Source organism: Motacilla alba, chromosome 1A (assembly GCF_015832195.1).
Source record: "Motacilla alba alba isolate MOTALB_02 chromosome 1A, Motacilla_alba_V1.0_pri, whole genome shotgun sequence".
Lineage (NCBI taxonomy): Eukaryota > Metazoa > Chordata > Aves > Passeriformes > Motacillidae > Motacilla > Motacilla alba.
The window spans coordinates 58,434,370-58,705,582 of record NC_052031.1 but is presented as its reverse complement, the minus strand read 5'-3'; the positions used below and the strand labels follow the sequence as shown (position 1 = coordinate 58,705,582).

The window sequence follows — 271,213 nt, the reverse complement described above, 5'->3', positions numbered from 1 at the left end:
GACCCAGTTGCTGTATATATCCTATAGGGAGTGCAGCTATTGCCAGAACCTCTTACTATTGCAAGCCCTGCAGACAGGCAGAAGCTTACTTGCATGTGACTGTTCGTTGTAATGGTGGAAAGAAAAAAAACCCCTCAGTCTTGCTTCCTGGCAGAGCTACTAGTGTGTCAAAATATCTGTGCTCTGCTCAGAAAAGTAATAACCTGAACAAAGTTTCTCCTAATGTGGAAAGAGTCTGTTCTACTTATTAAAACAGCATGCTGAGTTTACACAGCTCAGAGTGAAATGCACCTGAATTTCTCTAAGGTTTTACATAAGTGCTTTGTATTGCTTGCCTTTGCTTCCCCACGAGTAAAATTAGAATAATGATCACTTAGTGAACAGCGTCATGAGGTTAAGCTGCTTCAAGGCTGGGAGTTCACCCCAGGAGAACCCTGTCATGGGCAGCTTAGTCTGGCTCCTGTGGTAGGACTTGGAGCTCTGTTGTTCCAGAGAGATGGCTATATGCAACAACTGAGGACATTTTTAACCCATAAGATAAAGTGTAGTATGTTACTTTGTTTGCTTTTCTACTTTGGATGTTTAAAATGTCAAATACTGAAAAAATCTTGATTTGGTCAGAAAGTAAAAAATCACAGTAATTTCTTAAACTATAAATATTTTTGAAAACTTGAAGTGTCTGTGTACATCTTCCTCTACCACTTTGAAGGCTATTTTAGGATACTTTAAAAAAACAATCAACAAAGACTGAAAAGATTCACAAATTTAATGTTTTATGATTTTATATTTTTGAAAAGATTCACAAATTTGAAAGGCTGCTTTGATGAGGGAATGACTGTGGTTTGTGTTCTTTATTTCAAAGCAGAAAGGGTAATATGCAAGGAAAACAAATGTTATGGCAATCTCAGATCAATTTCCTTAAACTCAGTTCTCCTCTGTAACTGGTTGAGGAACTTCTTGTACAGTCCCTTGGCAGTAGATTCTGAAAAGAAAATCCTTCAAGGGGACATTTTCTGTTCATCATCTTGATACTGAGTTCTGTAAGAGCAGAAACTCTTCCTGGTTAACCTCCTGTAGGTGCAGCATCATTTCTCTAAACTGTCCAAACAACAATGAACAAAAGTTCTAATAAAGATTTAAGAGGAAAAAAGATTGTATGAGGCAAGTAAGAGAAAGCAGAAATGAGAACAATACCCTTATCATACATCCTAGAGGTAAAACTTGAATTATGTGTGAAGACCAGCTGTTTCAAACTGATCTTTCTGTGCCTGCACAGCTGGGGTAGCATGAAGAAAGGTGGTTTTGTCTTTTCACTTCTTCTTTCTTTTCCTTGTCCTTTTCCTCAAGTATAATATTAACAGTAATAATAATAATAATAATAATAATAATAATAATAATAATAATAATAATAGTGTTGTCTTGAATACAAAGAAGAAGAAACAGACAGGAAAACATCTGAAAGAATTTCTTGTGAAGGCTCAGTCACAGTAGAGCACAGCAATAATGTGTTCAAATGGGGAGGAGAATAAATCTAGACAGATGTTAGAGGGACATCAGCACCACACTGGCTGGGAAGTTATTAAGGGTTGTCTAAGGGGATAAATATGAATTCAACAGCATGATGATCATGACATCAAAGTGTCTTTATACATACTGTGCTGAATTGTTCTGGGTGGAATACTGGGGAAAATTCCACAAAGTGAAATATTTAGAAAAACTGAGAAGATTCCCAAGAAGAGGGTTTGGTTTATGTTGTCTGAGTCAGGCAGAGCTGGGCTGAGCCAAGTGTTATAAAATATAGCACTGAGACCACTTCTCTCCTGGAGCAGGAGGAAGCACACTGGATAACCTAATACATTTTCTCATATCATAGCTAGGTCTTTGAAAACAAATCTCACCAAGAGCTAAAAAATGATTTTTATATCCATTAGGTTTTCTGTCTCTGCTTGAAAGTACTTCACTTCATCCCAGGGATGAAAAGCTGTTTGTAAATATTTCATAGAGTTCAGAGGGTCTCTCTCACTTCAGTTGTTGTTTCTGTGTGTCTGATGTTTGCCTCATGGGCTGCTTCAGTAAATAGGCTTTTAATGGTTTTAGGAGCAAAAAGCGCCTGAGGTCCAGAAATTCTAAAAGCCATCCTACTGCCACACACAGTGGTGTGTTGCTGCAAATACGTAATTGTGAATGCATCACATTCCTCTGTTTCCACTACATTCTTGCCTGGATAAAAGGGAGTGGGGTCACTTGCCTCCCAGAGGAGGCTTTTTACAAAACCAGATCTCTAAAATGTGATTCCACGTTAAAACATCTCCAGAAGTGGCCTTGCTTTAGAAGCTGCATAAATACTGAGTATCTCCAACTGCTGTCAATGGGATTTACCTCTGTGTAACAGGTAAATCCAATGCCAGCCTTTGGCTGATAGTGGTCTCTTCAAGACAGAAGCCTCATCTCTCCAGAGACTGTCATGTCTGTGCATGCCAAAGGCGCTTCCCCCGTGATATTCCCCAGCTGGACCCGATGATCCTTGCAGCTTCCTTCCAGCTCAGCATCTGTGATTCAGTGTGGATCAGAGTTGTGTAAGGCTCTCTGGGTGCCATGCATTGGTTTCTGCAGAGAAGAGAGCTTCAGTGGCTCTAGGAGAGCCTCATTCATGAGAGACAGTGCTGGCACCTGGGTGATGGTGACTTATTAGCCACCACTATGGACAAGGCGAGACATTTCTAATTTCTATACTTGCATGCAAAGGAGCCTGTGCAACAGGCAGCATCAAGCTACTGCTCAGAGTGTTTCTGGAGGAGCAACAAGCAATGAGGGTGTTACATTCAGTATTGAACTGGCTGGTTAACAGGAAGTTCATTGCATTTTTTTAAGTTATGTGCAGGTAAGTGTTGTTCATGAGCTCTAAACCTCACAAATGCTTTCTGAGTCAACAGCATAAAGTGAAAAGTGAAAATTAGGCTACAGAATGTCATGGTTGTTACTGGCAACTAGAAAATAACCCTGTAGGCTCCTTATTTTTCTTCTTGTGCACTTAGTTCTGCTTATATGCTGAGATGTTTGCCAAAATACTGCTCTGTTGCCTGACACCAATAAAGCCAATGGCGTGATCTGTCTCTGTATTTTCAAACTCAAGTTGTTTGATAGCATCTTCAAGTTAATTAATAAATATCATTGCCCTCAGAAGACAGATAGTAAGGTATTGACTAGGCATGCAAACCACTTAAAAATCGGATGAAATGAAGATCTAAGCTGGAGTAATTTTCATGGTTTCACCCGAGCTGGCAGCTGAGCCCCACACAGCCGCTCACTCACACCCACCCCAGTGGGATCAGGGAGAGAGCGGAAGGTAGAAAGAAGGTGGAAAACTCATGGACTGGGATAAAGACAGTTTAATAGAGAAAGCAAAAAGCTGCACACACAAGAAAAGAAAAACAAGGAATTAATTCACTGCTTCCCATGGGCAGGCAGGAGTTCAGCCATCTCCAGGAGAGCAGGGCTCCATCACATGTAACAGTGACTTGAGAAGAGAAATGCCATCACTCCAAACGTGATCCTTTCTTTTTCTTCTTCTCCTTCCTTCTTCCCCCCTCTTCCTTCTTTCCCACACCTTTATATACTGAGCATGATGTCATATGGTCTGGAATATTCCTTTGTTCAGTTGGCGTCACCTGTCCTGGCTATGTCTCCTCCCAGCCTCCCAGTTACCCTCAGCTTCCTCACCAGCCTCACAAAAAGCAGAAAAGGCCTTGGCTCTGTGTAAGCCCTGCTCAGCAATAACAAAACCATCTCTATATTTTCAACTCTGTGTACAGCACGAATCCAAAACTAAGCCCCATACCAGCCACTGTGAAGAAAATTAATCCTCCCCTAGCCAAATCCAGCAGAGCCATGTAGAACATCCCAGAGGGGGGTAACAGAATTTGTATTCATTTACCGAAACAAATGTGTCTTCCAGAAAATGAGATCTCCTTATATCCAAAAGGAATAACCACATCCAAGAGCCTTCAGCACTGGAAGCACTGGAAGCTTCAAGTGATCCACAGCATCAAAAGCATTGAGAGGCCATTGGCCACTGCACCAGAAGTTTTGCCATTGGCCAAGGGCATACTCACAGGAATGAGGATAGAGGAACATGGTTAGGAGACTGTCCTAATTCCCACTTGCTTGTTGAGCAGCGTTCTTTTACAGGAGAGGCTACATGTCTGTGAGGCTTGTGTTGTCTTGGTGGCAGTGAGGATTAAAAGACAAGGACAGATTATGAACGGCAATGCTGACCCTGTCAGCAAAAGACACTGATGTTTTAACATGTAAGACATGCATGTGTGTATTACAATAAAAACATTCTTTTACAGAGGTTATCCATCCTATCTGACCTATCCCTGAAAAACAATAACTCTTAAAACTCCAGCAATGTGGAATATTGCCCTGAGAAACATGATATGCCACCCTGTTCTCGCTCTCCCACATCAAAGCTGCAGTTTCTGTATTCCTGTTATTGATTTCGATTTTTTTAACTCTTAAAATGTCCTTTCTTCAGGCAAATACCGACCCTAACGGACTTTTTCTGCTCTGAGAAGAGGCTAGAAACTGAAAGCTGCAAGTTAGTATCTAAACTTTTTATTAGATCAGAGATGTAGATAGTCACCAACATGTCTGTGAAGCGCTAGAGAATCAAATAACAGCAGGTAGTCAGGCCCAGAGAAGCTCAGCTACTCTGGGTATTATGAAGGAAAATCCTAAGACTGGAACATAATTGGAACAGTCATTTTCTGAACAGCAAAACGATTTGACTGAGGTGGTATCTTTTCCTGCTCCTTCTTGGAGCACACTCAATCACATTAGTGGGGGTTTTTGTGCCTAAATGGGACGGTTTTCAGTTGTAAAATGTGATTATTCACACTTGAATAATAATGTGAGGCATATAACACTGTTTAGTCCTTAAAGCTGATCAGTTTATCACTGTCCAACACAAAGGACTCAGAAATCAGATATCTGAACAAGCTGAATGTGTTAAAGCAGTGAGCAGGGATGCTGTGGGGACAGGAGGGTCTGGACTAATCTTTGCAAACATGAGATGTGGTCCTGGTTTTAGTAAAGTACATCAGGCAGGAAAACCAGTGTTCCTTGCTCCTTTGTTTCCCTGTTTTCATCTGCTTCTCGTTTCCTAGGAGAGCTGCATCTTCTTCTCCAGTCTCTACTTGGACTGCATTCTCCCTCCATCTAATCTTTTACCCCATCCCTCCCCTTCCTTTTCAGCTGGCTGCCACTTCTGTTCCCTTAATAATGGTTTCAGGGCTCGTGTTGTCACTTGAGGGTCCCTCAAATGCCACCTAGGTGGGTATTTACACTGCTTTTGAATGGTTTTTCCAGCTTCCCCCACAGGGACATGAGTGAAGGCAGGAAGCAGCAGGGAGAGCAGCAGAGCACTGCGAGGCAGCACCACATGGTGGACCCCAAAGTCAGCACTCACGTGTGAAAGGGAACAGGCCAGCACTGGGTTCTGGTGACATCACACAGTGTGCAGGGTATGGAAGGGGCCTGTAGGCAAAGTCACTCTCATGTCCCAGTTCCCATCACCTTTCCTGCCTCCCATATGTCTCCAAAGAAAACGTTTTGCTTTTTACTTTCTGAAGGTTTGGGCTGGAGTTTAGGGAGAGAAGAGCAGCAGTTTTATAAATAATGACTGAAATAAATTATGCTTGAATCAAATGAAAGCTATGTAAATATTCCAAACATTATTACAAGAAAATCTAGAATAGGCTATTATTTTTATGTAAAACAAAGCTTGTTAGGTCAACATTGCTTTTAATGGTAGAATGAAAACTGAGTTAAGAATCTGGTGGATTCAAATTTTTTTCCTGGTTTTCACTACTCCTGTTTTACTGGCAGTTTCCACCCATCCTCATCGCTTCTACTCATGTATTTAACTCAGAGGCAAAAAGCTATGAAATCTCCATCAGTTGAAAAAATCACAGATAAGAGTGTTCAGCAACAAAGTTCAAATCACCATCTGTTTATTATCTAATTTCACACTGAAGGTATAAATGTTTCAGGTTTAGCAGTGTCACAGAATGATAAATGTCCTGAACTAGTTCTCAGGAAGTTCCAAAGGAAACAATACATATGCTCTGTACTGGAACAGTTTAAAGTAAAGGACAAGGGAGATAAAAAACCCAAAAGGAAAAAGCAGCCTTGTTTTTTCTATTGTCTCAAAGTGGATCAGTCAGACAGCAATTCCTAGAAAAATGAAAATATGTATAGTACATCTTAGAGTGGGAGAGATAATAAACTGCTATAGGTGCTAAAGAGCTGCAAAAGGAAAAAAAATATCTGGGTTATATCCTTAAAAATATCTCCTACATCTTTTCCTGGAGAGCAAAGTAATTTTCTTAGGTGTGTATTATTCTGACTACTAAGCAGAAAATGACTGAACTCTGGACAACAGCCTAATTTTTGTTCTGCTTCACCTTTTCTGTCCAAGGCAACAGGGAACACAACTGGTGTCATTAGAATCTGTGTTTTTACAAATTATCCAGACCTGTATTTATGCTGTTATGACTGAGAATTTAAACCAAGACTTTCAAATATGCATGGGCCAAGCACAAATGCTACAATTTACAGGACAAACACTGTCTTTTCAGTGCATGAAAAGGCTAAGCAGGTTTTGAAATTTGGATAACTGTAAGGGCACTTCAGAACTCCTGAGTTGAAGGTGTATCAAATTTTCACACTTTAAAAAATCATATCAATTATCACACCAATATGCAAATACTGTAATTGTTTTGATTAAGAAAGTGGAAGGCTGAAGCTTTTTTGAGATACTGTCTTCTCTTGAGAGTGTATAATAAAGGAGACCAAGATTTAGTTTCATCTAATATTTTTTTGGATAGTCACATTTTGGAGCATCTCATAAGGATCTCATAAAATTTTGGTGATCTGTTGTGGGGGTTTTGGGTTGTTTGTTTGGGATTTTGGGGGTTTTTGTTGTTCTTTGGTGTTTTTTCGATCGGTTGGTTTGGTTTGGTTTTTGGATGTTTGGTTTGTTTGGTTTTTGGTTTTTTTTTTTTGAGAAGAGATGAAGTGTCCAAATGCTCACAATGAGACAGCTGCTCTCAGGTAATCATATACATTTTCTTACTGACTGCTGAAGAGATTGTTCTCTGAAAGTGCAGATTGATTAGATCAAACAAATGTTCTGGTGGTGGGCAACCTAGGTAGAGAGTCTTGGTCTTTTAGCAGCTGGATTTGTTTTCTCACCCAAATTCAAATTAATTTTGAAAATTCTGAGGAGGATCAAACCCCAGTGCATAACCAGGAGCTTGGTGGGATGTGGCAGGTTTATATTTACAAGTTTGCATTACCTGCTCCAATACCAGATAAACTGGCTGTGCTGCATTGCAGGAGTTAACCAGCCAGTGGCCCACAGATTTGATAGCAGAAACCTGCCTTTCACATCTAGGTTGTAATTTGATTTTGACCTATTTTGAGCTAGTCTCTGAAAAAGGTGTCGATGATATCAATTATCAGTAGATAGGATTTCATATCACCAAGAAAGAGCTACAGTTATTAACTATTTATCTTTCATCATACTGGAGCTCAAGCAGAGAGCTCAAGTAGCCACCATGTGAAGGAATAGAAAATTCCATTTGTGACTAGGTGTGGATTCCCCCTATCAAAAGGAAAGCTCAATATTCATACTCAATAGTATGAGTAGTAGATTTTTGTCTCCTTCCTACACAATAATCTTTTAAATTAGTTCTTAGGTGGTTTGTTGCAGGTTTTTTTGGTTTTTTGGTTGTTTTTTTTTTTAATCTCATGTATTTCTGGAGGCAATTCTGCCGTGTTTCCAGCACTGGACAGGACTTCTCAGTATTAGAACTGCAGCTCTTCGGTGGAACATCAAATGTGATAAGAAAGTCTAGGAGAATTTGAAGTGAATGCAAATCTACTGGAAATAATCAGAACCTCAGAAGAAAGAGATCCAACACCACTAAAAGCAATAGGAAAGGTATTACAAGTTACAGATTGATAGTAGTCTACTAATTCCACTGCTAGGGTTATGCCCTGGACATAAATTGCTTGGGGAATAAAAAACAGCTTTGACTACATTCTGTACATTGAGATTAATTATCCTTTGGTAAAAACTGCATGGAAATGAATGGACTTACTCTGTTAGTTAACCTCTATTACTCTGTGGGCTTTTCCACAACAGGCTATGTGCTGGGAGAGCCATCTCCTATTACCTCTGCTGCCTTTTCCTTCAGAGATCAGAGAGATTTGTCCCAGTGTTTGGTCCTCAGCATGGGTGTTATTTTCCACAGCTTGTAAGCATTTTTTCAATACCATTACACACTCCTGCCGTGCAGCAAGAATTGCTGATAATTATCCTCTTCATTAATGCGGCTGTTAGAGAGAAACTGCTAAACTTGGCCAACTCCTTAGTCTGTACATTTGATTCTTACATACTTAGGTAGCCTTTTTGTTGACTGCACTGCAGGGCTCCGGTCTCAGGAAACCTCGGGCTCCTCTCTTAGCAAGCGTAGCCTGTAAAAAAAAACAATTAAAACCCATTGAAATATTAAACTGAAGTTGCATTTGCAACACTGCCAGTATTGAACTGCATTTGAAATGGTTTTCCACAGCGATGGCCCGCAGTGTGAAAGGTGAAATACAAACCTCAGCTCTCTCACCAGCACCAGTACGTTCAGAGGTTGTGCGGTTGCATGTTCACAACTGAAGTGAAACAAAGATAAGGATCTTGCACTTGCAGGTTTCAACCCAGCGTATTTTAGCTGGCTAGCATTAAATAGATCAGGCTGTGTTAGAACAGCCTTTCTCTGAAGTCCTGCTGCTGTTCTGGTCCATCAGCTTTTCTTTGCAATACACTCAAATACAGTTGCCATTTGTTAATTTATAATTAAGACCTTTTCAGCAGGAAAGCAGTTTAAACCACCCGATTTAGCAGGTGTTTCATGCGTGTAAGCAGCATTTCACTGGGTGTGGCAGGCAGGGATTAGACACAGCTCAAGGTTGTACTTCGGATGAGAACACCCGGCCACTCTGGGGAGAGATGGCCCTGGGCGGAAGGCGGGGAGCAGCTTTGGGGGACAGCAGTGGTGCTCCCGAGGATTAGAAGGGGTCCCGATGTCTACTGAGCCAGACCCGACCCTTCCCGAGCTTGGAGCGCCCTGTGTGAACACAGCACCAGCTGGGGCAGCCAAGGCCTGAAGGGCTGTCAGTGGGAAAAACATGGATGTGGTATCGATCCTGGGGATCGATTATTTCCGTTATCACCGGAGTTACAGCCAGCAGGTGAACACGGCAGTGTTGGAAGCGTGCCTGTCGCTGCCGCACGGCTCGTGTTGGTGAGGATTGCCCCAAAGCCGCAGCGCTGCTGTGCGCCGAGGGATGCCCGGCATCCCCTTCGTTCCTCCTTTGAATTCCGCCGGCACCCCGTGTTTCCCCGCTGCCGGGAATGACCCGCAGACCCCCGGTGTTCAACCCGATCCCGCAGCGGGCTGTGCGCGGGGCTCCTCCTGACTCGGCACTCCTGGCTCCTGGCTCCCGGTTCCCGCTCCCGGTTCCCGGGGCCGGCCCGGCGGGGGCGGCGCCGCCATGGCTCTCCCTCGCCGCCAGGGGGCGCTGCGGGGGCGGGCGGGGCGCGGGGAGGGGGCGGGGCCCGAGCCCACGTCCGAGTTCCCAGGGCGACGGGGGTGGTCGCGCCGTGACGTCACGGTGCTTCCCGGTGACGTCAGGCGGGCCCATGCGCCGTGGCCGCGGCGATTCTGTGTGACGTCACGAGGCCGGCCGTGACGCGCCGGCGGCGCTGGGAGCGGGCCGGGACCGCGCTCGCCGCCCGCCCCTCGCACTACGGGTCGCGGCTGGGGCCGCCCCGGTGGCGGGGACGCGGCCGCCCCCGGCCCCGCCCTCGCCCCGCCGCTCCGGCCCAAGATGGCGGCGCTGAGCAGCGGCGGCAGCGCCGAGGGGGCCTCGCTCTTCAACGGGGACATGGAGCCCGAGCCGCCCGCGCTCGGCACCGGCTACGCGGGGGGCGGCAGCGGGGACCCGGCTATCCCGGAGGAGGTGAGGCCAGGCGGCGGCCGCCCGCCCCCGGGGCTCGGGCCCGGCCGTGCCGGGGGCGGCCCGTGGCGGCGGGGGCAGGGAGCGGGGGCCGCGGCGCGGAGGGCGCGGGTCCCGGCCGGGTTGCGGAGAAGCCCGGCTCGGAGCCGCCGCGGCCGCGGGTGCCGCGTCCCGCGAAGGTGTTTTGTGGGGGTTTGCCATCGCTTCCCCCCGATGGTTCTGAAACACTCGAAATGCGTTTTAAACCCGAGGCTGGGTTCGGTTCGCTTTGCGGACGTGCCTTTTGTGGACGTTTTTTGCACAAAGCGTCTTAGGAAATGTTAACGGACAGGGCACCGTGGAGGCAGTGAGGATGTCAGGCCTCTGGTCGGTGCCTTTCTTACATACTTCCTGTGTTTTTGGGGCTTATTACTTAACTTCCCAATCCCACGGGGAACGAGCGGTACTACCTGTTTTGCTGGGGCTGAAGTGTGAGTTGCGAACGCTTCTGAAATGTTTTCGGAAGGGAGAATAAACTGTGCGGTAACAACACAAGGTGCTTCGCAGATTCAAGCACTGTAGGCATCCAAGGCAGACCAACCTGCCAGATGCCATGCCTCGAGTCTGTTCTGGAGGTAAATACAGATGCCAGAAGCTCTGCTGTTTTGTTCTCAGCGTTACCGGCTGGAGAGTGTTTCAGCTCAGCTTTCCCTGGAGTGTCTGTGCGGTTGGTACGAAACCTCTCGTCTCTGAGCAGCCTTGTGGCCCTGCGTGGAGCCCAGCCCAGCTGGGAGCCTCTCCTTTCCAGCCTCCAGCAGGGAAAATGAGCTGTCTTGGACCAGCTGCTCTCAGAGGGGTCCAATTTGATTCCCAACTCCCCAAAGACTGGGGGGGGGGGGGGGGGGATTTATTTATCCATTTTATTTATTAATAGCATACTGGATTATAGTGGAGTTAATGGGTTGAGAAGTTTGAGAAGTGCTAGAGCTCATGCTGGGTAGGTGGCCAGAAAGGAGAAATAGGGAAAGAGTCCATCCCTATGGGTCTTTGCAAGATGTGAGGTTGATTCCCTCATCTTAAGGAGTTCCTGACTGACTTGCTTGCTGAAGGTAGGCAAAATTCAGCAGTACACATCTATTTTACACCTACCCAGCGTGGTGATTAAACACCTTGAGTAATGCCAGTCCAGTCTGAACTTTCCTGAGTAAGGAGAAACTCTCAGCTGGTTGAGAAACCCAAACACCTGAAGAGTGGGCTTTAACAAATGCATGCTTTTAGCAGCAAAGTGAGGCTAAAAAGCTTCTGAATTTCTCAGTTATTTCTGTCATTAAAAAAAAAATTGAATTAGTCCAATAAATGGTTTATATTGTGGCCCTTGAAACAGTGACATCAATTTAGCTCAGCTGCTTAAACTGAAGTATAGCAGAGAAGAGAGGGAAAAGCAGTGGCAGGAGGCAAGAATTTTTTTTAAAAAACAATTTTCATACTGAAGGGGGTGTTTGTGAAACTGTTTTAAGTCACTTAAACTTCAAAAATGTTTGAGACTGTGTCGGTCATTAGATTTGATTCCAAATGGTAAATTACATAGTGTGGCTGCTTCTGCTTCCATCCTGGATGAGGCAGAGATAAGTGGTCCAGCATGTGGAACACCTGCTGTGCAGAAGGGTTGGTGGGTTGTCAGTACTGGTGTAAGTATTTAGGAAGTGTGTGGGGGATAGTCTTGTGTTATTCAAAAGCAAATTGCTTCTGCATTGGAAATACTGAAACACATGGGTCTCAAAGCAGGGCTTGTTGTAGAGTTTTTATTTTCTGATGTGGATTTGTTCTGTAGTTAACTAGTTCTTCCTCAAGGTAATGACGTTTTGTTTACTGTATAAGTACACCTATTACTTCACCTAAACTTGTACCTTAATGTAGTTCAAGCCCAAAAAATTGCTGACACAGTTAAAATGGAAACTATCCTTAATACTAAAACATGCCAACCTAAAGTGTAAGGCAAGTTCAAAGTGACGTAAGTCAGAGAAATACTGAAGTGCTTGTAACTGACTCATGGCTGTAATGTAAGTACATGTTCTAGTGTTTTGTTTCGTTGTTTCAAGACAAGATAAACCTGGGCTTTAAAAGTAACCTTGCTGTGGAAGCCGGTCAGGGAGCATGACCTTACGTATTTAAGGCGATACCTGAAAAGGTGTCAGCTCCTGTAGTCTTTAGGGAAATGCAATCCTGATTTCCAGAAGGCAGACCTTCAGTCCTGCACTCAGTTAAAAGGGGAGCAGACAAGAATTTCTGACAGATGTTGAAGGCATCTTACACACCTTACTTGTATGTTAAAGCCCCCTGGTAAATGAGAGGTTCTGAATTGAGATTGTAATCGAGTGCCCTGTGTTGGTTACAGCAATATCACTGTCCCTTCTGAATTCTCAAGGGCTGGGACTTTGAAAAACAAATTCAAGCCATATTGTTCAACTCATGACCAGTTCTTAATCAAATAGTGAATTTTTACCTTTAAAAGTTGCTTTAGTAGTCTAAGTGCTGTTACTAAAAATCTTCTAATAATGAGTATTATGACTCTTCTAATAAACAGTATAATAATTACTACATCTTTTTTCCCCTGTATTAAAATTCAGAGTTGGTTAGGGTAGTTGTCCATGCAGTCATAAAAAAGATACAGGAAATGGCTACTTCTTGGAGACAGAAGGATTTGGGAAGAGTAGGGGCAATTGCATTTAGAAGAGATTTGTTCCTCTTCCACTCCCTGTTTGGTTGCTGCTGCTGGGAGGCCTCGGATGCGAGCTGGCGTCCACAGGCACAGAGGTTGGCTTCTTCCCCAGCATGAATTCTCGGGACAAGAGATTGTTTGGATGGAAGGTTTTCCGAGCGTTACAGGGTTGTTGATATAGTAAGGAGTGTGTGACAGCTGGGAGAAAAGGTTCTGCTCTTGTTGCTAGAGATTATTTACACCAATATTAAATAATTCAAATGGGATTTTCTGTACTCGGAGCTTTGTACCCTAAACTGCTCTTTGTAAGACAAAAATTACTTTGAAGGCTGTGAAGTGAGGGCCTGAGCTGCTGGATGGTTGTTTTCTAGGCAGCAATGCTGGAGTTTATCCTGCATGAATATTAGTTATAAATTTAGAAACCTTAATCCTATGAAACAGATTTAAGAATAAAATGGAGAAGGGATGAAAAGATATATAAAATGAAGATAGAATGGAAAGGTACCTCTGACCTCACAATATGAAGTAAGTGATGGGTTCTCCTAATGTAATGTAGGTACATGAAGTAAAAGTGGGGTTGATTTTGTTGCAGTAACATTTAAGGAACAGAGGGTGCTGGGTATTAGAGTGTCTGTTTCTCTAAAGAGTTTAATAGTAAACATGCTACTTATTTGGAAACTTGAAACCATATGAGTGGTTTTTTACTTCATTGCTTTTGTAGTTTTGGGAATACATTTTATGTTCAATCTCAATTACGTTTCCGTGCATTAGTATTCAGTGACTAAACTAACTTCATAGTCTGTGAATGACATCCTATGTCATTGTGAGGACAAGTTAAAGTGGAGCTGGATGTGAAGCATCTTGTAGCTAATATTTTGCAGTAGTATATCTCAAAAGATAGGTTAAATAGTTGTTTATTTTCCATAGCATGGGAAAGGCCATGATTAATACGGTCTGACTTTGGGTCACAGCTTTAAGAAATGCATGGTCTGGCTGAGAGGAGTCTAGAGCAGAATACTAGCAGTGATATAAAGTCTGGAAGGTCAGAACTTTGAAGAAAGACTCAGTGGAATTTGAAGTTGTTGAAAAAAGAAATGGAAATTGTCAAATCTGATGCAGAGAAGAATGCAAATAACTCATTTGCCAGGCTTGTGGTGGTTATTGCCAGAAGTAGTGAGTTTATGTGGTAGCAGAGGAGATGGTTCCATGTTACTATGAGATGTTGTTCTTTATGGCAAGGAATAGTGAGGCATGAAAATAGACTTTCTGATCTTATTTGTAAGCTGTTCATTAATAGACTGTCGCCTCAACAGGCAAACCTACATCAGGAGTGATGGGGGAAAGTTGATCCGGGTGTTGGTAACCTCTCATCTTTTTTTTTTTCCCTTAAGGTTTTTATGATTTCTGGCAAGGTGGATCAAACATTAGAACACAACCTTGAAATACTTAGGTTTTACTGGGGATAATAGAGATTTCTGCTTAAGGTGTTTTTCCCAAAAGGGAGTAGGATTAACAGCTCTGTCCTGTGGTAGCTTGTTTGATTACACAAAACTTGCTTAATAGTGTGGTGGCTCCTTCTGGAAAGTTGTGATGTCTTGGGGAGCTTGTTTCTTATCTCTGTGGATATCCACAGACTGGTTGGGAACAAAATGTTTGGTACTGATTTTTTTTTTTTTTTTTCCTGACTTACAGTCTTGCTTCTTAATTCTCTTTTATATTTTGTTGTCGTTATTCAACTCAAAGACCTCTTATTTTTAAAGCTGTTCTCATACTACCCTTCTTAACACTTGTTTAGCCAGGAATGGCACTTTTTTTGTTGCATAAAGTTAAAAATACTAGACCAAATACATTTTGGGTTTTGGTTCTGGTTTTTGTTTGGTTGGGATTTTTTTATGCAGGTATCTTTTGGTGGCAGCTATCTTTTAACATAAACTGATAACCCCCAAGTTTTCTTAAGGCTGCAATATTCCACTTTGTAACAAATCTGCAGTTCACTTTAATTAATTGTTATATCTGTCAAAAAATTTAAATGCATGAAATATTTTGGACGGAATTTGATTTAGGAAGAAATCCAATTTTATTTTTACTTACAAGGGAAACAGAAGAAGGTTTTGATTGATCATGGAATTACTAATACTGTTCCAGTCTAGCCTTCCAAGGAAGGTGTTTCAGGTTTAATGGAGGGGGTTTTCTGAAACACAGTTTTGGCCAAGTGCAAGTTTTGTTTTCAGTTTGAACTACTGGCTTCTGAAGGGTGGTGAAATGTAAAATGTATCAGAAATGCCCTGTCATAATTGTGGTCCCTGTGGTGTCTGCTGCTCCCTGTCCCTGCAGTTTTAGCTAAGTCAATCAAATGGTGCTCTGACACCAAGAGCTGCAGGTTTTGCCCTTTGCTGTGTCCACGTCACACCTCAGGCAGATCTACTCCCTTGTGCCCACTTGGTGCCACGCAGGTCCTGTCCTGAATTGACTCCACTCACTGGTACTGAAGAAAATCACCGCTTCTTTTGCTGCAGTAGTTTTCTGCAAACTTAGTGAGTGGAATCTCCTCAATGTGAGGAGCACCCAATGAGTTCTAAAACACTTGTCAAGTGAGACACTAAAGGAATGTGGTTAGGGGGAGTGGTGGTAGTATGGTGGGTGTGTGTATCCCCTTTTCTGTTTGGTTGTTATAAATAATCTTTGCCCCATAAAACTCCATTGGAGCCTGAATTTTTCATATTTGAATGAGAAGTTGTGCTCAGATGAGACTTCCTTAGCTGGACTTGTCAGGTTTAAGTCCTGACACCTCAGACTTTATGGTCTTGAGCTCCCCCTCCTAGGTTGTAACAATCTTCCTTGGTCTCTCTGGAACCCTTCTGAGCATGCCTTTTACAGAAATAGGATTGCATGCCATAGCTCTGCCAGTATGCATGCCATTGCTCTGCCAGGGATGTGAAGGTGTCTGTGAGTTTCTTGTGTAGCAAGTGTACGTTTCCAAAAGCCTTGACCACGTGAGAGTTCTGGGTAGAGTATTTCGTTTTGTGAGGTGTGAGATGGTTTTCATCATTTTCAACTGTTCACACATCTGTGTGTGAACACAGCTACTTTCTCGCAGCTAGTGCAGGATACAGAAGTCAGCATGCGGTTCTCTTGCTTCAGCTGTTTTATTCCAGTTGCTCTTGAGCTTTTGGGTCTTACAGTGGAATCCTCCCAATCCTCCCTCCTGTGTACAGCTTCTTTCCAAGATGTTGAAATATGTATTCATTCAACTGATTCTCCCTTCTGGCCAGTGCTAAAGAGGGCGGGTTGATGCAGAATAACATGCCTTTTCTTCTTTTTTTCTCCTGCTTAAGCCCCTTGCTGCAAGTGTTTGGTTTATTGCATCTTTTTAGCATTTGTGAGTTTTGGAGGAGCAGCAACAGTGTCTGTCTTTATTCTGTTTCTAATTACATTTTATGAATGTGGACCCTGGCAAAAAAAGAGTAAAAGAGGCAAAAGTGTTGTTTGTAACCCTTCTCTTTGACTGCAGGTGCTGCCAGTTCAAACAGGAGTTTTGAGGGAGCAGTGCTGCCAGTTATCATCCCACCATGACACTCCCCAACCAACATGAGCATTTAAAATCAGAAAACAGAACTTCTCTTCAAAATGGAGCTTGTTGTGCAGTGCCAGATATAGTGCTCAGTATCAAATGAATTTTCCACACTATCAGTATTAAATTTAGGAGATCATATGAGTGTGGAGCACTGAAGGGCACTTTTATTTTTCTAAGGTTCTGATCAAGTGAAATATTTTTTGTGTGTTCTGCTGGTATATCTGCACAAAGCTTAGCATGAAGGGGCAATTCAATTTCTACATAAAACCAACTTTGTTTAAAATCTTTCTTCTGGGAGACAAGCAGAAAAGACTTTTATTGAAGGACTGAACTTAGTTTAAAAATGTGTTGCGTAACTAAGTGGCTAGGAATTTTTATTTTTGACCCTAGAAAGGTGGATACCAGCTCTAATGTCTTGCTTTGTTATACAGTGAGGCCTCTTGAACAGTATCATTATTAATGAAGCTGTTGTTAGATGCAGTGGTAAGTAATAAAATTCTCCAAATGCAGTTACATTGTGTTCAGGCAACATTTTCTGACACTTGGAGCACAGATATGGTAACTTAATTTTTTTTTCTCCTCTTTATCTCAGATAAATAGTTTGTTTTGAAGGTAGACATATCCGGAGTCAGAATAGTGTGTCTAGTTTTCTAGAGTTTTTCTCTCTCTAGTACAAGGTATTCACTAATGATGTTTGAAAAGCTCTACAAAATCAACCTGAAATAAAATACATCATTATAACTAAGAGGTTGGTGGTGTCTCGATGTTTGTAAGTGGATGGTTGTATATTGGTGCCTCAGTCTTTGATCTGGTTTTGAGAATTTATTATTAAACTTAGTAGGTCAAACATTCTCTATAATAGGTTTAGTAATGTGGATTTAAATGTGAGTCTTTAGTATCATCTGAGGTAGCTTTCAGAAAAGATGTCTTTAAGCGTTCTATAATTCTTCTAGAATACAGTTTGTACTGTCTCTTGTGACATTTTTAAGCCTATGTAAATCATTGAAAATTGATGCAACTTTTTCCAGATTCTAGGTTAAGTAGTTAGTGTAATTTTTTTTTTTACTTTCCTAATGCTACAATGTATGGCAAGGAGTCAATTCTGCCTTTTAAATGATTTCATTTTCCAAGGTGCTACTGGGGTTGCTAAGGCAGGGTGGTCTGCTGAGTAGAACATAGAATGCTGTTTAGGAGAATGTGGTTTCTGTTGAAGTTCCTATTTGACTATTTCCTTTGACTAGGAGCACATTACTTGTGTTTTAAAAATAAAAAGAAACAAACAAGTACATTTGCTCTATTTCAGCTTTTGAGATGTCTTTGTGATAAAAATAGGATACCTTAGCTTCTTTATTGGATCACAAATATTTCTAAAAAAGCAGAGTATATTTGTACTTGTCCAACAATTCCAGCTGTCTTTTACATTTTCTAATCAGTTGGTAGGAAACTGTGCACAGTAGTTACTATGTAGAAACAGTTTAGTGGTGGAATATTGCAAAGTTTATAATAAAATATTTTATGGATTGACGATATGAACTTTTAAATAGGTGCTGATTATCTTTTCTGCCTAGTGTAATTATTTGTGTACTCTGGCAAGGAGAGAGAATTAAGTTCTGTAGTTCAGCTGAAACTGAGTTTATTTGTTTTATCATTTTAATTAATGTGACCAAATCTGTGTAAGAGCTCTGCTGGACGAGCATTTGCTTCTTATAGGCAATTGTAATTAGCTGGCTAGCTGCTTGCTTTCCATCACAAGTGTGACTTTTCAGCTTTAGGTGTGCAGAGAAATAGTCTGGTGTCTACATGATAATCTTTCTTAAATGTCACTGATGCATGGATTTAGTGTTATTGAGATTCTGTGGTAGTTACCTGGCTAAAGCAAAATTGCATTCTTAAATGGGTTAGAAAATCTAGATAGTTTATTTCCTCTTTTATTTTTTTTACACCTGTTACTGTCTAGGGAGAAGTTGTTGAATTAATGAATGTAAATACAGTGAATTGTTCCTGAACTCGGTCTGTGCGTGATCCTCGTGACTACTGAATTAGTATCAAAGTGAATAAGAGGGACTAGTAGTACTGAAACACAAAAGGCATGAAAAATATGGAATTAAAGATTTAGCTGTGCAACTGGTGGTTAATGATTTAAATGAGGGATACAGGCAGCTCTTATTTTTCCACACACTGCTGTTCTACTGTGGTAGAGAACATTTGTTAACTTTCCTTTTTATAGTGCTTGGAGGCAAATTCTACTTAGCAGCAAGCAGTAAAGATGGCAGGTGATGGAAAAAGTGGGAGAATGGAAGAGAATTGAAACCTAAACAGGAAGGTTGCTGCTTCATGGTAGCCTGAATACATCTAAGTGTGAGCCATAGAGAGGAAAGGTGACTTTTTCACCAGCTGAGATGATCACTGGGTCCTTTTCCAAGCTGTTCTAAGCACAGTAAACTGGCAGAAAGCTAACCTTGACAAAGAGAACAATTTTTCATTTGTTTAGCGTACTGAAACGGTTCAGCCAAAGATTTAGGTTATGGAGAAAGAGTAAGGACGAGAGCAGGGGTAAATAGCCAAGAACATGTGATAATTACACCCACCATCCTTGCTGGTGTGAGCTGCAAAGCAATCAGTGCCTAAGGCTGTTGGGAGGCTTCATTCTTACAGAGAAACTGCTTGGTTGTGTTACAAGAATAGACTTCACTGAGCTTTATCCTTTACGGTTTTTGAATTTATTTTAAAAATATTTTTAAACACTTGAAAGATGTAAGGAGCATTTAAGGTCTGAATTCCTTTGTTAAAGAGGAGGCAACTTGAGGGGCAAAGGCCTGTCAGACTGAAAGACTGTTTATTTGGCTTTAAGAGTAGAGCTGAATGATGACCAATAGAGTTTGTGTTTAGAGCTAATGAAAGCAAAAGACATAGATTACTCTCAGTTCCAACTGATGGTTTGCAAAGAAATGAGAGATAGTTTCTGCTGTAAACTCTTCAAAGCTGGTACTGTGATACTTGAGTGTTAACTTAGTCGGATGCTGCCTAGTTTTTTGGAGAAGGGTGGAAGTTGTTGGGTGTTTGGTTTTGGTTGAGATGGTTTTGTTCAACAGGAGCCGTGTCAGATGCAGCTGGAACTGATGCTGCTTGTTACAAGTCAGTCTTTCCTTCATAAAAATTGCTACCTGTTAAATGGAAAATAGATTTTCATCTTGAAGCCTTTTTAATATTTAATTAACTGCTGTACTTACAGCAGATGCTCACTGATCACATTACTCTATCAATTGACCTAGTTATGATCCTAGTTGTCACACAGGGTGGTACTGAAAATGTTGTACCTCTTCTTGAGGATTGTCCTTCTTAAATGTAGTCTTGTACATCTTCCCTAGGGCCCTTTGTCATGAGTCTAGAAAGATACATTCATAGGCTTTTGTGGAAAAAGAGATAATGGGTCCTTTTTCTCTTGGCTACAGGTACTTCTGTAGATACTGTTGTCTGTAACTTATTTATTAGTCTGTGGTTGTAAATTTTACTGACTCATTTTGAACTGCCTACACCTTGAGAGTGTTCCGCTGTTGGCTATTTCAGACATTTTAAAGGACCTATAAATAAAAATTATAAAGATGATTCACTGAGATTAAAAAAAAAAATTGGGCAATATGAACTAGGAAAGGCAAGCTTGGTGTTGGCCTTCATTTCACTTGCGTAAACTCTCATGTGAAAGCCATTGTAGGCTTGTTTTCAATTCAGTGAAGTTTTTCAGCTGTTGGTACTTGTCACACTTGTTTAATACGAACTTTAACTGCATTGTTGAAAATGTGGTAAGCATGAAGAGCCAGGAGAGTAGGAAAAGTGGAAAAATTAACACAGTGAATGCACAACTTGTGAGAAGCTTCCACAGAGAAATGGAGAGGAGCTATAGCTTGGAGTATTGGAAGAAGGCAAGGACTCTCCATCCCACTGTCTGTACTTGTTCCAGCACATGCCTGCAGGAAATGAGAAGCAAGCTTAGTAAGAGTTAAGAAGAGGACTAGGACTGAGATGAGTGAGGGGGAAAGTACCTGAAGGAGGTACCAAAGTGCAAGAAAGAGGCAACAGTCATTGTCAGCACAGAAATTCAAACCCACATATTCTGCATCATGCTATGCAAATGGTTTTGTGGGTTGCCCTGGTATAAACCCCTTTCCTATGTCCTCTTGCCTATCTTTCACTGAAGCATCTCACTTTCAAGTTTGTCTTTAGCTGGACTAACATATCAACTATCTCATGCATTACAGCTTTCTGTAGTGTTTTCTAACAAAGTGGATCAGGGGACTGAACTATTGAATTGATGGTGTAAGAAAGAAGCCTGAAAGGACTGATTGGAGTAGTATTAGATGGGTATTGATGATTTTGTCCTCTTTATAAAGCAGTTTCCAAATGAAATGCCTAATTTCTTGATTGGTTTATTCTTTAATTACATTGTTAGTTCTATCAGAGTATTCTCTGTCATCACCAAGTGTTATAATCCAAATGCAGGATATACTGTTCCTGGGCAAATAATGCAGTTTTTTCTTACAGAATAGATTTGAACTTTTAGTGTCTTCTACCAAGTATGAATCATACAGCTTAGAGTTGGGATGCTGTGCAAGATTTGAGTAGTGATGCCAGGTGCAGAAAGTACGAAGATAGGTTTGCTTTGCGGTGTCTAAGGCACTGCACATTTTGACAAGCAGCAAAGGATGCAAAAATAACTTTGTGGCTTAACCTTGTGCGTACCTGAAATTATTGTCCAAAGGCTTCTTGAGTTCTCTCAAGCTCTCTTGAACTTGGTGCTGTAATTACTTCCCTGAGGGCCACTGGAACAGGCTCCTGGTGTTGACTCTAGGGATGATCCTATGCAGGGCTGGGAGTTGGACTTGATGATCATTGTGGGTGCCTTCCAACTCAACATATTCTGGGGTCTATGCAGCTATAGTCTTCCCTGAATAGAATGGATTTAGGCTTCTGCTGTATCTGACTTGCCTCTGGCTTGAAATAGGTGATCATCTTTATTGCATTGTAAGGGAGTGCTTATTTGCAAAATTAATGCACAATTATCCACAATAGGCAGATTCAAGTTGATATATTCCAGTATATCTGGAATATTTCCAGTTGTCTGGCTGCCTGTGTCTATGTTAGCCTGCGTCAGCTTCCTTGTGTCAGCAGCACTAAAAGGAGAATCAAATCTAATCTCTTGTGATAGAGAATAACCTTAACCTAATGCTACAGGATAGGCCAGAAACATTTATTTGATGCTTTTTTTGGAAAAGTGATATGGTTACCCAAGCTGTAAAGGATTCATTACTTTTTCATGGAACTACAGTTTAAACAGTGTCTCAAATCCCCATTCTATTTCCTCTGGAAAGGGACCAGACTTGCATGTGGGCAGTACTGGATGCACTGCAGGTTTACTTCAAAATGCATTTAGATTTCCAGCAGCTGTCTCTGACGCTGGCATCAGTTTTTGTATTTCTGTAAAATACTTGACAATTGTGGTTTTATGTTTTCCTACAGGTGTGGGTTCCATAAATAAGTGGAGTGGTCATAAGAATAAGAAAAAAATACATCTTTCTTAATAACTTTCAGGCAGTTTTCTTTTACTTCTAAAAAGGTGTGAATAAAGAGGGGATAGAGGGATTACTTTAATCTTCAAAAACTTGGTTTACTTTGTGGTGCAGGAGCAAGCTCTTTGGTCTGGAACTGCTTGATGAAAGGATTCCGTATGCCATGTTTTTGGTGTCTCTATTGTTAGGCAGTTCTTTGCTGTTGTCTTGGAATGTATGTGCCTATGGGCAGTGAGACCCTTGCTAGGCCGTTTTTGCTCATTTGGGTTTTATTTGGACAGTTTAAAGAAATCTGTGTATCTGTGAGTGCTGCTGAATTCTTAAGAACTTAGTGTTTCAGAGTGTTCTGCACAGTCAAGATGGGACTCTGTCTTGGCTCAAGGTCTGCAAGGCTGGGCTGTGCTTATGACACAAACTAAGCTGAGTTATCTGAACGAGCAAGTCTGTAAGGAGGAAAGATGGGCTGAGGTTGCTGGTTCTGCTGGCTGTGAAAAGGCAACAGGGGTGGTGGAGTTTTTGTGAGGCAAAAGCTGTGGGTGCTGTGCTGGGCAGCAGCAGGCTTTTCTGAGTCACGTGAGGTCACTTGTTCTGGCTTACAGTGAGGAAAAGACTTGAGTTTCTTCAATTGGCAACTGATCCTGCATAGTAGGATGCAGTGTGCCTGCGCAGGGGTTCATTCTCAGGCCAGATACTTTAGGATTGTTCTGGACCACAAAAAACTCTGTCTTAGTGTATTCACAGATGTGGGAAGCCAGAAGGTAAATTTGCTCTAAGTAAATAGCAGTACAAATTGCCACTCAAAAGGAAATTGTGAAGCTTGGAAATTTATTATGGCATATGTGTTCTTGTGCTAGAATATGTGTTCTTGGGCTAGAGTATGCTAGTCAATACTAGATTTGTGAACGTTCTCATCTTGTCAGAAGACTTGATGAATATGGCACACAAAATAGCTTTTCCATGTCTATGAGCAACGAGTAATTATTTGTTGCTATGGCTGACTTTGATAAATTTCCTTCTCCCTTCAGTGTACTTTTAAATGTATGAGGAGCCTTTCTAAGATTATAGAATCCATGTTAAGTTTGCCTGTAGGGTTCACTTGTGGAAATGCTCTTGGTTTCCTGCACAGATAGATACTAGGTAATTCAGGGCAATGTTTTCGGTTCCTCTGAGAAATTTTGTCTTCCATATAATTTCAGCTATAATTCAGACTATAATTTCAGCTTCTTCAGGTGAAGATATTTTTATTGTAGGCTGGTAGCTGGCAGCAAGTTTAAAATTCTTTCATCAATCTTAGAATCACAGAATGGTTTGGATTGGAAGGGATGTTAAAGATCATCTTGCTTCAACTGCGCTGTCATGGACAGGGCATCTTCCACTAGACCAAGTTGCTCAAAGCTCTTTCCGACCGGGCCTCGAACATTGTCAGGTATGGGGCACCCACAATTTTTCTAGGCAGCCTAAATTAGTTGGGTTCCACTTGTCATGATACTAACTTTGGAGGAAGATCTCTGCCCTTGTTGGAGGCTACTTGAGTCTCTTGCCAACATTTCCAAAATGACATGCTTCCATTGTGCATATTGGTGGTAGTGTTATATTTGTTATTTGGTATCTTTACTGTAAGAGAAGAGAGAAGCAAGGTTCTGGTTATGGACACAAAATAGAAAATAATATGATCAGGGAAGTTACTCATTATTGATATTGGAAAAAAATGTATTTGGAAACTCATGTGGCAGGGTCTCCTTCTTGGCAGTGGTGAGGCTTCACCTGAAGTGCTGTGTCCCGTTCAGGGCTCCCCAGTACAAGATAAACGTGGCTGTACTGGAGGGAAGAGCTGTGCTGGCTAGACTGTCCAGTGAAGGGCCACAAAGATAATGGGCAAATGGAAAATGGAGCCAGGCTGTCTTCAGCAGTGCTTGGTGACAGGAGTAGAGGCCGTGGACACGAAATGCAGGGGATTCCTTCTGAAATCAGGAAACGTTTTTACTGCGAAGGCGACTGAGTTGCTGGCGCAGCCTTAGGGAGGCTGTGGACTCTCCATCCTTGAAGATGCTCAAAAACCATCTGGACATGGTCTTGGGCATCCTGCATGAAGAGGAGCTTGGATCAGATGACCTAAAGAGTTGCCTTCCAACCTCAAATCCTCCTGCAATTATGTCTTGCTTTGTCGGCCAAGAATCTTTCCTCTTCGCCTTCCTCATTGCCAGGCAGTTAAGTGTCCTAAATTGTTCATTTACATGAGGAAAACCTTTGCTGGGTAAAATTGCCAGAATAACCAAATAATAGTCATTTCCTTAAGTACTAATAAATCTATTTCTGGTAGTCTTGAGATAATTGCTAAGATTGCCAGGAATTCTCAGTACATGCAGCCCAGGTTAACAGCATGTTACAAATTACATGTTAAGCAAATGTTCTAAGCCTTATATTAAACAGGTTAATTGATATGGTGTTGTTTCATGCTTGTTCTTTTCACCAGGCATACAACTAATTCTTGCCATCTTGGGAAAAACTAACCAAATACAGAAAACCCTTTCTTTGCTGCTGGTTGGCAGTCCTAGGTTCACTGATAAAAATGATTGCAAGTTGAGAAGCAAGTTGACTCCCACCACTGCCTCAAGGGAATTTGCATACAGAATACTTGAGTAGCATATTCTTTGGTATCCCCCCACTCTCACTCTTTGTAGTTTGGTTTGCTTGTTCCTGAGAAAACTAATTTTGCTCAACTGCAGCTTCTTGATGAAGTCTTTGTTCTGGTATCTGTTAAAAAAATTGGGCTAGAAGTGAATCAATCATTAGTTTATGTCAGGAAATTGCTGGCAGATAACTGATATCTAGAAGTAGAATGGGTAAATAAGGTGATGTGCAAAGTGCAAGTTCAGTATTTTAGAGTGAGTTTGTTTGTGAGCTTCTCAATTTACATATTAAAACTTGTTTTGATCCATCTTGGATTACATCCTATTATTGGTGCCTACTTTAGAATATGAAATTATTTGCATGGTTTTTTTGCAGAGGTAGGTTCTCACAATTTGTACATTGAGACCTGATCTTGAGACTATGTATTATATATTACAATCTATGAAGCAGAAAAGAGAGAGACTGTAAAATGTAACAGGAATCTTTTAACTGTCTTTGGAAGAAGCACCCAGGGGATGCTTTTTCGAGCATCCTGGCTCTAAAAACTTGATTGAATAATTTTTTTTCTGATAAGTAGTCAGAATAACAATATGTATGAAGGAGCAATACTCCTCTCTTCCTCCCTCATCCTCTGCTATAAATGTCTGATTTTGCTTGGACTTGCTTCTTACATCACTGTAGCATTTGTGCTTTAAATGTTGGTTTTTGTGCTTTGCTGCCTATTTAGGTATAAATAGATTATAGATAAATAGATAAATAGATCAGATTGATGATACTGTTCACCTACAGTAGTCTCCAATAGGTCCTAAAGAACTCTTTCCAATTGTGAAGAATGAGTAGCAACATGAGTGGTTTCACAGTACAATGTAGGTCATCTCTGTCCACAGGAGGTAAATGTCTTTTTCAGGTCATGTCTGAGGTCTGTGGCTTGCAGGGTAGACTGAATATGGAAGTTGAGATGTAGAAGATGCTCTTTAAATCAAGAGATCCCATTGCCATGTAAACAGAACTCTGGGCGTGGGTTTGTGAGTATTGTTAACACACATTGCTAAGGTTTAATAGAAAAACTTCTTCACTAAATTTTGTAATACTCTAGAAATTGGCTTACGAAGTCTTGCAAGGAAAATAGTTACTATAATTGATTAACAAGAAAAGCAAACCATTCTTAGAAGTTGTTTATTCGATTTTAAGACCAAATGTAAGTTCTTTCTGTTTATTTCAGAAGCAAACTATTACTGACACTGGATGAACAGGATAGCCTTTTGTACTCGTTTATTGATCATTAAAATTTTTATTACGGACTTCTCATACTAAATATTGAGAGATTCTTGTTTTGTTCTAGGACAGATTCTGTAGGCTTCCTTAGATGATTTCAAAATTTAACTTTTCTGTTCTAGGTGTGGAACATCAAACAGATGATTAAATTGACACAAGAACATATAGAAGCACTGCTAGACAAATTTGGAGGAGAGCATAACCCACCTTCAATATATTTAGAGGTAAGTTTATGTTCAAACAAATGTGGTTAGATTAGTGTTGTGTTATCTTATGTGAAGCATCTGAGGTTAAAACTGAGAATACCTGTATTAAAAGGGTATATTCTCCTTGTGCATTACAAACTGAGCTGTCTTTTAAGAGATGGAAAGGAACTGCATGGGATTCCTGGGATTCAGTAGGGGAGGATCAGTGGCATGGTGTAATAATAATGTTGGTGCAATAGAAATGTCAAGCCTCTTCGTAGGGGGCAGGGTAGAGAAGATTATGTTTATAATGGAGAAAGTCATGCTGTGTTAAAGCCAATATATACACATGAAAGCATTTTGTAAGACTTACTTTGCCTTTAAAGCAGTTGACTTCCCTTTTTTTTGTCTTTGAAAAAATGGTCATGTATAGTCCAAAAAATTGCATTAGTAGAAGGGGACTTCTTACAGAAATAGATAAAATTGTGGGGTGAAGTAAAATTTTTAAGCCATTTTGAATTTGTAAGCTAACTACAAATTCATTGTCTGTATTTTTTCATCACTCCAGATTCATAGAGTTGCATTGACATAGGACTATTAAGAGCTTAAAGAGCTACATGTGAAAGTTACCTCTATTAGGAATTGAAAGGGCATCATGTGCTTCAAATTTGCCCTTTTTGTGATTCCCTCAAGTATTGAAATAACTGGAGGTCAACCAGATTTCTTTTCTAGTCCTTTTATTTGCAATTGCTGCCTAAAGGTACTGGATAATTAAAAATAAAGATCTCATTATTTGAGGTACTTCTAGCTTTTATCTTAATATGTCAGAGCAGGGCACTAGGTTGATTATACAAATGTTGACATTACGTCCTGAACAGTTAAGGTCAAATGAGGTAGTTTCTTTACTTATTGCTAATGTGAAATGGGAGTATTGAATCAGTGCTATCACTGTTTTATCCGCTCTGCTACATTTAAGCACACCTCTGTTTTCACAAGGACCGGGTCATTCCATATGTTTGGATTTATTATTGTCACATGCAAGTGGGTTTAGTTAGATTGTGTATCAAACTGCAACGATAATGAACTTAGTCTATACATACACATCTATAAGTCTGGATTTAAGGTAGGGAAGTTGTTAGTTCAGCTATTTGTCACTTGTTTTTATTGAAACTAAAACTAAGATACATTACTGGAAGCTCTGTGTTTGTTTTGTACATTATTTAAAGGGAAAAGAGCATTTGCAGTCATAAATAGGTACTAGGAAATTATTATGACAGCATGAAGAGTAAGTCTGAAATAGCTGGTGACCACAAATCATGAATCTGAGAGCAGATTTGCAAGTTGAATGGATCCATGTGCCACTGAGATGAAGCTCCAGCTCTGGCTCATCAGTGTGGTAGGGCAGCCCCATGAGGCAGAGCAGGGTGTTCCTCTGCTGCAGTGAGTTCCACTGGATCATGGGCATGTCTTGGGACAAGTAGTGCTGGTACTGACTAGGGAGCCACAAGCCATTGGGTGGAAGGTGAAAGGGGCTAACATTGTCCTATGGGATAACAACTGCAAAAGCACAGTCCTGTGGAGCCCACCATAGTTGAAATGAAAAGCTTGTTCTTCCCAGCTCTTTGCTTATGCAGTTCCTCAGCTTCCTTTGTTCGGGTACTTGCAGTAGTGGCAGTGACTAAGCCACGACCAGTCACTAACCTGCAAGGAAAATACCCTGATTTTGTTGGATTACTTTACCATCCAGGTAGTAGTTTAAACCTGATCATGATGAAGTCAGTGAGCTGCAAAGCTGTGGTTAAGATTAGGGAAGGGAAAGAGTTTGCAGCCGTCAGCCGTGAGCGAAGAACTTGAAGATGGGATGAGAGAGGAAAGGAACTTGTTATTTGAATGGTCACTAGCATAGATTAGATCATCCTCAGATGCATTTATCAAGGTGAACAGGATTAAATGCTGCAAGCCTGTAATTTGTTTAGTGTGTAGACTTCCTGTGGTAGAACTAAAGTGTGAAAGGAAAAAAAAAATCTATTGCTGAATGCCAGATACAGTTAGAAGCAAGATTGTTCTCTACCTTTGACTGTTAATTTCAGTCCGGCAGCAGTTGTCTAGTGTCTCCTTTCTGTGCCTTTCCCACCTTTTGGCTTGGTCAAGACAGGGCTTGCTTTCTGTTCTCAGCATTTACTTGGCAGCAATTTATCTGAATCTAACCTGTTGCTGCTAGAGCTCATCACTTGTCCTGTATTCCATCACTTGTCAGAGAAAAGGCCATAAAAACTCTGGTTGCAGTACAGAAGAACAAAGCTATATGTAAAAAGTTTTGAATGTACTGTGATAAAGTGTGAAAGAACAGGTTTGCCTCTAGGAAATGCAGAACTAAAAAAAACATAGCGGTTTTGATACAAATAAAAAGATGTCTGTCTGATGTGTTTCAAATAGCAAACTTCCCGTGTACAGAGTTAGTTTGTGATACTGGGTCTGGGGCTCAAGTTCTGTACCTCGATGTCATCACTGACTTCTGTGGAGGGCTCCTCTTTCCCCTAAAGCTCTTACCTCTAGTCTGTGAGTAGGTCTGCATGTGGTCTGTGTAGTCTCACCGAAATGCTTGGGTGGGAAGGTAATGGAACTTAAGATTCCATGCATCATCTTCTGATCTTTCCATTCTTATTGCTTTGCCAAAGACTCATTTCTGGCTATAATATAGTCCTGCTCTTCCCCAGAATCTGTATGAATAATTTTGCTAGTGTGTTACTTGAACTGCATCACCCTTCCCTTTGTTGCCCTAGATTCATAGAATGGGTTGAGTTGGAAAGGATCTTTAAAGGTCGTCCAGTTTAATTCCACCTGCAATGAGCGGGGGCATGTTCAACTCAATCAGGTTGCTCAGAACCCCATCCAACCTGGCCTTGAATGTTTCCAGGGATGGGGCATCCACCACCTCTCTGGGCAGCCTGTGCCAGTGTTTCACCACTCTCATCATAAAACTTTTCTTTCCTGTGTCTAGTCGGGATCTACCCTCTTTTAGTTTAAAACCATCAGCCCTTTTCCAGTAGCAGCAGGCCCTACTAAAAAGTCCCCACCTTTCTGGCAGATCATTTTACAAAAGGCCCTTTAACTATTACAGGCTGAATAACCCCAGCTCTCTCCCAGCCCTCTCATCATCTTTGTCACCTTCCTTTGTACCCTCTCCAGCAGGTGAATCTCCTCTTACATAGGGAGCCCAGAGCTGGATGCAGCACTCCAGTGGGGTGTCACTAAAGGGGCAGAATCACCTCCCTTGACCTGCTGGCCCCACTGCTTTTGATGCAGCCCAAGATATGGCTGGCTTTCTGGGCAGTGAGTGCCAGCTCATGTCCAACTTTCCATCCACCAGTACCTGTTCTGCAGGGTTGCTCTCAATCCCTTCATCCCTCAGCCTGTGTTGATTAAAATCCTTCTCCTGCTCCGACCTCTGCATCTTCCATAAAATGTGAGGGACTCTTTAAGGACTCCTTAAGAGAGTAGATTGTGTCTCTTGATTGTCTCTTGAGGTTACTATCAGCGAGCATGTTGTTTTCTTTTAGCAAAAGTCTAAATTAGCCAAAACTAAATGCTACATAAGCATCTTCAAATGAACACTTTTGCTTACACCCATATTGCCTTTCACTAGATGTAAACATCTAGTTTTATTGTAATGCTTCCTGCAAAACCATGGCTATTTTTATTCTTCTGACAAGTTTGACAGCTATCCATCCATCTTCCAGTGGGTAGATTTTGAGTATCCTAGATTGTTTGGTTCTTTTATACTCCTGCCTGGCTTTACATCTTCAATTTACTACACTTCTCACTACCTGCTCGTGTTCACAGAACTTGCAGCACCCTGTACACTGGCTCCTGGCTTGTGTTGGAGCTGCCTCTGAATACCTGTCAAGTGAAGTTGTGGTTGAACCTGGTGACAACATTGCCTTTTCAGTTAAAAATGAAAGGAGGGGTCGGGGGGAGCAGAAGCTCATGAGAAAAGTAAAGAATTCAACAAGAAAATAAATCTGAAAATTGAGTATTCAAAGGTTATAATAAAATTATTTGTGCATTTAATATAAAACATACATCTCATTTAAAAATAAAAAGGAATTTATGTCTTAGTTGCTGTTGCTCAAGAAATAGAAGCTTTTGTTTCTGTGTTCATCTGAGAGTGAAGACAGTTTTCACCCTCCTCAGATTTATTTTTTTCCCAAATTCAGGAGAAGGTGTCAATGCATTTTACGTCAAAAGAACTTTAAAACTGACAGCTGTTGTTGCAGCCATCATTTGAGGTTTCATCAACTGACTACGAAAGAAGAATGCTTTTCTTGAAATATTGAAAGTGATTGACTTGGGCTGTGTTGAATTCAGCATATATTTAATTATTCTTGCAAGAAGGGATACTCAAATTTAGGGCTATCTCCCTGCCTTGATCCATCACTCCTCAGTGATGGTCTTATGAAGGTCAGTGTGCAGCAGGGGGAGTAGAGCAGAGCGTGGAAGCCTGTGTGGAAAATGTAGTGTGAAGGTGGAGGGCAGCAAGTTGCTTGCCCTGGTCCTTCCTGGGCAGGAAAATTAGGGCTCAGGAGGGAGACCAAAGCTGTAGAGAGTTCTGAGTATGTGTGTGAGGTACAGGGGGAGGAAACAAAATGTACAGAAGAAAGAAAAGAACATTTGTCATTAACCATGCCATTATCTTCTAATCATTATAATTAGTAATAGCTTTGGGAATCTTGTCAATGTTCTCTAATGTGATGGTAAGAAAAGCTTTTCTGTTTGTTCTGTCTGGAAGAAAGAATAAACCTAGTAAGCAATGACTGTATTAAAATCCAAAAATGGCTTGTAGCCAAATTTCCTTCTTATATAATCTTGGCTTTTAACTTTTCCCATTCGCTGTGCGTGTGACCTCAGCTCAAACAGACCCCTGGAAATCACTGTCAAACCACAGAATGGTTTGGGTTGGAAGCGGCCCTAAAGATCATCAAGTTCCAACCCCCCCTGCCATGGGCTGGGAACCTTTCAGGAGACCAGCCTGCTCAAAGCCCCATCTAGCCTGACCTAGAACAGGGATGGGGTGTCCTCAGTTTCTCTGGGCAGCCTGTTCCATGCAAGAGACAATTTCTCACAATTTCTTCCTAATATCTAATCCAAACACACCCTCTTTCAATTTAAAGCCATTCCTTTTTGTTCTCTCACTACATGCCCATGTAAAAAACTCCCTGGAGCCTTCTCCAAGCTGAAGAACCCCAACTCTCTCACCCTGTCTTCATAGGAGAGGTGCTCCAAATATTTGAAATAGCTGTTTGCCTCAGTAGATATAGAAATACTAATTGTATTTTTATTTTCTCCTGGAAAAGAGGCTGCAGGAGCTTCTCAGTAGGTTTTACCACACTTTTTGGAAGCAGTCTGTATCTCAGTAGCTGAAAACATCAATGATTTTTGTCTTCCCACATAATTTCTTACTGCGTTATATCAGTCCTTGAAGTGCTGTTTCCCAAAATACTTAGTTTGTGACTCACCATGGAAAAACCCTTTTCCTAAGGGTTTGTCTAAGCATTGTAAATATTGGAAATATTTACTGCAAAGAAAGCTCCTATTATGATACTGGGAAAACCTGGGATTCACTTATCAAAAATGGTTAAAATATGCAGTGGTGTATTTTTTAGGACATGCATAAAAATTTATATTTCTTTTGTCTCTACCAACAAAGTACTGCTGAAAAGGATAAGCTGAATTAGGGAGAGTAAAGGTCTGTATTTTGGTAACAAATGCTGTATACAAAATGGAATGGGTTGCACAGACCCAGGCTGGCCAAAAGCACTCAGCTCGAACTTAGAAGGGAGGGATGGTGCTTAAATGACTTAATCAGATTTGTTAGCCTTTGTAGACTCTTAATGACTTTTCAGGGAGGCATTACCTATTTAAACTTCCCAACTCTAGTGTGTCCTTTTTGCCCCATAGTCATGTGTACAGTATTACCTGTTAGCACTTACCTGTAAGGACTGAAACAGTGTTGGCCCACTTGTGTGTAAATTGTTGTCTGGGATGGGATTGCATTCTGGGCCTATTGGTTAATTCAGTTAACAGTCCAAGACTGAGCTGCCAGGTCTGTTGGGGTTTGTTTAATTTGGTTTTTTGAATTTGGACTCCACACAAAATGAAGCAGTATGCAACTGTATAGAATTACAGTGGTATCAAAATAAGTTTTAGAACTCGGTCAGCTTTCTAATACTGTCTTGAAGGAATCATTCTCTTTCTTACTCCTACTCTTGGAAGCAATTTAAAATGAGAATTGTGGGGGTAGAAGTATGTTTGCCCCCAGCTACTGTGATTTTTTTTTTTTCCTTGGCTTTCTCTTTGCCTGAATGTGTTTTATTCGGAGGCTTTGCTGTTCTCCGTTTTGAGAGTTTGGCTATTGAACATCAGGAGAGTATTTAATTTCTTATTCCTGTATATCTGAAGAACCCATGCAGGAGGTCAAATTAGTTAATTAAAGAAGATTACCTCTTTGCTGATCTGAAGTATGCTTATTGCAACAGCATGCAGATACAGTCTAAAATAGATCTTGGTGATGAATCTCAGATTGTTCCAGACTGTGGGATTCCAGGAAAACGCTAACGCTGCATATAGACACTGGGAAACCTGGTGGCCCTCTGGGGAATTTCAGATTGGTTTTTACCAGCCTCCTAACAGATGCTGTTCAAATATGTTGGACCAAATCTGGAGTGTCTAAAGTTAGACTAAGTACAGATTTAGGAGTCTTACTAAATGAAGAAATCGTGACGTATGTTACTGTCTATCTTCAGCTCCCATTTAACTTAGTGGGATTTGCTTTTGATCAACAGCCTAAAAGGTCAGACATCTTTTAAATAGAAACACAATTTCAGTTTCAAAGACCAGGAACTTGTAGTCTAGGCTTTTGAGTCTTGCCATATGTGGATATTACCTAAAGTTGATTGAGGAAGAGAGAGGGTATGGCAAAAACAGTTATCTGCTTGAGTTTGGACTGGTGTTCTAACCAGATGTAGTAGGGGACAGAGAGAAGGAGAAATCATATCTTGCTACTTAGGTTTCTCACAGATTAATTTAAAAGAAAAATTAACTCGTTGCTTTTTATTTCCTTAGATGATTTCACTAGAATGTATAGCCTAGTCATAGCCCAAGAAAACAAATTTCAAATATAATATAAATGATATGTAAGAAAAGAAATTAATATTTTTGAGAAAATCCTTTGTCCTCATCAACAGAACTCTTTCTGCACATTTACATAACATCTCTCAAATTCTGTTGAATTCTGAGGTCAGTTTTTATTTTGTCAGTAGGTTCAACATTGAACAAGTAACTTTAAGGCTGCTGCTCCTGAGTATATACAACAGTTAAAACTGCAGAATATATACAGCAGAATAAGAGAGCAGTTGTATTTTGGCATGTGCGCACGTTGAATATAAACATGCCATCTTGTTATGCTTTAGTTGGACTTTGCAGCTTATCAGGCTTTGATGCATTTTACGTAGTTGAAATCTCAGGGGCATATGAGACTATTATATGATGCACAAATACACTGATTTGCAATATAATTTAAATTTTCTTTTTGTTCTCTTTTTGGTAGCCACAGGATTATGTGTAGATAGACAAATTGTGCAGATTTTAATCTAATGTTCAACTTTTCAAATATCTGCTTTGGGAAACACAACTTTGTGAATTCACACCAAGCTGGGAGCAATCTGAGCTGTCAGTGACCCACGCTCACAATCCCAGCAGCAAACTGCACACTGGGCTGCAGCAGCAAATGAAGAGGCACCCATCTGCTCGTTAATTGTGTGGCTGCTTTGGGGTGGTCTGCACAGGAAGAGAAGTTTCAGGAGGAATCTTTCAACATAAAGAGAGACTCAGACTCTTCCCAGACCAAGGGGCAATGTCACAGATAGTGAGCATCCAGTTGATTTCATAAGGGACAATTCTTCATCGTGAGCGTGGGGTTTGAGTTCTGGAACTGGCTGCCCAGAGGTTGTGGGCTCTCCATCTTTCAAGACTAGCAAAGCTTGCTTTGGCAAGGCCCTGAGCAACCTCACTGAGCTTGAAAATTATTTCTGTGCTAAATGTGTTTTAGGACTAGCTTACTTCTGCAGATGTCTTCTGACCCTTTTTTTCTCTCGTCTCATTCTGTATCAAGCAAGATTTAAGTTTTATGCAGAACATTACTCACTTGTTAATGGGAATATGTGAACTGATTGGATTGGAGTCTAGGTTTCCTAAACTCTCCCTTCTGAAAAGCCTTTAGAATCCTTGATTTAAGGATTTGTTTGAATATTCGTCCTAATGTTTTTCATGGTACTCATTCTGTACAGACTTAACTTGAATCTTTTTAGTTTGTTTTTGAAAAACACGGTCAGAAATCAACCTCATAGTTCACCTAGTGAGCCTTGATGGACTTGAAACTTTGTGTAGCTGTTGATGCTTGTCTGCTAAAGTGGCTGTGCTGCTGCAGGTCAGTTTAGAGGTAAATAGGCCAAACCTGCAACATTATCTTTCCTTTAGCTAGAAATACTTGCCATAGGTCAGCTTTGCTGATGTAACTATCTTTGAATTTAACTCTATAGAATAATTCCATCTTGACTTGGTGCTGTTGTGTTTGTAAGGTCTATTGCTGCTAATCATCAGATGAAACTTTGTTTCCCCAAAGTACTTAACCTTTGTGAAATGAAACTTTATTGGAGATACTCTGTTTCTGCTGCATGTACTGTGGGTCCTTTTGTATAAGAAGAACTTTTTTTTTAAAGAGAAAATCGTTTTTAAAGTCTAGCAATGCTTTTCTAGTTCCTTTATGTTTTACTGTGGGATCTTCTGCTATGACACCAAATAACTGTATGGTACTTGAGAGCTTTTGTTCTCAGAAAAAATACAGAGCTTTTTGCAGAAATCAGTGGTATAGAACCCAAAGCCAGCTGCAGCTTCCAGCGTTCCATACTCATTGTTTATTCTCTTAAGATAAATCATTTGACTTTGGCTTGCATTAGTGACAGATTAAGCTGCCAGTGTAAACATTGTAGGATTGAGTATTTTGAAAGTTGTGTGTAATTTTGTGAAGGAACTAAACCCACGAGCATCCAGAAGCAATGTAATGTTGCGTGTGTTTGAATAATATTTTGCAATGTTCATGAGAAAGGGAAGTAAGTATTTAGAACAGTATTGGTGAAATGGTAACAGTTTATGTTTCCTAATTTTTGTTTACTGAAAATAATTCTTGACACATGGAGCTTTTACTCAAGTTTCCATGCAAAGTTGATCCTGGAAGTAGGAGAGACACATGTTACTGAAGAGCCAAAAAATGCCATTATTTATAGTTGGGTAATCTTTCAATTTACTTTTGGCAATACAATTGGGTTAGAGTGAAAATGTTTTCAATTTAAGTCTCCGAGTTTGGGGTCTATTTGTGAAATGCTAGACATCTTCAGTTTTTAAAAGAAATATTAAATAATTCTAAATTTCTTGCAACTAACATGTTTATCAGAAGTGGAACCCATAAATTTAGAATTTGCAACTGTGATGTTCCCCTCCATCCTGGAAGGATGCTAAGCTTTCTTAAAAAGGGGAGGGATGAACCACTGTTTACACGGCAAGAGCAGCTTGGATTAGATGAGCCTGCACATTTAACCTGGAGAAATAAATTCCTAATAAAATGTAGTACTTGTGGCTGCACTACTAAAAGTTGGTTGTTTTTCTCTTCATTCCTCTTTTTCCACGTGTAGCTGCTGCAGACCATTTGGTCAGTTCATTTGTCCTGTAACTTTAATTAGCAACAGTTATAAACAAAAAAGTAGGAAAGCAAGTAAAATAAGTAACTTAAAAAAAAAAAAAAACAGAACCAGAAAGTATTTTTCTTTTGTATAAATATTCTTCAAAATATCACTGAAGAATTTATGCATATTGGTATGGATCTTGGTCTTGCTATAGAGAAAAGTAGAAAATTCCATTCCCTACTGCTTACATGTTAGGTTTGGAAGATCTTTGTTTCTTCTTTTCTGTAAAGGTCTAAACAAGGTCTAAATATGTCACTTAACACTGACATGCTTCTATAGTGTGAAACACACATTGCTAACTGATTCAGGTTTTTGAAGATATTCTGCTAATTTATATGCTGAAGAAATAGTTCTAGTATTTGATAGCAATCAAAATTTTCTGGTTACAAAGTTGTGCATAACAAACTTTAATGCTGATTATATATTTGTTTTATAGATCTTGGCAATAATGTTTAACTTGACTACATTTAATAAAGACTTAATGGGCAAATTTAGTATTAATGTTTTTGTTTGCTTAAGAAACTTGATCTGTGTAAGTGGGTTTTGTGTAAACATGCTGAAAAGATGTTAAAAACTTTCAAAGGATCACTTTTACACCTTTATGGATGGCTTTGAAATGGACAAACTGTGTGTTCTAACAGAAAAACATTTTTTGTATTATTTGATGTGAAAGGATAGTGCTAGAGGTGAAGGATAGTGAACAGTGAGGAGTCAGATACGGATGATAAAAAGCAGGTTTGAGCTTTCTCTTAATTATTGCATTAGAAGTATTTTACTGTCATTCCCACAGAATGATAAATTTATCTGGAGCACAGTAATTCAGCATTGCAGCTGAATTGGTTAAAGACTTCTGTCTTTTTTTAAGTGGTTGTGAATTAGAATCTTCAGTGCAAGTGCTTTGAAACGGTAACTTAGGATGTCTTCGATCCTTTTCTTCATTTAATTTATTAAAACACTACTTAGTGGTTCAGAAGGTTTAACATGATGTTCTTTGTTGTATCCTGAAAAATTTAACCAGACCATTTTGTTCATATTCTTGGGAAATTTGGATTAGCTTAGGAAGTGTTTTGTTTCTCGTTTGTTTCGAGTTTAGATTTCTGGTTTTGTCTGAAGCTACTACTTTCTTAAAACAGCTGCTGTTCCTTCACAGGCCTATGAAGAGTACACCAGCAAGCTTGATGCTCTACAGCAGAGAGAACAGCAGTTACTGGAATCCATGGGAAATGGAACTGATTTCTCTGTCTCCAGTTCAGCTTCGACAGACACAGTTGCATCATCTTCCTCCTCTAGCCTCTCTGTAGCACCTTCATCCCTTTCAGTTTATCAAAACCCTGCTGATATGTCACGGAATAACCCTAAGTCTCCACAGAAGCCCATTGTTAGAGTCTTCCTGCCCAACAAGCAAAGGACTGTGGTGAGTCAGTTTCTATTCACATACTTGTAACCTCAGTATTTCCTGTATCTCTCTCCCTCTGTATGCAAAAGTTAATTTAAGCGCTGAACTATACCTGGGTGGAGGTCAGAAGTGTCATGATCACAGTGCTCTGCTGCACTGAGTTGTTTTGATCTGTTTAATGTTTTTGGCAGGATTAACTCAAAAAAGTCCATTATTGCAATATAGAATACAGAACTTCCAGTTTTGTAACTATGAAGATACATCAAGAAATATGCTCTCAAATCAGTTTTATTGGATAAATAGTATTTTACCATTTTACAATAGTTAGAGAGGGACAATAAGCTCTGTTTCTTGTCTTACACAAAACTCTTGATTAGTTTAACAGGGCAAGATGGAGGAAGTATTTTCTATGTTGTCAGAGTTACTAGAAGCAGTTACTTGAATGCTTTAGAGTTACTAGAAGAGTTACTTGAATGCTTTAGAGCAGGAACCAGCCTCTTGCAGCTTAGAAGGGCTATGCAGAATTGCTTGGGGTTTTTTTTTTTCTTTTGTTTTTTCCTCCCCACTCACTGTGGTGAGTGTTTGTGTGGAGACCATGATGATACTTTCAGGTCTTGTGTAGAGAAATGATTAGAGGAAGGACATAGTTGCATTTACAAGGCTCAAGAAGTGTTGCCCACAAACTGCTTGAAACCTGGTGTTTATCAGTTTTGACAATGTTACAGTGACTCCTGATGTCATGGAAGAGTAGTTCAGTTTTTGCTGCTAGAGAAGGGATATTTTTTATCCGTGAGGAGCTGCCAACTGAAGAGCCTTGATATGTCCTTTAGAACAATACACTGCAAACTGTGATACATGAAATTATTGACAAGCTGTAGTCGAGGCTCTGTTTTGCATGGTGGTACATAATCCAAATTTAGCAGGGGAGCAGCGTTTCCAGAGAAGGTGGGAAATGAATGGACAAGGATTGTCCGTGTCAAACCAGGACATTTTGCAGCAGTCAGTCAGGTGTCAGCTATCTCTGGATTGTTACTGTCTGTTGAATTTGAGTTGCTGGTAAAAAGGAGAAAACGTCAACTGAGTAGTTCTGGGTGTTGGACTGTGTCCTTACCCTTTCCCTACTACTTTCCTTTCATCCTTCCCCCACCTCACTGAGCAAAAGACTTGTAGTGGGAACAAAATTGGAGAACAGTTGTTTTCACCTGACCTTTTTTTTTTTTAAATATTGCTTAGATGTTCAAGGCATTGCTGAAGATGGAAAGTAATATTTGGGTTTTGACTTAGAGAGTGGGAGTTTAATGTAGCCTGTGACCACTGTGCAGAATGTACAGTGTAAAGCCAGGTGATTCTGTTGTTTGCCTGTTGAGGAAAGTCTAAGCACACAGTACTACCCACAGAGTGAAATCTGGAGAGAAGGTCCTGGATTTTGGAGGGACTCTGGTTTCTTCATGTGTTCTGTCCCACCCTGTCTGGCAATTTGCAGCCCCTGTCATGGGGCTCATAAGTTGGTTTTGTTTCTTTCCTGTAAAGGATCACAGCATATCATTTCTTGCACTGTTCTGTGCATTACTTGTTTTGTCTCTACTATCTGTTGTCCTGTCCTCTAACCCGCATAGTCTAATTCTACTCTTAGTCTTTCCCCCTCATCTGCCATACTCTTGTTCTGCTTCTTTGTCTCTCCCTTTTTACCTCCTCCTCAATCCTCTTTTATTTTTCACAGCACTAGATGCTCTTTCTGGGCTACGGGAGGCAAACGTGGTTTAACTTGGGTGTAGTCAGGGAGAGCCTCTTGCTTCTGTCCCCAGCTTTCTAGTGGAGGATTAACACTGTTTGCCTTACAGGTCCAGCTCTGCTGCTAGTTTCCAGCTTGCTTTGGCTCTTTTTTATTTCAGTTTTACACAGCTTGGATCAAGTTGTGTTACTAAGTTGAACTTGGTTTTTTATATTCTTTTTGTATACTCGTAAAGTGTCTCTGGTTTAGAGCTCAGAAATGGTGCTTGTAGGAGCTCTTGAGTGTGGCGGTTATTGGCGTTGGAGCTGAAGTTCATTTCTCTGAAACCTGAACCAGTGATCATTTTATTGAGAAAGTCAGGAATTTCTTGTATGGCGACTTAATGTAATTCCTTTGTTTTCTGTATTTATTGATCCTACATGTAGTCTGTTGGAAACTAAGGAAATGCCAGGAGCAATCACAATCCAGAAGGAGCTGCAGCAGCTTACTGAATCCTAGGGTGCATCAAGCACAGCATCACTAATTAGTTGGGAGAGGTGATGCTCCTCCTCTACTCAAGTGTGGCCTCACCTTGAGAACTGTGTGCAGTTTTGGGTCCCACAATATAAGATTCTGTGATCCACAGTGCAGTTTTAATAGCCAGCAGTCAGATGATGGGTAACTAACCTAAAAAAGCATCCAGCACTTTTTAGTGAATATTGAGACTGCTTCCTTCATTCTCTCAGTGGATTGAGACATTTGTCTTCCTTCATAACCTTTGGCTTTTAAAGCAGACTGGTTGTATCTCACTTGTGCCCATTAACTGAGCCATTTGCTTGTGTCACTGGGATGTTAGTTCAGGATGTTCGAGTATACAGGGTGGCTTGTGATGGGTTGAAGCAGGAAGGAGCTTCCTTGTGAAAATATATGTTACCTGCCATTAGAGCCTTCCCCTTGCCCTAGTTCCCATTTCATATGGCTGTTAAAGCAAGGCTGATGTGATCTACAGGTGGCTGGGAGAGATACTGTTAAAGTTGCAGTGTTGCAGCAATCTCCTCCCCACCTCAACCTAAATTGCTTTCAATTAATATCTACTTCTGAAAGAAAGTCTTGTTAATATCACAATAATAATTTCAGTCTGTATTTCCAATTCGCTTCAGGAGGGGAGAAATGTTGTCAGATTCTAAGGAGTCTATTTTTGTCTGGGAATGCCATGACATTTCTCAAACTGACTTAAAGTGACTGGAATTGAGTTGGTAATGGAGACCCAACCTCGTTATTTTTTCTTTGATCACTATGAAGCAGCCCCAAGTACTACAACAGCCTTCTGCTATTTGTTTAGAGCTGCTAAAAATGCAGGAAATGGGAGGGAGTTGCTTGCATATCTTACATTTTTGACTAGCAACTGCCTTGTTAGTTGGGAGTTCTCTGTGTGTTATTGTTTGTGTAGGATCACGCAAATACATCTGTTGGAGCTGACTCCAGTTCAAAATATCATTTAACTAAACGGGTGGAGTACAAAGAAATGAGACCATGGTGTTCAGTGTAAGTGATTGTGGTGCTGAGGGGAAGTTTCTTTGTATGTGTCATGATAAGGCAGAGGTTGGACAAACTTTTTCCTAAGGTGCGAAGGTGCATGTCTGAAAGCCTGATGGGTCTGTGTCAAAACCTACTGCTGCTGATCATTTGAAGTCAGCATTTTGATTCAGCTGGCTACAGGATAGGGTTCAAAAGTAACTTTTTTTTTGAAAGCAAAACCAAATAGTTGGCTTGGTTAGCTGGAGGGGAATCAATGAATAAGTAGTGTCAGAAATAAAAGATTATTTTCCTTGTCCTGGGCCTGGAAAGGGATGAAGAGAAGTTTCTTTCTGTGAACAACCTCCTAGAAGAAACAACAGATTGTTTTTTCTTCTCTGTGCTGGGGTAATTTTATCACCTATAATGCAGAGAGAGAAACATGTGTACTTCTTTCCTTATTGGCTTTGTTCAACTGGCAAGTCACACATCCTTTGGAGAAGCATTCCACACAAATGTCACTCAGATAAGTCTGTGCGGGTGGGTTTGTTCATTTTGTTCTAGGCCAGAGAGAAGGATGCTGAAGTCATAAAAATAGAAGATGTGGTGCAAGTCTACCTGAGATGAAAAATTGTTTTGCAGAACAAGTTGATGAGGCTTATCCAAGCAGTCACAGAATTTTGTGAAAAACTAGTTTCAAGCTTGTTTGGGTTAGGAATCTAAATGTCTGTGGTGTGCATAGTAATAAATCTGCTAACTAAGAGAGAGCTTTTGGAGGTGGAAGGAAAGTATAAAAACTCTAATCTCCTGCTGGTTGCCAGAAGTCTGAGAGATTATATTACATGCTAAGGCTTGGTTTTAGTGGAAGGGAGGTAGTCTTGAATGGAAGTAGATGATATTTACTGGTGAGATTTCTGAGGGAATGCATGGAGCCAACAGGGAACACAGCCTTGGGCATTCTTAGTTGTGGTGTGGATTAGGATTTTTTTTCCAAATTGTATGATTGAATGTGCATGAAGAGAAAGAAAAGAGACATAAGACAGTGCTCGTGCAAATGAACAGAAGTAGACACATACCTGGTTGTTGAGATGGGACAGTAATTCAAGCAGAATGGTGATTATCAACTGATGCAGAGGTACGGGATAAATAGGATAACTTCAGGTTTATGTAAGAGGAAGAAGACATTGAAAAAGTTTAAAATGAACTGAAGGAGTTTGGGCAATTAGCATAAAAAGCTTTCTAAGAGTATAAAGAATATAGGAATATGGTATTTGCATGTAGGGCAAGATTTAAGCATTTTGTGGGATTGCTTTGAGTTGTGTTATTTTTATTTTTTTCCCAATTTTTTTCTTTGAGGGGTGGGGGAATGATTTTTGACATGGGTAAAGTATCTTTTGCGCCTCAATTTTAACTGGTAGGTTTGGGATAAGGAAAAAACCTCCATTTCCAATTGCACGAACAGTTTCAATTTTTGCTCTGTGAAAGCTGACAAAATAGTTAAAATTATTTAGAGATTTCTCCAATTAGATTGCTTGTTCACTGTAGACCTTAAGGCACTAGCAAGAATTTTTAGACAGTTCTCCCATGGCCTGTCAGGTGAGGCTGCTTTCCTCTCTTGGAGGAAGGCCTTCTGAAACGTGCAATGGAGTAAACATTTTGTGGACATATCTGGAGTATCTCTCTGTCACAGTGAAAGAACACAAGAATAGGTCAGGCATGTATGATATTTTCCATGGGTTGTCTTCCAAATTTGAGCTGTTTGTCACTCAGGAATTTTATGAGTTTAAGTGTTTTCTGTTTGGAAGCCCTCTGTTCAGCCTCCATTAAATGTATGCTATGAATACTAGAAATTTGTGTCTTGTGGTTAGAATTCCTTGGGCGTGGTTATGTGGAGCGTGAGTAATCATGTTCTGTGTGTTGGTCCTTAAATCTGCCACATGCTACTTTATTCTAAGTGAAATAAGGGCTTCTGAGAAAAGCCATTTAACACGAGGCCTGGTATAAAAACAAGTAGCTAAAACTGGTTATGACTCTGCAGAGGAGCAATATTAGGATATTTTTGATGTTGCAGTGGAGTTCTAGTAAAAGGAAAGAATGAGAGAATTCTAGGAAAGAAGAGACTTCAGTAAGAGGGCTCCTAACTCAAGTACTTTATGTACAAGATCATACAATAAAGAATAGCAGCCTTGAATGATTTTGATTACCCAGGAAATCCCTTCTGGACAAGTCCTTAAAGTGGGAGAAAAAACAGCCTGAAAGCAAATGAGCTTTCCTGAATGATAATATGGAGCATGGAAAGTTACAGGAAAATAGTGTTTAAGTGTAAGAAGTGATGGGTATTTGAAAGGCATCAGGTGGTGATAGGTCTTGTGCTTCATCTCCGTGGTCTGTTGCTGCCTTCTGCACATTAGCAGCTTCCAAAGGAAATGTTCCCTTCATGTCTTCGGGCCTTCTTGGTGGAGTGAGGGTGGTAAGGAGTCTCCACTGCTCTCCCCAGTTGCTTTTATAAAGGATGCTCTCCCAGCTCCAGTGCCGTCTCTCTGTCAGCATGAGCAAGGAGTGGATTTGGTCAGCTTGAATTCTCTATCTATCTATCTGTGGTGGTCTGAGTGAGGACAATGGAGCAAGGGGGAACAAAAAAACCCAGATGATGTACATGTTTTGGGAAAGCTTGGTGGCCTCCAAATGTTTCAGTTGTCTGCAGATTCTTGATAGGATCAAATCATTGGGTGTTATCACCCGCCACAAGGTCACAAAAATTCCCTGGTAGCTTCTAAATCAAAAGTAATACTTCAGGTCACAAAAAAAGTTATCCTTTTCTCTATGTTAAATTATAGAATATTGTGTGGGTTTTACTTGTTCTTAGTTTTGCTTTATTTTGAAGTTTAAGAGTAATTAGAGGTGCTTTGTGTAAAAACTCAGCATAAATCTGGGCCAGTAGAGCTTTTTCACTTGGTTTTGTGTTGGTATGCTCCATATGCTTCTCATAGTTAAACATCTATTGGAAAGTTCATGGAAGTTCTCAAAATGTGAATGTGAGACTGAGTTTTTAAAAGTGACAGTTTGTATTTTTAAGAGTTAAAGGAGCTAAACAGGACTGAGAATGCTGTGCATGGGGACAGTTCTTGAGTGTTTCACTCTTGTCACACCTTGGTTTATTAGTACATCTGCCTTTTAATTAGGCAAGCAATCATGTGATCTTCTCTGCAGTCATGAAGACTAGAAGAATAAGCTATTTTTATTCTATGTAAATTCTTAGCATAAATTAATTTATCATGCATGCACAACTGAGATCCTTCAAATATTCTGTTTTTAAATCTGGTACTTGATTCATTTCTTTTGAATTCAGATTTGCATCTTGCTTTCTGTAGTTTATGCTGTGAGTTTGTGCCTCAAGCTTTCTGAGTAGTAAGCACTGGGTTTCTATAGGCACTTGAGCTGCCCTACCAGTTTCACCTGTCAAGTATAAGGAAAATTCAGAGAAGGGATGTTCAGGCAGCTGAATAAACCAGTTTCTTGCTTTTAATTGCACACCTGGTCTGACATGATTAGGTTTTACTCATCAAAAATACAATTAAAACTTCCCATGTTGTATCAAACACGCAGCAGAAATTGAGTTTATTTTTAGCCTATGCCAATGGTTGGTTGCTTAATGTATACTTTGGAATTTCATGCATCTTATTAACAGTCTGGTGATATGAAGTAAATGGTAGTTTACTTTCAAGTAAACTTCACTTCATACTTCTCAATCACTAGGAAAATTTATTCCGTCGCTTATTAAATTGTCTTTTTCCCGGAGTGTTTCTTTCTTTTGTCCTTCCAATTCTCTTCTCCCCTCCCACTGAGGAGGGTGTGAGCTACCAGCTGGGTGGTGCTTAGCTGCCTGCCAGGGATAATCAACACAAACTACCCTCAAATGCTGAATAAATTCAAAGGCATATGTGTTGATAAGAGCATAATTGAATCTACTACAGTTTTATTGACACACTGTCTTAGATTTTAGAGTGAAACAATATTGAAAACTTGCCATTAGCAAACTGATGACTTGTCCTCTGGAATGCCATGTGCAGCATTGATTGTCGGTTTTTACTCAAGTAAGGAGTGTTTAGTGATTCCTTATGAGATGGAAAGTCTGGCTATCGAAAGTAATGAATGCTAGAAAAAAATACTGTTTGGAGCATGCTTCCTTTACCTCATAATGTGCTAGGCAGGCACTCAGTGAAATGGAATGCAAGTCACAAATCTGAAAATTATCATAATAAATGTTTTAATTCCATGTCCAGTAAGTCATACTTAAATTCATGCTTTTTGTGTTGTTTAAGCAAACTAGCCAATGAGAGTTTTCATATTTGTAGAGAATGTGTATACTACCTGAAGATGGAAGTATCCATTTGGTTTTAGGATCGTTTGCTTAGAGAAGAACATGAATTTTAGCCCTTCTGCTATAGTTCCTTGCCCCCATGCTGCTTTTAAAGCACTTGGAGTGTGATCAGCTGAGACAGGACTCTACAAAAGTGAACTCTATTACAAAGATTTATTTAAACTGTTTTGTACCTTAAATTTCTAATGCATGTGTGTATTGGTTTGGAGAACAGCCAGCTGACATTTTTGTCTCTTGAACAAAACCACAAGGTCCTGATGTTGTATTCTTGAGAAAATATTTCTGCACTGACATAAATCAGTCTGTTGTGTTCTACATTAATTGCATTGGAGATGCCAATGGGTGCTGGTAACCCATGTCTTTGCAAGTTAAATGGAAGGCATTTGATTGAATGGTAACAGCTTTGTAAAACGAGTAAATTCTGTTCAATTTCCCTTGGAAACAAGATTTAAAGCTATGAAACTGCCTCTCATTTGTCTCACTAATATGCTTCATTAAGAATGTATTTTCTTGCTGCTTTCTCCTGGAAGCTGGACAGAGCTTCGTGTCCTGATATCCAGAACAGCTGTTTCTGAAAGCTGTGTTTTTTTCTAGAGAATGTGATGTTCAGTGCCATCATACGGCCTTTTTGCCACAAACTAGGGTAATTTTATCTGTTAGTGCTCTAAGAAGTAGCTGACTGATTTGGTGAAATATTTGTCCTCCATAAGTAAGATGAGAAATTAAATGTGGATCTCATGTTTGAATTTTACCAGAAAACCTTCCATGTTAGAAGGCCAAACTAATTATTTCTCAAAAGTATAGTTCAGCCTAATCTCCCAACATTTTGAATTCTGTGAACAGGTGGCTGAAATTTTTTAATCCTGGGTATCAGGTATGGGGAGGAAAAAAGTGTGATCTTTCAGGGTGTATGTGTTGCGGTAAGCAAATAAATGCTTCAAAGTGATATTTCAAATCCATTCTATTTGGCATATTTCCACTGTTGTACCCAGTAGTCTGCTTGATTGTTTGGAATGGCTCTGAAGCTCTAAGCTATGTTACACATACCTTACATACTGTACATGTGTTACACTTGGCCAAAGTGAGCTGAATGACAGTGTTAGGCTGAGAGAAAAATGAAGACAGCTAACTACTTTTGAGAAGTATAATACTGGATATTCAGGGCTGACCAGCCTTCCCACTTTGAGAGAATACCTTTGCATTACTTTTTTGGAGTGATTCTGTCTCTTTATTGCTCTAAAACATTGGAAACTACAGTGGTGTAAGGAAGCATTTTTAGCTTACTGAGACTATGCCAGTTTCTAGTCTGATGCTAGAAAAGTGATGTAAGAGTTATTTAGGGACATAGCCCTGAATTTCTTACTGAGTTGGGAGTGACCTGATTTACAGAAATAAATGATTTATTATGCATTGCTTAAATACTTGTGGCTGCAATACTAAATATATATCAATAATGTTGTTACAAATACTGTCCCTAGAAATAGTTCAGGTGAGTAGAAGAAATAAGGACATTAAGGACTATAGTTCTGTTTCATCTGTTTAGGTAGTATGACTGCTTTGAGAATTTCTGCAATCTGGAATAGTTTTCCTTTTTTTTTCTTTGGGGCTTAACATTTGCAAACTTAAGCATATGTTTTGGTGTTGCCCTGAATTGCTACTTACACAATTTAGGATGCTCAAGTAAATTATCTTCTCTGATATATTATTAATCTACACACTGAACACACCTTGCAGTCTGTGTCGGCGGCTTCTGTACTGTTTCTTAGTGTTACATAGCCCACACTTTGATACTCTTCACTTTTGAAATTTGCTTGCTGAATCAACTTACTAATTGCTATAAAAACCTAAGTGTTTTCTGATCTACAAATCTTATGTATATAAGTAACCTGAAAAGAAAGCCCTTAACAATCACAGTTTAGGAGTACATCCCCTAGCTGAGTAACATGAGTTTCTAGGTGGTAACCATTGTGAAATACTTGGACTCTCTTAGTTATAAAACAGAGGGATCGAGAGATAATGGGCCAGTGCAAACAAAATGGATTTTAAATAATATTAAACATTCTATGTTTCAATAAAATGCCAGCTTTGTTTAGTGTATTGGGTTGCAGGCATAAGAGTGCTGTGTATTTTGGAGTAGATGAGAAATTTTCTCCTGGGGAACTGATTTTGTTAAAAAATGCTGATGTGATTCAGTTAAAATGCTCTGTGGGAATCCTGGCAGAACTCTTGATGGAATTGATAAACCCTCCTTGGTGCCTTCCTGCCGTGCTGGAGCTGCGGGCTCCTGGCAGGCACTCAGGGGCTGCACCACGCAGGGCTCCTGTGCCCTGCTCCCCTCCGAGCCTGAGGGGCCGCACACCCTCCCTCTGCCTGGGGGTGAGAAAGAAGCTGTTCCAAAACTCCTGCTTTGGACTCAGCAGGAGTCTGTTAGTCAGGAAAAAAGAACTGGTTCTGGGTTTTGTTTTTCTAAAGACTGAGTTGGTCTCCAAATCACTTTGTTGGAACCAGCTTTCTCTTTAACTTTGCCATAACTTGGGGGTGAAAAGAAGCTGGGGACAAAAAGAGGTTTCAGAGGGAATGCGTTGCAGGGTGAGATTGCTGCTTTACAGCAGGTGCTAGTAAGGACTGATGGAGGGGGCTGAAGAGCTACATGCACAGATGGTGATAGACCATGCTGTACCAGTCTGGGAAAATGATTAATCAATACTACAGGGACTTATTCTAGCACTAAGTTCTTTTAATTTGGCCTTATGTTTCTCTGCTCGGGAGTTCTGTAAGAGAATGTTCTAAATGTGATGCTGATTCAGGATCATGATGGTTTTTGAAAGTAATAAAAGCAGTTCTTTGGGTTGTAGCTGGATCATGATGCAAATTGCAGTGAAGAGAACAAATGTTCTACCCATGTTTCTAATTGCAAGTTGCATAAATATGGCTTGGATTTTAATGAAGGGGACTTGGGATAATAATACTGAGGAATAGCAAATGATTAGTAAACAGGATGTTTAATGCACATTTTTCATAGTCCTATTGCACTTTTGTTGCTCTAGGTAACCTTCACTCTGATACTTCCCAAATTTTGAGAGTTTGTATTTCCAACTTTATTGATCTCTTAAAAGAAACTCTATAACTTCATAAGTCTTGTTGTTGACAAAATTAAAAGGAAGAAAAATTACACCAGTGTAATTAATTAATAGCATTAGAACTTTGAGGTTCCTGATGCATTTCTTTGCTTCATGAGTTACTGGAGGGTGACGTCATCATTTATGGAGGATCAGTGCTGGAGGAGGAAAATGTTTTCCAGTGACCGCGAGACTGCTTATCTCTTCTTTAATGTTAGTAATCTTCCTACTGCTTGACTTTTCCTCCTTGTCCTGTTCCACTCCCTCACACAGGTCAAGATTTTACTAATCTGGTTTCTTTTAATACTTAACTCCGTTGGAGTTTTCTGCCTAAGCTAGAACCTCCTCCTACTCTGTGCTGGGTTCTATTGCTGCTCTTAGGCACCTCCTTCCCCCTGATGGACCTTGTCCAAAACAAGCCACCTTTTCTCCCAATCACAGCTTGAAAGCTTCCTGTTCAGGACATACTTCCAGTACTTCCCCAGGTGTTGGCAAGCAGTTCTCCCTGCAAGGTGGTTCATCACGTCATTTTTCCTGCCCTCAGCCTCAGCTCTTCAGTCTGTCCTCCCTCTGTATTGCTTGTTTGATTCCCACCAACCCGCTGATCACAATTCCCTCTCCCAGTATACATATGCTTTCCCTGCATGTTCAGTTCTTGAAGTTTGTCCTGACCCTCTCCTCCCATTTCTCCTTCATGCCCTACCTCTTTCCTGGCTCTTTTCATTCCCCTTTTTCTCTCCATCATCTGCCTGCCACCTTTGCAGTATTTCAGTTTCTTGTGCCACTGTGGATGTCAGTGGTGAAATGACTGAGGTTGCTGGAAAGGTAGACCTGAATTGTCTGTAGGGACCCAACTTCAATCCAGCAGGAGCTATACTTAGAGGAAAAATAGGCTTGAGCCAAAGAGTACTTGCTTCCTCCATCAAAATGGCTCATGATTGGATCTGATGTGTGGGGGAGGTTGGAGCACATCTGAAATCCTCAGAGACTTCAGTCAGATTCTTGAAAATATTTACTCTCTATTTGTAAATATGTATGTTGGAGGCATGGAGAAGGACACTGAGGGGACAGACAGGTTCTTTTAGGGGTCTTTGGCAGAATGAAGATGGCACTAAATCACAGGGACAATTAGAGTTATTTTCTTAACAAGATATTATGATTAGCATAGCACAGAAACTATTATTAGAATGGCACATGAGTTCTACAAGCAGTATCAATATTGTGCAATTTCTAAGTAACATAATACAGAATTTATAATAAAACTTCACTTATAATTTCTAATCACCTTTGCAGGTCAAGACAAATCTTTAATGGATGTTTTGCTGTATCAGTACAACAATCATAATTTAGACTCAACATTTGTATAAAAGAATATGAGTCACACTCTCCATCCTTGGAGAAAGGAGAGAAGTTCCTTTCTAAGGAGTTACTTAGAGTAATAAAAAACATGTATTAAAAAAGAATACAATGTGTAAACCAAAGTCACCTAAGGCTGAATATCAAGGTTGTAAAGTAGTGTGCTATAGGATGTTTTTTTCAAGGAATTCAGAAACAAGTCTTTTTTAAATGTTTGTGTTGACCAAATGAAATGCATAAATATCCTGTAAAGAGACCCTCTCATGTTAATGGGGAGAAGATGGTGAAGCAAAATATTCCTTTCATTTGTGTCTTCTGAAAGCACATATGTTTGAGTTCTAGAAATGCAGTATATAGTGTAACCTCAAGTGGTGTTCACACTGCTACTTGAAACAGGCTGCTACTTTGCACTGTCATGCTAAAGTAGGACATAGAGCCCCTAAATATCCATGGAAATTTAAACGCGGGGAACAAAAACTAGGCTCTGATCCAAAGCCATTTGAAGCTGATTAAAAGACTGCTTTTGGCTACTGAGTGCTCTGGCTTAAGCCACTTGCAAGCTAGATTTGAGTTTCGGGTGTTCAGAGACACTTGTCAGGTTTGTTAAGTTTGTAGGATTTTCTTCTCATGTGTTTGTTCAAGGTAGTGTCTGTGATTATAGGAGATATCCCAGTGTGTACAGTGCATGAAGCCTTACATATTTTCACTACTGAGTTCTAAAAATAGTTAGTACATAATATTCACTACCTTAACTACACTTAATCACCAGATCATGTGTTCTTCTTTTTTATGCCTTGACACTGTACACTGTTAAATCACAGGTATACCTAGAGATGATCTACTTACTTGTATAAGATATGCCTACAATTAGAATAGAAGTGAGGAACGTACCTTTACATCGTATGGAGTTCTTGATTTGGCTAGTTTTAATGTGCTCCTCCATTCTTCCCATCCTGTTAGTTATCTAAACTTTCCAAGCCAGGAAACAGAAGGGAGCAATATATTTTCATATAAGATGTATATGTAGAGTTACAAATATAGGTTAAAGTGAGAGGTGATGGTCTGCCTGACTCAGATGACTGTTTTGTTTCACTTGTTTGCATGCTTATCTTCTGTTTTAGAAGGAGAAAATAAAATATTTACATTTTATCGTAATGTATTTTTGAGTGCAGTCCAAGTTAGTTCCTTCACTTAATTTCACTTGGCATGTTTCCCCACTTATGTTCAGGCCAGCCTCTAAAATTAAAGCTATATGTAGTTATTAGCTATCTGTGTGCTGCGTTTCCAATTTCTTCCAGTTGAGAAAGTTGGAAATTCATTTTTGGAGTTGAGTGAAGATTCTGTTCCAAATGTTAATAGAAGTGTAGAGCTTGTTGACTCTTCTAGCTGAGCCTTTTTCCTCATATACTAGTCAGCAATAAAATTTTTCTTGGTACAAAGTAGGTTTTGGAAAACTCTGACCTACAATTCTGTAAACCATCCTGAAGAGTGAGTTTTAGCACTTGGGGGTCCAAATGTTTGCATCAGTTTTGGAGAATAAATTTGAACTTGTTTTAACTAATTTTTTTTGTATTTGACCTCTAGGTTCCAGCAAGATGTGGAGTGACAGTCCGGGACAGCCTAAAAAAAGCGCTGATGATGAGAGGTCTTATTCCAGAATGCTGTGCTGTTTACAGAATACAAGATGGGTATGGTTTGTGTGGGGTGCTTTTTTACTCTTAGAATCAATTATTGGAGCTACCCAGGATGGCCAGTTATATCCAGAGGTTGTTTGCAAAGTTCAGAATTTTGTGATACTTTGCATTAAACAATTTGCACATTGCAGACATGTTGAAAAGAATGTCTGACTCCTAGGAAAAGGCTTGGGCATAATATTCAGTGATATGAAATTATGGCAAAACACTCATTTAATCAAACTCATGCAAACCAAACCAGTATTAAATAGGCTGTGTTAACTTCTTGGTTTTATTTCATTTGGCTCTAATGCATTCTTAACTAAAGATAGAGTTTCCTTGGGAGAAAAAAAAAGAGTTTGCAGCCCTAAAAATTTGTATATATGTGTAATAGCACAATTAGCTATCTCTGTGGAACTCTTACACAACAGGTACCTTCACAAACAATATTTGATCAAAAAGCCATCTGCCACGTAGGAAACAAGGAATTGGCCACTACTGGAGCTGGTTGAAAAACTGCATTTCCTTCCTGCAGTTTGTCCAGGGAAGGTGTGCTTTGTTTGTTATGTACTGAGCCTAAGGTCTTGTTCTAAAGTTTCCTGCAATTAGGCAGCAACCTCCCACAGTGTAACTTTTTAGCTGATCTCACAACTTTGGCAAGAGACATGCAAAGGCTTGTGTGCTGATGCTAATGAGAGGCTTATTTTCACTTTAGAGAGAAGAAGCCAATTGGCTGGGACACAGACATTTCCTGGCTCACAGGAGAGGAGTTGCATGTGGAAGTTTTGGAGAATGTGCCACTCACGACACACAATTTCGTATGTACTGGGTTTTGTGAGATGCTGAGTGCGGTTACATCAACTTCATACTTTCAAATTCAAATTACCAACTTGGAATATTTTGCATCTGTGGGATGTGGTGGGAGTTGCAAAAGAAGTTTTTAATCACAGTATCTTAAGTGAATTAGATAGAATTGTATTTGAAATAAGTGATGCTAGAGTACTTGATCACCCTTAAAACTTTCATGTTTTGTTGGAATACACCCTCTAAAATCTATAAATGTAAGGGGTTTATATCAGTGCTGCATTGCAGAGCTGTAATAATCTACTATTTTTGTATTGCTGTATCTATAAAATGTATTCTGGGCCTCCCTGCTGGCTCTGCAGCAGCAATTAACTAATGAACTAACTATTCCCAGAGCAGTGCTGACATCATCAATGATGCAGTGCACAAATGTGTTTTGACCTGATAAGACACCAAGTAAATGGAAGCTGCTAAACAGAATCTGTCTAAATGTTTCCAGCTACATACAAAATCCTGGAAATAGTGTCTGTCACATTGGGAAAGAAAGATCTTCTATTTCAGCTTAAAACATAGCAAAATTCTATCTGCAAGCTGTTTCAACCTGTTTAGCTCAAACAGGCTGTTTGGGTTATGGCTAGTTAGGTAAAGTGTAGTAGGCTTACATATTTTATACCTCACTGAAATTCTGATTATTACATGTAATAATAGAACTAAGGATCTGTTTTTACACTAGGTATTGCTGAATTTGAAAATTAACTAAATAATTTTCCCTCTGTAATCTGGGGAGAATTCTGTGATTGTGTGTTCTGTCTGTTCTTCTGTGATTCTGAATGTTTCTGAGTTTCAGTAGTCAAAATTACAACTATATCTGTAACCATACATTGAAGCCATATATATATATATATATATATGCCTGTGTTTTTCCAGTCCTGTTAAGTATTAGATAGTAATGTTAGAATATGAAAAGTTAAAATATGAATTCATATTTCAGCAGCTTTTGGTTTTATAGGTTGTATCCAAATAAATTCTCAATGTTTATGTCTGGCATGATAATAGTGAAGTTTTGCTTCAGGTTTTTTGCTCTTGTTCTTACTGCTAGTGAAGTGAAGCATTAATTCCAGCTAACTGTTGAAAGACTGTTGTAGTGCATGAAAACTGTTACAAAAAGGAGACGATCTTTTGTGTAAATCTGTTTGATACATAAAACTGTAGCTCCAGCATCCCAAAAGAGACTTTTAAGTACACTTGAGGGAGGTAAAAGCAAATAGCCTATCTTGGGCTTAGAGAAGGGCTCTAGGTAATTGTGACTATTTTTGCCAATGTAGGTGCGAAAAACTTTCTTCACGTTAGCGTTCTGCGATTTCTGTCGAAAGCTGCTTTTCCAGGGGTTCCGCTGCCAGACTTGTGGCTACAAATTTCACCAGCGCTGTAGTACAGAAGTGCCACTGATGTGTGTTAATTATGACCAACTTGAGTAAGTAATCACAATTGATTTTCAAGTTGAGCCTTTTAACAAGCGTACAGCTGTCAGTGATTTCTTGTGTTAAATCTGTAATTCAGGAAGTCAGAGGAGGTGCCTGAAAAAAAAAAATAGGAGTTCAACTGTTCTTGTGAGACTGCTTAATTCATACTCTTTCTGTGCTAGCTCAGACAACCAGTTCATATTTCTTTGCTGGTCTATGAAGTGCTTTTTATGAAGCATGAATAGGGTGCTGAGCACTTGACTGTGTCAGACAGACTACTCATTGTTCACAGTTGTTATTATTAATCAAAACTGGTTCTTTATTGTGTGATGGCTAGGGCCATGTTTAAAATTTAGCTGTGGCTTTATTCGCTTCAACCTGAAAAAGTGTTAAGAGACAGTAGTTGATTATAGTGAAATTGCAGTTGGTTTTACAATAACTGAAAATAAATCTGCTAGCAAGATTAATGCCTAGGTAAAAAACATAAAAGAGAATGACCCAAAGAGTCCAGTGCTCTTGGATTGAGTTACTGAACTATTTGTTCAAATAAGTCTTTGATGTAGATTTAGGATCTGGTATGAACTGGGTCTGTTCTATTTGATTAGTTTCAGCAGAGGCTATTAAGTCTTTTAAATAGATTTTCGTATAAGGAATAATTTAAAATGCTATTTTTCTCACCAAGAATGAATTTAATTTTAGTTTATTTTGGTATTTGTAACTGTTTCCTTTGGCATCTCTGGAGTTTGTGCTCAGGGTGTAAGTTTATGTACTGATAGATATAAGTTGTGCATTCTTGAAGAACCAGATGTTTACAATTCCATCTAAAAGATTAAAAAATTAATTTCCACAAAGTTTATATTTAAGGCATGATCTTTTGATCCTTTGTGAAGTAAATAATACTTTTAACATACCTTGCAGATTTAATTTGTGTAATCTTTATTTCTAAATTTAGAATTTAATCAATGAGGTTTTGAGGTTTGAGATCTTTTTTTGTAGTTTTTGAGTATTATATTGTGAAACTTCTGGGTTTTGCACAAGTTAGGTTGTTTTTGTTTTGTTCTTGCCTCACAGTTTGCTGTTTGTCTCCAAGTTCTTTGAACATCACCCTATACCACCGGAGGAGCCCTCCTTAGGAGAGACCACCCCAGCATCTGGATCATACCCCTCAGTGCCCCCCTCAGATTCTGTTGGGTATGAACTTATTCCTGCTGTTTAATAACATAACTTTTCAGTACTGTGCTAAGAAACACTCCAAGTACTGCTTTGCAGCTCTGCATTGTTGTAATCTGGCTTCTCATGCAAATATATCCACCTATGCTTAACTTAAAAGAAGTGAATGTTTTCATTCACACAAATTCTATAAATTAGTAATGAGCCTAGGTTAAATGTGTGTGTAACTGTCTGTAGAATTGGGGTATTACCTGTTAGACTGATTTCTTCTACATAATAGCTTAGACCTGGTCTAAACTGGAAAGATTTTATACTTAAAGTTAATATGAACCAAAATTATATCCTCACAAATTCTTTTAGTTGGTTATTAAATTATAATTTATATGTTTTGAAGTGACATATGTCAGTTTGAGAATAAATCACATTACTATAAGGCTGATATGAACAGGTGCCAGTTCCAGGTTCATAATACTGTTTTAGTAGCTTTTCCACATACACTGCTTCAGTATCCTCCAGACCAGCTGTCTTCTTCCTGTTCATGTTGGAGTATGCCAATAGCATCTGTTGCTGCAGCTCCAGGTTTTGTAAAAGTAGACCTCTAAAACTCACCATTTCCAACAAAGATTCTGGACCCTTTCTCCCTGAAGAGATAAGAGACCATATTTAAATTATGTTCCCAGTAGCAAAGAGATCAATGACACCATCCACCATTAGGTAGTTGAACAACTGTCCAAGGAAGAGTAACTCTGGGATATATATCACACTCAAGAAATCTGGTGCATATATTAAGAACACCAAATACAGATGCCTTCAGAAAACCATTCCCAGGACATGTGTGCTGTGTGGAGTTGAGCTGACTGTGGCAGAGAGGCTCTCTTGGATTAGTGAAAATTGTGCCTAAACTAAAGCAGAAACACACTGGAAGCTACACAGGCACCTCTGGACTCTTTAACTTGAAGATAAATTTTCTGGACAGTCAAGACTATTTTATGGAAGACCAAATAAAATAATAAAATGCCTCCCGGGAAAATAGATTGACAGTCCTGCAGAGGGAACCTTACTTGGTAAGTACAGAGATTATGTTCTTATTTGTTCTGTTTTGTGCAGATTCGAGTGAATTCAAAAGTACTTCTTCAAGGTAGTGAACTTCTAAAGGTAGTTGCCTTTAGATCCTGTGGATATTAGTACAGCAGATTGTGGGCAAGGCTGCTTGTCAAGTATTTGTTGTGCTACAGCCAAATTGTAACCGGGCTACAACTATTAATTCATGAAGAAACTTGTTCATACCAATTGTGTTAAACACTAGTGGATGTCAAAGACACTATATAGCCCTAATCTTAATATTCTAAATTGTCCTACTTTTCAATTGCCTTTGTGTCACATTGGTCCATTCTTACCAGCTTGTGAGGTTACAGCAATATGGATTATCTTGATACATGCACTACTTCAGGCAGTCTTAGTTTTGCCAAGTGAAAACAGAAGGAAAAAATTTAGACCAAAGCTGGTTACTGCCTTGAGATCTTTAACTTCACCTACATAAAAATGTTAACATTTAAATACACTTGCTAGTTGCTGTTTAGGAGCTTTTCTCAAGTGTTGCATCTATAAATGTGTGTAATTGCAGAAGATGTAAAGCAGATCCTTTCTGCTTTTTTGCTTTGTTGTCCACTTTATTGATAAAAAAAACAAACACATACATCATGCCTGCAAAATTCTGTTCATTTTGGAAATGGTTTATGATTATCAGCTGGTGTTCATATGTAATATGCATGTTAGTCATACAGTGTTCCCCTAGCATCTGTGTATGTACTATTTCCTTTCCAGAAGTAGCTCAGATGTTACTGGATGAGCATATAGCACTGTCCCTATCTTTTTCCAGTTATCTTTCATGCCTTTCTTTAATCATACTTTTCTGCTTTTTAAGAACATAATTGTGGAAATGTTAATCTAGCTGAATTTAAAAGGCTAACCTTTTCTATAAAAACATGTACTCACCTGTGGTTTGATTAAAGAGGACTGTTACAATATGGGACAGCAGCTCAACTGGAATAAAAAATAAGGCTGACATTTGAGCTTATCTTGTCTGGGAGGAGAATATGGGTTTGAAATTTGAGAGCTAAACAATGGGATGGAAAATATGAGGAACTAGTGCTTTATTAACACTTCCTAGATTAATAATTGTTCTTTTGATTTCTCTGTTATAGCATCTTGCATGGAACAGCTCACAGAGGAAGGGACATTAATAATTGTTTGGTAAACTTGAGGAAAGAGAAGGCAAACATACTTTTTCATCTCTAGCCTTGTGAAGGGATCCCAGCAGCAGGCAAAGTGCCCAAAAGAAGGAAGTTTGTGTTGCAAGACAAGTTCGAAAGTGTGCAATGGGTGCAAATGGAAAAGTTTGGAAGAGAAAGGGACATAAAGGAAGACCCTTGGACATGATGCAAAAGCTGCTAAACATGTTGGAGAACTGTTTCACTTTGCTCGTGTGCAACATCCTAAAGCAATCCAGGCCTGTAGCCTTTTAGTCTTCCAACTGTGCGCCATAGGCAGTCCCTCCAGGTTTTCCACCCCAAGGTGTGGGAGCACATATGGTCCTATTTCACATTTCTGAACCCCTTATGAAATTGTGTCCAGCCTCAACATTAGATTTTGTGTCCCATTTTATTTCTTTCCATTTGCACTATCCTGTTGTGCCAGAACAACCATTTTAGTTGCAATCTGCAGTTAAATGGAAAGACAAGTGTAGGTTTCCCTGCTAAGAGCCATTTGTAATAAAATTGAAGTAAGGAAACTGTATATCAGACATTGTATTTGTTTCGTTCATTGCACTGTCATGAAGTTTCTTCTCCATCTTGGCTTGTAAGATACGAGCTCAGAATTTCTGTGAACCCAGTTTCCTGAGTCTCAGATACATGAAAAAGAGAAGTAAGCAAGTTGGCAACATCTTGGCTCTTTGAAAAACAGCATTTCCCAATATGCTTCGTCTTCTAAGTTGGAGGAAGAAAAGGGGAATGTCTGGTGCACTGTTCTTGGAAGCTTGCCAGTCCTTGCCTTTGAGCAGGCTCCAGCTTGTGATTAAACACCTCTGCTTTCCTTTCTGTCTTCCAACTGTTCACTGATCATTCTGCTTCAGCCAAAGATACTTGAATGTCTAGAAAAGCTTCTGAAAAGCCAAGGAAGCACAGATACGGTCTTAAAATGTTACATGTTATGCCACAATGCAATTTAGATCCTGTGGTGTGTAAGTGAGCAAAAGCTTTGTGTTTTAATTCATAAAACAGTGAACTTTTCCCCTAAAAGTTCTGGCACCAGGCCTTTTCCAGGTATCTTCATGAAAATGTTCCCAGTGTTCCTACAATATACAAGTTGAGTTGATATACATTCTTGCTTTGCAGAAAAGATTTGGTATCAGAATCAGAAAACTCTCAGTCCATACAACAGGTGAGGGAAACCTCTTGCTCTCCAAAACTTTATTTGCAAAAACCTGCTAGTGAACTGGACCTGCTTTGGAGGACTAACAGTGACAGTGTGGTTCTCTTGATAACCCCTGGTATATTAAGCTATGGGAAATTTTAGTCTCATCAGCTTTGATCTGGGCCCAAAGGCCATTACAAATGAGTGCACACCATTGTGATACTCCTGGCAGTTGTTTTTCACCTACAAGCCAACATGGATGAAAACAAGCTGTCATGGTATAAAGAACTGCACTAATTTGTGTAGGGTAATGACTTACAGATTTGTCCCATGATGCTTCTAGACTGACTTCAAAAGGTGCTGCAAGAAAGATATTTAGCTTGTAGTTACAAACTGGTACTGCTGTCCTTTTCTTCAAATCGGCGTTTGATTTAGGATTATTGAGTACTTCCAGGCTGCAGGGATAGGGAAAGAAATAAAAAAGTTATGTTTTCTGGCAGTGTCTATGGAGTACCACAGTAATTAAATCAAAACCTGTTGGGCCTCCACAATTTAAATTTACCTGCTTGCTACTACAGCTGAAATACCACTATGTCCCAGATCCGTAGCAGTCCTAAGAAACTGCTTGCAACTGGAAGTGCACTGTGTTCTTCATCAAGTGCAGTCACAACAACCAAATCCAGTCTGGTGTTAACACTGGTGTAAACAAAAACAATCCAAAAAAAGCCTTGATACACATTTTAGCTTGCAGTAGGTTTAGTTTGGATGTGTGTGTGCAGCCTTACAGATAAATAATGTGTGCAGCACTGAGCCCAGTGGCTAAACTGAGATGGACTTGTTCAGGGTGTGAGGAGGAGAAAGAAAATCTCAGTCCAGGAGAGATGCTGTCATTTTAAAAAGGAATGGGTGAACCTATTATTGAATCTAGGTGAATGTGAATTTTCAGTTCAAGCTTTGCTCAAGTGCAGCAAAATAAAAATACAGTCAACAAAAACTTGAAGCCCAAATGCACCTATCATAAGAAAAATTTCAAGAAAAATCTTTCCTGCATAGACCAGCTCTTAAACACTTATGAAACATCACATTGGTGAGTAAAGGATATTAAGGAAAATGTGTATTAAAATTTTCTTTTGCATTTGTAAAATGAACTTATTTATATCATTGCAAGTTCTAAAATCCAACAGACATACTGTGTATGATTTTATAAAATTGTTTGTTTATATATAGCATAATATGTGCAGACACTTTGCTGAGTTACCTTACTCTTTCTTGTGGACCCAGTTTTGTGAAATAGTAAATCTGTGGACACATGGGCACTTGCTATGCTTGGTAAAGGGTATAAGTTATTCTTGTTTCCCGATAAAAAGGGAGGGAACAATGTGCTAATCCCAAACATATCGTCCAAGGTAGAAGCATATTCTGTCATACTGCCTGGAAAGATTATAACGTATTAGACTGAGATTTGACAACATCAGCTTGTTGCCTCAGAACCTGAGAATCATTTGTTAAAAGAATGCCCACATCTTGGAGGCTGGGAGAAAGTGATTTATCTGCTTACTTGTAGAAAGTGTCCTTTAGCAAGGTGGCTGTAAACTGTTCATAAAGGCCACAGGAGCGACAGAACCTGATATTCAAACTACATGTTCCTTTAAGCCTCAGCCTGTTATTTTTTGGGGAGTGGGGGTTGATATTTTGTTTGTTTAAGTTTGGGGTTTTTGTGTGTGTTTGGTTGGTTTGGGTTTTTTTTTCCTTTTTTTTTTTGCCTTTTTCTTTTTCAGTGTGTTTTGTCAGCACTATGCTTCCATAGTCTAAGAACTAGTTTTGGAACTGGCCTGGAATAATAGACCACATCACCCTCTTCCAAATGATGATATCTGGCCCTTTTAGCTTCAGTATAGGAATATTGTAGGAACAGCCTTTTGGTAGCTCAGAGGATCACTGTGTTCTTTGTGGTGACATGATTTTGATAGAACAACATCTTGATGCAGACCAAGATCCAGCTTTTGCCACACACAGCAGAAGCTGGTGGTAATATTTTTCTGAGCTTGTGATCTCAGTAGGCTGTCTTGGCTAGCAAACCCTTTGTCTCTTTTACTTGACTAGTTATCTTTTTCAAGAAAAAATTCCATTTAGCAGAAATAACCTACATTTTTCAAACTGTCTCAAGGACACCCATTAATAAAATCATGATGGAGCACATGGCTAACTGCCTATGAGGTTTCCATCTCTGGATTCTTTGTTGTCTAAAGCACAGAGATCCTCCAAGTAATAGCTTAGAGACTAAAAAAAAAAAGAAAAAAAGATAATTCTTTATCAGCCTATTTTCTGAAGATCTGGACTTCCCCCAATAAGAATTTAATGAGTAGAGAAAGCTGTTCAAGTTGCTTTCAAACATGGCACGCTGTCTGTGTTAGCAACACGATGGACTTGATGACCTGTGACCAGAAATACAGAAGTAGCAGATGACCATTTATGACTCAAAGGAGGATGTAACTGAACCAATATTGCCTCAATCTGGTGTTCTCTCCCTTGGCTTACTCATGATCACAGAATATCTGATTGCTTCTGGTTTTGTGATGTGGCAGAGCTCAAATGGTTTGTCACAGTCAGTCCTGGTGCAATGTTCTGATGGATGTTGTGATATATTTCTTAATTTCCTTATTACCTGAGAACTCTCAGGAAGTTTAAGCAGGAGTTAGCTATCCCAGCAATGACAGTACTGGCCTGGTTTATACACTTTTTAGAATTTTTTTCTGATACTTTTTTTGTGCAGCATTTGACACACTTGCCTTAAGATGAAAATGGAGTGCCTTTAAATGTCAGTCAAATCCTGCATTAGGATCTGTGCAGTGTCACATCCCCTCATTGGTGTTCTAGTCACATGATTTACTTACAAACACATTCAGGAGTTCAGAACTTCCCTATCTGCAATATTTTACCTGAAGTTACTTGCATAGCAGTGAATGAAAATTTCAGCTTATGAGTATGTACAACAACTGCCTTTAAAAAAATAGTTCTGAAATTGTAAACAATTACTGAAATGCTAGGTTTTTCAAGGCCCTTTCTCAGAGATTCGACTATTGGTAGTTTTAGTTCATTGCTTCCCAGTATCTTCCCAATATCTATATTCTGTCATGTGACAGTAGGTAACTGGGTTTTTTTTTCAACTTAAGCAGGGTAAAGCCCCCTGCCTCTTCTCTCCTGCCCCACTTCCCATGCATATGGGAATGCATGTACCTATGCAGGTATTTCATTGGAAGACTTACTAGACTGTTACCTGAATTAGTTCACCAGCACTTTGTTTTGCTGTTTTCAATTGTGGGATTGTTGGCCAGGAAGGAAAAGATGACAGGTACTTAGGAGACAGATAGCACTGATTTCTGGGATCAATGGCAAACTGGATAAACTTTTCAATGAAAGGTAGGATAGTAGGCTATAAAACAGACCTGTTTCTGAAAAAATGCCAAGATGTCCTGTTGAAAATCTTAGTTTCCCCAAAGGTTTTTGAAGGGGCCAAGGAGTGTTGCTTACGGGAGATGGCATTAGGACCTATTGCTGCTATATGCTGCTCTGGATTTTGTTTCTGAAGTTTCTCCCTGTGGACATTGCCTTTGTCGGCTTGATAGTTAATCCATGAGTCATTGGATGGCTGGAGGACTCTACTCCTCTTTTAGACTTAGAAAAAGAAACCAACTTTTAAAATCCTTGTTGGCAGATACCATATATGTTTTACCATAAACTTTTCTTTGACAAAAGTGGCAAATGTTTTCGTTAGCCTTTTGCCTTACATCCACTAGATTGAATCATTAGGCTTATCAGTGACTGACCTTGACTAGGGTAAGAGATAATTACCAGTTTATTGCACTTTAACAAAACTAATGGATAACTGAAGAGGTGATTTTCTGCCTTTTCACAAACAAAAAGCCCAGGTTGTTTTGTCTTTTGAATATTCAATTCATTATACCATAATTAAAGACTTCATCTACATTTATGACTGGCAGTGTTTGCATTTCTTCAGGAAGCTTGTTTGTGTATTCTGAAGACTTGCCTTTTCAGTCAAACGTATTGCATTGTAGCACTGTAAATAACATTTGAAATATTGTGCTATTCAAAGTTGTTTCTTAAAGGTTGACATTAAAGAGTGATATGTTTATTTTTAGTATCAATGATACATTGGCCATGTTGTTTTTTGTATCAATAATACATAACTATTAATCAGTTAGGTTGAATGACCAGATGTAATTTTCACTCTTTCTTTGCTGAAAAAGAATCCTATCCATACATTTTATGACATTTTCTGACTGTAACATTAATATGAGATGTTAAGCATTTTTAGTTCTCAATTGGTTACCATTAAAATGAGTGTATTGCATTGACTCAGAGGTGAGGAAACTGCAGAGTATCTTGCTATCTGCATTGCATGTTGGGCAGCATGAGTTTTTCAGATCAGGATTTATTATTACTAGTTTGGCATTGTATGGTAGAGTTTTCTTTGTTTTAACTCAGAACACTTCACAGTCGTGTTCAGGTAGTTGATGCAACTGATCATAGGGGAGTAGAGACCATTCGTTATGAATTGTTTTTATTCAGGGCTTTAGATCAGTTTTTTTGTTATGTGTTATTATAGTTGAAAAGGACTTACCACACCCACTATGCAGTGTTTGAAGCCATTTGTAGACCTAAATCCTCTTTTTCCTTGACTTTGTTTCTCAGACCACCAATTCTCCCTAGTCCTTCTCCTTCAAAATCCATTCCAATCCCACAGCCCCTCCGACCAGCAGATGAAGACCATCGGAATCAATTTGGGCAACGCGACCGATCCTCTTCAGCTCCCAACGTCCACATCAATACAATCGAGCCAGTCAATATTGATGTAAGTGTTGCTGACCATTAGATCAGGAACAGTAGATGTGAGGTGTTCCTTGTGAATATCATTGTGTGCACAATGTACACTATGTTTCTAAGATAATCCTCAATTATTTGCCAGAATCTTCAAAGATCACTCATTTTTCATTTTTTTAATAGATTCTTTTTTGCTGTTGAGAGCTGTAAGAACACAATCCATTCTCTGAAAGCAAAACTGCCTTTTGACAGTTCTGTCCAGTTCATTTTCAAAGAAACGTTCTGCCCCAAACAACTGCCTTTTTTTTTTCTGCCATTAGTCCCAAGGCTTATGCTGTTAGCTGTAGCCAGTAACCACTCTTGCAAACCATTCTGTGTTAAACACATTGTTATGCAAGATAGAGACTTTTTAGTATTTGTATTCCAGGTAGTAATTTTGGCATTGGAGGAAACTCAATAATTAAGCTGAGTTCACATATTCTGATAGTTCTTTAAGAGTTTAATAGCCCAGTTTATGTTGTCCTGAGCTTTCCTTTGGAGTGTTCAGAAACTGCTACATAAAGTTTTTTCCACAATTTTGAGATCTCTGGATGGTGAAATGTAACTAATAATAATGGTTGGTATTAGCATAAGGGACAGTTAGGACCTTTCAAGATGTTGCCTTTTGCTGACTTTACTAACATACACAGTTGGTATTTTATCCTTAAATCTACTTTCTAGAAATTAGTAATTTGTTGGGTGAGCAGTCTCGAAATCTGCCTGGACACTGAGGCACACAGTCGGTTTTGCATGTGAGCTGAAGGAAAGGTGAAATGTTAATTTTAAGAGTGTGGCTGTGTAGACATTTGCATACGGTGTATGGCAGTGGTGCAGCTGAGGCATAGCCAGTGCTTTTGGCAAAGCACAGGTGGGTAAGGGAACAAATGTAATTATGGAACAAGAAGGGAATAAATATAATAGTGTAATTTTAAAAAGCGTTATTATTAAAATGGACATACAGAAGCAAACTGCTAGAGTTTTCTCCTTCTGTTTATAGAACACTTAGTGTAGTTTGCTTTTAGTCTGGATATGTTGCAATAGATAGTTTCAGCTCACAGATGATTGCAAGTGAAGAAAGCCTTCTGCAGTTAGTCATTTCTGAGAAGAACAGCGTGCCTGGCTGTGCAAATCAGGTGTGTTGTTACAAGAAGAAACAAAGCAGGATTCATTTGACTGATGTACCTCAGTACAGAAAATTATGTCCCAGGTTCTGATATGATAATTCAAACCATTTCTGCTTCTGACCAGCTGTGTTTTTAAATCAATATTTTCTTGTCAGCAACTCTTTTGGGTGGTGTATGTTTGACTTTACTGCAGAGATGCTGTTTTAAAGCAACCTAATTTTGAGAAGTGTAGTAGTTCTTTGAGTCATTGCTATTAGTAAGTCAGAGTAGGAAACCACTTTTATTTCATGGGCAACATATGATGCTATGAATCACAAACTTATCAGTCTCAATTGATTTCAGAATGTAAATGTTAATACCTAAATTCAACACAGCTTTTTAATTTTTATAGGACTTGATTAGAGACCAGAGTTTACGAGGAGAGGGAGGTAAGTAGCATTTAAACAAACTACTGTGTTACTTTTAATTCCACAACTGTTTTGTCCCTTCCAATTATCCTACTTCCTTCTACAAAACACAGCCACAATGCAAAATATGACTAGAACAAAAAAGTGAATTTACATTTGCTTGTCCATAAACTTAGTATTTGTTTCACTAAGATTTGAGTCATTTGCTGGCCATTCTGGGAGTGGGGGAGACAGAAGGAGAAAAAGTTTTGAAGTAGTATCTAGTTTTTTTAGTTTTAAAATTACGTTTTTACTCTTTCTCTCACCCACCCACCCACCTACACACACACACTTATTCACTCACACGTCTGCACACAGATACACTACAACTGCCCGAAGATTTTTATGCCTGTTGTTACCTTTTCACACATGGAAACAACGGGGGTTTTCAATGAAAACCATCGCGGTAGATGGGCCTTCCATAGGAACTGCTGCATCCTAAAGCAGCTTGAAATACTCCAGTTCTTCTCCCCCTCTACCCCTGCTGAAGTTGCTGCTTTGCTGTACTGCATGCCTGTGCTACTCTTGGAAGCAGATTATTAGGATCTTACACTAAGGCCAGGTCATTTTATGTTTCCTTCAGTAACTCACTGCCCTAATTCACAGTTAAGTCAGAACTAGTGCCAGGGAGTTTATTTTTCTTCACATGTTGTGCACGGGCCTCTTAAGTCACTTCTCCCACTGGTTGTCAAGGTCCTGAAGAGGGCTTCTTGTATGCTGTATTTGTTCCTATGAATGTAAGAATAAAGCAAAAATATTGAAAATAGAGAAATACTAAGTGGGGCAGGCATAATGACAGTTTTTCCAACTCCAAATCAGTAAGACAATTGTCTCCTACTCATTATAACTTGCTTCAGCCATAAGTATGGGTCTGAATTACCATAGTGCACCCTTTCCTGGTCTCAAAGGTTTTGTACTCTGGACTTTCACTCACTTTGTTTCTCCCATGCAAATCTGGTATTTGGTAGGATGTGTTGTGTTTGATGGAGCTGTCTTTAATAATGCCAGCAATAGGCACTTTAAAGAAAGAAATTTCCTTTAACCCTGCAAGCTACTAATTGCAAATTGCCAGTTTAAGCTATTTTTGTATGTGTTGATAGGTGTGGCTCTCCAGAGTTTTGCCCATTTTGTCCAACATTTAAATGTTGTGCTATCATGTCGGTTTTAACTTTTGATCATAAACCGTCTGCTTGGCATCTGAAAACAATTGGCTATTTCCAGTCCTGAAACAGTGTTCTTGGGAAATGACCTTTTTTTCCTTCAAAGTACAGAAGAAATCTATGATTAGGAGTCAAAGCATCCTAGTTATTTCCCATGACTTCTTTCATTTCTTCTATGTGTCTGTCTTTCTGTCTCTGCCTGCCCGTCTCTTTCTCTCTAACAGCCCCTTTGAACCAGCTGATGCGCTGTCTTCGGAAATACCAATCCCGGACTCCCAGTCCCCTCCTTCATTCTGTCCCCAGTGAAATAGTGTTTGATTTTGAGCCTGGCCCAGTGTTCAGAGGTAGTTGGGCTCTTCTTTCTTGTTTTCACCCAAACAAAATAAGTAAAACCACAGATGCTGTTTGTGCCTCACCCTCACACCATGTGTATGTAAGTGTGTGAGTTTATCAAAACGCCTCTGTTTTTTGCTTGGCCTGGCTGGAATGCTTTGAATGTGCTTTTCACACATACTCACTTTCACCTTTACACGCTTGAAAATTATTACAAATGAAGTCTGACTTAAAAGCAAGGAATTTCATAGTTGAGGTTTTTCTGTGGACCTTAACATAATTTTTCTAAACAAAGGGCATTGGATTGCATTGCAGTGGTTTTAAATATAAAATGATGTCCTTAACTTAGAATTTCCTTGACTGTTCAGTTTAAGTCAGTTCAGTGCTATGTCAGTCTTCTATATTTAATATTCTCTGTTTGAAAAGGGATGTAGGAAATCAAATGTGAATTACAAACATTTCCATTGATATCTTGTTAGGTCTTAAGCTTTTCAAGTGATGTGTCATGTCAGCTTTCAACAAATATTTCATTTCAACAGTGTGCTAGTGACACCACATTGGGGCTCTGGATGGTTTTAGTAGTTTTTGTTTAGTTAGTAAATTTGACTGAAACAGTATTTCTGTCCCATACTATGTAAAATAAGACACTTAGATTTTCTTGTCATTGGCCATGGGGGTAATTCAGGCCTTGAGCTGTCAATGGATCTGTTGTATTGCACAAAATCCCAGAAAAACTCTGTGGGATTTCATATGCTGGTGAAACCAACTATTGAGTAATAGCATGAAATGTTCATACTTGTGTCTCTACATAATACATGTAGAAATTGTTAGTTCAGTGCATGTAGTGTGGTTTTCAAATGCTACCATCTTGGCTGTTTCAAAGACTCTTGTTTCAGAATATATCAAAAGCAGTTCACCTTTTGAACTTGTAAAGATGTTCCAGAAATCTTTGTAAGAAGACAGGCGTTCCCAACAAGCGAACTGCAGAATGAAATATGTTATGTACTGCTTCAGAGTCCAAGCTATTGACTTAAATCCAGCATTATCTGAAGTATTCTACTCTAATAACTTGAAAATAGGCCATCTGGTATTATTATGAACAGATTAACTACAGTGTTCTGCCATGTGCTGGAAACATTTTTGGTGAAGGGTGAATATTGTGCTAGTGTTCCCATATTGCAATATTAAAATTTAAATAGGAGATTTTAGTTACCTCAAAGAAAATGCATCCCAGATCTTTGCTATTGCAGAGGAAATCTTTAGCCCAGTAAACTTCTGGAAAATTGCTCATGTTCTGGGAACATACATTTGATTCCATGTATGTTTGATTTCAGATCAATCATGTAATAAATAAATGACAGCCTAGTGGCCGTAACATGAACACAAGTCCATCCTTCAGGTCACTGGCTTCCAGCTGCTCATAAATGTAGTTAGGATGCACAATATACATCATTATTGTTGCTTTAGTATGTGGGACAGTTTACAGATGCTGTGTCCCATTTTGTATCTGTTGGCATGTAATTTTGTGCATCCACTTCTAAGTGTATAGATTTTAGCTTAGTGAGTCCAGTGATGGATACATGTAGTCTGATAAATTGGCATGCACTGACTGAACTTAAGCAGCAGTTTAAAAAGTCACAACATCCTGTTGCCATTAGGAGACACTTTTTGCTTAAGAGGAGAGCTTCTAAGAGAATATAAGGAGTACTGACTTCCACCACTTCCCAGAGCACTGATGTGAGAGAAGGCAGTGGAATGTTAGAGGTCTTGTTCAATGACATACATTGTTTAGCAAAGCAGCATGAATTTAATTAACAGTTGACCCTATTTTATGTCCTTTGCATTGGAAGGGTCAGCATAACCTTGTTAGGAATAATTGTGATGTATTTTAAAAAGCAGTGTCTAGGTGAAGTGCTCTATTTGCAAAGGGCCACTGGGGCTCTGAAAGAGCTCTCTTAGTAACCTTTTCTTGCATAAATTTGTTTAGATAACCTACAGGCTACAGACATACTGTTCTTTTTGTGTTTCCTAGAATATGCTACAAATAGCTAACTAAAGTACTTGTCCTTTTTTAATCCTTTCTTAAGTCTAATATTTATTTTTAAATAATAGTTCTCTGCTAACAGATAACTTTAAAACAGCCAAATGATTTTCAGGTGGCACTTGGAGACTCAACCAGAAAACATTTCAATTATTTGCATCTAGTCTATTTTGATTCCAAAGTACAATAGTTCAGCTATTTGTTGGGTTCCTAAAAGCTTAGCTACAAGAAATATCAGAGGTAGATTCTGCTAACTAAAATGCTACTGTTCTTCTCTAAGAAACTGACGGAATTGAAAAAATACATCTTAAAGTATTTTTTTCTTACTTAAAAAGACATTGTCCTTTTGTTAATTCATGAACAAGAGAATGGAGACTGTCTATACAGGGATGTTTGCTATAGATTTGTCTCTTCCTGAAATCTGAGACATGAGCACTAATGTAATATTAGGACAATATTCCAGTATATGTTTGTTCTCTCTTAACATTCACATTGATGTTTAGATATACTGCATCTTAAACACAATTCTTGCACCTAATATCAATACATTCTTGTAAGGTGGATTCTTACAGATAAAACTATCCTATTTCTGAAATTTAGGCTCAGCTGCAGGCTTGTCTGCAACACCTCCCGCTTCTTTGCCCGGGTCACTAACCAATGTGAAAGCGTTACAGAAATCACCAGGACCCCAGCGGGAAAGAAAATCATCCTCATCCTCAGAAGACAGAAATCGAATGGTAAGGGAAAGATCAGTTGTTTTCTTTTGTAGAAATATTACACAACCATATTCCTCTCACTTTTCTTTCATCCAAGTTCTATAAATTATTTTGAAGATGAATATGGCAATGATCAAGGACTTGAAACCAATAAATAATAGAGTGGGATAACCCACTTTAAATCCATAAATAATTGCGGGACTGATATATATAAATAATTTCAATAATTGACTAAACTCACTTTTACTGGTGTGACTCATATTGTAATGCCACTTTCCCTTCATGTAACAGCTTAACTTTTCCCACCATGATTCATAAACTTTGAAAGTAACAAATCTATGTAAAAAATTTTTATGTAACAATACATGAAAACATCCACTTTTTAAAAAATTTGCAGTTTAGTATTACGATTAACATTTTAAAATCAAATACTACTTTATTTTTGGTAAGCATTTCTTAATATATTCTGGTTTTAACACTGCCAGAAAGCTGTTGCAAATGTTTCCTGCCAGGTGATATTTTGGCATACCTGTGTCCTGAGGTTTTGTGTAGGCTAAGTTTAGAAGTCAAAAGACAACATCTGAAAAAGAACATTTTTTTTAGGACATATTAATGGTGAGAAATTTTTAACAAAGGACCTGTTTTCAGAGACATTAATGCACTTGTTTTGTTCCTTTTTATTGTTTTTGCACATATATAAAGAAAACTCTTGGCCGACGGGATTCAAGTGATGATTGGGAGATACCAGATGGGCAGATCACAGTTGGACAAAGGATAGGATCTGGATCATTTGGAACAGTCTACAAAGGAAAGTGGCATGGTATGTGGCCATGATGGCAAATAACTGTTCTTGAGGAGGTCACAGTGCCTGCCAAGGCACACCCAGCTGGACAGCAGCTTCTCAGAAACACACCTGGGATTCTGGTGGGCACCAGGCTGAGCCAGCAGTGTGCTCATGCCACAGAGAGGGAGGATGGGCTCCCGGGCTGCACTAGGCATTGCCAGAAGGTTAAGGGAGGCAACCTTAACCTTCTCTTCAGCACTGGTGATGCCACACCTGGAATGCTGGGCCCAGTTCTGGGCTCTTCAGAGCAAGAGAGATGTGAACATAATTGGGAGACCTCAGTGAAGGGCAGTAAATATGAGTTTTAAATTAATAAGTAGGGTGCTAAATAACTAGTGTAAGAACTTCATATTGCTTAGAAACTCAACTCTTGCATGTTCTTCTGTATTGAGAAATTATTAGGGTAAAGACGAAACATTAGAAAGGCAGAAGTATGCCTCTTGATTAATGAGGATTTCAAATGTGTATTTTTAATAGCTTTGGCCTGGCTATGATTTCTCAGACTAAAGTAAGACTAGTATTTCTACATTTTGCTGAATATTGACTTAATTTTAAAATTGTAGTGATTTATTTCACGTAAGCTAAAAAAACAGTGTATCCCAAAATTTCTGATGCTCTGTACAGCATTCTCTCAAGAGAGGAATATGTATCAATGGCACTTACTAAAAATTGCTCTTTTAAAGGTGATGTGGCAGTGAAAATGTTGAATGTTACGGCACCCACACCTCAACAGTTACAGGCTTTCAAAAATGAAGTAGGAGTGCTCAGGTAAGAATATCTGTAATGGCATGAAATAATGTGTGTAGATTTGTGCTTCAGTAGTCACTGAAGTTTTAGATCTCCATTGGAACACATTGGTCTCACTTGTATGTGATGATGCTTCAGGCAGAAAAAATAACCATTTAAAAATATTTCTTTGTACCTACTGTATGTGTTTGTCTGCACACCTGTGTTGTCAATACATATATGTCCAAACACTCAGAACTAGTTTTTGCCAATGTACTATATTCCCAGGGCACAGTCAGGCCTAAGTGTGAGCTGTAGGCCTTTCTTTCCTCTCATTCACATTTTGCAACTGAAGGAGATGATGATTAATGGTTGGTTTTTCAGCTACAGTCCTGCCCATTGTATCTATTGTTTAATAGTTTCTGTTCAGTAACATTAATTTCTCCTGAGTTTTTTGTTGTTTTTTTTGGTTTTTTTTAATGTAATTCTTATAAAGTCATTTCATGATTTCCTTTTCTCATATTTACTGCTTCTGCTATCTCAGAGGAGGTATTTGTTTTGGATTCAGCTCTTAAACAAAGATCCATCAGCATGGCATGATAGAATATATATTTTGAAGAAACATTAGATCAAAGTACAATCTGGAGCAGTGTCGAGCGTAATTGTGTTTTAAGAAACAAAATAGCAAGAAGGTTTTTGTCCCTGAAAACCTGATGGGTTGAGCTGGGCACCTTTGCTGTGGAAACATCCCAAATAAGCTACAAGGAGAAAGGGAATGGTCAGCCTTTTACCCTAGGAAAAAGTTAGTTCCAAAAACTCTAAGCTCATAGTTGTGGAAGTAGAGGCTTTCTGGGGTGTGCTACTTTGGATATCTCTTCATTTTATGGACAGAATTTTGACAGAACTGAATGAAATCAAACATCTTAGTCCAGCTTTCTGCTGGTAATCCCTTAGATGGAGCTCAGCCTGTTCGGTTGTTTGTTTGTTTCAGAACATACATAGGCACTCGTTCTATCCTTTGACCGACAAGGCAGATGTACCTATAGTTGTGCTTTCTCCATTAGGATTCATCATTACTTAGCTTTGTGGTAGGATTTTCAAGAAACTGCTTATTTTTTGTTTCTTCAGCAGTTACTCTCAGCATCACTTGACAAATTCTTGAACCTGAAAAAGGCACAGTCTCATAGCAAAGAACAGTCCTAGTCCACATTGCTAAAAAGACCAAGGCTCACGCACTGGCATCCCCTGTTAATTTTCTTAATAAGAGAAAACATAAAAGAGCTCTGACATTTCTCAGTTACCCCAGAGTAGTTATTCCATGTTAGTATGATAAGAAAGGCTAAATTCAGGAATAATTCATTAAATTAATATAGCAAGAGGTTATCATAGTAAAAGTTGAGATTGACCCAACACCTTCTGTTTGGAGATATATATGTAGACTGTGATAGATCTGCCTGGATTTTCCTGATTTCTTGATCTGATTTCCTCCTGATTCTTATGTTTTTGTAAACAGGAAAACACGACATGTGAATATCCTGCTTTTCATGGGCTATTCAACAAAACCCCAGTTGGCTATTGTTACACAATGGTGTGAAGGGTCCAGTTTGTATCACCATCTACACATCATTGAGACCAAATTTGAAATGATCAAGCTAATTGATATTGCACGACAGACTGCACAAGGCATGGAGTAAGTATTGAATTACTTGTCTGCAAATGAGCACTGGGGCAATGTTTACTTATCCCCTTCACACTCTGGCTGACATTGGCTAATAAGGCCAGCTCTCTGCTCACTTTACTGAGCCCAGGGTCCTGTCTCAATCATCAAAGCATTTGATGAAAGTATCACAGCTCTCTGAATAACAGGTTTCAACATCTGAAGAGAACATCCCTATTTTGTTCTAAGGATTGTGAATAACCTTACTCCCATAGAGGGACGTTGAGTTAGAATTTACCAAACTAGCCAAATATTGTGTGTCAAAATCAGAACACTGCTTTAAGGCCAGAGAAATTGCACTTCAGCTGAAAAACCACTATGATGATTGCAGTTCATTGTGCCATTTTTCTACTTAGTATTCCATAACATTTTCAGTCAAGAGGCATGGAGGTGTTTGCAGCAACCAGCCTTAGCCTTCTGTTAGCCAGTGCATCTCCCCAGGCTCCATCTGTAGGTAGGGGAGATGCAGAAGCTGTTTTGTGAACACGATTCAAAGCAGAGACACAAACTGGGGCTTTTCCAGCAGTTTTGTGCCAATCTCATTGACTAAACAAAGAGCCGTGGGAGACTAATTCAGGCTGTATCTGCTGTGGGGCAAGTGCTTTCCTCTGTGTTCCCTGCCATCTGTTTATCCAGGCTGCAATCAGGAGATCTTTTTTCCACTCCTCTACTAAAAAGCAGTCAGTGTACCCGAGTACACATTGAGACTGGAAAGCACATTTAGCTCCTGCAATTTAGGAACACCTTATCTAAAGCTGTGACTAGCTCACAAAGTCTTGACAGTCCCCATTAAGGCTGGGAGGCAGAAATTTCAGCACAGATCTGCATGAAAAAAATTACTGAAGTTCTTTTACTGTGAATATTGAGTTAGAATTGAAAAGCAGAATTTGGAACATAATTGTTATTCAGCAGTAGCATCAGATTTGAGCTGGAAGTCTAAGCTTTATTTTATTTTTCCTGTGAATGTTGCAGAAACTGTCATGGGTAACTGAAGTTTTACTGCATAAATGTTTTACATGCATAAATGTGCAGTTTGAATGTCAACAGAATTTGTTTCAGTAGTACAGTGAATTTTGAGTTGTTGATTGGTGAAGTATTATCTAACCCACCTAATCTGTGATATTCCTTTTCAGTTATTTGCATGCCAAGTCAATCATCCACAGAGACCTCAAGAGTAATAGTATCCTTTCCCAGAGATGTAATTTTGGAAACTGAAAGCATTCCTGGTTTTTGGTTTTTTCTGACAGAAATGAACTTACTGATGTGAAGAGCTGTTCATGTGTGAATATTTGCCAAATAGAAGTTTTACTGAGAAGTGGTAATATCACTAATAACAAAATAGGAGATGCTTATTGTGTCTTATGATTCAATTGCAATAGCATAGGGAATTTTAGTTGGTATCACAAAGATTTTTTTGCATCCTTTGGTTTCTTCATGTGATGAAAGGTTATGTGAGTTGGCTCATGGAACATTTTCAGCTTTTCTCATACTTGGCACTTCATGAAAGCCACCTGGCCATGGTCTGTTCAGCACTGGCCCAGTCATTACTTACATAACCCTTACATACCAAAATTCACCATGCTGGCTGCTTAAAACCTGTGTGATATGGAAGCCTTCTTCAGTGATGCTGAATGGTTAAAACTGTCATGTTCATGTTGCATATTTGTAGCTGTTCATTGTTCTTTTAGGATAGGGCCAGTACTGTTTGTCTGTTTTCCCTTAACGTTCCCCCCTTAGATATTTTTCTTCATGAAGACCTCACAGTAAAAATAGGTGATTTTGGTCTAGCTACAGTGAAATCACGATGGAGTGGATCCCAACAGTTTGAACAGTTGTCTGGTTCCATTCTATGGATGGTAAGCAAGGGGGAAGTGGTGAACTTGTTTCAACAAATTTTTTTACCTTTGGCCAAACTTTCTGCTCCTGTCCCTCTGGCACACTGACACATAAAAGTTGGCTTAAGCTGGAAAAGACAAGCAGTAATACAAAGTAGTCAATGATGTTTTTCAATTCTTCTTTAAGCGTGTGTTTTCCAGTAGTTAGCAGAAAAACTTTAGTGTCTCCATCTTTTATTCTGAGGTTTATATTGAAATGAAAATAGTGGCTAAGGAAAATGAATCATTAATTAATTATTATAATTAATTAATTATGTATCAGTAATCTAGGGTTGAGGAGAAGGTGAGAAAAGCCTTGCAAAACATCCTGCAAAAGAGTAGAGGAACCAGCTCAGGAAAAAATAAGATGCTCTTAAGTTTTAAGGATTGAAGAAGAGTTGCTTCATACTGCAATCTCCTGTGCCACTCCACTTCTTCTTTTTCTCCCTGGAAAAACTTAAAAGCTCTGTTAGCTGGCATTATTTTCAGTGTCATTAGAATTCTAGTTTCAAAATACGTTCTCAACTTGGCCATGGTAATTTTGCTCTCTCATAGAGGAATAAAAGGGATCACCAAGCTGAAATGAAGCAATGAATTTTGAGATTCATGTCAGCATCCACTCTGTAGGGCTCAGTAACACCTGAAGGCAAGAGTGGGCCTTGCACCTGTAACCTGGTTAAGTCCATGTTTTGTTCCTGGTAGGTGAGGTGCAGCACAATGCACAGAAATAAAAACTAATTCTTGCCTTTTCTGATGCAGGCGCCAGAAGTTATTAGGATGCAAGATAAAAACCCATATAGTTTTCAGTCGGATGTGTATGCATTTGGGATTGTTCTCTATGAATTGATGACTGGACAGTTGCCATACTCCAACATCAACAACAGGGACCAGGTAAGGGGAGGCACTGACTTCAGCCAAGTGTGGTCTGAAACAGAGATTGATTCAGACTTGGGTGGTCAACTTTCTGATGTTCTGTGTGTTCAATGTTTCTGATTCTCATGCTGCGAGGTGACATTTCTGCATTTTCTAGATCTGCCTCAGCCACATAGCAACAATTTACTTAATTCTCTTGAGGTATTTTTTGTGTTCTTTTTATTTTAAATATAGATTTTCAGTTTCCGACTGGTTGCCAGGATACTTATTAGGGAGAGAGCAGATTACTTAATAGTAATCTAGTTTAGAATCGTTCTGCAAAGGCAAAATGATCCCCCATTTGTGTGTTCAGTTATTCTTCATTTCCTCCACCCCTCCGCTTGCAGTGAATAATAAATAGTGCAGCTACAGGACTGACAAAACAGGGGAGCAGTCATCTCACCGAGTGTTTTATATTCATTTCAACTTTGAGAGAGCATGCACCATCTAACAGAATTGCAGGATATCAGCATTTCTCAAATCCTGCTTGTTGGACAGTATAACTTCCCAGAGTCTGGGGATCCTATAAGAAGATGACTTAATTGTGAACAAATATTCCATAACTCTTAATGATCCCACATGCTGTAATACATCTCCACGGGACAGGCACGTTTGGGAAGGCATACCTGATTCATCATTTCTGTCTAACCTGAAAATAGCATCTGTGCATCAAGATCTTTGGTGTAAACTGTTCTGTGTCTGAGCAGTGATGTATTTGTTGCTTCTGTGTCCTCATCCCTTGTTTTTTCACTGTCAGTACTTGAGAATTGAAACCATAGCAACCTTCATCTGTGAATGCCATTTTATAAGGCTGTTTCCCTGTCTGCCAGAACACTTCATCCCAATTCATCAAATTTGGAGTGACTCCTTTTTAGTTTTCTTTTTCTTTTTTATAATTTTGGTTTTGCCTTTAATGTCTAGATTTCTGGCCAGATGGATCCAGCCTTCTAAAAACAGAAGGCCTTGTTTAGCCTTTACCTTTTGAGATTTGAAGGATGAACCCAGTGATGCGGGTGCTTACAATGAAGTGCTGAAACAAATTTTAAAATGCAAGTGAAGCCAACATATGTGATCTGATGTGTTGAGTTTTGTTGCTTCTTGTCTATTATATGAAAAGTTGCAAATATTCCTCACTCTCTGGTGCATTTACATCAGCTACTATGACACAACCAAGATTCTTAGTGAACAAAGTGTCATTCTTGTTATACCTCAGAGTGTTTCTCTCACTTGAAGAGACGTTTCTAGACCGTTCTTGTAGTGATTCTCTCTTTTCTCAAGTGTAAAATAAAAGATTAGCCCCTATGTTATTTGTAAAGAAACTATTTGAAATATAAAGAGTAATGAATTTTGAATAATTTCAACTTCTGCCATTATTTAGAAAATACCAACTGCTAGATAATGGGAAGTCTGATTACAGCAGAGATGAGGGACGCAGTACACAAGTCTCTACTACAAAATCCTGCTCAGCACATAGGGATTTCTAAAGGAACCATATGGGGGTGTTCTGTTCTTCCGTGATGCCAACACAAATGTGACTGAAGCAGAGTTTAAAAAGGACTAGGATTGTGTTAGTATAAATAACATGTATAGCATGCTTGAGATGTGAGGGTTTTCTGTTGTGATTTTTTTTTTTTTCGCAGTGTCAAGATATGAAATAGTTACACTTCATTAGAGAGAAGGTGTGATAAACCTGCTGGGTTGTCTGAGTTGTCAGAAAAGGCAGTGATCACTGCTGCAGCATGAATGGATCTTTGATTAGCTGGTTTGGAAGTGCTTTTTAGTGTTAGTGCTACTGCAGTACTCAAACCACATTGCAAATGACCTTGGCTTGACATGATGATGTTTGATGGTTTTTTATATATACAAGAGATAATTAACCATATTTATGTTTTGTTTTCCTGCTTCCTATCAGTTTACTTGGTTTTTTGCTGAAGTTTTATCCTTAGGGGAAATATAAGCCTCCCATGTTGAAAGAATTACTGTAGAAATACCAAGCCTGTCTGTCTCCTCTTCTACAGAGAAGAGGGAGTTTCTCTTTTTCTTTTGAGGTGTTTTTTTCTTTTTTTATTTTGTGAGAGTGGGGGAGGTGGTCAGATGTCAAGAATAAGCTTATGTATTGGAAAATTATGTGACTGAATCAATTCTTAGAAGGTGAAGGGTTTTGATATGTTTCTTAAAATACCATTCAATGTGAAGTTGTTCTTGATTTGTAATATAAAACAGAATATTTCTTTTTACATATTTATTTTTAGACATTCTGTTCCTGCCACAGATTTGCTTGTTCTTGTTTTTGTCAGTTTTTGACACCAAACAACCGTTCCTTAGATGGTTATTGCTATAAATGGTAACCATTTACTAGTGTTCAAGTTCCACAGAAATCTCTCTGAGGTGGGGGAAAGATCTAATTTTTTTCTCTGTACTGACTAGGTCAGCAAGCATTACTCTTAAGAAATTTGTCAATTTCAATACCAGATAATGCTTCCTGGGAGCGGAAAGCTTGTTGCTGCAACCAAAATAGTCTAGCAAAATGTTCACCTTTTATGACTGTTTATTTTATCAATTCAGCTTTTTCCTCTTTCATCTTTTTTCCCCTTAAATAAAGATAATTTTCATGGTGGGACGAGGATACCTGTCTCCAGACCTCAGCAAAGTACGGAGCAACTGTCCCAAAGCTATGAAGAGACTAATGGCAGAATGCTTAAAAAAGAAAAGAGATGAGAGACCCCTTTTTCCACAGGTGAGAAAAGCTCCTCTTTACTCTCAACAGACTTTACAATTCAGAGTTGTGAACTCACTGGACACTTCTGAATTTTTTTGCATTTGATAAGAGACCTGGTTCACTACCTGGTTAGTTCTGTTTAAATAGAAATGCTCATTTTAATTTCAAAACACAGGTATTAAAATGACCTGTGTATTTGGAAAAGTATTTACATGTTGGAGAAAGTTTCAGCTGGGAGATAATGAAAGTAATAGTTGCAGTTAGACACACAAATTAGTACTTGGTATATGTACTCAGAAATGGTTACCCTGCCCTCCTTGCTCTCCCCCAAGCTTCATGAAGGGAAACAGTTTTGCCACAGAGCTTGATTTTTATCGTGCCTGGTGAGGAGGGTTTGGGTTCAGAAAGCTTGAGGGGGAGGAGGGCAAAAATCTGATTTTTTTTTTCTTGTTTTGAATGTAACCAAATCGTTTTCAAAAGATAAGGAGCTCCCCCTGCTGACTTCTTGGTAAATATTTTTAAGGAAAAGACTGGCAGAGCTGGGTTTGTTTGCAGCAATGGCAGGTGCAGGTACTAGGGTATAGACAAGGAGTCCAATAAAAAGCAAGTGTTTTCACTGTGCTTAGAGAGAAACATTGATCTTTTTAAAAGGGGGAAATTCCCTAACTCTCATTTTCAGCTTCCTTAGGGTATAAACTTTAAGAGTGCAGTGCAGTAAGCTATATTTTAAAAATCCTTTTTAATATGTGTTTAAATATTTTCTGTAGTTAATTGATATTGTGCCTTTGGTTTTAAGAGAGAGTCACAGCCTTGGAACAGCAGATTTGATCATGTATTTTCTATGTTTTAGATTCTTGCCTCCATTGAGCTTCTGGCCCGGTCATTGCCAAAAATTCACCGCAGTGCATCTGAGCCCTCGTTGAACCGGGCTGGCTTCCAGACAGAGGATTTTAGTCTATATGCTTGTGCTTCTCCAAAAACACCCATCCAAGCAGGGGGATACGGTGGGTTTCCAGTGCACTGAACCAAAATGTGAAAGCGTGCGCCTGTGTGTCTGTGTGCTGGTGTGTCCTGTGAGTGCCAGATGTTTGTTCTCAGTTCTGCCAGCTCCGATCGTAAGGTTTACTGAAGGAACAAAGACTCACTTCCTAACACTGGGCACTGAGTGTTCCCAGCACTGGGTCTCTGTTGGTAACTAGTGCCCTGGGAACAGCTGGCACAAGAAGAACTGTAATGCAATATAAGAGACATGGGAAAAGTGACTTCAAAACTCAAATCTTCTTAAGGTCATCGGGCGTCATTTTTGCCTAGTTTATTGATTGGAATTAGTTACTCAGGAGTGTATTTGATTTGAATCTACTCAAGCTGTGGTTGTCTGTTGTTTTGGGGTTTTTTTGGGTTTTTTTACTTCATTTAAGGTCATTATATTTGAGGAGAAAGCTTTAGATTCTTCATTTAGTTGGGCTATTCTTGTGGGAAACACTTGGAAAGATAAACTTAGCTTCAAGGCTGAACACAGTCAAAACTTTATTGTGGTCAGCAGAAGAGAGCAGATACAGCACAGAATCCAAAGAAAGCCCTGAATAACATGTGACTCTGATCTTGAAAGTGGAAATTTAAAGTAGTACTGTTTGGAGAACATTTTTTCTACAGAAAAGTGGTGAATGGGTTTTTATATTCCATTTTTCTCTAAATATTCTGACCTGATATAGTTTACACCATCTCCAAATGTTCTGTTACAATGCAACGCAGAAGAAATTCTGAATGTGCTTTTGCCAAGCTGCAAGGCTATTACTAGTAATGGTGCCTGTATCCTTCAATTAGTACGGATTTCAAAATTTATAAAAACATTTTAAATCTCAAGCATGACCAAGTGCTTTAAGAGGAAAAATGCTGCTAACACCCGTAATAGGAAAAGAAGATTTGAAAAAGCAGTTTTGTTAATGGAAATCAGTGTTATACTACAAATTTTGTTAAGATGAAAAGTGTTAATTACTTTATTATTGTTAAGAATACACTGAACAATCTTCTCTTCAGTGACAAATGGATTTTTTCACTTCGATGGAAAAAGCTGCTAGTTTGACTAGGCAGAGGTGAATCAGTTGGAATAGATACTTTACTGAGAAAGTTAGACACCTTACCAAAATCCTCTTCACTTTGGAGACTGTATTTTTCTCTAGATCGTTGCTCTAGAACAAGTGCACCAGAGTTAGTGATTTAGGTTATATCAATCTTTAATGTCAGATGTAAAAAAAAGATGTGAGACCAGACAGTGTTCTTGTATGTTTTGAGATGAGTTATGCGGTTTTACTTGGTTTAAACTGCTGAGCTGTTCATTTTTACAGATTACTCTGCATTGGAAACAAGCTGTTGCTGCTCTTGTTAGGACCTCAAGGGCCAGGGGTGTTCCTAGTGGCTTCTGATTTACATACTTTACATACTTATGGAGAAGTTTGCCTATTGCTAGCCATACGTTTTTGAAATAGATCAGGAATTCCAAAATGTTTTGGTTTACTGCTGTCTGGCAACTGAGCCTTTTAAAATGGGAAGCAGATTTAGAGAGCTTGAGGAGATATAGGCAATTTTTACATTTTCTGGATGGATTATAATGGTCTTTTTGGCTTCTGCTGTTGAAACTTTTCTCCTTTTCTTAGTCAAGAAAATTTAGCTGTTTAAATCTCTCTCTGTAGAAATACTTACAGAGGACAAAAGTTGTTACTGTTTTAGAAAATCTGTTTTCCATCTTCCTCATAGCTTCACCTCATTTTGGCAGGCTTATCTTAAAATGAAAACACCACTGAAGTGTTGTTTTCCTCTTTCATTCTTTATTTTATGTATCTGTTCTAGCAGTCATGAGAAATGTTTCCAAAGCTGTGGGGTGTGGTATTCAGGACAGAGCAAGAGGATGCTACTGGGTCTCCTGCAGAATCTGGAAATGGAGCATCCCACACAGAAAGGTCCTACCCACACAGGGAGTTGCAGAGAGTGCAGAACCATCCCCATTGCCCTGCCCAGGTTTATTCTTGTTCAGGTCTGCCAGATCAGTTCAAAACAATTATTCCTTGGAGTAGTGTTATCCTTCTTGTTGTTAGGATTGTTCATCTGTGCTATCCGAGCTACAATTACAGGGGGAAACTGCTGCCATCCTTAGACACATCTGGCCCCATTTCCTGCTGTATGGTCAGTGCATTCTTCCTGTGTCACCTGTTCTTACTGAGCATTTTGGGTTCCATGGCCATAATGTGGTTTTAGCTTCTCACTAAACATTTTATGAAGCCTAAAAGGAGGCTGTTTTGTGGGTCATTAACTTTATATGATAGAGACATTTAGAGGTCTCATTTCTGTAAGTTCTAATTGCTGCTTCAATGAGATTTGGGAATATCTGTGGGTTGAAGGTGCCCAACTACACTTGGAGATTTGGGTCAGAGTTCTCGGACATGTAACTCAGCTATATTGTTTAGAAACAGAAAACTGTTGGTTCAGAAAACATGCCTGTAGGATCCTAGGTTTTTCTGGAGGAGTAATTTATACTAGGTGAGATTCCTTTTTATTTTATTTCGCTTCTGTACATATCAGTACAGAAACGGTCTGTTTTGGTACCTTCAACATGTTCCAAATTTTTACTTACTCAGCTGATAGTATCCATACAGAAGATCAGCACAAGATCCAAAAAACTACCTCCTTTTTTTTCTGTGTCTGTGAATGTAAACCAGGCATGGTGTTGGAATCTGGTGTTTCCCAAGGATAAATCAGTCAATCTCTAGTTCAGTAGCTAAGGCTGGCACAGCCTGGAAGGGAACCATTCTTCTCCTTATGATTCTTGCGAGAAACTTGGCATCTACCCCAGGATAAGGAGTACAGTTAAGAGGATGTGTGTATACCATAGTAACCCCATGAATTCAGGTAGCTTACAAATTTGTGAGAGTACAGAATGGTAGCTGCATCTTAAATCCTTCCAGGAGTTGGGGGTAGCAGGTTCACTCAGAAGATGCCCTTGTCATACATTGTTTGGAGGCAACAGGAAAGATCTTGATAATCTTTCTAGTAGAGATTTTTTTTGAAAGTGTGCATTTAAAACAGTTTCCACTTGCTCTGCATGAGACAAGCATGAAAAGACTGTAGTAGCTGACTTGAAAGGGTTTTGTAAGAAGTGTATATTTCAGATGCTTTCCATCCTTTGGAAAGAAATTGCTTTGCTACCAGTCAAAGCAAATATCTGCAGTTCTGCTTGATAAAAAGCACCTCTGATGTCTGGCTCACAATGAATATAAATATCTGGGTTTTTTTTTTCTGGGAGCAAGTTGCTAAGCATGTGGTTTCATAGCTTGGTGTGGATAGGTATAGCCATGTACATACCTCACCTAGGAAAAGCTGTTACTGGCAACTTCATTTTACACATGTTCAGCCAACATAATCCCCTTGTTAGATGACCATGTTAACTATTTTGGTCTACTATTGATTTGAGATCAGATTGACACTGGAATTTTGAAAGGGGAGATTTAGCATTAGCTTGTCAAAGGAAATATGATTGCTAAGGTTTTGTTTAAATGGCAGGAAAGTCTGAAAATTACCCTTTTAAAGCTACCATTCTATCTCAAAGAAGTCTTCTGGTCCTGTTTTTCCATTGTTCTTTCCCAACTAAAAGTTTTTGGTTGTTGTTTTTTTTTTTTTTCCAAAAGTCCCTATATGACTATTAAAATCTGAATTATCACCAGAAGTAGACAGAAGGACTAGATGAGTAATGAGAGAGCAATCTCTTTTTTATAAATTTATCTTTAATCACCAGTTTAGAAAGGCAGACTGAAAAATAAATTAAATAGAGCATGTTTTGTAAGTGTAGCTAAGCATAAATGTCACTTAAAAGTTGACCTCACAGGCAATATTTGGTCACTTTTTTGTCCTTCCCTTACAAGAAAACATGTACAAAACTTGAGGTGTTTCTAGAAGATACTGTGAAGAGAGTTGGGAAGTGAGTGAAATGTAGCAAAAAAAGGGAAGAAAACATTATCCAATATTAAGAGTATTTAGGGCAAGTGTTTCATCTGGTGGTAGAACTAGTAAATTAGCCAATTAGATCCATCATGAAGCTTTTATTCTATTTCATTGTAACTTAAGCCTGCCACCACAGTCTGTAAAGACACATAAAGCTTGAGGCCTGTCACAACTCCCTGTGCCACCCTTACTTTGCACTTCAGGTGTACTCCCTTGTCATTTCCTATGAGGCACAGAGCCCTTTCCCTGCTTTTCTTCAAGTTCCCTTAGAGCTGGGTCAGCTGTTCCTCACAGGCTTCTTTTCTTCCCCCTCCTAGTGCAGACAGCTGACCTCTTCTTGGTTCTACTCTTTGTAAAGCAAGACATTCCACAGAATTAGCACTCTAAGCCTAGAATTTTGTTTGCAGGGATGTTTCTGTTTCGTTTCCAGTATTTAGAATAAGAATCTTGAGGAAAAAAACAAAGCCAACAATACAATCACTCTTGAAAAGATGGAAGGACACCAGATAGGGAGCAGTTGTTTGAATGTAATGGCATTCAAGACCCTTCTATTGAACAGAACAAAGGCTCTCTTGTGCCTGCTTATCACTCCTTCAGTATTAGGGAAGCTCTGAGAAGTGCTGTCAAGAAAGTTGCAAACTAACCCAAAATGCATATGAAACTCAACAGGGGGAAGTTATATATATGTTTCTTTTCTCTTTCTCCTTAGTCCTTTTGATTATGCTTAGTTAGACACCCCTCACTAAAAAACCTGTAGAATACAATTTCTTTGTGGGTAGCAGGGAATTTTTTTTTTGCTAAAGTGTAGGATTAAGAGGGTTAATATCTTAGACTCAGCTTCTATTCAGTCTTCTGTCAAACTCCTGAAAGACTTCAGGCAGCAGTTTTACTCTGTGCCATAGTTGCATCCCCTCAGAAGTGGGACTACGAGTCTGTCTCATGGCATGGTGACACTAAATAAATTATGTAGGATTTCAGGACATCATCACATGTGAAAGCATTGCATGTAATTATTCTTTATTCAGTAATTCTGAAGGAAGCATGGAGTTGCTTTAATTGTTATGCTCCCTGTTATTGAGGCCTAATTTCTGGTCTGGGATTGAGTAGACAATCTCTCCATTCTTATATTTCTATCAGTGGGTTGCTGTGTTGGTCTCTAAACCAAATCCTAGCACTCTGTAACACTGGTTTTTTATTCAGGCACTTTACTGTATATAGTCTTGAAAGGGTAATGGATGTCTCATAAAGTTCTTTGTTATTAAATTAGTTTTACAACAGAACAGAACTGGTTTGCAGTTGGATGCATTTATTGAAACTGATGCTTCTCAGGAGGACATATGTGCAATAAGGAATTTAAAGTAAAATTAAGCTGACACATTTAATTTTCAAATGCATGATGAATTAGACTTTGCTTGAACTTTCACCTTCTTGGGAAGAATGGGTATGGCTTGCTTTCAAGAAATCCTTTGTTGGTTAAATATGCTGGGTCTGTATTCAATGTTCTCTCACTGTGTATTCTCTTGTGCTTTAATTTTAACAGTTTGCATTTTTAACATCTTTTATATTCAGCCTGATGTTCAACTAGTCTCATAACTGAAATCACCTTTTTAAACCAAGCTCTTGTCCTCCCTCTACAGGAGAATTTGCAGCGTTCAAGTAGCCACAGCACCATGGCAGCACCCACTCTGTTATTTAAAGTCTTGTGTTCCTACAGTTTCTTAACATCAAAACTCCATTCTGCTCCGCAAAACCTAAAGTAATTTAGAAAAGATATCCATAAGCTTAAAAGTGGAGCAGAATGGAACCACCAGTCCAACACAATGGGGAAAAGTACCTTTTTGGGAACCAGAGTCCTCTGCTGCCAGTGTTTCTCCTTCAACACAAACCACCACGTGCATTCGGAGACCTGCAGTGGCTGCCTGTGCCGTTGGCATCATTCCCAGGAGAGAGGAGAGGAGAGGGCGCTCATGGTGTGACTGTGGTGCTCGGGCGCGAGGGGACGGAGCTGCTGCTGCTGAACTTAGGAGACTTGCTTTGGATGGTCTGCCGGCCGCCTTTCTCCCTCTAACAGCGTAACCATCAGAGCCTGAACGTCTGATGAGTGCTCATTTCAAAGAATCATTTTCCATTCTGATCCTTTTTTTTTCCTGGTGTACTTACTGATTTATGGACAACGCAGTATCCCCTTTTCGCTGTATTACAGTGTCAAACGCCTCAATCTGTCTGTATTGGTGGGGTTTATTCCTTTAAAATTGAAAGTGTGGGGCAGTGGGAGCTGGAGATGTTATTCTGAAGGCAGAGAGGTTCATCTGAAGGAAAAGGGGATGCTGTCATACCTTTTTTTCAGATTTACTTTACCACTTCTTAAAAAGAACAAACAACAACCACCATCCTTAACCTTTTTCCTTTTCCAGTATTTTCTTGGTGTGTGCATATACAACATCTTTTTGAAGGATTAGGTGGATCCTTCTTTTGCTGGTCCAGCAACAAACTGAAGCTTGAAAAAATGTAGCGAGATTGTCCTTTTATTTTTTTTTTTTTGTATCATATGATACGATGTATTTATCAAAGATGCTACTGCAGCATCTAAAGTCTGTAGAAATCCTGATACAGACTGTGAATGGTGTGTGTACCTACTTTAAAAGTTTTATTTTAAACGAGGGTGCAGGTTAATGCCAGGTACCTTACCAATATGTAATGTTTTCATAAATGAGGAAAAAAGTTCTCAGGTTGAATTGAATTCAAATACAATCCCCCCCTAGAATTAGACATTCCAAAAATTATGTTTTGGTACTTTCAAGAGCTTTTTTTAAAGGATTTTTATCCTGTTAACTAAACGTCCTCTGATAAGTGTGTGTGTAAATGTGGAGCATCTTGTCCTTATGGCAAGTTGTTAGATCAAAACAAAACGGTACTTGCTGGATCCACGCTGACTACTCCTCCTCTCATTGCTTTCTTCCCTGTCATCTCTTCCCTTCTGCTTGTCTTTCCCCTCTGTACACTTTGCAAACTAGGACGAAGGTGGCGGTGTCTCCATTAGAGTGCTTTGTTTTCCTGTCCTCCAGTCCTGGTTTTCAAATGGTTAGTAGCTTTTTGAAAAGTTACCCAGTCAGGGAAAACAACAACTCATAGAGTTCTGCACATCATTTACCTCTAGTAGAATATCTCGTGATGTGATCTGCTTGCAGAGGTCTCTGGTATGTGGTATTACCTGTAAATTATTTGTACAGAGGCAAGGCAGACCACATTAGAAAGAAACTCAAGCTCAGACAGAAGTTTCCAGAATTTGATTCATATCAGCCCTGTACCACTCCAGGTGAAGCAGGAGAAATGACCCCCCTCTAGCAGAGAGGTTCTTGCTGGGAGGAGGTGGGGAGTGTTTAACAAAATCATGACAAATAAATGAAGGAGTTAAATGTGTGTGAATGTGGTGTCCATGCTAAATGTGGATGTACCGAGTGAGGGTGCTGTCCTTCCCTCCCTAGGAAGAGGGCACTGTTCCTGTCTGCAGAAGGTTGCTCCCAGATGAAGGGAGAAAAGCACATCAGAAGTAGAAGGTGTTTTTAATACCCTGGAATTTTGCGGTGTTGCTGGTAGTCTGTTACGTTTGTCAGTAAATATTTACTGGGGCTGTAGGGACCGGACTGATCTGAAGTGGGAATTAAAACTGAAATACTGTGTATTCATATTAATTCCACAAACATTAGCAAGATAGCAATAGTGAATGACTTAATAGTCACTACAAGAATGAAGTGATTCATGTTGGTACATGAACAGAATTGATTTTGTGTACAGGACGCATTTTAAAAACAAAGGAAAAAAAAAGCACAAATTTTTTTCTTGTCAGCTGTGGGTCTTCAGATGTTGTAAGGTTTTTACCTTAATGAGGTTGGCAGGAATTTAAAAAGTAGCAATAGCCACTTTCCAGTGTGGAGAAGCTGATGCATAGCAGTGATAGCAGATGGTGCAGTTGGAGTGCTCCCTGGTGATCATCTGAGGCCAGTACCTGAGGGGTGGAGGGAGCCTGGAGCCACTGGTGGCAGCAGGCAGGTGAGAGCATTTACCAGATCCAGGCTCCTGGGGGAAAGGAGTCCCTGCTTCTCCTTTCACCTCGTGCTTGGCTCCAGCCCCTTTGTGGGCTGTGGCCCCATTTGTACTTGTCAGGGATACTGAGGTCAAGGTTCTCTCAAAAGCTGTTAACAGAGAAGTATGGACAGGTGGTTCAACACTCATTTGTTTCACAGAGCTTGTTAAAAGCTCTTGTTTCCTTCCACAAAGTCATGCTGGCAGAAAATTCTCTGTTAGGAACTTCATTCTATCTTTGCTTAAAATGAACTTACTTTGGTGAAGATTCATTACCCATTAGTCTACAATATGCTTCTTGAGCCTGTAGGAAAAGCACAAGGAAAATTGCTATCCTTGTCCATGCAAAGCACTTTATAAGTAACACATGATCTCTGGGGTTTTTTTATTGGGGTTTGTTTATTTGTAGTTTTGTTTTTCTTTTTTTGTTTTTGGTTTTATTTTTATTTCCCTGAGGAATGTGCAAGTTGTTCGGCTGCTGTTTAGAGAAGTCCTTTCAGGATGCATTTCTACTGGTTTTCTTGTTTGTTTGTTTCCCTCCAGATAGCTGTAGTAATGTGTGTTTGTCTGTAAGAGTTCCCAGGTAATGCTCATGCAAAACTTCGAAAGAAATGTAGTTTGTAAATAATTGGGATTATTTTTGGTTTTATCTTTTCCTTCAGGAATTTTTCTGGATGTCTTGCATGCCATCAGAACCAGTCTTAAAGATATTTAGTGAATGGGGAATCAAGAATAGATGAGAAATGAGTGCTCTCTGTAGCAGTGGGATGAAGGAAGTAAACTGAAATGACCAACACTTTCCTACCTGTTACCCTAAATTCCTTAAGTTCCTTCGTGGTGTCCCAACCACAGGCGCATGCGGTAGTATGGAAATGTGAGTACATCCTTCATGTGCACGTGTTGGGACAAACACCTAGAGAGTCATTCTGCTTCTTTCAGCTCTATAGTATTTTGTATTTCATAATCATTTGCAGAAGTACCAGTATCCAGTCCCAGCTATTCATGTCTTTATCAACCAGGCACAGACCTTCCCCTCTGCCTTTCCTTTTCCATACAAGTGACAGAGGCCTGTTAGCTGTTACACCTTCCTGCTCAGAATGTGATTGTTTCCCTTAGCATATTTGCCAGAACTGCAGCCTTGTGGTGGAGTTCAAACGAAATGGCAGGGATGCAGAGGCCAGGTTACTTTGAAAGTAATTGCTGTGTCAGTTGAGCCCTACATAGCCCCAGATACAATTAGCCCAGTCTTTTTTTTTTTTCCCTAAACTTACACAGGTCATTAGATGAATCTACTTCTCCTTTTTATGCTTACCCAATATCATCTTTTATTGTACTTGACTGCTCTAGCAGCTGCTGATGATGCAGAATGTTTGAGAACAAATACTGTCATTTTACCATGGTGTCTTAGCATCACTTGGATTAGTATGTGCTCCTTAGAGGCAGAATTTGGCCTTTGTGACATAAAATGAGTGAAATTTTGATTGTTGATAAATACCATGTCTTGCCATAAATACCCAAACTGGGGGAAAAGTACCCTGAAGATCACACATAAATAGTTTTTCTTCTGTGTTTGCCTGGTGGTGTAAATGCATCCAGCATTTTACAGAAGGCTGAGGGAAGCCAGATCCCCAGACACCTCACAAACAAGTATGGATTGAAGCTTTGATATCTGCAGGGACTAAATTTAGGGAAGAAGCATGTAGACATTTCACACTTCCGCAGCCCCTAGAATTCATTCCATTCTTGACTGTGAGTGCAGATTTGTAGCGCAAACTCTTCATAGTACTGTAGACGTCCTCTGTTGGTAAAATGTATCACCAGTAGCACAGTGGGACAGGCAAAGCTTCTAGGTACAGTCAAGTTAAAAAGCAGCTGCATGAGTGGACTCTTAGGGCATCACTCTGAAGGTGCTGAGTGTTCTGTTTTTTTGTGATGCATTTTATGTAGAAGTTTATGAAACAAACTTTGTTTGCTGCAGCCTTGTTACTGTGCATTTGCACTTGGTGTTTGTTTTGGCAGGCATTTAAAAGACCTGTCTTCACTGCTTCATTGCTTCATACCAACTTCATACCCACCATATGAAGTTTAGCCAGGGCCTGGGGTGGATAACCGTGGCTGTGTGTATAGATTGGGGCATGAGAGGCTGGAGAGCACAAAGGGACCCCGGGGGGTCCTGGTCGATGGCGAGTTGAACCTGAGCCAGCAGTGCCCCGGCAGCCGGGAGGGCCAGCCCTGGCCTGGGGCACAGGCCCAGCATGGCCAGCCAGGCACGGCAGGGGATTGTCCTGCTCTGCTCTGGGCTGGGGCGGCCTCACCTCGAGTGCTGGGGGCAGTTTTGGGTGCCACAGTGTAAGACTATTACTATTAGACTATTACTAATGAACTATTAGAGAGTGTCCAGAGGAGGGCCATGAGGATGGTGGAGGGGAAGCTGTATGAGGAGCAACTTAGGTCTCTTGGTGTGCTCAGCCTGGAGGAGACTGAGGGGAAATTCATTACAGTTACAACTTCCTGATGAGGGGAAGAGGAGGGGCAGGCACTGATCTCTTTTCTGTGGTGACCAATGGCAGGGCCCAAGGGAATGGCCTGAAGTTGCATCAGGGGATGTTTAGGTTGGATATCAGGAAAAGGTTCTTCATCCAGGGGCTGGTCAAACACTGGAACAGGCTGCCCAGGGCAGTGGTCAGCACCAAGCCTGACAGAATTCAAGAAGCATTTGGACAATGTTCTCAGGCACATGGGGTAATTCTTGGGGTGTCCTGTGCAGGGCCAGGAGTTGAACTTTGATGACCCTTGTGGGTCCCTTCCAACTCAGCATATTCTATGATGCTGTGATTCTTACCTAATAAATTACCAGAAGAGCAGAGCCAGATTGTTAAAATGAAAAAGTTTGCATTTAATTTTCAAGGATGCTAACACAGAAGCTGCTAAGTCAGCACCATGACAGCAGTAACTATGAACCTGTGGAAGGAGGAAGCTTTAAAAGCTGCAGAATAGAGACTACCCCAAGCGTGAATTCAGATGCAAACTAACTTCTCTCTTTTGTTTAGAAAAGAGAGCTACCCAAGACCCTCTGTGAAGTGGTTTACATAGGGATCCCCCAAAACAGTTTTTGTAGTTTGCCAAATGATCATGTGCCTTTGCAACCTTAAAAAGTACAACAGAATGTAAACCAGGTGCTTTGTAACTAGAGCAGTGTCTTCGGTTTACATCTGCTGCAGTAGTTTTGTATATAGCTATCCCTGTAGGTAGGTAGTGTGGAGTTGGTCAACTCCTGTAAAGGAGCAAGGAGGGCAGAGAGTATTCCCCAAAATGCCTGTTAGCATTTCAAAGCTAAGAATTGAAGGATACCGAATTTAGTTATAGTAAACCTGCTGCTTGAAGTCTGTTCTATCAACAGGTAATGAGGTTCATTTAACTTAAAAACAAGTAAGCCCTCCTTCCCTTCCAAAGACACAGAGATCTTGTTAAAGAAGGCTCCAAAGAGGCCCGAAGCTACACTCTTATAGCATCTTGGAATGAGATGGTAGATGGAGAATGAGAGCTAGATGAGGAGAAACTGCTAGCATTCATGTAATCGAGGTTCACATGTATCAGACCATACAATTAGTTCCTTGTCCCAGGAAATGCAGTAAGTTTTGTTTCTGGAATGTCAGCAGGTTTCCTCACTGCTTCCCTGGGCCTCTTGCAGTTGCTGTTCAGTGATCACATCCTGTTATTGCACATGATCTGTGGGAGATGGTAGGTGTCTTGTCAGCTGAGAGACAACCAGTAGGTGTGAATTTGATTTGTTCAAATTTCAAACTGGTTACGTAGACTTCTGGCAGTACCTACATATCAGTGTCATACTTAATCTACTTGTCCATGAAGGACAAAATAATGGGTTTAGATGTTAATGCTTTTTCAGATCTTTTCCTTTTCTTCCTTGGGGCAGGACTTTTGGCATAATTGTAACTTATGCAGTTATGTCTAAATGCTCAGTTCATATGGGACATCAGACCAATTTTAATTTGGGTTTGTTCCTTTTAGAAAACAAAGTGTAAAAATGTTTTACTTATGTTCCAGGAGCTATCTGGTATCCTTCTACCTACCCCAAATTCTGCACTAAAAGTACATGTGATGGTTATTTTGTCTCCTTTTTTTTTTTTCTTTTTTTTTTTCTTTTTTTTTTCTTTTTTTTTTGTGGGGGGAGGTGTTTTTTGGGTTTGGGTGTTTTGTGGTTTTTTTGGGGTTTTGTTTTGGTTTTTTGTTTAGGAACTTCTAAACTACCTAGTATTTGCTTCATAGCATCCAGCAGCAGTGTGTTTAGCTCACCCAGCCTCCTCAAGAGCCAACAGTGGCCTGTCCAGTCATTTTGTCTAGTTCTTCATGTTTGCAGCAGCTGTACTTTAGAGTAAGCCTGGTGTGATACTTACTTTTGAGCAAGTAAACCACAAAAATAACTTTGTTTTCTTTTTTGTTGTTTATTTGAGTTTGGAAGATGGTCAGGTTTTGTTTTGATAAGTGTCATTCTGTGTTGCATTTGTGTATTCACCCTTGTTGAAGAGAAAATCCATCTGTGTGTTTGGGAGAAGAAATGAAGCCCATCACCTGGGCATGGATGTTGGATCTAGGGGGAAAAATGGACCAAACTTGGGTGTTGGGTTATTTGGGGATGGTGGGGGGTTGTGAGGGCATAATTTAAATTAACTCTGTCTAAAATAAAGTGCAATAAATGTGCTTTTTTATTCAAAGCTGTGAACCTTTAGAAAAAGAAAAACCACAAAAAAAGTCAACCAAAAAAAAAAGCACATCATTCTTTCATGAGCCTTGTGTCCTACCTGCCTCCCCTTCCTCCCCCTCTCCACACTTCTCAACTGACAGAAACCTGACAGTGGCCAACTTGCATGTGTTGGCAACCCAAATTAATACTGCTGTTTTGATCTCCTTGATGGGATTGGGGAAAGTCCTGCCCCCTACTTCTCTTCCACTCTTGAAATCCTCTTGGGCTCCAGTACTGCCCTGTGCCTCTAGAGCAGGGTCTGCAACTACCTGGGATGCACGAGCCAGCCCATCCGCTCTGTGGTCATCCTGACTCCAAGTGCAGAGCTCCTCCCGGCCCTCCATTCTCCAGGTGGAACCCTCCTCTCCCCCTCCCTGTGGGTGTAGTGACGGCTCTCCTGGGCTGGGCAGTGACTTGGTTCTTGAGCAATTCTCAGCCATCAGCTGCCTGATGGGATCCCCTTTCCCTGCCCCAACACACACATGCAGGCTGGCCACTGTTGCCTTCTGTGACTCTGCCTTGTTTTGCAGGAGCAGGTGTAGTGTGTGTAGGTGTGTGTAACCTGTTGTGCATTACTTGCACTGTCCCTTTCTTACTTGAGCACAGACTGCTTTTCCTAGATGAGGAAAGGGGCACAGGTCTCCCGGGCTTCCCAGGAGAGCACCATGCATTGAGCAGTGATGGAAGGGGTAGCACTCACTGGTTGGACCCTCTGGGGGAGTAAGAGAGGACTGGCTTGTTTAAAGTTTATAGATACCCAGATCTATATCCTTTAAACTTTATTATTTTTATATATAGTCAAGACAATGGCATTACCTCATAATACAGAGGCTTGTTTATGAGAGGCAAAGTACATAGTAAGGAGAGGAAAGGGAAATTTATATACAGATTTGATTTCTTTTGTTTGTTTGTTCCTTAGTGCAATGAAATGTATGTCCCACCACTTTAAACTCTGTGCTAACACATTCCTTTCAGCTGTATTCTTTTTTTTTTTCTTGACCACCAGAGGTTTGCAAGGGGCTTATGACTGCAAAGTAGAAGGTCCAGTCTGGTTACTTAAAAAAAAAAACAAAAACAACCCATTGTGTTAGTAGATTTCCATAGCTGCTTTTTAAAATCTACAATGGAGTAATTGTTTCAAAACTTGTATTTATTTTTTAATTCATAACAAAATGTTTATTTTTGGTTTCTGTTAGGTAGGTCATAGCAACTCCCCTTTGTTCCTTCTCAAGTTTCCCCTGTAATTGCCAATACAACTTATTTTTCTTGTTTGTTCCTTCTCCCTTTACTTTTGTTGTCCCTTCATTTGTACTTTGGAGTTTTTCTCATGTAAATTTGTACAATGGGAAATATTGTCCAGTTTGGTTAGAGAGCATGGAGACTTAAAACATATTAAAATTTGATAGCTGAATTCAGATTGAAGAAAACTATTTCAGTGTAAAGTTATTTAAAGAACTCTGTATTATATGAAAGGCAAAAAGTTCTATGTACTTGATGTGAATATGAGAATACTGCTATAATAAAGATTGACTGCATGGAAAAGTCTGAAGGAGATTGTTTATTGTGTCATGCACTACTCTCCTCCACAAAGTTGGAGGGGTGCAACTCGGGTGGTTAAGGGCAGTGCTGAAGTTACTTTAGGATATAACTCTGGAAGGGAAGAAAAAAAATAAAATCAAAAGACTCCTGCAGTGTAACCCCCCCCTCCCTTCATCTTCCTTAAGCTGGATCACTGCTGTGCTCAGCCCTAAAGCATTTTTACCTTTACTGTTCTGAACTTTTATATACCCAAGGGGAGCTTTCCTTCATCATAAAAAAGCCTGGCACCAACTGGTCTGGGTTCTCTTCTGGGTAAATTCTCCTGCTTCTATGGCGGCTTCCCCTCACCTCTTCACTGGTTATTTGGCAGAGCCTTTATTGATAAGACTGTTACCTGCCATGCACTCATGGACCTTATTTCTTGGGGCAAGCACACCCTCTATCAAGCAGGCATTACAGAAGCTCATGTGTACTAAAGTACTACAACTTCAAAGCTGTCATGGTCATTTTCCAAGAATTCTACTTAAAATAGAAAAAAAATACAGTTCAGCTTAGACTTTGTTTAGTTTTATTCACATAAGGACCCAGGAGCCAAAGATTTGGTTCCAGGGGCCTCAATTAGTTCCAGGAACCTGAAAATAACAGAAGAAAAACCTGAGAACCTTTTCGCTCATCGTTTTCCCACCATGCAGAGCAGAAGAAGGACCTCATCAGTGCTGCCTTCAGCAGTAGTTGAAGCTTTTGGTTTAGAGCTGTAATGTGTGACACAACAGCTTAAAAAAGACTCGGTATATAAAGAACTGAAAACAAGCAAAAGCCTCAAACGTTTAAGGGGACATCTGGAGAGATGTCTTTAGAAACAGAGCATGTCTTCAAAGTTAGATAATGCTGGGTCTATACAACAGTATGAGTAAAATAATTTAGAACCGGTACCAGGTAAGCTACCGCTCCAACAAAGTCGGTTGTTAAAGTGCAGACTTATATTGCCAAAACTGGGCTACCTGGTCTCAGGCAGCCGAGACAGGTGTGTGAAGGCAATGAGCAGTGCGGGCATGCCTCCTGTACCGCAGGGGCTGGCCCAGTTTCCCCTGGGCAGTGCTGGGAGCAGGGTCCCAGCGGCGGCACCAGCCGGGCACGGGGCCCGGGGCTGCACCGCGGGCCGCGCTCAGGGCCGAGCGAGGAGAGGCGGCGGGAGCCGTACCGGTGTGCTGCTATTCCTCATCGTCCGGGGGGATGCCGAGCTCCTCGTCCGTCCAGGCCGAAGCGTCGGGATACGGGAAGTGTCCCTGGGAGAGAGGCCCGTCAGAGCGCGGCCGGGGCCCGGCCCGCGCCCCCCGCCCCCGGCCGCCGCGCCGGCCTCACCAGCACCATGTCCGAGTTGTGCCAGAACTGCCAGAGGATCCAGAACCACATGAAGCCGCTGAGCACCTCGCCTCGGATCACCTGCGCCCGCGTCAGCTCCGGGAACTGCCGGTACCGCGGCGGGATATGCACCCCGCCGCCCGCGCTGCAACACAGCACGGCCCCGCCTCACTCCGGGCCCCGCCGGCCCCGGCCCGCCCGCCACCCCGCTGCCCGGCCCGCCCCGCTCACCGCCGCCGCCCGGGCACGGCGGCCCCGGCCCGCAGCAGCCGCCCCGCCGCTCGGCCCAGCGCCGCCACCACCATGGCCGTGCCCAATGTCACCCGCACCGCCCAGCAACAGCCCCGGCGATTGGCGCGGCCGCCGCCTTCCGGGGCGGAGACGGCCCGCGGCACCGAGGTATCCCGGGAAACGGAGGGAGCCCGGGGCTCGGAGGTAGCCCGAGGAAGGGAGACGGCTCGGGGACAGCTCTGGGCACGGAAGGGTCCTGGCGCACGGGGACAGCACGCACCGCCCCCGCACATCTGCCCCTCACTCCCCGCAGCACTTGGGAGCGCCGGGGCGGCACCAGGGGCGGGTTGTCCGTGAGTTCTCCCAAAAGTTGGCGTCACCCACGGGGGGCGCAGAGCGGGGCGAGCTACCCAGCCAAGCCGCTGCTTTTTGGAGAAGACGGCTCTAGCTGGTGGTGTTTAAGGAAGGGGCGAAAGGAGCAGCGCTTCCCTCTGTCCAAGCCTGAGCAGCCCTGCAGTCCAGCCCAGGCAGTCCGGGTGCGGAGCAGCGGGGCACGGGCGGTGTCCCGGCGGCGCCTCCCGCCATGGCGGGGCCGGGATGCGGGGCTCGCCCTCGGGGCCGGGATGCGAGGCTCGCCCTCGGGGCCGGGATGCGGGGCTCGCCCTCGGGGCCGGGATGCGGGGCTCGCCCTCGGGGTCGGGATGCGGGGCTCGCCCTCGGGGCCGGGATGCGGGGCTCGCCCTCGGGGTCGGGATGCGGGGCTCGCCCTCGGGGCCGGGATGCGAGGCTCGCCCTCGGGGCCGGGCTGTCGCGGAGGAAGCAGCCGCTGCGGAGCCTCTTCCCCGCTCTCTGGGCCGGCAGCCGGAGCGGGAACGCAGAGGAGACGCCTCGGCATAGAAATATCCAGTACAGAATTCCCACCTGAGCATCTAAGAGAATTGTGTTCTTCTCTCCCGTTTTCCCTCTCCCACAGGTGTTACAGCGGTGCGCCTGCCTGTTTGTTGCTCACTCAGCAGTGTTCCTGGAGCTGCAGCCTGGTTTCAGTCCCGACACTTTGAGGAGGATGGAAAACCCAGCCTGCCGGTGGGTGGATCTGTTCACCGGTATATGCCAGAGCAAGGGATGGAGGAAGTCTGCCAACTTCTTGTGGAGAACCAGTTGCATCCAGTAATGCATATTGGTATGCCTTCTGGGACACTGAGATGATCACAAAAGAAGCAAGGAAAAAATAATGGAGAAAGTACCCAGACTATCAGGAGGGTCCTTTCAAGGAATCCAACACTCCCCTACTCCTCCTGACAAGGTATGATGCCAATGTAAGATTAATCCACTTGTAGTTCCTCCTGAATCTTTATTGGATAACACTCCAAAAAGAACTGGAGAATAGTTTATGCGACCCTCCTGAAAGTATTTTAAATAAGCAATAATACATTCTCCATTTGTTAACATCCCAAACATCTAATATCCTCAGCTGAAGCCGCAGTGGATAGCCTTGTAGTTAAGGAATTTTAATTTCCCTGCTCATCTGAGCCATTTTCAGCAGCAGTTTACAGGGAATAGTAGCAAACTTTTCAACCAGTTTTTACTTACCATGTGCAACATGTTGCAACCCTGCAGTATGCTTCATAGTGAGTTTATGTTTTTCCATAAAAGCTGAATGCTTTGATACAAAATTCATCATTTCATTGCCAGCTCTGCCTTCCAACTGCCTTGTATTTTGTCTTTCTGCCTTCTTGAGGTCCCTGGCATTCTGTTCCCTGTGTCCTTGTTCTCAAGCATCCCACGTTTCCCGTCTTGCTCAGGCTGGATGTTTCCACTGCTGGCTTTGATCTGCAGAGGCAAATTTGTCCCCTAGACTGATCCCCCATTTTCTTCACTCTTCCTTGATTTCAGGTCCTTTCATTGACCTTTCAGCTGTGCTTGCCAGGGGAGCTTGCAAGCTGTGTAAGCAGCAGCAGCAGCAGCAGCAGCAGTGCACACATGGTCACTGGCTGCCCACCCCTGCTATACACCTCATAGCTGAATAGAAGCCAGGTGCAAGAGGGGGTTTATCATATAGTTCTTAAGGGGTTTTTTTTTAATGTTCCTTCTTTCCAAACTTTATTTCTCAAAATCAAAACAATTTGTGATGAATTTACAGATAAGCAGCATAGTACCACAAGACATGGTGGAAGAATTATGAAGAGAAGTAATAAACTGAAAGTAAATTTCAACTTTGTAGACAATATTCCTGTTTAAGGATTTAAATGTTCAGAAATCATGCTCATTTTCTGCTTCCATCTCCTCCTTCCCCCTTCCAGGTAAGCTCCACATCCATCTCACGTGTCCAGTGCTGCCACACAGCTAATAAAGATTCCTGCAGCTCTCTGCTGCCAAGATGTCCAGTAACACAGTAAGCTCATAATATATAGGTGGGTCACTGGAAAAGCAGAGACAAAAAAAGCTGGGAGCACAGACAGTTATTGCAGGGTGGGGGTTTTGTTCCATGTTGATTTAGTTTGTTTGCACTGCAGTAAGTTGCAGAGTATCTGTTGCCGGGCTTTCCATTACTTTTTGTATTTTTGTTTTCCACAGCTGTGGTGTTTGTGTCTGGAGCCCAGGTCCCTTTTGCATGCCCTTGATACCCTCAACTGAAAGGAATTTCATTGGTTCATCCCTGGAGGCTTCCCGTGTCCTGAGGGGGGCTCGTGTGTTGGCAAGGAGAGAAACTGATGGCTATTACTACCTGGGCCATATTGTCCAGGGGGTGAAGGTAACTCTTTATTGGGAACGTGGCTGTAAGAGCATTTATGTTTTCTTCTCTGTTCTTCCCATACTCACCAGTGCCAAGCCCCTGCTGTGGGGTGGCCCTCCAGTGTTACAGTGTACTTCCTAGCCACTGTTGCCTCCCCACACCCTGTTTTCATCTGTTACCTGATGCTGTCTGGCTGTTTGTTGTGAGGAGTCCTGCAAGTAAGAACAGCCTGGAGACCAATCTGGTTCTGTAGTTATAATGAGTTTTTATTCAGAGACAGACAAAACAGGTCCCTTATCCCTCTTGTCTACTTTTGCCCAGCCTAGCAGCAGAGTTAGTTAGCTAAACAGCAGCTAGTAATCCAAAATGTTTGTCTCCAGGGTCCACTTCCTCTTTACCAAACTGAGAGCTTTCCTCATTCTTTTCCATCTGTGTTTCTGGGAATTGCAAGATGATTTTGGATGCCAGACAGAACCCCCCCCCGCCCCTGCAGGTTTTCTTTTAAAATCCAGTTAATTTTGCAGGTTAGTTAAATAAATTTTGGTGCTAGTATAGGTGAGGATGTCTGTAAGCTTCAGTGTGGGGTAGAACAGATTGGGACAGCTATAGGCACAAGTGACATCAGCTAGAGTAGGAGCTGACAGTATTGTTTGTGTAAGTGCACTCAGAGATCTGTAGAGAAGGCTGAGATTCTGGCAGTAGACCTTGCCCTCACTTGCTGCTGAAGGTTTCAGTAAAACTATTAAAATTTATGACAGTTGTGACTTTTTACTGCTTTGTTACCCTTCTGATTGCTGAAGGATTATTTTTTGTCCTGGTTGTGGTGAACTGCATCATACACAGTTTCTTTTGGCTGCTATTTTTCTTGTGGGAAGTTTTCCTAGTAGAGTTCTGCCTTAGTCTGCTGATTGTGTTCTTACTAAAATCTAACTCCAAAGTGAAAGGAAGAAAAACCCTGTCAGCCCCTTAAGCCCCAGCTTTTTATTTACTTTTAAAATGGTATGAACACAGTACAGTGAAACCCTGGTAGAAGAGGAAAGCTGCATTCCCAGATCACATTCTGCTTCCTGGGATTTCTGCCACTTCCCTCCTAGCACTTAAGCTTTGCTGTTAACTGGACCTTGCAAATTGCCTTGCAAAGCACATGTTTTACTCTTGCAGGGCTCCAGGGAAGGCTTTTTAGTTGAGTTTGACCAGAGTTGTGCTCTGAAGGGCAAGGTCCCGCGTGGCCGGCAGGAGACGCCCCTCTATGACATTCTGCACTACGAAGACACTCGGCGACAGCCTCTCGCTCCTGGGGACAGGGTCTTGGCACCATGGGAGGCCCCAGCCAAACGTTTTGGCCCTGGCACTGTGCTAAGGGTTGTGGAGAACACAGAGGCACCTTTAGGTACCTGCTTTGGGTGTTTGGGTTTTCTTAGCAGCACTGGACTCTCCATGGGAGTCACTGCAGGGAAGAGAACAGACTCCAGCATGGAGAATTCACCTCCTGCTGCTTGGGTTCTCTTCACTCTGTTTTTATTGTTGGCACTAAGCCACTTTTTCAGGGTCGGAATTAATGTAGCTCACAGAATTTGCCTTTGTTCTGTGGGTGAAAACTTCCGAAAAACTTAGGGGTTGGGGATAGCATTCTCCCAGCACAAGCCGAAAAACGTTCCTGATCCTCCTGAGGGTCACCTGATTATCTGTTAGTCTGCTTTCCAGCTATTTCAGGGTAAAATCCCACCTGCTGTGGCAAGTGAGATTTTTTTTTATATCTGCTGTCTCCTTGCAGGAAATTCAGGAGAAAGTCAAATTTTAAACCTGTAAAGAATAAAATCATGGAAGTTGTTACAGAAATGTCTGAAACACAAGTCATTACTTTTACCTGCTACTCTCTGTGAGATAAATCACGCAGGTTGACATGCTGCTAACACATTACTTACTTTTTTTTTTTCCCCCAATATGCACAGCACACAATGAAAGGGGAGTGCTTGTGAATTTCTGGAATGGGCAGACGAAGGAGGTGTCTTCTGCCCAAGCTCTGCGGATTCCCATGCCCCTAAGCGAACGCATCATCCTGGAGCTGCAGATGCCTTTAGCAGCCAGGCAGATGGTGGTAGATTCAAGCTTGGATTACCCATACCTTGTGGCACCAGGTTATAGAGCCTCAGGGAACTACAGACAGGGTCACCTGGGCCTGGATTGCTGCCCAGAGGCTCTGTATTCCACTCATCCCTGTGCAAAGTGCAGCTGGGGATGCACCTTGCTTCCCCAGTGCTGCCTTGGAGCCTGGGAACGCACACGGCCTGCAGAGTGCAAAGTGCAGCAGGAGAATGCCTTCATCCCGGGAGCAAGCCTGACAAGCCTGACTGAAGAAAAGTTCAGCAAGAAAATAGAACAGGAACTGTCTGAATTGAAGATTGCTTCTTTAGAAGGTGTTTCCAGAGAGGAAGAGAAAAAGGAAGAGAAGAGATTAGAGACAGAAAACGTTCCAGTAGATGTTAGGTCTTGTTTGGAAGAGGCCCATGAGGTTATAGAAACTGAGAAGGTAAAAAGTGGTTCACCCTGGCTCTTCTGCTACTAAATGGTCTGCTATTTGTGTAAATATCTGCTTTGTTACTGCAAGTTTACTACTCTTGGCACCAAGCTAGAGGTTTAAGGCTGGCTTCTTATGCCTTCCTGCTAAAGAATGGGGAGATTTTGCACTGCCTTCCTTTGACTGGGGTAAGGTCATTGTAAATAATCTGTCATTGTCCCTGGCTGGAGCAGGCTTCTAGAACCTCTTCCATGGATGCAGAATGCGAGCAGTGTTGCATAGCCCAGTCCCTCTACATTCTGCTTCTGTATGAAGGAGGTAAAGGCAAAAGAAAAAGGAAAAAGTGTCAGAAGACTTGACACTGGATAAGGATTATGGTAGGGACTGTTCCATATCAGGGCAGTCTCTTGCATGATTCTTTTAACATACTTCTCCACCCTGTTAGAGGTGTCCCCTCTCCCAGTCAAGGATCACAAGAGACTTATGTAGTCCTCAGCAGCTGATTTGGTGCTTGTGAGCCGGACACTGGGTGAGGATCAGTAAGGAGGAGGTTCATGTGCCCCAGCTACTGCCACGCTTATCTCCATTGCTCTGCAAGGGTTAGAATCCAAATTCTGGCACCTGCCAGAAGCAGGGCTGTCTTTCAGCCAGAGCTCCTCTGGCCTGATCTCTTTTGTACCAGTTTGAACCCTTTCAGGCAAAAGTACTTTGGGTCAGTTGGAGACATAGGGAAACTCAGGAAGTTACCTATGGGTTATTTCTGTAGTAAAGAACTCTCCCAGAATTTGTTGTTTTTTTTTCATTCTGTCTTAAACTTCAGTTACAACTTAAGATCTTATGCTGTAAACTCATTAAATAAACCTATTCTTTTCCTTATCAGGTCTGGATTATGTTTGCATTTCTTGTTATTTCCAGGGTCCTCAGAGGGAGGTGGCTCATGCTGTGGTTGATGCTGCTGTCAACACAGACAGCTGGTTAATGGAGACAGATCACAAGGAAGAAGCAGAGAGCAGACAGCAGGATGCTGAAACTGAAGCTAATTTTGAACATGAGCATGGTATTGGAACTGTAACTCTATTACCCAAACATAAGATTTAGCACATAATACCAGTGCAGGATGGCATAATGTATAAGATCTGCCACCGTAATTCTTGGTGTTTTACAAGAAAATACCATAATGCCATCTTTATATATAGGTATTAATGGTGCTATGGCTTGAGAAGTTATTCATCTTCTCTCAAAGTGAAAGAATTTTCTAATGGAACTTTGAGATTTTTTGGCTTTTACAGCTCATCTACTGCAGTAGCAGCTTTGGGGGGTTTTTAACCTATATCGTAGAGCTCAGTATAAATAAAAATTTCCTTACTTTAAAAATTAATATTTAACATTAACAGTGACTGTGTATAGCAACAAGATTTCACCTGAACTTTTCTGCAAAACAGTCCTCTTTTCTGTGCTGAAAATTATTGCTTTATGATGTCACTGAGTGGAATTTTGTTTCCTGAACAGTCAAAAAGGGCTGGGTCATGATTTTGATCAAGTTGTTGCTGTTCTCAGCTTTGTGACAGTTGCAGACATCTAAGAGAGGACTCTGAAAGCCTAAAGCTTCCTCCGTTGTTGCTTTGTGACACTGCTGGAAGAGGGAAAATGAAAAGTCAAACAGGAGTGCACATTTCCTCCCAGCTGGTGTTCTTCCAGCACTATTTCATGCAGCAGCTGCCACTCAGGTCTGCCCTGTCCTTAGCAGAAAGGTGTGAGCAAACTCTGCTCCTGTTCTCAGTTACCCAAAAAGCTGTGTTAGCAGGGTTGTGCCCATGCTAATGTCTCCTGTCTCTCAGCAGGATGTGGAGCTCAGGCATTGCCCTATCAAAAGATTTGTCATTTTCACTCATCTCAGAGCAGTTCATGCCAGTCTGTGAGATACCATGTAAACAATCCTTTAGCCTGATTAGCTGTAAGAAGCGCCAGGCAAAACTCAGTTTCCCAGGCCAAACTCTTCCTAAATGCAATAGCAAGCTTGTTCTGAAAAGCTGGAACCTCTTGTGGAGACTAAAAACTGTCCCACTTCCTCATAGGAACATGCTATAAAATCCTTGCTTGAATATATTTCAAATGAGCAGATCTTTTGTTCTTTTAATTTGCTTTCTTTTTATAAGCTTCCTATATTCTCATATGTCCTTGCCCTAATTTATTTGAAAGGCCTTTTTGAGTCCAGAGTGGCAGGAGCTCCAGTCCAGCATTCCCAGAGGAGCCCTTCCATGGGAAGCAGTGCTTTGGTTCCTTTCAGGTGCCAGAGCTTCTTTGCCCAAGTGAATCAATCACTGGAGAAAGACAGCCTGACCATCAGATCAGCCCTTCGTGGGCAGAGACCCCACAGTACCACCCACCTGCTGGCTGGGAGATCCACACTTCTCCCAAAGCTTCTAAAAGACAGCAGCATCACAGTGAGTATTTAGGTTTAGCTCTTAGGATGAGGAGATTTGTTTTTGTCATGTGAGAATGTTCTCTCCTTTGATCTTTCACAAAGGTTTTTGCTGCAACAGAAATTATGCCTGTGTAGAATAATGGTTATGCATAAACAGAAACTTAAGGACTCCACTTGGGAGCCCATGTTGTGCAGGACAGGGCACTTGTGGTATTTTTGCTCAGCACTTTTGACAGAATGTTTTTGTATGTTAGATCTAATCTCTTCTAAATAAGCTTCTCAGCCAGCTCTACTAGATAGCAAAAAAATAAAAAAAAAATAGCAAAAAAAATCCTCTTTTACAGATACTGAAAGCAAAAAAAAGTTTAGGCAGTCATCTGAGGCCCACAGCAAAGAGTGCATGTTAGGGCAGGGGTGGAACTAGAAGTCTCCTGATCCTTAGGCTGGTACTTTACCTGCTGGAAAACACCATTTGTTCACCTCCCACCTACAAAACACCTTTGGTTCTTTCTTTGATCTCCCCTTGTGTGTGTCATTAAACACACCCAGAAGGTACATTTTTTTGCTGAGAATAGCAGTACACTGGAGAACAAAGCTGTTTGCAGCCCCTGGGAAGCCATACAGATCAATGTGTTAAGAGAAACCAGTCAAAATGCTGTGTAAGACTGGCAGGAACATTATTTGAAAGTCCTGTGGTGTTTTCCAGCTTGTGGTATTCGAGTTGTCCCCAGGAAAGCACTGGAAGGAGACATTCTGTTTGCACAGGAGCAGCTGATAGCAGGAACATGCTGACTGCACTTGGGAATAGGAGGAAGGAGGATGCATTTGACAGGGAAAAATATTTTGGGGGAACTCTGTTCCAGCTCCACACAGCTCTAGCAATGTAAACTGGAATACTTGTCTAAAGGTTTGGTGGTGTTTACTTGCACTTCCCTCATAAAGGGCACTGTAAGGAGTACAAAAACAAATAAATATTTCACTATGGCTGTGAAAAGAGGCCTTGTAGGTGCTCCTTCATCTCTATACATGTCACAGTGCATTTAAAAACACAAATCAGCAGCACTACAGCATTAAAATGAAGCTACTGCTGAAGAAAACACAAAGACTGCTTGAGCATGGGTAGAAATCTCAGACAACAAAAGGTGAAGAGTTGGAATACCTGCAGAGAACTTGGGAATGTTCTGGGTTTGGCCAGATGGGGGCAGGTATTTCTCTTGTTAATAAAATCTAGTAAGGAATTTATAATGTTTTATGGTCAGAACCTGGATTTTCCATCCAATCCAGCAGTTGACCCAAACACTGGGGAGTTTTTAGCATTGGCTCAACACCAGAACAGCACAGCCTACTGACCTATGGAGAACTCTTAAGACTGGATTTTCAGGCACCTCTTTGTTCATTAAGCCTAATGTTTTCTACAGGTTTTAGCATCATCCTCAGTGTTTTCATGGATGGCAATCAACACTACAGTATTTGTGAGCCTTTGTAGCTTCTAGCCTCAGGAGTGACATTAAAACTGGGCTGTTCTGGTTTTGTGTGCTTACAGTGTGCATTAGAAAAATATACTGTTGGGACTAAGGAGTCAGTTTGCTTTTTATCTCATAGAAGTCAATCCTTAGTGGTGCATCTCAGAAGGGGTGGAAGGAGCTGGACTTCAGCAGAGCCAAGATTGAGCACAAAAGGTGGCAAAAAGAACAGAGGCAGCTGAAGAGGGAGCAGCAGCAAGAGGCAGACGGCACCCGCCGCCAGCTGCGCAGGGACAGCCAGAGGTGATGCTGGGAACTGACTGCTTTTTGTGCTAAATGTTGGAAGGTTGGTAATAGCTGCTCCCTGCTGCTCTCCTTCAGTCCCTGCACATCCCACCTTGTGCTTTTTGCTGGGCTCTGCAAAGGGGTCACGGTGGTTCCCTACTGGGAATAAAATTGGTGCTAGAGGTGTGAGGGAGTGGGTACACAGCATTATCTCCAAGGGCAAATTCCCTTCAGCCCTGTTCTCAGACCAAAAGTGCTGACATCAGGCACCAGCCCATTTGGGGCTTTTGCTACCTCTGTTCTGGACACAGGTTTAATCCTCATAACCTAACAAAGAGTTCTGGAATGTTAACTGAACACAGATTGCCAAAATATCTGCTTTGTGTCTTGCACTCTCTTTTTATTGCTCTTTCTTTATGAGAAATTTAAGAAATTTTGTTTTGGAAACAGGCAGCGATTGCATCAGAGAACATTGCAAGGGCTGGAGAAACAGCTGGAGCACAAAGAGAGAGGTTTGCAGCACATGGCACTGCTCCAGGCTGCTGGGGCTGAGAGGAGCAGGAAGGAATCCTTCTTTCAAGAGGAGGAGGAGAGGAAGGCAAGGCAGAGGCTTCAGTTCTTAAAGACACGGCGTTTGCAGAGAGAGGAGTTGCAGGCAGAAAGCAACAAAAGGAGCTCTGAACAAGAGAAAGAAAGACTGGTAAGGGCAGTTCCAGAATTTATTTTCTTCTTCTGCCATGTTTCCAGCAGTGGAAGTATATATACAAATATCTGGAGTATTTGTATATTTCACCTGTTTTACATCCAGTATAACTGTATCATTTAGAGATAAAAAAGGGTAACCTTTTTTTGGCATGTGTATGAAGTTGAAAAGTGGAAAGTAAAATTCATTATCTCTGCCACAAAAGAAGTCTTTCTGCATGCAAGAAATGAATTTCCATAGATTATATCCATTTCTGACTAGTGAGAATCATAGTACTGTAGGATGATTTGGATTGTGTTCATCTAGTCCTGAACCCCCTGCCATGGGCAGGGACACCTTCCACTAGACCAGACTGCTCAGAACCCCCTGTCCAACCTGCCAGGGATGGGGCATCCACAGCTTTTCTGTGCAACCTGTGCCAGTCCCTCTCCACCCCCACAGGAAAGAATTTATTCCTAATATCTAATTTAAACCTACTCTGTTTCAGTTTACAGCCATTGCCCCTTGTACCATCACTCCACACCCTTGTAAAAAGTCCCTCTCCAGCTCTTGTAGCCCCTTTAGGCAATAGAAGGTGCTCTAAAATCTCCACAGAGCCTTCTCTTCTCCAGGCTGAACAATCCCAGCTCTCAGCCTGGCTCCATAGCAGAGGTGCTCCAGCCCTCTGAATATCTTTGTGATCCTCCTCTGGACTCACTCCAGCAGATCCATGTCCATGCTGGGGGCCCCAGAGCTGGACAGAGATGAAAAGTGAGGATGAAATCTGGCATGAAGGCTGACTGTACAGTTTTGAATGTCTTCATGTAGGAGTTGCTGAGGAGCAGAATGCAGTCACGGCAGGAAGTGCTGGAACAAGAATCCCAGGAGCAGGACAAACAGCAAAACCAGCACCAGGCTGCCAAGGTGAGAGTGTTCCAGAGGAGAGAGAGTTCTCATCTGAAGATGGAAAAAGAAGGCCAGAAACTCCGTGCCCTCCAGCAGTACCTCAGGGAACAGAAGCTCCTGCTGCTCCGGGCATCCCTGCTCGAGTAAGGAAGCTGCACAGTGGGTGAGCAGGGCCTGAGCAGTTCACAGACCTGCTGTGTCCTGTCAGCTGTGAGTCAGTGTGACAGAGCACAGTTGTGGCAGGTGGCATTTTGATTCCTGAGAGGTCTCTAATCTCCCTTTCTCTCCAGCCAGAGTTCACTTCCACTGCTGTGTCCTTCACCTGCCTTGCTTCCTGGGGTCACTGGCTTCCCCCTCCCCTGAGAGGGAGCAGCAGGGCACATCTAGAGACACTTTTCTGCATCAGAAAGGAGGGTATTTTAGTGCATTGCACTGTGGTGAGTGGAGGTGCCAAAGGAGAGGAGGAGGTTAAGCTTGTCACATCCTGAAGTGCTCCCTCTTCCTCACATCATCTGAGGTACACAATTCCCTATGGCTGTGCCACAGGAAAGGCACTGATCAGCTCTGGGTAACCAGAAATTTCAGCCAGGTCTTTAGAAAAGGAGAATGGACATAGCACAATTTATTTGCTGAAACAGTCAGAGCTATATTGGAAAATATCTTTATTTTACACCGAATTATGCTAAAATGAATACAATATATGTGATACCTTGTTTCAAGTAATGCCTAGAACCAAACTAGATACAAAATTTAAATTCAGCCTGACATTCTATGTACACTCAAAAACATGATACACATTTTCTGGCACATTATAAAAATTTATGCCTCCTTCTAGAATATAGCAACAGTGATAATGGCAGTTTCTTAAAAAAAAAAACCAAAGAAAAAAGTGAAATTAAGAAAACTTGTAAAAGGGAGCTCCTTTGAAATCCTGCCAAATCTGAATGGCCAGCAGTTTCTAAACAGTAAGTGTCAGACTGCATTCCTCCAGGGATAATAGAGAGGCTATGCCTTCAGCTTTTCCCTAAAAAGACAAAGTTAGGTCTCTTATCCAGATGTTTACAAACTACTCTGAGACCTGAATAGCTAAAATGGGTCTTTTTAGACTTTAGGATCCATAATGTACGTGCATGAAGCCATCCTGAGATTTTCACTTAAAGAAAAAGGGAAAAGGGAAGATGAACTTAAACAGAAGATGAAGGCTTTAACTAACAAAATATCAGAGTTAAGGTCCAAAAAAAGTGTAACTTGCTTCAGATTGTGAAAACTACATGTGAGGCACAGTAGTTTTTGCATTTTAGACATGAAATCCCATCATTTGGATTAGTTTCCACTCTCTGGAGTGTCTGGAAAAGTTGGCTGGAATTTGCTCAGCAAGAACATGGATGGTTGTGCCCCAGACCTGGCACACACCCTGCTGAGGGAACGTGGGTGCTGGTGGCACATGGAGATTTTCTTTAGGGTAATGTTTGGGGGGGTTGCTTGCTTCTCTTCTTGTTTGAGTTCTCTTTTACATAAAATCTTGCGCTGGTTAGGACAATGCTCTGCCTGCTTATGTCTCTAACTAGACTTAAAGAAACAAGCCTAAAACTTAAAAGGTGTTAAACCCTACTCCTGCTTTTATCCTTATGCACTTGGAAATGGAATATGCAGTGATTAAAGGAAAGTACGTGAAATATACTGAGCTGAATCTAAACTTATTTTTCAGACTTCATTTATATGCTATTAATCATTGCTTTATAATCACCATAAAACAGCAGATTGCCTGCTTATGCACTTTCTCTTCATTGCTTAACCAGCTGAGAACAGACCACTGCAGAGACCCTGCTCTACTGCTATTTCACACAGGGTAGGTCTGGGAATATATTCAGTTCTACACTATTTCCAGTCATTCATAGACTGTATTTCTCGCTATTAAAATGCAGCCATAAAATCATTTTAATACTGCTATTAAAATAATTGACTGTAAATGCCACGTGTAATCCAGCTCTTCTGCTAGCTTTATTTGATTTTAAACATTCACAGTGTGGTTTTGATCCATCAGGAAAATGCTTGGACTCTGGTTTGAAACCTGCTGGAAAAAAAACCCTAAGAATCTGCATATCAGTTTTCAGGTTTTGAGTAGAGTGGAACCAGGGTAGAACCAGGGAGGGTAGTAGAGAAAATCACACAGAGCAGAAAAAAAGAAACCTCTTAAGTCTCAGAAACAGAAAAATTAAGACCAGAACAAATATTCCCAGAAGTTGTTTTTTATTATGGAATTAGGTTTTTCTGGCTAGGTAAATATTTTTTATGCTGTTTATAATCCAAACTCCTATCATAATGTACTAGAGTACAGAAGTTTGAAAAAAATTTAAATGGTCTGGTTTTGTCATCCAAAATGACTAAGAGCAGACCACTACATGCATGATGTTAGGACACTTCTACAATAAAAGCAGAAGTTAAAAGTACAAAAGACAAATAGGATTATTGGGTTTTTTCAGCCAGAATGTGTTACTTAGGTGATGCTAGAACATAATTTCTCATACCACAGTGCAGGTAAGTCAGTAAATTGAATGTTTAACCTGATATATTTTAAAACAGACTTGATCAATTAACATCTTTCTGAAGATGTTTTTAAAAACTACCAGAGCACATTAGCTCTTAGACCTGTGCAATGAGTGGGAAATGTCCAATTGTGCAAATTCTTCCTCCTGCTTTCTGGAATAGACCTTCTGATCATCCCATGCCTGGTGCTCGGCTGAAATGACTGAAGGCAGCATTAGTGGAGAGCAGCCACTGTGCACCACACCCCTGGGGTACCTGTGACTTCTCACCTTCAGCTTCCTCTGTGTCAGCTCACAGGCAGCACAGGTAACCCCCCACAGGGAGAGGGCAGCAGCCACAGGAGTCTATTTGAGGGCAGAAGCTGCAGTTTTGATGAGCAGTGGCTTAGCTGCCTCCAGGATGTCCAGTTCAGGGTCCAGTGAACGTCCCAGTCCTTCCAGAACCATGATGGCAAAGATGATGGAAGCAAAATTGCTCTCGAGCTTCACCTAGAACCACAACAGACTGAATGGACTCAGTGGATATTATTTTCTTCTGCACCCCTTCAACCAAGGTACCAGCTCTGCCTAAGCTGGGAGGGAAGGGAAGGGAAGAGGCTGGGGAGAGCATATGCACACCTGAAACTATAATGCAACTCCACCAGCTGGACTGTGCAGCCCTGTGGCTGACAACCCCAGTTCAAGCCACCAGAGGTCTTTTGATTTCCAAAGCTGTTTGCAGCTGTGGAAATTTGTCACCCAAATAATCAGTTATTAGGAGGTATCTATAGTCTAAAGGACTATAAAAAAGGTAGGAAAAACTATGTGTTACAAAAATGAAGTATTGAGACCAAAAAAAAAAAAAAAAAAAAAAAAACCAAACAAACAAACCCAAAACAGAAATTGGGCTTGGCAGAGTGTGTATAAGACCTGAGAAACAGCATGCCTACAATACTTGGATGCATTCCTGCAGTTCCTCTCCTAGCAGTTTGTTTCAGAAGTCAGTCCCCCTCCTTGTTAGCCCCTCATGTTGCCAGTAGTTCCCCCTTCCCAGATGAACTTCCAGCAATTAAAGGCAGACAGGGACAGGACCTCACCTTATGGGTCATCAATAGTTTGAAGACACTCGAGAGGAGATTCCCCACCTGAAGCTGGAATACACGAGGAGAATTTTAACAGCTGATCAAAAAACCTTTTTGTTTCAGTTTTCAGTGCAAAGTTGCACTGAATTGCAGGTAAGTGGGACTGTGACATGGCGCACTTGCCTTGCCCAGGGCAATGGTGTTCCCCCGGACCTTGGTCACAAGCTCTGCCATGTCAGCCTTGAAGCGCTCGATGTCCTGGCATTGGTTGGCACGGGCGTGGTGGAGGATCAGCTCTGCCACCCTCTCCCCCTGAAAAACAAGTTAAACAGCACAACCAGAACTTGACCACTGGTGACTTGCAATCAGATGCTTGCAGTTCTTGCTTTTAGGAGCTGAGAAGCGCCCCTGGCAGCACAGGATGGGCCTGGATACAGGGTTTAGCATGGATTCTTTGGCATGCTTCAGCAGACCAAGACAAAATGTGTCCCTCTTGAGCTGTGTTAGTGAGCCCTTCACCCTGCAGCTGAGACAGCAACAGGCAAGTAGGAGCACAATGCTTGTTCCCAGAATGAACAGGAGACACCAGCACTGGGTTCTCTAGTCCATCTGACAGTGAGTTTCAAGGGAGGAGGAGGATAATGTAGTTCCCCTCACATGGAGGAGCCTAGCGGAGGTCAGACCCCTCCACACACACCTGTTTTCCTTCCTCTCCTCTATAGATGCTGACACAACAGCAAAATGGAGGAAGGCGTATGGGCCTTCCAGCAGCAAGGCTGCAGAGAGGAACATGTGGGGCAGATCAAGATGTTAACCCATTCCCTCCTATTCTGCAGCAAAACCTGACAGATTCTGCAACAGTGGCTCCCAGGCAGTTCTAACTTGCAGCAGAAGTACTCCTAACCAGGAAGGGGCAGCCAATACTTCCCATTTAACACCTAGTTCCTGGGGCCCTGAAATTGCTCCACTCTAGCAGCCTCCTTCCTGCAGCTAACAACTTATCCCTGTGTCTGGGGATGAGATGCTAGCACGGCTCCATACCCCTCTTAGCATTTCAAGGGGAAATAGGAAACTCTCACTTTGGCCATCGGATTCCGCAGCCGTCACCCTTCCCCAGCCAGCCCCGTGCCGGAGAGGGGCCTCACCTGTCCCTGGACCACAGCCGTGAACACGGCGCGGAAGTTCTGCATGTCGGCGCTCTGCAGCTCCGCCACGATCCCTGCATCCAGCAGCACCAGGCGCAGCTGCCGCAGGGGTGGCTGCACCTCCAGCACCTGGGCGTCACACAGCTCTGGCACCTGGGTGTCACACAGCTCTGGCACCTGGGCGTCACACAGGTCCCGGCGGGCACTGCCCAGCCGTGCCGTGCCTTGAACCAGGATGTTCCCGGGGTGCAGGTCGGCGTGGACGAAGTTGTCAACGAAGATCTGGAGGACAGGTAAGCGTGAGAGCAGCTTGTTCCAAGCAAACCTGGTGATGCCAAAAGCCCCCAGGCAAACGGCAGAGGGTTGTTTGTGGTCTGTTCTCGGTCATTACCAGTGATGGGGCATCACCCTGGGCAGCACCACAGCAGGTGGCTTCTGCTGGAGACCAGCTCGGGTACTCAGGAAATCAGCAGAGCTGTGTGAGGTGATCCAGTGTTTGCTAGAGGTCAGGTAGGACAGCCAGGAGTCCCAGCAGGGAATGGCAGTGCCATTTGGCAATTAGCCCTAAACTGGGGCACACTGGTGGGCCTTAGCAAAGGATAATGCAGTAAGAGCAGGCTGTTTGCCATTCAGTGACAAATGTTACAGGGAATGGTTACATTTGTCTAGTGCAGGACACCAGCCCACATTACAACTTTATTGAAAAGTAAGGAAAACAAGAGAAGAGGAAATAAATCTGTGTAGCTCTTCTCTGCTAGCAGTTAGCACCAAAAAGGACTGGCAAGAGGACAAGAACCAAACAGTTTTTCCCCCCCCTCCAACCCTCCTGGTGGTCTGGGACTGCAGGACTTCCTGCCACAAGGAGATTATATTTCATGGATTTCTCCTATGAATTTGTTCAACTGCCATGTAAATTATTAGAGCTGTGTGAAAAAATATGGTTTTGGTGTTGCCTGAAAAAATCACGTCTGCTAATTTTATGTCCTCCTTATTGAGAAACCCTACACAATAGATCCATATTCATTCTTGTGCACTCATGACTGCATAATCTCTGTCATAAGCTACTCATCTTTCTGCTTTCCAGAGTTAAGAGTCCAAATTATTTCACCATTCTGGTATGGAAGCCATTCCACATGAGTAATTATCTATCTGCCTTCCTCTGCACCTCTTCTAGTTCTACTAGCCCTTGAGATGGAGGGTCCTGGGCACCAAGGGACTAGAACTGCAGAGGACTCAAGAAAGAGGTATCTGTTTCACTTACAGACATAAAGTTGTTTCTTTGCCCTTTAATTCTTTCCTACTCCTAAAATTTGAAACCAATCTTAGCATAAAACTATTCTGGTTCCAGCATTGCTTTTCTGAGTGGTAAAAGCTATTTCAGAGCCTGTCATACTAGCTGGAGCCAGAACTGGAGGTTCACTATTGCCCTAGCACAATGCTGCAGTTAGCAGCAGCATTTCATCTGACATGCACTGCCCACACACTCAGTACTGTCAGGAGCTTTTGCAACTCTTCCCTGCTGGTTCTCACAGCCCCTCACAAGACACTTGCACCACCCTCCCAACACTCCTTTCCAGACTATTTGGGATCATTTCAGCCACAGAAGAACTAGATAGCCAGAAGCTGAACCTGGCCAGGTTTGTTGTCTTTACTCCAGATTTAGTTCTCCCTAACAAAAAGGCAGTTTTAGCGGAGTTGATAAATTAAGAAAACAGCTCATTGTTTTCCCTCTGAGTCACATTCACAATCTCTGCAGAGCACATGACATTTGCTAATAATGTTGCATTTTAAGGTACTGGGTAATAGGTGAATATTCATTGAATGGATTAGTGGGTGTCCTAAGCAGAGGCTGACCAAGGTGCACAGGCCAGTCCTACTGTGTGCAGGCAGATGGCCCCTCTGCAGTGGCAGAGCTCCGTGTCAGAGCCTAAGCAGGGCTGAATCCAGCCCAGGCTTTACCCAGACCAGGTACAGGTAGGAAGCAAATGGGTTCTCTCTTTAGCCACATAATGTCTTATTATCCAAACCGAATAGCTTCTGCAGGAAAACAACCTTCTCTTGCAGCCCCAGCCAAGTGCCTACCATCTTTAGCAGCATGTCCATGCCCATCCTGGCCAGTCTCTGCCGCAGCTCCGTGCCAATCTCCACGTGCAGGTAGCGTGAAATGGGCTCACTCTCCTGAAACAGAGACAGAGCTGGAGTCAAACACTCCCTGCATCCCACCTTCAAGCACACCTTTTCCTGGGTGCCACGAGTAGGCGGAAGGTGATGATAATATCCTAGAAAGGACTTGGCAGACAGAGCCTGTACCTAGTGATGGAGAACATGACAGAACCAAGGGTTTGTTCCTTGGAAAGACAGATGGTATTCCAGGGACAGAAACACCCTTGCCAGGGTCACATGCAGGAAAACTAAGCCTGAGAGTAGCTTTGGTCTGTGACTCCAACATCCACAAGGGAAATGAGGCAAGGATTGGAAAGTGTCAGATTGCTGAGCTCCTTGCTTTGATCCAGCACAGAGGAGAGGTGAAGCATGGTGTTGGTTTGCAAAACAGAGGCAAGCACAGGGTGGCTGCACCCACTGCTGGTGTGCTTGCTTTCAGACCAAGTGTTCACTTCTATACACAGTTGTCTGCTACCTGTCTTCAGGGATGCACTGCTTGCAAACAAAAAGAGTGGAAGAGACACTAAGGAAGAACATCTATCTCCTTAAGCAAATAAGGAAAAAAACATTCTTATGCCTCTGATTCCTCCTCCTCAAAAAGAAACACCTTCTTGCCATGGTCTTCTTGGGGTTTTCTCACTGCTACCATCGCACCCACACCCTGCAATTCTTACCTCTGCTTGCAAACAAAAAGAGTGGAAGAGACACTAAGGAAGAACATCTATCTCCTTAAGCAAATAAGGAAAAAAACATTCTTATGCCTCTGATTCCTCCTCCTCAAAAAGAAACACCTTCTTGCCATGGTCTTCTTGGGGTTTTCTCACTGCTACCATCGCACCCACACCCTGCAATTCTTACCTCAAATGTTTCCACTAGAACATCTGCCGTTACCAAAGGCCAAAGGGGAGTTGGAAACTTCACAAAATCGACATCTAGGAAATTCTGTCGGAAGCGCTCCAGATTTCTGGCTTCGTAACGTAAGTCAATCTCAAGGGACAAACAGAAAAGCAGGTTGGAAATTAGAATCAACTAGGATTAGATCTTCAGGATCCCGTGTGAGTTGCAATACTCAATACCAACAAAACCAGTCAGAAAGCCAGAATGGAAACAAAGTAAGAGTGATGCTTTTTACACGCTCATAGCCTCCCTGATGGAAGAGGAGCAGACTGGGTAATGGATGGTGCACAGCCAGGTCCCAACCTTTGAAATATGGGTACCTTACTAGAGGCAAGGTGTCTCAGAATAGACCAGGAACACATTACATTCAAAAATATAACAAGATCCTGAACTGAATCCTATTCTGAATGGAAGCTTGCTGTCCAAACAGCAAGGCAGGCAGACAGGATAGAAGAACTGCAGCCACAGCCTCACTTGACAGAGAGGCAGCTGTAGCAGGAAGAAATTTCATGTAATTCATACAAAATAATCCACTATGCCAAGTCCAGGCCCTGGTTCTTCAGTGATCTAGTGTCTTGACAAAAGGGCATCTCTCCTGCTCTCTGCCACTGCTTAAGGAGGCAGGATAACCTTGCCTCACCTCACTTGTCTGGCAGTGGGGAATATCCCAGGAATACTTCCTGTTCACTCAAAGGGAAAAAGCTAAAATGAGCCTATCAGATGTTCTCCTAACCTTCAGTCTTCTGCACATCCAGCCAAGCTCTGCCAAACAGGTACGAATGACCTCGAGTCACATCTGACCACAGTAACAGTTCCCAGCATGGATTTACTGTGCAGAGGTTTTGGAATTGTGGAGAATGATTAAGGTTTTAAAAAGCTTGTTGCAAACTTCAGACTCTGCAATTAGACACAAAAATGAAATTAGCAGATAATGGCTAATTTTATGGAAAGATAAGCCTAATTAAGCCTGCAGTGAGATCTTTGTAAGTTTGATAGTAGCAATGTTCCAGGACTGTGTCTTTAGAAGACATCAGTAAATCAGGATGTTTTCAGATCTGTTTGCAAAATTTTACTGACACTGTGAGTCTGATGATAATACAGAGTAGAATGTGTTATTAACTTCTGTGAAAACGTTATTTATGCCTCTATATATTTATATAGAGGCATAAATAATGTTTATATATTTATACCTCTATCTCAGTGCTAACAAACATGACTTGTGAGTACAGACTGCAAACATATATGTAGAATTATAGAAAAAAAACACATGCCCGAGTATTTGCTTGGAAAGATTCTTACCTAAGGAAAGGTGTCTCACCAGTGTTCACCTTTCACAATGCTGCAAAAAGGACTCTGACTATGGCTAGCTAGCTGTACAGGCTGTCCACTAGAAAACACATTCAAAGTCTAAACATTATTTTCAAAGTCTAAAAAATAATTTTACCTCTAAAAAAGACTGGTTTTTTCATTGCTTTGCTACTTTGTGAGTGTACAAGCTTTCCTACAGTAATGTTATGTGATTTGATTAGACTAAAGAACAGAAGTAAAGAGCAAGCCAGCCTTCATCTAACCATTTTAAATGTAGTGGTGTGAACAGAGTTAGAGCCAGCCGAGCACGACAAAGGGCAGTTTTGTTTAGCTGGGGACCATGGCCTGGCACATACCTGCTGCATCATAAGCTTCTCAAACTCCTCCACAATCTCTGTTAAACTGAGCCACTTGAATCCAGGGAGGAGGCCAATGATGCGGCTGCCCATCTTCATGAGAAACAGATCCATCTGGACTTGGTGGACCAGCCCAGGGTGCAGGACCTGCACAAGAACAAACAGTGGCAACATCAACCCCCCAGACACTCCACTGCAATGAGCTCAAGTGATACATTTCAAATATACAGAACTCAACTTCTTAGGATGGGAGGCAACCAGTTTCCTTGGCTAGTCTTCAGAAGAATTCCCATTTTTGCCATTGATTAGGTCACATTTTATGATTAGAGAAACATTTTATCATTGTCAAATTCAGTGTATCAGTGCTGGAGACTACAGTATCGCTCAAAGACGTTTTGCACCACTTTCAGTCCTGCCCCGTCCCATATGAAGGTGCTCAAATATAAGGTTTCTTTAAATAAACTTTGCTGGAACGCACTTATACGTTCCAGATTTCTTCATGTGAGCAGAGAAGGAGGTTTGCTGTCTGGAAGGTGCAAGCAACCTTAATACTAATTCACTTAATGTAGATTGAGCCCTTGGAGGCATTCCTAGTACCCACATGCCACATCAAACCTTGAACTCTCCGTTTGGCAAGAGCTGGGAATTTGTGGCTGGCTGGAACAAAAGCACTGAGAAAGGACACCAGGAGAGACAGAATCCCTTCTTGTTCCACCTGGCCCTGGCCAGCTACTCCTCTCCATGGGAGTTAAAATCTGACAGACCTTGTCCAGCACACTCCATTTTCATACCTCTACCATTTCGGCACACGACTTACTTTAATGGCTACAGGCATGAGATGTCTGGCTGATGACGGATTTGCGTTCAGGAGTGGCTTGGCCCTCTGCTCCATAAGGGACATCCTACTCCCGGAACTCCCCTGGGAGCAGTCTGCAGAACTCAGTTCCTCCCTGCTCCTCTCATCCCGTATCTCCTTGCTCTTCCTCCTTCTCAGCCACCCGAGGAGGCCTCTAAAGCCTGACACTTGCCACGCTTCAAAGGCGGACCTGAGTTCCGAGTGCTGCTCCAGCTCCTTGGCCCGGGAGCCGCCGATGGCAGCGAGGTCAGCATAGGCTTTATACACCTGGGCAACGCAGCCCGAGCCCACGGGCTCCCGGCTCGGGAACTTGAGGATGCCCATCCAGTCCTCACCGAAGGCCTTCCTCAAGAGCTCGTCGGTGTGGCCCCACGGGTGCGGGCTCACCTCGACGTGCAGCTTGGAAAACTCATCACAGAAGGCCTCCGAGAAGAGGTCCCTGCGGGTGCTGGCCCACTGGCCCAGCTTGACACACGTGGGGCCGGCGGCCTCGGCCGCCCTGCGCAGCAGCCGCAGCCAGCGGGCGCCCATGCCGGGCCACAGGCGGCCCAGCGGGTAGAGCAGCAGCAGCGGCCCGAAGCGCAGCAGGAGCCCGCAGGCGCGGACACCCAGCCTCAGCAGCAGCCCCAAGCGCCGCAGCAGCCCCCGGGGCGGCCGCTCCGCGCCGCGCTCCGCCGCCCACGCCGGGCCGCGCTGCCCCGGCCTCTCCTTCCGGCCGGTGCCGGCGGGCACGGCCGCGGGCACGGCCAAGGCCAGGGCGCCCCAGCGGCCGGCGCGCAGCCCGGAGCGCAGCCCGGAGCGCCCCGCGCCCGCCCGCCCGGGCAGCGCCGGCCTCGGCCTGGCCGCGGCGGCGCGCGCGAGCAGCGGGAGCGGGAGCAGCCGCGCGGCGCCGCCTGCCACCATCGCGCGCGCCCCCGCCGCCCGTGCCCGCCCCGCCGGGGGCAGGGGGCGGGAGGGGGGCGCGTCCAGCCAATCAGCGCCCCGGAGCGCGGCCATGCCCCGCCCCTTAAAGGGCCACTAGCGAGAGCCTGGCGGGAGCCCGAGTGCCGCGCGGGAGGCGCGTGCCCGAGCTGTCCCCTCCGCACCGGGAGCGTCCCCTCAGGATCGGGCTGTACTGGGCGGGGACAGGCGGGAAGGGGCCGCGCTTGGGACGGGGGCCTTCACCCCTCCATCAGTTTTGAATCAGAGCAACATTGAATATCCTGAGCTGGAAGGGACCCATGGAGATCGTGGAGTCCAGCTCCCGGCCTGCGCGGGACACCCCAAGAGTCGCACCGTGAGAGCGTTGTCCCGACGCTTCTGGAGCTCTGTCGGGCTTGGTGCTGTGCCCACCGCCCCGGGCAGCCTGTTGCAGTGTCTGACCAGCCCCTGGGTGAAGCACCTTTCCCTAATACCCAGTCTCAGATCAAGGGATAGAAATCGTGTTGCAGTTTGAGGCATTGCGGGCCAGGTGCTCTCCCGCGATGGGTCTGTGACCCCATCAGCCCCGGGAAGCCGAGCCAGCGGCAGGTACTGGGTTGACAGCAAGTCAGAACTTTCTACGTTTCCCCGGAAATCTTTCCGTCTGCAACCAGAACGGCGGCTTTTCACTCAGCTCCGGTTTGCCCTGCTGGCCTCGACACCGGCAGCCCCCGTCGCCTCCCTCGGGCATCCCCCTTCCCCCGGGCAGGCAGCACAGGACGCTCCGGGCCCGGAGCGAAGGGCGGGCGCGGCTGCCTCGGCGGCGGGGCGGGGCGGGCCGGGGTGGGACGGGACGGGCCGGGGCGGCGCTCCCGCCGGAGGGCGGCCGGGGCCGGGGCCGGTGGCGGCGGGGGGCGGGCGGGAGCCCCCAGCCGCGGGTCCGCAGCCGCCAGCCCGGCGCCGGGCGCCGCCGCCGTCATGCCGGGACACGGCCCCCCCGCTCCGCTGCCGCCGCCGAGCAAGGTAGGGAGGCGCCGAGGGAACGGTAACGCGGCAGAGCGGGCAGAGGTGCCGCTCCGAAAAAATCCCTGATTCCCTCTTCCCTTCCGCGCCCCAGCTGGCTTTTCTTCATCCCGGCTGCAGAGGGGGAAAGCGGGGGCCGCGAGCCGAATCCCCCGCGCTCCCGGGCACCGGGAGCCGCTTTCCCGCCGGGACGGGGCGGCTGCTGCTCCCGCCGGGCGCGGGGGGCCGGGCCCGTTGCTGGAGCGGGGCTCGGCCGGGGGGAGAGGGGCCGAGGGAAACCTGGGCAGCTGCTGAAAAGCAGACCCGAGCGGGTCGGGAGCGGTGGGGCGGAGGAGCAGCGGCAGCCCCGCCACCCAACACGGGGCCCCTGAGTGAACTCAACCCTGCCTCGGTCTCCAGCACAGAACAGAGGAGGAAACGCTAAGCACATTCTTTGGGGGAAGCCCGGGCCGTGCTGGAGCAAACAGCCAGAGTCCTCGGCTCGGCAAAACCCTGAATCCCCGTGTGATGTTAGCCCTGCACTTCTCTCTCTCTGCTCCGGATAGCCTGCTTTTCCTCTTACTTTGCCTTCGGCTGGAAGGAACGCCTGCAGTTGTGTGCAGCCTGTGGCTTATCAGGGTGGCACTTCTGACTCCCGGTGGGGATCGGTGGGAGTATTCACCTGTCCTGGGGAGAAAAACGCTATCTTGCCTTCCCGCTCTTGTACCCAAGGATGATGGGTGCTAATGGACAGAGAGTTGGTAGAAGGGAATGTTGTTTGGGAAGGGAACAAGGAAGAAGTTACAGCTGGCTGCTGCTGTGGTCCCAAGGGGTCAAATGCAACTGGGAGGTGTAAAGGGACACTTTCAGAGGTTTTGGCTTTTTGAGTGTCCAGTAAGCATGTCTCTTGATGCTTGGTGCTGGAAAACTGATGGTCGTGGGGAATTGAGACTTTCTGACTGCTCAGATCTGCACTGGAGCCTCTTCACAGGTGCAGGGACTAAGTGCTAAACATTAGCACTTTAGTGCCCTTAATTCTGCTCTTTACAGGAGCACATCTTGTTTCCAAGACAGGTCTGCAAGTTGTTCCTGACCCTGAGTTACTCCCAGCCACCTTTGCTCTTGCCGTTTAAGTAGTTGTTTAAGTTTGTTGCTTTTGGAGAAGAGCATCTCCAGCCTGGAGCTCAGCTGGGAGGATAGAGATGACCAAAGGGATTTCCATGGGGCTTTTATTTGCCACAGTGAGGGGAGCTGCTGGTGTTTGTGGTGGATTAAAAAGCTGTTTTCTGTGGTGGCTGCCACCTTACTGCCTGCTGGTTCTTGGTGTGCTGTAGTGAGGTCCAATAATGTGTACTGGCCCCGTTTTCTGAACCACCAAAAAGGGAGTTGTTATTGCATCCTGGCAGAGGAAAGGAATGCATTTCCTCCACCCTTGTGTTGTGCTCTGAATTGTTGTCATTGGGGTAGTGTTTGTGGGGTTTGCTGCACATTGGGTTTGAGGAGTTTTGTTTGGTTGTTGTTTGGGTTTTTAAAATAATCCAGCCAGTGTTTCAGCCTGTGAAAATGGATAACTACTATGTTGGGTCAGGCTTGGAAGCAACTGAAAATGCTAAGTATGGAAATGAGAGGAAAGCCACAGGATTTCCCAGGGTAGTAAGGCGCCTTTTTGAGAAACGGAAGAGAAAGCACTGAAAACAAAGGGCGCTGGAATGGCCAGGGATGCAAAAAGCAGAGCAAAGATTTATGGCTCTGCTGGGACCAGTCTGCCTGCGTGGGTGAGAAGGTTGTGCGCTGAAGCCTGGGTTGGCCTTCGGCACGTCCACGTCCTAGCAGTCCACTCAGAAGATACTCCCTGCTCATCAGCTCAGATCCAAAGGGCAGTGCTCTTTGTAGAGCACAAGTGCATGTGGAGTGTCCCAGAGTGCTGCTCTCGGTACTGCCCCCAGCTCACTGCCCTGGGAAAGCTTTTAGGACATTTTGTCTGCAAAGACAACTTCTGTGTGTGCTTTCTGTTCTCCAGAAACAAGAAGAGCCTTTAGATCCTTTGTGAGACACAATAGGCTTGTCTTTCTCCTATGCCTGTTGTATTTACGTGTTAGAAATGTTCATTTTGACAAGGAGATAATAAATAAAGACCCCGTAAACTGTGGGTTTTCAGAGATGATCTTAATCCAGGAGCAGCTTTTCCAACGAGTTATTCTTATTATCAGCCATGACAACTAATTCATACAGACAGGACTTAAAATCTCTATTTTGCTGGGCACTCTGGGAGCACAGAAGCAAGCTCGATCCTTCCCCAAGTTTAAGAAATTTGCCGATGAAATTGTCACACAGCAGAGTCAATCTCTTAAAGATGGAGAGATGCTGGCCATTTCAGAAGTGTCTGGTAAGTGCCATGTTCTTTTGGATCCCCTGAATGCATCATTCAAAGCAGCTGGTCCTCCCTTCCTTTTGTAACACCTGACATTTATTTCCTGACTGGAACTGTGTGGAAGCTGCTCCTTCCTAAGTGGAGGCAAGACCAAGGGGAGAAAAGGCCGTGTAGTGCAGCATTAAACCCATGAGTGTGGAGAAGAACCTGTCTTAAACTCTTGTTGAAGCTGGTTAATTGCGATGATCTGAGGCCTTCAGAGCTGGGGTGCAAGCTCTTTAGGGAAGCGTTTTTTAGCGGAAGGATTTAAGCACTAGTGGCTGATATGTCTGTTGGCAGGATCCCAAGAGCTGGCTGGAAGAGGCCTCTACTATGAAAGAAATGCTGAAAAAGGACTTTTAATGCACTTGCATAGCAGTTCCTTTCAGGCTGAGAAGACTCTCCTGAGGGAAGGAGGGAGTGGGATGGAGCTGGAAAGAAATTTCTTGTTTCATTCAAGTCCTGACAGTAAATGAGGGATCCTGGCTTTGCTTAGATACAGCTCAAATAACATTGTGTCAGAGGTATCTGTGAGCACTGTTTTACAGCACAAAGCAGGAAAAGAGACAGTGTTTTTTTGACTGTAGCTCTGAAGTGGAAAGGGCAATAGCATGTTGATCTTGCTTATGGGATTTTTTTTTTTTTCTGGTCTTCACCTTGGAGATGCTTTACCAGCTCCTGGAAATGGAAGCAAAGGCTGAAATGTGAGGATATGCACGGTGTTTGGGCGTGGCTTCAGCCCAGTTTTTAGGGAAGATGACCGTATGACTGAACTCCCAGCTTCATGAAAGCTGTGCTTTTGAAATGTTGTTGAAATGGCTGTGCTACACTGAAATGTGGCTTCTGCAAGGGCCTTGGGTGACCTTGAAGTGGGTGCCTAAGACAGTCTAGAGTCCCTGGAATCTCTGACCTCTGCGTCCTGGGATTTCAGCTGAGGCCTGTGTCCTTTGGTGGAAGCTTAGCGCAGAGCAGGCTGAGGGTCAGTTCAAGGTTGATATTAAGCACTAAAAGGCATCAGCACTGTCTTACATAAATAAATACTTAAGGTCCTATAGGCTGATCCTGTTCAAGATCTCTCCCAGCCTTCACATGGTTCACCACCCAATTGGGTCAAGGTGCTTTGTGTCTGTGGACATGGGACTGATGAGGTGAGAGCCATAATTCCCCAGGCCTTTCCTAATGAAAGCAGTGGATTCTTACCCACCACTCATGTAAGTCTTCACCAGTTTATGTCTTTCAGTGAGCTGGGAACTCATGGCAACAAGACGCCTTTGGGGCTCTGCCATCATGATGGTCCAGTCTCTGCTGTGCCGAGACAGCTCTGAGCAGCTCTGAACCCTATGACGTGGTTCCAGCCTGTCATCCTTGGAGCTGCTCACAGGGCCTGTGCTCTTGGGATAATCCTGGCATGATGGCTGGGGTGATCCTGTGCTGAAACCCCCTGAGTTTGTACTGCTCATAAATACATTTCCTAAACATTTGCTGAGCAAATGTGAGGTGCTCTGTGTGTGCAACAAAAACCCTAAAATGGGGCTCATGGGAAATCTTCCTTGCAAGAAGTTTGAAACACTGTGACTTCTTCCTTGAACACAGATAACATGTATTGAGGACATAATTTCTGTCATTTTTGGAAACAGTACTATCCCATGGTAAAGCTGAAGGAAGTTAAGCGTAGTTGGAAGGGCAGAGGCTTGAAAGAGTAACGTCCTGCTGGAATGAATGCTGTGAGTGCTGGTATAATCTTTATTCTTTGCTTCAGTGCCTTTTCCTCTCTCCAGGTTAGGGAAACCAGCTGCATCTGGCATACTGTTACTTTCAGGGATTTAGCAAAGTAGATGCAAGAGTTAGTGATTTAAAGTCAGTTTTTATTGACTAAATTAGTTAGGAGCTAGTACACCTCTGAGGCCTTCTTAGGGCAAGATTCTCATCCCAGTGCTGGGGCACTGCCAGTCAGGTTTGCTTGGGGTCTTCTGGTTTCCTGGTTTTTAATGGCTGGCACAAACAAGAATTTGGCTTGACTGTTACCTGCATGTGCTGTTTGTTACACATGACCTTTGCTGAATGTGAGATGTGTCTGTGTCTGCCTTCTAACAAGCAATTCCTTGGCTGGGGTAAAGGCTTGGGCTGCTCACTGGAGCAGGAGGGCTGGGAGGGGAGATGTTTGCACTGCAGCCAAGCTGCCGTGTCCAGCCTGGGCAGGACTTGCTGGTCCTCAGTCCCCCTGCACTGCAGGCAGAGCTCTGGCTCAGCCCTGTGCTCCTGGGCTGGGAACTGGCAGTGTTTACGTGGTGAAAGGGAGCAGAAGATGGCTTTTCCTGAGCTCTGCCTTTGCCCATACATGTGCTGGCCCAGGGCCAGGGTGGAAACTCTGTCCTCATGAGCGGAGAGAGGGAGATGGGAGGAGCGAGAGATGAAGAGGGGCCCAGAAGCAGAGGGAGTTAAAATAAAAACACCAACTCACAGAGAGAAAAGCCTGTAACAGATGGCCCTGGCCATCCCCTGAGCTCTTCATGCAGTTGGCTCCACATGTAGTGCTGACAAGATCTCATCTAGAAGCATGAGTAAGGGGCCTGGACCATTTTGGGATGTGTGATGGAAGATCAGAGTAAAAGGCAAAAGGAAGGAAGCTAGACAGGTAAGGCAGCTGTGGTTTAGCCCTCTCTGTAATGTCTGAAGTGGACTCTGGGACTTGCTGCTACTGGTGCTGTGCCACTGATGAGGCAGGTGCTGCCGTGTGAGCCATTGTAGGAGCTCTGCTTTGCTTTCAAGTGTGGCATTCTTTAACTGTGGCCAGTCTTGCCTCCTCTGTAAAACAGCTTTGCAAATGCTGGTGGAGGTTTGTTCCACTGCTCTCATTCCCTCTAGAATATGTGCAGCAGAGAGCTGTTGATCTGAATGGAGCCTAGTGTACAGATAGATTCTGCCAGGAGGTGCTGGCAGCTGTAATTTCCAATGCCCATCTCCTCATCAGGCATCATGGTAAGTAATCAGATTGGCTGAATAGTTCAGCATGTAGGGTGCTGGCCTTGTTTGGAAAGGCTTTGCCTTGGTAGGATATCTGTGCAGGAGACTGTGCCTGGCAGAAAAGCTGGTGTTGGAGAAGCACTCACAAAAGCTTTGCTCTGAGCTCATTTGAAAATCTGGCCCTGACACTTAAAATGTCAAGAGCTGATGATGGTGAGGGACTGCTTGAGTGGGGAAAGGTGCCACCTCACTTGGAAGTGGTTGAAAGAGTTCTGGATGAGACCCTGCCAGACCATGAGACTCCTGGTCCTACAGATCCCAGAGAGCAGATGGCTCCTGGCCAAGTTCAGGCACATAAGCTGTGTTTCCAGAAACTTATTGGGGACTCTGGCCACCCACTGGAGAGACTGTTTCAGGGAGCAAGACTTGCTGTTTCTTTGTAAGCAGAATAACTTTAAATTGCTAGATGCTCTGTGTTTTAATTAAATTTCCCTTTGGGAATAAAAGTGGTGAAGTGTTTCTGTGATCCTGCTACATTTAAATATTCTGTACTGTGCCCCCAGTCTGGCAAATCGTTTAGGCAGACATGTAGGTCACTGCGCATGCTTCAGTCCACCCATCCAAGTGCTTTGGCTCCCAGGGCAGTACATCATTCCTGCTCTGGGAAGTTTGGAACTGAACGTCACACAGTCTCATTGAAGACAGTGATATGCTTTGAGCATAGACTTAAAATCAAGCATGTGCTTAGGTGTTCTTCTCATCACAAGTGGTCTCTCACTCATCCGCTGTATTCTGCGGAATCATTTTATATTAGCAGCGCCCTTGAACGTGGATTTCTCTTCTTCCCCTGCAAGGCCTCTTGCCAAGTGCTTGCTGATAAGCCCTGTTACTGTGAGCAGTTCAGGTGAGATGCAGTCACAGGCCTGGTATTTTGGAAGCATTGTGGATAGGCATGCATGTGTGAATGATTAAATCAACCCATCGGGGTGTCATCTGGAGAGGAACAAATGCTGAGCTTGCTCTGCAGGCAGGGGGAGGATGAGATCCCCCTCTAGTTTTTGCTGAAAGCTTTTCCTCTCTGCAGATGTGCAGCTGCTGTAGTTCTCTGCCAAAAGGCGGCCGTGACTTTCCAAGCTGGGGAACGTGCACACATCTGTTTGCAGAGAGCAGCACAGAGGCTCGAGTCTCCTGTCCCAGGGGATTATGTTCTCGTGACAGATAGTGCTGACTGTCATGGAGGGAAATGGCAAATTTCATGGGATACTGAGAGGGCACTTGATAAATATGAGTTTGCTTGCCAGTGTCAGCCGAACACCACCTTTCTAAATTAAAAAGGAAAGAGCTCCCAGAGACTTTTCAGACTATTGGAGATTTCTCTTTAAAAACATTAAGGCCCTGCTGAAGATGTGTGTTTTCTGCATACAAAAATAAAATGTGTTTCAGCTGCAAAGGATGCTGTGATCCCAAAGGCTTCACAGGGCTTTTGGGTAAGAGTTGAGTCTTGGGTTATCCAGAGCTCAGAGTGGCTTACTAGCAAAGGGAAATAAATGTCCCTTACTAAAACTGAGAAGGAAGTCTCTGCGTCAGCACATGTAGCACTTCAAAAATCAACATCTGGCCAAAACCAGACCCTGGAGCATCCTCTACAATTTACTGGTCCATGAGAGCTTTTTCCTTGAATTCAGAGAGCTTGGCATTAAGTAACTGAGAATCTGGTTTTCCCTGCCTTGACATGCTAGGCTGCATGTACAGCAATCCCTAGTCAAATTCTACAGGACAATTTGTTACTGTAAAGAAATGTGTAAGATATTGAGCTTTTTCCAGATGATGTCAGAAGCCCTGATCTATCTGGCTTTTGTTTCTCAGCTTTGTCAAATTCTGAGAGAAGCCTGAGAGGTTTCCTACTGGGAAACCAACACATGGTAACTGTTTTTGCATCAGATTTCTGTCTCTGTCCCCTGAGATTACTGTGAGTGACTCCACATAGAGGCTTTGCCACGGTGTCACCTCTCACATGACAGTCCTGTACTTGTGGTGGTGAAGGATACTGACAGCTATTGCTGCTTCGTCTGTGCTAAACCTTGCCCCATCAGTATCCTCTAGTTTGCACAGCAGCAAACTTTCCTTATAGATTGATTTCGCTTACTCAAATTCAGTGGGAAACCAAGAGTTTCCCCCTGTTAAATTCATAAATTCCTCCACTAGTCAAAGACAGTTTTGGGTATGTTTCAAGGAGAATTAGGATCACCTCTAAAAGGCACAAATTTCATTAAATGTTGTCAGAATTTGATGAGGTGTTTTTTTGGTTGCTTGGGATTTTTTAATAACTTATTCTGACATGTAATATATTGCTTCAGTTCCACTTGCTTAATGTTTGTTTGCATGGGGTAAAATAATTTTTTCTCATCCAAAGCAATCTGGAAACATTATCAGAAACAGAAACTTGACATTTTAGAGCAATGAAGGACTTCAGCTGACCAGCAACCACTGCAGGAATACAAATTCTATCTTTTTCTGTCCTTCAAACCAGTGTTCCCAGATGTCTAACCAAGTCCATCCTGCTATTCTTATAAATTTCATATGGCAGCCTTTCATTAGAATTTTATAATTATTAATAATTTTATAATTATTACTATTATTTTATTATTAATTTAATAAACTAGACTAGATCGAGTTTGGAAGGGAGCCACAGGGATCATCTTGCCAAGGTACCTGACCACTTGATGGCAAAAGTTAAAGTATATTTATAAAGTCATTGACCAAATGCCTTTTACACACTGACAGACATGGAACACTGTCCACCTCTAGGAAATCTGTTCCAGTGTTTGGCCTCTTGGTAAAGAAATGCCTCCAAATGTCTAGTCTGAACCTCCCTTGCTGGAGCTTTGACCCATTCCCATGTGTACTATCACTGGGTAGCAGGGGGAAGGGCTGAGCATCTCCCTCTGCATCTCCCCTCCTCAGGAGCTGTAGAGACCAATGAGGGGTGTTTTATTTTTCTTCAGGCTCCTGATCAAGATCTGCTTTTTGAAAAATCAAGCCTGACTACTGAGTTTGTTCTCTCTCACCCTTTCTCTCTCTCTCTCTCCCTTTCTCTCTCCCTTTCCTGACACACTTCAGCAGATCAGCTGTTTCACTGTCTCTGTTTGCGCATGTAACTTTTCTTTTTGTTTTTTAACATGTAAGCAGTGGGTATTTTTAATGTAGGGGATTTTGGTACACTTTGCTGTGAAATCCTTGAATGCAGAATTAAGCAGAACAACGTATAATGCACCTTTTGTTCAGCAGCAGTTTCACAGAGCCAGCATGACTTAGTGATGCAGTGATGAAGCACAGTGAGAGGTGTGTGGATGAGGTTGCCCAGGAGAGCAAGGTGATGGCACTGTCATTGCTCCATTAACTTAAGCTGACCAATGACCTCAAAGTGAGGGTAGGAGTTTTTTTATGCTTTGGAAGAAATTTTGTAGTATTGCTTTTTCAGTTTCATGACTGAATAAAAGAAAACTATAACTAACTACTTGGAGAAAGGTGGCAGGGTAGCCCCATCTATTTTCTTCCCTCCTTTTTTCCCTTCAGTAAAATAAATAGGAAGAAGAGAAAACCTAAATAGTATTTCAGCTCCTTGTAAAGAGAGGGTTTAACACACACCCCCTCAATTTAGCTAAATTTTGGTAAGTAATGTCATTTCACAGTAAAGAACCTGACTCTTCTAAGCTTCCTTCAGATTACCTCAGATGTTTTCTTGAAAGTTTCTCTCTGTTGGGTTTGGGGTTCTTTGGGGGCATACTGATTTAGATCAAACTTGGCAAAAATTATTTAAGTTAGTCAGAAACCGTAAGTAATTCACTCATCCAGCAGCACTTCAATCTGTTAGTTATTCATGCAAATTGAATTGCTGAGACCGTGCAGCTGCATTTCAAGTATGTGAGTGCATCTTGACCAGATTAGTTATTTTCTGGAGCATTTCTGATCAGGTAAGAGAAACAGGCTCTTTTACACTGCGGTTCAGAGTTTGTGAAATGTTACTTCAGGAGGAGAGAGTACTTTTAGAGCACAAATCGCCTCTTGAGAGTGTTCCTAGTTTTATGTGATAATTGTATTTGCAAACACTGTGCATCACTAATATTAATTTTGCTTGGGAAGCCATATAAGCAAAGATAACTTCTTGCTAACCTATTTTCAGGGCTGAAATTTCTCCTGTGTCTTAGTTATCATTTTAACATCAATGCAGTGAACCCACTTAGGAAATTTTTATTAAGTAGATGCTATGCAGTCTGAACATTTGAGTTATTACATGCTGAAGAGATGGGAAGAAGAATGCCTACTTGAATGCCAAATATTTTTCTTACCAACCAAGAAGTAAATCAAGTATAGCATTACTTAAGCTCTTCTTGTTCCTCTTCTAACAGAAGAAAATGTTTGGGGAATTTCCCCCTAAAAGATCAAGTTTGGTTTAGTTTTCTAGTTATGTCTGTAGGCATTCTCTTTTCAGTAAAGAAAATAGAGTTGTTATCAAATATCCATTGTATTCAACTGCAGACAACTGAAGCAGCATTGGGCAGCTTCTACCTTTGTATAAAGAATGTGGTTCTGGTGAGAAATATCTAAAAAAATATAATCCAGAAGAGGGGAGATTTAGATTACATGTTAGGAGGAAATTCCTTATTGTGAGGCTGGTGAGGCACTGCAAGAGATGCCCTGTCTCTGGATGTTGGGGATGCCCCATCCCTGGAAATGTTCAAGGCTAGGCTGGATGGGGCTTTAAGCAGCCTGATCTAGTGAAAGTTGTCCCTGTCCATGGCTGGGGGATTGGAACCAGATGATCCTTAAGGTTCCTTCCAACCCAAAGCCTTCTGTGATCTAACTGGCCTGTTCATGGAGTATTTAATCTATGGAAAATGTGCATTTGCTGCAATCGCCGTTTTCAACAGAGGGAAAAAACCTTTTACAGACAGACCTTTTACCTGAGCCAGATCTTCAAAGCCGAGTGTGTAAAGCTGATGCTTTTGGGACAGTGTGGATGGGAATTTCATAGAGGAACTTGCAAATCATCAGGGTGTTATGCCAGGTGGGTCACTCTAGTGCTGGCCCTTTACTGTAGGAGACCTCATCTCTTGCCCTGCAGGAAACCCTTCTATTCTTTAAACATCATATGAGAACCTGTAAGAGTTGTCCCATCCCATCCAAAGAGGTTTTATGGACTTCAGCGGAGGGGGCTGTGCTTGTGTTTCTATAGGTACCTCTGTGTTTGGGGCTGAGCAGAAATGAGGTGAATGTGGAGGGTGAAATGGAAGCCACACCATAATCACTGCAGTCACCTTCAGTGCAGCTGGGATTTCCCCTTGCATTGGACTGGAAATGGCATCTTTATGAGCATTTAAGATGAAAGGGGATGATGTTTATTGAATAGTTCAAGGGACAGGGCTTCTGCAAAGGGTTTAACTCCAGAAGATTCCTACTTTGATATTTTGTTCTGTAAAACATGCCCTCGTGAAACGCAGTCAGCGCTTTGTAGTAATGAGTGTTTCCTGTGCACAATAAACAGTATCAGGGCCCAGTCCAGCACAACATCCAAACATCTTGGGTGGAGTATGCCCTAGTGGTTACCCTGGAATACAAAACTTGGATGCACATTCTCTGGATTGGAAGCTTATGTACAAATAGCTCTGCTTCAGTTGTGAGATAAGGGCTAATGGAGACAATTGTACATGGGTGCTCTGCTTTTGCTCCATTATTGAGCAGTGAGATGTATGTGAAAGAAAGTAAACAATGGAAATTAAAGTCCTTTATGTATGTATTGGCTGTAACACATCCCTTGGAAGAGAGTAGTGAACAGTATGTGCTTGTTTGATAACGCTCCAGTTTTTAGGTTTTCTGCTGCAAGAAGTCCAAAGGAACACTTCAGCAAAGGAAAAAAAACAAGTCTCCCAAATAAATGCTTTCAGTATTTCTCACTTTTCTTCAGTAGTTGGTTGCTTGGTTAGTTTTTGATTTAGTTATGAAATAACTTTAAGATTTTCAAAAAATTGTACCCTGATCTCTGAAAGTGGAATGAACTTGGGAAGAAAATATTTTCCTTTTCTAATAGTGAAAATTTACAGCACTCATCAGTATTTGCCAAGGCAGCATTATTGATGGATTTGTGGCTTCCATGGAGCTGTTGAAGTTTGTTAGGCACTGCAGAATGACTAGGGACAAAAGACAGTAGAAATGTGTTAGGGATAGCATAATTATATATCTTGTTTTGGCAGCTATTTTTTACTGCTTCCTTGCTGATCGGTTGGAGGAAGGCAAAAAAGTATCACTAGGAGAGGAAAATGTCTAGTAATAATGTTTTGAGAGATACTTTTTATTGTTATTTTCCACAGAGAAAATGAGAGTGGTTACTCACTTTTACAGTAATTCACGATCTTTTATCATAGGATAATCCAGATTTGGAGGGATTACAGGAGGCCTGTACTCCAGTCTCCTTCTCAAATAGGTTTAGGTCTGAGCTCAGATTGCTCAGGGCTTTGGTTGGGTCTTGGAAACCTCCCGTAATGGAGACAGCAGGGCTGCTCCAGAGCTCTGTTTTCCTCGTGGTGAAAAGAGCTCTTTTATCCCCATAGTAAAAAAAAAGACTTTTCCGTATATCAAGTCTCTATGTTCCTTCTCATCTTGTCTCTTATCCCACCAAGAAAAAAACAGCCAAGGAATTTGCTTCAGGTCACACACTGTGCTACACCAATGGTTTTGTTTTTATGAGAAAAAAAATTATTAAAAAGTCACAACAGAATGTGGAAACTTGTGTCATGTCTCTGGAAGGGATGGGGCACACAGGTGTCAGTTCAGACCTGACCGGGACATGCTTAGGTTTACAGCATCACTGTGTCAGTCTGTCCTCCAAGCTGCCAGGTGTGAAGAAGCTCTTTAGACATATGTAGAGTAATTATTTCTTCTGGAAGTTCCCTTTTCAGGGCTGTGATCTGTTATCTGAGACATCTCCCACATTAGCATGCTCTGCCAGCTCTGTGGAGCTGGATCTGGCACGTGGTGAGCAGCAGAGTTTGCGTAGGTGCACAAAGGTGCAGAGAAATGTGCTCTTGATTTTCCCAGCCATACCTAGACCTGTGTCCTGTCGCAGTCAGCAAAAAAGGCATGTGTGCTTACAATTGTTTGAAAATGTTAGCTACAGTCACAGAATCATTTAGATTGGCAGAGACCTCCAAGATCATGGAGTCCAACCATTAACCTAAAGCAGCCAAGTCGGCCACCTCACCATGTCCCTAAGAGCCACATGAATACAATGTGGAGCTAATTCAGTCAAAGCTGGGACTTATTTGGGAGTTAAAATAAGAGATGGAATTGCAAGTGTAAGTGCAAGCCTAGTAGGAATGTTTGTTTTTAAAAAAATCTGATCCTTGGTTGTGAAAATGGGTCTTAAACTTCAAAGCCATGTAGTCACTTTTGAAAATTTTGTCCTTCTCTATTTTATTTCTTTCTTTCCCTGGGGCTTTTCTACCACAACAAGTGGCAGAATAATATGCCACCAAGCCATCATGATATTTTTCCAGCATTCTTGCCTGACATACCAGGAGATCAGACCTTTCCCCCCCTCTCTAACAAAGTGTTACTGATCAGAAGCTGTACCGGAGCCCCTGGGGCAGAATGTACGGATGGTTACCTGCAGCACACTCCTCCTTATGCTCTGCCCTTTGCTGGGCTTCTGCTGGGGCTGGGGAGCCTTGCAAGAGCAAAGGGTCGTCCCTCACGTTGTTTTGTGCTCAGGTTGCCAAATTCCTGGTTACGGAGAGGGTGCGGGGGGACAAGCAACACAGTGATGTGGGTTGATTTTCTCTCTGTGTCGCTTTCTTGTCCGGGTGCCTGTGCTGGGAACTCCTTGTGCCGGTTTCCATCGCCCTCCGAACCCCGTCCTGTGCCCGGGATCGCCCTGCCGGGGAGGAAGGATCTAACCGCATGTGAAAGGGTGGAGGAGGAAGAGTGATTTTCCCTAGGATTTGGGGGTTTTGGTAGGGCTTTTTTCCCCCGCTTTTATTGGCCGTGAGTGCAATGACCGCTTAACCACAGGGACCGGGCGGGCTCCCTCCCCCACGCTTCCTCTCCCTGGCAAAGCAAAGTCGCTTAGGTTTCCTCCCGGCACGGGCGGATGGCGGCTCTCAGCTCCATTCCTCTCAATACAAAAGGAAAGGAAAAACTGCTCTCTGCACGGGCAGATGGCCGACTGTTTCCTGGCAGCTCCGCTCCACTGTCCTTTTTCCCATTGTCCCGACACAAACACACGCACACACGCACGCACACACCCACAGAGAGTGGCTTTCCTTCTGGAAAAATAAATAAATGCAAGCTCTCTTTGCAGAGGTTTATTCCTCCTTGGAGCTGTGTGAGCTTCCTCCCCGTGCTGGCCAAATCTTGGGCAGCTCACGTGCTGCCTGGCCCTGCTGTCTGCTCAGGAAGGCTGGGCGAGGGGATGATGTGCTGTGCTGAGGTTGGAAGGTTTCCATAAAGAATAAGGTCTGCCATAAACAGGTTCTGCCTTTGTGATGGCCAAGATGTGTGGGAGAGTGAGGGTAGGAGCAAAGAGGAGCTTAGAGGAGACAGAGGGAAGTGGGGTCTCCTGAACCGAAAAGCGATTTGTGGGTGACTCTTTGCTTGAGCGGAGAAGGTGATGCTTGATAGAGACAGACTGTAGTGGGAGGTCATGGACTTGGGGTGGGTACAGGAAGGTCTCATGGAGCATGCAGATGGTGCCCCAAGGTTGTGGTGATGGACACTTCAGGAAGCTGTGTGCTAAATCCACATCAGGAGGGACGAGTCAGCATCCTGCAGGGTGAAGGCCACTGAAGGAGAGATTAGCTGAGGCTCCATTTGTCTCCCTGATGATAACTTATTTTGGAAGAAGTTGAGGTTCTTCTTTTTAATGCTCTCATTTCCTTTCTGAATGTGAGATAATTTATCTTCCTGCCAGGAAACTCTTCGCAGACTTGCTCCTCGAAGGGACCTCTTTGGGTCCCATTTATGTTAGAATAGCAGAGATTATCTCACCACATCAAAAATGAATTCCAGTGTGGTTCATGAGCTGAACACTATTTTTTAGTGACAGGTTGTTTCCTATGCTGTCAGATGTTTGAGTTTCTTATAAGCATAATAACCCTGAATACTTTCCAGTTCTTTTACACTGGAAGTGATTTACTGGTGTAGTAGGACTGGTATGTTTGTAACACAGCACTCCAATCAAAGGAGGGAAAAGCACCTACATCACTTGGCTGCACGGGTAGAAATGAATATTTGCCATTTCTTTTTGACTTTGTTGGGACCTGAAGCTAGTTCCACTGCATCTGGTGGAATCCTGTCCGTCTGTGTGGCTGATAGACAATTCTGCTGGCAGATGAGTGCTTGTTTGAATCTGGCCCATATTTCTTTTGTTTTATTCTGTATTGACCACAGTCATCTTCTCTGTGGATACTTTCAAAGCCAAACAAACCAGGTATTGATCACCATCTCCACTGATATAATCTGCAGGCAAGGACACACAACCAGTGTCTTCTTCAGCCTTAACTTCAAGTAACTGAATTTTCATTTTTTTAGGCTGCAAAGCAAAAGCAAATATTATCACCCCTTCAAAGGGGATGAGCAACCCCACTGTGTACACACAAATGCTCACACAAGACCTTAAACACAGGGAGACGATCTAGTAATGCCAGGAACTGTCCCAGAACGGGTGTCCTCTACTCCTGCCCTTACTTCCCAGAGTCTTGGTTTCCTCATCTGGAATTACAAGTGTTTTTTCAATTCTTTTTTCATTACTTCCTTGTAGAAAGCATAGCCTGAAACACATAATTCCATTAAGCATTGCAGTAATTTTAGCAGCCAGATTGGAAAATACTGAATCATTATATTCCTTTCCATGCAACTTTTTTCTTACTGTTTGTTAACCTACCTGCAGGAGTTAAGACTCATCATGTCTCTAAGCAGTCATACAAACCATTCTTGCCACCAGGATGAAAAGCAGTATTTACTTTCTAGGCATGCAGGACTAAGTCTGTGACTGGGGGTAGTGAGTTAGAAAAAGAGTGTTTCTGGGTTTTTTGACAAGGTCATGAAACATCCCACCACTAACCCTGAAAATGCTGTGTTTTCCAGCTGAGGGTGTGTCTGACTGAAGGAAACTGAAGAAATACCCTTTGGGTTGGTTTTTTTTTTTTTTTTCTGTCTGTTATGTGTTTAGAGGGAGGAACAAAGAGAAAATAAAACAATGGGAAATGTGGGACAAGCTTAATAATAGTGGGTGCAACAAGCCCCACCTTTAACAGAAGACAATTCATATTGTGAGACCCTGTTTTTGATTACTGTCTTCAGGTCAAGATTTTATTTTTGTTTCAGTCTGCACTTTTCCATGCTGAGCATTGCCTCTGGCTGAATTACTTTTGAAAGCCTTCAGCCAAAATGTTCAGCTGTTTTAGCGTGGAGCCTGGGGAGAAAATTGTTGCTGCTTCCCCTGTGTTTGAAAAGAAAATCAGGCTTTTCTTTTGAGAAAACTTATCTTCTGCTTTGAAACACAAGTGCTGTTTGGATCAGGAATTTGTCCTTTCCCATTCCTGAGTCATCTCTACCCAAACTTTTCCAGGGCTCCAGGGGAAGAAAGTTTCAGCTGGCACATGGTCAGCAGAGGTTTTTAGAGCTACCTTGTTACCAGATGTGCTGTCCTTCCAGCTCCTGGTGTCAGGCAGGTGATGCTGGTGATATCCCTGGGGAGCTTGGCCTAGAACTTTCAGCAAATGATTGGTGGAAGGAAGTAATGGACAAGAGGTGAGAGTAGTTTCTCAAGGGTCCATCTGCTTTACTACAGAATAAGGATAGTATCAGGATGAAGTTGAGACCTGGAGTAACCTCCTGATACTGCCCACAGCAGGTCCTGCTGGCTCCCTCTTCTCATTGCTGAGGGTTAACTTCTTTACAAGCAGAGTCCTATTGCCAGCCCTGGCAAGGGGGATTGGAATTCAATGATTTTCAAGGCCCCTTCCAGCCCAAATCATTCTATGATTCTTTCCATGTGTTTCAGTGCTCATTAGGTTTTCCCAGACAGGTGGCTGATGTTGCTATCTGAGCAGAAAATGTTGTGCTTCCCCCCCTTTTGTTTCTTTGCTGGCTTAGGGAGTTGAACCAGGCAGCTTGTGAGCCCATCCTAGCTTGAAAGAGCTTTACAAGCATGGGAGCTTATACAAAGCAAAAGCAAGAAGGGAGGAAAGAAGTAGGCACACCCTTAGTCAATGGCAACCATCAGATGTGATCAGGCATGTCTTTTACCAAGGGCAGGGACGGGACCACCTTGCTGGAAGCCAAGGGAGGAGCAGGGCAGGCCCTTGAGCCATGGTAATCTTTTCAGTCAGGTTAAAGACATATAAGCAGGCAGAGTTTGTTCTGTGTGCTTAGAGAGGGAGAAAGTCAGTAGACTGAATTATATCATAAAATAAAAGACATGTCCTAACACCCAGCACAGCTTTGCTGGACACGGCCAGTTCCTGCATTCCTGGCATTGCAGCCTTGTTCCCCTGACGTGGGGTGTTGCACAAAGGCAGAGGTTGTGATACCTCGATTTCACTCGGGGTTTTTGAAAATTCAGTTTGTTTTGACACATGGGATTCTCCTGACCCCCTTGTAAGCCCTGTGGTGTAAGATATGATAGATCAAAGGGAAAAATTAGGACAGGATGGGGTGAGGGGAATAGGAGGCAGTGTAGGATCTGGCTCCAAAAGATACTGTAGGAGCATGTCACTTCCCATTGTTGGTCCTTTATCGATATGTTTTGCATAAATTTATCCTGCTTTTTTCTCTTTAACAAGTGACTTGGCCCTGATTATCTAGAATTATCTACAATTAGGATCCCATTACGAGTGTGATGAACCCTGCTGTTGGTGTCCTCAGTCTTCACAAGATTCACGTGGCCAGGACAATCAATGTCTGCAAAGAGGTCACCTTGGCCTAAGCTGACTGTGCCCAGCACAGGATGGCAGAGTAGCTGAGGAGGGAAGGCACCTCTGGAGGTGGCAAGTACAGCCCCATGCTACCAGTGTGGTCATGTAGAGCAGCTTGTTTGGGACGTTGTCCAGTTGGGTACTGGGTATCTCCAAGAGCAGAGCCTCCACCATCTCTCTGCTCTTGGTCACCCTCTTGGTAAAAATGTTTTTTTTTCATCAGCTTAAGCTGATTGATCCTTTCTGAGAAGCCCTGCTGCTGTGGAGGTGGTCCGTCTGCAGGACTGACCAGGAGAGGAAAGAAGTGGACTTAGTGTAAGTTTTCTGAGGAGAAGCTGTTCAGGCTGTCAGCTAGGGAAGGCTCATGGCACATGTTGTGGAGCTCAAGTTTGAGGAAACCCGTGCCTTGCTGCTGGGTTGGTGTTGGGCACCTCCAGTTAGGGACTCCTCTACTGTAAGCATCTTGTTTCACCAAGGGAGCCTCTCCTGGGTCCTGGTGCCCATCTCAGCTCTGGCTGCATCCCTGCTTGACTGTGTCCTCCCTGCTGAGCAGGGGCTTGCTCCCTGAGGTTACGCTCTGCCAGCGGCCTCGGGAAGGCAGTTTGTTCACGCTGGGGACGTGCACACTGCCCACTGCCTCCACTGTGCACGGAGGCCCGCGCTGTGGCTGTGTGTGTGTGAGCACAGGCACGCATCCTCATGCCTGCTTCTTCCCCCAAAGGAAAACAGGCTCCAAACAGAGCAAGGGCTGGGGGAGGGAGCCTTGAAGTCTTTAACTGTTGGTTTCCCCTTACTCATGTTTTTCCTGTTAGTGTTTTGTCTTCTTGGCATCCTTCCTGTTCTTTATATGTGTATATATGTTATATATTGTTTCCTCCTTGTTGCTGTCTTTATGCTGCACCCTTTGTTGTGTAAAGCACCAGAGCAGGGAGATGTGACTTGTAGGCTTTGGCTGCTCAGAGTTACTCAGGTTTTGAGCACCAAGGAGAAACACAACATGTCTTTTTTTCTTCATGGAGAAGAAGCAGCTGCTTCTTCTGGTTGGACCAGCTACAGGTTACTCCTGTTGCTGTGAAGCTTTGCTGTTCATATGCACCAGCATATGTGCTGTTCATATGCATCAGCCACATATGTGGACATGAATGAAATTTTTGGGAGGCGCAGAGCAGACAGAGCAAAGGAAACCATGAGATGTGGTCTCCAGCGTGCAGTAAGGGTAATACCCAAAACCACCTTTGGGGTATGCTTGGTTTATTCCCCACAAACAAAGCTGCAAAGAAGGGAGGCCTGAGATGTTTGCTGCCTGTCCTTCTCAGAGCCAAGGCTCCCCGTGTGTGACCTGTGTGCTGGCTGTATGCATTTCCAATAATGTGGACTGCAGGGCCTTTGCGCTCCCCCGGCTTTTGTCATCGTCTGGTGGCTGCACCAAGTGCAGAGGGCAAAGCTGGTGTCTTCCTCTCCCTGGAGGTGTTCCTCTGGAAGCCTTCTCTGCCCTTTGAGGGTGGGAGTGTGCCTCTCTTTTATTCACTGGTTGCTCTGGAAACATTGCATTGTATCCCGTGCCCTGAACCAGATGTGCGTACTCCAAAAGCGCTTGGATCGGAAGTGGGGAAGAGGGCACTGGGGAAGGGGGGCGGGAGGAAAACTTAAATTAGAAGAAAGCCAAACAGCTATTGCTGGAGACAGATGATTACAGCTCATGTCAAGGCTGTTTCCTGCATGCCAATGATAGATCAGTAAACAAACGCCTCTCTGCGAACACAAAGCAGGCAGGAACTCTGTTTGGACGAGAGAGGTCGGGGTAGGTCTCCCTCCACTTGGTAGCAGGAAGCCCCTATCACATGGCCCTGGGAATTGTGAGGCCGAGTGCATGTGGGAGATAGGCCGAGAGGCTTCTGCTGGGAGACTTCACATCCTTCCCAGGGCCCAGCCAACAGGTTTGAGAGCTCCCTCCCCTCCCTCTTTCCTCCCGCCTCCTCCCCTGTCCTTCCTCTCCCAGTTTAATTTTGAAACACTATCAGATGACTGCTTTGTTCCCCCGAACAATGGCAGGGAGTAAATTGCAGTGGCAAGGTTCTCCAGATGGGGCTCAGTATCTTCTCTCCCCTTTCATGGCCTTGATGTCCTGCTCCAGGATGTACGTGCCAGGTGCAGTGGCCTCAGGCTCTGGTTCTGCAGGGCTGTGCCTCCCATTGCTGCTAGAAAGTTCTTGTGTGGTTTTTAGAGAAAGCAGTCAAGAAGTACCAGCTTGATGGTTGTCCTTCTTGGGTCTCCTGCTAATGGAGCTCAGCCCTGCTTGTTTCTTCCAGGCAGTTTGTAGGGCCCTGGTCACATTGCTCGTGAGGCAGGAAAGCAAAGCATTTCAGATAACACTTCTCAGCCTCTGGAAGGTCTCCCTTCCCCAGCCTTACACATGCTCTTTTGTGCTCTCTCCCCTCTGCCCCCTGTGCACAAGACCTCATTACCTCCCTTGTAGCACATTGGGTTTGTGTTGGGCCCCTTCCATGTGCTGCTTTGTCAGAAACTCTCAGTGAGCTGTAGCAGGTCACAGAGATGCTCCCCAGGGCCTGAGCCAGCACACAGGGTAGCCTGTAGGGTAGATTGTAGGAGAGATGTGGGCAGTCAGGAAGGACAAGAGCTCCCTTTGCCCTTCACAATGAACTGTTGTGTTAGCTCTGGGTGTCCTGTGGAGCCAAAACCTGGAAAAGAAAAGTAGATATTCTCTGTCTGCTGGAGGCAATTTTCCATTATTGCCATCACAATTCCTCTGCTCTGGGTGTTGGCAGTGCCTGTGGGTCAGGCCTGCAAGTTATTTCTAGTGATCTTATTATTGGAAGAGATAATCATGTCACCTCTGAAGCTCATCTGGGCTTGTGCTTGGCCCCAGGAAATTATTTGATTGTTGGACTTATTGAGAGGTACCTTACTATTTTCTGCTGTTTTATTCCAGAGGTGACTCTTTTTCCCCTCATTGTCTTCTGACGTGTTTGGATAAATATTTACTCTTTTGAGCAGAACCAGCTAACGTGCTGCAATGATCCTCTAGGTGATGCTGAGGGCACCATGTGCCCTGCTGCTCAGAGGGAAGGCACAGCTGCCCATGGATCTCTTAGGGAAGACTTCACTCCCTAAGCAGTGTGTGTTGTCAGTGGGGGTATCAGTAGGTACTTGGCTGTTGTCACAGCTTTGGAAGCTCCTGGACCACCCTTTAATCTGCCTAGTATGGGTGTGTTGCTTTGATTACTCCAGCCACACTTGTGCCTGGGAGGGACAGATGTCCCTCTGCCCTTGGTTCCAAGTCATGCTCATCTGCTGCTCGCAGTGGTGCTCCTTTCCCATGAGACTCTTGCAGCACTCAGCAGCTGCTTTGTGGCTCACTTCTGCAAATCAGGGCTGATGGAGTCTGTCCCATCCACCACAGAGGAAGAAACAAGTGCACCTCTTAGTCTGTATCATCTGCTTTTGGCCTGTCCCACAGGAGGCCTGCCAGGGAGCTGGCTGTGCCGAGCACCAGCACACATCTGCTGGTACCCAGATGTTTGTTTTCAAACAGGGTTTGTTCGGGGGCTGGTGGAAAAGGCTGAGAGATGGAGTTTCCTGATGGGGAAACTGGGAGATCTCATGAAGACAGAGGAGTGCATCCCCAGTGAACATTCCATGTTTCAGCAGAGCCACAGGGATTGTGTGTGTGAACACAAGAAATGTATTTCTACCCGCTAAAGGCAGTGACGAGGAGCTTCAAGGCACGAAATGAGTGCTGAGTGAAGAGACTATCCCTGCTCTAGGGATGTTGTAAACCAAGTGCAGAGCACACTCTGTTGCAGCTTTGCAGGAATCTGCTTTGGCTGCCTGGGTGAGTCATTCTTTGGCCAAGGCCACAAGTATGGTTAGTTTTTCATTATTTTCAATCCATAACAGTTAACGGATGGATGAATAGATTTTGGTCCTTGGGCTGGTAAATTTTCTTGACAGTATTGCAAGGCTGCTCTGTGTCTGAAGTGGGTGCTTGTTCCAGTTACTAATGAGGGAGAGAAGCCAAGGGGGTTTATTGTCTGGGAAAAGAGTCTGCTAAATGGTAAGCAATGAGCTGCCCCGAGTGTGTACACATTGAGTTGACCCAGAGTTCACTCCTCGCCTCAGGAACATTGCCAGGATGGAATAAAAGGAGGGAGAGAAAACAGTGAACAAACAAAACTGATTTTCCCCCACCCCTGCCCCCCTTTTTCCTTTCTCTGCTCAAAAACTTGAACAGTGGAAACGAGAGATCCTTTTGTTCTTTCCTGTTTCTGGTGTATTGGGCAATATGTTTTTTTTAATGACAAGAGGCATTTGGTCTTGTCAAATGCCAGGCATGGCAGGGCAGCCTCTGGCAGACCAGCTGGTGAGGATATCTGAGAGGTTTTTCCAAGTATTGCCTACAAGATGGTGAGCCTGTTGTCATTGCAATGCTTTAGAGCAGGCAGACCACCTTGATAAGTGAGCAGAGATGGTGCTGCAGAGTAACAGAGTAATTCTTCCTTTTTCTATTTATCAAAAAAGAGCATTGCAGCACAATAAAATGGAGATGGAGTCTGTTGCCTTCACTGGGTAGCAGTGGCACTCAAAGAGAAGGACAGTCATTCTAAGAGTGCTAGAAATCATGAGGCAAACAGAATGACCCATTTTTGTAAATGATTTATCTTATCCCCACAAGGAGTTGTGCTCTGAAATGAGATCAGTAGCAGGCTAACATGGTCCACCAGAGAGAAGACCAGTGGCTGCAGTGCAGTGTGTCTTCAGGCTAAAATGTTTTCCCAAGTTTTTCTTCAGGCTAAATTGTTTATCCCAAGCTTCAAATGTTGTGACAGTCTTGTATGTTCAGCAGCCACTTCAGACTTGTGGCCTTAACACGGGTTGTTATGAAATTGGTTCTGGTTTAGTCTTCTGCAAGGGGGAAAAAAAAAATCTAAATCTGATGAGATTTTGACAACAATAAAAGCTTTCTTGAAATGTTCTCCATATTTAATTAAAGGTGCAGCAATTGATGCTGAGTCAAAGACAATTTTTGCCTTCAAAAACTGTCAACTCCTCACTGGACTTCTGAGGCGTGTTGCTGTCACCCCTCTCCCCGTTTTGCAAGGGTGGGAGCCTGGGCTGTCCTCAGGCAGCTGTCATGTCTTGCTTCAGCTCCTCTCCTGGATTTCAAGGAGAAACGTATGTGTGTGTGTAGAAGGAAAAGAGAAGGATGCTGAGCAGAGAGCAATGCTTCTTCCTTGTGTCTATCTGCAGGTGACCTGCTGCCCTGCTGTGTGCTGACATGATGACAGCAAGCAAGGCGGCCGATGTGAGCAGCAAGTCTGGGGTGGCTGTCTGCAAGTCTGGTGAGAGGTGAGAGCTTTCCATGTTCCAGTGCCAGTGTGCTTTGCTTGTCTTTATTATCCCAAACACAGAGAGAACCAAACGAAGGAAACCTCCTCTCTGCTGGGCCCTGTCCCTCTCTCCTCCCACATTAAAACACACCCCATAGGTCCCATCTTGCAATTCTGTGTGTTAAATCCTCCTGTCAGACTTCTAATATTCCAGGCTCACAGTGCTGGAAAAGGTCTGCTCCAAGGCAAGACCACTTGTGCTCTGTCATTGTTTGCCCTGCCTGCACTTGAAGTCTTTAAGCCTAGAGACTTCTCAGAGAAGCCCCACTGTCCCCACCCATTGCAGAGTGGCTTCTGCTCTGAGGTCCAACCACCATGGCACTGTGATGCCCGACTTGGGAAAGCTGGGGGTGTTCACAGCACCAGCTCTTAACCAAGGCACAGTGTCACTGCCCAGCCAGGAGTTAAGTATCTGTGAGGCTGAGGAAGAGCAGGTGTGCATCAGGTCCTGTTTCCTCTCAGAAACCTGTCCCAGGCTCAGTTTGCACCACAGCCGAGCACTGCTTAGCTGCAGGACAAAGCTCCAGGCCTGACAGCTCTCAGGGTATCCCCAGGGATGCTCCTACAAGACTGCAAAGTTCTGGAAGAGGCACAATTGACACATTTAAGTTAATGGGATGATTTCCCAAGTTGAATCTTAATGTTGGGATTGGGATTAAATGGGTCTAATTATATGGGTTTGCATCCCAGTAATTACCTTTTGTTGTCTTGGTGCTCTTTCCCAAGCCCAGGCAAACCTCAAAGACGTAGCCAAGTGCTTCAGTTCAGAAACATTTTGTTTTGAAATAACTGCCTGTTCAGCAGGATATTGACAAAATATCACATTATTGATACTGTGGTATCACACACTTGGAAATCTCTAGACTAAGTATATTTGGAATTTTTGTTGCACTTCGGACCCAACAGTGAAGATGTTTAATCTGAGAATGTTGAATGGTTTCTGGGTGCTGTGGGAGTGTGCCTGAGTGCATGGGGGGGCTAAGTGCATGTGTGGACTGGGATGGTAGAGCCCATAGAAATGGAATAATAAAAGTGCAGTCTTTGGGCATCAATATGCATTTGGGGAATATTAGAATGGACTGAGAGAGATCCTTTGAGCAGGCACTACAGGAATGCCAGCTGCACCATATGCTCTGTGTTACAGCAGTAATTTTGCTGTTGTTTGCAGTTGGTCCATTTTGCATTTGTTTGCTTAATGCCAGATGATGTCCAAAGCTCTGCTGCACTTCTGCACACACACGCATGCACATTGGTGAAGCTCTCATTGGTATCAGCATGTCTGATGTACAAAAATTACCTCTCTAACCTGCAGCTTACTTCTTCCACAGAGAAAGGCTTCATTTCCAACCTCATCTTGGTTTTAACGAGAGAAGGGCAGTATGTTCTGGCTAGAAGGACCTTTCCCTGAGAATCCTCCCCTTTAAGCCCATGTCAAGTGCTTGGTTTGAGCATCCTCTGCCACCACCTTTATGAGTAAAGCTTGAGGAGCTGATGAACTAAACCAAGGATGAGCAATGGCAGTGAATATCTCTTTCCTTTTTGCCTTTGATATGCAGGATCAAGCTTGCAGATAAAACAAATACAGCAGCTGTGAAGGAATTAGAAGAACCTCTGTGTGGATTTTTGAGTGAGAAATGTTCTGAAGGTACCTCTGTTGCCCTGGGTTCAACACCTGAAGCTAAACCAGTTTCTTCTGTGGTGAAGAACCCACTGGGAGCCTTGGAGAACTTGATGCTGGATCCAAGGCTTGACTGCTTTCAGCAGAACATGCTTAGTCCTAAAATGATCATCAGTGACCCGTCTGTGGATCTGAATGTCAAAGAAAACAATAAAATCATCAGGAGACAGATAGGAGGCACTCAGAATACACAGTCAACTGGAAAAATTGGCTTGAGGAATAAGTCCTTCAGCATCAAGGACAAAATTTCAGAATGGGAAGGGAAAAAGGAAACGCAGTCTGCTCCTCGCAGGGAGGAGGAGGCAGGAGTTAAAGAGGAGCACAAGATGCCTTGTGTAACTGAGAAAATGAGTGGGGAAGCACTGGTGACTCGGAAAGCAGAGACCAAGAGACTTATGAGCTGGGAACTGGAGTGCAAAGGGGCAGGCAAAGAGAATGAGCGGAAAGCAGGATCTCAGAAAGGCACAGGGCAAGCAGCAGAGCGAAAAGGGGAAGCGCAGAAGGATGAGGAAATGGAGTTCAGCCCTGGAAAATGCAAGGAAGTGAAAGGTGGGAAGTGGGAGGTCCAGAAGGAGAATCTTTCAGTGCTTAGTCAGGTCAAGAAGCTAGAGCAGGCTTTGAAAGATGGCTCAGCAGAGCTGCAGCCACAGTTGCCTGGTACTTACTATTCCCCACAGTGCTTGCAGGAGAAGGCAGCACAAGGGCACGCCGCTCCTGAGGGCCATGAGGGCGTATATGGGGCTGAGCTCAACAAAAGGCTTCTTGGCGTGGACTCTGAAATCAGTGAGCCGATTTTTGGGACTCTAGAAGAGATAAGAACTTCTCATGTGAAATCCAAGCACTGCACGGTGGAGAATGTGTACACAGAGCCGGGGGTGCCAGAGAAGAAGCCCTTCATCAACCCACTGCCCAAGCCTCGGCGGACTTTCAAACATGAAGGGGAAGAGGACTGGGTGCCAGCAGTTAGGAATAAAAGAAACTTACCCCCTCTGCCATCCATTCCTCCCCCTCCTCTGCCCTCCTCTCCTCCCCCATCAGCTGTCAGCAGGAGGCTCTGGAATGGGAAGCACAAGAACAACACTGACCACAGGTACTGGGGCTGTGTTTCATGGAGCTGTTGGTCTTCACGGTGGAGTCCCACCTTCCCATCTTTCTCTGAGAGAGACAAATCTTTCCTTTTTGCTCAGAATCTCCAGCATAATCAGCACTCAGTCATGTCTCTGAGAATGTATGAGTGGCCAGCACTACTCCACAGGGTAACTGTGGAGGGATAAGTCATGGCAGATTTAAGGTCACTGTATTACATGGCTTAACCTTCAAGCTCAAAATTGAGGGACTTGGGGTTTTGTTTTGGTTTTCTTAGGAGAAACCCTACTTAATTACAAAATGACCACAGCTGGTCTGGAACAGTGTTTGGAATGATAATCTCTAGTCTCTACTGCAACATTTTCACTGTCCGTAGTAAACCTCAGTGAATCTGATGTGTATATATTCTTCTGGAGTGCTTGCTTGCCTTTTATCTCCTCCCACATGATTGTCACACATTTTTGGGGTGGAGATCATAAAATACACAGCTTTTCTAATGCCCTCTGGATAAATTGTCACTTGAAAGTTCCTGGCTTCATTGCAGAAAGGAAATCAAAACTTGCTAGGTTTGCTCACGGAGGGCACGGTTTTACCCTTCCCACCATTCCACAAGCAAGTTTTGTTTTTTTCTGCTGCTCAGAGAGCTGATTTTGGGGCCCTCTTACACGTTTTGTGGGTGGCATCTGTGCTGTAAATTGGACCTCTCATGTCCTATGGTTCTGTGCAGTGTTCCAGGATGTGCCATTTCACACTTGCATCTTCACAGTGTGCTATTGCCATAACAACCCAGATTATCTATGGCACCCCCAAATGCCTTTATTTGCATGGCTGATAAAAACAGCCGATCTCAGTATTGCTTTTTCACGCTTTATATGGGATGACGCAGCCAAACGTTCTCAGTGATTTATTTTGCCAGCTGTGTCGCACTTTGGAGAAATGAATTAGCTGTAATTTGGTTATAAATGCTGGTTAACTGCATCACTCTCCTCTCTGCCCCTCCTCCCCCCTCTGTGGTGCAGGAAATCGTATGAGTTTGAAGACTTGCTGCAGTCGTCATCCGAGCACGGCCGGGTGGATTGGTACGCGCAGACCAAGCTGGCCCTCACACGCACTTTATCTGAGGAGAACGTCTATGAAGACATCCTGGGTAGGAACCCTGCACAGGGGAGGGAGCTGGCTGCTAGTCCTGAGTAGCGGGGACTCGTGGTCAACAGGCATTCAGCTGAGGTGCTGAATAAAGTGTGTTTATTATCCAAATGTAAACCAGGACACGTTTTGCGCATATTACTGGCAAGTAATAAGAAAAATGGATGGGGTACTTCAAAGCTCATCAGCTTCAAAGATAAACCTGAGGCATATGGGAAGCAGCTTTTATTTTTTTGCTGGCGTATCTTCTCTGCCTTCCTTTTGTCCCGTGGATTAGTTCTCACAGCTCTGATCTGTCCATTGTGGTGATTTTGTCACTGCTGAGATGATGCAAACAGTCTGAAAACAGAGCCTTGAAGTCAGTTCCACAGCTCAGGTACAGGATTGTGTATGGCTTCAGGTACCATTGCAATTAAGAAACTGGGTCCCACGCTCTTTGAAATTGAGTTTTATTTAGTTCTCTAACTTCAGTGTCAGATCAATGCCATTTTAAAGACTATTTCCTGTGCCCTCTCCATTTATATAGGGTTTTTTAATATTGTAAGTTATGTGGCCTTTGGAACATAGAAGTGTCCCCCTTTAAAAAGCCTTAATGAGTTTTAGGAGCTGTAGGCTGGTGCTGTATAAATCTCTTTGCAGAGGTCAGCAGATTAAGAAGGGAATAGCTGCATCAGGTCTTGCCATGCTGCTGTAATCCTACAAAGGTGCTCTGTGGCTGTTCAGCAGAAGAGGAGCTGCACTTTCTCAGGAGCAGGCCAGGCATTATTATTTTGATATTAATAAAATCTGATCATATTTAATGAGAAAGGACTCTGAAAGGAATCAAGTTCCTTTGGGGCTAATGGCAGAAAAGGCAATTCTAATCCATCCTTTCTGACATTTTTGAAGCTGTTGGCCTCATTTGTGGAGCTAAGGGCCTTGTGTTTGCTTTTTTCCTTCTCTTCACTTGAGGGGCCAAAGGAGCAGGGAGTGTCTAAGCAGCTGCTGTGGGGTTTTTGTGTTGGGGCATGATGGGAGGTCTCAGAAACCACTGAGTAAGGGTCACCTTGTCAGCTGGAATAACATGGATAGCATTACAGAGTGGCTGTGAAGGCAAATCCATCTATTCAAACACAAGCACACCCCCATGTCCCAAGTGTGCAGGGAACTCAAATATCAGCCTGAAGTTCCTCTCCCCTCCAGCTTTTACTTGCAAAGATTAGAAGAAAACAAAGTTATAGGTAATTGTCAGCTAATAGAGCATGTTTGTTTTTTGTTTTCTTGCTGCATGTTAAGGCTTTGCCTGGAGTCAGTGATCTTTAATTGGTTCCTGCAATCCTGGTGGTGTTACCATGGAAGCTTGGGAAAAGGGGTGGATGGAGATAACTCAAAATAAAAAGCTGCGGTTTTGTTTTTCACAAGACCACAGACAAGTGCGGTTTTGTTTAATCTACAAGACAAACATCATGTGAAAACCTCACCAGTGGAGGGGGAAGCAAGACTTCAGCCACAGGACACTGCTGCTGGCCCACAGACCATCACATGTGTCCATCAGGACGTGCAAGCACACACATACACACACTCATATGTGTGACTTAGGAGGGTTCAGCTGCTGGTGGGGTAATGGTTCCAATTCCCAGCGAGTCACACAGATTTCCTTCATGCACCCTCTCTTCCCCTGTTCACCATTGCTTACCTGGAATATTGGAAGCTGGCTGATGAATGACAAGGTTTATTTGTAAAAAAGAGGGAAATTGTGTTCTTTCTTCTAGACTGAAGCTAATTGGACTTGTTTAGCAGTTTGAGGATGGGACAGGCAGCAGAATCCAAGCTTGTCCTTTTTTTCTCCAGTCTTCCTAGTTGCATGACAGCTGAAGTACATTTTCAATACTGAAAGAGGCCATTGAAATTAGAAAGTGGAGCCAGTTTCAGGGACAGGAGAATGTTTGCTGACCAAGTGTTGGTGCAGCCTTGCTTTGCTGGTGTCACACCTTCTTGCCTTCTCCGTGGTGAATTTGGATCCCTGCTGGAGTGCTGGGTGTCACCAGCTACTGGAGAGGACAGTGCTAGGAAAGGCTTGGGTTTCTGTCTTTGTCTGAAGAGTTCAGCTGCACTCCTGCCCCAGCTGGGCAGGCAGGTAGGAGTGCACCAGTCAGACAGATCCCACAGCCATTTCTTGTCCTGCTGCAGGGGTGTGCAGCACCCCTAGCTTCCAGTCTTTACTTTCAGCCAAGCATTATGTGACAGTAAGAGAAAGACAGTTGCTTCAAGTCCCAGCTGTCCACTGGGATATGGCATGAAATGAGGGCAGTGAAGAGACAAGGTTCATAACATATCATTTGCCTGTGCAGATGCTTGGGCTAAGCCTTAGTCAGTGGTTTCTTAGATGCATGGGTGGAGATGTCACAACCTGCTTTGTCAGAGTTGTGCTCTTTGTGAACACACTTAGGTTTATATTCCCTAGTACTGCTGAAGAGTGGCATATAAGAAGTTCATTACATATTATTTTGGGTGTTCAAAACTCAAATTAGTTGTGTACCTCATCTCCAGAATTACTGGGAAGGAACCTACATCTACTTCAGAGGTGTGTGTTGTGTGCCACGTGCCCTCTCCTCCATCCTTCTCCAGGGGAGGAGCATCCTGACTTTGAGTGGCTTAATCCTTCCTTCTTTCTAAAGTACAGCATGTGAGATTGAGGTCTCCATGATTGGTAGACATGTTTGAAATCCTGAATTGTGTGATAGATAATCCACCCTGTTCAGTGTGGATTAAATCTTCCTGCAGTCAGCCAAGAGCAGGGCATCACTTCAACCCCAAGTAAGTGATGACCAGATGTCATGCCCCTAAATTTGGGGCTTAAACAGAGAGAGGACCTTCATGCCAGGCTTAAGCTCACAGTTTCATTGAGCAGCTCCAAGCAGAGGACTGGAAAGAAGGAAATGTACTTATGAACTAATGTTCATGAAAACATCACAGCTCTTCTGGCAGGAAAATGAACTTGAGGGCTCACAGGGTCTTTTCCATCTGTAGTATCTGTGATATGTTTCTACGGCTGCATTTGTCTGTGTCAGGATTTGGACACTGCCCAGCAAGCAGCTGGACTTCTAGGGCTATGGAGAGAATGAAGCAATTGGAGGAATGCTTGAGAACAGGTCTTTATGTCTGAGGTGGGAGGTGGGAGAAGACCAGTGGATCCCTAAATGGATTTTTAGAGATTTTCTGCACTTAAAATTTTTTGCTTTTGGCTTTTTGCTGCAGATCCACCATCAAAGGAAAACCCTTATGAAGACATCGAGACCAACAGCCGCTGTTTGGGGAAGAAATGTGTCTTGACCTTCCCAGCATCCCCCACCTCTTCTGTACCTGGGACTCCCACAAAGGTACTTTGATTCAAATGGCCACTTCTTCTGCTCCAGAAACTTTTTGGGTGAAATCCAGGTGCTGTGTGGAAAAAGTGGACACCTTCATCATGTTAGGGATTTTTCCTTTATGTCTTTTGCCACAGAGTGTGATAAGAGGGGATTTACTGCCCTTCAGTGAGGTTAAAAAAACAAACCAGCATTCTCTTACATAAATGGTTTGTTTGCTTTCACTTTTTTTTCACTTCAGGATTGCTTTCCCTGGTGGTGTGGGAAGACCTTCCTCCCCTCAAAGAGGGCATGGAAGTATTTGGGTAATCAAGGCCTGCAGTAGCCTTGTCTCAGTGTCTTGGGCAGTGCAGTCTGCCCATGCTGGTGCCCAGGTGCCTCTGCAGCACATCCCCCCTCCCCCCAGCAGCCTCTTCTGCTCTCTCCATGAGACAATTTGCTGGTAAGTAAAGCAGTGCCAGTCCCCTGGGTGGAGAGCTAGTGCTAGAAGGGTGTCCCCACCACAGCCCGGCTCACAGCTTGGGGCTTTTTGCCTCCTTGTCCATGGAACCAAAAGAAGAGGTAAAGCTTTGATTGGCACCTCTTGCTCAGAGCTCAGGGTTTACCAAGGGCAGCCCTGCTCTCTCAGCCTCCAGAGCTGCTTTGGTTGATTCATGTTGCCTGTTTAGATAATCCAAGCTAGGACAGCAGGGACAGCATGACAGCCAAAGTCATCTTGGCAATAAATGGGTCCAGAGTGAATAGCAAGGATCTAAACACAGCTTTCCTGGCCAAAGAGTTTTCTCATGCTTTCCAAGTAACAATTATTATTAGAGCTGTTATCCAACATTTTCAGAAGTTTTATGTGCAGCATTCCTTGACATGCTGCTCTTTTCCAAACAGCTTAATCAACAACTAAGGTGTCTTTGGATAATTCAGGAAAAATTGTTCTGTGGTTCTCAATCCATTCTCCTTGTTGCTAGTTACGTCTAGAGCAGCAAGGGGCCATGTGTATATGAGTGTTGGGATGAGGCTGATCTCCCTCAGATTTGCAGTCACCCGTGCACCCAGATTTCCCACATGTGCTGTGGAAAGGGGGCTGCAGTGCGGCACAGGAATGCCTTTCACCAGAGACACTGTTCCCACCAGGAGAGCTGAATAGGAGTCATTATGTTACTCTGCTGTGCTTTGGTGTCTAAAAGCCCTGATCTGCATCAGTCAGAAAAGAAATGCTGCAGCTCTCTTGGCAGCTATTGGGTCTGCAGCTGCAGCATTCATCCGGCTGGAGAGCCTGGCCAGGCTGCAGTGATGGGGAATGGGTCTGGACAGACTTTAAGGACTACTGTAGATGTAGCAGCTCATATCCCTGGTGCAGAATGGGATTCTTGAGTGCAAAGACTCCTTACAGCCTCATTTTTACATGACTTCTCTGTAGGTGGGAAATGTTTTTGTGACCTGAGCATCTTCTGCCAAATCCAGAGACACCTGAGCTAATCTGAATGGATTAATTGGTGTCACTAGTAACTGCTGAGTATGTCTGCTGGTGGAGGCAGATGGTGGTGCTGCCTCAGCTACAGTCAAGGTGCTGCTGTGAATTGTTCAGAACTAGGCTGGAAAACTCTCCCCCACACTTCTTAGTGCCAGATACATCCTCTGGCAGTGAAGATACTGTTCCCACAGAAGGTGCAATTTACCTTGTCATAACTACTGGGAAATTCTGTAGGAGAAGATAAAAAGTGTTCTTATTGAGCATCTTTCTGGTGAGAAGTAGTTTGCCCCTCTTTATCTGGAGCTTAGCTTTCTACTTCTCTGATGCTATTTTTGGTCAGAGACTTTAGGATCTTCACTCTGCTACTTAAACATCTTCTGTTGTACTCCCACCAAACTTGCTAATGAGTTTAGGAGGAAAGCAGTCTCCATGATTGTCTAACAGCATTTCTTGTACCCTTTGAAATATCTGATTCTGGCTCCTGACAAAGGCAGCCATTACTGACAGTGCTTTTTGCCTGCTCTCGCAGCTTCTCTGTCCCTCCTGGCTAGCTGCTCCTTATCCCAAGTGCCTGTGGTTCACTGGTTGGTTAGTCTTGTCCTGTTTACAATCCCAGCCTCTGGATTACCCAAATCCTGGGAGATTGTTTTCCACACTGGAGCAAGACCTTCTTGGCCAACCCCTGAGCTTGTGTTCTGTTCTGGAAAGAAAATGGGCTGGTTAAATTGCTGGCCAAGATGTAGCCTGGCAGCTGCATGGGTTTCTTGCATGTGCAGAAATCCGTGGGCATTCTCAGGCTGTTTTGACAACTGAGTGCTGTGGCTGCCCTGCTGGATTTACTGATATGAAATGTAAGCAATGGAGTAAAGACACACAAGATTCTGTGGTCATTCATTCCTTCTCCTCCATTTCCAGTTGCTTTCCAAACCCATGTTTTTCCGACAAAACTCGGAGCGGCGGAGTTTCAAACTGCCGGACATACGGAAACTGAGCCGGGATGGGACTGGGTCACCATCCAAAGTCAGCCCTCCCTCGACCCCCAGCAGTCCAGATGACACCTTCTTCTCCTTGGGAGACTCTCAGAATGGCAAGAGGAGAAGGAAGATTCCCAAGGTATATCTAGGGCTTTGTCTTTTTTGTTTGGCTTCTTCCAGGCAGGAATGTGAGTATGAGACCAGGTTTTCTTTAGTTTTCAGAGTGTGGCATCCCTGCAAGTTAGCTGCTGTTGACTTGACTTGTGTTTAACGCCCTTTCTGCCTGAAGGAGAAGGCACATAAACATGTCTGCACCTTTCAAAGAAGTTAGTTTTCCATATGAGATTTCATAATAAGAAAAAAAAAGGCATTGTAATTTTGGGATAGAAATTGAAGTATGTCAGAGAGGAAAGAAGCAGTTCATCTCTTGCAGAAGATGTACCCCATCATACTTCCTTCTGTGCTTCCTGGATGGGACAGTCAGAAATTGTCAGTGTGTTGTGTGTTTGTTTCCTCCTGGAAATCTGTTGTTCTTTGCTTGTTCTGATTGATGCACTGGCTGTTTATAATTTAGGGTGTGACTATAGGTGAGGAATGAACATAATGACAATTGGGTGACAAAAGGACTTGTCTGCAGTTATGAGCATTTTCTGCAGCAACATTTCCTATTTCTTACTTGGATACAGCATTACTCCATTTAAATTTTATTTTCTTTCGGATCTGGCAGGATGTGTATTCAATCCAAATGAGGTTTGGCAGCAGTCTATCTATTGAATGTTTCAAAAACACAGTTATAAAAACACAGTTGCTTATCCCGGTCTTTGCAGGACAAGCAGAGGCTACCAGGGACAGTCTGTGGTGATTTTTTTCCAAACCCACAGTTTGCATTTGGGGGAAAAGGGATGTGTTTGTGTATCTTCTTTGTTTCCTGGTTGCCAGATCTGTTTTCATGTTTGCATATCTGATTTTTGAATGCCCTCTCTGTGTGCCTCAGCCTTTCAGGAATGAGCCAAAGACTGCAAATGTTTAGGGTTTCTTTCCCAGTATGTCTTCACATCTGTGCATGGGCTTGAGCTCTGTCTGTGTGTTCACACATACTTTTATGTCAACGGAAGAGAGGATTCCAAGTGTTTATTTACCCCACAGTGCCACTGAGCAGTCTTGCAGGGCCAGGTCAGAACTGAGGTCTGCTTGTCAAGGGCAGCATCACCTGAGGCTTGAGCTGAGCATCTGGGTGAAGGCTGCACTTCCACATCAGACCATCCTGCCTCCCACTTCAATATTTGTGTTCAGAGTTGCCTGACCAAGTAGGTGGTGGGCCTGTCTTACCTTGAGCTCACAAGACATGTATGGATGTTAATCTGGAATCTGAATTTATTATAATTATTTATGGAATAAACCTGAATGCTGTGGCCATATCCCACTGCTCCTGCCTGGCACCTTGAGAAGGAGGCAGGTCTGCTCAAGCAGAAAGCCTGGCATGGCTCTGCTGCAATTCCCCTGCCCTTCAGGAATGGACAGAGAGACCAGAGGCACTGAATGAGCCACTAAGCCAGCACTGCCCAACACTGAAATATCCTCTCTCTTGGCCAGCTGGGAGCACAGGGATTACAGGATTTGCAAAGGAAACCACTGGTGTAAAATATTTCAGTATCACTGGCCTCCACCCTTCTCAATTTCTTCAGTCATCCTCCAGCCAGTTTTCTGCTTCCAAACCTGCAGACCAGGACAGGTTGCCAAGAGACCCTCTGGTGCTCCCTGGAGCGTGGATCATGGTATGGAGAGATGGACTCTGTGTAGCTAGTACAGCTGCACAGTGTGGAAGTGCATTAAGGTGTGGCCTTTCATCAGGGTTTGTTACGCTGGGCTCTGCTGTACCAGAGTGAACACGGGCAGTACAGCATAGATCCTGGGAATTGTGCATCCTGCACCATCAAGGGAAGAGTTTCACTATGGCCAAGGTTGGGATAAAGAGCACTTTGCACAAAATTCTAACTCAATTTCTTGCCTGGGGAAGAAATTAACCTTGTTTGTTTGTGTGTTTGCTGAGCAGCTGGTGTTGAAAATCAATGCCATTTACGAGGCACGGAGGGGAAAGAAACGTGTCAAGAGATTGTCACAGTCTACAGAGAGCAATTCAGGGAAAGGTAAAGGAGCTTCAAATCATCATACCTCTAAGACTTTCTGAGGACCTGCCGTGGACTTTAGGCTGCCTTAGTGGTTTATGTGACACTTTCTAGAACTTGTTGCAGTCCAGACTAAGGTTGAGTTGGGGTTTCCACTCTTTTTTTTGGTAAGATAAGGGCTGTTCCTCTGCCCTTTGGTTAAAATGGAAGTTTTCTGTTTTTCTTGCTTCATTTTCAGTCCATGGCCGTGCATGATAACCTTATAGGTCACCCCAAACATGTCCCCTCTTTTTGATGTTTATTTCTGGAACATGCTGGAAGCTATGGAGAGGAATGTTCTGTCCAAAAACTCTGATTTGTTGAGATCAAAATATTTTGTGGAATGTGTCACTTCAGTGAACTGTCCAATGGAAGACAGGAGATTTTGGAACAGCCCTGGTTCTTTCACCATCCCAATAAACAAATAGCATCAGTTGGGAATCAGGGTTTCTGCAACTGACTGTAGGACCATCTCCATCATAGCAGGATTGAGACTTTCAGCCTCCCACTGTCAATTAACAACTTGCCCAAAGCATTCAGACACTTCAGAGCAATTACTTTTAAGCATCTCATCTCAATAAAAATAAAGATTGTGTCTTTCCAACAGAGAATGTTTTTCCAAAACACTTTAATATCCAGCAGAAGGTGACCACCTCTATTTGTTTCCCACAATTATTTGTTACTGTTTATCCTATTTCATAAAGCATAGACAGCCACAGGGTGGATGAGTGTGTTTGTATGAACTTTCAGGGGAAACATCCCAGACTTTTTATACCCCTCCCTATAGCATCATTCAGAGAAATAGATCATTGGACCATATAGACCTTGAATCTGATTCAGTCTGACAATTTTGTTTGTTTCTTTCTTTTCTTGGTTTTATCTCATGTCCCAGAAACTACTGCATATTAATAAGGATTTTACCTTGATGTTGTGCTTATACAGACTTGGGTAAAATACTGTTCTGGCATTTTATTCTTTATACTGTTCTGGCATTTTATTCTTTATGCAACTTTTCTGGCTGTTTAAAATTGATTTTGTTGTTGGTTTGGATGTTTTATCCCTGAATGAATGGGAAGATATCAGGGTTGGTAAGCTGAATATCTGTGGGTATGTGCACCCTTAAAAAGAACAAGGCCCTTGGGACCTAAACTGCTTCCCCCTGAAGTTGCCAGTCCCAGCTTTCTCATGCCAGTGATAAGAAATGCACAGCTATAAATAGACTTTCCTTAATTCATCTTCCCCTTTCTTTCTTTTTTTTTTCCTAGTTACAGATGAAAACAGTGAATCAGACAGTGACACTGAAGAGAAGCTGAAAGGTAAGGCAAATGTGTGGAGAGAGCAAATGGCTCCTGATAAACTCTGCTCTGAGCTCCTAGGACAAGATCTCTCCTCTGTGTTCTCCCTTTGGAGAAGGACCTTGTTTCTGCATGGAACACAACGAGAACATGAAGATCTCAATGCTGCAGGAGAAAATCCATGGGCAGAGGGCAACGGGAGCCCAAAACAAACATCTCTTCCAGCTCCCATCAAAGCTCCTTGTTGACTGACTTTCCCAGGAGGAGTGTTGGACACTGAGGAAATACAGTGAGATTTCTCTAAGTGCAGAGTCAGAAATGTGTCACTAGACTGGCAGAAGCAGTGTTGCATGGCACTGGATGTCCAGACACCTCACCACATGCTTACTGTGGGAGAAAAGCCACCAGCCAGACTGGCTAGCTAGGAATACAGAGCTGCACTATGTGATTTTATTGCTGGTTAAACTCTCCTGCACTGGCTGGGTTGGGATAAAGCACTACATTTCTTTCTTCACTGTTGTAGGATTATTTGGTGTACTGGTCAGCAAAATACTCTCCTGGAAATTTGTACTGGTAATTAGCCCCTGCACATTCTGGGGATGTTGCTGTCTTTTGGGAATTTGTGTGGCAAATTCAAAGTCCTGGCAGAGTTAAAATGCAAGATGGAAACTCCCTCACATTCCAAAGTTTCTGACTCACACGCACATCAGATCTGGATAGCAGGTCAGGCTGAAAAGAGAGGCATGAGCTGTGTCAGCCACCATGCATTGTGAGTGGGAGTGCTCATTCTCACCCTCTTCCAGGTTTTTAGAAGTGAAAATTCAGGCTGAGTTCCCTCTTGTGGGTACAGCTTCCCACTCAAGGACTACTGTATGCTCTTGCTTTCATCTGCATTGAAATCTTTTATCTGTATTGCTATGTTAGCAAGAGCAAGCTGAAAATTGCTGCCAGTGCCTACCTTGTGACAGGTTCTAAGGCTAGGCTGAAGACAGGAGAGAGGGTTTGCACCAGGATGGTGCAGAAATTATATTCACAACCCTCGTGAAATGTTGTGAAAATACAGGGCATGTTCAGATTTAGCGAGAAAGGCAGTGTAGATGTGGCCAGGACGACTTGAACTCTTGTCTGCTGCTGGTTGCCATAGTGAATCGTGTGCATCATCCCGTGTTTCTCTGTAACTGCAGCTCAGAACGCCCTAGAGAGAGGATGATGAAGATCATATGAAGTCACCTCAAATTCAACAGCACTGGGCTCTGGACAATATCCAGATCCAGACCTGGGTGTGAGTGACTATGCAAGTCTGCATAAGTGTGAACAGGAGCTCTGGCACTTGCTGTTTGCTCTAACTACAACTGTATTCTGCTTTATGCCTTGTTGAACTGTTGACTTCCGTATTTTTAAATAGGAAAGTGAGATGATTTAGCAAGTCTCTTGAATTTGGGACTTCCTACATTTCGTGTAACACATCAACCACACCAGCCAGGTACCTGTGCATGCAAGTCACTGTACATCATCTGAGACACAGCAAATCATAAGGTTGTATGGCAGAGCTGGAAGTGCTGACCCTCAGAAAGGAAAAATCTTGGAAGACAAGCTCTGCCATGATGACAGCAGCAAAATTCTGGTGTCTTTAGAATATAAACTGCAGATCTTGAGCAAGCTTTTCAGAAGCACTCAGCATTGCTGTAACACTGCTCCTTTTGAAGTCTCTGGTGAAACAGAAAGCACTTCTGAAAGTTTTACAGCCCTAGAGCAAATAACATAGTAGGTGACAAGAAAAAGGACTCTAAGCCATCTTTCCAGGGTCTTAACTGCCCAGGGTTTGTTACATTTTCTGATTTGAGAGGCACCTCAAGATTGCCTTAAATTTCATTGTCTGGAATAGTCCGTGAGTGACACAACTTTACCAGACAAAAGATCAATGAGTATATCCCATGTCTCAGGAAGTCCTGTCTCCCAAGTAGATATCTTATGTATTGGAATTCCTAAAGTGTCTCTGTGGTGGTTGTTTCCATCAAAAAGTTGCATTGTCACCCACCTTCCCAAAAAGCAAAGCTGTGAGAGTGTGCTGGAGTCTCTGCTTGTAGTTAATTATTTCTTTTGTAGCAGGGATAAGGAAGACATCATGGAGATTTAATTTGGGATGCAACTGTAAATCGAAGCAGGGGGGTGGTCTCAGGGAATTTCATCTGGTCTCTTCTCAGCAGGCAACTTTTCATTACTTTCCATGCTGGAATGTTTATTGTCCCATGGCTTATGTGTGTGTTGCAGTTACAGCTTGCTTGTTTTCTCATTGTCTTGGTGAACTTGTAGAAGCATGGCACCGAGAGATTAGTTTTAGGCACAGGAAGAACTGGCATGAGCCAGCATTTTTCACTGGCACTTCTTTTCACATTTTTTCTGTTGTTGGCCTACAGCCCAGCCTGTGTGCTGGAGCTGGGAGTCCCCAGCATTACTCAGACAGCACAGCCCTGGCCTGACCCAGGTGCTGGTCTTGTAAAACCGTTGGGATTGCTGCCCACGGCATCCTCTGAACAAAGGTGGTCAATCACCTCACTGTGCTGGCTTTGAAAAGTGCATAAATGAGTGCTAGGATGAATGGCTGGACATTATCTGTTACATCATGTCCTACATGGATCTCAGCTTGGGCTGTAAAAGCTATCCTTGAAATCCTGCTGCTGCCAAAGTTCTTCAGGGTGATGGCACGAGATTATGGCCCATCTCTGTCAATATTTATACTGCTGCTTCCAAATGGTTTCCACCTCTTAGTCAGCCACGGAGAAAGCCACTGCAGTGAGGTGATTTCAGGTTTATCCCTCAGTCTCTGCAGAGCACTGTTGATGCTCTGTGCAGAGCCAGACTCTCTCTGTGTTTCTGCAGCTCACAGCCAGCGCCTGGTGCACGTGAAGTCGCGGCTGAAGCAAACACCGCGGTACCAGACCTTGGAGAGGGACCTGATCGAGTACCAGGAGAGGCAGCTCTTCGAGTACTTCGTCGTGGTGTCACTGCACAAGAAGCAGGCTGGGGCTGCCTACATCCCTGAGGTCACCCAGCAGTTCCCACTGAAGGTCTGCCTGACCTGTCTCGGATTGTGCGGGGCATTTGGATAGCTGGAGGAGCTGCAGCTTCTCTGCTGAGCACGTGTTGTGTCAGTGACCCTCTGCTGTGTCAGCATTGAAGGAGACTGAAGATAGTGGGAGGGCTTCAATCACTGCCTGAGAATTGTCCTGGTATTGCTCACTCCTGAAAGAGCAGCTGATTTAGATCTTTTGCTGCCCTTAGCTATGACTTTTATGTAGCTATCCCTTTCTCCCCCTTTCCTCTTTAAAGATAACTGATGACTGGGAGGAGATACATGTTCTGAAAGGGAAGGAACAGCTTTCGGTGATAGCCTAGCTCAAAATGGGGAAGGAGGAATGGGAGAAAGACAGAGCCAGTGTGACAGTGTCTGTAAATGGGATGTGACCAGAGCTCCCCTCAGACTTCAGTTCTCTTTCCCCTTGCAGGAAGGTGTGTCCCAGATTAGAGGCACAACACAGCAGAGGCAGGTGCTGCAGAGACAGGGCTTGGTGGAAATGGGGGTACAGAGTTACCTTGAGATATCTAAAGATTAGGTGAGCCAGAATCACAGAAATTTTAATATCTTCCAGGCAGAAGCTTAGCCTCTGTCATCACCTCTTCATTTGTCACAGGAAAAATATTTGAAGTCATTCCATCCCCACATGACTAATTGGAAACATTCCTTCTCTCTATTCTGCTAGCTGGAGCGCTCGTTCAAATTCATGCGTGAGGCAGAAGATCAGTTGAAAGCTATTCCCCAGTTTTGCTTCCCTGATGCAAAGGACTGGGCCCCCATCCATCAATTTGCCAGGTAAGTACTATACTTTGTATCTTGACTCATGAGAAACAGATTTCTATATCAAGCTATTAAATGCAAGAGCTGTTACGGTAGAGGATTGGGCAGAACTCTGAGAAGGGCGTATAGGAAATTCAGAAATACTGGGGGTTTGTTTGATTTGTATGTCTGGGACTGGTAATGAGGCTGATGGGTATCTTGTCGTTCTGGTTTCTCTTTCTGCAGTGAGACATTCTCATTTGTCCTGACGGGGGAAGATGGAAGCAGGCGATTTGGGTATTGTAGGAGGCTGCTGGTAATTATCCCTGTTTTTTCCTTTTTCTAGTGGTGTAGCCTTCTGTGGGGTTGGTGTTACTGGCACCCATTCTGAAAAGCGGAAGGCTGCTGCTCTTCTCTTTCAATGTGGAATGAAAAGAGTGGCAACAGAGCAGCTTTGCTCTATTCTGTTCAGTGCCACAGTCCCTCTCCGTGTCCCATCCTCCACTCCAGACATAACTCTCTTGCATTTTCCTTGCACCAGCACTTTACCATGGCCATAGACTGTTGTTTCACCCCTGAAGCTGAAGACAGGGTTTATCCTCTTTAGGTTTGGATACCTATTAAACAGTTGTCTAAACCTGTGCTGGTCCTGTAGGTTCAAGGTTGTCTCTGTAGATCAATCTGCTCTGTCTTTGTCATTTGATTTAGGTAAGCTGGGACCACACTGTGGATGTGCCCATTTCTCCTCCCTGTTTCTGGCGTACCAGGGTTTGAGCCAGGTTGTCATCATCACCATACTGTCAAATGCCTGCCAGTTTCTGAGCCAGCCAGTGAGATGCACAACTAAGAGACCAGTCACTCCATCTTTGCAGTAGTTATAACTCTGACATTTCCTTGGTTTTTTGTGTGTGTGTTTGTGTTTGTCTTGAAAGCCCAGTGGAAAAGGGAAGCGTCTCCCAGAAGTTTACTGCATTGTGAGTCGCCTTGGATGCTTCAATCTCTTCTCTAAGGTGAGGGGGAAGAAAGAGAGGGAATTTGTGCTGTAGGTGAAGAGGGACCTGAGAGTGAAGCCATCGCCTGAATGAATGGGGATCAGGGAAACTGATAACTGAAGAAAGGATCTGAAAGATCTGGTGAGGCAACCACATGCTAATTCCAGAACCTAGCAAAGCACAGTTAATAGCAAAACTAGATTGTCGGCTCTTGCCTTCTTCCTTCAGCACAACTTCCAGAACACAAGAGAGGTTAAAAGGTGGAGTCCTGACTCTGAGTGTAGTGGGGAGTTTGCAAATTTTCAGCTTTACAGTGGCCTCACTGGAACCATGTTTCTTCTGATAAAAGAACTCCAGGATCTTCAGTTGCACCTTTTGCCTTCTTTCTTTTGATACACAGCTCCATGTCAATACTAGATTAAGGAGAGGACATAGATCGATACCGGTGCACTTCATTCCTGGTGTTATCTCCCTCCTCCTGATTTGCATGGTTTTGTGTCTTCATGCCTTTATTTCAGATCTTGGATGAGGTTGAGAAGAGAAGGGGCATTTCCCCTGCCCTGGTGCAGCCTCTCATGAGGAGTGTCATGGAGGCACCTTTCCCAGCTCTGGGCAGGACGATTACAGTCAAGAACTTCTTGCCAGGCTCAGGAACAGAGGTAAAGACACTTCCTAGAGAGAGGGAGACAGGCTAGCAAATGGTGCAAGACTAGCAACTGAAAGTTGGGACCATGGCATAGCACTGGGGGTCTTCAAGAACAAGAACAGATGATCTGTCAACTATGGGGGGAAGCTGGGGTGTAAAAGAGGGGACCAGAGAGGATGGTGTGGAGACTTCAGTCTCAGAATCAAAATGGAAATCCTGTAGTAAAAATAAATGTAAGCACGCAGCCTAATACAGCCAAAGGAAATAGGATATTGGCCAGGAGGCACAGACAGCAGGTCCTGTGCTGCCCAGCATATAACCTTGGATCTGCTCGAGGACACCCCACTTAACTTCCTAATGACAGGTTTGAACAATGTGATCCAGCACCGTTAATACAGAATTTCTGTTTGTGTGGATCAGGTCAAAAAATCCTTGAAACCACACCAGGCTAACGTTGCAGCCTTTGAGAATGGCATTTTCACAGTGTGGAGGTGAGGATCTGTGTTGCATCTCACATGATGTGGTGTAAGGACAGCAGGAGGGTTTTAAGAGTACAGAGCTTTTAGGGCGTATTGGGGGGGGATGGAGGGAGACAAATTGAAGGTAATTTTGGCCATACTTGCTGCAGGGCCTGGTATGCCTTGAATGTGAGAGGGAGGAAGGCAAGCAAGTTGATAAAGTTGATAAAGTCTGCGGGCTTTCAGCAGAACACTACATGATGACATTCTCCTCAGCCCAACTGGAAACAGTCCCACCTGAATGGCATTACTGCAGAGAACATGCAAAGCTGGTTAAAAATGTGTGCTGGAGGAGCAAAGTCCCAGTGGTGTGCTGTGAGAATGTTGTGGCTGGTTTGTGTCTGGGATTCTGTTAATTAATTATCTGATTGATGCCATAAACTCCACATTTGCACAGTACAGCACTGGGATGGGGGCAGGCACTTTGGAGAGTAAGGGATTAAAAGTCAAAGTGCCGCACTCCCCTGAATTCAGGAAACATGTTCAAGTGTTCAAGTAATGACTGGATGTGGCACTGTGGTCTAGTTGTCATGGGGGTGATCAGTTGGACTCAATGATCTTAGAGATCTTTTCCAGTCTAAATGATTCTGTGATTCTGTAAATGGAACATCTGGTGGGAAAATCAATATGGACAAGAGCAAAATGCTGGGAGGAAGAAAGGAGTAGTCTAATACAATATGAAAGTAACTGAGTGAGCAACAGTACTTCAGAGAAGGATCTGGTGGTACAGTGAGCCATAAGGTGAGCAAAAGTAAAAGTGTGGTATTATTTAGACAAAATCCTTCATTGTGAAAGCAAGTGAAGGGATGAATAATAAAGGAAAGCAAATTTTCTGCTTTCCAATGTTGATGGAATTTTCTTTAGAGTATTGTTTTCCAAAACATGCACCCACTAGGAGAAAGCCCCAGAAGGGTAGTTCAGTTTACTAAGTGGTCTAGAAAATACAGGCAAAGCTTGAGAAAATTGTTTACTTAATATAGAAAACAAAAGACAAAGGAAGACACGTGATAACCTTTCAATACACAAGAAGTTTCCTACAGAGAGGAATGTGACCAGTTGCTCTCAGTGTGTACTGAGAGTAAGACAACAAGTAATTGAAGTAATTTGCAAGACATGTTTCAGCTGCAGGCTTGGTGTTGGTGAGGGTAGTTCAGAACTAGAATAATTTTCTTGTGGGATTTATGAAATGTGTGGTGTTGGAGGCTTTCAAAAACAATTTAGATAAGCATCTGTCTAAGATAAGGAGTATGAAGTGCTAAGGTGCTATGACAGGCATTATTTAAGTAGATATGAACAAAGAAAAATACCCACAGGCTGCTCTTGTCTGTAACTGATATAAAAAATTTATGGTCAGGAGGTTAGGCATCCAGATTCTTGCAGTAAAAAATAAATAAATCCTAACTGTAAAAGTCAGAGTGTAGATTTGAAAGGCTCCATGACATTCTGCTGCCTGAATACCAGAAAGCCTGAAAACCACTCCTAGCTGGACACAAACTAGTTTTCCCTGCTTATGAAGAGCTCGCTGTCCTCAGTCCAGTGGGAAGAACTTGTGGCTGATCTCATGCTGTGCCTGTTGGAGTGGACTCTGGATCGTCTTCTGGAGAAGGATTTATGGGAGGCCTTTGGAAGGACTGTGTTTTAGGACTCACTGCTATGTGGTGCTCACCAGCAGTCAGTGAGGGCTGCTAGCTGTGAGAATAGCTGCTGGGTCCTTGCTTGGCACACTCTGGGTAGGCACCAGGAGCTCACCTGTGCTCTTTTTGTCCCCACCAGGTCATCGAGCTGCGTCGGCCCCTCGACTCCAGGCTGGAGCACGTTGATTTCGAGTCCTTGTTCACCTCCCTCAGCGTGCGGCACCTGAGCAGAGTCTTTGCCTCCTTGCTGCTGGAAAGGAGGGTGATCTTTATTGCAGACAAACTCAGGTACCCTCTTGCATTCCTCTAAAGAAAATGCTGGCAAGGAAGGGAGGCTGGGAAGGCTGCAGTGACAGATCTCTCTGCTTTGTTCTTTTTCCTCTCTGCCCTTTTCAACCTCCTAACGACGTGAATAGGGCTGTTCTTTCCAGGAACTGGAACTTAGGCCATGAACCATAATTTCATTTTGCAGCTTGCAAAAAGTGCTGCTTCTTGTCCCCAAGGAGAACCAAATTCCACTTCCTCCAGATAATTTCAGATCCCTGGTGCTAAGGCAGCAAAACCCCTCCTTTTGCTCCATCATGCTGCACTGTTCCCTGCTGAGCTGTGCTTGGGTTTGCAGGGATCAAGCCTTGTGCAGAGATCACTGTCCCTTCTGAGTTTCAACAAAATCTTGATTTTTCTGCTTGTATTTTCATATTGGTTTCTAAAGACTTCTTTTTTCTTATGGGGATGAAAGTCAAGGATGCAGCAAAATGGGGAAATGAGGAGAGGAAATGAAACAGAGGACTTCCCCCTTCTATTTTGAATCTGCTCAATTTGCTCTTTTAAAAATGTATTTGTTTGCTTTCCTAAATTATGAAAATGGGTCGGGGTTTCTTTAAGATCTTGTGCAGCTGGTGGCTGGCAGCTCTCCAGCCCTTGAAGCACTTGAGGATTCAGGGAGGGAAGTTCGCCAAGGCTGGGGAAAGAAAAGCTGCCTGGATGAGTAATGACACTGAGGAGCACGCTCAGGTTTCAGGAGTGTACAATGCCCCTAAGCTGTCTGTTTTCACAACTTCCAGGCAGCAGCCTGCAGCTCTGGGACTGAGCACTGGGGCAGAGAATGGAGAGGCCCCTTCTAGAGGAAAATGAAGGGGAAAAATTCATTCTACATGGATCCGGAGCTCTCTGTGGGCAGAGCTCAGACACTCTCATCACAGGAATAGAAAGGCTGGGGAGAGGGAAGCTGTAGCACTGTCTGCTTGCACATGCCTTGGTTCAGAAAGGGGAGAATTTGCCTCTTTATAATTAGTGATACGTTATGTGCGTAGAAATTTGGTATTCTGGATACTTAAACCACACATTTCATGCAGATCATTCAGATTTGTATTGAAAGTGAGAGAATTCGTCCAAACACTACATTTCTATGTAACATATATGATTTGTGATGTAATCTATGATCACAGGCTCTCAAATATTTTTCTCTTCTTCTGTAGGATAAATTTTGCATTCTGAGAAAAATTTTTAAGGACACAGATTGACATTGTAATCTCAACATGAGAGCTGGGTTGTATCAGGAAATGACAGGGGACTTTTTGATGGCGGGGGTTGAGACATCACTTTAGAATGAGCATTTGTTTAACAAATCTTTTCCTATCACATCTTTACATGACAGCACAACACTGTGTATTCTGAGCATGGGGTGTGATATCTGTAATTGAAAGCACCTTGATGGGTTTTTGGTGTTAATTTCCCATCTCTGTATCTTTTGTCAGGATATTTAGGGTCCTTAGGAATGAATCCAGCTGTACAGGCCTGTAAAGAGAGTGGGAGAGAGCTATAGAATCATAGTATCTAGAATCTCTAAACATCTCATAAACAGCTTTTTTGCTTTTTTTTTTCCTGTGAAAAAGGAGTTGTCATGTTTAAAAGATCCAGGGTCTGTTAGACCACAGGGCTCAGATTCAAATATTTACCATAGATTTGCCAGCTCTCTATGACACTTTTGATGTTTGATGTTTCTGTGAAGACCTTGCTCTGAGCAATTTCAGGAGAGTCTTTTTCTTCTCCTCTTACAAAATATGAAGTTTCTCTGGCTTATTTTTGTGGAGCAAAAGCTTGGAAATTATCCCAAAGGACTGTAAAGGTGTGAAATGCAGAAAACAAAGAAAATATCCCTCAAAATTAACTAACTGCTGTATTTTAATCCAGTTCAGTGACTTGAATGGACTGGCATTGTGAGCCTTTCCTAAGGTGAGCAGTCTCTTCCACTCACAGGTGGACCTTCCATGTTTTGAAAGCTGATGCTATTGTAGATACAGGATCTTCTGTCCAAATTATATTTTTCCTGGGACAGGAACACATTGAACTCAATGAGTATTAAGTAGCATTCACTCTAAGAGTGAAAATGTCAATTTGAGAGGAAAGATAAGAAACGGTTTTTGGAAATAGCTGAAGAGAAGGAAAAAAACTATAAATTCAGCTGTTGGAAACTGCTCAGAGGTTAGGAATGCTAGAAACAATCCAGCTGAGATGGATTAATGGGAAGAGTGCAGGTGACACAGTGAAAGATGCACAATAAATTACATTTATCATTAATCTTTGCGGTTCTTCATATGGGTACTATCAAAAACTATCTGTCCATGTTTGAAAAGGTGTGTCTGGGTGAGAGGGACAGGGAAATGATGTGTACAATTTATTTACATCCTTTAATTGCTATAAAATCAGTCTGTGGGAAAAGAAAGCTGAAAGGTCTTCTGCCAAATACTGCATGAGCTGTGAAATGTTTTCAAGCTGAGCCAAAAAATGCATCTAACAAGTGTACAGCAAGTGAAATACTTTGTCTTTTCCATCTTTAGAATGAGCATTGAGTGTTTAAATACCTGTCAATCCACAGCTTGGCAGCGGAAAAGGAAAGAATTTGGTTTATTAGTTTTTGGGTGGGTTTTTTTCTCTGTCACTATGGATACTGGAGTATACATTGCCTCACAACCCAGGAAAATGACTTTGTTAAAACTGTGTTGGTGTGTGCAGTCTTCCCCCAGCTTTTGTTCATTCCTGCACTGTTAACTTTAGTCCTGGGGCAGTGGAGACAGTGGCATGGGTTAGACACTGCAACATGAGAGCTGCTTTTGTTTCAAAGGGATGTTGCCTGGCATGCAGCTCCAGGCACTGCCAAACAACCTTTCAGAAGGCATCTTTCAGCTAAAATCACCTGATGTCACAAGGTACCTCAAGCTGGGCAGTTTTTAATGGCCTGAGCAGGAGATCTTGTGATTCAGAAGGCTTTTTAAAAAGAAAAGCTTGCACAGGCTTAAAATCAAAGCCTCTTTTTTCCAGATCTCAAAAGCTTGTTGTGGATGTGACCAACTCAAGCAATTGCCTCTGTCTCTGCTAGAAACCACAGCTGTATCAACAACACAAAGTGGTCATTGTTATCAAAGGCAGATCTGAAAGAATTAGAGTAGACACTTTAAATGTGGTCATCCCCAGCAAAAGGTAATTAATCATCTGGAAGAACCCTTTACCATGTGCTACAAAAACAAATCTGGGACTGCGAAAATCAGCCTTGCAGGTTTTTCCCTTTTTGCCTTGTGATTAGGGAGAAGAAGAAACCCAAGGATGAAGTTTGATAATAGTGTTGTCTCTTCAGATCATTTTAATACTCATTTCTTCACCTGCACAAACCTGCCACGTTGGTGGGAGTTGGTGAGGGTCCCCAGAGAGCTGGTGGCACTTGGCATCCTCCTGGTGGGATTTGCAGCAGTGCTGTGTGAAGTCATGGGACAATGCTTGGAAGCTCCTGTGCCTGCTAAATGTTGTAAACCAGAACTGTAATCCATCATAAGTAACTCCAGATGTGACACAGTGTCAGAAATCTGAAGGTGTTTGTAAAACAAATCCTACTGTGACAGAGCTTATTAAAAAAAAAAAAAGATACATATTCAAACAGTCTTAAATTGCCAAATGCCAGCATATTTTGAGCAGTTTGGTTGTGCAGGGACCACAGGACTTCCTGGCATTAAACTACAGCGGGATGTTTGATTCAATGGTGTTTTTCAGAAATCATGCAGATCCTAAACCCAAAGAGAGAGTCATCTTTGAAGGCTTTTTATCACATATGCTTGCCTTTGGAGTGGAAAGCAACCAGGCTGAACAGCCAGTGTCCCTCCAGAGAAGCTGTTGCAACTTGTCAAGGTGTCTCTTGGAACATGTCAAGCTAGTCTTGGAGCAAGTTTTCCCAGGAGAGGAAGAAGGGTGTCTGTAGTTGCAGCTGTCTGTATTGGCCACCTGTATTCAAGGTGGCTGCCAAGAAGCAGCAGCTTCACAGGCTGCTGTGGGGTGGGTTTGTGCTGGGTGCTGGGAAGGCCTGTTGTTCAAGCAAACAAGTGTCAGAGGTTGCTGCAGTATCATTGTTCTGACCAAGGGAATGCTTACCCAGAGCGATCTGTGTGTCAGTCCCTACCCAAATCAGCCCTTTAGGGAGGGGTCTGAGGGTTCTTGTGTACTCAGTACTTTTCAGCCTCTGTACTAGCCTTGACATCTCAGTCTCAACTGTGAGCAACACACAGCTCAACCGTGTTCCCTGCAGAAGGCTGAATGAGCCCCTGAAAATGTGCTCAGTATCTTGAAAACATTCTTCAAAAAGGTTACTCATGAAACCAAAAGCCTTAGAAAGTGGTGCCTGTGTCCCGTTTGAACAGCTGGACTGAACCTGTGTGGCCGGAGGGTGGCTCCTGACACTTCCAGAGCACACTGCAGTCACGTGGCTGCTGGCTGAAGAGTCACACAGGTGGCACAAAAGGGACTTATCAAGCTGGATTTTTTTGCAAGGCTCATCAGCCTGGTGTGAATCAGCCGTCCCTTAGTGCTTGTTGCAGTGCCAAATGCAAGAGAAAGAGAGATCTTAGGCTTGAGTCACTCTAGATGGCCACAGTTCTCCTGGGCTCCTGGCAACCTGCAGCTCCCTGAGACTGCCTGCAGAGCAAGTCTGACATGTGAAAAAGGTGCCTCAGTGATACCTCCTCTGTGTCCATCCCTGAACTGCTCTGCTTATAAAGGAGGCTCACAGACCTCAACCCTGCCAGTATTGTTCCCTGGCAAGGTCTTCCACAGTGAGAAATGTTTGGGAGCAGAGATCACTGGGTTTCACCCTGGAGGCGTTGAGTCATGCACAGATGGAAGGGTGGAAGGGGAAGTTATCTTTACTTCCCACTGCCTGGTGTGTACAATTTCAGACTTAACACAGCTCTGCCTTTGACTTCCACTCGCTGGAGCTCGGCCATCTCTCCTCCCACTCGATCTCTCACGTACCATGTGTACTCAGAGCTGGGCTGAGGGAAGAACAAGGCACCATAAATATAGTAGGAGACAGCTTGCCATAATATCTCACCATGCCATAAATAACCACGTACTTCAGCTGCTCACTGTTCCTCTGTGGAGCTACCTGGACTCAGAGATGTTTTCCACGGGTTTTCACATGCTGTCTATAAATTCAGGTCCCATGTTTAGGCAGAAAATTTGGATACACCTTCAAAATAGAGAATTGGTGACAAATGTAAAACTTCTAACACTTCCACATTCACCCTCTGCTCAAAGAAGAGGAACGGTGGGTGGTGATAATGCCCCACTGCTTTGCACAAATGATGAAAGGTGCAGTTCTTTCAGCTTTCACTATGCTGCTGCTGCCATTACCAGGTCTATTATCAGCCAGAAATCGAGGAGTGGAAAAGAGGCTCTGCAGTAATGGAAAGGAAGAGAAGCCCCTGCTTTTGTATCTGCTAACATGACCTGAAATGTATGAGTAGCACAGCTTTGAAGGAGATGGTTTTTAAAGGATTTCATTAGCTTGGAGTGCACTTCTAAGATGATGCATTCACTTTTGTTGCAGTTCCTTTCAAGATTAGCTTGTATGAAAGATACAACAGAAATCATCTACTTTGATATTATTCCCACTTTTTTTCTGGGTTTTTTTTAATGTTTCTGTTTCTTGCTAGGTCCGTGTTTTATCATTGTTTTAATTTTGCTTCTCTCAGATTCATTATCTACCTTGCATTTGTGATAGACACAGCATGGTGTGGGCTAGCTGATGATGGCAGGCACAGCTGGAGAGCAGCAACAGAGAGGCAGCCTGGAGGAGTGAATGCAGGGAGGGGGATACACTCACACCTTCCCAAACAACGATGTGGAACTGAAGGTTTTTTCCCATTTAAAGCTACCACTCTGTAACAGAGCCTTTGGAGAGTCTTCCTCTGTTTTTACAGAGTATCCCCTTAGAAAAGACAGTCCTCTGGGAGTGAAGGGAGAGGAAACTGTCCCCATTTTGTGAAGAGACTTTCTCAGAACACACATCTTACCCAAGTGCCAGTTCCCTACCTGTCACAGTCCCAGATAAAATTTTCAGGTTAAGCAGATTCCAGCCTCTCCCCTGGGATCTCCTCATCTCCAAAAAGCGTCATGTCTTTAACAGTGTTTGTTGCCTGATTGCTTCGTACTGTTACACTGATGTCCCAGCAACTACAATTTTGTTCTGCTAACCTGAGCTTACGTGATGGAAGCCAGCCAGCTGTCCCCCCAGCCATGCCACTCCGCTCAGCGTGCCCTAGTGACACAGCACAGGGATTCACATCCACCAAACTTAACTGGAGTGGGGAGGGGAGGGAAAGCAGACTGCACTTTTCAGAGCAAGCTCCAGTCCACACCCATCAAACCCCTTCCCTCTCAAGTGAGCAATAAACCCAGCTTGCTGAATGTAAATTCTCCCATGGAGTCTAATGGGAGCCAGCTGGGCATCCTTCTCAATCCACGTGACTCCTGCATGCTGCACCAGCCTCCTTCCTCTCCTCTCCTGGATGCTGGTAAAACCCAATTATGTTATATATACAGCATTTATAGCAGCTAGCCTTCCCCCTCTCTTGACACATAAAAATGCTTCCAGACCCAGAAGAGATGAATAACTGGTGCCCTGTGGCAAGCTCTGCCATGGCTAACTGGATATCCCGCCTGACTCCTGCCAGAGAGCTGTGGAAGAATGAACTCATTTTTCTAAGGAGAGGCAGCGGCATGGAAGATGCAGTGTTTGTCTGATATTTTCCATCAGGACACTGGAGCAGCAGATCTCTAATTCAGTGGAACCTATCTCTTGTTATAAGAGTGTGGACTGGGGTCATCTTTCAGAAGTCATTGCCTCTGAAGCCGAAAAATGGGGTCAGAAATGTGGGAAAGCCCTTAGTAATTAGAGAGATCAATCAGGGAACAGTTGATTTCTAGGAAGCGCCCCTCATTCCCTAACTGACCAGCGGTTGCCCTTGGTTGTGTTATGTCTTCCAGCACTCTGTCCAAGTGTTGCCACGCCACGGTGGCCCTATTGTACCCCTTCACCTGGCAGCACACCTACATCCCCGTGCTGCCGCCGTCCATGATCGACATCGTGTGCTCGCCCACCCCCTTCCTCATCGGCCTGCTCTCCAGCTCCCTGCCCCGCCTGAAGGAGCTGCCCGTGGAGGAGGTGAGGCATCCACACCGTGCTGTACTCGAGGTTCTTCCCTGTGGGCTGAGCTCTTTTCTGTCAGCTGGCAGTGCCAGATGGCATCCTGTGGCTGCCGTGAGCGTGGCGTAAGGGCAGAGATGGGTGTTCCCCCAGGCAAAGGTCTGTGCTCTGCCTTGGCCACAGCTTGGGAGGGCAGGGGGCTGGAATCTCCCACTGTGGGGCCGCTGCGGGTAGGAGATGGTTTTATTACAGTTTATACTGGTTTCTGCATGTTGCCATCTAGGGGCTGCATGCAAATCCTGGCAGTCTCAAGTGTGGTTGCTACAGCCTGGCCAGGACAGCTGCCCCTCGGGTTAACACAGGTGCCTCACGATAGCAATAAATAATTGAGAATTGGATTCCTGAGGCACAAGGGTGAGCACAGCAAGGCTGAACGAGCTGAGGGAGGGATTTCCCTCCCTGCCTCCCGGGAGACAGCGGTGCAGCATACGGGGAGAAAGGATGAAGCTCTGACCCTGCTGGGTGGTAAAGGAGCAGAGGGCCAGGCCTGGAGCACAGCCTCCTGCTGTCCAAGCTGAGCTGTGGTTTGCAGTGGCATCCCTAGAAAGCCACAACACGGGCTGTGCTCCTGGGTCATGCTGGGTGCCTCCTCCAGCTGCAGTGGAGGGTAGGATGAGCAGGGAAGTGTTTCCTCCAGAGCAGTTACAGATTAAGATAAACTCTGATGGTGGAAATAATTACTTTCCGTTTTGATTCTTGCTCTTTCATTCTTAGGTCCTCGTCGTTGACCTTGTAAATAATCGGTTTCTCAGACAGGTAAGCAGAGTTAATTCACATCCTTTTCTCCCTTTTTTCCTTCATAGTTTACCTCCATCTGTGTTTGCTGACCTGCCTGGCTGGATGGATCACTTTCTCCCCACTCAAAAACCAAGGCAGGGCTTGTGGTTATAGGGGTTGCTGTGTATATATGTAACATCATCATCCCAAACCACAGCTGTTGAGGACTAAATCACTGGAAATTACCTCTTTCTCTTTTTTTTTTTTTTTTTTTTTTTTTTTTTAAGAGGGGAAAATGATGGCACTTGGGCACTATAGGTCCTCGGGTGACTTCCTGTAAGGCAGAGGACAGAGCTGGAAAGCTTTGGCTCAGCACTATCTGCTGGGAGGCAGTGTGGGTTCTTGCAGCCTGTGTCTGTCAGTTCATCTCCCATCACATACTCTGCCCTGAGTGGGAGGGGATCTTTCATGGTTTTTTTCAATCCTTACTGCCTCAGGAGCTTGTGGTTCCTCAGTCCAGTCCTTGCACTGGATGCGTCGGAGGCAGGAAGGTGGTACATGGGGAAGCCTGTGTATTGCTCTGCAGGCAATATTGCCTGCTGATTTTCACTTCCCTTTGTTGTAGAGAGGAGGAGTGGGAAGGGTAGGAGGGAAGGGAAGAGGATAAATGAGCAAACGTACTCCTGGCCCAGGAGGCTCTTTTTTCCCAGAGCTCTTTGGCAGGTCGGTGAGCAGCGCTGGCAGCGAGGGTCTCTGCCGGGGCTCAGCCCCGTGACTCAGATGGGATGAGTGCTCCTCCTGCTGCAGGGAGCAGCGTGTGGGTGAAGGCCAAGCCCTCCCACAGTCCTCGCTTGCCAGCTGCCTGAGCTCTGGGGTAATGCTTTACCTTGCACCTCTCTTCTGAAGGCTTCAGCTGAATCAGCCGACTCAGCCAGGGCTGGTAGGAGCTCTGCACAGTCACTGGCAGTTCCTTGGCTCCGATGCTCCCTGGGAATTCCTTATGCCTGTGTAAGAGGTTTGATGCCTGAGTACAGGCTCTGCTCACCTGGCCACGTGCCAGCATTGTTCACACACCTCTTTGTGGCGGGGCCAGCGCTTGTGGGCAGATGGTGAGGCCAAGGGTGAGCCCTGCCTCTCGGGTCAGACATGTAAAATTCCTCCAGAACAGGGAAATATTTAGGAAAAGACGCCCCCTTTCTCCTTCCTCTTGTGCTTTTTGATAGTACTGCGCTGGGTGGTGCTGGGAATGTGCCAAACCTATTACAGTTACGCCTTCTCCCTCTCCTCACGGTTCATTTCTAGTGCTCCCCCTGCTGTGCTGGGGACAGGGTAGGAGATGTTTTTGTCCCAGCCCCAGTCCCTGAGGAGGTGGCTCTGTCTTACAGATGGAAGATGAGGACTCCATCCTGCCCCGCAAGCTGCAGGCCGCCCTAGAGCACATTTTGGAGCAGAGGAATGAGCTGGCAAGCGACAAGGAGGAGGGCCCTGTCAATGGCAAGCAGGGTAAAGCACAGTGCCTTTCAGCTGAAAACCGTGTCTTTTCCTGCCTGTTTCTTGTCTGTCACTTCTTAGAGGAGAACTAGGCTTGTACTGAATTTAACACCACAAGTATTGGAGGTAGATCAGGATTTTGGTTTAAGCCGTATGAAGTATTCCAGCACACGGGCAGCTCTCTGTGTGAAGGGCAACAGTACTTATCTCTTCCCAGCTCTGGCCATGCTTCCCTTACAATTCCAGTGAGCATCTGTACTCCTTTTCAGAGGGGTGTCATAGGCTTTCATTCCACTCTGCTGCTGGCCATGAGTGATGCAGACTCCTCCAGGGGACAGCCACCTGCAGACTCGGCAATGACCACGTGGTGACTGGGCTGGGACAGCTCTTTTGGGGGACAGTATGGGCATCTCCTTGGTGCAGAGGAGCCTGGAGAATGTGCTGGTTTTGGCTAGGACAGAGTTAATTTTCTCCATAGCTGATATGGGCCGTGTTTTGGATTTGTGCTAGAAATGGTGTTGATAATACAGGGATGTTTCAGCTCTTGCTGAGCAGAGCTCATACTGAGCCAACGCCTTTCTGCCTCTCATCCCACTCCACCACTGAGTGGGCTAAGGGTGCACAAGGAGTGGGGAGGGGACAGAGCCAGCTGACCCCAAAAAAACAATGGATTCCACATGGAGTCATGCTCATGGAGTCATGCTCAACATATAAAACTGCAGAAAGAAGAAGGAAGTGGGGAGACATTTGGAAATAGGGTATTTTTTCTTCCCAAGGTGTGTGTGCTGGAGTCCTGCTTTCCTGGGCAGGGCTGAACACCTTCCTGCCCACGGGAGCTGCTGAATGAAACAATTATTTTGCTTTGCTTGCATGCACAGTTTTATATTCATCCATTAAACTCTCCTTAGCCCATAAGTTTTCTCACTTTTACTTTTCTGATTCTCTCCCCTATCCCACCAGAGAAAAGTGAGCACCAAAATAAAGCTTGGTGTCTTTCAAAGTAGTAGCAATTCAGTCTACTTCCATGACAAGCACTTCCTAGGATACTGTCTCTCTTGAGTAGCTTTTTCTTCTCAGGCTGGATCTGAAAAAAAACAGGGAATTTTTACCCAAAGATTTTCCTAGCACATTCTTACAGCACTGTCCTGAGCACTGCCTCTTTATTTTTCCCTTAGAAACCAGCCCTTTGAACGAGGTGGTGTCCGAGGCCTTTGTCCGTTTCTTTGTGGAGATTGTGGGCCACTATTCCCTCTTCCTGACCCCCACGGAGCGAGAGGAGCGGACCCTGCAGCGTGAGGCTTTCCGCAAATCCGTCTCTTCCAAGAGCCTCCGACGCTTCCTGGAGGTCTTCATGGAGACACAGATGTTTGGGGGCTTCATTCAGGAGCGGGAGCTGCGGAAGCAGGGGGTCAGAGGTGAGGGGCTCCAACTGGGCTCTGCTGTGCTGGAAGCTGCTGTTGCTCCTACGAGGGCAGGGAGATGCTCCCCAGCCACCACCTCCATCCCCAGTTCCGTGGCTGGAGGCTGCAGTGTCTGTACAGGAACACCAGAAGGGAATCTGCTGGTTTCTTGATGGGGTTGGGATTGCAGGCATCTTTCACCCTTGCAGTATCCTCCATGTGTGTCTCTCCCATTCCACGCTGAATTCCACTGCTGGAATGACATTTATTCTTGCAGTCCCTTGTGTCTTCTTGTGTCTAGAGGAAAAATGAGCTGGATTGGTCATGGTTCTTTTGTCTAGTAGAAAGCTTAGATACTCATCTCCTTCCCAGAGCTGCTACTGCAGTTTCACTCCTGTTATCCCACAGTCCCAAGGGCTCTACTGGCAGCTGAAATTCCTTATCCCTGCTGCTACTGGTGCTGGCTTAGCAGCTTCCTGACGAGCATTAATAAGCAGGGAATGCTTGAATAGGTGGCTGAGTAAAAGAGGTAAATTCTGCATGATGATTCCCCAGATGATGTCACTCCCTGGGCTTAGCTGTGTTCGTAGCAGAATGAAGGGAGGTACGTTCTGTATCCTGAGTCAGCCTTGCAGCAGCTCAGTCAGCCTTGCAGCGGGGAGGGAGGGGGCAGACAAAGCTTCTGTGCCAAATCTGGCCTCAGCTGATGGAGGAGGTGGGGTGAGTTGTTCTCTCTCCTGTGCAATAATGTGTGGGTAAGCTGAGACAGTACAGTTTGAGGTGGGCATTCTTACTTGGATGGATAGACACACAGAATAAAAGCTGTTGATTTCTGTTTTTCTGCAGGTCTGTTTGAGGTACGGGCTCAGGAGTACCTGGAAACACTTCCTAGTGGGGAGCAGAGTGGAGTCAATAGGTTCCTGAAAGGCCTAGGTAAGGAACTAGAAAAGCCCTTGGCTTCCCAGGGGCTAGGCTTCTTGTTGCCTTCAAGTTAGGCAGCACAGAAGCTGCCCAAGGGTGACAGGGCTAGTGACTATGTATGGCATCCAGTGCCTGGCCATGTATCCTTGTGCTAGCACGCTGTTGGCTCTGGCCCTGGTCAGTCATTGTCTGGAGGCTGGTGGAGAACCAAGGTTGGGCCATGAGCTGTATCCATGTCTTCTAAAGGAGACAGGTGGGTCTGAGGAGGCAGTGGAGCAGCCAGTGACTTGGGGATGGTGGATGCAGGTCCTGATGGGGGGATTGACAGAGTTTTCATTGCCTTCAGGTTTGCCCTCAGGGATCGGCAGTGGGAACTGCCCAGGGGTATTCTAAGATTCAATCTATTTTCCACTTTAAGGGGAGCTAACCAAGAGCTCCAGACTGAGGTTAGAAGTCTTTGATAAGTCATCAGACACTGTGGCTGAGTTTGATCAGGTGTTAAGATCACATCCCTGGTCCTCTTGTGTGTTCTTGGCCATTTAAGAGCAGCAGTGCCTGAGGGGCTGGTGTGCCCTGGACAAATGGACTCTGGAGGGTGTTCCTGGGAGTTTGCAAGGTCTCGGCCTGCAGCACTGTTCCCAGGGAATGGGCAGAGCTCTGCAGGCCCCTGCTTCCAGCTTTGCAGACCAGCTGGCTGTGGACAAGGAGCCAGGGACAGCAGCAGGGCCAGTGCACTGCACAGGACAGAGGTGGTGGGAAATGACACTTGTTTTGCCTGTTGCTGTGGGGAGTCCATTTTCTTTTCTGTCTCTTCAGGCAGCAAAATGAAATTCCTCCACAAAAAGTAAGAGCGAAGCACATCCTCATTCCACAGAAGAGAATGGCTTTACCACTTAGCAGCAATAAATCAGACTCATCAACTATTCCCATTGAGCCTGCTCCCAGGAGCCAGCAGCCTGGGGCTCGCTGGCCACGGCCAGGCCGCGCTGCACAGAGCCGTGGTGCTGCAGGAAGGTGGGATGGCTGGGGCTGCCGGGACAGGCTTCTGGATGTCTACAGTAGCAAGCACTGGACCAAGCACTCTCTCTGAACTCTGCACTAGCACGTTGCAGGCATCCCGGCAGATTGGATCTCTTAGCTAGTCAATTCTTTATTTGGTTGTATTTTTCTATTTATGTTGAGGTTAGAACAGTTATTAACCGATGACTCTTGCCCTGCCTCCTCTCTGCCTGGTGCTGCAGGAGGCCGAAGCGGGATTCCCATGGGACTGAGCAGGCAAAGAGGGCGTGAAGGGGAAGAACAGAGATGTATGAAAGTAGGTCTCTGCAAAGCAAGAACACTGAGGGCTGCAGGGATGATGTGGACTGACCAGGAGGAGCTTCCAAGCAAGGGAAAAGGGTGAGGGGGAACCACTAAACCTATTGAGGACTTGATGGGCCAGCCAGCTCCCTGGGTGGCTGTACCAGGGAGTCTTGGCACAAGGAGAGGCCTTTCCTCATGCAGTGTAATTAAAAGTGTGTTGTGTAAAAGACATGTGGATCCGTGGTGTTTTCATGGAAAGGGATGAGCTGTGTGTTCCCACCGTCCCACCTAGTGCCAAGCATGAGCCAGAGGGGACATCAAGCAGCTGGACCCTTGACTTGGCCAGGCCCTCAGCTTCCCTGTGAATCTCAGCAGCTGGGTGGCCTCTATCCCTCACTTGGCAGCTTGCCAGGAGAGCCCAAGGTGGAGCTCACCTGCAGGATCTTGTCTGGGAGATCTTCCCAGGTGTTCCTAAACGTCAGGTGGGCTCTCCTTTGCTGTCGTGGGTGTTGCTGCTGGGAAGCACAGCTGGGAACAGGCAAGGGCAGAGTGTCTGCTGCTGCCTTCTGTGCTCCTGCCTGGGCAGGAGGTGGGGCCTCCTGCTCCCCTCTCCTCTGTCTCTGGTGACCTCCTTCGGTGAGGAGGTGTCAGGGGAGTTGAGTGGAGGGTGAGGGCTTTTTTCCAGCTGGTGTGAAGGCTGTTACACTTGCACTGCTTGTGAGGACGAGAGCACCTGGAGCATCCTTGAGTCTGCTCTTTGGAGGACAGTCTCTTTCCCAGCTGCTGTGGGGTTGCAGGGTGAAAGCTGCATATGGGTACCTTTGCTGCAGCTGTGCAATGCTGGGCTGCACAGGACTCCCAGAGGCTTTGAAAATGATCCCTGTGGTCCATGGGCCTTGCCAGGTGAGAGGACCTTTCTGACCTCACCTGCATTCCACACCACAGCAGAGCAGTGGGTCCAGTGCTGCTCTGTGAAGCTTTTGAAGCCATGCATCCAGGTAGGTTGGGCAAATGGCTCTGGGTGGCCCTGCTTGAGCAGGGGCATGGCCCAGGTGACCCCCATAGGTCCCTTCCCACCTCAACCTCTCTGTGGTTCCGTGGTGAGCACAGCAAATGCTGGACAGCCATGGTATCACACTAGACAGGAGGCAGGCAGGCAGCACCTGCAGCTCTGTGCCCCCCAAACCTCTGTGCAGGGACAGAGGAAGCAACAATAGAGGGGCTCAGAGAAGCCAGCAGCATTTACTCCCCATCCCCACCCAGGGTCAGGCTCCCTCAGAGGCGATTGGATGGAGAGTGAGGGGGCTGCCCCTTGGGTGTGCTGAACAAAATTGGTGCCACTTCACAGTCACAGGAGCTGGTGATGGCTCATTGAAGGGAACTGCAGTGGGGTTCGAGGTGATCAGATGTGTGCTTTGGTTCTTGTATTAGAAGGAGTTTTTAATGGAAACATTATGAAGCTTTGCAAAGCTGGGGTCACCCCCACACGTGTAAAGGTGGCCAGGATGTCTGCAAAGCTCTGTGGGATGCTAAATAAAGCTGATCTGCGGCTCAGCTCCAGCCTTCAGAAGCAGGTTCTCCTACATGGTCCCACACTGCCAAGCCTGCTCCTGGGGACTCCACATTCCTCTCCTTAAGTGATATTTTCAACGACGTGGGACTTGGCCTTCCTTGGCAGGAGCTGTGGTAAGGAGCAGAGAGGGATCCCAGGTTGCCCAACGCTTAGCTCAGCTTGAATTGGTGTGTGAGCATGCTGAGATGCTGGCAGCTTTTACTGCAGTATCCTAATGGCTCAGATTAAAAAGGGTTGTGAAATAGCCCTGTTTGCCTCATTGGGGAGCTCTGCCAGCACAGGGCTCCTTGACTACTCAGTGCATTTATTGGCTGCTCTCAGGAAAGCGGGAATCAAGCCTGCATAGTGTACAAAATCCAAAGGGGGTGTTAAAAAGCAGCAGCAAGAGAAGTACAATGAAAGAAACATTTACAACTGTGTCATTAAGGATTTAAAATGAAACTTGGACAGGAAGTGTTGATCTCCAGCTGCAGGACAACATCTTCAGCTTTAGTTTGAGCTGTGCTGCTCCGAGATGAGCTTGACTCTCCATCTAAGGGCTCTGTATGCTTTGGAGGAAGCCACCTGTAAGGAAAAGCTGTAAGACCATGTGTGCTGGGTGTGACCGTGGGTCTGTGTGTCCTCCTGTGCAGGCTGTCAGCAGCAGGTGACCAGAGAAGACTATGAACAGAGCACATACACTGGGGGTGTCCTATATGCTGTACACACACATATTGTACTGTACACAAACATTAAACTTGCCTACTCCATGTGCCAGGGGTTTCCTGTTCCAGAGCTGGGTCTCTGTGTTTAGTAGCCTTGGATGAGTTTCTGCTCCGTGACCATGTGTACATGGGTGTAGGCAAATGTGCTGGGGCAAGAGGCCAATCTGGGGGCAGTACAGATTTACCAAAGGGTGCTTGAGAATCAGGACACTGGTTAAACATTAAAAGCTGTGATCTCTACTCCCTGACAGTTCCTGCCTAATTAAACAGCTCTCACACACCAGTGTGAGCAGCTCTGCAGGGCCCTTGATGTGCAGGACTGCACTTGCTGACTCCCAAGCTACTGGCTAAATCCCAGGCTCTGCACCCCTCCTTGATTTTCCAGCACAGGCTGTTGGTGTCCTGCGACAGCTCAGGATACCTGTGAAATCCCAGCCCTCCCTGAAACTTTTGGGAATGTCCTATCCACCATGCAGTTGTTGATTCGGTAGCTGGCAAGACAGACAGACAGCCCTGGGCAGTCAAGAGAACAGACCCAGCCCTGCACAGGGCAGTCAGATTTGGGCTTGGACTGTTGTGGACAAGGAGGTCTGTTTGCACTTTACTGCATGTGGGGATCCCTGGTGCCAGTTGCCAGGACACTTAGAACTCACCTCTCTGCCTGGAGACAGATTTCAGGTTGCAGGTGCCAGCAGGCAGCTTGCAGGTGTAGAGCCCCAGGCAGCCACCACAGTCAGAGGGCTTCTGGCAGGGCCGGGACTGGATGCTGTGGCAGGAGTGCTGCAGAGAGAAGGGAAGCCGTGGCTGCAATGCCCGTGGCAGCCAGGACCAGCCCAGTCACAGCTGCATCATCAGATCACCAGGGTCTAGAGCAGCAGCTCCACTGCAAGGAGCTGGAGAAGCTGGGGCCCAAGGGAGTGCTTCCAGGGGCAGTTCATTACTGGTTTTAGCTGGAAGCACTCTAAGCTGGCCACCACAGCCACAACACACTCCTCCAGTGCCTCTGCTCTTTTGCTGTGGTGGCACCCGCCCAAGCTGAGTGGCATCTGGCACGGCATCACCCAGCACTTTGTGGTTAAAGTAAGGTTTACTTGTGTGCCACCAAAGTGTGGTTTGGGTTTGATAAAGGAGAAGTTGGTTATTTGTGGGATGCTGTGCTGAGCCTGTGGAGCAGATTTCCCACGGGCAGAGAAAGTCTGTGCCTCCCTCAGGGCAGTGCTGAGAGGAGCTGTGCCCAACAGGGCATCAGGGCATGGTGCCCCCATTGCAGAGCTGGGACAGCTCTGTTAGCACTGCGGGGAGTGAACACTGCAGGCAGCGTTCCCCTCCTGTTCCTGAACCCTGTAGGGGCTGGGGCTGGAGCAGGACTGTCCCTGCAGCTCTGAGGGCAGCACATGAGGACAACTGCAGCCAGACCTGTACTCTCCTCCTGAGCTGCTCACAACCACCAGCTCTGCTCTAAGCCTTGCCAGGTACCAGCTGGGGATCTGGGGGTGTCCCTGCCCCACTCCTTTCTCAGCACCCAGCCCCACGCTGTGTTGAGAGCCATGTTGTGACTGGCACCTTTACATACATCTTAAGAGGAATGGCCTTACAAACACCTTTTCTACCTGGTGTTTGCAGCATCATGGCATACTCAGCACTTGCTCCTGCTGTCCTGTCTGCTTCTGACTGGTATCCCCGCTCACCCTGCAGCCCCCCGGCACAAACCCTCTCCCTCACTGTGCTTACCGTGTCGCTGTTGAACTTCCCGTAGTCCTTCAGGTGGTGGCTCAGCCTCGCCATCCTGCTGCGGGACGGCTGCAGTGGGAGCCTCCAGGGCTTGCCAGGGGCAACCTGCTCCCCACTGCCCAGAAGAGCCTTGGCTGTAGCCTTGCTGAGGGACCTGGAGCTGGGGTGTGCCTGTCTCATCACTTTCCATGCACTGGCCAGAGGGTGGGTCCTCTCTGAGCCCTGCCCAAGCAGCTCATCCCCTCCATCTCCAGGTGGCCAAGGGGCTTCTTCAGGAAACCCAGCCTCTGCCTGCCTCTCCAGGTTGCCGGCCTGGCTCCCCAGTACTCCAGACAGTGCTGGGACTGAGCAATGCAGCACCAGGAGGAGCGTGGTGACTGCCAGCGCCTGGACATTCATCCTCAGGTCCTGCCTTTGCTCAGAGTCCTCCTGCCTGGACAAGGCTGTTGGAGTCAGTAGCAGAGGTAGAAGCTGCTTTTTTCTCCTGACTCTGGATCCAGCCAAAGTAATTTTTATAGTGCAGGGACATACCTTGGGGGCACAGCCCTTTTCCCCCGCCCCTGCTGTGTCCCACCTCCCAGCTTGCCAGCAAACCCAGCTGCTTACGTGGGCCCCAATCCCCCTCCCTTGTGTTCCCAAACATCCCAGCACCCTTCTGCCACAGCCACCCTGTCCCTGCTCGGGGTACACACATGGGTGTGTGGCATCTGAGCACAGAATCTTTCAGCTGAACCACAGTTGCAAACAGGGTTTTAGTAAAGGAGAGCTGATGGTAAATGTTTGTGTCCCCGATGGAAAGGTGGTGGGCTTAGTGGGAAGGAGTTGCTATGAACCTGGTGGAAGTAGCCTCAGGTGGAGGAAAGGCACCCAGTTAATGCCTCCATCCATTCCAGTGGGAGTTCACTGGTTAAACAGCAGAGCCCACCCAGGAGAGTGGTGTTAGAGCTGCCCTGCTCAAGCTTTGGTTGACTTCAGTGCTGTGTCAGACACCAGGGAGCTGCTCCTCAGCCAAGGGGTCTGACCGTGGTCTGTGGATGAAACAGAGGGTGGGTCTGTACTCCAGGTTTACTATCAGTCAGGTTTAGGAACCAGTCAGCACCGAGACCCAGCTCTGCTAGAAATCAGTTTTAATAAAATCAGTTGTAATGAATCAGTTTTAATGAATCAGTGTTCACCAATCTGTTTGCACCCGCAGTCGCATCCTGTGCACATTTCAGGTTTAGAGAGAGAAGGTGACTTTTCCTTATGGCTTCCATGGGAGATGCTTTGGCTCCCTCTGATCTCTTTTGCTTCAGACTTGATACTCAGGACTAAAGAAGGAGGAAGGAAGCCCCAAGATCAGAGGAAGGCATGTGGAACAAGGGGCTTTTAAAGGCCACCAGCTGGTCCCTTGTCACTCTTCTTTATTTTGTCTTGCCTACTTTCTCCAGGGGCATTGGACTCCAGAGCAAGAAGGTGTAGTGTGTGCTGGCTGGCTTGGGAAGATGGATGAGGTTATCCTACAGTGTCATGTTCCTGCCAGCTGCACCCTGCCACAGGTTATGATCCATGGGACCTCTTGGATAGGAAAGAGTAAGCAGCAAGAGCAGATGTTGCTGCTGGGCCCAGCTGAAGAGACATGGTCCTGAAGATTCAGGGGTCAATGACAGAAGAGCTACCGTGATAATGGACAACAGTGACACAAGGTGGAGGAAGAGAAAATCTATAGAATTTCCTCAACAGAAAATCGAGAAAGCCTGGAGGTTGGAAAACCAGGAGGTCTGAAAGACCAGAAATCAGCTTTTCATTCCAGAGATGTTCCCTGGGTAGGGCCTCCTTTCTTGAGGGTTTACTCAGGACCGAAGCAGATAAATGTTCTCAAAGCTCAAAACACAGTCCAGTTCCTGAAAACAGGATTGCTGCAAGTGCAATGAGGTGATAGATGAGAAAGCCAGAGTGTTCTAGTCCATCTTCCATACCTTTGCCTCTGGCCAGCTCCTGCTCTTGACTTGCTCCTGGCTGACACTGGAAGTGCTGATTTCGGGAGAAATGGGCTCATAGGAACGGAGAGACAAGCTGGCAGCCAGCAGACCCATCCGGACACATGTGCTTGTGTCATGTTTAGCAAGCACTCCTGCAAGGATTCCTGCCATTAAGCTGTGGAGGGAAAGAAAGATGGTTTTGAACAAGGGGTGAAGAGCTTTGAACCTGGAATGTGGCTGTTCATCTGTAAGAGCTTTCATTTGGATCCCAACCAGCATTTACAGCAGAAGAATATGTCATACAGGAATGCTGAGGTTACAATGAATGGTTTTGCTTTTTCTGCCTCTATTTTAGAGTACCAGATAGTGTCATTTATTTGCATTTTTTGCTCTTCTCATCTGAGAAGTTGAGGTACTTCCTCTTGTAGCATGTTTTCTATTCTCCTCAGTTTTCCAGGTGAGGCAGGAGAAAAGAGCCTAGGAAGGGAAGAATTTAATTCCTCCCCCCCCCCCACCCACCCACTCTCTAGTTATTTGTCACTTTTCTGCTCTTTGTTGGTCCCTCATTATATCCTCGTTATATTGGTGCCTCCTCTCCCCAAAGGGTTGGATGGGGTGAGAGACAAAGTTTCTGTATCTGTGTGAGAGGGACAACAGGCACAGCTACAAAAAGAAATCCAAAGCTGAAATTACATTGGAAAGTCAGATTTTTGGGAAACATTTGCTATGGTTTTTCATTTGAGATTTCCCAGTAAAAGTGATGTAAGTGCAGTGCTTGGGATAGATTGGGAGCAACTACTATATTCACAGCAACTACTGTACAAATGTTCAGAAGCCAGGAGAGGACAGAGAAGGGAAAGAGAACTGACAAAACAATCACATTTTAGAGGAAGAAGCAAGGACAGGAAAATGTGATGGCAGGGAGGATTAATAACTAAATCTATAGGCAAGGTAAAAAGAGCCTTTATTTTGCACTCCACCTAATTACATCAACATCTTCTTATCTATAAGAAAGGCACAGAAGATTATGACTTCCACAAAGTGTTCAATCTCTCAACAGCTCCAGGAGTTAAGAGTAAATATTTGGGGGAGCATCCCCTAGCAATGCCAAGTGTGGGCATGTGGTGTTAGGTTGTCATGGCAGCCAGGGGCAAGGAGCAAACAGACACTGCACAAATGCTCAGCTCATGGGCAGATCTCTGGAGCTGTGGAAGAGCCACAGGGTGGAGGGGAGGCATGAAGTGCCCTGGGTCACTGTTTCTGGGTTGCATTATCCCCTGACCAGTGCTTCTAAAGTGTGAAGGTTCATGGGGTCTAAGCTGAGAAAGTGTTACATTTTAGATATTAGGAAAAAATTCTTTACAATGAGAATGGTGAAACATGAGCAGAGTGGTGGTGGATGCCCCATCCCTGGTTGGATGGGGCTCTGAGCAACCTGATCAACCTGCAGCTGTCCCTGCTCATTGCAGAAGGGTTCAAACTAGATGGCTACTAAAGGTCCCTTTCAACCCAAACCATTCTGAGTTTCTACAATAGTCCTTTGAAAGGATCACCAGGCTGGGCTTGGGGCACATAACCAGTTGATGTGCTGTGGAAATGGCTTGTATGGCATTGCAGTGTCCTGGCATTTCCAGTCTGTTTTGGCACTCTTACTCTGTGGAACAGGGATTTGCAGAGTTCAGGGAAGCAGTTGGGGTTGTTAGGAAGAAAAACCCTGGATGAACAAGGGGGCTATGAAAATTCCCCCACATGGCCTTGGGGACTCTGTGGAGAGGAATTTCCAGACTGATGTTACTTCCAAAAGGGGAGCAGTAATGGGCCCCAAGCTTTCAGATAGGTTTGAAAGGAAAAACAAGCTTCCCTAGTGTAACTCAGTGGAGGTGGTTGGCAGTGGTGCATTTTATCTCACCTTCGGTCTTCCCTTGAATTTTAAAACAGGAAAGGAACCCCGGAGGACATTTCGTTACATTAGCCTCTAGAAAACACCTTGTCCTGCAGGAAGGAGTACTTGTGTTTTGAGCAGATGGTGCAGAGGGGAGGCTGTGTCCCTGGAGGGGCTGGCTGGGGACACCTGCCCAAGGTAATGAGCAAAGCTGAGCTTTCCTTAGGTCAGGCTGACCCCACGACACTCCTCCAGCCCCCATTCCTCTGCTGTTATTACACCTATTGCTCCAAACAGCCATTTGGTCTTTTTGGAGAAGACCAGCTTGCAGTTGGGTCAGCTCACCTCAGAGGTGATCTGGGACACAAACAGCACGTCCTGGTGTTAAGTGGGCTCACCGGCTTGGCACAAAGTTATTGATTGATTTTAAGTAAAATATTGAGGACTCTCTATGTTTAAAAAAAGCCCAAACCAGAAAAACCTTTTCATTCTGGACACTGGTCAGAGAAAAAAGTGTTGCTATGTTGAGTTATTGCTAGGTAAGAGTAGAAAGGGAAAAGGAAATATCTGTCACATACAGACTTTTGGTCTAGCCCAAGGCAATGAAAAGACAGAATCAACTATCGCCACATATGAAGCAAGAAAAACAACCTGACTGCTACATATAGTTTGTCAAGTTAACAAGGAGCATAATAAAATATTACTCTGACAGACTGAGAATTGATCACTGGGGCTAGGAATAATAGCTGTCATTTCCCACTTCTATGTATGGCATTGTGTGAAAAGCCAGGCGAATTATACAGCAGACTCTTTTGAAGCAAGAGCTTCAAAATTGCCAGAGGCAAATGCAGAACCTGATGAAATGCTTTTACAAGGCCATTTTAGCTCTTGAGTGGCAGTTCCACTTCCATTGGAGAAGTGTGGAAGCAAGGCAGTTAGTTAGGAAGACAGCTTTGATGTAAGGTGGTTTACTTTGCTTTTAGCAGCTCAGCCCAGAGTAATTCAGAATACTTAGATTGCCAGGAAAGGCTTGGATCTTGAAGAAAAGCAAAACTAATAATGGCAAGCCTGGCTTCCAAGATGCTTCGGGGGACAATTTTAGCAAGCTTTGCAAGGAATCACTATAGCCAGCCCTGGTCTCATCCTTAGTGTCTCTTACTCAAGCAGCAGTTGCTTTTCCAGTAGAATTTCAAATGAATCCGATTATGGCCCTTTCACATGCAGCTGGAGATGACAAAGCAGCGAGGATATACCTGTCACCAGCTCCTGAGACGTTTACTATCTCCTCCCTGCTGATGGGGATGGCGGGGTAGTGGGCAGCACAGAGCCTGGCAGCAGCAGCCTGTGGGGGGAGGGAAGGGAAGTTAGTGGGAATTGCCCAAGCTGGTGAGGCCTGATGTGCCTGATGCCAGATCTCAAGGGATGGCAAAAAAAGAAAAGGCTGAAAAAAAGGCAATAATCTTTTTTCACACTTTGATCATTTAAATGAAACTTCCTGCAAATGAAGCTCACACTCATGAATATTCACATAGCACATTTAATTCTAGCTGACTCTAAACACTGCTGCTAGGAGCCAGCAGTACAGGGACAGACAACTTGATTTTCCTTCAGAGCTGTGTATTCCACCCCCCCAAACACATACATTTTCCAGCAGTGATGCCATGTTTCCCAGGACTGCTGCCATGACACCAGAAATAGCAACAGTGCCATATGGTCCAAGAAAGAAGCAACTGAGAGCTCAGAGTTAGTTTTCCATGCCCTTACCTTACCTGTTTGTGAGCTCCTGGATAAAGGGAGATGCTCCCCCCCAGGCTCCTGCCGCACAGGAGGACGCCGTGAGCGCCAAGGGTCACCACCACGCAGTGCAGGTGGGCCAGCAAAGGGCAGGCCAGGGCCACTGCTGCCTGGACAACATCCTCCAACCTGGATGGCAGCTCTTCAGAGAGAGGGGAGAAAAAAACGTGCTCAAACTGTAAAGGTCCTCAACCAGCCTGTCTGTAGGCTGACAGCCTATTTATGAGCACTTCTACTATTTATGGGCACTTCTGAAATGTGGTTGGTAACTTTTTTTTTTCTTTATATTATGGGAAACATGGAATTCTCCAGAGTTAGACTTCCACACTGTACTTCTATACTGAGGAACCCAATTCTCAAGGAACTAAGCATATGTCTGTAGAGATCAAAAAGGTGTCTCAAAGCACAGCTTCCTTGTTTCAATGCTGTTGGATTTCTGTTGTCATGTTATGGCAATATTTTGTACCTTCTTGGTGATTTCTCATGGGCAGCTCCGCACAGCACTGACTCCTGCTTCACAGCACAGCTAACTAACTCCAGCTCCTAGCTCTCAGTTCCCTTCTTAGTTTGCAGTTTCCTTCTCAACCAGCTAACCCACTCTCTTGCAGCACTCTTCTTCTCATTGGTTACAGCTGTGGCCTGTTAAAGTCAGGCCTGTTCCTATTCTTTGATAATTGGTACAGCTGCAACTCTTCAGGGGTGAGGTGACCTTCTGCACTATCTTTATTTTCTTACATTCTATCCTTCCACAGATTTCCATCTGCATTTGGTGAGGCATGTCATTTTTGCAAAGGGCGGTACTTCTGGGACAGGTGCCCTCTGATCACCGTGCTTCAGGGACACATTGACAAACCAGATATTACTCCTGTTTAGGTGATGAAATGAGGCAAATGGGACATCTGGTTTTAGGCAAGGAGCCATCCCAGGCCTACTGTGGTCTCTGATGGGTCATCAGTCCATACAGCCCAGACAGAGAAGGCACTAAGGTGCAAGATACCACGAGAACTTATGAATCCCTACTATGTTATAACCCAAATTGCCTGTATTAGAGGTTGAAGCAGAAAATGCTCTTCTCCAGGATCTAGGTTATCTAAAAGTCTGACTGACCCTTCTGAGTATTCAATACCTGCTGGCAGAGGGTTCCCGAGGGTCCGATTTATTGCTCTCAACTCTTGCAGGTTGGGGGAAATGTATGTGAGTGCTTTCCAGCTGTCTGAGAGGAATGGCTTAGAGGCCTTGTTCTCATCTGTTGGCTCATAGCACACTTCAAAACAACAATGCAATTGGTTAGTTAATTAATTAATTAGTGGTTCATCTCTGTGTCAGAGCAGGATGCAGCGTAGAACACTTAGCATAATCTTCACAACTAGAATTACACCTTTAAATTATGAGACACTCCCCCAAACTTGGGACAAGGTCTCCCAAGGTTTCTTTCTCAGTATCCAGCAATGAGACAGCTGCTTCTGGCTCTGGATGATATAACCAGACCCCAATTTTGTTCCTCCAATTAGCTGGTTTTGGAGCCTCTGCCAGGTTTTTAGATCACTGTGTCCTTCCTTGGGATTTGTTTTTAAAAAGGAAGGCGTAACTCAAAAGGTTTAGGAAGCTTTGTGAAAGGTCCCCAGCATACCAGTGGAGGGGGGCACTTATTTTATGGGAATGGAAGAGAATTCCTCTCAACAGATGCTTTAGTGCTTTTTCTGAGAAGCAAACTATATTGTTGCTCAAACTGGCAGAAGTGCTCAAATTGCCACTCGTACTGAGATTCAAAGGCTCAGAGAGCAGCATTCCCTGGCCTTCTGGCAGTGCTCAAGGGCTTTACCAACTATGCCTCAGGAAATGTGGTTGAGCTGCAGAAACAGGAAAACTGCAGAGAAATCCTAAATGTTTTTCACATCTGAAGCAGAGTGGCAGAGTACAGAAAGAGCTGCTGAATAACTTGGCATGTCAGACAGTAAGTGGTTATCTCCAGCAAGCAGTAGGGATGTGCCTGGACTGTCTTGGCACACGTGCTGTGGGGGCAAGTTCTCCTTACCTGCTAGCTGGTGCTCTCTAGCTAGTTGGCACACGTACTGAATAGTGGAGAGAGGCACATTTCCATCAATGCAAACAAGTGGGGCCTGACACAGGTTCTCCTTGAACTGGGACACCTAGTTAAAATCCAGGACACACAGGAAAGACAGCCTGAGTCATTGCAGAGGGACAAAATCATTGCTAGTCTGACTTCATGTGGGATTTTGACTTGTATTCCAGCCTTTAGGTGCAGGCATGAACCTAAAAGAGTGAGTCCCTAAGGAAAATGGATTTTTCCATTTGCCTCATCTCCTCCCATTCTCCTTTCCCTGCTCCTGGTCATTAAGGGCTGGACTCAACTGGCAGAGCCCCTCCAGCAGAGAAAGATAATTGCTGGTCCTGACTGGAGCACCACAGGGAAATGGAATGCTGCTGTTTAATGCCACTGTAGGATTCCCTGGGCCATGCCTGGCTTGACTCCACCTTTGCTCACTGTGCGTGCCATTTGGATGTCCTCTCTGCAGAGTGTCTACTAAGACAGGTTGCTCAGCAGAGTGTTTGACTCTTGGGTCCCACTGAATCTCACAGGGATGGGGTGGAGTGGAGCAGTGGAGCAGGGAGCTGCTGTTCTCTCCGTTGGCTCACTGAGGTTGCACAACCACTTGTTGGGATGCCAAGCCAGTGCTATGGGCACTCCAGCAGCATCCCCGCGTGTCTCTGCCAGCCCTGGGGGGAAGAGGGGCTGCCAAAATGCACTTTGCAGCACAAGACTGCTTCAGAATTTCCACTGATCACAGCTGCTTTGTAAAGCTCAGGAGAATTAATCCCTCATGTAATGGTTTTCTGTGCCAAGGCTTTGGGGAGGCAGGGTGAGGATGGAAGTGGGAGTAATAACCAGATTTTTCCCTAGGAAAGCTCCACCTCATGAAGATGCCACTGGTGAGTAAATTGCACTTAACTTCCACTTTGCTGTCAGTCATGAAACACAAGCTTTTGTTCTGTCAATAAAAGAAGGAGGGTGCAGTGATGGGGCTTTCACTGAATTACTCTTTAATCACTGCTGCCATTATGCTTCCCTGATGTTTTTGAGTGTTTGGATGTGCTGAGCAACAGTTTCTGTTGATACAACTCAGCACGTAGAAACAACAGGGATGGTAGGGAGTGCATGGAACAGGAAAATTTGCTTTAACCAGTGTTCTGTCCACGTTTTTTTCTGCTTTTCCCTAAAGGAAGAAATATGGGTTAGGGTTAGGCTTATAATCAGGTTGATTTCTTGCTGGCTTTAAGATGCAAAATTATAAGTTATCTTGGACAAGTTAATGAAGAGGATTCTGGCCGACAGATCATGGATGATGGTGGTGGTGATATTTATAAACCAGAAACAGATAGAAACTCCATCTGGGTCAGCAGTATTAGAGGGCTCTGCTGGCCTGTTATGCTGCTGTGGCAGTGGCCAGAGTCCAGGGTTAACCTCAGCATCTCCCATGCCCTCTGCACACCCATTGCCTCCTGGTACAAATGTCACCAGTGGCCTTTTGTCACAGGGCCCCACTCTCTCTCATAAGAAAAGCTCATGACTCTGAGGGAATACATACATATTGCTCTGTTATCTGGTGGTGGATGTCCATGTCTCCCAAGCCAACGCTGAGCTCCCCGGCACTGGTGACCACGGCACAGTAAGTGGCTGTGCTCTTCCCCTCCAGCTGAAGGACACCGCTCATGTCCTGAAACAGGGAGGACGGGTACACACTGAGCATGTTCCTCTTCCCTGCCACGCTCAGCTCACTCTTTCACTGCCCACCTGGTGTCCAGCCCAGCTCACTGCTCTTCCTTGGGATAAGCAGCCTGGCAGGGGTATCTCAGTCTGGACAATGCTGGCACACGGCTATTTGTTAATATTTGCAATGCAACAAATGCTGCAGGTTAAAGCAATCCTTTAGTGAATGAGTGGCAGGTCTCTGCTGTGCAGTTCCACAGGTTGTGTCTCCTGTAAGAGAAGAGTGGTCTGCAGCCCTGCCTGCTCCAGTCACCCATTCTCACAGCTTGTGTGGGATGGCATCCCTTGGTGGCACTCTGCAGACAGCAGTGACTTGTGTTGGTCGCCTCACTGACTGCCCAGCCTGATTGTGAGCATAGGCTGGAGCCATTCCTACAGCAGTGGGGCAGAGAGCTGTGGGGTGTCCTGCCTTTGTGGCTCCTGGCAATGATCTACTATGGGAATGCAGGGCATATCTTGGAAAGAACATGTGGATGGAGAAATGTATCTATCTCAGGAGCTGACAGGGAAGCTGGAGTTTTTAGGGAAAGGTTCCTCTCCAACATTGGTGGGAATGTATTTTATTACAGGCAAGGATTGCTTGGTGGCTGGCCAGAAAGTCCACCTTCCCTTGGGACACTGCTCACTTGGATAGCACAAACTGCTGTGTAGCGAAGAGATTACAGACCAGCCATGGTAAAGCCTTTATAACCCAAAATAGAGTTCATATTCTCATTTCTTATTTGCCAAGTCGCTCAGGCAGCCAGAGCCAAGGCCCCATGGGCTCTGTTTGGATCCCAGGGTCATGAGGGCACTAATAACAGTCAGTGACCCTGACCAGCCTCACCTGGGGGCTGCACTCACACCCTGCCTTGCCTTTAGTCCTGCCTTTTCTCCATGGAGTTGCCTGATGGCCTAGGTTAGAGCTGCCCTCCTGGTTTTTTTTTCTGCCTGCTGGGACGGTGTTATTCTGCCTTGCTGTCCTGGGGAGCTCCTGCTGCTCCAGCTCCCTGACCTGTGGACAAGCTGCTGCTGAAGTCAAGCATTCCCCTATGCACAGGTAAGTGGTGCATGCACCTCTGTTGAGGATCCTGCCCTCTGAGCTGGGGAAGTGTCCAACCTGCAATTCCAGTGTCACATTTTCTCTGTCTTGGGCTTTAACTAAACCAGGTTGGTTTTGGCAATGCTTTGTGTGTCCTTGAGTTCAAGGTTTGCATATTTCTCGCTATGCTTAACCTTCACTAGAATTGTATGTGGTTGCTCCTGATTTACCTCTGCCTCCTCCAAGCACCACTTTCTGGAACTGAATTCAGAGCCCACGGTTTAGACTCCAAAATACACCTAGCTTGTTTTGCGGAGGTGGTTCCTTGCCTTCTAATTGTCTGTAGCTAAAGAAGCATTGAATTATTCCCACTGTTAGCCTGATGGAAAGTGGCTCTGATGTCTGCCAGGGTTGGGAAGAATTTTCCCTCTGTGTGTTGTCATCTCTTCCAAGTTTCTGAGGTGCTACTTCTGTGACACATACCATGTGGTGGCAGTAGTGCAGGACAGACTCTAAATGCTCATCCTTCCCCACGGCTGATAAAAGGAGAGGAGCTTGTCCAAGACGGCTTAAACAGTCTAAAAATCAAATGGAAACAAAAGCTGTTAACAAATCCACCAGAGTACTATGAGCACAGTGACAGCTGGTGCAGCATGGGTGTCTCTAGGAAAGCCTTCTCCTGAAAAACTTAAGGCTCATCAGTCCTTGCCTAGAAGGATGTTCAAGATGAAATTGAGCTGTAGCTGCAGTAAATGACTGCTTAGGACTGAGTGAGGTGTCCTACAGAGAGCTGAACCAGCACCCTGAAATTTAGGATTATTTGGAACATCTGGGAGTGGAGGAAAAGGGGGAAGCAAATTTACTCTTTTCTGGCATCATCTCCTTTACCAGCACAGGCACGTGGGTTTTCCCACACTGCTTCTGAGCACAGCGTTTTCTGGTGCTGGCCCTCCCACACTGCTGCTCCCACCATGATATCTTACTAGAACCACTGAATCTGAACGTACTAATGGGAAACCCTTCCTCCTCTCCTCTCAAGTTACCACACATTGTACCTCCGTGGGTGGTGTGCGTATTTTGGGGGATTTTTTCCACTCAAGCTTCTTCATTAGTGATCTGAAGTGACAGTAGATATGTGTTAGGAGATATGCATTAGGAGATTGGGAAATGTCTAAAAGCTGGAATAATCCTAAAACCTTTTTGCAATCTGTTCCTGTTAACTTCAGTACAAGAATACTGGTCTGCTGCTGCTTGTGGTGGAGCCACAGATACTGTGTGCTCATTTCCCATGGATAGGACTGTAGCCTTTCTTCTACAGTAACTCCTGTACCCCAGTTCCTTTTGTCCATGATATGTGGAACTGTGAAACATCGGTTTGGAATTGTGATTATTTCTTTCATCTTCTTTTTTAAGCGTCCTTCTATTGTGTCTATATCCTAGCATGAATTAAATCTGAGGCTGCTCAGTAGTCATTGGAGATACTGATGCTTATTTACTTTGATTCAGGGTTACTGCACCATGTGCTAGTTAAATTCATATTTGTGGGCCTTCCTTTTCCTGATCTCTTCTCCCTCCACTCTTGTTTCTTGGAAAGGGCTCTGCCTTTTCCAGGCAGTCTGCCCACTAGTATATTGCAAAATGTGTCCCAAATCTTGTCAACATTCACCCTCTCCTGCTGTTGAAGGAGTACCAAAGGACAGATCACAGCTGGCATGCACCAGCAGGCAAACCCAAGCACCAGGCACCTGCCAAGTTCCTTCCAACACCACCAAAGGTTTGTCTCACTCTTCCAGCATTTGTTTGTCCACCACCCTGGAAGAAAGAACAGTTAATTGGCAAAAGTGGGAGGGCTGCTTGGCATAGTTGCTACATCTCCATTATCATCTGAAGTTGATATTGCTGAAACATAGGTCAGCAACCAGAGGGAGCACAGGGCATCCAGACTGAGGGCAATACAAACTTCTAGAGCCATCTACAGACTTCTGTTTGATGACAAAGCCCTGCTTTCAAGGAGGGGAGACCCACTTGAAAGCAATTCTCCATGAATTGCTAGTTTGGTCTTATTTGCTAAGATCTCCTAGAATGGCTAACGAGTGTTTCAGTCAGTGTGAGCAGCCCTCTGAATTGACCTGCCCACAACAACCTGCGATTCCAAAGCTGCTGGGGCTCTGCCTTCCAGGCCACTTAGCTCCCACCTTTAGCAGTTTGTATGAGTTATTTATTATATTTATTTATTTCCCTCTTTAAATGTAAAATGAGATTTGTTATCTTTGCCTGTACTGCCTCTGTACTTTATTCATGGAAGGATCTGTTTAAGAGACTGAAGAGTTTTTCACTGACCCATTGCTTCCCAAACATCTCCCTCATTAACAATACCCTTCTTTTCCACATGTGCAGCTACCAAATTCTTTTCTTTGGCCTCTGCCTTCCACTCCTCTGTCCATCTGCCTTTCTGTCACAGACAAATTGTCAGAACACAGGCAATTGCTCACCCATCTCATTCTCATTCTTCTGCCAGAAGAATTACTTCAGTTAGTACTCAGATCAATTTGGGCTTCATCTGACTATCAAATGGTTTTAGAGCTCTTGTTTCATAAAATCCTGAAAACTATTTTCCATCTCTGAAGACAGCTTGCCATTGGCAGTCCTAATGCCTGTAAGCAGAAGCTCCTGGCCCAGTCCCTCTGCCCTACACCACCCCAGGTGCACAAGAACACCCCTGCACGTAACATTTTCCTTGCTTGTAAACACCACTATCTATTCTAACCAAGAACATGTCTTGCCATCTCACTGTAAGGAATATTCTGCTCCCAACAATCCCTGTGCTTGGGCATTCTCAAAATTCATTCTTAAGCTCCCCCAGGATTCCTCTTCCCCTGCGCGAAGCTGCGCATCAGTTCTTTGCACACAATGCTTTCTCCTGCATCCAGCCCTGTGAGAGGCTGCTCTCCCATCTAAATATGATCTTCTATTTCTCTCATCTGACCTTCAGGCTCTTTTTCTTAGCTCTGACTCTCCCCACTTCTGTAGCCTGTAAAATCTGGTACTAATTTTTGATACCTTTGCTTTTCTGTCTGGCAGTTCTCCAAGCCCTAAACTGTTTGGGCCACCTGAGCAGAACTGCCTCTATAAACGCGTGGCCTTTGTTCATCTTTGCACTGCTTATCAAATGCATTCCTTATCAAATGCAAATGTCACTCCTTGTCAAATGCCCCTCCCTTGCCTTGCTTGTGCTCCCTGGGAATTGCCACTGGTACTGTTGGGAATGAGGATAGTTCCATCTGCAACTGCATCCTGTTGAGAGTTGCAGATTTCAAAAGCAAAGTGAGTTTTGCTATTTTAATTCTGAAGCCCACTCTCTGTAATATAGACAGCCAAGGGAAAAAAAAGCCAAACCTCAGCACCCCAAAATACAAAGCAAGGGTGTGTTTTTAGGTGAGTCAAACAACATGGCTTTGAACATTGGTCCCTATTTCAGTCTTTAAAGAGGGTGCTAGCTGCCATCAGCAATAAGCACAAACTGTGGTTAATGCAGTTCTATTATCTGTGTTTTAAAACTGATGCCTGCAGGAATGGAGAAAACACTCATTAGCTCCTTTTGCTGCCTAGCATGCTGATCCTCTCTCTTAGCTCCCCATATACCCCAGAGGTAGAGCTTCTGTGTCTTTTTTATGCCTTGCCCTAAGAGCAGATGTAGCAGCCTCCTGCTCAGGGATCCAGCTGTGGGTGACCTCTCCTGCTGTAGAACCCCAGAGAGCCTAAAAAAATGAAGATGCTAAATCTCTCTTTAAAATAGCAGGCAGGTACAGTGAGAGAGAAACCAGCAGCTGGCTCTTAAAGAAAAATAAATGAGTGGCTCCCTTCACACCTTGCCAACTCAGTTGTAACTCAGAGTGGTATCCAAATATCTCTTCTTGGGTTTGGGTGGGGCTGGCCCAGATTAAAGAATTTAGGTGAAAATGGGCTTCCTAAAAGTGATCTGAAATGAGGCTGGGCTAATGCTTTCTGGCAAAGTATCAGCGAATTGAGGAAGTCTCTGGAACCTTCTTCCATGTCCTAAGAGGTTTGCATTCTTAATATGAAAATGAGACTCTGCTCAGCTTCTGGGTATCCTGAGAGAATGATAACCATAATGGTTTTTCCAGCAACCTTCTCTGAGCAAAATTGTTCATTCTTCTCAGCAGGTCAGATAGTTACATATTAAGCATTTAGCTTCAGGGTAGCCTTGAAAGCCATATGGGAATTACAACCAGGTCAGAATACAGCTGCTTTCCTGCTGAGACAGCACAAGGAGGGAGTGGTACCCAGTGCTCTGCAACAAATCCAGCAGGCATAATGGTGGGATCTGGTGGGTGTGGAGCCCTTTGAAAAAAATCTGTCTTTAAAAAGCCAAAACAGAGATATTGAGAGGGGCTTTTCCTCTGTGCCTAACTGCAGCAGCTGTCAGCTGGAGCTTTCTGGCTGGCAGTTCCCAAATCCTCCTGAGGCTTGGCACATGGGTACCAGTTACAGTGCAGCATGAGCTCTAGGGCTCACGGAAGGCAAAAGAGCAGCTAACACCTCACTTTGATATGCAAAATTAAAAGTCCCCTTTTTCCCTTGTCAGCTGTTCCCAGCAGGACCTACACTGGTCCTTGGCCCCCTCACCATGCTATAGGTGGTCCAGAAACCTGCACTCATGTCTGACATGCCAAGGAATGCCTATCTTTCCTTGGACACAGCTCAGCTCCTTGTCCTGATGGCTGAGTGTAGGCTGTATATGGTATTGGTTACATCACAGCTGAAGCAGCTGAACTTTTGCTTTTGCAAGCTTTCATAACTGATGCCACGGCATATTTCACCCTTGACCATTATAACATTGTTTGGCCCCTGCATCATTAAATAGCCAAATTCCTTACAGACAGCTTCCCCAGCACATTTCCCCTGTCTGACTGAGAGGTCTTCACAGGCTGTCTCATCTGATGGCAGAAGCTTCCTGCCTTGGCTATCATCACAGAGTAATTTGAGACACCAATGAATTTTTGAGCTAGCTTCACCACCTCAATCTGCAGTATTTTGTTCAGCTCGACAAAGATTGTACAGGGCACACAAACAGCTGTCATTTGCATGGGGGACTCCCAGGTTTGGTCCACTTTAGCTTCTTGCTGCTTCTTTTTCAACCCAAATTGAGACAAAGGGAGTCTGGTAACATTTAAAATGTTCTATTTTTTAAAGCTATCTTTGGGTTTTTTTTTTTCCTTTTGTTGTTGGTTTTTGTGTGTGTGTATGAGACTCAAATCCTTCATGAGTACTCTGCACAGAGACTCTTGCTCCTATTTGTGCTGCTTCCCATAGTTAAGACAGCCTCAGACAGCCAGAGGTGGGTTACCTGGGGGTTTCCCCACTATGGGGAGGTTGTATGAATGATACATTGCTTTGTCCCTCTCTTGAGTGTCAGGGATGGTGATTTTCACCTTGGGGACAGAGTAGGTCCATATATATCACTCCATTATCCATCTAAACAACACAGCAAGCATGCAGCACTGCCAAGTGTGTGCATGCACACACGTGGATATCACCCAGGGATAACACCTTCCCCCCAACCCCTGTGTCTTGACACTCCTGTAAAAGCAGCTGGAAATACACTGGTGCTAAGAAAACTGCTACAAATACAGTACCAGGATCTCAGGGTTCTGTGCCTTGGCTATAAAGTCAATGTTGATACCGCCAATCACCACCTTTAAGAGGGAAGAAAGAGGTAAAAAGTGGTTGGAAGTACTTCAGGAAAAAGTTTCCAAATCTTCTTTGCTTTGCCTAGTCACTTTTCCCACCCTCTTGAAAGCTCTCTCATTTACAGTGTAAGGGCCAGTGCTTCTTTTGAATAGTTAGATGCAGGTTTGTACAACCCCAATCAGAAAGAATCAAAATCTCTTTGTTGCTTTCTGAATTATGCCTGCTGACAGCCAGCCCCAGCATGGCAGGTGGGATGTTGCAGTGGACACACAGGGATGCTCATGGTTTCTCTATGTGATATACCAGGCCTCAGAAACATTCAAGCACTGGTGTGTTAAAAAGCAAAGAAAATAGGAAAAAGTGGGCAGGAAAATGCAGTAATTTCTTGCAAGCCCCCAGGAGAAACTGCCATACCCAGTGACACTTTACAGATCACTTCTTTTATTGTCCTACAAAGCCAGAATAAGCAGTTTAGCTCCACAAACAGGAAGTTTCCAGATTCTTTGGGGACATACAGATGTTTTTTCTCATCAAATGCTGGGTTATTGCCTCTGGAGTCATTGCCCTCTTTTATGTTGACAAATTTTATTGCAAATGGGTTTCAGAAAACTTTCCATGCCTCTAAAGACCACCTAAAAGAGATTTCCTGCAAATTACATGGCACAGACAAAATCCAAGAGAGTGAATAGAGTATTAGGGTTATAGTAGAGCTTACTTGGGATGTGCTGTAACTCTTGTGATTTTGTCAGTCATGAGCAGGAGGCCAACAAAAAGAGATTATTTATGGCTCAGCAGCTCAAAATATCTCTCCCCACCCTCTTCCAGGTCTATTCCTGTAGTCACAAGTTCCCTGGTACTTAGAGCTATAGAGATGAAGCTGTACATAAGGGCTCAGTAAAAGGTGAAAAGGTGATTAAAGTTTTAATGGCCTTGATGGTCTAAGACTTAGTGAGATTAGGCCATTGTCAGTGTCTATTCCTTGTAAATGTGGACAAGGGGAGGCGGAGAAGACACTTATCTTTCAAGAATAACAAGGGAAACTAAAGGGAGAATGTCTGACAGCATGAAGGAGAATGACTGGTCCCTGGCTGAGTCATCTTTTACTTTTGGGAACAGATATAAATTTATCTTGTGCTGTCAGCAGAGAGGCATCATATGGAGGCCAGCAGAGGACTCACTGGTTGGGGTGCAGTCATGTCCTTTTGCCCAGGTTGGCTCCCCTTCCTTCTGGCTTTCTGCAGCTTGCTGAGGGCCACTGCAATGCAGCTGCCCACTCTGGCATTGTTCTGGATCAGTGCAAGGTCTGTTGAGCATTTCTTTGAGGAAAATTAAAATACCAGCAAATCTGACCTGTTAGAAGCTTATGTATGAACTGTTCAGAGGGAGAAAGCAGGAAATACATGCTGGGGCTTGATAGGTTTGATTCCCCCATACAACAAATCCTTTGGGGCAAGTATAGCAGGTTACAATGCTGCATGAAAATCCAGATTTTTTTTTTTAATTCCCTTCCTACCCCAGTGTCCACAGAGAGGAAGCCTGACTTTGATAGGTGGGGAATAGAAGCAAAGACTTCACAGAGAAAAGAGAAGGTGAAGTTCTTTAATTACAGCAGAGGGCCTAAAAACCTTAGAGGATCTTGGTCAGCTTTTCCAGAAAGAGATACCTACTGAGATTTTGCCAAGTCACTATAAGCAATTTTTTTAGCAAATTGCACTGGGAGCAGAGTATCAAAATCTTTGAAAGCCCTTCTTTGTGGCTGCATATAGCTCTGACATCCAAAAATGCCTTTGCCATTCTGTCCTGATTGGTCAGGTCTCCTAGAGGGCTGGCAGCAGAGCTTGGATGTGAATCTGGCTCTCCCAGATCCTACACTCATCCCAGCCAGTACCTCTTCTTTCTCTTGGCTGTGCAGTAGGATTCCTGCTCACCCAGGCGTGTTTGTCCTCCAAGTCTCTCTTTCTCTGTACCCCCAGGGAAGGTTGGATAAGGCAGTGTGATGTATAGCACAGTGCTCTGCGAAGCCCAGGGACCTTCCAGTGTGCAACCCCAGCACAGACAACAGCATCCAGAGATTCCATCACAGAGCAGGCAAGCTCCAGGGTCAGATATGAGGGATTTCTTTGGGCTCTGGACCAGCTGCCATCTGTGCTGCCCTCCAGTTTTTATTGTAAAAGGGGATGAAGGCAGTAAGGATGTGCCTGAAAAATCAGGATGCAGGTGCTAAACTCTCATCTGGTTGCAGACACTGAAGTGTTTTGCTCCTTGCTAGACTTTCAATAAAGTGACAGTGTTTACTACCAGGCATTATCAGAGGAGATAGAAAATACACTGGAGGACTTTCTTTTTTTCCCCCATTTAGTAAGAGGATACTAGAGTCCAATGATTTCCCATCAGTTAATTCTGTGAGCTTCTGTAACAAAAAGGGGGTCACTTCTTTGCCTGTGATTCCTTTGGATCTGCAAGTATAAAGAAAATGCCCACAGATGAGCTGAAATGGCATCAGAGGAGAAGCACTGTTACCAAGAGATACTTTATCTCCATAACCACATACCATAACAAGTCCTGTAAACAAGCTTTGGGCTAGATAAAGGCACAGCTGAAAATAAGTTCTGGGCTGACCCATGCCCAAGGTTAAGCTGTGCTACAGCTCCTGCAGCAGCGTCCCTGAATTTGTTTACTCCCCCAAGACCATGGGCTGAGCAAAAGCAAAGGCTTAGGTTGCTTCTCACCTGGCTTGGCTGAGAGCTTGCTGGATGGCCTCCTCGATGGCCTGGCCCTCGGCAGCTCGCTCCTGGGGACAGGGCACTGCAATCAGCACCCCACTGCTCAGGCCCAGCCCCAGAGCACTGTCTGGGAGAGGATGGGAATATTGTTAGTGGCACTCTTTGGAGAAGTCCGGTGCTGAAGGAAAAGGACAGAGGAGAGTGGGCACAAGGTGTAGGAAGCCTCAGAGCTCAAGCTCCAGTTCTTAGCTGACCCAAGATCAGGATCTTTTCCAACTACCCAACCAATTCACATCTGCCTATTTCTTTTGAATCTGTCTTCACAGTAAAAGGGGCAAAGGCTTTTTTTTTCTTCTTTTTTAAACTGATTCCCCTCCTACAGGCCCAGAAGATGTTTTTGTCCATATATTATTACATGCTGGCCCACTTCACCAGGTGGAATAAAAAATGAATGAGTACGCCAAACTGGCTGCAGCTGGCTTGCAGTTCCCCTTACTGTAAAGACTGGACTTCTCTGCTACTGTATTTTCAAAGCACTTCTGATGCAGGAATGGGGGAGGTGGGATGGCACAGTTTTTCATGGAAAATTTTTCTGCAGACTTAAAGAAAGTGCCTCATCCAGGGTAATTCTTGTGTCCCTCCTTTCCAGGACCTTACATGGGCCTTTGCCATCTGAAACACACCAATAAGTTTAGCTGCCTCCTCTTCATCCTGGACATGGTATGGTGCTTGGAAGCCACTCTGGCGTGAGAAGAAGGCTGGGAACTCTCTTGATTCTCCAAAGGTAGCCACGCACACACCCTGAGTCTCCTGCAGCAGTGGAGGTGAGACAAGCAGGTGATCAGCGCAGGGGAACTAAACAATGTGACTTTTTCCTTCTACCCAGAAAGAAACTGCCTTCCTTTGGCACAGGTCGTGGTTATTTTTGTACATCCCATTCTATTCTATCCTCTCACCAAGAGCCAGACGTGGTAAGTGGCTAGATCAGATCTGGCTCACTGAGACAGAGGAGGCATGTGCATCCTTTGTGTGTGCTTGGAGCTGATCCAAAGCCATGCAGCTGTCATTGGCACCATGCTGAGTCCAAGATAACACCCTGGGACCTGAAGGCATGTCATGAACTGACGGGATATAAATGAGTTCTCCTTGCGATTGAGAAATATCAATGCTGGGTGTCATCTAAAGTGCTGACCCTGGTGGTTTGCAACATGCCAAACCTTAAAATGCAACTGCTGAAAACCATCTGATTCCCTTTTTAATTCTGATTTTATTTTAGTGTTTGATGGATCTAGCTTTCCTGATCCATCAGTTTCTGGAAGCATCATCCCAGAAAAGCAAATCTAATGCCAAAGAAAAAGGACATGGATAGCACTACCTTTGACCTCAGCTGGAGCAGCCACTGGAACAGCCCCTTGGACATGGATAGATTTATGTTAGGGAGCAGCCAAGTGCTAGTACAGCCCCAGGACTACAGAACTGTAAATATGGCTTTACATCCTCTCAGTAGCAATTTCTGAGAATCTTTGGCTTAGGACCCATCCCAATGCCACTGGGCTCTCTGTGCACAAAGAACATTATCTGCTTTGACACCACAACACATGCTACCTACCAGATATTCTAGTGTCCTGCCAATATCAAGGATAGACTTGGCTCCTGCAGATACAACAGCCACCGGCGTTCGTCCTAGCTCTGTCAAGTCAGCACTCACATCCAGAGCTGCCAAGGGACAAGCAGCACTGAGTTGGTGATTGTGTTCTACTCCAAGCTGATGAGCTCTGACTGACCTCTTAAAAAGCCACTTAGGCCCAGGATGCCACTGCCTGACTTTAAAACTGCTTTGATCCACAAGCAAATATTAAAGGTTTAGATAGTGATTTTAGGTGTTGAGATTGAAAGAGGTATTGACAAAAAAAAGTCACATGGCTAAGGGCAGAGGTGCAGCCTTGTACTCTATCTCTTGGCTCTTTAATCACATTGATAGAGAGCATGCAAAAATTTGGTAGAAAAGAAACAAAAAGGTGTTGTATGGCAAGGATGAGGTTCAAGGAGATGCAATAACATTGAAGTAGATTTTGAGTTTGGGACTGACAATGGCAAAAAAAAGAAAGTACCACAGAAGAACCTCAGGAAATTCCCTGGTTGGGAATTTATATCACATCTGAAAGGGATGGCATACAACAGGGCACTGCACTTGGGCTGTGCTGGAAATATATATGGCTGAGAAGAGAGAAAGCACCTAAAAGCCACAAACTGTACAGCCAAGACCGGGCCATCTTCCAGAGAGGAGAACACACCTCTAACACAGAGAACACTCTTTTGTGGCAAGGCTCTTCTCCTCAGCTGAGAGAGCTGATAACAACACTGTGCTGGCAGCCAGTATCAGGTTATCCAGACGTTACAAAGAGGCAGAGGTGCAGTCAGCTCCTGTTGCACCAAACAATATCAATATAACCCCGTGAAGGCAAAGGATAAAGAGAAACTTCCACTCCCTCAACAACAGTGCAGGGCTCAAGAAGAATATTTGGAAACTTCTGGAAAGGGGACATCAGGGAGAAAGCAACCCTAGTTGGATCAAGAAGAATGTTAACTTTTTTCTTCTGAACAGACAGCTACTGTGGGACAGGCTGGGAAAAAGGAAAAAGAAGGAAGAGAATGAAACTGTACCAACAGAGTGAAAAGTAGAATGCATTGATGTTCTTACTGTTCTCCCCATCCCGATGGACACCTCCTATGCCACCTGTCACGAACACAGGAATTCCTGCTTTGTGTGCCACGATCATTGTTCCAGACACAGTAGTGCCACCGGACAAGCCCTGTCGGGGAACAACCGGTCACAGTCAGCACCCAGGGTGACATGGAGGAGCAGCTACAGCTGTGGTCTGCCTCACAGCACTGTGAGCAGCTGAGCAGTGACATTCTAACACAAATACTCTTTTAGCCAAAAGGCAGAGGAATTCACTTAGGAGCTGGACTCTATAATCCTTGTGGGTCCCTTCCAACTCAGAATATTCTGTGAACCATCTGTCGTCCCTGATTGATAAGCTGTTCTTGCCCTGATAGCAGAGGCCTTTGCTGTCCAGGGTGTTCCACAGGCAGCTAGTGGCATCTTTAGCTGCCACTTTAAGCCTGGGATGGCCTAAGTGTCACGTAGTTTACATGCAATGAGAGAATGTCCTATCATGCCAATAAGAATATTCTTAGTCAAGTGCCCATGGCTTGCCAGCACAACAGAATAACTTTTCAGGAGCCCTATTTAATGTATGTCATTCCCTTACCCTGCTGTATTTTGAGTCTAGTTAGGGACCCTTTTGTGCTCACAATAGGATACCACTTTCCATGATAATGTTGAAAGGTTTAAAAGCCACCTGGCATGAAGCTGGAGAGCATTACACTGTTGCTAGAAAAGCAGCTATACTTTACTAGGAAAGACCACACTAGAAAGTTTGCACACCATACCTGGCTGAGGACGAAAGGAAAATCTCTGCGAGACACTTTAACTGCATTTTTACTGCTTGCCAAGAACTTGAGTTCCTCGTCTGTGAGTCCCACATGGATTTGGCCCCTTAAAATACCTACAGTGGCTGGCACTGCTCCATTTGCTCTTACAATTTCTTCAACCTCTCTGGCCATGCTGAAATAAGACAAGACAATAATCACAAAATTATGGATGGAAACAATCAGGCAAGAAAACTGTCATGTTTGATGGCCATCATTCACAGTTCTACAGTTCTTGTGGTTTCAGCCACTTCCTGTTCTTCTTGTATCTGCCTCATGGCAGAAATCTTCGCCCTTGAACCTGCAGAAGCGAAGAGCTCCCATTTTTCAAGGACAGCAATGTCCAAGCTCTTTGCTTCATTTTTGAGGAAAATCATTTGGTTTACAAGCAAATTTGGTCGTACAATACGCTACTGAAAATACGGATCTTCTCAAAATAGGACTTTTCTTTATCTTTTACCTGTTATTTCTCTGACATAATAGACCTTCACAGAAACCCCAGGTAGTTCAAGTCCTGCTCAAACAACCTAGATATATTTTTCATAATACAGTCAGTGACATATAGAGTAACAACAGCGCCAAAAATCTACTGCCTTAGGGTACTCCAGGGCTGCAGACTAAGCCTAAGTTTAGCAGATTTTGTACTTGATCATTCATACACTATCTTTTTTAGGAGCAGCTTCTTCTCCCTTTCTAAACTATCTGGACATATGCTCGGCAATATTTAACTACTGAAACTACCTCTTCCCAAAAATCAAGTTTTTAGAGCTTCATTTTAAGAGAGAATATCAAGCAGAATAATGGCCAGGAAAAAAGCAAGATGGAAAATCAATACCAAAACCTTTCTGTGCTTTCTGGAAGGATAAGCACAGGATAAGGATAAGCAAAGATAGAGGGGAGAGTGTAACGATTTCTGGCACTCAATGAAACACAAGTCTACTGAAAATTGATAAATGAAGAGTAGAGGTGGGGGGTTCAATGCAGGGTACAGAAGGCAGTGAGAAGGGACCAGGAGCTCTCACAGTAGCTGCTCTGAGTGGGCTAAGGAACAGATTTCATTATTGCGTTTCAATCCTTTTTGCATTACAAAAGATACAGGAAAAGAAACTGCAGAGTGTTTTCAATGTCTGTACAAACTATGCAGCTGAAAAGGCTGATAGCTCTCTTTTAGAGCAAGTGGTGACATTATCTGCCGCTCTATTTTAAAGGAAGCCAGAAATTTAAGGTGTTGGATAAGGAGATAACTAAGCTCCCCGTATTTATCCTTTAAAGTCCAAATACAATTGTTTTACACTTGAGCTCACAGCCTGCATGCCCAATAACCTGACATTTCCATGTGCTCTTGCAACAGCTTTGGCTTGACCAAGAATACCGATACCAATCCAGTAAGTTATATGCTTCATTCTTACAACTTCACTGAATGAGGAACATCAACATCCACCACCTCAAATTCAGAGGATAGGCCATGCCATGTGTAATGATGGTGCTTTCCAAGGCTACAACGGGTCTCCCCTCCACCAGAGCTTCCTGTACAGAGGGATGAATCCTGACATAACCACCTGGGGATAAACACAGAAGAGTGAGTTATTTGTGTGGGTATTTGCAGTAACTGCTGAACTGTTTCATAAAAAGCAAATTGTCATCAGCACAACAAATTTATCCCCCTCTTCAGCTGTTCTTTGCGGTGAATTTACAAATAACTTCAAGAAGATTAGAGCTGTGTTTTATGTACGTGAAATGTGTGCAAAACATCTCAACTGTTAACATGAATTATAATCCTCATCACCATCACTGAACGATCCTCTGCCACCATTTTTGCAGTTGTATGGTTACTGTTATTCCACTTGAACATTATTGTGAACAAACTGAGCCCTGCACCACGCCTAACGATGGAAATATGTTTTAGAAGAGTGGAAGCACCAAGGATCCCATAGGAACTCAGTGCATTACTCACCATGCAGAAGTCTTCTCACCTGGGTGGCCCCACGTGCCATGGAGGACACGTGTCGTCCCAGGCTGAGGGTTATCTTCCTAATCATCTTGTGCGTATGGATGCTCCTGAGATAACAGAGGTCAAGTGAAAAGGAAAGATGTAATTTAGCAATTATGTGATACTAAGAAGCTAAACATATCAGTTCTTGCCTTGACCTTGGAAGGTAGACAGCCCTTTGCCTAAGAGATGGCCTGGAATCTCCTGGTATTTCGAGCATGAGCCAGAGCGGCAAAACAAAAGGTTAAGCTGCGGAAATGGAGTCGGAAGGGGGTCACCTGGTCCATTAATGCTGGGCTGGAATCGTGGGGGAGCAGAGGAAAGGATGAGGAGTAACAAACTAGGGAGAATTCTGAAGCAGAAAACCTTTTAAATTCCAAAGTGACCTGCTCATGATAGATGTCAGGCCCAGCCACTGCCACCTCACACGTGAAAGGTCTCGAGGAGGAATCTACAAGGCAGAATAGTGCTATAGGGATAGGAACCTGGTTTTTGCCAGTGTCTAGGAGAAAATAAGGAGCTCAAAAAGGAGCTGAGAACTGACAAACCAGACTGGAACTGCAAGGAGGAGAGAGCAGCTTTCCCTAGAGCTGGGAGTACTTTCTGCAGGCTCATGTTACATCATCCTTTTTAGCACAGTGCCTTGGAAGCAGAGTGGCAATTCAGCCCCAGCAACAAACTCCAGAACTCCTCTGGTCTCTTAGCAACTCCTTTTAACTCTAATTAAATTCATTCCCAAACAGAGAAGGAGGGGGAGAGAGCTGTAAATGTTAAGAGAGTGGTCTGGTCTGGGCCTCAGGGCAGTTTCACTCAATGCCTGGCTGCTTCACATACTTTCCCTGGGCTTTTGGCCATATCCCTCCAGTCTCCCTGTTCCTCACCCCTTCACTAGGAGGAAAGGATTCCATTCCTCAAACCTTTGTGCCTCTTGTTAATTCAGATGGCAAGTTAATTCAAAAACAGTACTGTGTTGATGTTACAGTTAGCAGAACATGGCTCTGCTCTCAGTACAGGGTGTGGCACTTCAGTTATATAGAAAATTATTATACCCAGGGAGAGTATATTTGCCCAAATCTAAAGACTTCAACTATACAGAACAGCTTGGGCTGTGCTATTTAAGAAATGTGGGACTGGATCAACTAGACACAATATACACCTGACTGAAGCACTAAGATTTTCCACTTTCCAAATCCTTTTCATGCTAAGCTCAGCAGCTTGAGCTGTTCATGGGTTCATGCAAATGTTCTGGTATGGCTGTGTGTGTGCCTACACACCCCTCACTCTCTGGGGCAAAGTCAGCTTCAGAATAAATTCATTAAGCCAACAGGGTTACGCCAGGGATCAGCCGAGCTGCTCGAGTCGTGCTCTGAATTTTAACAACTCCCCAAACTCAGAAGCACCAAGGAGTGCCCAAGCTGTACTGGCCAGTGGATAAAAACCAGCTGGTCACCACCTGAAACCCAACAGGGCTGAGCTGATATTCACTGGAAGCTCGGCCAACATCCAGCCTGAGCTGCCTCAAAGATTTTTGAAGCTTGGCAAGTTTTGCTGCAAGACTCATACAACCTTTTGCCTTGTAACCAAACTTTGCTCATTCCTAGTGCACGTTTCAGGCAGCTGGAGCACGGACCTGCTCTCCTCCCGCCTCCCCTGTGACCCACGCTGCGTATCTGAGCTCATGGAGCAATGGCCTGGTGTCTCTTACCTCTGGGTGTCTGTCTCATGGAGGGAGGCTGGGTGGGTACTGGAGCGGTGCCTGGGCAGCCCTGGGAGGAAGCGGAGGAGGGGGTGAGCTGGCCAGAACTCCTGGCCAAGAGAATCTATTTATTATTAACCACAAGCACAGCTGAGCTCCACAACGGCTCCCCGCCCAGGGTGCAGGGGGCCACTTCACGGCAGGGCTAGGAAAGCTTCTGTGATTATTTTTGTTCGTGCAGAGCCAGATTTTCCCTTTGCTCTTTAAAAGACTTTTCTCATTTTTCAGATTCCTTTCCTGTTAGATTTTTTTTTTGATCGGTGAATTCCTTGCTCACTAAAACAATGCCTTTGCAGACTGAGCCCTTTTGTGCTTATTCCTAAAAAGCAGAGAAATGACATTCATGCCTCCCCCGCAACTTTGCCAAATGCAGCTGTAAAAGCTCTTTCTTCCCAGAGTGAGAGCTCTACCCAGCTCTTGGCCTTTCCAGCAAGGAAAGCTGTAGGTCGAAAGACAGCTGTGGCCACATTTTTTATGATGCAGGTACCTGGCTACACCCAGAACACTAATTGAGTCCACAGCAAAAACTATCATAATCTCCTCCTATAATGACAATCCATTCTAGCAGTTCAAGGGCAGCTTTGAACAAGTACTGTGAAATTAATGTTTGTCCTCTCCTAAAAAAATCACAATACTTTGATACCTAATGCACTGGTATTGTACATGTTTCAGTTTTATATTCTGCAGAAAATATCAGAGCTGAGATTTAGGCAGCTATGAATGAACTGATTTACAGGTTGAAAGACAGACGTGATTCTGTGCAGCTTCTATGCACAACATAAAACTAGCTGAAGTAATTACTAATGTATTGCTGAAGTAATCAGTGTCAGGGAACTGATCTTACTGAAATCCATTAATCAGGAAATTGTAAAACATAGGTTGTTAAAGCAGTATTTGCACTTTACACTCGTCCCTTTCAAAAGAAATTTCTCGCAACTTCTGTTTAACCCAGCAGTAAAAAATTGTCTTATTTTCTACATCCTTCCAGTCTCTTCAACTAAACACATCCAAGGAAACTTCAACAAAGCTTGCTGAGTTACAAAGACAATCTGCCTCTGACTTCTGCTACCCAGTCTGGAGGGAATTTAATTGCAGGAATGATAGATTGCATCCTCAGATACCATAAATGGATGTCGAAGATTTTGTGAAGAATATGTTTTCCCTGGGAGGATGGGTAGCCAGATGTATTGGAAAGAAAATGTGGAGGTAAAATAACATTTTTTAAAAATGCATACAAATTATGTCATTATAATTTTATTTTCCATTAAATCGATTTAGAAAGACTGCAGTATTGTAGGAATCTATCTGGACCATCATGTTTTTGACATACTCTCAGGCAAGATGGCTTAGTAACCAAGCTGGTCACTCAGTTTCCAATTCTCAACATCATCTCAAGGTGATCTTATGCAGTGGGCACCTAAATGCAGCCTATCACATTAGGTAAGTCAGGGGTAAGGATTTTTTGCTTGATTTGTAATTTTTTTTCCTTAAATCCAGTAGAAAATCAGCCTGCCGGATTTTTAGCTCAGCTTTCCAACATGAACCTGGGAGTCTCCGAGACAAAATGGGGCAGGTCAAACAGGTCTCTGTGGGCACTACTGCAGTCTTGTGAGTATCCCAGCTCTGGAATTGCTCCCAGCAGGCTTCTGCAGTGTGAGATATAGCTGACAATAGCGATGATGGGGTTTGGAAGCAGCCAGTAGGGGACTGGCAGGAGAGAAAGCCCTGGAGAAGAGCTGGAGACAGGTTTGTGTGAAAGTGTGGAGCAGTGTTTAACTCACTCCCTGCCTGCTGCAGTGCTAGCTGCCTTTCCAGTCCTGTCTGCCTGCCCCTGACCCGGAGCTTGTTGCTGCTACTTCCCCCTCCGGGCCTCAGAAGTTAATATTAAACAGGTTCCTGAGTAAAATGGGAGCGGCTTGGAACAAAGAAATTGCCATGGCAGATTCCTACTGCTCACTGGGAGCTGGACCCTACCACCACCCTGGCATTTTTCTTTCTCAGTGATTCTTAGAGTTTACATCTCCCCTGAAGCCTTTCCTCTCTCAGGAGTGTCACTGCTGGAGGCATTAAGGAAATGGGAAATTCCACATTACTTTTGTCACTCTGTCATGTCCACCATGGGACAGTATTTTCCTTTCCCTGTGTACCTGATTTCTAAGAATCTATTTACAGTTGTTAGGCTGGGATTTGCTTATTGGTGTTTCTCTGTTTTTGAAGCTTGTTTCTAGGCTGCCAATATCCAGGAGGCCTCCTAGGGACGTGCAGAATCATACAGAAGACATTTAACCATCACTTATTTTACCTGAGTGAGAACTATGGTGCCTGGAACTGTCTGTTTTGTCAGGGCAACAGTCTAACCAATATGAAGGTCTGACAAAGTCGCTCTTTAGTGACTTAACCTCTTAACTGTCTTGACATCCTTCTACTTTCATCAGCAGATTTTCATGATCATTCTAATGGATCCAAAATAACTTACCAGATTATCTTAATGGCTTAAAAGTATTTGAATTTTTTTTTCTAATATGAAGTATTTTTTCCTCCAGCCATTTGTGACAGAATGCAAGACTGAACATACACACCTGGTGCAGTTTTTGAACTTTTATTTCAGTGCTGAACATTGCATGAAAAATGCTCTGTGATGGAATCAGGTGCAGTAAATAAGTTTCTTCTTTTAGATATTAAAAAGGTATTCCCAATTCTCATGGGACAGTTTTCCACTGAACATCCAGGCTTGCTTACAACAGGGATTTGTTTAACTGAAATTATGAGCTATTTGGTATTGATCACTGTGCTGATAATATCAGGAAGGAGTCTGCTGCCTAGAGAGCCTGGATCAAGGTCTTTATTTGGGTTTGGGTATTACTCCTTGTCCTGGAAGAAGGTTTGCCTTATACAATCATTCAAAGAAGGTTTTCATTCCAAGATTGTTGGAGTTCATAGTTCATTCCAAGAACTAGCCTTTTTTTTTTGTGTGTGTGTGTGTGTTTTATGCAAGCTCAAAACCTTGTTTTGAAGCTTGTTAAAATTGATATGTATATTTCACCTTTTAATTCAGAGCTCTGTTTGCCCAGGTCTGGATTCTGCATATTCCAGAAAATGCCAGCAAGCATTCCCATTGCCTCATTCATTAGGTAGTTCAAGGGCACTGAAGTAACTATTTCAAGGAAAACCTGAGAACAGATGTACCTCTTCTCTCCTGTGCTCTTCCTAAAGTCCAGCATCTTAGGGTACTGTCCTAGTGACTATGTTTAGAGCAAAGGCTTCATTTCAGTATTTTCTGGAGTGACTGATGGCCTGGTTATGTTTGATTTATTAATATATTTTCATGGAGAGAGGCAAAATATCAGTAACACTGCAGTGACAGGGTTCTCCCTTCACCTTGCCCCTGTGCCCCAGCTTGTCACTATCTTTTTGGAATGTGTTTAGTACTTGGCTTAAGGTTCTTGGCAGTAGGAAGCCAAGGGCACCATGTGGATCAGGCAAACAGTAGTTTCACAACCAGGAGTTATCACAGAATAAGTGGGGTTGGTGGGACCATCATCCGGCCCGGCCCAACCTCCCTGCTCAAGCAGGGCCGTCCTAGGGCACACGACACAGCATTGAGTCCAGAAGGTTCTGGAACATCTGCAGTGAGGGAGATACTGCAGCAGAAGGACGCGATGTTTCTCACCCCGTTAGTGCAGCACCGGCTGGCTTAGTGCCAACTTTTGGGCTGGGCCTCTGCGGCGCCACTGTCCCGTTCTGCTCCCCGCCCCTCCGCCGGCGCCACGTCGCCGTTCCGTGTCGTTGCCTCCTGTTCAAGGCCCTTTCCCGCCGCCGGCTGATTCCGCCGGGGCGAGCCGGGCCCCACGCCCGGGCGCGGGGCTGCGCCGGGCGCGCTCCCGGGGGCGCCACGGGGGCGCGCACGGGCCGCGCGGTCCCTGCGGCCGCGCGAGGGCAGCACGGGCGCGGCCCCGCCCCCGGCGCGTTCGCGCGCGCCCGTCCCGCTCGGCCAACGGGAGCCGCCGCTCGGCCGGGGGGGCGGTGCCGCGGCCGCGCCCCGCCCCGCGCGGCCGGAAGGATCCGCTCCCGGAAGTTCCGGCGCTGCCGCCGCTTTGCGGGATAAACAGTAATGGCGGAGGCGGTGGCGGCGCTGGAGACAACGGCGGGCGCGGCGGCCGCGGCCCTGGGGTCACCCGCGGCGGCCGCGGGAGCGGCGGCCGTCGCCTTCGACTTCGCGGCCGTGCCGCCGCCATCCGCGGGGCCTGGGGGAGGCGGTTGGACCAAGCAGGTCACCTGCAGGTACGCGCCGTCCGCGGCGGGTGGGGAGGGGGAGGGAAGCGGGCGGGCGCGGCCGCCCTTCCTCGTCCTTCTTTTCCTTTCCCTGCTTTTCTCCCCGCGCTGCCCCCCCCCCCCCCGCCCCGGGGCCTTTTCCCTCACCGCCGCCCCCCCGCCCCTCCCCCCACGGTCACGTACGCGCCGCGCGCGCCCGCCCGCGGCGCGCGCCGGCCCCGCCCCGCGCGCGCGTCCCCGGGGGTGGCGAACGGCCCCGGCCCGGGCGGGAGCGGCCCCGGGCGGGGCTACCGGCGGAGGTGGCGCGGCGCCGGCAGCCGGGCCCGCCGGCGGGGGCGGTGCGGCCCGCGGCCTTTCTCCAGCCGCGGCCTCGTGCGAGGCTGTTCCCTGCGGCCTAGCGCCTGCGGCGGCCGGGGCGCCGGGAGCGTTGCCGCCGCCGCACCGGGAGCCGTGGGCCGCTCCTTATTGTGCGGGAACAGGCCCGCAGTGCCCGGCGCCAAGGACGCCGTGTGAAAGGAAGTCCTGCAGCCGCGTTCCGCAAAGCGCGACAAAGCAGGAAATGCGACGTAATTTGAATTGTTGAGCGTTTCAATCGAAATTTAAAATTGGGGATTAACTCTTGATTGATACAGCGAAAGCTAATTATTAAAGCGGGGAGTAGGAATAGGTTGTGACATGTTGCAGAATGTGCAAAGTGGCCCTGCCTGTGTCACATAGAGGTTCTGTGTGCTGCGTCATTTCCTATCCGTGTTTTCCTTTAAACTATATTTCTGATAAATCTTCTCTCTAGGGTTACGCAAGCCGTACTGCGCGTTTTAAAGCTTGCCAGATGGACTATTTTTAAACCTACAGTTCTGGTCGGTTGGCAGGCAGAAAGGAATTTAGAAGAGTTTTGTGGACGTAGACATATATTAGTTAATATAAAAGCAAATGATAATCTAAGATTAACATCGATGAGCGTCTCCTGATTTTTAAAAATTTATTCATTTAATAAATTAAATTACATTTAACGCGTTTGTGGAAAAATAAATTCTAAGTCACTGCGAAGAGAAAAGAACCATCCCTTGGTTAGGAAAGAAGAGCCTCTAGATCTTGATTGAGTTCTTTTGTATCTCTTCTGCTTGCTTTTTTTCCCCATTTGTTTCACCGGCAGATTGCAGCAGCAGCGTGAGGAGCCACTGCTCGGCTTTCGCAGGGAGCTCGCTGGCTGTGTCTGTTCGGCGTGCCCCGCGGTGTTTAAAGCGTTCCCTGCTCGCTGTTGCTCCGCATCAGTTTTGGCTGATGCCCAGCTCACTGCTTCCCTTCGGGAAGCTCCGTTCAGCAGCGCTCTCCGGGGGCTGCTGCAGGCTGAGCGTTTTGCCTGCGAATCCCCGGGTTAATGTTTGATGCCGGTGGTGGTGAGGAAATGACCGGGAACCGTGCTTAGCTCAGCTTTAAGTGAGACGCAAGGTCAGTGCTCCCTCTATTCGAGTTTGCCTCGTAATTTCTGAAGATCGAAAGGCTCAATTAGGCAAATTGGATTCGTGAGGCAGCAATGGAATAGGTATGGATGCAGGATCGATTTATTGAAGACAGCAACTGCCGTAGCACAGAGGCAGTCAAGTTCATCAGCGTCCTGCGGTGCAGAGAGTCAAGAGAATATATTTATTTGCAAACACTCGGGCCGAGTGAGAAGCTAAAGCTGCTCTTTTGTAATGGTTAATGTGGTTTAATTTGAGATTAAACAATGGGATCTTGGCCTTGGATCTAATGGACATCTCCACTCTTTGTTCTCTGCCTAATCCTGCCAGTTATCCCATTGCTTGCTTTATTAATTTTTATGGGACCATTCAAGTTGGAGGGAGAATAGCTTTACTCAGGCTTTAAAGTGAAATTAGCAATTTTGATTTGCCCTTCTAGGAACCTGTGATAAAAATGTGGGATTTCCATGTTTGGTTTCGATGGGATATATTCATATTTAGGAAGATATGTTTCTTACTGTTAAATTTTGGTTTACCTTTATAAATGAGCTGGAGGATTTAACAGTGAGATTAAGAAGTTAAATTTCAAAGTGCAGGTTTTTAGTGTAGGAGGTAGAACAGTTTCTGTTTGAGTAACACTGCACAATTATTTTTTGTTCACAGGCATTTTTAGTTGAATCATCATAGGGGTGACAGTAAATGCTGCCTGAAAAACTTTTGGGAGACAGTCCCTTCAGTATAAGGAGCTAGCACATGATGGCTGGTGCAGAAATACTGCTGTTTTATGGAAACTGGAAGCCTTAAAATTGGTACCATAAGTTCTTGCTGTTCCTTTGAATATCTGATATGATAAATAGGTTGGTTAATGAGTTTTAATATACCAGTGTGATATCCTTGGGATGGATGATTAATATCTCAGAGTGAGAGACACAATGACTAAGAAGGACTTTGGTTTCTCCTACACATACAGTTTTGCTGATGTTACCCTTCTGTTTTTCTTGCAGCTAAAGTTTAGAAGTCTCAGGGTGAAATATGGGAAATTATGTTCCCTAAGAGGTGACAAGAAAGGTGTTGTGTTTTTACTTCTGTGGTTTAGCAGTTTTCGAGGCTTGTCTTTTGTAAAAAAATACAGTATTTTAAACTGGAACAGATGGCAGGGGAACAAAGCTAATTCAGACCTTGTTTGTTATTATGATCTTTTTCTCATTGATATGTTTGAAATAATAAAAAATGGTTGTCCTTCCAGTTCAAATGGCTACATGGTTTTATTGAGCAGTGCTGTAGCCAGTCTTTTTTTTCCAAAAGCTTGACACTGTTTGCTCCATGTTTGTGTTTTCCAGATGTCATGCCGAGTTGATGTAAACAAATTGCATTTCACTTGTTTGTTTTAGAGCTGAATGTAAATAAAACCCATAGCAACTACGTGCTGTAAACCCATAGCAACTAAGTGCTGTACTTTGAGAGCTGTCTCTTAGTTCTTCCTGAAAACCTGGGTGAGGTATTTTTTTCTTTGATGAGGTGCAGGGCACAAACCTCCTGACGGCCTGCCTGGATTGCCTGTGGCTGCTCCGGTCTGCATCCCCTGGTTAGCTGAGCTAACTTCTGAAGGAGGTTATGGAGAAGGGACAATGAGCTAAATGCTGTGAAGATCAACTCTTTTTTTTTCCCCCATTTTACTAACTCCAGTGGAATTGCATTGGCAAGTAATGTGGCTGAAGACCCAGGAGCTGTGCTAGAGCAGCATGCTTAGCCTCCTTCCTGCTGCTTTCTTCCTGGGAATTCTGTCTCTGTATGGCACCTGAAGAGGGTAATGGCTGCAGATGGATGTTATCCTGAGTTTCCCCATCTGCCTGTCATGGCAGTGTCTTCGGTTTTGAAGGAGGTCTGCTGTTGGCTTTAACATTCTAATTTAGCTGAACCAGTAGTTTGATAAAACAAATTAGCATTACCTGAAAGCAGAAACCTGAAGAACAGAATACATCTGAATAAGGAAATGCATTGCAAGCTTCCAAAGCTGCTGAAGGAAGAATTTGCGATAGCAATTTGCCTATTGAGAAACACCTGTGAAAATCAGGATATGCTCTTTTGATCAAGGCATTCCTAACTAGACATGTGTTGAACCTTTTTCAGTGATAAAATGCCAATACAGGCAATTATTAATTTTGTCTAGTTGTTCCATGTGTTGGTGTCACTCATGTTTTCTACAATCGTGCAGTGAACTGAACTGGGGAAATTATCTGAACTTGGACCCTGATGACTTCTCTAGTCTGGCTCCCCAAGCAGCTTAACCAAATTACACTTGTATATTTGAATTGGAAGGACAGAGAGCACTGCCACAATAAGTGCTTTTTTGGATGACAGCATCACAGAGGCTCAGAGAAAATCCAATTATATGCTTGTCTTGATCTAGTTTTATCTTTTCAGATGAAATTACATGTGTTCCCCGACTACTTGACCAAATGCAAATTTCAGATGTCGTTCTACGCGTCTGTGTGTAAGGCAGATAACTCATATATTTCTCAGTTTTAAGGGTGCCTTTTTCCTATAACCAGAATGAAGAGGCTGGCATTGCTGTTGAGCAGGGTTAAATTGAATACTCCATAAGTAAAGATGCTCTCCAAAATAAATTTCGTTATCTTACCCCAAAAATAATGCACTCTGTTTATTTTTTGAATTGGCCAAAGTGTTTTAGCCAAACAGTGCCATTCGATATGTAGAGTGTTACCTGTAGAGTGTAGTTTGTGACCTTAAAGTAAAAAATCTTAACTCTTGGTGAGGAGAAGAAGTTGGGGTGTAATCCTAAGAGAAATATATTTTTTTTCCCCTCCCACTCCAGTCGTGTTCAAATAATGCTGAGTTTGCTGCATAGGATTGAAGGCCTTTATGAGTGATGTGTGAATTAGAGCTTGGAGTGTTTCATGTTTATTTTTTGCCCTTTATAGCCTACAATTTCAATATAATAAATATATTCTGATAATATAATTCTGGCAACTTTCAGAATTACATAGAATCTGCATTTTCAGAGGATTTTCTGATGTAAATTTGGAAGGAAGGAAAGGGATTTGGAGCTTCATTTTCCCTATCACACAGTGGGAGAATCTGATTTTGGGGTTATTAGAAGTCTTGTTGGCCAAATTGTTTCTATCAGATGTCCTCACTTCAGGCAGGAGCCTTTCTGTCAGTCTCTTGTTTCAGCTGTAGTGGTGTCCCAACACATGGCTGGCTCAAGGAGCAGAGTGGCTGTGCAGAGTGGTTGGGCAGTGATCTGATCCAGATTAAAAATAACCATGGGGGCAGTAAAAAGAATGTCAGGTTCCATTGCAGCCATTTCCTGGTCTGTGCCAGCCAGTGGTTGTGAAATTGCTGCCCCAGCACTTGGGGAAGCGATGCCGAGTGGAAATAAGCAAAGGAGATAACACTTGTTAAAGAACAAACCTTAAGCAATCTGAAGTCTTTTTTTTTTTTTTTTTTACCCTTTCGGTGTGACTCCCATTTCTTAAAAGCAATCAAGGCAGAAATTCCAGTTATATTCTAGTTCCATGACTTCATGGGTGGTTAGGTTTGTTTTTGGTTTTGTTTGGGGGGCTTTTTTTGTTTGTTTGGGGAAGGTGGGAAGGTGGGAGGTTAAGTACAGGTGTTTTTTTTTTTTTTGGTTGGGTGTTGATTTTTTCCTTTTGACATGGGTCTTCATAGGTGATTTATGCTGTTGAGTGGGTGACTGTGACTTTTAGGAGGTTTTGTGTGTTTTTTGTTCATGATGGAGATAACTGGTTTTATATTTGCAGGGATGGGCCTTGTTCTGTTTTTGCAACACCCTGTTCCTGCTGTTTGTCCCTCCACCTGACCCTGCAGAGCCTCATCTGGGTCTTGTACTGCTTTTTTCTTATGTAGGATCACATTTCGTACCTGGTTAATCTGTCTACAGGGTACAGACAGGGGATTTGGAGTGTGGATTGCAGCCTGATGGAGAGTGTCAGCTTGTGTTCTGTTAAGCTAGTTGAGATTTTTTTTTTTAATTTTTGGTATGTTGAATATACCACTGGTATTGCATATGGAGGGTTATCAGCTCTCTAAACACTCAACCTCAGGTTGTAATGTTTGCCTAAAACAGGACTGCAGATGTAGCTCTACTTGGGTCATTTAGTGCATTGTTCACTGGCTTTCTCTGACTTCTTAAAAATACAGTAGACTAAATAGCTGCGTAGAAGTGCATGCAGTTCAACATCTTATCACCTTTCCTGGCCAGGAATATTCAACTTGAATGTACTGTTCTGTGAAGAGCTGTCGTAATCTTAGTTGTGGCTGCTGAAAGATGATCCCTGTCTCTTGTGCTGGCTGCGAGGCTGCACTCAGCTGCTTGGAGGGCCTGGTTCTGCTGGCTCTGCAAAGTGCTGGAAGCGTGCAACAGGAGGAGGGCAGGACTGCACCATTCAGCAGCAATGTGGGCTTAGACGGGTATTATCTGCTTCTCAGCCTTCCCTCAGGTAGTGTTTGGTATGAGACCTAAATCCTCACAGATTTTCTTGTTTACTAGCTCTTCCTATTTCCAGTGAGTTCAGAGTTTGCAGGTTGTTATCTGGAGGCAGTGCGGCTTCTTTCTGAACTGAGGTGTTGGTAAACATTTATGGATTCAATTTTTACACAGGATTTTTTTTTGTTGTTTTTTCCTTTTTTTTTCTTTGCTAATACTTTTATGTGGATTGGGACAGGTGTACTTGAACTTTTCTGTTGTAGTTTTGAACGTACTGAATCTGAACAGTTATGGTGCATTGAATTTCTAGAGTCTTATTCTTCTAGGTTAAAATTGAAAAAATTTTGAAAACCACTCTACAGTTCTCTTGAATAACTGAATTGAAGATGCTGAATTAAACTTGTGCTACTTGACATGCTAAAATTGATCAAACTGTCCTCAAAAGCTTTGAAACTGTCCGAGTTTTTCAAGACAAGCAGCACAGTATTGAAGCAGGGCACTTTGATTTATTTGACTCCTATCACAGGAGCTAATGTGTGTGTTTTGTCAGATGTGATTATCCATCACTAACGTGTTTTTCATTCTTGGAGAGGAAATCATATTTAATTGAATTATTTATGAATCCAGAATAGATTTTAAACCTTGGGTGATTTAGGGTGTGTCTGGATTTGAGTCTTGTATCCATTGCTGGGTTTCAGTAAGGTTTTTCTTGTATCAGGACACAGGGGCTACAAGTAAAATGTAGTGCCAATCTACTTGGTCCAAGACTCTTTCCTCTTAGTGTCACAGCCCAGGATAACTTTGCTCTTATAGGTTTGTGTTTTTTCCCCAGGCTTTTGTAATAGCAAGTCCCTAAATGTACAGCGCAGTTCACTGGAGTAGCTGAGGCTTCGTGTTTCCTCAAATGTTCTCATTTGATGGTTATACTGGGGCAGGGTCCTATGGGTCTTTAGGGCTGTTGTTAATACAGCATACCTTGATTAAAGAATAATAAGATCATCCAAATATTTTTGCAGCTTCAGTGCTTCTCCTTAACTCACCATTTATCTTCTCTTACAGATACTTCATGCATGGAGTCTGCAAGGAGGGAGACAACTGCCGCTACTCCCATGACCTCTCCACCAGTCAGTCTGCCATGGTGTGCAGGTATTACCAGCGAGGATGCTGTGCTTATGGAGATCATTGCAGGTAAAGAAATACCCCTGGCCATCCTGCAGGAAGCTTTGCACTCTGAATCCCTGAGTAGAGAGCTCAGGGAAAGACAGTAAATCTTAGTGCTTTCCTTTTCCATTGCAACTTCAGATATTTTTAAAAATAGCTTTTTGCTGACTCTCTTGTCTTGCTAAATACCAGTGCTTGCTATGCAAAAAAATGAGCAAAGGTAAGGTGATAACTGGTTTTCATAAAAGTGATGGTTGTCAGTGCAGGGATTTGTCTTATTTTTTATTAATAACGTGAGTAGATTAATTGAAATCTGAGATTACATTCAGACTAGCTGAATGGATGAAAATGAGTTACACTATTTAAGTGATCATAAAAGCCTGAACAGGTAAGAATTTCTTTTCTTCATGATTTGTTGGTGGTTTTTTTTTTGTTTGTTTGGTTTTTTTTGAGGAATTGGTAGCCTGACACTGGAACTACCATTTTAGGAAAGTAACTGGAGTTGGTCATACAAGTTCTAAGATGTTGCCTGTACAAAATAGCTTTATGAAAGCATACTATGAGTTGATCCATACCCCTGAAATTACAACAAAAAACAAATTGTGAAGAAGAAAAACAGATACTTTCCTAGGGGAGCAAAGCTTTACAAGGGCTTAGGAATGTTTCATAATTCATTTTATTAAAACTTACCAGAAGTTTTAACATTCTGTCTTATTGCAGCTGTAATTAGTGATTAAACATTTGCATCATTATTTTGTATGGTAGCTCATAGTTAGCTTCACTTTTATGTTTCATAAGGGGTTACTATATGTAAGAAAGGTAACAAAGAATGCCTCTCTGTAGTCTTCTGTCTGCCAGTGTTGTTTTTTTGATTGTGTAGATCAGTGGTCTTCCAACTTTGGATCATGCACCCCATCAGTTCAATGTTTTTGAGCTCCCACCAACATACACATTTATTTATAATTTATATGTATGTATTTACATCTACTACTGTACTAATGTTATGTACATTATAAAACACAACCCAAAACCAGAATTTTAAAAAAGGTGTATTAAAGGTGAAACGAAAAATATTGAATAAATATTTTATAAACAGTCCAAAGCAATTTTTACTGTCACTAAAAACCTGATTAGTAATAATATTTTTTTACTGACAGTAATGTTGATTCAGTGGGGTTTTTTATTATTTAAAATCTCAGAGTAGCATTTTTGTGATACAGTCGTTTGAAGGTCCCATTCGAAGTTTAATTCATTTCAGTCCTTGGTTTTAATGGCAGTCGTAGCTGAAAAAAGATCTTTCACAAAGATATGTAGATCCAAAAGGAAGTGTATTGTTGGCTGCATGTACTAATGTGTGATAAATTTAGCTGGTAAGTTTCCACCTTCCCTGATGTCAATCAGCTGTTAGTGCAGATTAACTGGAAGGTGTTGCATTTTTATATTTTTAGCAAATGGGTCCAACATACTCTGGAATTCTGATTTTGAAAGATTTTTAAACATGTTAGAGAAATCACTTTCCAAGTTTAAGTGTGCAAGATATGAAAGGTTTTTGTAGTTGACACACTTGGATAGTTTTTGGCAATAAAATCACATAATAGTGGAAACACTTCATTTTCACAGTGTTGTCTCCATACCACAACTTTCCTTCAAAAAGCAGTTATCTGTTCATAGAATGACTTTATCTTGGAGGGACAGTTTGAATGTGATTGGGTTTGGTTGGTTTGGGTTTGTTGTGTTGTTTTGTTTGTTTGTTTTAATATCTGCTCAGCAGCATACTGCTGGCACTGACTTGTCATCACAGAAAAGGGCAGCAAATTTGCAGCACTTGTCTTTGTGAAATAAACATGCATAACTCATCCGTGACAATTTTTAAGTGCTTTGCCGTGAGATAATCAGCAAACATCTGTGTGGTATGGAAGATTTTCATGGTAGCTCTCCACCTCATAACTGCAGTGAACATTTGACTATTTGAAGATCTATATTGATGACATTTTCTAGTGTCACTTGGCTGCTTCTGGATCCGTCTTTGCTACAATATCTTGCCTGTGAATGATGCAGTGATGAATTTCTGGTGGGGTGCTATCCCTGCACCCTTACCCTGCAGTCTCTTATTGTGGTCAGAGCAACTGCTGCTTCAGTGGTTTTACTTGCACGGTTTTTCCATAAAGCATTGTTTTTATTAAGGTAATTGTATACTTGGTAATTGAGAAGATATCCTGTCCAGTGAATCTTTTTGTCTTTGTTAAAGAAGTAATTTGTTGAGAATGTTTCAATATGAACTACTTTTTGCGATACACTAAAGAAAAGATGTACCAGTAGAGAAACAGAATCTAGCAAGTATCATGAGCTGAGATGTGAAAAACATCTGTACTTTTCCTTCTGTCATACAGCAAACTTCCCACTCTGCACAATTTATTCTACTGCTTGTTTCTTCAAACTCTAGCAGTGTTTTCTATGCATTTCCCAACAGTATTTGCTGACAAAGGAATGCATTTTACTTTGTCACCATATCGTTTTCCATGAGTTATTTCAGTGATTTTTACCACAGCAGGAAGAAAAAGTGGTCCAATGGCACATGGCTTTTTGTCTTTCATTGTTATGTAACAAACCTCAAAAGATGTTTCTAAACCCTTACTGTGAAGTTCTGCAAAGTACTGGATTAAGTAGCACATGACTTGAAACATCTTGGGAAGATGTGGAGATTTGTCTTTGTGTTCTGATGTTCTGATTTTCAATGCCTTGCTAATTGAGATGGCTTCATCCTTTCAGTAGCTAATATCTGAAGGTACAGCATACACCGAGGGCACGGTTCTTCATTAATAATAGTGAATATAAATCCATATTTCAGATTGCCTTCTTGGTAATCTTGGTCTCTTCTGTGGTTCCCCTCCCCCTGAGTTCAACAGCTGATTAGGTTGGCATTGTTTTGCTCCATAGTGTGGCTGATGAGGAGCTGATAGTAGGAGAAGAACTGTTAGCTCTGACATTTTCTTATTGGCTTTTGCTGGCATTATCAATGCTGTCGTCAGCCCACAGTTGCAGGCATCTTTGCAAGCCACTTGTTCACTTTGTCAGGGCTAGTTTAGGTAAAACAAGATCAGATACCTCACACATACCACACGTGGGCTCTCTCATGGATGCACTGTGAGAACACTGCCATCAACATGTATCTTAATAGTAATAATAGTAATTTATTCTATTTTTAAGGGGAAAAAACCACTAAGTTGCAGTATTTTCTTCCTGCACCCCATTGGGTTGCTTTGGGCACCTATTATGGTGCACACACTTTAGAGGCCACAGGTGTAGAGCTCTGAAGCATAGAATTTTAAATTTGTGCTTTGTAGGAGTAGGATTTCCAAGCTGACATTTGGTTAGGAGCACCTCTTTAATATGCAAGAATTGTTGTTTGACACTTATTTGTTTTTATTCTGACACAAGCTTAGTGAATCACAGTCACTTCAAACTTCCATATGACCTCAAAAAATTCCCTCCTGTTGTCCTTGAAATTAGTCAGCAAATACCTAAGACTACAATAGTGTATTTGTCATTTATTTTCCCCATGTAGTCTGCTGCCAGAAGACAGATTTTTGAGGGAAATGGTGCCTTCCTGTTTATTGTGGATGGTAGGGTTAAAAGGGTTCTGATTATCATTTTCCACAATAAGCTGAAGGAGGCATTAGGAATAAGTACTCAAATTTAGTGTAAAATCTGCATGAGGCAAGATGCTGAGACACAGGAAAAGAATAATTTATGTTGGTGGGGAATCTCTGAATGTGTGCCAGCTGAGGCCAGGTTGCCCAAGGCATTGTCCAGCTTTGAGTATCTGCAAGCATGAAGATTGTGCACCCATTCTAGTGTTTAACTACTCTTAGAGCAATTTTTTTTTTCCTAATATTCATAGCTGTAACTTCCCATTTTGGACTGATGTCTACTGACTCTCATCCTATCATTGCGCCTCTTAGAAGACTCTGGCTGATCTTTCCCGTGGCTTCCCGTGAAGTAGTTGGAGACAGTGTCCTGAGTCTTCTCTTTATAAAGCTGGATAAACTCATTTTTTTCATTCAGCAATACTACACATGTGTAATAGATAACTGACCTGTTTTGGACATATTTGAAGATTGTTCTGAGTGTAAGAATTGTGCTGCTTTTTCTCCAAAATCTTGGAGGACCTTGTGTTTTCTTAAACAATGCTGACAGATTGCACAAGTGGAAGCATTTCTCTGTGAAGGGTCATCAGTGACTTTCTCATCCTAGCCATTTCTGGGTCCTTCTTCCAAATAGCATGTTCACATCTTCATTAGTTTATTTTCAGTACATGGGGCTGCTGTCTGGAGGTATTTTCTTGTGGAAAGCTGACATGATGTGTTTTAACTTTTTAGATATGAGCATACCAAGCCACTAATACAGGAAGAAGTGACTGATGTTAACCCAGAGGCAGAAATCTATCCATCAGTGTCCTCAGAGTTTGCATCGCTCCCTGAAACAGTTGAAGAGTTTATTGCTGAGATAGAAGATGAAAATACAGACCTGGCAGCAGCAGGAGTAGGGGCTGAAGACTGGGTGAATGCAGTGGAGTTTGTCCCTGGGCAGCCATACTGTGGACGTGGTAAGCTGATCATGGGATAACAGTGAATTTCCATCATGGCTCAATAATTTCTGTGTAGTGCATTTATTTTAATGCATTTGAGTACAGCTATTCACATTTATTGATCAGTTCAAGTGAGCTTGGGTTTTCCAACGTGAGTAGTTGGACTGACTGAAACCTGGTATATTTCAGGTCAGTCTCTGCATGACTGGCTTTCTCTTGCTATGTTTCTGAATGACTTAAGAATCACCTTGAAGTTTAATTTGCATATGGGATGGGACAGGAAATTACTGGTGATAAAATTAATATTGCTACTCTGGAGGGATAATCTGCTGCCTTTGTGTTTTGGGTTGTTTGATTTGGTTTGGGGTAGGTTTGCAGTCTTTCAAACGTTTTTCAGTGGAGATACGGATTCCTGTAGAAGGAATTGAAGCCTGATGCTTACTTTTGTGAATCCCATGGCCAGAGATGAAAATTATTTATTCTAGTTAGCTTTCTGCAACTCCACTTTCTAATACTGCGACAGCTCACAATGAGAATGAGACTGAAGAAACTCATCAAATGGGACCACATTAATTGAGTAGCATACTTATCCATTTTTCCTGCCAAAATATAACAGTCTTCAAATTAAAGTGAAAAGCAGACTGAAGGTGTTCACTTTAACATAATATTTGTCTCTCTAAGGCATGAGGAGGCTATGAGTACTTAAATAAATGTTTGAATTCAAAACGGACACCTTGCATCCAGAAGAATTTGAAGATCTCATAGAGTGCTCAGATTATACTGCTTTGTCTCCACGGTACTGCTCAGATTCTCAGATTTGGAAAGAGAATGACCTTCTCAGTGTTACAGGGTGCTGCTTGGAGCCTCCTGCCATCCAGTTTGAGGAGGGTGAAGAGGAATGGTCAAGTGGCACAAACAGTTTGCTAATGTTAAGAAGTTTGATTATGGAATTGCATAACTGTGAACTTGAGTATACCCCAAAGGAGTGAAAACTTGACCGCTACCTGTGAATGTGCCACCTTACTGTCATGAAAGATACAGCTTCTGTGCTTGTTGAGACAGAGGGTTTTAAAAATATAATAATCAGAATATAATATTTAGATTGGAAGGAACCTCTGGATTTCATCTAGTTCATTTCCTGCTTAAAGGTTGGCAGGGGCTTTGTTTAGTTGAATCTCTATCCTCAGAGATGTTCAAAGGGTTATAACCTCTGGGTATCCTTTATGATGTTTGACTTCTTTCACAAAGAAGGCCTTTTTCCTAGTATGTAATTGGATTTTTCCCTGCCTCAGCTTGCCTTCTGTCTCTTGTCATTTGCACATCTGAGAAGAGTCAGTCTCTTTTCTTGGGAGTCAGCCCCATTAATGACTGGCTGGCCCTCCACTGGGATCAATTCATTGCTGGTTTGAACAGCCAGAGATCTTTTAAATATACACAATCCTTATAGAAGAGCTGGTGCTTCTTCCTGAAGTCTAAGTCACTACGCTGTTAACTTAGTATTACTAAAGCAATTTTTTTTCTAGGGGTTAGGAATACTTTTCATGCAAACTTGTGCAAGATTAAGTTAAATAGCATTCTCTTCTGTGAATCTTGTTGCAAGTCTGTTTTATAGCTTTTGAAACTTGATGTGAACATACTCATCTGTTTCTGTTCTGAACAGTACTACATGATGCTAATTCCCATGGTGACTTTAAAAAAAACTTCACTTTTCTGAAGCAACTGTCTTTATTAAGCTACAGAAATAAAAATGTGTGCAGTGTGTTCTGTAGTGTATGCCTTCAAGCAGATTATTCTTGTCAAATTGCTGGAGAAATGTAGAGATACTTGGAAACTTCAAAATGAAATCTATTTCTCAACGTTCCCTAGAAGCCTGTGTGTTTTAAATTTTCTTACAAATGATAAAAGATTCAAGGCTGGCAGTTTAACCATGCATAGCTGGGACTATAATGCTCACCTTTTACCACAGTTCTCTGATTTGGGGCTAAACCTAGTATCTTGAAGATGACTTCAGGACCTAGCATAGAAAATAGTGATGATTCTTCAGGTATTCGATTGTTAGTTGTACAGATGTGCCACATTTCCATACTTGTTCTGCAGTAACTGAAGAAGAGTAGAAAGGCAGAAATACAAGAAACAATAAATTTGGTGTCTGCTTCCTGTTACTGAAAGATAAGTGTGTCCTAAGTGCAAGCAGGTGGTGTGCGGATCAAAGTTAACAAACCGGTTTTTCCACTACTATGAATTTACCCTGTTGACTGGGGAAATGGGCAATGAGAAGGTGGGGATTGAGTCCACCTACTGGTGAACAGAGATTTGGAAACAGCAAACAGTCACAGAGAACAAAGGTTACTCTGAGGGATGTTGGATTTGTAACTGCTGCGGCAGTGAAGTCTTCTGAATTTTTCTAATTGTGGTTTCAAAGAGGAAGTAAAACTGTAGCTGCTGCAGTGCAGAAGATACAGAAAATATACATGCTGTTCCAGCCTCACAGTAAAGAGTTTCTTCTTAATATCTAATCTAAACCCACCCTTTTTCATGTTGAATTTTAGTTTGAAACCATTACCCCTTTTCTTATTACAACATGTCTTTGTAAAAAGTTCCTCTTCATCTTTCTTGTAGGCCCCCTTCAGGTCCTGGAAGGCTACAGTAAGGTCACCCCGGAGCCTTCTCTTCTCCAGGCCGAACAACCCCAACTCTCTGAGCCTTTCCTCATAGGGGAGGTGTTCCATCCCTCTAACCATCTTCATGGCCCTCAACTAGGTAAAAAAATTTGTGACAACGTTAACTTGAGCAAACACTGGCAAATGCAACAGTTGAGGGACTAAAAACTGAATGGTAGTTGTGATTTTTGTTACTTCTTATGGAAGTGGAGAAAATGGATTTCAAATGGGAGGGCAAGTGGGATTTAAGTAAGTAAGTACATATTTTCATGTTCTATTGAGCTACTCAGGAGAGACTGTAGAGCCTAGTGCATGGTTTCTTGTCATTTTTCTTGGTGCTAGTTTACTAAAACTCATGGGGAAGAAGTGCTAATGAACATAACGTTGTTTGGGAATCTCAGATAGAAAATGAACAGGTTGCCAGGTGACTTGCTACTCAGTTACTCACTTGCTTTGAAAAGTATGTTTCTAACAAACAGACTTCTCCAGGATCACTGAGTGACCACTACAGTCTGAGATGGTTCAAGGAGACGACTTGATCTTATCTTGAGAGCTAATGTTTTTCTACACTAATCTTCAATATTTGCTTATTCCTCAAAAGTCGCAGGGACATGCATTTGCTTTTTCTTTTTCCTAAAACTAACAGACTGATACATGCCTGTTGTTATGTCTTTGCTCCATGGGGATGAAAAATGTGTGAGTGTGCAGCCTCTGATTAATTTTGAGGAGTCTGTCCTTCACTTTAACTGATCCAAGTATGCCTTTGGTAGTTTTTGCTTGCTTCTCCAAATCTAGTGCTTGAACAGCTTCTAAAAGTTACACTTTCTTATAGCATAGATGACTTGCTACTCTGTAACAGCTTCTGGTCATGTAAATGAACTCCAGCTGCTGTTCTTCCTGGTGTTTACTCTGAATATAGTAACGCTTTATGTTTATTACACCTTCAGTTTCTCACTGACTGCTTTTGTCTTGTAATTCAGTCATCATCCTACTTATGTAACAATCTCAGAAGGCTGACTTGTGGTGAGGCAGGCAAGCAGGTGTTTGAGGTACAGGGAGGAGTGTTCAGCAGTAGCTGTCTAAATGGGGAAAAGATACAGATTTCAGTTCAGTTTAAGGTTAGGTGAGGGAATTTACTTAGGATTTTGCAAAACTGATAGCCAGATTAGAATGCAGTGATAATGGCCTGAATTTCAGTTTTATGTGTCTGGCTAAGATGACCAGGTGTCTGTTAAGGACTGGGGTTTTTTTTGGCAAAGATGTAGAATGGAGTTAGTTTGAGAGATGTGGACACCACTTTTTTCTATTAATCCTAGAGACGCATGGGAGTCCAGAAATGAAAGTTTGTTCAGGCTGAAGAACAGTGTGCTAATTAGCCTGCACATAAGGAATTGCTGGTGCGGTATTGCCATACTAGTATATTGTTATGCTGGATACACCTTTATTATTTCAGCTGTGTAATTTCTGGGAAAAAAAACTGTTAACTTTAGCTGATGTGAAAATTTTAAGTAAAGTGAAATTGATTCTGAAAGCAGTGAGAGATCTGTAGCCTTATTTAATGGTTGCTGAACCAGAGTCTGTATTAAGCTGCTGATGACTAGTGCAATTTTTCTGGGTGGACTTAGCCTGCAAATGGATCTTCCCTGACCACTGAAACTTTGATAGCTTTAATCTTGTCTGGGTTGAAGGATGAAAAAATTGGTCTTGAAATTAATGGAGTGGGGAAAATCATTTAGTTCAGATTGAGGGTGTGTAAACATGGACTGAAGTGAACTTAGGTTGTTTCTGATATTCTATTTGGGTAACCCTGAGTGTTCTTACTCTCGGTGCTCAAAATCTGAATGTGCTGCTTACTGTTCTTAATTCTGTTCCCAGCTGCTCCTTTCTGTGCTGAAGCACCCTTGCAGGAAATGGTGATTGAAGAAGAATACGAGAAGCAGCAGGCCGATGTGGAGATGAAGAAGGAGCTGTGCCCCTACGCTGCATTAGGAGAATGTCGTTATGGAGAAAACTGTGTGTATATCCATGGGGACGTGTGTGATATGTGTGGCCTGCAGGTCTTGCATCCCACTGATGCTGCACAGCGATCTCAGCACATAAAGGTAAGCAAACAACTGTCCGTTGTTTAACAGCTGTAAGTTATTGCTTCCTAGCTTCCCTCAATCACTTGTTACTAATTCCCTTTTATTTGAAGGTGTGTGCAGGTCAGGCAGTGAATGAAATTCCGGTTGTAAACTGGACTGTTTCCTGCCAGGGCCATACTCAAAAGCAGCTGGATTTCCTTATCTGTGTTGGGACAGCAGTCTGCTTAAAGATACTAGAGCTTTGTTCTTTGCCTAGTCAAAGTGGATGGTCTTTTAGATTGCCTTTTCATGTTTAAAAGCAGTGTCTGAAGGAAGGAATTTGAACTCTGAATTGATTGTTCCCCAATACTTGAACAAATTTTTTTTTGAGCATAAAGATTTTTTTCAGCTTAATCACACTTCATGCATTATGCAAAACAGCAAACTGAGTTTAAAAACCTGCTTAGACTTCACCAGATGAGCAGTCATCTCTGTAGTTGTTTTCTTTGTGTCTCCTTTTCAGTCTTGCATTGAAGCTCACGAGAAGGACATGGAGCTTTCCTTTGCCGTCCAGCGTAGTAAAGACATGGTGTGCGGGATCTGCATGGAGGTGGTGTATGAGAAAGCTAATCCTAGCGAGCGCCGCTTTGGGATCCTCTCCAACTGCAGCCACACTTACTGTCTCAAGTGCATCCGCAAGTGGAGGAGTGCTAAACAATTTGAGAGCAAGATTATAAAGTGAGGCACTTTCCCATTTCAATTGTGCTTTGTTACTGTGGAAGAACTTAGTAACTTGTGACAACTTTCAACAGACTTCCAGATGCAGGCTGCACAGAGGCTGCATTTAATGCATACTAACTTTTAGTTTAGGAGTGAAATAATTGTTAGGGATAACATTTACACTCTGATTTGGTTAATACTGGGTTAAGTTTGCAAAACTCAATGGTAGTAAATAACTATTGTTTATTTAGTAGCATGTTGTCCACTGGTTACCGTTTATGTCTTGGACACCCAGGCAGGAATCTGGAAACAGATTAACCAGTTCATTACTGCTTAATTCATTACTGCCTTAGAGCATTACTCAGTTGGCAAAACATTTCTCCATTTAAGGCTGTTCTAGAAAATACAAAGTTCCAATGAAATAAATATAGGAAAAATACCAAAATAAATTTATTTAATTCTAAAGAAAAAGGAGTCTGTGTGAAGTGTTTTTTCAAGCTTTTCTGAGACAAGCTGACCAGCTGCCGTTGCCATTTAGTTCTTGAAGAAAATTTAGGTTTTCTTCACTTTTAAGAGAGTCTAGATTGAAAAAGTTGTACAGCAAGTATATGAGTGCAGTACCTCTTTAAAGATGGATATATGCCATGGCTTTTTATATAGGAGAGAGCGCCCTGTAATGTGGAATTTTGCAGCACAGTCTGTTCGTTTCCCAGGTCCTGCCCAGAATGCCGGATCACGTCTAACTTTGTCATTCCAAGTGAGTACTGGGTGGAGGAGAAGGAAGAGAAGCAGAAACTCATTCAGAAATACAAGGAGGCAATGAGGTATGAGCAAAGCAGCCTTTTATCAAATTGAGACTGCTGAGATAAAGGCACACGTGGAGAAGAAGGGTGTTAATGTAAACCCCACTTTTCACACCTTGTTTCCACCGCCACGTGTGAAGCACATCTCTGCCTATCTGCCCACAGATGCATGCACACACTACCAAAGCTGTTCCTGTGTTCTTTCACTTCAGTCTTCCACTTCTCTACACAAAACACTGGTAGAGCAGCCATAAGGCAGTCCAAGCTCATGCACTGCACACCATTGGTGTCCCTCTGCATGCATCAGTCCACACATAGTGTAATGAATCATTTCTGCATGTAGTTCTTTCACTCACAAAATGCCATCTTCTCCTGGTACCCGAGATCCTTGTGGACTGCAGGTAAATGCAGTTTTGAAGTCTGATTGGGGTGTGCTGTCAGTAAGGGCTGCGATATTTTCCTTTCCAGCAACAAGCCATGCAGGTATTTTGATGAAGGCCGCGGGAGCTGTCCATTTGGAGGAAACTGTTTTTACAAGCATGAATATCCTGATGGCCGCCAAGAGGAGCCACAAAGACCCAAAGTAGGAACCTCAAGTAGATACCGGGTTAGTGCTGCTGATTAATTGTCCTTTCAATAGACTGAGAGCACAGGAGGGGTGTGAATTATGTCTTCTGCATCGAGAAGAGGATAGGGAAATACTGACTTATCTTTTTTCCACTTCTGATAGACCTCTGTAATGGTGAATTTGAAGGAAGCGGTGCTCTAAAGTTTGTGAATGCTGGAGGCCAAGATGGAAAGACTAAATTTAAAAAACTTTCTTACAACATACTGAAGTAAAAATGTTGGGTAGCAGTAATAGGGGTGTGTGTAAGGGTTAATTCTGCTGGAGGTCAGTATCTCCCTGAAAGAGAAATGTGATTTCTTGCATGTCAGAAAGTACACCAGGGGCATGTCAGCCTCTGGAAAGGCTCCTACTTTGTACCACTGGATCACCTGGGGAAATCCCTGTGTTCCATTTGCAGGCCCAGCGGAGGAATCGGTTCTGGGAGTTCATCGAGGAGCGAGAGAACGGTGATCCCTTTGAAACCGACGAGGATGAGGTGGTGACCTTTGAGCTTGGTGAGATGTTGCTTATGCTGTTGGCAGCCGGAGGTGATGATGAGCTAACGGATTCTGAGGATGAGTGGGACTTATTTCACGATGAGCTGGAAGATTATTATGATTTGGATCTATAGCACCTGTCAGTGGAGTGTGGACTGTTGTCTTGGCTTCAGGCAGTAGCTATTACCTGTGGTGTTGTGGCAGTGCCTGTGTTTCTCCTAGGCAAGCCGATCAATTCCAGGTGCTGTTGTAATAACTTTTACCCAGGGTCTGTCTCTTCCCTTCCCCTCCTTTCCCACCCCAGGAGTGTTGTTTTTCCTCTGTTTCAACAAATAACAATAAATAAATCTTTAAAATGTTAGTTTTTGTAAAAATAAATTTAACTGTCAAACAGTTAGCTTAGGTTTGTTGCTTCATCTGTGTACCCAACAGAGTTCACCCAGTTCCAGGGTTAAAGTGTTTACAGGACTTCCACACTCATTTTGAAGAGCCCAGATACAAAAATGAGCAGTGGCCATGCAGTGGGGATGTAAATTGGCTGATGGCCTTTATTCTGTCTTTGTACCAATATTTCTGATTTCAGGCCAGATACAAATATTCTTTCTGGAATCAGCTCCGTTCCAGCCCCCCTCATGTACACGTCTTCATTTGTGACTTTTGGTCTCTGTTTACTTGCACATTACTATTACTACTGTGTAACCAGAACCAGGTGTGAACGTTCTGGATTTTTACTGTGTTTAGCATGAAAGGAAAATGTCTTTGTGAAAGGAGAACTCTCTATGTGTATATACAGATAAATGTAGAGTTGGACCTCAAGGATGGGGAGACTCTGTGTAAGTTAAAAATAACTAAACCATCTTTCACCCCCTCTTGGTGCATGAAGTCTTGCCTCCAATTGGACATGAAACTGGTCTAGTGGTCTCAGCCCAGACTGGGAAACGATCCTGACTAGACTATCGCTTAACTTGATAGATGGCACTCCCCTAATACACCAGCTCTCTTTCATGTGTATGATTAGGGTTGTCCAGGAGCAGAAATCCGGTTAGCCAAGGTGGGGTCAGAGGAACACCAGAGAGGACCCTTTAGCTTTATTGCTCTGTAAGTTTTAGAACTTCATGTAAACACTTAAGCCGTGAGCTTTGCTAGAAACTCGCTGTGCCTCCCAGCTGCTTTGAGGTACTTGTGCCTCTCTGCAGCTGAGTTGGGCAGGTTGCCTGGTAAAGCTGTTCAGTTTATGTGAGTTACTGCTTACAAAGGCAGTTGTGCAGTTTCTGGCTGTAATTTGCATTGAGAAATTACTTTGCCACCAAAGCCCCAGCACAGGAATTTTAACCTTGCATTACATTATTGCTGTTTTTTATTGACTTGTGGATACCCCGTGATCTGTTCTCCTGCTGCTCTTGTCCCCTAGACTGCCTCTCCTTTCACTTTTAAATGGAATGAGAAATTGTTCTGAGGTCTATAACGTATTGTTTTGCAGCTGCCTTTTGTAAGAAGCACTTTTCCCAAATAAAAAAAGTTAAAAAAAATTAAACAAGAAGTCAGTCTGTTCTTTTAAGTTCGAAGGTTCTGGTTTTTGATTTGATTTTTTTTGTGTGTGTTTCTGTAAATACAAAGGCATTTATGTCACTTATTCTTAACTCCTGCAGAACTGTGTTATGCTTAACACAGAATTCCAGCATTGTTAGAACCTTTCCAGGAAAGAGCCTGTAATGCAAGAGGCACATTCCAAATGGACAACTGAGACAGCTGATGTATTGAAGGAATATCTGGGGTCATTAGTAAATACTGATGTGTCTTGCTTTTTGAGAAGTCAGTCCTCCACTGTTGTGTTAATTTTATTGTTTGTGTTTAATTTTAATGTTTGTTAATTTTTCCCAGGGGCCAAGTAGCAGAGGGAGGAAAGGAATGTAATTTGAGCAAATGACACTGTAAACTGATAAAAGGGAGAAAACAGAAAAAAGTTAAAGCCTCTCTGCCCTACATGGTGAACATAAGTTGTTATATCCTATTAGAAAGCTTCATTCAAATGTGAGTTTGTAACAAAGCTGTGTTCTGATAAGATGGAAAAACACGATGAACTTACCAGCCAGAGCACGTGTGTGAGCTTGCTTTCATAAGGGGTCAGGAGTGGCGTCTTTACTCCCTGCCTGGGTGCACAGTGGTGGCTGCTGGTGCTTCCAAAGCTTCCTCCTGTACACACTACAGAGGAGGCTGAGAATACCCAGATGAGTGATGTGCTTTGCTGGAGGCTGGTGGGTGGAGCTGCACGGCCACTGATGTGTTCACGGGCAGCATGACAAATAGCTCCTCTTGCTTTGAACTGTGCTGTGGTTCCTGTTGTGCAGGTTCAGGAACTGCCTGTATTTGTCCCCAAGCCAGCGTGGCTGGGTGCTGCTTCCTGTCTGAACGGGATTTCACTGTGCTAGCCTTGTTTCTAAGCTGGCTGGAGCATTGTGATTCCCACCCCCACCAACCCCAGACTGGGACAGCTGAAAATAGTAGGGTCTCTGAAATAAGTATGTTAGTAGGCTGCTATGTTCTTCCTCTGTGAGAATAGGAATAAATTCAGTAGAATTAAGCTTATAATGTAAGAAGATGGAGGGTGACAACTTTGGCTGTGCTACATTCTCTTCAAGGAAAGGTACAGAAACTGAAAAGGCCAATGAGAGTAGCATCAAGGTGGAAAGGGTATAAAAGTCTCCATAAACTTCCACCAGCAGAATCTAAATTTCAAATCAAAAGTCTTTAGAAAAATATGGATGCTGTCACTTTGGATGCCTTGGCTTTACTCTCTAGTCCAGAATACATATATTTCATTTGACACAGACCTTTGCCTCTTGTGGAAAGTGCAGAGTAAGTGTGCTACCTGTTCTCCCTGCTCTGAACATGATCATTTAAGGTAAGAGCACTTGTTACAACTTTGGCTGCTTTAGTTCAAATGTTGGTAGCACAGCTGGCCTTTGTGGCCCAAGGTGGATTGTAATCTTTGAGGAAATACCTGGTTCATTTAATGAAATACAGAGTCACTTCCCTACTACTGCGGGTACAGAGGAGATTTGTATTTGGAGGGTACCATGACCCATGGGCTGTCTCATGTTTGGAACAAAACTTGTGTAGATGAAATTCATGCTGCAGCAATTTAAAATGAGGGAATTTACATGTAATCCTTTAGGATTGAGATACAATACAGGACTGTGCTGCAGGGATCAAGCAAATACAAAGTCAGTTTAATTGCTAGCATTAGAAAGGCATTAAACTGTAGTTGTGCTGAGCCTCACTTCAGGTTAGCAAAACTAGACTTACAAGTGAAAACTATAAGCAGTGATAATCATGGATACAGCAGTAGCAAGGAAGTGCAGGATTGTAAGTATGCTGAACTCTGGTTATGCATGGGTGTGCTGTTTGTCACTCACTGTCAAGCCAGTCGGGCCCTGCTTGACAACAGCTTGATACGAATGCATTCACAGAAGCTGTGCAGACAGCTGTGTGAAGGTTGATTTACAACAGCAGCATTAGAAAAAGTGATTCAAAAGATTTTTGGGAGCCCTGCCCATCTGAAACTGAATTCCTATTTCAAGGTGAAGTACTCTTAGGACAAAGGGTCTCTTGGCCTGTCTAGAGCTATTCTCAAAAGAGTGTGATATCCCAGCATTGCCTGTTGGTGTAGTTCTAGTTCTCAACACAGTTGCTTAAGAGTGGTGCTTGAAAATTATTTCAGGAGCCAGTTGGCTGAGCATGGCTGTTTGGGCCCCTCACACACACCTGCAGGCAGCTGAGAGCCAGGAAAATGCCTGTTGGGGAAGGGGCACCTGTAACAGTGCTGCCATTGGAGCATTCACCTGGCTGGGGGAGGCTTCACTTCCATTTCCTTGTCCAAAATCACAGGCATGCATCTTCTTTCTGAAAGAAGGCTCCAGGATAGAGTGCTCAACCTCTGTTCAGCATGTGAAAATTGCCTCCCTTCCAACTATGCTTAAACATTAACTGCAGTGATTAGATAAGAACCTCAGCTTTTGTTACTGAGAGCCTGTCTCCTGCATATAAAGCAAAGCTGGACCGCATAGGCAGCGCTGTGTGCCTTCCACATCACTGGGCTGCTGGGTTGTGTTGGCTTTTAACTGGTCAGCTTCTGGGACATGTCAGTTTGGTACATTATAAAATATTTCTAATTATTTTTATTACCCTATTCTACCAAGAAGTAATGCTTCTCATCTGGCCTGGCTGTGACACCAGTGCAAGTAATGTGCCACAGCGAAGATTCAAATACTTTTTCCCAGTAGATAAGAACTTAACAAATGAGCTCATCTTCAAGCTGAATGTGCAGCTCTTGAAACTGAAACCTGTGGGGCAGTAGTAGTTTTTAAAGTAGCGTTGTAAACAACCTTATAACCCTTTGTGCATTAATGATGCTGTCAAGATGCACTTGGAATTTGCATATGATGCTGGGGAACAAACCATTAACAGAAGGCTCCATAGGAGTTAGTGCTACTCTGCCTTGTCATAGCTGGGTGTTTCCATCTGCTCTCTGAAGGGGAAAGGTAGAACCACAGAGATTATGCTGAGCTTGTACTTTAATCTAGTGGTTCTCACAGTCTAGAATGACGGGGATTTTTTAAATTTTAAGGTGTTTTTTTTAAAGTTCATAGCTTCCTGTATTACCTCACAAGTAACAGCATTACCAATGTACTCCGAAAGACCTTGTTAGCCAGTGCTGCTCTGCACTCACACGAGGACAGCCAGAAAAGCAGCTCTGTGGAAACCACTCCGTGTAACTGCCCAAAGGCCTCGTGGAAAACACCAAACAGAACCAACCACAAGAGGCCACGCTCCTGGTTTAGCTGCACAATGGGTAGGTGTCTAAGACTAAGTTTCTTGGAGAGGTAGGAAGCCTGTTAGACCTGTTAAAGGAAAGGGAACAGTCACAAGCCTGTTCTCCCTGATCCTGTGTTGCACAGCTTTCTGCCAAGAAGGTCTTGCTTTGCCAGTAGCTCCACGTGTGCAGCAGGAGAACAGCAAGAGCCCTGAAACCTGGCAGTGCTGGGCACTCAGGATCACAACAGCCTGCAAAAGTCTCCATTCTGAGGGTAAGCTAAATAACTTCATACAGTAGTGGCTAGTTAAGATGGTAAACCCAGTGAACCATGCAAAGTTAACACTCTGCTTGTACCATCCCTTCTCTAATTCTTGACCAATGAAAGATTGTAACTGGAGATGAAAGCAATACTTTTTCTATTGCAGTCTTCTGGAAGATACTACCAAAAAAAAAAAAAGAAAAAAAAAAGAAGTAAAAATTATGGATTACAAACTACTACCAGGAATAGAAATATTAAGCTTACATTTGACTGCTCATATAGTGATGAGAGTTGTAGGAACTAGTTGTTTGGAAGCTGGCTCACCACTGTGAAAGGCTATGGTATTTGCTTGAATGTGCAAACCAAAATGCAACTACTAGGCTAGTAAAAATGAAGAAGGAGTAAAGATTTAAAAAGCAAACATGAGAAGGAAGATGCCTGAAAATGAAGCTTTCTCCACAGCAGGCCTATAGCAAGAGGGTTGCATGGAAGGCTCCTCCCTCAGCTTACACAGAGCTGAATTAACCCCTGCTCTTTGCATGTAATAGCAAAGAACCTGGCCAGAGGAAGCATTAAGAACATTAGAAATATTTCCAAGACTATCACTTAATTATTCATTCTCCTTTATTTTCTTTGTGCTTCTAAAACAAGATTTTCCAGCAATACTTGCTACCTGTTTTTCCCTATTTTTCAAGGACTTAGGAAACAGGGCAGCAAGCCATTGAGTAAGCTGGCAACACCCTAGCCTTCCCAAGGCTGATTTGCATGTAACACAAACTGTGTTTTATCATTACAGAGTTGGAGTTGCAGTTCATAGCTTAACAGTAACTAAGTGATACACTTTGGTACGTGCGGACTGCAGTCAAAAAACACTTCCTCTGATATTTCTTTCCTTCTCTTCCTCCCCTGTTTCCATCTACTGGGAAAAAAAACAACCTCAAAACCCTCACCAAAAAAACCCTGCCCAAACCCTTCATTCAGTGCAGGTATACAGAAAAGTGAGCCCCAAGGAGCAGAGCTTGCAATTGGGAGGAGCAATCCAAAACCTTCCATTGCTACCACCACGTTCAGTTTCCACAGCAGCAGCAGATATACTCATCTAGGGCAGCTCTCTGGTGCACCCCATACCGTTACCTTACCACTCTAACACAAGGTAAATTTTTAACTTTTTACCTAATTTAAACCATCTCATCCCTTGCTGAGTTTTACAGGAGCTTGCATTCATCCTTCACGCTCCCTTGAACATCTACAGGGATACTCTCAAGCTGCCACTGGCCCATCACACAAGCTACAGAAGGCTTTTGGTTAAAATCAGCACATCAAAAGCAAGACGAGGTTAGCAGGGAGGAATGAAAAAAAGGTCCTTTCACTGGAAGCTTTGCTGCCTCCTGCAAGTCCATGTAGCAGGATGGAGAACAGTACTGGAAACAATCCTGACTATCACAAAGCAAATCGAAAGGCAACTTCTCTCACCCCAGGAAGAAGTGTATCATATTCTGCCTGCTGCGCCACCCCTGAGATGTCTCCAGGGATGAAGGAGAGGTTCCTCGGGTGAGGAACTCAGGGCAGATGTGAAATCCTCTACTCTTTCACAAATGTTATGATTGGGATGGGTGGCTACCTGCCTGACCTCAGGAGAGCTCCAAAATGACAGTTTAGGCAGGAGTGGGTTAGTGCTGTCCAAGCATGTGTCAGAGTTTTTACAGCTACTGGCAGAGAGGAAAGTGCTAAAAACCAACAACACAGCTTAGAAGGGTCAGTGCAGAACTCTGGTGCAAATTGATCTTCTGACACAGCCAGAAAGACATGTAAGGAAATAATTAAAGGCAATAACTTTTATAGTTCTCTTTGGTTAGGGCAAGGCCTGGCAGCTTCCTGAGTCCTCTCATCTCAGAAGTTCACATTGCTATGTTCAAAGCAACCTATGCTATCAACAACAACAATGATCTCTGAAAATACTCACAAGGCAAACTGCAAGGTAGAAATATCAAGAGAGATGGCTTGAGGCCACACAAAACACTTTCAATAACTGAACAAAATTGAATTAAACAGCCTCAGAAGTATGTCAGTTTTCAAGTTCTCCCTGAAGTCTCTCTTCAACAGGAGCACTGGGTCTTCTCCACACTTGGACTGGCAATCACTGGCCTGGAGTCAAGACTGAAGCTGTTTGGAGGGTTCTCCCCATGAAGCTGTAAGGTATTTCGGGCTATCAGCTCCTTAGCCATTAACGTGAACACCTCTTCTATGTTTTGAGCTTCTTTTGCTGATGTTTCCAGCACAGCTAAGAGCCCGTGCTTCTCTGCCAGGGTGCAGGCGTCTTCAAACAGCACTTGGCGCTTGTCCAGTGAATCCGATTTGTTCCCTTAAAAGAAGGCAAAGAGATACTTCAACCACTTAGTCTTTCAAAAATTTATTTTTAAATGTGATGCAGGAATTCAGTTTTGTTAAACAATAGATTTATGTTAGCAGTAAGAGTTACTGGATAGAACACGATGTGAGAACATCAGAGCCACAAATATAGACTGTGGTTTAAAACTGCAGCAAATCATATGATAGCAAAAGAGATGAAATCCAAGAAAAAGCTAAAAACCTGCGTTCATCTGATTACTTACTGTAGATAAAAGATTATTTAGAAGCAACTGTTGGTCCTGTTCCCTAGTGGTTTTAACTGTTAAGTAGCCTTTAAGTTGAGTATTTTTTTAAAAAAATCTTTTGGGGTGATGTAAAAAGAAAGACAAGAATTCAGATCAGCTACCTTAATGCCTAAAATACACACTTGTTCCTGCACGCATAGGTTAAACTTCTACTTGCGGTACTTTAGTCAAATCTATCATGAAACACCTCAGATAAAATATCTTTGTATATTTAGGCAGTTGTAGCACATGTGGATTAATCAGTTCTAGTAGCTGGCTGAAGTCTATATTTGTAGTTTCAAGACAACCCTTCATCAAATTAATATCTTGAATATATATACAGTAACTACCCTCCCATAAAGTCCCTTTAAGTATTTCTAAAAGGAAAACAAACAAAACCAACCTAGCCCACAAAAGAAAAAAAATACACACCAAAACAACAACAACAACAAAAGAGCAAAAAAAAACCCAGCTTGAGGGTGATTCACCTTCTTAAAAGGAACCCACCCACCTTTTCCTCCTTCAGTTCCAGATAGGAAAGTTAGGTTTCCTAACCTTAACCTCCTGCTAGAAAGGTGTATAACATGACTAAGCGTAATTAAATGTACAACTACTTCTGCCAATGTAAATAAAGCAAACAGCACCAGCTTTGGAAGAAAGCACCAAGCTGGATCCTTAACAAAAGCTTCATTTTTTACTAATTTCAGAATTTATCTATCTAAAAAAACCCCAACAACTGCCACCATCCCCCACCACACGCAGATAAGTCTCTTTCTTTGGATTCATGACAGAAGTTAGAAAAAACCAGCCAAAGTGCAGTGATTTACACTTCCCCTGCCCCCAGTTACAAGCGCTGCATTAGAAGCAGGTCAGAATTTATCGTTGGCTTCTTCCAGAGGAAGGGCAGGAGAAATCTCCGCAGCGCAAGCACGGAGGGTGCTGGGAGCAGAGGCAGCAGCTCAGGGGCCCTGCCTGGGGCTCAGCGCTGCCCCAGCACCGGCTGCTGAGCTGCTCTCGGCAAACTGCAACAGGCTCGGCCACGGCAATGGAAATGAAGGCAAGAAAGGCTCTGGCGTTTTACACCAGCGTTCTCGTTTGCAGCTTCTTCCCTGGGGAAAGGAAGAGCATTACTAACCATGAAACCCAAGGGAAACCGCGGCTTCCTACCAGCTCCATTCCCGGCAATTCCCAGACACTGCTTTCCTCCAAGAGGCAGTTTCCTGAGCGCCAGTGGAATGCAAGCAGGCTACTCCACACTCTGCAAACGCCATCTCCCCACCTATTGTCTTACCTGCTCGGAATCCCATTACAGAGCAATGCGCATGCATATAAAGAGAGCAGAGAGGAAAGATGAGAACCAGGAGTCTGTGCATCCCCCTTCACCTTGAATTATTGAGCTGCTGCATTCCCGTGCAGCAGGAGTACAGGGTCAGGCTTACTGCAGTTCCACTCTCAACAAGGTGGTCCCTGCCACCAGCCTGGCAGCAAAGCTTGTTGTGTAATTCCAACAGGAAAGGAAAAACTTAAAAAGGGTTTTGCTGTCTGCAATGGGTTCGGTCCTGTCAAGACCAGGCTATGACTTTCCTCATTTTTTTAAGCTTAGGTTGAATTGACACACTTGGTCATCTATTTTAATTAGAACTGAATTCTTCCTTAATGCATAGTGTATAGATGCTTCAAGTAGTGGTAGGAAACGAGGGAGATTTTATACCCATATTAAAGATCTACATAACACAGTATTTAAAATTAAATTCCTACCAATTAACATCATGACCAAGTTTGCAGCACCATACTTTTCAATTTCATGAATCCAGTGAGGAATGGATTCAAATGTGGACCTCCTAGTAAGGTCATAGGCAAGGATGGCCCCATGGGCACTCCTGTAATAAGACTGGGTTATTGTCCGGAAGCGCTCTTGACCGGCTGTGTCCCACACTTGGATCTGTAAGAGAAAGGACAGAAGTTGTAAGGACCAGTGAACACCACTTCCCTAGGTGCTTGCCCTCAGCATTTGAAGCCCCTTGTCCAGAAGGCAGCCAGACCTGTTCCAGCTCACTCTACTACACCAGTGTGGCTTTGCCCTCCCTAGATCCAAAAAGCCATTTACAAGCCTGTACAGTCAATCTCCACAGACCAAAGAGAAAGCTCCAAGGGTAAACCCAGCTTTGCAAAGAGGCCAAGAAACCCATTTTCAACAACTGTAGCAAAAGACATAGAACATTACAGCCTTTTAAGAAGAAGAGCGAAGAACTCTAATACAGGGCTGGGCAGAGCAAATCCATATATAAAAGCCAGGCATCCTAACTTTCATCTGCACAGAGAGGGAAGTCCTAGCTGACAGTTTCTTCTGGTGTTTGTCTTGGAAGTCTTCTTCCCTCAAATTAAGCTCACATCAAAGCGGAGCCTCTGCAAACTTTGGGGGTTTTCCCTCCTTGGTGTCCCAGCTCAAACCCCCGCAACTCTGGAGAGAAGAGACATCTCCAAACTATAGCCGTCTTCCAAAGAACTCCCTGCAGGCAAAGCACAAGCCCTCTCCTCAAGCAGGTGCAGGGAAGTCACGAGAGCAAGTATGGACCCAAATTACGGTGACTGCTTCCCCCAGGACATCTTCCTGAGAGAAAGCTCCACTGGGAAAAACCCCTGGTTAGAAAGGCAGCCAACTTTTGCCAGCTGCCTTCGGCAGGGCCGAGCAGGAGGTGCTCTGTGTCCCGCCGCTTGCTGGCTCCTGCGCGGGAAGGAAGGTAGGGCCAAGGTGCTGCTCGCCAGGAGGCTCGGGCTCGCTCCCGCCACCGACCTTTACTTTCTTGCCGTCGATGTCCATCGAGCGCACGGTGAAGTCGACGCCGATGGTGTTCTGCTGCTTCTCGTTGAACTGCCCTGTCTTGAAGCGGTGCACCACGCACGTCTTCCCCACGTTGGAGTCGCCGATCAGGATGATCTTGAAGAGGTAGTCGAAGGCATCGTCCGCGCCGGAGCTGGGGAACGGCATCGCGGCTGCCGGGCGGGCCTGCGGCCAGGCGGGGGAGAAGGAGGAGCCGCAGGCCCGAGGAAGGAGCCCGGTCCCAGGCGCTCACCTGCCCGGCCGGGACAGGTAGCGCCGCTGTGCGCCGCCCTGCCGCGGGGCCGGCGGGAGCTGTAGTCCGCCCTCTCCCTTCCCTTCTCTTCCCTTCCCTTCCCCGCCGCCCCGCCCCGGGCTCGGCCGGGCCGCACAGGGGCCGGGCCGCTCGCTCCTGTCCCGCGCAGGGGGCGGGCAGGGCCTGGCGGCGGCCGCGGCCGGACTACAGCTCCCGCCGCTCCGCGGGACCGCCCGGAAGAGCCGCCTCCGCCGCCGACTTCCTCCGGCCGCGCTGCGCGCCGCGCACGGTACGCGGGGCCGGGCACGGTACGCGGGGCCGGGCACAGTGCGCGGAGCCGGGCACGGTGCGCGGGGCCGGGCGCTCCCCGGGGCGTGGGGCGGCGGAGCCGGGCCGTGCCCAGCGCTGCGCTGCCCGCTCGGCTCCGCTCCCCGCCCCGCCGAGGACGTGGCCCCAGCGCCCGGAGGGAGCCGCGTCCTCCTCCTCGCCCCCTCCTCGGGCTGGGCTGCGCTGGGCTGGGCTGCCGTTCCCGGGGCGGGAGCGCGGCCCGGGCCTCCCCGGCAGCCCGGATCGTTCTGGGAGCATTCGGGTGCTCGGGGCAGCCCCTTGTCCTTCTTCCCGGACAGCATCCGGCGGGGCATCCGCGGTGACAGACGGTCTGCTTGTGCTGGCTGCCGAGGGCCCTGGGTGGGTTTGCGGCTGTGCCGCTGTTCTTCTGTCTCTGTGGAAAAAATGGCATAGGAGTGTGGGGGTTTGTTGGTTTGGGTTTTGATGGGGTCTTACTTGTTTTTTTAAAAATTATTATTATTTTGAAGAAAAAATCCTTTCGTTTGTTTTGCATTTTGGAACATTAAGGCTGCACTTTCCTGCCGGCTTTGGAGGGTAGTAGGGTAGCACTAATGATGTTTATTTTGAACTTAAGGTGTCTTATTCTGCCTTTAAGTGAAAGGATAAGGTAGAACACCGAGGAGAGCTTAACAAATAAGGGTGAAAGGCTATGAAGAGCTTACTCAGAATACCGCCTGTCTGTAGGTAAATAGTGCTAGATAGTTAGATGAGGCACTCTAAAAGCACTCCTCTTCCTTTCTTAAAGGCATGCGCTTCACTGCCTTGAGTTCTGTGGGTCGTCCTGCTGCCGAGTTTTTGCTCTTCCTCCACCACAAAGTTACTGTGGTGTTCTCACAACAGTTAGAAGACTAACTTTAACCTTAAAGAAAAAACTGGTTGCAGACTTTTCTAGCCTAGGAAGAATGCCAGTTTTGAATATAGAAAAGGCAGGATGAAGATAAAGGGAAAACAAAATCTTTCGTGGTTATCTCTATGCTGTGAAAGTGTCCTGTGCCAGAAAGCCTTCTAGAAAGAAGACCTGAGATTGGGAAGCTCTGAGGAACAGATTGTTTCAATAGCAAATGCTGTTTAAAAAAAAAAGCAGGTGACTTTAAGGTCAAACCAGGTCTTAGCTTTAAAAGCACTCACTATCTTGGACAAATAAGATCTATATTTGCATATGTTGACATGAAGCAAGTAGTAAATCTTGTGCTTTGGGCTGCAAACTGATTACCCAAGGAAGGAACTTTTCCCCACAGGGTTGCACAACAGGCAGTGTTTTGCTTTCCTCTGGCCAGCTCTGTTTTCTGTCTGGTGGGAGGGGAGGGAGAGCGAAGGAACCTCTTGTGTTTGACCAGCAGACCGTGTGGCTCACAGGCCTGTAAGGACCGTGGAGCTGGGAAACTGGAGTGCCTTGGCTTCCCTTCTTGGTGCAGCTTGCGTGGGGGACAGCCCTGAGCTGTAGGGTTACTGCTGCACTGTGTGGTGCTTGCGTGGATGCTCAGTCTTCATTCACTGGTGCTCAGAAATGGTCTGGGACCTCAAGGGAAGGTAGTATCACTGCTTGCAAAGTTGCCTCTTCGGGGCTAATCTTGCCTTCCCACAGCTCCAGTTGTAGGCGCTTTTCTTTCCTCTGTGTGAACCCAAGCAGTCTAGACACATGTCCCTACAAGGAGATGCTGTGTGCCAGCTGGAGCAGAGGCAGTGTGGCTCAAGAGCTCCTGGGCTGTGTGGAGACAGATGATGTCAGGTCTTGTACAGACTCACTGCATTTGCCCTGGATGAGAGTGGAGGTGTTCTGGTGTGGTGTAGGATAAATGTGACTGTGGTGTCTCAAAGCTGTCATAGCTGGGTGCCTGTTACTCAGAGGATCTCCATGCCATGCTGTTTTGGAGGTCAGATGTGATGTCAGTTTCCATGATGGTTCATATATCCAGCAGTAGCTGGATGTTGCTGTGGGTCAGGCATGTGTCACCACTGAGAGAACAGGGAAGGGAGACTGCCTGCAGTGAAAGGTGTCTTGATGAAAGCTTTAAAAGGAGGAATAGAAGGTCTGAGTGAAATAAAGAGTTTTCGGCAGCAGAAATTTAGACGAGAGACTGTCTGGGCAATGACTTCTACTTTCTCCAGGTGAGGTTATGAAGCTGAACTTGAAAAGGCTTCTGTCAGATTTGCAAATAATTACAAACAGCACCTGTGGATACAAAAGGACTCAAAGGCATTATATTCTGTCTTATTTTCGTGCTGATCCTTTGGGGGAACAGGGGTGGTGCTTTAGTTTACCTTTCCTCAGCATTCAGAATGTTTGTGGTGTTGGCATGTCTTCTGAAATGTCTGGAGAGAGATTCATCTCCTCACTACCCAATGGGGCTGTTTCCCAAAACCTATTAGCAAATGTCATCCCTCGGCCATGCCAGCACAGCTGGGGCACTGGAATGGTGTGACATGGAGCAGGAAACTGTGTGTCTGTGATGGTCTTCCCTCAGTACTGAGAGTTTCTGGTTGTCTTGAGGCAGATGTCACCCATGCCCTACACCCATGTCCTATAGGGACAGGAAGGTGTGACTTGTTGCGTGCTGTACTAATGGGTTAGGGACTGATGGAGCTGTAATGTGATGAGAATAGTATAAACAGGAAAGGATTCCAGCTGTTGGATTTCAGCACTGTCCTCACAGCTACTTCCCTTCTCCCATCTATGCAAGTCCTCTCTTGGGCATATTCCTTCAACAACATCTTAATGAAGCAGTCAGATCCCGAACCCTTCTCCAGCCATAGCGAAATACTGCTCTTGTGGCTTCATCACCTGTCTGTGTCCAGCCAGGTAGCAGCAGAAAGCTCTTATTTATGGTCACTCTGTAGTGCACCATGTGTGTAAATGGTGCACAGTTAGTAGAATGCTGGAAATTGGTAGATCAGGGGGTACTCCTTTGGTCCTGGGCACTGAAGAAGCATCTGCTAGGAGAGAACCAAAAAAGAAGTGTCATGAGGGTACTGGGAGAATGGGAATAACAACTCACCTTAAGCCATAGAAGTTACTGAGGAATGTACAAGTGATGAATGGGTAGTGGTATGAAACAAGTTGGAAAGGCATGGCATGGAGTTGTTCCATCTGGATTTGAGCTGTTTGGGGAACAGAGCTGTACTTCATACACGTGTTTTAATTCAAATTTGTTTTCTTTTCTCCTCGCTTCCCATTTTCTTCTGTTTAAGGGAGAAGAAGAATGACTTAATCACCATCCAGCCCTCGTGGCCAAGGCAGGAGCAGGGCTAGGGCTGCCAGGAACATGGCTGTGCCTGGAGGCTTACGGAGGCAGCCTGCCAACAGAGGCCTTGTGTCCCACTGCACCCACCATCATATTGTTGTATTCCTGCTGACCTTCTTCAGGTAGGTTGAGTGTACCTCTGCTCAGAGATTTGTATTTCCACCCTCTCTCCAGAGCAGATTGGGCCAACCTGTGTCTCTGTGTTTCCTGGCAGTTATTCCCTGCTCCATGCCTCCAGAAAGACATTCAGTAATGTCAAAGTCAGCATTTCCAGCCAGTGGACTCCCTCTTGCCTAAACAGCACAGCCCCCGAGCTCCGGCCGTATGAGGTAAGGACACGAGGGAGAAGGAAGTGCTAGGAAGGGTGGGCAGCTGCCAGTGGGCTGAGCTTGTGGGGCTGAAGAAGCCCCTTTAGGTGTTCCTCACTTCCCAGAATGTGAGTGGAAGCTTCAGGTGTTGGCATTGTAGTTTTATGGATCACCAGGCAATGCTGAAAGCTTCCCTAGTGGTGCCCAGAGAGAAACTTCTCAAGAAGCTGCAGTGTTCCAATGGAAAGGGGGCCCCAGAAGAGTCTGCAGTAGGCAGTAGCATGGAGGAGGGGGAAGGGGGACTCTTTGACTGAAGGGTTGGAGGCAATAAACCAAAGCAGTTAATGGGCTTTCAGAGATTCCTGTGAAATCCTGGCTGTGCTTTCTCTGTGACAGTGGTGCTGCTGCCACCCTCTCAAAAGGATAGCCAAACTAGGAGAGAAGAGAGCTATCTGACAGTGCTAGCTGTTTATCCTAAATTGATGGTGCAGAATGACATTTTATCTTGCATCTGAAAGGCCTGATTTCCATGCTGAACATCCAGTACCCCTTGTCTGAAAATCCTGGTTTCAGTTAAAGCAGTGGGAGTTTTGGCAGTGCTTGCTTGCAGGAAAGGAGGTTTTAAACTGCTTGGTTCTCACAAATGGGAAGGCAAGAACTACCTCCTGGTTCCTACCATGAGGTTTTTAGGGCTTTTTTTTTTCTGTAATGCTTTGTCCTGATGCTTTTGAGAAGTGGAAGAAATCTCACATCAAAAGCTTGGCCACAGGCCATGAGATCTATTAGGGCTGGGAATTCCAAGTCAGCTGCTGGAGCATTGCCTGCATTAGAAATCATTGGTTATTTGAATGTTTGACAGAAGGAATAGAAAGATGATAAATGCTGACTTCTTGTGATAAGTGAAAACAGTACATTTGGCTTGTAATGTGTTCAGGATTTTACACTATGGCCGAAAGGATGCTAAAATGGAATGCAAGGTGTTTATATTTAGTTCTTTAACTAACATTCAAACAAGTAGTAGATTTTGGAAGCTGTTTTGATTTTTTTTAGTGTATAGATGGTTTGGTGTTTGCTGGATGTTGAGATGTATTTGTGTGATCAAGAAAAATGGTCAAACTGATCCTTTAGTTATCAATTTATGTTACATCTGTTAAACTAAGTGGATGTATAATATTAGTGCTGTCTGTACAGGATGTTCTCCTGGAGAGGCAGAATCAAGCTGAAACTGATGATATTTGAGTTAGGCACATCTGTAGGTCAGGCTTGGGTTGGGTTTGTTTGTTTTCTAATGGAGACATGGTGGGAGGGGAAGAAAACTTTGTTCTGATTAACTTCATTAATTCTTCAAATTATCCTCCAAGTTTGCTATTGTTTTTATCTGATGTCACTAATCTTTCTTTGGGGACAAGTGAGATTTTTTCCCTTTTTTGATCATATTGAAACTAAAGTGAAACTCAGGGTAAGCACAAAACCCAACAACATTAGTGATGACTGGAGTTTGTTGTAAATAGTTTCCAACCAGTCTATTTCTTCCCCTTGTTGCTTTTGTGTTCTTTCTTTTCTGTTTGTTTTCTGTCATTTCTTATTTTGGCTGCTGCCACAAATCCTTTAAGGGAATTATTCATTTAGTGAAGACAGCAAGAGAAGTACAGAAGAGATGCTGCACATAAAACAGAATATGCCTTTATTGTATTATTCATTAAAATGCTCATCAGTGTTTCAGAGTAAGAAACTGTCTAACAGTTGCATGCTTGTTAGAAGTAGGGTTTGTTTTGCCACTCATTTGTCTTGATCCAGGTGAAAGGAGCATTTCTCAATTCTGGTTTGCTAGTTTGCATTTTAGAAGTGAAGCAAAGTGTCAGTGGACATTTTTTTGCCAGAAGATAATGCCAGAATTGTTCCTGATTTGATAACTAAAGTGTTGGAGAAATGGGAGCTTGCTTGGGCCAGATGCTGTTCTGCTTTGGAGTTGGGGTTTCCATTGGAAAAGAGTAGAATAAGCAATGCCTCTCCCTGTTTACCTGTCAAAATTTTCCCTCTGTAGCTCTGGAACAGCAGCCATTTATTTCCAAATGCAGAAGAAGCGACTCTCTTCCTAGGAACATTGGACACCATCTTTTTGTTTTCCTATGCTGTGGTGAGTAAAACTAACCCCAAGCTGCTCAGCTTTGACTCTTTTTGGGAAGATCACACCCACCATAAAAAGCTTAGTTCAGAGGCAAACCTTCTCTTTCAGTTTCTGTTAGTTCTGCCCATGCCTGTCAGCCATGTGAAGATGCTTGTTAACAAACACAAGGGAAATACTATCACTTCAGAATTTCTTACATCCCTGTCACTGGGGAGGACTAGTTCAGTCTCTCCAAGAGTTCTCAGCTGAATTCTTTTAAACAAGAAGTGTAATGAGCAGCTACATGCAGGGTTTCTTTGGTGGCAGAAGTGCTTAGAATCAAACTGTATGTTGATGTAACAGCAGTGTTTGGATTAGTATGGCCTTTCTGTGTGATTTTAATTCTTACAGCTGTAAGGTGCAAATCCTCTGGCTTTATTTCATGCTGTGTTTTGTTCTCAGGGTCTCTTTGTCAGCGGCATAGTTGGGGACCGCCTGAATTTACGCTGGGTTTTGTCTTTTGGCATGTGTTCCTCTGCTCTGGTGGTAAGTTGGAACATAGTACTGGGATTTAAAAATCTGCCTTAGGGTTTCTGGGTAGGGTTTTGCTGTAGGGGAGAAAAGGCTCTGTTTCTGTGTGAATCTGCTCATGAGCTGTAGCTGTACCTCAGTGTTCTCAAAGCCTGCAGGTCTAACTTGGTGCTGGATGCATGTATTGCACTGTCTAAACATGGAGCATAGATGACTCTCCCTTTCCTGAAATGTCTAGCTCTGGACACTGTGTCAGAAGGAAATTCCTGTGTTTGAGACACTGCCTAGAGACTTGACGAACAGCTTTTGTTCAAGATTAGTGTATTTGGGCTTTTGGGGACTGCTTTGTTGTATAACCTAATCTCTTAGACCATGTATGTTGTTATCAAGGCTTTTGCTTCCAAACACAATCTTTGCTCTGTTCTTTAAAGGACATCCTAACAATACCAGGCACTCATTTACTGATTTTTTTTATAATTGCCAGGAGGGTGTGTGTCAAAAAAGAATGTCTGCTTAAAACAAAAGGTGTTTTGTATTCAAGTTCAAGCCACTTCAGATAAGTGTAAATCAGTTTTATCTCGTGGTTTTCTGGTTATTAAAGTAGTGGTAAAATGTGTGGAGTGTTTGTTTTACCAATGGCTGCAAACCCCACTGTGGCCTGTTGGGCTCTGCAGACACATGACTGCAAGTGTGCATCAAGCACCCTGTGCCACAATGTGTGTTTATTTTGGGTTAGAGCACTTAGTAATTTGAGACCTGGCTGTAGTATTTGTGTTCAGTTTGGTGAAGATACATGACCCGGGAGGGTTCTGTGTTTGCAGAGAGCGTCAGGGATTAGGATGGCAGTACAGCAGCAGATCAAGAGGCTACTGTATTTTTAGTGTTGTCATTGAAACTATTTGTGTCTTCCTTCTCTTCTCCTGTTATAACTGTGCTGTTTGGGGAGGCAAAAGTCTTTTGGAGAGGAAGTGCCATAACAGCACGTTTGTCTGGAGTCAGCGTTGTGCTGGCTCAGCAGAGGGTGCTGTGAGCCCTGTGCTGTGTCTCAAACAACACCAGCCCAGCCTCTGCCCTGGCCCCTGCACAGCTCCCTGAAAGCTTGTTCCTTTTTTTAGGACCCCACTCCTGCTTGTCTTTCAGCGGCAGCCTCAGCGTGTCTTCTCTGTTTTTCCCCCTGCTCTCCTCTAGGTGTTCTCCTTTGGCACACTCACAGAATGGTTGCATTTCTACAACAAGTGGTTCTACTGCTGTCTCTGGGTGGTGAATGGCTTGCTGCAGTCCACTGGCTGGCCCTGTGTGGTTGCTGTCATGGGAAATTGGTTTGGAAAAGCTGGGTAAGTTGAGTTTTCTTCAGTGACTCACTTATCTGACATGCTGAGTAACAGATTGATCTGAAATACTCAAACCAGAAAGGCCAACTGTTAGTTCATAATTAAAATTAGGTAGGATGAGATATGCCTTACTTGTTACATTCTCTCTCTCTCTCTTTCACTTTTTTCTGGAGCCACAGAACAGCCTGGTGTGGACACAGCTGTGTGTGTTAATAGCATAGGTTCAAACTTCAAAAATCCTATAGTGTAGAGTGACTGAATTTTAGTTTTCATACCACTGAAAAACCTGTTTCTGTCTGCTTAGCAGTAAAGACAGCTAATGGTAACTGAGTCATCCTAGGCTCTACTCTCACTTTAGAGTATTGCAGATGAGCTCATCATAGTTTGTAACCTTATTGCCAGCTCACTCTCCTCTAACACAGATATTGCAGGGTTCCTGGCTTATCTGTTTGGCACCTCCAAGTTGTTATGTGTTTTGTTTTAAATGAACTTTGAGCCCCTTTGAAGTGGAAGGGAAAATGGTGTAACTTTATTCATAAATTAAAGTTCACTTGAATGTTTTGTTTTTGTCTTGTTCTTAATGTCATCTGTCCTCGCATTGTCTGCTTCAAATCTTTTTTCCCTTCTGCAGGAGAGGTTTTGTCTTTGGACTCTGGAGTGCCTGTGCATCTGTGGGAAATATCCTTGGAGCATTCCTTGCCTCCTGTGTTCTCAAGTATGGCTATGAGGTAGGTATTGCTGCCTGGCTTCTAGCTACACCTGCACGTCTGAATGGGACACTGGTTTTTTATCCTGTCTTTGAGAGATAATAGCCTCATGTGTCCAATTTCATCTTCCTGAATTCTGTGGAGGCAGAATAGAAAGGCTGTTCCTTTCCTGACTCTTCCAAGCAGGGAGAAATGAGCCCAAGACTCCTCTATAAAAGGGACTGATGTTATTAAGGAGCTCTAGTGTCACATTATACCTTCTTCTGATTTAGGTGCCTTCAAGTGCTCTTCAGAGTCACCCATCACAGGTTCTGAGTTGATTGGAGTCCCTGGAGCTGGGAGGGCGTGGAGGCATAGCTGCTGTGACTGGGAAGAGGCCAGGCTGTCGTGTGGCAGTGGACAACTGAGCATAGGGAATGGGAGTGACCCAGCACATCTCATAGCATGGGGCCTCTGAGGAGGGGCTGGCAGAGCTGAGCTGGTCGCTCTGGACATGAGAAGGCTTAGGGCACCAAGAGCAGCCTTCCAAAGCCTGTGAGAAGTTTGCTGAGAAATGGGAGCCAGACTCTTCCCAGGACTGCACTTTGAGACAGCAAAAAAGCAGTGGGTGTAAAGTGAAGCAGGGATGGTTCCATTTGGATGTTTGGAAAACCATTTTCCTATGATGTATGTTAAGCACTTGAACAAGGGGACAGAGCCTGGAGGATCTGTCTTTGGAGGATTTCAAGAATCTGATTGATCAAGGCTCTGAGCAACCTTGTCTGAATTTGGTGCTTGACTCTTCTTTGAGCAGTCCCTTCCAATAGAGCTGGATCTCTGGTTGTGTTGGCTCAGCTCCTTCCTCACTGCTGTCACCTCAGTACAGATAAGCCTAGATAGGACCAAGTCTGTTCAGGAGGTGCAGAGATCACTTGTTTCCAGGTGTCATGGATGCAGTCTGGGTTGTTGTAGCTGTGTTTGCTCTCTCATGAGGTTGGAATGTAAAGAAACCCTCATTAGAGAGGGAGGTGTATGTGACTGAAAGTGCTTTAAAAAAGAATGTTTTATTTATTTCTCCTCAGTATGCTTTCTTGGTGACGGCCTCAGTGCAGTTTGCTGGAGGAGTCATTGTGTTCTTTGGGCTCCTGACGTCGCCGAAGGAAGTGGGTGAGTGGAAGAGCTGTGCTATTTTAGTCCCTTCATGGAGAGCAGATCTGCAGCTTCCCATGTAGTACTACTCATTCTGACAGCATTTATCCTCAGGGCTCTTATCAAATGGTGCTGCACCTTAGTGCATTTAATGGAGCAAATGCTTTACTTGCCAAGATCACACTAAATGCTACCATGTGTCATGTGAATAGGGTCTGGATGTTTTTCAAAGCAAAATAAAACAGCCTGGCTCTAACATCTCCACTAGGATATGCCTAATTATCAGTTTTTCTTCACCTGAAACATCAGTATTTGTTAAAGAAACGGCAGGCAAACTGAGAACTGGCTATTGTAGGAGGATACTATGGCAAGCCTTAAGTGTGCAATGGGAAGGGAAACCAGTTTTGGTCTGCAGGTCTCCCACAGGCAGATAAATAACTCTTGGGTTGGATGTGTTTCTTCTCTGAGAAGGTGGTAGGCAAGTCAGAGTGCAACAGGGAAACAAAAGAACTTTGGGGCTTTGACAGGGCTGTGGAGGAGGTTTCCCAGGTGTCTGCAAAGGCTGTAAAGTTGGGAGCTCTAAAGCTGCCATAAAGTGTGCTCGTAAGAGTGCTCTGCATCGCAGGAAGCACAATGCAGTTCCCAGGCCTTCCATTCCAGCAGAGGCATTAACAGGCAGCAGGTGTCTGAGGCCCTGCTGCCACTCTCAGCCTCCACGCTCAAGGGAGGTGGCACTCAGGGCAGGGCTGAGGATCCCAAGCCCTCAATAAGGGGGGAAGTGCACTAATTTGTTGTGTCTTCCAACTAATGGCCAGACACTCAGAACAGACAAAGCCGACGCCAGGATCACACAGTACTTTCAAGAGCCCTAGAAGACAAAGGGTAGAAACTGGCGGCACTGCAGAACACCATCTAGAAGAGTTTCTAAGCCAAAGGAGGATGGAGGTATGGGAGAGCAAGGGAACTGCTGGAAGGTAGAACTGCTTAAAAGAAGTGAGCATAGCTTTAGAGTGGGGAGAGGGTGAACAGGCCGTGGTCTGTTTTTCCTGTTGCTTATTCCTTGTAAAACTTAGGCCTCCCTGAGCTTGGAGCAGATGAAGACGAAACCAGTGTTGAAGAAGATGCCAACAGACCCCTAATGGGCAATGATGATGTAGATGATGATGACCAGAATTACTCCATTCAAGCAACTGACAGTGACAACCAGCCCAAGGCCATTGGCTTTTTCCAGGCTTGTTGCCTTCCTGGTGTAGTACTGGTGAGGACACAAGATTCTTAAGTAAGAGCTGACTTAACTGTTGAACATAAAGCTGTCTTTTTGTGTTATCAGGATTTGTACACATCATTGTTAATATGCTGACCATATGTTGTAGTGATTGACATCTGACTTCTCATGCTGTTAAAATGCTGGGGTTGGGCCTGCTATCCTTGTGGTACATGGATGATGCTATCTGGATGTGTGGTGTGTGTTGCTCTTCCCATCCTGCTTCATGGAGTGCATGTAATGAGCCAGTGAAGTGCAGCAGAGATCCTGCCCTTCCTGCTGTGAATTTGCAAGGGAGGCCATGGCCAAAGGTGGCTGTAGGATGCTTCCTTGGTAAGGTAGATGCCTGCCCTGAGGAGTGGGGTTCTCGCTCCTAACTGAGCACACAGAGCTCTGTGGCACTGATACTGAGATTTGGAGGTTTTTAGTTATCTTAAAGCAGAAAGCTGGCCTGAAAAGCCTGAATCAGCATGATGTAACATCTGACAAAGTGTGCAGGGTTTTTCATGAACACCAGGAAACAAGGCCTGGTGATGCAGTTTCCACATATCATTGTCCGGTCCCTTGAAAACTTGTGCTTCTGTATCAGCAGTATTGCCCAATCCTTGTTCTGCTGAAAAGTTAACCTGTCATTAAAAAACAATGTTAACCTTCTGCATCAGGACACACATTCTGTGTGCCCCCTGAATACTAGAACCAGTACAAGAAAGGGGGCAGAGTGGCTGCTCAGAAGAGCGGTGGGAACTGCCTGGATTTGCCAGGGAGCAGAACTGCTGAATGGGCAGTGTTGTCAGGTACCCTTAATGAGCAAAGCAGTTGGCTGTTGTCATTAAGGCAACAGAAGATCTAGTAGAGATAGGTGCATTGTCAGTGTGTCGAGGGCAGGACAACCACAGTCCTGTTGTTAAGGCTGTAGTTGAAGGATGGCAAAAGAAAGCAAACCCATCTTGATTTCTTTCCTACTCTGGATGAATGCTTCATACAAAATGTTAGTGATGGTGTCTGCTTCAGTTGATGTGACTTTTTTGACTGGCCTGAGCAAAAGGAGATGGCAGCAACTGATGTTGCTTGCTTTGAACTTTGGGTGTTGGGGACACGTTCCAGGCCCTAATCCAGCAACCTGAGCGCCTCCGAGTCAGAGTTTTATCTGATGTCAGCTTAGTGCCCAGCCAAACGGGGGGTACCATGTCAGATTGGTGAGAGACCAAATACTGAGAGAATCTCCAAAGCCTTGTCAAGATTCTACAAAGAATTTATTTGACATATTTTTTCTGTAGCTCCTCTCATCTCCTGCTGAGTGATACAGTGGAAGAGTTTTAGTACAGACAGCTTTCCCCTGAGCCTCTAGGAATTCAATGTTTAATCACTCAGACAATCTGGTAGACAGTTTCTTAGTGTATTGTAATAAATATCACTTTGTACAGTGCACTTTTCGCACCCAGAGGCAGGAGAACCCTACCAAAAATCCCCATGCCTTCCATGTATGGTGGAAATTAGTTTGTGTCCTGGAAGAGTGAAAAGGCATTAATAATGCAGCTAAGAAGTCTGTATCTATTAAAATAATATAAATTCAGAAGAGATGATTTTGTGGAATTAAATATACAAGAAGATCTACTTTTTGAAATTCAAAGTCAAGTGTCCATATGCACAGAGCCTCAAAGCCTGTGCTTTAACATCTTCATCCTTGTTTGCCTTTTCCAATGGGTTCCTTGAACTGCTGTCTTTACTGAAGTAGGTACCTCTGCATGCTGAGCCAGCAGTCCCTGAGAACTAATCTTTGCCACACACATGAAGGCTCTGTAGGAGGAGACCTGCTAGCTAAGGACAAATTGAGCCCAGCAACCAAAAGAAAGTTGTCTCAGCTGTTTGGTTTGGAAGTTTGGTTTGGAAGCCTGTGCTCAGCTTTGGCCAAACCTTTCATCCTATGTCCTGGAATACCTGCCTGGGGATTATGAGTGAAGCTTTCTCTTCTGGTGCTGTAAGCAGATGGGCCTTCTGAGCAGCCCACGATAGCACAGAGGAACTACTTCACATAACTTTTCTCAGCATGATGCACAGATGACTAAATCTCAAGCTTGTTTCATGTCACGTGGCTGGCTCCCTTCTCTTCAGAAGGTGAATTAAATTTTCTTCGTTTTTTGAAGCTTAGTGTCATTTCCTTTCAAGATTGCACTGAAAGTGCATTAACCCATTGCATTCAGTGATAAAAAAATTACCTTCTTGACAATGATTTTTGTATTCCTGGGTTCCCTTTGATGTTCAGCATTAAACTTTCATGATGCTGCCTTCCATGAAATTCGGAAGTGCTTTCCCCTGAAAGCTTTAGCTGGATCCAGAGCTTTATGGAAATAAGCAGAAATGCTGTTTGAATTTCTCAAGTGCTAACTGCTCACTGGCCCTCTCTTTTTTCCAGTACTCCTTGGCCTATGCCTGCTTGAAGCTGGTGAATTACTCATTCTTCTTCTGGCTGCCCTTCTACCTCAGCAACAACTTTGGATGGAAAGAAGCAGAAGCTGACCAGCTCTCAATCTGGTATGATGTGGGAGGAATCATAGGTGAGTGAGCAGGGGAGTGACACCTCCTTGCAGCTGCCTCCCTAGTGTTTGAGAATGAAAGACAGTGAATACAGCCAGAGCAGTTGTGTTCAGTGGGATCTAGCTGTTCACCTAATGTGGGAAAAGTCTAGGTTTGTATGTGGCTGCTTGGTTATCTTTTTTTCCTTAAACACAAAGTATATGACCCCCTAAAGAGTTAACATATAGCTGAAGGGCGCTGTCATACCCTTGAAAATGACCCCCAGCTGGCATTTTTCTTCACTGACTAGGACTTCTTTAAAAGTTCTGTGTACAAAATGGGGCCCCTGTTTGCTACTTCCTTTCTGACAGGTACGCTTGGGGAAGATTTAGATCTGGACTTGATGGGTTCTGTACTGTCCTGTGTTTCTAGGGACAGACTCACTGCAGATCTCAGGAGAGCAGGCACCAGCTGTGTTATGTTCAGAAATTAAATGTCATTGCTTTTATTTCTGCTGGCTGCAAAACCTGACCCAGTTCCTCCAGAATCAAGAGTACAGTCTGTATATGTGTTTAGACTTCCACTCTCCTGTGCTCAGGTTTATTTCCTTGTCCAGTTAGCTTTCCTATAATACACATCTTTCTTTGGGTCCATTCAGGGTCTGGTTTTGCCTCTGTGGTATTTTCTGCACTAGACTTTCTCAGCCTTCTGGCTTTTACCAGCAGAACAGTTCCTGCAGAGGTGCCAGTGGTACATAAGGTGATTTTTATTTGCCTTTGGCATTTGTTGCATTCAGTTGCACCTGCCCTAAGTAGGTGAGACAGCAGAGAATGTGAGGCCCCTGTGTGATAATGTTTTCCCTGTGAGAAGGAGCTGCCTTTCCTTGTACTTTCAGTTAAAGGAGCCAGCCACAGCGTTCAGCTTGCTTAATCCAGGGTTGTGGTGGTCGTAGAGCTGTGGTGGTCCTGTAGGGGAAGAGAAAGGAAAGTAGGAGCATTGGCTAGTGGCATGCCAAAAGAAAAAAAACCAGCAGCAATAAATTCCCAGTAAAGCAGTATGAGTACTTTTCTCTGCTTTATCTGAGACTTAAATTTACTGTTGTTCCTGTGTCTGGGGCAGTAAGGGCAGGAGGCTTAGCTCTCAGGATTTTAGAGGGAATGTGTATTGATGAGGAGGCCACTGCATTCAGTGAAACAAGCTTTGTTCAAGCTATCAGCAGCCTGAGCCTGACAGTGAGACTTCTGTTTTAACAGGTGGGACTATCCAGGGCTTGATTTCTGATGTGCTGCAGAAGAGAGCCCCCGTGCTAGCAGTGAGCCTGCTCTTTGCTGTGGGCTCTCTCTTTGGATACAGCCGTGAGTACTCGTGTGCTGCACAGGGATAAGAGGCTCATTCAGTACCTCCTAGAGAGAACCAGAGCACAGCCTGTTCTCATTATGTTTTCTGGTCTTCAAACTGCTTCTGGATCAGAATGGGGCCTTTTGGTCTATTTTGCTCAAGTGTGGCACTGCACAGAAAGAAATCTGTTCTCTGGTTAATTGGGTGAAAATGAATTCTCTGAGTGTCTGGATTTCCCTGTAGGGGTGAGTTATGGTACTGATCCTTCTGGTACTGATCCTTCTCCAGTGTCAGTGAGATTTTTGGCATTGTCATTGTGTCAACACCATAATTGGCAGAGCAAGTAATCTTGGGTGCATCCCTGTACTATGAGGAAAGAGAATCTGTGGACAGATCTGTGCCTGGAGTATGTATTCACTACTCAGAGGCTGGAGAAGCTCTTAGACTTGACTACTTAGACTTCTGAAAATGGTGAAATTGGAGACTTTCTGCCTCTTTTATGAATCCAGTTCTTGGTGTCTGGTTTTTGAAAGGAATCTTGGGAAAACAGAGTGTAAGGAGATGGGAAGATGTAATTTCTGTGAAACATCTACGAAGCACTTCTAGGGGTGACAGGCTTGTGTTTTCAGACAATGTCCTGTGCTACAGAGTGATTTAACTCACTGGGATGCCATTTCACTTCTCTGTGTGTTCCTCCACAATGGGATGGTGGTCCAGAGAGACTTTTATAGAGCACTTTGAGATCTGTGGGCAGAAATTTCTGCTGGATCTGGAAATGAACAGTGGCTTTTGGAAGCATGCAGGCTTACTCAGATGGTCTTGAAGTAAGGTCAATAAGTTATTATCATTGCATAGCAAGGTTTTGGTTTGGTGGAGTTTTTGTAGGCTCTTGTGTTAACCCATTGCTTTAGAAAGTGAATTGGAAGTAAACATGAAATTATTGCTGATGAAGTTTGAAGTTTGTGACTAGGTAGCAGAACAGCCAGAGCCCCAGGTGCCTTGTACTTAGCTCAAAATGTGCTACTGTCCAGGCAGATACAGAAGCCTCAGGTGATCCAAAGTTCCTGCAGTGTGATAATTCAGCTTCCATCAGCCAAAACAGGAAACCTTTTTGTGCCCATAGTATGTTGCACATGAGAGTGATAATGGCCTGAGAATACATTGAGAGGATGCACCTTGCCTTGTGCAGTAACTCGCCGTGGTGATCCCTGAGTGGAAGGGAGTGAGGAATTCAGGTGATGCCTGGAAGTGAGATACCAGGGAAAACTGTCTGAAAAGCACTGAGGGGTTGTAATGGAAAACTAGCAGCATGTACACATGCTGCTGGAAAGGCAAGGGGAACCTGTAGATGTTCAGGCACGGCTTTGTAAGGGGGAATTAGTGTTTTGGAAAATGTAGGAAGAGTAAAAGGGCTGATTCAAGTGCTGAATACTTTGTGCTGAGAGTTTGAGCTGAGTCTGACTTCCCCAGAGAGATAAATGAAGGATTCTCTTACTGTTCAAGTTTTATTTACACTCACCTGGTCTTTCTCTTGCAGGTTCCCCAAACAGCAAACCTATCAATGCTGTGATCATGGCAATTACAGGTAACTTCTCAAAATCCATTGTTATGCTGGTAGACATCTAAATTCATTGCAGAACAATCAGTAACACCAGCCAGGTGGTAGTAAGGTGTTTGTGTGTGCCCCCATCTCTGCTGGTTTTGCAGAAAGCGTGAAAACTGGGCCCCAGTTTCTGTTACCTTTGGAAAACAGCTGTAGGAAAACTGCCTTACAGAGGGAGGTATAGAATATAGACTGTGTAGAATGGTGGCCTGGAGCTGAGGGGATCTGTCTTGGCTCAGTATGATGGAGGTGAATTTATGCCAAAATACCCAGCAGTGAATCTGGTATCTGAGGAAGTGGGTACATGGCAGAGTCATGAGCTGCAGCTCAAACTTGAGGGTGTTTGTCAGAATCCAAAATACCCTGTGTGCTGTGAGGGGTCACAAGCTTTTTGTGCTACCACACATACTGTGCTGTGTTATGGAATTAGGCCTGCATGAATAGAGCCTTTCTTTCCTAACACTCCTATTTCAGAATTCTCTGTCCTGTTGTTGTGGGTATTTTTTTTTTTTGCCTTCCATCTCTTCCATGAACCCCTGGAGACTGAGGCTGTAGCATGGGTGTCCATGCTAATTAAAATGTTCTTGTTAGCTATTTCTGTGTGACTACTCCAGATATTCAGGGTGTTCCATGAGTGTGTGTTTCAGGTACCCCTCTCCCTGCAGTTTGTCTCTGAGCATTGTCCCTAGACTTAATGTCCTGAGTTTTCATGGTAGAAAATCTGTGTTTTGAAGATGTTTTGTTGAGAATCTGTGTGAGTATTTGTTTTGCACCAAGGCTGTTTTCTTGTCACTTTCAGGATTTTTCATCGGAGGCCCTTCTAACATGATCAGTTCTGCAATTTCTGCCGACCTGGGGCGTCAGGATCTGGTGAAAGGCAGCAGCGAGGCTCTGGCGACAGTCACAGGCATTGTGGATGGAACAGGCAGTATTGGTGCTGCCGTGGGCCAGGTGAGGCTGCCCAAGGAAAAGAGACGTCTGGGGAAGGAGGAAAAGTGTCTGTTGTGGTTACAGATGTTAGTGCATTCCTCAGTCTGAATTTGTGTTGGAGGAGAAAGAGAGGGTTAGGGGTTATTTAAAAAAAATTACTTTAGAATCAACCTAGGGAATCTGTCTCTTTTAACAACGTTCCCAGTGGAAACAATGTAATTAAGAACAAAACTAAGTATTCACAGTGCTAATGTTAAGGCACTTTGGTAATTCAAGTGAATTTTACAGACTTTCATATCCTGAACTTCAAAAAGCTTTGCAAAGTGTGAAAAAATATTTTGAAGTTTGAGGGGTTTTTTTTGTTGTTTTGAGGTGGTAGGCAAACCTTCTCTTACAGAAAAGTGTATCTCTATAACTGAGTAAAATTGGAATACCTATTATGAATGTTACAGTGTTTATGAAGTGATTTAAAGTTTGCTCTTATTTGTGCTTTCTCTTTTTATCTGTGGATGTCTTTTACACTTTGTAAACCCAGCCCCACTTGCTCCAGTAGTCCTTACAGTATGCTGCCAGAGGTCTGAGGAGTAGAGTATTGCAGAGGAGGAAGCTGACAGTGTGCCCACTGGGGATGTTTTCTTCTCAAATACAAGTGTTAGCTACGTGAAAGAACACAGTGGTGCTTTGGGGAGGATTTAGTAGAGAGATTGGAGCCAGTTCTACTCTAGGCATCCTCCTGTGGTGGTAAAATACCAAGGATGCAGGCGAGGCTTGTGAGTTTCTTTTCTAGAAGGAGCTTTGGGTTTGTGCTTGCCATTGATTGCCTGATAAATACAATCATTCAGTCACTGTTTTGTAGGATAGATGCTGCTTATCTCCTCTGAACATGGAAAATTACAAGTGCTTTGAGGACAATTTTCAGTGCACTGTTACACTCAGTGTTCTTCTGGCATCATCTCAATGTTTTTGTCTTCCCACACACATACCATCCAAACTCACGTCATCATAAAAAGTGGGTCTTTGCTTCTGAGAGATTCTACCTGCCTCCCCTTCCAACACTGCATTTATTCCAGCAGAGACAACCATGATGTCATTCCGGGGGTGTGTGAGTGACAGCAAATGCACAATGAGCATGTTAGAAATTCAGATCCTGTTCTGATATACCCAGTGGTGAAGAAGGGAGGCCCTTGTGCAGCATCTGAGTGTAAATCTGCTAATAAGAGAGATGTTTTCCTATGTGGCCCGGGCTGCCCAGTTGAGCCGGGGTGCAGCTCAGAACAGAGTGTAGTCTCAAGTGTCTTGCCTAGATGAAGGGTTAAGTAGTTACTGGTAGCACAGCTCTTGAAAATGCATCCTGTGTAATTTATAAGCCATTCTAGAGCTTTTAGTTCTTCTGAGAGTACTTACATCCACTTATGTCCCAGCGTTCCGTGCAAAAACCTTGTATTGAGCAGAGTCAATTTGTCACCCTTTGAAACTGTAGTTCAGTTCTGTCTTTGTGCTGTTCTGAGTTACTGCAAAGCTTCAGGGTGGTGTCTCTGCTTTGCTGAAACTGTGGGTTTCGTACAGAAAAAGGCTGCTGTCCTGAGTCATCCCTTCTGACAGGAAAAGATCAGTTGGAAAATTTTGTGATCAGCTCTGTGTGGAGTGCCAACAGCCCACAAAGCCTAGAAAATGAAAGTGTCATGCCTGAAAGTCATGTTTATCTTCCTAGTTTGAATAATATTTTTTTCCTTTCTGTTTAGTATCTAGTGTCTTTGATCCAGGAGAACCTGGGATGGTTGTGGGTTTTCTATTTCTTCATTCTAATGGTAAGAAATCACCTTTTAAAAAAACTCTTTGTCAAAGCTCAATTTGCCATAGGATGTTTTTGTGGTAACATGAGAACTGTGACTTCTGATACCGTTCTCAAAGTGGCCTGTGGTGTGGCTTTGCCTCAGGTTGTCTAAGTCAAATGAGTTCATTTTGGATCCTTTAAAGTCATGTTACCCAACAGGAACTGAGATTGTGGCAGAGACACAAAAGTACTTGGCCAAAAATACCTGTATGCATTTCCTAAAGCTCCCACCACCTGACTTCCAAGGCAGGGCTTCTCCCTCCTTTATCTCCATGATACATACTTTCTAATATTTTCAGAGAGCTGAAGTTAAGCTGCTTGTTTGTTATGTCTTGAAGATTGGTGGAAAGAGTGGTGAGGGTATTTGAACTAATCAGAAAATGCCTTGGCCCTGTTTTGCTGCTGAGGCAGAGAGCTTTTGAGGCCCTGATGTCCTCAGCATCACTACAGTGGTGAACACTGCACAATTTATTTGGTCTTCTCTGCTGGAAGTGCCAGGAGATGTCTTTGCATCTGTGCTGACAAGGGACAAGGCCACTTTGGTAACCAGCAGAGGTGACAAGGAAGGAGCAAGGTCACTGAGGAGCTGGAGAGCTCGTCTTTATGAAAAGGTGATCATGACACCTGAAATTGTATGAGCTTCCCTGCAAGCTCAGCCTTCCTCTGCTGTGCCACTCTGTCATTGCTTCTCTAAGCCTGTGTCTTCCTGGGATGGCCTTGGATGCACATTGGAGCAGGGGGGACTGGACTGCAGCTCTGGTTGCTCTGTGCTAATTGCCCTGGATTTGCTCCTTTCCACAGACGAGTTCAACAATCCTGTTCATTTCACCGTTGATAGTGAGGGAGATCAGGTTGCTACTGCACGAGCGGCGCCTGCGAATGCTGGCACAGTGACTTCTGCTCCCCTCTGCCTGGACTGCTGTATGGAACTGACAGCTGGGACACTCATCAAACCTCTGGGAGACTTGTTTGTTACATCCTCCAGGTTTGGACTGATTCAAAAGGACTCCATAAGACTTGATTGACTTGTCTGTGGTGAGCTCCGTCATGAAGCACCAAATACCTGTCCTGAGACCACCTGTGTCACAGACCTGCTGACCTAAGCCAGACAATCCAAGGGACTGATGGATTGTCCCAGCCTCCCAGACCCTTCCAGCAGTCACACCAGGGTCTTCTGTTGAGTGTCTCATTCCTATACCTTTTCTTATTTATTTCTGGATGTGCTGACCAAAGTCAGCTGTTTGAAACTGACATTGTTCGGGAGGCTGTCTTGCAATGACTCTTGATGCTCTTTTGTGCTGGTGAAATCATACAGTGCAGTTCATGGATAGTCCTAAATTTCAGATCACCTTAGCTTTTAGAAAGGGCAAAAATAATTATTTGGGATTTATGCTGTCCAGTTGTTTAAAAACTGCTGTTGCTAAATCTCTGCACAGATGGACCTCTGCTATCCCCCGTCTATTAACTGTTACATATTCCGGTAGAGTCACATGAAGAAGTTACCTCTGTATTTGTTTTTAACATTTTTAATAATGTTACTAATCTCTGAGAAATGAGATTTCATTTTTTTAAAACTATTGAAGCGGACAAATAGTGTGCAATACTTTATGTCATCTCTGAAATAAGCCTTAATAGGTCCTTTGTGTTTAAAGGATCCTTGAATGGCTTCAGGGATCAGTAATGGGACACAAACACTTTCACTACTTTGTTTATTGAACCTGACCAATACTGACCAAAATGGGTGTGAGGTGACCTTCTGAAGGAAACTGGTGTCACTGACTTCATACTCCTTGGGCAATAGCTCATCTCTAGCAAAGCAGGATCAGAATGGAATTAAAGGAATTTAAGGGAACTGGCTGCTCTCACACAGGGGCTGAAGTGTACTCGTGGAGTAGCATTAATGAGCAACTGCTGCTGTTTCCCCTCATGTGCCTGTGGCTATGGCTGCATCGGGGACCTCAAGCTCCAGGGTTTGGAAGCTTGGGTTGTACCTTGAAGGGAAAGATAGATGCAAGTCTGCCTGCAAGCACTAAAAACAAGTGGCTGTGCTCGCTGTGGTGGTGTTTGAGTGCTTTGCAGTACTACAGTAAGTGGGGTGACCAACTGACAGCTCTAACATTTATTGATGATCTTAATGGGATCACTGAGTAACTTGGCAAAAAAATGCTTTCTGTTTAGGCCTTGAGATGTTTCATTGTAATAGGTCTGTGTTAACCTGCAGAACTTGTGAGCAAACACTCTGTCTAACTAGTCAGTGCCTGGATGGAGGTGGGGAGCAGCAAAAGTTGGAGCTGAGAATTTGAAACTTTTTAAATGGGAACAGTTGCCTTTTCAAAATGTACATTGATTTTATTTTATTTTTTAATTGATGAATGTCAATTTTTAGTCATGTGTTGATTGTAATGAGTGGAACATCATTAGTGCCTTACGGTTTTACAGTTTTGAACGGTTGCTTGGTGAATGCTGCTTCTGTAGTTATGTCTCCATGCACAGCTTTGCTTAATGTGGAACTCAGTTGTCCCATTTTAATTTTTTTTTGAGTCTTTTTCTCTGGGTGGAGGTGATTGTTGCATCTTTTTGTTGACCCTCAAAGTGTTTCAGTGCTTGGGAGAATAATGACATTAAGCTGATATGGGGCTTGAGTCCTGTCCTTGACTCTTCTCATTCCCATTCCAATTTTTGCCTGTATAATTAGAGCAGGAGACTGAGAATCTATCATCCTGTTCTCAGAATTATGCCCTGGGGTTAGTGTTCCTATCCCAAGCTACTCATTAGCCCCTGTACAAATAGAATGAAAACTCCCTGAAATTTAGTTCTAAAATGGATTGTGGCACTGTTTGCCTGAGCCACAGCGTCTGAGAATCTCTGGTTTCAAATTCCAACCTAGATGAACTTTTTGGCTGCCTCTCTGGGCAGCAGATAAGCTTCTGATGAAAGGTGGGGTGGGAAAGGGACGTTGCTGGGGTCGAGGGGGAGGAGAGGCCGGGCCCTGTAACAAATGGCTTCCTGTAAACAGCTCTGTCCCCTCTTGAGAAGTGTCAGAAGTGATGGAGCGCCAAGCCCAGGCCGCCCAGACGCTGCATCCGAGCACACGGCGCTTTGGGGCCCCCCCAATTAGTGTGGTGTGCCTAAGGCTTCGGGATTGCTCCTGTGCTTGTCCTGGGTTTTCAGTTCTGTGTATTTCTCCAGGGTGCTCTGAGGGAGAAAGGTTTTCAATCTGGTCATGTCTGAACTGACCTCACATGAATAAACATTCTTTGACTTGATCTGGGCTTGTTCTTCCGTGTGCTGTATTCCACTCTCCCTGGTGTGGTTCTGCTGAGCATCCTCCTCTTCCTCCCTTCCTTCTCCTCACAGGTCTGGCTCTAGCAGCTGCTTTTCACTCAGCTGCTGTGAAGACCTGAGCCCTGACTAATGCTGAAACCAAGCCCTCATCCCAGCCTAAAAGGGGGACCATGTTTCCAGGGCTGCAGTTTGGTACTCTTCCTGATCAGGCTCACAGGAAGTTTTGTGAGAGTCCCCTAACAGAGATGGTGTAACTAATGGTCCTAAAGCAACCAGACCATATACTTGGTTTTATCAATTTATTTCTTTCTTGATCTGCATGTAGAAGTCAGGTGTTCTTCCCTTGAAATTAAATGTGCCATGTGGCTGTGGGCCCTGCTGTGCCTTCTCTCCTGTGGCTCATTCCATTAAACATGAATCCACATCTTTGCTTAGCTGTGTTTAAATGGACACAGTGGGGAACTTAGTAATTGTGTTTGTGTTTTATAGTTTATAATAAATTCTGAATTGAGCATGATACCAGACCACTGGAGAAACTCCTGTGCCTGCATGTTCTGGTCTCTCAACCCCAAGTAGTTTGGTGGTGCTATTATGCTATTCCTCAAGGACAATTACAGTTCATGTTTTTACCCCTTTTCTGTCACTTTTTTTCCCCACCTACTTATCAGGAACTTCCCAGGCTACTCTGGAAGCACTCTGAAGAAGGAGGAGAGCTTTGCTTGAGCATCTGAAAATGCTGACAGTAGCAACCCCATCACCACCACTGTGACTGTGATCTCCAGAGTGTAATGTGTGGGCAAGCAAAAGAGTAGGAATTGCTTAACTTCAGAAGTGCAAAGGAAATGCATAAGGAACTGATCTCTGTTTTGGATTGAATGCCAGGATATGGCAGACTGACCAAACTGATACTGAAAGAAAAGGTGTCTGTGTCAAGGAAGGGCCTTGCAATAGATGCCTTAGCAGCAATGCTGCTGTGTCCTGGTTTCCTTGGAAGTCTGGAACCCAAAAGGTATGGATATCTGCCTAATAGGTACCACCATGTTCTCCACAGCAGGGAGAATTGAGCTTGTGCTCTAAGTGCTGGGCAGCCTTACAGGGCATGTGAGCTGCTTGTCCCCACCAAACCCAGGACAGCAGCTTTCCCTTCTGCAGGAGAGTGGGAGGAGAAGCAGCATGCTTTAGGGATTGTTTTCTCTCAGAGATAGAAGGAGAAAGTATTTTGAGATAGTGCTACAGACCTCTCCAGTACAAGCAATGGCTGCTCGGGGATGGTTTGGACACACTGCTCTTTGGTTACCCTCCTGTCATTTAACCCTCTATCCCGCTGTGGCCAAAGTGCTGCGCCAAACCTGTTTGAAATTTCTCCCCCCTTCTTCTTTTCTAGGTTCTTTTCTAACTGGAATTGCCTACAGGGATGTTTTGGGTTCTGTATTGCAGAAGTTTTCTAAGGCACAGCATGCCCACCTTCCTGCTTTGTCAAGCCTTATCTAATCCTTTTAGTAAACAGCCTCCCGCTTGCAGGAGCCTGTAAATACAAGCTCTTAGGACGCTGTGTGAGGCTGGACTGGGGCTCCCTGTGCCATGTACACGCCCATGAAAGCATCCCCCATCCCTGAAAGTGTTTAAGCCCAGTTTGGATGGGCTCTGAGCAACCTGGTCTTGTGGAAAGTGGCCCTGCTTACGGAAGGGAGGGTTGGAACTAGATGAGCACTAAGGTCCTTTCTAACTCAAACCATTCTGTGATTCTATTGAAGTCTCTCTAAATGAGAGTTGCTTAGAAGAGTATTTAGTACAAAGATGAATTTAGGCAATTACTGGGAACATTTCTTTTGGTTCTCCTGCGCTGATGACAATATTTCTGTACATTTGGATCCAGGAGGTTCTCTTGGAATGTCTCCTTTGACCAGGGCTGTAACAGCTTGCAGGTGCAATAGGCAAGCTGGAATCTACTCCTGGAGCAGAGGGCAAGCTTTTTTACTCTCTTGTAAAGTTTAAGAGTGCTACCAAGAGAAGAAAGGCTGCTGCTGAGAATAGAGAATTCCAGGTAAGCTATTTGGGGACAATCTATTTTGTTTGGGAATACATTTTGAAGTGGCTGATGGCAGCTGGAGGACTTCTAGGTGAGTTGGTGAAGTCTCTGTAGTCTTCTTCCCCTGTTGTGAAGCAAAGGAAATCTATACAACACCACCTCTTGTCCTTGAGGGCCACATAAGCAGCAACAGAATTCAGAGTGTACCACTGGAACGACACTGCTAAGGAGGAGATTACTTACATGTGCTAATTAAATCTTTCTTTATAATGCAGTTAGCAAAGTATCGGGGATTTAGGATGGGTTGATTTCTCTGGGCTCTTGGATTCCAACACTAGCTCAGAGAACTCCTGCACAAGGACACCTATGTCCTCACTCTTTTTCCTGTTTGTCAGGTGGAACCCGTTTCTAGAAACTCACCCATCTGCTCTGGGGTGCATGGCAGAGAAAAGGATGTTGGGCTGACAAAAGCTGGTGCTTGCCTGCAGCAAGTGCCAAAGATGACAAAGCAATTGGGTTTCGGCCCACTGCACTATCCAGTTGGCAGGATGGGAGTGTTTGAGAGGCAGCAGTTTCATTGGGACTGGCTCAACTATCCATTTACCTCTTCTTCAGCCTCCTTGCCTCTCTGCTGTAACTCCTGCATCCTTCTGGGAATAGTAAAATTTCAGTTCTTCCAGTCAGTAGCAGGTTCATCCCAGGACTGATAATCAAGTCATGGCAGCAAGTAGGGCAGATGGCAACAAGCAGCTGTGCTTGTTCCTGTTGAATGCAAAGGAGCTGTTCTGTGGGGAAGGGCACAAAGGTGGGAGCCCTGCCTGTGAGAGCAGCCCTGTGGCAGCATCAGGGACTTGGGAATCAGCCCACGCCCCCAAAACCTCCGGGCACTGCCTGTGCAGGGCTGGGACAGCCTCTGCTGGAGAGAGCTTTGTCTCTGTGTGTATCTCTTGAGCTCCCAGACCCATTTTAGAGCACTGTTTTGGTCCTGTGTGCTCAGGTGGCATCAGGGCTGGTTTCCCTGAGTGAAGGAGAAAGGGGAATGCGGAGCCATGGCTTCAGCAAGCTGGGTGACAGCCTGGTTATGAAGGAATCTGTCCTTAGCTCACAGATGGTAAAATCCCAACTGCCTTATGCACTTGGTTCCACACTACTTTGTCACTTGCTTTGATTGCTGTTTTGCTGTCAGTTGAATGAGGATCTCTGCCTGTCTTTTCCAACTTTATTAAGCACAATTTTCTCAACTGCTTTCACTTCTTATGCAGAAAGGGAGCAGGGAATTGTTTTGGAGGGTTTGTCATAGGTTTGTTGAGTCTTTTCCTTGCTCTTCTCTTCCTGATTCCACTGTTCCACCTCAGTTTACCTGTTTGACCTCAGATGTACAGGGCCATTTTCTTTGTCCCCAGTCTTTTCTTTGCTGCAGCCTTTGTGGTAGCCTGTCTGCAGGACCAGAGAAGGAGACAGTATTTTCTGTGCTAACAAAGTGAGCATTGTTGTAATGCTGTTGCAGAGTGGGTGGATGTGATTGCCGACAGATGTATTCCTTCTGCTAGGGTGGGGATTAAGGCTCAAGGTGACTTTGTTCCTTCATAAATTCACTGACTTTCCCCAGGGAACTGAAGGGGCAGGACTGGGAGGGAAGAACTATCATAAATGAAAGTATGGGAAGGAAATGCAGTTACACAGGCCACGCTGCTTAAGAACAAATGTGTGCTCTGTGAGGAGCTCTTGCCATTGCCTAAGATACCACTCGGTGGGTTAAAAAACCCAGGAGGATGTTTAGCTGAGGAGTTGAGCACGGCTCCCTGCAGGCTGCTCTCCCAGTGTAATTGCCTGGGTAAGTGGATTAGCAAGCAGTAGCGTGGCTTGTTGGGGGTTAGGCAGGCTCTGAGGGAGCCAGCAGAGCCCTGTCCCTCACAAGAGGACAAGATGCGGGAAGCAGCGTTGCTCCCTTCCAGTCAGAGCTGTTTGATGCCGAAAGCTGTGGCTGATGGCTGGTTGTCATTGCGGGGGCTCGCTGGCAAGGGTCCCATGGAAACAGTTCCTTTCAGAGCTATCACTTGCCCTTATCTGCCGCGAGGTGGGTATAGTGACAGCAAATCACATCTTGGGACACTTCTCTGCCTTTGTTGCCATGGGAATTGGTGTCTTCCGCAGCTTTGTCTTCTGTGAAAAAAAAGAGGAGTATTGTTACCTCCGCTGGCTTGCCCACCAAAATGTGCTGAGGATGAGGGGGGTTGTTGTGGTCAGCCACAGAGCGCCAGGAGAAAACCTCAGTGCTGGGAACAGGCTGCGAGGTCACTTTGTTTAAAGTCTCACCCAGCCGTGCAGTCCCTCCCTCTGTGGTAGCTGCTGCAGCTGTGCTGTGGGGCGGTGATGCAGAGCACAAAGTGAGGCACACTGGCCCAGGTGGCCCTGCTCCACCAGCCCTGGGTGTCAGATGCTATCAGACCTTGCCAGAGTAACAGGGTTGGGACCTGCCCTTGCATCCGCTCCATGGTTAGGTAGAAGAATCTGGGTCATGTCTGACGTGCCAAAACATGACATTGGTTCAAAAGCCTGGCATGATCCAGAGATTCAAACATGGGAACTCAGGTGGGGCCACCTGTCTTTGGGGCAGTTGCAGGGTAGGGACAGAGGTGTACCAGATTTGTAGGAAAGCTACTGTGTTTTGTTTCCTGTCCTGGGTGACTGAGTAGCCCCAGCAGGGACATGGGAGCCGTGCAGCAAGTGCTTCTTTCACAACCAGGAGGTGAAGGCACTGCAGACCACTGAGGGGACCCAAGGATTTTCCACAAAGCAGGACCCCAGCTGAGTTCCTAACCCAAGATCTGCATCTCTCCTGTGCTTCAATTCATGATCAAGCCCTTTTGAGTGTGGTAAGGAGCTCCCTGTGTTTGTACCATACATCTCATCCCTTCCTCCTAGCCCACGCTTGTATCATTTCTTTAGAATTGCAACCGATCTCTATTTTAGTTACACTTCTAGTGTGGATTCCAGTGCTCATTCAAAAGGTGTCTATCTGCCCAAAACTCCTACGTAATGCAGTGGCGGTGTTATTTCCCCAGTATTGAGGAACTGAGTCAGAGGAAGGCTGAATGACACATCTGAGGTTACCCAAAGGGGCTGAGCACTGCTGGGAACTACATGCAGAAGTTCCTCCCACTGTTGCCAGAGCCCTCACCCTCTTCTTATGTGGCATTGGATGTGGGGCATCGCCCTGCTCTGCCCCCAGCCTTTCATCTCAGCCTGGGCCCTTAGACTCTGAAACGGACCATAAATACAATCAGCCCCTTTCAAGGGGAAGGAGTGATTTATTTCAAGCTCTAAACTTTTGGCAGTGGAATTAAAAGTAGAATTTGAACTAGTCTGCGCAAAAAAACCCACAATCACAATCTGGTGCTTTTGCTTGGACTTTGATGTTTGTGCTGCTTCATGCTATGCAAAGATATTTTTTAATGTTCAGCCATTCAAACTAGAAGTGGTTAAATGTAGAAATATAGATAAGAACTGTGGAAGTACTAGAGCAGCAGGAAAATACCATAGGAGTTTAACCTGGGATGGAAAGGAAACTTACCATTTTCTCCAAAGTGTGTGCAAGTGCTACATTTTTAAATATATATATGAAAAAATACCTGTGTAATAAGCTGGCTTAAGGGAGTAGTTAAAAAATGCAGGAAGTTTCACTTTCTAGTCTAAGATATTTGTGTTTCTGTATTTATTCTTTTGCATATGTATGAGTATATACACATATATATATATATATATATATATACATTAAATGCTCGCACTGTTGTAGCTCAATTTTTCTATATTTTTCTCTCTTCATATGGTGTTGCATATTCTCTGAGGATATTCATCCCAAAATTCACTTTAACAGAAAAGGGCTTCACTTACAACTTGAAGCTGTTTTGGTTGCCTTTGACCTCTGCTTGTGAAAGGGCTTTCTTGAAAGTAGTCAAGAATATTGAAATAAAATGACAGGATAAAAACAATGAATAATAGAGGGTGGGCAACTACTGAGTCACCATGAAATACTACCAATGGAGCTTGCTGAGCTCCAGCTCAGCTTGGTCGGGCTGCCTATGTCTCATTGCTGAGTTCTTCAAAATGTGTCACTACAGACAGCTGATGCAGCCAGCTAACCACAGGGAAAAGGTACAGCTTCAAAGCTCTGGGAATAATAAAAGTCATGTCTGCCACTGTCTGCTTACTCACCCTTGAAACGAGCTGGTATGAAAGCAGCAGAGAGCAGTTTAGGCTCACAAACAGAATGACTTGTAGGCTGTGATGTGTTAGAAATTAGTCATGTTTCAGTCTGTGCTTCTGATTTTGCTCAGCAGTTGTCTGCAGTGCCTTGGTCTCTGCCTGCTGTCCTGGACACTGGGCAAGACAGGAGAGGTAGGGAGTGATGAGGACAAAGATAGGCCTCTGGAAAGAAAAGCTAAACCTCTTGATCTGCCCCACCACTCAAGGGGAGTGCACAGACCAGCGCTGGCAAACAGCCCTCCATGCCAGCACGGCTGTGTGTCATTGCCTCTGGTCAGGGATTTGCACAGCAAGGGGTAAGAGTTCCTGGTGCTGCCAGCAGACAGCAATGATGGAGGTTGGGAAGTGTGTGGATGTGGTGTTTGAAGGCACAAGGGGATGCTTTATTAGTGTGGGGCTTCCTGTTCAGTTCCCTCCCCAGTGTGGACACCTCCACAAGGTCTTTTACCTTTGCCAGAAGAAAGGAAGGGAAGGTTGCTTCATTGTTCTCAGGTTTCAAACCAGCTTTCCCTCCCTGAAACTGTGGGGCCAGTGGGGGGCTGCTTTGGTGGTGTTGTTCTTTCATGAGTCTGAAGTGGGTCAGCTTGGTTTTCAAACACCTTCCTGCAGCCGTTCGTTCCTTATTGTACAGCCATATACTTCTGCTGGCAGGCGGTAAACCAGCACTTAAACCCAAATCCCTTTCCAAAGGGCGCCTCGAGCCCCCTGTCTCCCCTCCCCACTGCCTGGGGCTGAGCCCTGCTATGCTGCTTTTGAAGACAGGCCTAGAGAGGAGCATCCACCACAGCCTCGGGGCTTGCTGCAGGTGGGTTCTTGCTGGCTTCCATGCTCAGGGCCCTGTTTACCCCAGAGCGCTGCAGACACCAAGGGACAAAGCCAGCCTCTTTTTCACCTTGTTCCATCCCAGGAGCACATGAAGGCTGCTGGCATTTCCACTTGCTGTCCACATGAGTGGAGACCCCATGCGGACCTATGACATATGGGACACCAGCACTGAGGAGAAGTGCAGTGAGAAACTGACAAGGAAAATGAACCCAAAGTGGCAGCTCATTGTCCTCAGCCTGAAAAATGTGGTGTCCAGTGCTCAGGGAGGGAACAACAATGTTGTGGTACTGCTGGTGCCACATGGAGAATGTAAAGAGCCTGAGCAGTGGGTGGTCTGATTTGAGGGATGTGCATTTGAGGGATGTGTAGCATTTTCCCATGCACTATGAGTATCCTGGGCTGTAGAGACAGCTGGGTGCTGCTGGAGCCCAGTTCTTATCTATTCTACCTAGTACCAGGTGGCAGGGGATACAACCAGAGCTGCAGCACAGCAGCAGAGGGGATGCCCACCCACCTGGTGTTCCCCTGGCACACCCACCAACAGGTGTGGTGCTGCACGATCCCACCTGCAGCTCACAGCTGTCATGGCAAGCAAACCTGGCTTCCAATAAGAGCCAAGCAACGCTGACAAATCTGAGCAGAAGGGCAGTGCCGGTGCAGTGGCTGTGTTTAACCCAAAAGAGGCCACCTTGCAGGTGAGGGCAGCTCCCTGCTGTGGGAGCCTGCAAAGGGATCCCCACGTGGGGGGGACCCGGTGCTGCTGGCACAGCCCAGAGCCCCGGGTTGGGTTGGGAGTGCTTTAATGTTTACCAGGCACGGGTGCACCTGTGCAGAACAGGCCGTGCAGCAGGAGGCAGCTGGCAGACAAAAGAGAAGGGGGTTTTACAGCCCGTGCTGCAGGTGCTCTCTGAGATGTTAATGTCACATCATCTTGCTTCTACTTTTCAGAAATGTAAAGCCCAACTCGAGTAAAGAATCTTCCAGTGGAGCTAATGAGAGTCGCACATGTCAGTTCTTTTTGGCAGCTGGGAATTAATACAGAATATTTTATCCTTTAAAATGCTGGGCAAACATTAACTAACCCCCTCAACACCCTTCTGGGATAGGTAAATACTACTCTCTTCCAGGTGCAGAAACTAAAGAGAAAAAGTTATGCGATTTGCTTAAAGCCACAGAGGGAATCAGGTGAGGGTAGAGGTGGGGGGAGGTTTTAATAGCTTGTGCATGTGCTTGGGCTCAGTACAGGTGCTACCTCTCAGACAGTGTTCTTGTATAAGCTCAGCTGTAGTGGGGGGGAAATATGCTGGTGTCCCCTTAGCGCCACAAGAAGTGAACCAGCTGATGCATGAGCATCCAGGGTCTTTGAGAAGCATGGGCAAAAGGAGGGGCTTTTGGGGACAGGGATTCCAGGGAGCACATGGCTCTGCAAAAGCTCTCTCACTGTGAAGTGAGTTAAGTTTCGGCCCATCACCTTCAAGGCAGGACTTGAAACTTGTTTCTTCCAGGCTGAGTTTGCCATGGATGGGGAGTGCCCCTCAAGGGCTTAGTCTCAAGCCTCCTGTCTTTAAAGCAGGTGATAAGTGTTGTCTGTAGAGCTGCCTTGTTATCTTTGGCATTTACATCCCAGATAGGGTGGGTGGTGGGACAGCCCCGAGTTTGCAGACCTGGAGGGAAAGCTGAGCGCTCATCCTGAGGCGGGGGCTGCTGCCTGGGTTCAGCCTCCCCCCAGTGCCTGCTGCTGCCCTCGGGTCAGGGTGAGGGTGTCTGTGGGGTAGCAGTGCCTGGTGCTCCACAGAGCCACAGGACACATCCCTCCTTTTCTTCATGGCTTAAATAGCCCTGTAGCGAGGGGCTTCTCTCCTTGTGCTTAATTGCACCACAATAACCTCTCCCTATTCCCATCCCAGAGTGAGTTGGCTCATCTCCTCCTTGCTTGTTTTCTCATCTCTGACCTGGCCAGGGCTTTAGTGTACGGGTGACAGACAAAATTCAATGGAAATGTTGGTGTGCGAAGCCTCTCTCACCTGCAAAGGCCATTTCTGTGCCTCCAAATAGTGCTGGGGGTTACCAAGTGTTTGTTTGCCCATCAGACTGCAACCATGGCCACTTCAGGCAGTCGCCATCCATGGGAAAGCCCTTGTTTGTTATCCCTGATCCTGCTTCAGAGGCAGTCTGAGGTAAGGCCATGTAGTTGGGGGTCTGTGTCTATGTGATGTGTTGCCAGAGAAGGCTCCTGTCTCTGCTGCCTTGTGCCTGGGCTCTTTTAATTAAAGACACATGGTTCGTTATTTAAAAGAATATCCTTTGCTAGTTGTTTGTTAGGATCTTGTATCTGAGAGTGCTGCAGCTTGTGAGCCTTAAATTAAGCTGTAGGAAGGACACTGAGCACCTGGGGAAGGGGCTGCTGCAGAACAGTCTATTGTTCTCTCCTTGAATTGTGGGGAAGCTCTTTCCCCATGCTGGCTCTTTTACTTGGGAGCCAACTAATACACACTGCGGTTTGTTTCTCTCTCCATCTGTTCCAACTTCAGTTTATTCACGGCTCTGTAGGTATTGTACACTCAGCTGCTTTTTTTTTTTTTTTTTTTATGGGAGAGCCACCCCTTTTCATGGTTCACTTACTCATTTTGTAGGTCTCTGGCTTCCTTGTCAAGATTTCTCTTTTGTTGTATTAATTGGTCATAAATCTATAGTCAGGTGCTGCATGCGTGCTTCCTGTGTACACCTTAACCATCTGCCAGGTTTCATCTCCATGGCACCCAGGCCAAATTCCAGCTCTGGTAATGACAACCTGCCTCTCTGCATTTTTCCTGTGCTTTTAATTTGCTTTAGTTCACTTCTTTTTTGTTTTTTTTCCCCCCCTTGTCCTAATGAGCCCTTCCACTCGGTGGCAAGGGGAGGTGATCTGAGGTGGTGAGGGGCTCCAGGCTGCCAGCACCCACCTGGAGCCAAGGTGTCCAGCACCATGGAGGAGCAGCCATGACACAACATG

At 44.0% G+C, this 271,213-nt stretch overlaps 10 protein-coding genes across 27 annotated transcripts; 5 read left to right on the top strand and 5 right to left on the bottom strand.

The window, feature by feature from the left end:
* Positions 1 to 8,258: 8,258 nt before the first annotated feature.
* LOC119708832 (translation initiation factor IF-2-like) lies at positions 8,259 to 9,781 on the bottom strand. Its single transcript, XM_038155716.1, has 2 exons — positions 8,677 to 9,781; positions 8,259 to 8,544 (listed from the first exon to the last, which is right to left on the bottom strand). The coding sequence occupies exon 1, from the start codon at positions 9,763 to 9,765 to the stop codon at positions 9,130 to 9,132; it is 636 nt and encodes a 211-aa protein (XP_038011644.1). The 5' UTR covers positions 9,766 to 9,781; the 3' UTR covers positions 8,259 to 8,544; positions 8,677 to 9,129.
* A 22-nt stretch (positions 9,782 to 9,803) lies between these two features.
* On the top strand, positions 9,804 to 86,865 carry BRAF (B-Raf proto-oncogene, serine/threonine kinase). 3 transcript variants are annotated; one of them, XM_038155705.1, is made up of 20 exons: positions 9,804 to 10,083; positions 25,945 to 26,046; positions 36,955 to 37,218; positions 50,867 to 50,970; positions 51,671 to 51,773; positions 53,085 to 53,233; positions 54,294 to 54,413; positions 62,520 to 62,679; positions 64,203 to 64,239; positions 65,642 to 65,761; positions 68,392 to 68,528; positions 69,210 to 69,327; positions 70,035 to 70,119; positions 71,591 to 71,767; positions 72,928 to 72,974; positions 73,532 to 73,650; positions 74,428 to 74,559; positions 77,183 to 77,317; positions 78,150 to 78,303; positions 83,929 to 86,865. In XM_038155705.1, exons 1-20 carry the CDS (start codon positions 9,952 to 9,954, stop codon positions 83,949 to 83,951), a joined length of 2,418 nt encoding a protein of 805 aa, XP_038011633.1. In that variant the 5' UTR covers positions 9,804 to 9,951; the 3' UTR covers positions 83,952 to 86,865. The 3 variants fall into 3 exon arrangements, with proteins under 3 accessions (XP_038011633.1, XP_038011632.1, XP_038011631.1); XM_038155704.1 differs by lacking the exon at positions 65,642 to 65,761 and adding an exon at positions 57,788 to 57,833 and having other exon boundaries at positions 9,807 to 10,083; positions 62,572 to 62,679; XM_038155703.1 differs by lacking the exon at positions 65,642 to 65,761 and having other exon boundaries at positions 9,809 to 10,083.
* A 6,355-nt stretch (positions 86,866 to 93,220) lies between these two features.
* On the bottom strand, positions 93,221 to 94,429 carry NDUFB2 (NADH:ubiquinone oxidoreductase subunit B2). Of its 2 annotated transcripts, none has more exons than XM_038155717.1 (4): positions 94,269 to 94,429; positions 94,038 to 94,182; positions 93,877 to 93,961; positions 93,221 to 93,307 (listed from the first exon to the last, which is right to left on the bottom strand). In XM_038155717.1, the coding sequence occupies exons 1-3, from the start codon at positions 94,340 to 94,342 to the stop codon at positions 93,887 to 93,889; spliced, it is 294 nt and encodes a 97-aa protein (XP_038011645.1). In that variant the 5' UTR covers positions 94,343 to 94,429; the 3' UTR covers positions 93,221 to 93,307; positions 93,877 to 93,886. The 2 variants fall into 2 exon arrangements, with proteins under 2 accessions (XP_038011645.1, XP_038011646.1); XM_038155718.1 differs by having other exon boundaries at positions 93,227 to 93,427.
* On the top strand, positions 94,320 to 106,981 carry LOC119708829 (trichohyalin-like). Of its 7 annotated transcripts, none has more exons than XM_038155709.1 (11): positions 94,320 to 94,436; positions 95,242 to 95,571; positions 96,569 to 96,660; positions 96,843 to 97,020; positions 98,164 to 98,392; positions 98,955 to 99,532; positions 100,436 to 100,577; positions 101,720 to 101,964; positions 103,548 to 103,711; positions 104,144 to 104,393; positions 105,204 to 106,981. In XM_038155709.1, the coding sequence occupies exons 2-11, from the start codon at positions 95,500 to 95,502 to the stop codon at positions 105,426 to 105,428; spliced, it is 2,175 nt and encodes a 724-aa protein (XP_038011637.1). In that variant the 5' UTR covers positions 94,320 to 94,436; positions 95,242 to 95,499; the 3' UTR covers positions 105,429 to 106,981. The 7 variants fall into 7 exon arrangements, with proteins under 7 accessions (XP_038011637.1, XP_038011636.1, XP_038011635.1 ...); XM_038155708.1 differs by having other exon boundaries at positions 94,432 to 94,472; XM_038155707.1 differs by lacking the exon at positions 94,320 to 94,436 and adding an exon at positions 94,445 to 94,621.
* Positions 106,982 to 107,514: 533 nt separating this feature from the next.
* Positions 107,515 to 116,516, bottom strand: ADCK2 (aarF domain containing kinase 2). The gene is made up of 8 exons (XM_038155714.1): positions 115,575 to 116,516; positions 114,758 to 114,904; positions 113,055 to 113,183; positions 112,116 to 112,211; positions 110,034 to 110,315; positions 109,072 to 109,200; positions 108,904 to 108,957; positions 107,515 to 108,316 (listed from the first exon to the last, which is right to left on the bottom strand). Exons 1-8 carry the CDS (start codon positions 116,514 to 116,516, stop codon positions 108,173 to 108,175), a joined length of 1,923 nt encoding a protein of 640 aa, XP_038011642.1. The 3' UTR covers positions 107,515 to 108,172.
* An 862-nt stretch (positions 116,517 to 117,378) lies between these two features.
* Positions 117,379 to 174,644, top strand: DENND2A (DENN domain containing 2A). The gene is made up of 20 exons (XM_038153799.1): positions 117,379 to 117,536; positions 140,130 to 140,228; positions 141,826 to 143,037; positions 144,053 to 144,180; positions 147,417 to 147,538; positions 149,910 to 150,107; positions 152,022 to 152,115; positions 153,399 to 153,449; positions 156,309 to 156,496; positions 157,190 to 157,299; positions 157,510 to 157,579; positions 158,196 to 158,273; positions 158,774 to 158,914; positions 161,193 to 161,341; positions 168,365 to 168,542; positions 169,299 to 169,340; positions 170,687 to 170,804; positions 171,968 to 172,207; positions 173,039 to 173,125; positions 173,930 to 174,644. Exons 2-20 carry the CDS (start codon positions 140,158 to 140,160, stop codon positions 173,959 to 173,961), a joined length of 3,309 nt encoding a protein of 1,102 aa, XP_038009727.1. The 5' UTR covers positions 117,379 to 117,536; positions 140,130 to 140,157; the 3' UTR covers positions 173,962 to 174,644.
* A 4,665-nt stretch (positions 174,645 to 179,309) lies between these two features.
* On the bottom strand, positions 179,310 to 208,514 carry LOC119707738 (pseudouridine-metabolizing bifunctional protein C1861.05-like). 7 transcript variants are annotated; one of them, XM_038153099.1, is made up of 20 exons: positions 208,218 to 208,514; positions 204,497 to 204,557; positions 202,756 to 202,859; positions 202,246 to 202,360; positions 200,763 to 200,937; positions 200,008 to 200,119; positions 198,916 to 199,022; positions 197,990 to 198,116; positions 197,313 to 197,433; positions 196,954 to 197,039; positions 195,762 to 195,886; positions 194,529 to 194,588; positions 190,617 to 190,683; positions 189,355 to 189,449; positions 187,669 to 187,797; positions 186,096 to 186,210; positions 185,187 to 185,324; positions 184,036 to 184,202; positions 183,520 to 183,608; positions 179,316 to 180,559 (listed from the first exon to the last, which is right to left on the bottom strand). In XM_038153099.1, exons 3-20 carry the CDS (start codon positions 202,838 to 202,840, stop codon positions 180,364 to 180,366), a joined length of 2,109 nt encoding a protein of 702 aa, XP_038009027.1. In that variant the 5' UTR covers positions 202,841 to 202,859; positions 204,497 to 204,557; positions 208,218 to 208,514; the 3' UTR covers positions 179,316 to 180,363. The 7 variants fall into 7 exon arrangements, with proteins under 7 accessions (XP_038009030.1, XP_038009027.1, XP_038009026.1 ...); XM_038153100.1 differs by lacking the exon at positions 208,218 to 208,514 and having other exon boundaries at positions 179,320 to 179,733; positions 180,382 to 180,559; positions 204,497 to 204,594; XM_038153098.1 differs by lacking the exon at positions 208,218 to 208,514 and having other exon boundaries at positions 204,497 to 204,594.
* An 81-nt stretch (positions 208,515 to 208,595) lies between these two features.
* Positions 208,596 to 229,378, top strand: MKRN1 (makorin ring finger protein 1). 2 transcript variants are annotated; one of them, XM_038153106.1, is made up of 9 exons: positions 208,596 to 208,828; positions 215,810 to 215,938; positions 220,291 to 220,517; positions 223,119 to 223,259; positions 225,035 to 225,261; positions 225,746 to 225,960; positions 226,656 to 226,766; positions 227,214 to 227,328; positions 227,771 to 229,378. In XM_038153106.1, exons 1-9 carry the CDS (start codon positions 208,659 to 208,661, stop codon positions 227,981 to 227,983), a joined length of 1,548 nt encoding a protein of 515 aa, XP_038009034.1. In that variant the 5' UTR covers positions 208,596 to 208,658; the 3' UTR covers positions 227,984 to 229,378. The 2 variants fall into 2 exon arrangements, with proteins under 2 accessions (XP_038009034.1, XP_038009033.1); XM_038153105.1 differs by having other exon boundaries at positions 208,598 to 208,828; positions 227,214 to 227,352.
* A 143-nt stretch (positions 229,379 to 229,521) lies between these two features.
* On the bottom strand, positions 229,522 to 238,797 carry RAB19 (RAB19, member RAS oncogene family). The gene is made up of 3 exons (XM_038153107.1): positions 238,352 to 238,797; positions 237,316 to 237,499; positions 229,522 to 235,286 (listed from the first exon to the last, which is right to left on the bottom strand). Exons 1-3 carry the CDS (start codon positions 238,544 to 238,546, stop codon positions 235,021 to 235,023), a joined length of 645 nt encoding a protein of 214 aa, XP_038009035.1. The 5' UTR covers positions 238,547 to 238,797; the 3' UTR covers positions 229,522 to 235,020.
* A 29-nt stretch (positions 238,798 to 238,826) lies between these two features.
* On the top strand, positions 238,827 to 261,618 carry SLC37A3 (solute carrier family 37 member 3). Of its 2 annotated transcripts, none has more exons than XM_038153097.1 (15): positions 238,827 to 238,920; positions 242,169 to 242,343; positions 242,436 to 242,550; positions 244,574 to 244,666; positions 245,099 to 245,182; positions 246,356 to 246,501; positions 247,130 to 247,226; positions 248,267 to 248,351; positions 249,407 to 249,591; positions 252,011 to 252,152; positions 253,365 to 253,466; positions 254,987 to 255,034; positions 255,852 to 256,003; positions 257,725 to 257,790; positions 258,618 to 261,618. In XM_038153097.1, exons 2-15 carry the CDS (start codon positions 242,243 to 242,245, stop codon positions 258,708 to 258,710), a joined length of 1,509 nt encoding a protein of 502 aa, XP_038009025.1. In that variant the 5' UTR covers positions 238,827 to 238,920; positions 242,169 to 242,242; the 3' UTR covers positions 258,711 to 261,618. The 2 variants fall into 2 exon arrangements, with proteins under 2 accessions (XP_038009025.1, XP_038009024.1); XM_038153096.1 differs by lacking the exon at positions 238,827 to 238,920 and adding an exon at positions 238,962 to 239,318.
* Positions 261,619 to 271,213: the final 9,595 nt, after the last annotated feature.

Excerpts from the sequence above, each read along its gene's own strand:
- DENND2A (XM_038153799.1), top strand. The coding sequence starts at position 140,158 with ATGATGACAGCAAGCAAGGCGGCCGATGTGAGCAGCAAGTCTGGGGTG. Across the intron at positions 143,038-144,052 it reads AAGAACAACACTGACCACAG|GAAATCGTATGAGTTTGAAG; the intron begins GTACTGGGGCTG and ends TCTGTGGTGCAG. Across the intron at positions 147,539-149,909 it reads TACCTGGGACTCCCACAAAG|TTGCTTTCCAAACCCATGTT; the intron begins GTACTTTGATTC and ends CTCCATTTCCAG.
- ADCK2 (XM_038155714.1), bottom strand. The coding sequence starts at position 116,516 with ATGGTGGCAGGCGGCGCCGCGCGGCTGCTCCCGCTCCCGCTGCTCGCG. Across the intron at positions 110,316-112,115 it reads TGGACATGCTGCTAAAGATG|ATCTTCGTTGACAACTTCGT; the intron begins GTAGGCACTTGG and ends CCTGTCCTCCAG. Across the intron at positions 108,317-108,903 it reads AACTATTGATGACCCATAAG|GTGAAGCTCGAGAGCAATTT; the intron begins GTGAGGTCCTGT and ends TTGTGGTTCTAG.
- RAB19 (XM_038153107.1), bottom strand. The coding sequence starts at position 238,546 with ATGCCGTTCCCCAGCTCCGGCGCGGACGATGCCTTCGACTACCTCTTC. Across the intron at positions 237,500-238,351 it reads TCGACGGCAAGAAAGTAAAG|ATCCAAGTGTGGGACACAGC; the intron begins GTCGGTGGCGGG and ends TTTCTCTTACAG. Across the intron at positions 235,287-237,315 it reads CTTGGTCATGATGTTAATTG|GGAACAAATCGGATTCACTG; the intron begins GTAGGAATTTAA and ends CCTTCTTTTAAG.
- BRAF (XM_038155705.1), top strand. The coding sequence starts at position 9,952 with ATGGCGGCGCTGAGCAGCGGCGGCAGCGCCGAGGGGGCCTCGCTCTTC. Across the intron at positions 65,762-68,391 it reads GCCTGGCCCAGTGTTCAGAG|GCTCAGCTGCAGGCTTGTCT; the intron begins GTAGTTGGGCTC and ends TCTGAAATTTAG. Across the intron at positions 77,318-78,149 it reads AGAGACCCCTTTTTCCACAG|ATTCTTGCCTCCATTGAGCT; the intron begins GTGAGAAAAGCT and ends TCTATGTTTTAG.
- LOC119707738 (XM_038153099.1), bottom strand. The coding sequence starts at position 202,840 with ATGATTAGGAAGATAACCCTCAGCCTGGGACGACACGTGTCCTCCATG. Across the intron at positions 200,938-202,245 it reads GCCTATCCTCTGAATTTGAG|CATGGCCAGAGAGGTTGAAG; the intron begins GTGGTGGATGTT and ends GTCTTATTTCAG. Across the intron at positions 200,120-200,762 it reads TTCCTTTCGTCCTCAGCCAG|GGCTTGTCCGGTGGCACTAC; the intron begins GTATGGTGTGCA and ends GTTCCCCGACAG.
- LOC119708832 (XM_038155716.1), bottom strand. The coding sequence starts at position 9,765 with ATGGGCCCGCCTGACGTCACCGGGAAGCACCGTGACGTCACGGCGCGA.
- SLC37A3 (XM_038153097.1), top strand. The coding sequence starts at position 242,243 with ATGGCTGTGCCTGGAGGCTTACGGAGGCAGCCTGCCAACAGAGGCCTT. Across the intron at positions 244,667-245,098 it reads TTTTGTTTTCCTATGCTGTG|GGTCTCTTTGTCAGCGGCAT; the intron begins GTGAGTAAAACT and ends TTTTGTTCTCAG. Across the intron at positions 255,035-255,851 it reads TGTGATCATGGCAATTACAG|GATTTTTCATCGGAGGCCCT; the intron begins GTAACTTCTCAA and ends TGTCACTTTCAG.
- NDUFB2 (XM_038155717.1), bottom strand. The coding sequence starts at position 94,342 with ATGGTGGTGGCGGCGCTGGGCCGAGCGGCGGGGCGGCTGCTGCGGGCC. Across the intron at positions 94,183-94,268 it reads GCCGTGCCCGGGCGGCGGCG|CGCGGGCGGCGGGGTGCATA; the intron begins GTGAGCGGGGCG and ends GCTGTGTTGCAG. Across the intron at positions 93,962-94,037 it reads ACAACTCGGACATGGTGCTG|GGACACTTCCCGTATCCCGA; the intron begins GTGAGGCCGGCG and ends CCTCTCTCCCAG.
- LOC119708829 (XM_038155709.1), top strand. The coding sequence starts at position 95,500 with ATGGAGAAAGTACCCAGACTATCAGGAGGGTCCTTTCAAGGAATCCAA. Across the intron at positions 101,965-103,547 it reads TAAAAGACAGCAGCATCACA|AAGTCAATCCTTAGTGGTGC; the intron begins GTGAGTATTTAG and ends TTTATCTCATAG. Across the intron at positions 104,394-105,203 it reads AACAAGAGAAAGAAAGACTG|GAGTTGCTGAGGAGCAGAAT; the intron begins GTAAGGGCAGTT and ends GTCTTCATGTAG.
- MKRN1 (XM_038153105.1), top strand. The coding sequence starts at position 208,659 with ATGGCGGAGGCGGTGGCGGCGCTGGAGACAACGGCGGGCGCGGCGGCC. Across the intron at positions 208,829-215,809 it reads ACCAAGCAGGTCACCTGCAG|ATACTTCATGCATGGAGTCT; the intron begins GTACGCGCCGTC and ends CTTCTCTTACAG. Across the intron at positions 225,262-225,745 it reads AGCGATCTCAGCACATAAAG|TCTTGCATTGAAGCTCACGA; the intron begins GTAAGCAAACAA and ends TCTCCTTTTCAG.